Below are 288,358 nucleotides of genomic sequence, written 5' to 3' on the forward strand. Positions count from 1 at the left end.
TTGGACTTCTTCCAGGCATCCAGATTGAGAAACACTAAAATGCTTTATTAAAAGCCCGTGAAATTTTGCCAAATAACCAGATCTACAATTTTCACAAACATATTCAAATATTTACCAATTGTTGTGGTTAAATTTGAAAAGCCCTGGATACAGGAAACACTGTTGAAAAAATACATTCTTTGCTCAAAAAACAAGCAAGTAATGGAGATCTTGTAAGGCTACAGGAAATGTCCAAAACTCTGTAATCAGTTATGGAAAGGCAATTAAAACATCAACCAATTATCAGGTAGCTGAAGTTAATATTTTAAAAGCCTACAGTTAATGAGTTAATTAAGGTTAAAACCACAAAAGAAGATATCCCAAGGGTTTAACAGCTATCAAAGAGCACCACTAACTGCAAGGAAAGTAAGATGTTTATGACTGTTCCTTTATGTTCTTTATAATTCAAGAAAAACAGTATCAGTAAGTCATTAAGCATAATGTGTGGTAGTGACCAAACCTCTGAAAGACCCAGCCAAGCAGCTGTGTTATCCCAATGACTCCAAAGGAAGACAGATTTACATCTGAGTTGCAATTCATAGGCCACAGAAATATAGGGCAATTTGAAGTGTTTCAGATGGTCTCATTTCATTTTGAAAATAGTTTTCTTTCACAGGAACATTTTTTTTTTTACAGAAAAATTTTTCCTGAAGTATCTTCATCCTCCATCCCCAGAGCAATATTTCTTGGTTATTGCAGAGTGCAAAGGTAATTCTGAAGGTATCAATAATTCATAGAAAAGGTAGATTTTTTAACTATTTGATTTGGTGAAAGAATGAGCATGGCTAGGATCTCTATCATGCAGGCAACTGGAATTCATCTGAGCTGATATCCAACTGTTTTATTGCCTCACTAAAATACTCTTCATTTTTCTTATTGAAGGAATCTGCTTCTGTTACAGAATATCTCTTACTCTTCTCCCATCTCCACAGAAACAGAACACCTCAAGAATTGTTAACATGCAATTATTCAACTTTCAGCTCTCTCAAGCCATGAAACTGAATAGACATGACACTAAGCTGTGAGGGAAGTAAAGCAAAACTGCTGGAGGAGCAGTTCAGGTAGGAGTGCTCTTCTTACATTTAGTGTCTGACTTCTCCCTGGACAGCAGCCTGGGGATGCAGCCAGCCAAATGGCCTCCTCCTTCACCAGATCCAGCATCCATCCTATATTTCAGCTTCCTTTTGAGGATTTAGGCCTTACATATTCAACTTAATTGCCATTTCTAGGAGCAATCTACTGCAATGTAGGAGGGCATAAGTTATTGGGAAAAGAATAGTATGTGAAAGACAAAATTGTCAGTAAAGGGCTAGTAATTTACACTGTAACTGTTCTTGTATTATACGTATAATTACATGGAATGGAACAGCAGGGTAAATGAAAAAAATAGCTGACACTGATTATTCAGACTGATGCCACCTGCTGGAGCTCAACTAAAGACGAGGACTGAAAAAGCCCATGGTGATACTAATTTCTGACCTAATGATAGAGTGCGATGCCACAGTGGTTTTTAGCCTATATTCCCCCTCAGCAATCCTGTGTCACTACAAGCTGTGGAAAATCCAGCCCAGACCCTTTTCCTTTCTCTCTATATACTGAGCAAATACTTTATAAAGACAAAGACTTTGATTAAATATGCCAGTTTTTTTCAAGAGAAAACATGATTTTTAAAGCCCATCAGTCTGGGCAATATTAGGGTAGTATGGTTAGGTTGAGTTTGGACTTGATGATCTTGAGAGTCTTTTCCAACTTGAGCAATTCTATGATTCTATGACTCAAATATAGTTGATCAACAAGATAATCCATTTGTTGTCAAAGTCTCTGTTTATCCAAGCAGAATAGCCCTGGATGCTCTGCTGCATCTGTAGTTCATTGACTTAAGACTGCAGTTCTTCACAGTACTGCACCTAGACGGAGATGCCTATCACTGGAACTTGCAGACATGATGTTGATATAAAAAAGTAGCGACATCAACATGTAGGCCAACATGGCAAAGTCCAGATGGTTTTGGAAATATCCCTCATTTACCAACATAACAACAACGGTTATTGGCTGCTGTGACACTAATACTTTGCAAAAACTCACAGAATTACTTCAATGTGACAAAACACGGTGTTATCTGGAGTCCCTGGACACTACCCAGGAGATGTGGAATGCAGTGAAAAATAACAATTGTATTCCATCTAGATATTTAAAAAGCTGTAAGTTAGCTGTCTTTCTTCTTTTTTTTTGATGTGGGCAAATGTGTTCAGATAAATTCTTCAGAATTTTTTTTCTCAAAGCTAAAGCCAAATTCTCAAAGGTTGCATCGTCTTCCCATTACATAACAGGAAAATTAAGGTAGTTTCTATACAAGAGATAAGGAGGCAGACTGAGACATGAGCAGCAGGAAGTGAACTTTCTTAACTTGTACCAGCACCTCTTAAATTTCTCTACATGACAACTGCAGGCTTGTGAAATTCCAACGGCTACAAATTTTTCTTCATCCATGTTGTCCCAAAGAGGTACTTTCCTTGGCTGGGGAATCAGTCTTCTACAGGAAGAAAATAAATTTAATTGCAAGATTGACATCCTCCTACTCTCCTGGAGGCCACACTGGATGACGTCAGAGCCTGGTTTATGGTCAGTCCGATGAGATACTGAAATAACTGACCAGATGAATTGCTTAATAACTGACCAATTTGAAATTCTCAGTTTGGAGATTACTTATTTTGCTTCAGAAAAGAAGTAATGGGTGCCCAAGGGGGAACACACGATGTGCCTCAGTCACAAGATGAATGCTGCAGTTTCAGCTGGAAGAAATCTGGCAAAAAAAACTTGTGGATAGCCAGTATCTTCAACTAAGGAAAAAAAATGATTAGACTTTGAACACCTAAGAACACTGGCAGTACCTATAATTTTTCCCTCTTACATATCATTTGTATAATCCTAGCAAATTTCAATGCTAACCAGAAAGGGAAAATCTGGAGACAAAACAGCTGATGTCATGGTTTAATATCAAGAGAGGAAGGTTAAAAAAAGGACAATTCTACAGCAACAAGTTAAAAACTGATGCTTCAAGTTTTGGATCTTGTTTGGCTTTGCTTTTGTATGAAAAATTGTTTTGATTTTAGTTCTTATTGCAGATTCATAGATTATTGGTGCAATATATAAATTTGCTGCTCTTGTTTATACAGCAGAACTTTCCTTCCCAAATATTCCCGAAGTTGGAAAAGGTGTTTCTATCTGCCCTCTGCTGGAAACACACAGAAAAAATACAGCGCTGCCAGCACTCTTACCTGTACAGAACAGAAATGGTTCCCTCTCCATTCACATAGAGAAGACCAGCTTCATTGTGTATTCAGGAGTTACATGGGTGGTGGACTTTTTTTAATGCACTTAGTCAAAATAAACTTTTTCTTTTTTTATTTGTCTAACATCAGCTCTACTACGTAAATGCTAGGGTCCAATCTAATTCCACTGAAACCATAGTAAGTAAGAAGTATCTTTATGGAGATCAGGAGAGTTATACCATTACAAAACTCTCTAAAAGAAAGTTGCATTATTTTGTTACAAATGCACCTGGTAAATACGGCTTGCGGTGTTCAGAGATAGAGGCACTTTACATACACTATGTCCATGTCTATGGAAATACAATACTGGTCTAAGTGGATGAAGTCATAAGTCAACAGAAATTAAAAAAAAAAAAAGTTTGCAAAAAATCTGATTGATATTCATCCATTTAAAAAAAAAAAAAAACAACTTTATGCAGACACTGTGTGTATCTGATCCTAAGCCTTGTTCACAAGAGCTTGCCAGGAACACATTATGGGAACGCTAGGAATGATGAATGGATTTAAAGACAAAGTGAAGATCACAAAAAGAAAGGGCTCAACAAAACTACATTCAGAAAGGAACTGATGCTATTAATCAAAACGAGGGGTAGACAGGCATATACTATAGCAGCTATCCCTTGAACAGTAAGGAAGTGAAGGACCTGTCAAAAATACTATACACATCCAGCACTGTTACTACATTACCACACTTCTGAAATCATTCCTCCCCGTAATCAACATTTGAAGCAGTTGTTTTTTGTTTTTTTTTTCTGTAAGCATTTGCTTTTGTTTTCTTGATTTCCATCAGCAGCTTTAGCTAACTCTTCTTCTTGTTTTGAGGGAGGACTCGTATCGGGTTGCAAGCATCTGAGTGAAAAATATTCTTTTCCAGCAATAACTTATTAGTGATGGCAGTGACAAGATTTTCTTCCAATGCTATTTCTTCTTTTAACTTAGGTCCAGCCACGACATGTTATACCATAATCCTAATCTTACAATTCTAGCCAACATATAGGAAGAAGCATAATTAGGTAAAATTAACAGAACCAACCCTCTAATTAGTACGCAGACTGAATTCTAAAAATAGCACTGCTTCTTTTAGCCAGCTTTTCATTTAGCTCTTCTCCTATAAATTAATTCTGACTGGCCAAACATCAAAGCCCTCAATGTTTTCCCAAAGACGATCTTCAGGATTGTAACAAATATAAGCAGCATTACAATTTGTGCTTCACTATATGTACATTTTACATTGATTTGGTCAGTCTATGTATGTTATCATTCAGAGACTGAATATTATCACAATCAAACAGGCAAAAATACTGCACTAGCCATCATGCAGCACTTATTCTGGGTTTGGCTTGTCTTCAGTTAGGCAAGGGTTTCACCCTTCATGTTTCTTTCTTACTGCTGGAAAACATCATATTCAAAACCAACACAACTGTTTCCTAATTTTATTACTTGACATTGGAATTTTTTAAATTTCTTTCCTCAAAGAAACATTTCACCCGTCATGGAGGTCCTGACTGAATTGCATCCTGTGGCTTTCAATTTTGTAGCAAAACTTACAGAAACATTTTAAATAAAACATTAGCCTGTCCTCTTCTACCTTTCATGCTCTTATTGTAAATTAATTTTTAATCAGTTCTTACACCAGATACAGTTTTCCTTTAAGCATATACTTTTCACATGCTGTTAAAAGCATTTTTAAAAGAGCAGTTTAAGCACATTGCCAAAGCTGCTCCTTGGAAGGCCTCCTATTTGCATTTATCTCTGGTATCAGCTTCTAACCGTGATGCTATTCCTTTTTACTAGCTTATAGACAAGTATTCAAGCTCTGCTTTGGATTACAATCCATTTCTGCCTTCTGGGCTTGCTGAAAGGGATTCTGTATTAAAAAGAAAGCTTTCAAAGCTGCAGAGAGCAGTTAGGAATTCATCTAATATACACGTTTTAGAAACTTGCTTCTAACATTTTATTTGTTTCAAAATACACAAGTATAAGAAAACCCGCCTAACTACCCATCTATGAAATTTAATCCTGTTCTGTAAGGCTGAAGCTTTTTGTTGTAATAAGAAATATGAGATTCATGATTCATAATACATGAATGGAAAATGACCAAACTTTCTACAGTCAATATTGCTTAGCAATTGCCTTTTCATTATAAACTCTTCCATTGCTTCTGATTTGGCAAACTTGTAGCATTCTGCCTTCATTTACCACAGGGCTGTCTATCTCAGACTAACTTTTAGGGTTGGCGGGGGTGGAAATAACCAGAAGTATGTATTTCTCAGAATTGCAGATTTATCACTTTCACTGGAAACTGGGTCCAGCTAAGAAGTATAATTTAATTATGATTAACCACTACAAACATCTTGCTAAATCCTCACAGAACTTAACCAACACATTTTTCAGTAAAAATTTAATGGACTTTGGGAGCTGAATTGTTTGAGGACTCTCTCCCATTGAGCATGTTCCAGCACTTTATACCAGACAATACAACCCCAAGGGGACCTAGCTACAGACAAGGCTGCATTAGCCAGGAGGGACTTCCCAGCAGTCACTTGCCAAAGCCAAGGGTGTAGCAAAATCCTTCCAATGAATCTATTAATAGTGCAGCCTGTACAAGACATGAATTGGCTCCTTAAGCAGCACCAGAAGTACGTATCTATCAGCACATACTGATGCTGCAGACCACACAAATCCCACACAGAAGGAACACTGCACCAGGCAACACAAACTGCAGAGGAACTCCTTGCCTCTGGGTTCCCCATTCTCTCCCACCTACAGTGTAAATGTGTTAACTTTCAGGATGAACTGCAAACTCCATCTCTTTCTCTGCTTCCAGGCAGAACGTGATGAATGGGTGAGGCTCAGGAGAAGACCTGAGGTCTAGTGGAGATTTGGTCCACTGGGACAATGGTGTGGAATACTTGATAAACTCTTTATTATAGCAGTACCTTTTTAAGCTGTTGCCAAGGACGACTGGGCCAATCAAATTATACAAATAAATCACAGCAGGCATCCAACCTATGACTTGACAACGTGGGAGCAAAGTAAGTGTGTGCGGCTTACAAGCTTACTGCACTCAGCAGAAGAAGGTAGGATTTTCTTTGAAGTGATAGTGACTGAGCTGGAGGTCATACCCTTCGATTCATCATCAGCTGACAAAAACTGGCACACAACCAGGCATCATTAATCCCAGAGAGTTACTAATCTCCAGTATATGTCCTGTATTTTAACAGTTACTGCTGTTCTATGACAAAAATGAAATAAAACCCAGAGGCATATGGCTTGTACAGTTTTGGTTGACACAAGCCCTGTGCAGAATAATTCTAGAGACTTAACATCTTACAGACAAAACCATAGTTGTTAGAAATTGATGATATCTGTTAAGCCATCTGTTCTATTCCATTGCCAAGGCAAAACTGTTCCTTCTGCACATTTATTTGATTTTTACATTAGTTTTAAATTCTCTGGCAGACGGAGCTTCCTCTATTCCCCCTGGGAGATTGGGCTCACCACAGAATATGTTCCATTGGCAAGATATTTTTCCTTATGTTCAGCTTAGACTTTCCCCTTTTTAATTTCATCTTATGACCTTCATTATCCTCTCTTCGTTACACCACCAAAGGAACAAATGCTGTACATATCAAGGACTGTTATGTAAATAGCTCTTAAAAGAGTAAAGAGTGCACGCACACAGAGTGTCAGCTCCAATAACAGGGAAAAGAGCATCTACTTCCCTCCCAGGGAGTGTCAGGTCAGCAAAGTCTTGCATTTCTGAGGTGCAGCTGATAGTTACTGTAGTTCTACTCAAATTTTCTAGTAGGAGCAGATACACAACAGTTTTTGGGCACTGCTTCTTTGTCCCACATGAAAGCAGCAGCAACAACTTGTTTCTCAGCAGGAAGCCCTGTGGGGGCACAACTTCTCTGTTCATGGAAGGACAGAGAGCTGGATGCAGTCTCTGCCGCCATCAGCTGACCTTGGCTTAGTGCAGACTACCACTGGCCTTGTCGCACTTCCCACCCAATGCTCACGAAGGGTCACTCACACAGTACACCCAGCGAGACTGCTAGTCTGTATGAAAATCTCAGACCAGCATTTTAGGGTACCATTTTGCTTTCCATTGTTACCTGACTTTGGAGAGCTAGGAGAAGACACTGTACTGCTGTAACTCTGCACTGACTACTTCTTTTTCTCTCCTCAAAACTGATTAAGATCTGTTATCTTTAATGCCTTCCTTCACTTTTTTGCCTATAACATCTTTCTCTAATCACACATTGTTCACCAATGTAAAAGATTGTTCTGTAATTAAGATAGCAGGAAGAGTTATATTCACTTAAACAACTGTCTACATCCTTGCTAATTTGAATCTTAAGTTAACTGAAGTTAATCCATTACAAAATTGAATGTCTATTTTTGCCCTGTTTTCAATAAAAGAGAAGAAATCTTCTGCACAGTCAGATCTCATTGAACTTGTATATCTAAATAACATTCAAAAGCATCTTGTTCATATTTAGTCAATTTTCTACAAAGCCTAAGGTGTTTTTGTTTGTTTTTCCAGCAGATGAAACTGACAAATTTAGTTTCAGACAATCTCACTACAAATTGCCTTTCAAAATGATCACTAGTTCTCACAGGTCCCAAAGGCAACATTGCTTGCTCTCACAAAAGACAGCAGCCCATAGCAAGACTGAGAAATACCACTAGCAAAGGAATGAAGTCGAGATAGATAGATAGATACGACAATTTACTACTGAATCTCGGTGCATATACAGAGTTTAATAAAAATCCTAGCAATCTGGGACAATTCTTGTTTCCAATGACACACTGAGATTCCCTAAGATTCAGTGACACATTCTGGCTAATCTAGAACTAGGTTTGCAGTCTCAGCCCCACTGTTCAATTATAAAAACTATTGTCTCAACTTTTCTATTGCCTTTAGAAAGAGAAATCTGGTAACAGCATTCTCTCCAGAGGAGAGTCAGAACACAGATGGAACATTACTATCTAGCTGCTGAAGGTTATTTCAATCATAGCCCCTCAAAAAGATTCATAACTTCTGAAAAGTAATGTATCTTCACCATGCACCTGGACAGTTAAAACACCCAGTCATAAAGACTGAAAACTTGACTGTAACAACACTCCTCTGGCTCTTTCCAGAATGCAATTTAGGAACTAGAAAACCCAATGACACTTATAAATCCCTTACGGTATTTATCCACACTCAGGTTCCCCGTAGATTTCATGAACTCTATTAATATTCCACTTGCATTTCTGGCCAGGTTTTGCAGCAAAATCTGTTCTAAAATTTAATCTGTGCTTCAGCATACATATGGCCACTTCTTCTGATCGTGCATCTCTCTTTTTCTGACACTTTCAGCTCTTAAAAAAAGCCGCTGACTTTCTTTAGAATACAAGAAATGTCCATTGATTGGAGCAGGAATTGAAAACAAGAGGACTCTAAGGTCAGAGTTGTTACATGTCCAGAAAGCTATTAGCTGGCCAAATAAATGGATTTGTCTTGAGTCACTACATTTATATACGCTCTTTGTAATGAATCTGTGCTGGCCATAGACAATGCTATAAGGGATATATGTTATATGATCAATAAATGAATAAATAAATAGATCTTGTCTTTAATTCAAAAGAATGACGAACACCTGCGAATCTCTAAGCTTGTTAAAAATTTACAAAAAGAGCCTGAACTTCTGCAAAACTGAGGAGAATCAGAAGTACGTGCAGATGAACTTTAAACGATTGGGAGAACATTTGATAATTATTACTACCTCAACTGAAATAGAAAGTAACATTATCATTTAATTGCTTCCCTATAGGAGCAAGGCAACAATTACATGCACTGAGGTAGAGAACTGTTCCTTTTAAAGTCACTTTAACAACGCAGAAGATAACAACAAACCACTTACACCATGTTACACTGATGTTTCCTTAGTTGCAGACTCTCTCTTCTATGGGTACTTCAGGATATAAAATAACATGAACAATTCTCACTGCATACCTATGCACACATATGTACACGCACTGCAATAGGAATTATGGCAGGTATCGCATGATGCTGTTGCACCTTAGCATGACGGTCATGGAAACAAGTAGCTAACTTACTAGCTACAGAAACTGTCAGGGCTGCAGAGCTTTCCAGACCACTCAGAATGAACCACACAGAGATGAGCACACGTGTACCTTTACCTGCACATGCAGACATGTCCTTGGTGTCCCACTTCCATTCCCTACAGTTCTGTTTGTCTGTCAGCATGACAACTGGGTGCCACAGACTGTGATCTTGACGCTTTCAGCCCATACCCACAACAAACCATTCCGCCTTTGCAATCTGTGGCTCTCGCCTGGGTTAGCTGACAAGCCCCGTGTTCAGCACTCACCGTCTAACTTGTCAGTACGGATCTGTTCTCTCAGTCTGGACATAACTGAAATGTTATCAGCAATGACTGCAGATTTTCTTCCAGGTCATTAACAGAAACGTGAATACTGTAACTCCATGAACAGAAGCTTGAAAGCCACCTCAAAAAGCATATTTTATTACTTGACATTAATATTAAATCCCTTCAGTGCATACATTTGATTTTGTATCATACTGTTTTCTTTACCAAAGCATCACATGAGACCACAACACTGTGCTGCTTAAGTCCTTGTCCACAGCATTAATATTTTTCTGCTATATGAATTAGGAGAAGGAATGACCTAAACCTTCCATATCCCATGGTTACTTTAGGAAATACCAATCTGTGAGTGGAAGAACCCACCCCAAGGCTGCTCTCCGTGTGGGCCGGCAGCCGCTAGATGGCAAGCACTTCCCAGTGGAAAATGAGAAGCAGAGCAGACCAGAAACAATATGGGGAAAGCACAGAGAGGTGATCAAACAGGGGAAGACGGAAGATCCTGAAGCAGTGAGCTTTTCTAGGGCCCTCACTACTGCTGGATCCCGAAGGAGCTCTCTCTGGCTCACTGCAGGGATATGGTGCGTCAGGAAGACCTGGCAAAGATGAGGGGAGCCGACAGCACTCCAGGGGGAAAGCACAGAGCACACATCAGTAGGAAAATGCATTCCACTTCCCACAGCAGTATCAGAGGAATGTGACCTTAAATTAGGTTTTGTGGTGTGGAACAACAAAAGTTCCTGTTTGCTATGCTGCCATGAGCTGAGCCAATTGAACAAATTCTCTGAAATCTTTACAGGTGAGAGGCCACAAGCAAAGAATCAAACAAAATAGACAACTCACTTATAACCACATGGAATTTCCTAAGTTTCCTCTAGCATGCACTGAGAAGATTCAAGCAACCTCTGAAGAAAGCATCTTTACAAAAATCCCAACAGAGCTGGGAGCACTGGTTCTGCTTTTATCAGAAAACTGTCTCCACTATGATAGCAGTACCTTTTATTCACCTGAACTGACATTTCTAACAGTGCTTGATAAGCTAAAGAAAAAGTCTGCAACATTTGGAACAATCCTGTACACTTTCAACACTCCTGTTTGCTAACAAGGTGCTATCCGATAATTGTTGTCAAACTATTAACACACTTCTTCACAAAGACATCATTGCTTGCTGTGAACAATATTATTAAAGCTGTGAGATATTACTGCTAATAATGTTTACATGCATGCTCACATACTAAAATTATCCAATTATAGACAGGCCAGAGGGAAAAAACAATCGGAAGTCTAGAAAAAAATGTATTTGAGGAATCGTTACGTTACCTAGGATCAGTTAGTCTAAAGAACAAGGGAACAAAGGGACCATCCTGGCAGATTTTAAATACAGAGAAATCCTCCACAAGCAGAAATGGAAGAGTAAGCTCTGTAGGCAAATTACATGGACTTCTATTGCAGAAGAGAATTTTAAGCACTTCAGAAATAAGGAGAGCAAAGTGCTAGGATGGATGAGCTGGAGAACTTGCAGGTCCTCACCCACAGAGGTCCTCACAAACAAATCAAACATCCTTTGAGGATGACTCTGTACACTTGTTATGATCGAAAGCACAGCAATATATTAGATGACTTTTCTGTCATCTTTTTTATTGCATGATTTTATGCAGCACTTAGAGATTTTATGATATTGAGAGGTTCATAAAATCCAAGTTTGTAATTCATGATGACTGGCCCCTAGTGGAACAATTAGCAATGTTTTCCCTATCTTCAGTCATGCTACAGCCTCACCAGAACCCTCATTTTTGTGGACTCTGACCCTCTTCTTCCACAACTGTCATAATGCAAAAAAATAAAAATGAAGAATTAGGTTTCAAAAAACTGACAGAAAGAAATAATTGAGAAATTCTAGAAATAACCTCTGTTTAAGAATGATCAAAAACTCAACAGATCCAGAAGCGGTTCACCTTCTCCATTCCAGAACATTCTTTGAGATTAAAGAAAACGAAAACGGATCACGCTGGAAAACATGTTTCTCAGAGAACTGCCTCATGCAGACAGCCACCTATATGGGCAACCAGTAACTTCAGATGCCTTAGCACAGCCATGTCCATGTACAACTGCAGAAAAGCATGGAAAGGCACCTTTTGAAAAACGAGGCCCTGTGGAGTCTGCCCAGATAGGTATAAAAGATGACATCCTCACCACACCACTACTCACTCATTAATGATCTATATTGGTTCTTTTAAATAAGCTAGTACACTTACATTTATCCTGGTGTCAGGCTATTAAATACAAGCGCATATTCCCATCATGCATATCATGTATGAACGCTTGAGAGGCAAAAATTCCATCTAGCAGAGAAAGAGGGTGCACCTGCCCTCAACCCACAAGAAAATCTTCAATTTCTCTACCTCCTAAACTGCTGTTAAGCATTTAATTTCCTGCAAAATGTGAGTTGTGAGCGCCCTTGTGTTTTCTTACACAGAAGGAATAACACGTCATAGCACTGATTACCCAGATCTTATTAGAAACCATGGTTTCATAGGTAAAATGCAATATTTGTTACAATTAAAAAAATCCCTAGATTCTACAGAGAAGTGCACTATAGTTGCATGGTTAACATGGGAAGTTTACCTCAGAGTCTGTTCTGAACAAGCAGCTCTCTGGTTTGATCTGCCGTAACGTTCTGCTCCCCAGCAGCTCCCCTGCCCCTCCATCCATAATTTTACCATTCTTCTGGCCATGATTTTGTGCAAGAGGTAGCAGAGACTAGACTAGCTTAAGACATAATTGCTAGCAACTAATACTTTCAGAGAAAAGAAGCACATTATTTATGTGTTCTGTACCATAAATTGGTGCAAATGTTATTTCACAGAATACTTTTGTGACAATGACAAGAATTCCATTTCATGAAGAGAAATAAACTCTCAAACAACTGTCATTCACTCATTTTGCACAATTCTGGATTGTCAAGAATGAGTGAAAAGAATGCTTTTATTTTCTGCTGATGCAGACTTTCTAGGTTTGCTTAAATAAACACTCAACCGTGCCTGACAGGGTGGGGCTGAGGTTTAGTCTTTAAGGTTCTTATATTGTCAATGTGAAACTCAGAGGCATAATCAGCTTTGCAGGATTTCCCTTTCATGCAAGGAGCAGCACATGAAAAATTAAATGCAACAACCATTCATTTTTCACTACAGTTTCAACATCACTCCCATGCAAACTGATGGCAAATCTTTCACTGACAGCAAGGGTCCAAGGACAGACCCTGAGCTAACATCAATGTTGCTGTGACTGCTGAGAGGGTCGGATGCAGGTCTGGTATATGTGGGCTGAATTTTAACAACATTAATAGAATTTCCACCAACTTGTGCCAGGTACAAATTTGATCTGAGCGCAAGATCTGCATTAAATGAGTACTGTCCTATACAACTCTTACAGTCTCCTTTCTGCTTTAAGATCCTTTCCATTCATAGCCCCATTGCTAATGAATTGTTATATAATAAGAAAGGCTAAGCCAATGTGCCTTTTAGAGACCAGCCAGCAGGACCTTGTGACAGCACACTGAACAAGCAGTAAAGGGGAATGATCCCTGACCTGCTTAAAAACAAAACAAAACAAAAACACAGAAGAAAAAGAAGAAAGAAAACCAAAGAAACGCAAGAGGACAAGTCTTCTGCACCCTCTTCCAGAGAAGACAAACTGTACAATTTCAGCTTCCACAGCACTTTACATATCAAAACGTTCTTTTGAAATACAGAGACAGCAACCACAAACAGGAACTTTAGTAATGTCTCTGCAATCAAAACAGCTCTGGGTACATCTGCATGCCTGGGGGGGCAGATAAATGAGAGTGACTGGGGCTGGCAGGACACAAGACAGATCAAGCCTAGGCACCTGATATCCATGTTAGCACTGCCGTAACCAGTAAACCACACAAAATATGGTACACTAGCTTAGGCTGCCTTGCAGTTACGCAGCTACACAGCCTTCAGGCTCAGAGGACCAGGTCAAAGCACAGACAGAGGAGCTGTGTCTGGACTTGAAATACCTTCCACGTGAAAGATAAATTAAAAGCAAACAAACCTCCAGAAACATGTGGAACTACAAATGGAAACAAGAAAAGCAGCCTGTTCTTCTGGTCCCCTTCTGCTTTTCATCTCATTTATTCTTATCTACTTCACCCTTGTGAACTCTGAAAAATTCACAAGGTACTGTGGCAGTTTTCAGGATCAAGGAAGATGCAATTCCAAGCCTTTTTTCCAAACCAGTCTCCAAGTCACCAAATGCAAATGCACGCATTGCCACTCAGAATGAGGACTCAAAGGCAAATGACAGTGTTTACATTCTCCTGTCATGTATCATAGGTGACAGAAACTGCAGTAGCTCAGCCACAACTAGTCAAACAAGCCAGATGTTTTGTGTAATGCACACAGTAGTAACATACAACCTGCATGAGTTTCCCTGAGTATCATTCTGGCAGTGTGGGAAAGCTGTCTATGAACCCCTTATGAATTATGTTTGAGCCCATCTCTGTTAGAACAAAACTCTATTCAAATTGTAGGGCTCATCTTAGACCTCTCCTACCTCCACCTTTACCTTAAGTTCCAAAGCTAATAGCAGAGTATTTCTAAATTTTAAGGGCTGTAAAATTAAAGTATTTCCAGGCTAGAGTGCCAAAGTGGCTTCACAGTCATAGAACAAGGCCAGTGCAGCAGACAGCTACTTTGGAATAGAAATGAGCAGAAGTATTAGGCATGTTTCTTTCTGCCTTCATGTAAGGAGTTAATATTTTGACATCCTTTCTGATCCCACAGTGCAAAGTATAGGGATTACAGTGTTACCTCAATCTGAAGGTTTTCCAAGCTTTTAAAATTCAATGCAAATTATGTATCAGACATAAAACATCAGAGAATTCATTCATTAGATTATCAAAACTCTGAACATGTTAAAGCCATCACCATACTATTTCCAAAACCTGTCCAGACATGGAGCTGCTAGATCTATACAGTCAGTGCTCACAGGCAATGCTCATAGGTAACAAGCTTTTTCACTTTTCTGGCTCTCATTGGCATATCTCATGCATACAAGCATACAAGTAGCAGTGAAAATCCTACTTCTGATCTGTGGGAACTCCTCCACTTTCAGTTTCATTAAATTATGGCCACATTATGACTACAATGGTGAAACACAGTTAAGGGTACTACAGCTGACTGATGGATATGGGGAGAACTCACACTAGTGGTTAGACTGCTATTATTTTGTGATTAATATCATTTCTTTTCTTACTCATTGTATTATAACAATGACATTCTTTTAGAAGGGAAGGAGAACTTTTATTAGGTTGATTTCCCATGAAAGAAAGAGTAGAGGCCGCACACAGGGCGAAGGCTACAGGTGACATATATGAAAATGCCTTCAAACACAGCTAAAAATGCTTCGTTATTTGTTTCACTTCACTCAGAAGACAAGTATGGTTCAGAGCCACGCTAATCTCATTCAGTGCATGGTCACAGTCAAATGGGATGAAAAAAATAATCTCTAGGAATAGTTGCACTCTCTTTAGTATATCTGAGCAGATTTTTCTGTTTGCAACCCCTTCCATTCCCTAGAGATAAAAATTTGGATGAAATGATTTTCTACAGGAAGAAAAATTAAAACCTTGGTTATTTTATCAATAATTTGATCAAAAAATTTGGGGGTTGGATTTGATGATCTAGGGGTTGGACTTGATGGTCTTTTGAGGTCCCTTCCAACCCCACCAATTCTGGGATTCTGTGACAGTGTCTACATATACACAAAAAAAACAACAAGAGATGAGAGTGAAGGCTGCTTGATAACTCATGTGAGAAAGCTGGATCCTCTGAATAAGCATTGATTCATATCATAATTACCAAGGTGTCAAGCTGGGGTGATACTGAGCTGTTCAGTGCCTTGTTTCCTTAATGATCTGCTCCCAAAAGGCTCCCCACAGGTGAAATACAGACAATAACTCAGGCACTGAGGACTACAGTAAAGGCAAGACTGAAACAAGCGTTTTGTCCACAAACTCTGCCACTATTTTTGCACTTCTGCTCTGTATATTTTGTAGCTTAATTCCAGCTACCAGGACTTTGTTAGTTTGGGCTTTAATGTCCCACGACATCATATTCTCACCATACTTCAAGACGGAAACCATCACGCTTATGTTGTCATCCAAAGTCTGGGAAGGAAACTCTCTAACTCCAATATGGTGTTAGAAAGTAGCATTGCTTTATTCCTCATGAAATGTACTGGGTGATTTGACAAGCAAGTACATCCTCTCAGAGTTCAGGTTCTACATTTGAACAGTGAAGACATACATATGCAGTACATTGGCAAAGATATTCATTCTTTTTCAAGGACTCATAAATATATGCTAATATCCCTTTGGGCATGTTCAGTGGTATCTAGGGTGGTTGAGTGCCCACCTACTTCTTCCTCATTTTTCACCATGAGCTTCATCACTGAGACCTTTGACTCACTTTCATCCACTTTCCCCCAGTTTGCAAAATTTCCATTGCTTATTAGGCCACAGTGAGCAACTTTTAAAACAATACACGTGGAATCTGAGGACGATGTCCTTGCACCTACTGGGTGCAAAAGATAAAAGCATTTTATTATGATTCCTGTGCTTCTTGTGAGGCAAAATTGTTGAGGCAAATGGTAAAAGTATTCTATTATGTCCACAGTGCAAAATTATTGAGGAAAACAAGACTACTCATCCACTAAAATTGAAATGGAAACTTTTAGAACTATCACTCATGGATTCCTTTTGCTGAACTAACACATTGGTTCTTAAATGAATGTACTAATCCCTATTGCTAAACAAACCAATCTATACCAGTGAGAGCACACAAACACAGCACAGCCATGCCACCACAAACACTAAATCCCGGTGCTGCCTGGGAAGAAACACAGAGCTAGGGCCCACAAAGCTAGGTCTGCTTTCCTCTCAGGCATCACAGCCAAGGGGTCCTACCTGCTCTCCTCCTGCTACCCAAGGAAGGCAGCGTGCTGCGCGGCCATCCTGTAGATCCACCGTAGGCCCTTCTGCTCCGTCCTCGCTCCCAGCAGCTCTCCAGCTGAGGTGTGCAGTGTGGAAGCTTCCTCTGGCAGCCAGCAGCAAGGTCAGTACTGCCTCAGCTAAGTGAAAAATAAATCCAGATTTTATCAAAAATCCTTTAACAAACAGTCCAAGAGCTGCAACACTGGGGAAAGGTCTGGAGGGGAAGGTGTATGCGAAGCGGCTGAAGTCCCTGAGTTTGCGCAGCCCAGAGCAGAGGAGCTGAGTGGAGGCCTCATGGTGGCTGCAGCTCCTCACAGGGAGTGGAGGGGCAGCGCTGAGCTCTGCTCTCTGTGACAGTGACAGGGCCCCGAGGGAACGGCGTGGAGCTGACGTGGAGCTGTCAGGGGAGGGTCAGGGAAATGTCCTGCACCAGAGGGTGGTGGGCATGCAACAAGCTCCCCAGGACAGTGGGCACGGCTCCAAGCTGCTGGAGCTCAAGTAACATTTGGACATATTGGGTGCTCCTGTGTGGAGCCAGGAGTTGGAACTTGGTGATCCTTGTGGGTCCTTTCCAACTCGGTATATTCTATGATTCTGCATGTTTCTACAAACACACTTATGCCAAAAATACCTTGAGTTGTTCTCACATTGCCCCAAGTTCACGCTGAGGTGCATGTTTTTTGCTGAGAATGTCGAGTGCCGGGCGGAGGAGAGAGCACGGCCTCTGCACCCGCACTCCCTCAGTGCGCCTCAGCGGCTGTGCTGTGGCCGAGACAGCTGCAGACTGTAAAAGCATTTAAATACTTCCCAGCAAAACACTGTCTCTATAAGAGCCCAGCCTGCTTAGCAGTTCTGTGCTTCTCACCTTCAAGTTTTAGAGTTTACACCCACGAACTCCACAGCCTCTGAGGCTGCAGCAGCACTGCACTGTAGGCTACAGAGGTCAGCTGAGCCCTCGCTGTCAGGCGCTGAAACCACAGTTCCCTCACTGCTTTTTATTTCAGGGCTTTAAACCTCAGCTCCCCCTTACAGCACACACTTTCTATAGGTAAAGACACTGGGGGCTTTTTTCTTTTACTTAAAGCAGGTTTTGAATCACTTTTCTTCCCACCCGCTGCCCTGGCTCCGTGCCTCCCACCTCCATGCCACCCAAGGCCCAGCAGACAGCAGGAGCGCAGCACATTGTCAGGCCAGTGGCAGGCAGGGGAACCTCAGGGAGAGCGGGAACAGCACCAGCGCAGCACCGACCTCCAGGAGTGCCTCAGGGGAAGGAGAGGCTGCCTTCCCCACTGCTAAGGCTGGCCCTGTGTGGGCGGGCTGGGGCCGGCAGCCAAGGGAAGGCCCCACGGCCATGCACGGAACAGCGCTGCCTGAACAGGCAAAACTCGGCAGCAGGCTGAGGTACATGGAGCCTCCAAGCATCAAAGTTCTGATCTGAAATACGTGTTTTAACTGGATCTGGTTTCTACAGGCAGTCTGCTCTTTGTCTTGAGCTTTAAATAGCTCGCCTGCTTTCTATAACGTCCAGCACACTTCCACAACAGAGCTGGAAGGATGAGCATTGTGTTGCCCGGGTCCCTTCTCTCTGGTGGGAAAAGGCTTTGCTGACTGAGCCTTTTATAGTAGTTCATCCTATTAAACTGCCTTCCTTTGTTGTCCTCTGAACCCTCTGTAATGCCTATGCACTTTTCAGCAAGTTTAGTGAAAAGCAGAACTTCACACTGTATCTCTAAAGAGCTCTGACCCCAGCCACTTCCACTGATGAACAACTGCAAGTGAAAGGATTTCAGCATTCCTTCACTGCCTCAATCATACGGACACATTCCTATCCCTCCTGCCTACAGTATTTGTTAGAAAAATAAAACATAACCACTTCTCTGTGAGAAGCTGTCAAACTCTGAGATGAAAGTTAGGAATTTCCTCAAGCAACATTTGCAATATGATATATAAAAAGAGTAGAAAAGTAGGAAAAAAATAGAAAAATACAGTAAAATGTAGAAAAATAGTAACATACAGAATATATTGAATTTCTAAAATGAAGAGGAAAGAGAAGAGTTGTTAACACTTTTTTGAGTGTTTTGTGGGCAGCTTTGAAATGATATCTCTGTACCAACATGGAGGATTTGTTCAAAAGGTGCGTTGATCAGATAGTCCTGTAGAGAGAGAGAAACTACACACCAGCTAGAAGCAATTTCTTATCTTGTGCTTAAACCAGCAGTAAAAGTGGGAGTTGCAATGGAAATAGGAACAGCTAAAGGAGACTGGTGTTTGGGAAACAGCTTAATTTATTCTCTTGCAACAGAAATCTGAATGGTCACCAGATTAGAAGAAATCATTAGACCATAGTTGTGTCTTCCCTGAAAGCAAGAGAGATAATAATACAGACTTTTGGTGAGCTGTTTTTCTATTAATTGTCCCTTCATAAAGTGTTTTTCAGTCAAGATCTCGTTCATTCTTTCAACTACGAGGATAAAGTTGTAGGTATTACTAAAAAAACTCGGTCTGGTTGGTTGGTTGGTTTTCCCACTTTATGCTAATAGTGATACAACAGCAACCACACAACAAAGCACAAGGAGATACTGCAAGTAGCTGGGCAATAAATGACCCATATTGAATACGGTCTGCCAGGTCATCCAATGAAAATCGTTACTGCACATTTTCTTTAACCACATAAATTCTATTTCCATTGCACATATCAGTAATATATCTCACCTTCACATTACACAACTGTAGGTGCTTGATACGGATGTGAATTTCTGTGTGGCAGTATTTCAGCAATTTATGCCAGGGTCCTGCTAAATCAAGAAGTCTCGGTTAACACAAAGCATATATGCTTACGGGAGCAAAACAACATTTAGCAGATAGCTCAGACTGGCGCCAGAAAGTTTCAGCTGTCAGCACTGATTCAAACCAAAGATTTTTCCCAGGTAGAGACTCTGTTTTCATTGATGATTTCACGCAGCCTAGCAGATAATTTTAGCTTTGTATTTCCCCCTAGCCCACAGTTTACAAATGTTCATTAGTTATACAAAATGATGCTGTCTGAATTGTGAGCCCGCTTTTAGCAGAGGAGAGCGATTATGAATAAGCACTGCAAAAGCTACATACACACGTAAATGTTTAATCTGGCATTGGCCATGTTTCTCTGTTGAGCCATTTAAATGTATCATCGTTGCACTACCCATTTAAAGATGGATCTTCTCAAAGTGATCATTCACTTAAACTCAAAAAAAAATTGGCCTTTGTGCAGCTTTCTATTCTGTGAGTGCTAACCAGGCTTGGCAAGAGGTCCACAGAGGGCTGACAGAGCTTTGTCTGCTTTGCTTTATTAGGACTTTTCCATGCCCACAGAATTCCTGGGTGTGGTTGATGTGATTTCCTGCCTTTTTGTACTGTGAAGGTAACAGGGGAGCTTCTGAGCACAAAAAAATAGTCTCTTTAACTCAGGGACAGGATTTTTTGGTAGAGTGAAATCCGGCTATGCAGAGCTTTGCTTGGCGAGTTTTATTTGGAAAATGCTGCTTTGACACAACATCTCTCAGAATTTGTGGGTGAGTAGGGGACACAGGAATGTGCCTTCCTCTTCCTGCCTGGGAGAGGGTCCTTGACACAGAAATTCTCCTCAGTGGATGCTCAGAGACTACACCAATTATGTTCCCAACTTTCCCTCAAAATACATTTTTTGTGAAGATCTTGATTAATCTTAGATGTTTGAGTTTTAGGTCTTTCTAGACACTTCTTATTTCAGCATAAAACTCGTACTGGAACAAGTTAGCTGTACCACAGATTCTTACACCTACCTTGTCTTTGCAAGGTGAATTTAATAACTAGTAATTATTATAGGATTTTCTAAAATTCTGTTTCTGTGTATAAAGTAACAATTATTACTCAGAGTAGTACTTGAAGGGAAATGTCTTGAGCCTATGCAATTCTTGCAAATTGCATGAAAGAAATAATGTTTTATTAGAATAAATTATGCCACAGAGAATAAACAAACTCTTTCCGTCTGTAAATGAAAATATGGGATTAGAACTGTTTCTGAAAGCACATTACAGGAACTGAATTTAGATGGGCTTTGTTTCTGAAATCCTTCAAGGTTCAGTTGGAGTTGGATTTAATCTTCCAAGAAATATAACAAGAATTATTAAAATACGGTAAATGTTTTCCTCTGGAAATTTGTAACCCCATAAACGAGCCTGATCTTGGGAAATTCCAGCACTTCAGAGCTGAATAGGTTACATAGCTTTGTTCTGCATTTTTGGATGCTTTGTCAGTCTGACCCTTTGTACACAAAATGCAATCAGTATTAAGATCTTCCAGGCCAAATTAGGAATCAGGAAATGTTACAGTTAGGCAATCCTTGTCTTGCTCTTAGTTGAAAGAGTAAGACAAGGAAGGATAATAGTATTCTTACATTTTTACTTCTCGTAGCTTTGGTCCTGTCTGCCAGCACTGCAGTGTAGAGCTACACGGTGGTCCTACACAGGCATACGTAGATGAGGAGCAGCAGAGAGTTTATGATCATTTTCCATCCCTGTTCTTTTCCTTACGCTGGAAGAAGAACTAGGAACAAGAATATTAATCAAAGGGTCAGGTTACTCCTGAGAACACAGGCTACTTTATTTCACTGAGACATTTGGGATAACGTACATTTTCAGCTCTTGGAGTGTCCTCTGCCAGTTTGTCACTTGGCTAACAAAGGGACAAAGCTGACTGCCCTTTCAGTGCCTGCTCAAGGCACTCTGGGGCCCAGAACGGTGCTTTCTGCATTGCACACTTCAGAACTAATCGTGGCACAACTGGCCTAACCTGCTGATCTGTTGTGATGGGTGTCTGTGGCTAGAGAGCCTTCTCCCGTAAGAAGTGAAGAGAGATACAAATGGCCTTTTTTCCCCCTAACTTTTATTGTTATTTCATTACAGTTACTGTTCCCTGCGTGAGGTTTTTTCTGCATGCATAGATGTGGCCTGCCTATGAAGGAAATGGATTTCAGTCATCTTGATCAGGAGCGTAGGAAACGCTTCCCATGGCTCAGTGCCATGCACTGCCGTTTGGGTTTCTTTTATTGCATGAATTACGTAAGGCTCTAAGCTCCCTAGCAAAACAGAGCTAACATCACGCAGCCGCTTTTGTTGGACAAAGCCATCATTTCCCCCAAAGGCCTGCAATGCTATTACACAAGACAGATAAGAGAGGGACATGAAAACAAAGGGAAAGAGAATGGAAGTGACTCACCTGTGGGCTATCAGCTACCAGTACCCAGAGGATGGTGGTAGGAGTCACAAGGGCCTGTGACACAGTGGTGCTGCAAACTGCTCATCCCTCACCACAGGGTGTCAACTCCCGTGGGGGGAATAATGACTTGGATGCCCTTAAGGCAGACAAGGCCCAGTCCTTTGGAGAAAAACCTTCTTACCAAGCCAGATGAGAGTTCAAATAAAAAACAAGCCACATCCCCATATGGTGCCTTTACTTACTCACTGCTAGCATGCTGAGAGCTTAACTTGGACTTCTATGATTTTGATACTTCTGGTGCTCTGTGTAGATGTGGCTTTATCCCTGGGATCAGGCAGTGCGTTTCCCCATGACTGTCAGCATCCTGCCCAAGCTCAGGCCTGACACAAGAGAGACTTTATCTGGTGCACAAATACAGATTTGACGTTTTTTTCCAGCTCTGTTCAGGTCACTAATTAAAAGGCTAGGAAGTGAGCACACATGAAATCATTCCTTCCGTACAGGCAGACAGATGGAGAGAAATTCCAGCCTGTTTCCACTCTTTTGTCTTTAGGGCATTTTTGGAATTTCCTTCAGGAAGTGAGGTTGCGACCCAAAGCCTTCCTCACTGAGCAGGCTGCAGTTTCCCACAGTAAAGCTTGCACAGTGATGACATACGCTATGAGAAGGTGAGCTTTATCTTCACACTCCAACTGCATCCTGTACAAGCACCATGAAACTTAAAAGAAAGGCTGAGCGGGAATGGCAGCAAGAGAGGAAATGGAAGTCAGACCTCGGGAAGAAGTCATGCAACATGTATTCAAGCACATGGCCACAGTGTGCGCTCCTGCGCCCAGTGGAGCTCCAACTGGTCTGCTTCTCATAAATTTCCTGATATTGCAATAAGCTAAGAATTAAGCTTATTAATGCTATTCGTGATTAAGCTAATTATTTCACTTATTCTACTCCAGGTGGTCATGGCAACATTGGCAGGCACCTATTTTTTTTTTTCTGCTCATATTCCACTAGCTGCTGGAGAAAAACTGCTTGTAGGCATGCTACTGTAAAGATTCTTCTAATGGCATTTCATTGATACAGCACATGTTGATGAAAGACCACAGTATGGAATTCATTTTGTATTTTACATGACCTTGCCAGTGGCAGTATGCATCTTAGGTCTTCACCGATCAGAAAGATGTCCACAAAAATGGTTTAATCCCAGAACATACTGACATCAAGGAGTCATTTCCCTGCGTTCTGTCAACAACTTCCATCAATATTACCATACCTGGCGCAAAATCCCCACAATAGTACGAAAGTATCAGTATTGTGATAGCAGAATCTTTACAAAAATCAGTTTATTAATGTTTAGAAGTCAATAAAGCTATGTGCAAATTGAACAATAAAAGTCAGAAACATATTAAATACTATTTTTTAAACCAGAAAAAAAAAATCTGTTTAATTGCACTGGAAATTTTACTACAAAAGCAATTTTTTTTTTTTTTTTTTTTTTTTTTTTTACAAAATACCACTTCTAGGAGTTGTCCGTAACTGTAAATCAGTCAATTACTCTCAGCTATCCCAGATATACCACTTTTGTTACTGAAATATTCTAGGTGTATGAAGACTCCTGTATCCCATTAACTTATTTACATTGTACACATTCAACCCCATTAGCACAAGTTAGAAAACCAGAGAAGTAAAAATGATACTGTAAAACAAATACATTCATTTTAACAACAGGCACTTCTTCCATAAACCCATGAACTGATAAAATAAGACATCTTTGCTGCAATTATGAACATTAATAAAATGTGCTAAAATGTGTTGCATTTTGTTATGGAAGTGCATTTATCTATAGTCATTTCACTTGAAATCTTACTTTTTTGAAACTTAGAACTTTCTTTTCTGATGATGTGGCTGATCTTTACCTTTTGCCTTTGTCACCTGACACTGACCTTTGCCTTCAGTTTTTAGCTCTTTTTACCTCAGTAAAAATCCTGCTGTTGTCAACAGTATTTTATTCTATTAGATTTACTCTCCATCATCTTTATGAGAAATGACCTCTAGTTCTACCTCGCATTTTGTCATGATAATGCAGTTTATTTAATGCTATATAACAACATGGCAAACAATGTGTGGGGCCAAACGCTGCTCTGAGCTACTCCACGAAATCTGACGCAGTCATGGAATTGTATAAGTGAGCGTAACTACAGAGTCTGGCTCTTGGTCTTCAAATGTAATACGGACCACCAACAAAAATTCACAGCTATGCTCTTGCTAAATAAAACTACAACAGCTTTGGACTCTGCAAATAAAACCTTACTATTTACCTAAAAACTCTGGAAGGTGATGTCAAATTATGGCTGCACGTGGTCTAAATTATACCTGCACAATCTCTTTCCTTGTTACGCGTTAAACAAACATTTCTGACCAACTATACAGGCCATCACTAAACCCAGTACAGAAAGAGCTTTGTGTCAGTGGTTTGCTGCAAGTAAAGGAAAAATAAATTCACATTCTTCTCACAGGGGAAAAAAAAAAAAAAGATTAATTCTCCCTTTGCCTCTTCCCCCACTCTCATTCTCTTGCACACACCAGGCATCACTTCCCCAAGGCATCAGTCTTTCAGAGTTACTAAGGAGATTTCAGGATATGAATGCGCCTGACAATCCTGAGCTGCCTCAGAGCAAAGACAAAACATGCTCCAGGGAAATAGATTTTTGAGCCAGAACAACATGTCCCATTTCTTGAACTCTGGCCTCGCAAGTGCACCATTGGCCTCGTTAGAACTAATGCTACTTGCTCCTCAGCCCAGCACTGCCACAGCGAGCAGGAGGCGCTTCGGCTCCCAGTTTCAGAGGAAGGCTCTAAACACACCTCCACGGTCACTCCTAAGAAGATGAGGTAACATTGCCTGAAGACATGATGGTTTCAGGACGGTCGCCTTCCTCCTTCTGTGGGTGGGAGGAATTGTCAGACTTACTCCGGCTGAACTCCATCCCTCCAATGATGGGCCTCTTGAATTTAGTCCCCGAGTCTGTGGGGGGACATTTGCAGCAGCACAGAATCTTGATGAAAGCCCTCCGCATTTCTTTGTTTGTTAAGGTGTAGATGATAGGGTTCGTGGCTGAGTTGAGCACGGCTAGCACTAAGAAATACTCTGCTTTATATAGGATCGGGCAGGTCTTCACTCTGCAGCCCACATCCAGTAAAAGCAGGATGAACAACGGAGCCCAGCAAGCAATGAAGGCACTCAGGACTATGATCACTGTCTTGAGCAAGGCTAGTGACTTTTCTGAGCTCCTGGTAGCTTTGGTAATGTTTTTTCGAAATGTCAGCCTGCGGCTCCTAGTCCTCACCATGGAGTAGATCCTGCAATAGAGGACAACAATAGATAGCAACAGGCCAGTGAAAACTGTGGTGCAAAAGAGAATATAGTGCTTGTGGTAGAGCGGCAGCACCGTGGAGCAGTTGGACAAGAGGCTGATGCAGTTCCAGCCCATGATCGGGAGCCCTCCGAGTATCACAGAGATAACCCAGCAGGCGCTGATCAGCAGGAAGGAGCGGAAGCTGTTGCTGCCATTGTGGAGCTTCATCTTCAGCATGGTGATGTATCTCTCAATGGCGATGGCCAACAAGCTGAACACAGAAGCTGACAAGGCGACAAACATGCTGCCCTCCCTTACGAACCACTGGGAAGGGGTGAGGCTGTAAGTTTTGTGTCCAGAGAGCAGGAGGTTGGCGGTGTAAGCCACGCCAGCCAGCAAGTCTGAAAGAGCCAGGTTCCCAATGAAATAGTACATCGGTCTGTGAAATTTCTTGGTTTTCCAGATGGTGAGCAAGACAAAAATGTTCTCTAAGATTATAAAGCAGCAAATGATGATAAAAACCACCGACGTCACTTTTATTCCACTGTCCGCATTCTCATTTAGCTTTCCCGTATAATTATAGTGCTCTTTGATGACATAGTTGACGTCAGTGTTGGCGAGGCTGCTGACCACCCTCACTGAGGCGGTGGTGCCGGAGCTCATGGTGCCGGGCTGGGCACCACTCCCTGCGGCTGCCAGACACAGAGCACAAACCTGCGGTGGCCCCGCAGCTCCCAGTGCTCCCGCACACGCTCACAAACAGCAGTCCTGAGAACAAGAGGAAAAGCCCATGTTAGGGGATGGCAAACAAGCAGGTAACAAACTAGAAATGGTCCCAGATGATCTGCTGATTTGACTGTACGTCAGAATCACAAATGCAATTACAGAAGTCAGTTTTATTCATGTGTTACGATATGCTTAAAAGATAGTTAGGCATACTAAATAGCTAAAGCCAGTAAGACAACTTTACCTGCACAGGTAAAGCTGGAGTCAGCAGAGACCGCATTGCTGGACTTCTTCCAGCGTGAAAGACTGGAAAGCTGTCCAGCAGCAGGTTCCAGCCTAACTTACTCTTCAGCAGGAAACACAGCGCACACAACAGCAGAGATTTAGAAAGGGAAATGGGCTTGACTTGCTTTAAATGCAGACGCACAGAAGCCTGCAAAGAAATTATTCGACAGGAGAGCTCGATTCGCCCCCGTTCTGAAAGTCTGAACACGTTTCGGGAGGGGCCGGGAAGCAATTTACTGTGCTGAAGGTAATTCATCCATGTGCAAGAGAGCATCCAGAGCTGTAAACAGGAGAGGCACCGCGGCTGAGCAGTAAGGGCACGCGTTTGGGAGCTGGGAGAAGTTTAGAGAAACGAGACAAATAAGTAAATAGCCCGAACAGCAACCTGTTTTGTGGGTCTGACACAAAGGAACGGCAAAAAGAACCTTGTGTTGCAAATAATTAGCATCGTAAGCTTTGAGAATGAATACGATTGCGGAATGCAGATGTAGAGGGAACTCTCTTTACGTACATGCACTTTCTAGTAGACGCTTAAAAAGAATTAAAGGAGTGAAATCAGGCAGGAGAAGAAGAGCGTACAGAGCCGGCAAATTACAGCCTAAGCGGCGCAAAGCCGGAGGGACGAGTCCGGCAGCACAGCTCCGCGCTCGGCTCCCGCTGCCGACCCGCTCCCAGCTCCCGCCCGAAGCCCCTCTCCCCTCTCCCCGCTCCGCCGCCCCGGGCCGTACCTCGCTCAGCCGCGCCGCGCCGCCCGCAGACAGCCTCCGCATCCTGCGCGCACTCCGGCGCCCGGCCGGGGCTCGGCAGTTTTAATGTTCCTGCGGCGGAGGCTCCCCACCCCCCCTTTTTAACCCCTCCCTGCGTGCGAGCTCACCGCCCGCGGGACCTGCACGCCTTTATAGAGCCCGCGGCGGTGGGGGAGAAAGGGGCCGACGAGGGAGGGCCAGAAGAGGCGGGACCGGCGGAGCCGCCTCTAAGTCCCGTCCCATCCCGTCCCGCAGGACGTCTGCCCTCGCTGGCCGGGAAGGCGGCGTCGGGGCCCTGCTCCCGCCCTGCCCCGGGCCACCAGGCCGCCGCCTGCCCCGCTCCGCAGCCGGGGTGGCTGAGCACGGGAGCGGCAACACCGAGGACGCGCCTCCTGCCCCCCCCGGCCCGGCCCGTGACGGACGCTAGAACAGCATTTAAGGAGAGCTCTGAACGTGGCTTCTCAGTTTCCCACCTGGCCGAGCTCCGGTCTCCGCAGAGGCACGCCCCGGGCCTGGCAGGCTTTGGGTGGCACCGGCCCCTTGCGCCCCGGGGAACGCGGCTGCCGTGCACAGCCCCGTAGAGCAGGGCACAGCACAGGCTGAAGCCAGCATCGGCCCCTGCCTGAGCGCTCATTTTATGCCCCTTGCCACCACAAACACCACTATTTATCGGGCTTTCCACATGGAAAAAAAACAAACATCTCTGAATGTTCAGAGGATTCAAAAAGTGTTTGGAAAGAGGAATAAATTTTAATTTTTTCTTTTAATTAAAAAAGCGGCAGTAGTGGTGCCATTATATAAAGACTGAGAAAGAAGTGAGTTCAGGTTTTATAACTTCTCAAAAAGCACCCACCTTACTGCATGTGACTCTCAGTTACCTAGAGTTGCTCTTAGTGCAGAAATTTTCCTCTTCTTTTCCTGCTGTGTTCTTTTAAATCACAAACTGAAATGCAAAATAATACCACAAGGGATAAAAGCGTAATGTATCGGGCCTTCTAGTCCACAGCATCACACATCTCAGTGAGCAGCAGCGGTCATTATGGGGAAGCAGCTCTCCTCTGAAGGAGGCAAGGGCAGTGCTGCCCTGGGAAGAGTCCCTCTCCTCTCACATTTATGCGAACCCTCACGCTTCAGTTGCTCCACGCCTCTCCCAGAATGACTCAAATAAATTACACTGGCAAACAGACACCGACTCTTCCACCACCAAGCTAGAAACTTGAAAAGATGTTCAGCCTCCTGAGAGCCTGGAGGAAAATACAGCCGTTAAATTACAACTGTCAGAAAAGGCATGCAAGATAAATCATGCTTGAGGTTGACATATGCATCCCCTGCAACTGCCTGACATACTCTAGATATTGCAAGCTTTCCCCCATACTTAGCTGATCTATAGAAAATACTAAATAAAAGTGCATTCAAAGTGCATTCATTAGGCATTTTCCTCTAGGAAATTTTTCTCTCTTACTTTTAAGCAAGAGGGACATAATAAAGGAATACACTTTAATTAAAGGACAGAATGACTCAGGGTTTCAACAGCCAGATGTACAAGCTTTCATGTTTGAGTTACTGGTAAACCAGCTGAGAGGGCTGCAGCCCAAAGATGTGACATCCAACAAATTATTTGTCAGAGGTTGTGTGAAATGGCTGGGCAATTTCAGTTTGACTCTGAACAGCTGGGCGTTTGTATCACAAAAAGCACTGTTAAAATTAGATGACCACACACATCTATAGCCATGTTGACATGTAGCAGTGAGGATGCTGACATAGCGCTTCATCCTTCCCAGGCAAATGAAGCCAAAGCAACTGATTCTGCTCTGAGGACTGTGTAAAACCTCAGTTTGTGCAGGTTCATGTGGTTCAGCTGGTCAGATTGTAGCCTCCTCGCAAGGACTGAATCACACAAACAGGTAGATTCCAGCTGTTCCAGCCAACTCTAGCAAGAGCACACTGATAAACATTCAGTGAGGAGATTTATGCCAAGATTGTACTTCATCCCGATCAACGGAGCAAGAACTCGTCTCAATACCTTCCATCTACTAGGTCCAGCGTTAAGGAAACTTGCACTTCCACGAAATACAAAAAAGAAATCTGGGATATATTCCCTCTGTACTCAGCCCTGGTGAGGCCCCACCTCGAGTACTGTGTCCAGTTTTGGGCCCCTCACTGCAAGAAATACATTGAGGCCCTGAAGCGTGTTCAGGGGAGGGTGACGAAGCTGGTGAGGGGTCTGGAGCACAGGCCTTACGAGGAGCGGCTGAGGGAGCTGGGATTGTTCAGTCTGGAGAAGAGGAGGCTCAGGGGAGACCTTATCACTCTCTATAACTACCTGAAGGGAGGTTGTAGTGAGCTGGGGGTCGGCCTCTTCTCTCTTGTAACTAGTGACAGGATGAGGGGGAATGGCTTCAAGTTGCGCCAGGGGAGATTTAGGCTGGACATTAGGAAATACTACTTTTCTGAAAGAGTGGTCAGGCGCTGGAATGGGCTGCCCAGGGAGGTGGTTGAGTCACCGTCCCTGGCGGTGTTCAAGAAACGTTTAGATATAGCGTTGAGAGACATGGTTTAGTGGGGTTATTGGTGGTAGGTGGATGGTTGGACTGGATGATCTTGTAGGTCTTTTCCAACCTAGCTGATTCTATGATTCTATAACACCTTTGAAAACTGAGATTTTCTACAATCAGAGGAAAAGAGACAGGACAACATGATGAATAACATGTATGCGCTCTTTTATACTTAAGTTTCTTGGACGAATAAAAAGTCTTGTTTTACATACCTACTGGCTGCCTGTGGTAACCAGCATTCTTGTGGAACTTCCTAGAGGAACTCAGTGTGGTGGGCATTTCAGAAACCTGGCTATTCACAGAGCAGTGATAACCCCTTGGGATAATCCCAAGGAAAACTGCATAAATTTAGTTTTAGTGTCTTCACACAAATCACACAACAATCTGACGCAAGTCAAACTGATCACTTTATGACAATGAAACCAAAGAAAGCTGTGCATGCACACCTGAAAGACTAATCAGACCCAAGAAAAGGCACTGAAATGATCCTTCACGAATTACACAGTTTGTGGTGGAAGAGTCAGCTGACAACTGTCAGCACCTACTCATCCTGCCAGCACTGGGAGCAACACTGGGAATTTCAGAGTACTTTATGAAGAGATCGTTTAAAAAGAAATACAAAGTAAAGAGCCCGAAAATAATAATATTATAAACATCTCTCTCCAGCATTATCCCTGGTAACTTTTAATTGAGGAAAAGTAAACGATGCCATCTTGCAGGCTATTCCCAAAGCCTGTGCCAGCAGCCTCCGACACCAGCAGAAGATAGCACTCTCACAGTGCTGGCACCATGGGACGACTCACAATTGCAACAGATGAGTGTGCGAACATCACCCATCCTGAAAAGAGACGAGAAATTCCCACAAGACAGATTTCAAAAGGATTTTTCTCCAACACGATACCCTTACGCACCTTTGAAAATCTTAATATTTATATGCAAAAAGTCCTTTTATTCACCCTGACATAGCTTAGACCACAAAGTAGAGGCATTCCTCCATGATGTGCCAGGTCAAGAAAGGAGATCCTCAGAACGGAATAGTTTTGCTCATGAAGAAAGTACAAAGAGTGGGCTGCAGAATTCCCCCAAGTTCCCATGACTAGAGGAAATGCAAGAAACAGCCTAAGAAGTAAGGCATTACTTCAGATCCAGATTTCTGCCGTAGAGCTGGAACAAACATACTGTATTTTGGATAATTTTGTAAAGGCTTACACCGTACAACTGAGAAGAGAATCCTGTTCTCACTACATAGCCTGTCATCGGAATGCTCAGACTATGATTCCTACAGAAATATCATAACTGAAGTATTAATCTGAATGCAGATGATGTGGCATAAATTAGTACAGAGTATGAAAGCAAGGTATTTGAACTGTCCTTGATACCATGAAGCAAGCTTGGTTAGAATTACCTCGAATATAATATTACACAACTGTTTCTTAAGCAGTGCAGACATAATCTTCTGAATTAGGATATCTATATGCTACTTGCAGCTCTATATGATTTATCTCAAAACCAGGTAACTTCTCAGAACTAAGAGAGAAAACACCGGTGATGATACCCACATAAAGTGCAGGTAGGAATGACAAGTACTAATCTCCTTTTTTGTTGTTTGGTTGGTTGTTTATTTATGAGAAGAATATTATTAATTTGTAAGCAAAGTGAAAGTTACTGTAATGGAAGATAAAGGAAGGAAATAATTCAACTCCAAGAGGTGTCAGGATCTTCACAGAAATCTAGGTGGTTGGATACACTGGTCAGATTTTCGTAAGGAGAAAAATATCTACTTGCTCCAATTTCTGTTAGTCACCCAAACAGTTACAACTGTTCTACACCTTGTAGCCTGCTCCCATCTGTATCTTGAAGTAACTAATACTTTACAAAATCTATCAGAGAAAAAAGCACAACTAACTTGTTCCAAGGGGTTAAAATAACACCTTAAATGATGTACGTGCAGGTAAAGCAACTTAATTATAATATTTTGAGATAGCTTAACCCACACTAGGAGAACATGCCAAACAGCTTTGAGAAAACAGAAAAAGCACTTCAAGTATGCATATTTGTATCTGTAAGAAAGCAACAAAGAAGAGAAAACAAAATGATTTCATTAGATGGTCGACGTGATAGTAAACACAAGTTATTACTACCAATTTTGATCGTTAATTGGTGTTGACTAAGTACTCTCTGAGTACCCAACAACTTATCCTTCAGCCTAAAATGAATTAAAGTTTAAATTCACCACTTTTGAAGTTTGAAATATCCTGTTTTTAAGTTACGCTTTCCACAGTGGCTAAATTAGATGTATTAGCTTTCTGTTGATATTCATGATGTTCAGAAATTCCACATCTTCTTCCCTCAGATTAAAATCAAAAACCTGGGTTTGGAAACAAACAAAAAAAAAAAAAAGCAGACAATGAGAACACTACAAAACCAGAAGCACATATGTGTTAAGTAATAGCGTTCCATAATTTAAGCAGTTTGCGCTTGCCATTATTTTTAAAAGGTTGACATATTCATTTGTGAGAATTTGAATTTTACTTCTAGATCACTACGTGGAATGTAACATTAGGTAAAGCTTAATCCCAAGCAAAAAGACTTGAAGTAGTTGGTTATCATTGCACTTAAAGATTACTTTAACACCATATTATTTATCACTACAAAATCCTAAGACACTAATGTATCTAATCGTGATACATATTATTTCATATGTATTAAAATGCGGCTGAAATGGCAGCATAACAAAACTCTATGCTGTAGCATTAAAAAAACTTCTGAAATTTAATTTTTTATTCCAGTAAAACAGATCAATCAAAAAAATCCCACTATATATTTTTTGCTAGGATAAGCTAAAGATTTAATGGTCATGATAATGGGACTTAACATGCTATTCTGAAGGAACAGACGTTCTGGCTGAAAAATATGCAGTTATTGGGCAGATTTCAAGAATTACTGATCTGTAATACTGGGGAAAAGCAGAAAAAACAAAACCAAACCGCCCGTGATAATTTTCCAGATTATTCAATGGAACTTGCCCCTGGTTTATACAGCATTCATGACAATCATGCAAAAATCTCAAAAACTTGAGATAAAAAGAATAGATAATTGCTGTTTCTTTAATATACACATATTATGTAAATATAAAATAAAATGTTCTTTTCTTTCTTTTTTGATCATCAAGGAAGTCAATTTATACCATAGTCAATGCATGACCCTCACAGCTCTGCGTCAGTTCAGTCTTTTACCAACTTCACACTGCACCCAAAGCCAGCGATTTGCCACAGAGTCATCTTGGCAGCAGCATCTTAAGGATACTCAATGAGATGAATCCAGGAGAACCATTAGGGAGGAATGAGTTCATAGAATAAACCAAACCAAACCAACAATCTTGTCTCTTTTTGTTACCAGGAAATAGAATTATTGTAATATTCCCCTGGTCCCCCTCCCAGTTTCACAGCCAAGATGTGAACTTTATAGTAAATCGTTATACCAGGATTCTGAAATCTCATATAAGAAGTCCTGGAAATGTATTTTGCTGCAAAAAAAAAAAAAAAATAGAACAATCATCAATAGGATGATATCCCTACTTGCTTACTCTTGAATTTCTTATTGGTATTTCAAACTAGAGAATGGTTCTCAAAGAGCTCTGGTACACAAAGCCCATACAGAGATCATAAGAGATTAATCCTGGGTACACGTACTGAGATTTGGCACAAACGGATTTGTGCAAGGTTGCTTAGAGAAATACATCCCATAATGTTGGCCATGTCTACCATGAGTTAGCAATGACAATACACCACTGGGAAGCAGTGTCAGAATAATTGATGTAAATTCATTTCAGGCTTTGCACTCCTCTTTTTTCAGTGGGTAGGCCCCTACAGAAAGTCACTACTATCCTCTAATGTTCTGGCAGTTGTAATTTGTCTTATGTAATGCTGTAGACAAATAAGCATTGAATAAAGAAGAAGACTGTATCAATTGTATCAGAAGCATGGCATAGGCTCACTTTAAGGCACTGCAAATACTTGACGTTTTCTTTCAGAAGCACAGACATCTTACTGGAGGCTGCAAAAAGTGCCAAAAGGCAAGTATAAAAAAAGACTCCCAACATGGCAAGGTTGGCTTTTCTGTTACTTATACCCAATGGTCTATAGTCAGAAATGTGTTCCTGTGAGCTCCAGAGCTTTGGCAGCAATGTGGCAATGTGGAGAGAGTTAACTGCTTGCATTCAGTTAGTATCAGCAAGAGCTGCTCCACTTTTGTCCCTGTTAATCTTGTAGGGTTAACATCAGCTGTCCTCTGTTTAGCATTGCTATTTATAAAGAAAATCAGCTGGTGTCAAACACAGCACAAAAAGAGGTGCAGATACTAATGCAACCTGCTTGGCTTAGTGGCTTTGTGAGCTTACTAGTGTTGCTGTTTCTTTATTGCGTGTGCTAATCAGAACAATAACGTACTCTGGGGGGACAAGTACAGTAGAAACACTTCTGCAGCCTGATGCAAATGAAATCCTGAAGCATGCACTTAACAAAACCACTGCAGTCATTTTCCAGTTTAACACTGTCAGATGTCTTAATAATCAGAGACATAAAAGATGAAATTTAGAAACAGGCAAGAAAATGAGAGAGGGAGCCGCTGAGAGCCAGACTGAAGGTACTTGGCTGCACACAAAATGGCCTCACCCTTCCACCAACTTCCCATTTATTTTTTTCCTTTCCTTGTTTGTTTAAAAGAGTTCCCCTCTGTTGTGGTTTAACCCAGCAGGCAGCTCAGCACCATCAGCCCATTCACTCACTGCCCAGATGTGTGTGGGCTAGGAAAAAAGGTAAAACTCATGAGTGGGGATAAAGACAGTTTAATAGGACAGAAAAGGAAGGGAAAATATAGTAATAATGATCAAAGATATTCAAAGCAAGCGGTGCACAATGTAGTTGCTCATCACCAGTGACTGGCGCCCAGACAGTCCCTGAGCAGTGCAGACCCCCAGACAACACCCTCAGTTTTATCATTCATCACGATGCCACGTGGTATGGGACATCCCTTTGGTCAGCTGTCCCGGCTGTGTCCCTCCCAGCTGCTTGTGGCCCCACAGCTTTTCCTGGAAGGGCAGTGTAAGAACCAACAAGTCCTTGACTTAATGTAAGCACTGCCCAGCAACAAGTAAAACATCAGAGTGTTATTGACTTCATCCTCATCCTAAATCAAAAACAAAGCACCATGCCAGCTGCTAGGAAGAAAATTAACTCTATTCCAGCTGAAACCAGAACACCTTCTCTTAACAGTTACAGTGCTCCTGCTAAGAAGGCTGATTGCACTAAAGTAGATAATGCCGATAAATTGTTATCTTATTTTAAATAATTGTTCATCTCAGAGAGGATTGCCCCAATCAATCACAACTGTAAATAATGTACATAATATGGAAGAAAAAGAGCCTTCAATTTTCAGATATATTCTATGGTCCTACTGGCAAGGTGGTTAATTGCAGTGATAAAATGCATGCACTGCTGTATCTAAAAAATGGTCACTGTATGAAGGTAAAAGTTTTCTCTCTGGAGAACACGTCTTATGCATGTACAGACAAGAGGAAGAATTTCAGCCCTGAGGATGAATAAGCATGGTATCACTCCAAGAATACACCCTAGGGATGAACTCTGAGCTTAAAAAATAAACTAACAAACAAACCCACCCTTCAAACGTGAGTACCTCCAGGGTACTGAACAAAGAAGAAACAAACAAATGGAGTTAAGCTACCTAATTTTATATGTTCCATGCTTTCATATCTCTACAGTTGAATAGGTTTTGCTTCTGTTAGAGAACATCACTCCTCACTCCTACCTCTAAATCTCACTACTGTTCACTTTCCAATTTCTTATTAGTTATCTATACTGTTATCACAGTTGGCAGTACTTTAGAAATGTTCATTTAGACAAAGTTACGTGGACTTATTCTGCGGCAGCTCTTGCTTAAAAAGAAAACTGTTTACATCATCTTTAATGTCAATGTAGTTGTATAGAGAAGCATGAAATACCAGTCTACTGAGACTGTCCTTCCAGCAACCTGAACAAAACTGAAAGAGAATTTGCTCAATGCTCCTAAATTAACTAAATATAAAATTTATGAAGCTGCATTCAAAGGAATAAGCTCTAGTGATACATTTCAAGCACATAGGAGATAACAGGATTTCAGCCTCCTGGAGGAATTATAGCTTGTGGCAGGAAACAATGGGGATCAGTGATAGCACAACGTGCAAAAGAGCACACCACACCTAAGAGAAAGACCACACGGGTCACCTGAGTCCTGACACTTCAATAGCTTGTAGTACCTCCAATTACATTCTGCATGTTGGCAAATCTAAACTCTGCTGAAGTTCTAAAGCAACTACCCGGTAGCAAAGAAATTAGTACAAAAGAGTCCTGAAATAATAATCAAGTCTGAACGTAAAAGGATCAGATTAAAACTGCTCCTTAACAAGTATGCTTTTATAGTAATACTGTTTTGATTATTCCTCACATTACTCATTGTACTGTTTACATAACATTACCTAGATAGAGAAAATTCTGGCTTGACTTCCTAGCAAAAGCAGATGCGAAAGCAAGAGCACATTCTCTTTGACAGACGGAACAATAAAGCCATCCTCATTGTAGCCCTTAGCTCCATCCATGTGCGAACCTGACTGTGTAAGTAGTGCCTCTTTTCTGGAAAAACACATTGTACAGGTATCAGTGAGGGCAGCTTATCCTATAGCATCTTGGATTTTTTAAGTAATAAATAATATAATGATTCAAGAGGCAAATCCAGATAATTTTTCTCTGAAAAGTTTACCAGTAATTGGTAAACAGTAAGTTTGTCTGCATCTCAGCCAAGCTGTGTAGAAGCTCTGCTTTGAGGACAAACACTGCAGGCTTGGATACATGTCTGATGTAAGCCATTTCTTGATAAAAACGAAGGAGCTTTGTTTCACGATATGACAAAAGCAGAACAGCACTGGGAAAACTGCCTCAGGAAGTCCACTCACAATATAAATCACAGTCAGACTTTCCATACCTTTCTAGACACAGGAAGTCTTAAAATATCAAACCAATGTGACTAGAAGTTCAATACTCAGTGGACGAAATACTTGCAGACGTACTTCTTACAACAGATTTGTAAACTGCATTTACCTGTACCTACATCTCTTTATACACATATGTATTTTATAACAAAATCAGAGGAACAGTTTGTTAATGGAAACTCCTGGACAAATCAAACGTGAGAGATAAACTAATTTTCACTTTCAGTGAGGAAAAAAACTCTCTAGAATTTCCAGTAAGAGAATGAGACCTATAACTACAAAGATGCCTCTGGTTCTTAAAGAGCTTCGTGCTCAACTCTTATCCATACAGATAGTACATAGATTTCTCTCGAAGTATTCTTACGAGCCTGTAGTCGTAACAAAGTAAGTAACATGCATAGAACTCTCTGGGTCAACGTAATTATTAGGCAATAATACATACAAAATTATTTCCTGTGATGTTAGTATATTGCTTATTGCAGTGAGATCATATTCTTGATGGAGCTTTACACAGTGTACTGCACACTATAAACACTATAATAATGGTATTAACATTTTTTTTCCACTCAGCTTTTTCTTCTTCCTATATTGCAACTCTATAACAAAGTACCTGAAAAAATAATTTACGGTTAACACCTGTACCGTACGCTAGTAGGTAGCATTTTTCTTTCCCTCCATCTAAAGAAGTGATATCTCCTCACGTTCTTGCTTTACTGGCCTGAGGCAAGGTGATGTCATAAACAGAAGGCTTTGCACGGGCTTCAGTGAATTATGGATCAGGATTTTATATGCAAATTTAAGATCTCAGTACACAAACACTACCCTAGGAAAATCTTATCTGTTATCACCGTTAAGGATTTCAGAAGTGTTATCATTAATATCAGACATTAAGCTCACAATTATATTCTTACTGCAACCTTCACTTAATTTAAATGACATGGTGTGACTCACTGATCACTGACAAAGGAAAAAGTTCAAACCTTCATTCACACAATAAGGCTTGGGTCCCAGGAAACATGTCTCCCATCATGCATTGCATTTAGAATTTCAACATCATCTTCTGTTATTGTAAAATCAAACACCTGTGAGAATGCATATAAAGTTAACACCGTGAACACAGAGAGAATCAGGAACATTTCTATCATGTAAAACAAGATTCATTTAAGTTTGAAGCCAATATATATATAATTTTAACCTTCTTGAAATTATTTTTATATTTTGTCATAGACAGACATAATTATATTAAGCTAATAGGCTCCACTGGGTCCTTCGCTCTTTTTGTGACTCATTTTCATTTGTAGATTCTGTTCAGATGGTTTTGCAGCACTCTGGCCTCAAGCAAGGGTCCAAGAAAATAGTAGTATCAAAGGTCTCTTCTGCCGAAGAGAGTTATTAGAAGGTATTAGGACTTCTTTTATGAAGCTAGCAAACCAAAGGCTTTATCATGGATCAGCTAATACAGAAAAAGATACAGTGCTACAGTTTCTTAGTACTTATACTAACTTGAAAGCAACCACCTATTTTCATGTACAGGTTCTTACAGCCACAGGCTTCTCCTGTGGTGAGATCTGCAACATGAATGATGGTGACTGTTTTCTTAGCAGTTGTATTACTGGGACGATATTGCTTCAGAACTGAATTTGCTTTCAGTTGCTCTGTTGTTTTTGTCAGTGCTCCTTCATACTCAATAAAAGATGCTGTGGAGTCTGAACTGCTGCCAAATGAGCTCCCCCCATCCTGCATTATCCAGCAACAGCTGTCTGCTCTTTGTAATCAAACTTCAGTGCTCAAGCTTTTTAAACCTAAACTAAGGTCAAATCACAGAACTGCAAATACTATATACTCAGATCTCACTGAGGTCCACCTTTCCCCATTTTGACTAGAAATTGTAAAGACTCAAACCAACACACTGGCACGGAGGGTTGGGGAAGGCGGATTTGTGATAAACATCAGGTATCGGTAATTCCCTGCCCCCTCTCCTAAATGATTTGAGTTTTAATGCAATGCAATCCCTCAGTTGCATTAAATGAATTGGTGGAGCCATAGAGTAAACTCTGTAAAACACAGAATTAATCTGGATTTAAAATAGTGCAGGAAAAAAAAAAAGAATATAAAAGAGGAAGAAGGGATTTTTATTCTGTTTCTTCTCTCCAATTTGGTTCACAACACAGTGCCACAAACAGCTGTGCTTGTACCACAGTCACAGTGTGGATGTCAGAATAAATAGTCAGGGCAGCAGCCACATAAATAGACACAGCCACCAGGAGAAAGCCTCATTACATGTGTGATAATTCACACCTAAAGCACATACAGTGAATTTACTGACAGTCAGAAGGTTGCTATCTTCTTGCTAAGTTTCTTCCCGATTTGCCAAACAGTTCATGTTCCTAAGATACTTTCAGAAGAACAATGTGTTTATGGTTTTATGTATTTATGATTTTATGTGCTTATGGATTTCCCTCCCCCCTTCCCCCTTTCCCCCCTCCCCCCGAAAAAGCTTTCATATTACAGAAAAGAGGAGGAAATTAATTAAAAACATTTAGCATAAAGAGAGAAAAAAAAGGGAGGGGATGAGGGATACTGCCAATCCTCATTCCTTTCCCATTTCTTTGTGCTCCCCCTGGGCCCTTCTCTGCAAGTCAGTGCAAGAAGGTAGGGGAAGAGTCAACTCTGACAGGATTGCAACTTCCTTCAGAATTATGTGGGATATCTCCAAAGGAGTTTTATAGCTTTCATATCATGTCTTTGTGCTGTGCATAGCACACACATGCCTTCTATTTGATCTACGAACTATCACAGAAAGAACCATAACCAGTCCACAATTTTCTACTATAAATCGATAAAAATATTACTAACAAAAATCAACTATGCATGTTATTGTATGTCTTTCCTCATACATACTGATCAAATCTCCAGTTGATTTCTGACATTTGTGAATAATATGCCCTAACTACAGGACAATTGGCAGGCAAACCAAAATACTAAAAACAGTTCGGATGTCAGTTGGACTTCACTGTGTAACCAGATCTTACCTTGCAATTTTCCTGTATCCTTTCTGCTTTTGTGGACTTTGGAATAGTCACAATTCCATTCTGAAAAACATAATTCTTCTCGTCATTGAGTTTTACATAGTTTCAGAGAAAAAATTCTCTCTCGAAATCCTTTCAAGACATTCCTCATGTCTTCTTAGGTTTTCCTCTCATTTTTCAGGGGACACTGACATTTCCATAGGCTTTTTGTAATTGCAGTTGTATGCAGTGCACTAAATTCCAACACAGATTATGTAGTTTATTCACTTTAATACATTACTTCACTGCTTAGCACTTTGCGTGAGTAACAGAAACTCAATAATACTCATTACTGTTTAGAAAATTTAGTTTGAAAACATCTCTTCTGTTGGTGATTCCTTTCATTTTCTACAGATTATTTGCATATTTAAAGTAGTGCCATGTTTTGAGTACTACCTCTCAAATTTCCTGTGCAGCACAATTAGATCATACGATATCAACATGCTGAAGGCAAAAATATTTTCAGTATATATTCTGGGTTGATGCACAAAACCCACTATTTGCTTTCTCTCTCTCTCTCAGAGTGGGGATAGGTGTTTTGTTTGTTTGTTTGTTTTTTTAACCACCCTCCATTACCTGTATACTCCAGCGTATGCAAATCTGTGCTGGAGTTCTCCGGTATTTCTTTGCCAGCTGAATGACACTAGGATGAGTGAGCGCTTCCCCTTTGGCTAAAGGACAGTAGCCTTCAAAAACAATCTCTCTGCTCCTACAATAGTCCACCAGCTCCTGAGGTCTTTGGAAAGGGTGATACTCAACCTTAGATAAACAGAAATAAGCTTTTAGTAAAAAGCTTTTAAGTACATTTAGCAGAAAACACCATCAATGATAAATATTTTTGTCCTCTTGCTTTAAAAATGCAAGGAGTGAAGTCACTGCTTGTGGGACATATATGGAAGCTATTAGTTTTAGAAGACATGCAAAGGATATTAATCTACACAAAACATTTTGCCATAAATTAGCACAATAGTTTGCTATGTATTTTATGTTTACCCCAGAAACAAGTTATTTGGAGCTGTTATCTTCCCTACCTGCTGTTGGACTTGTACTCTTGTTCTGCTCAATGTTTGAGAAATATATGGAAATGCATACTGGGAGTCAGCATCAGGTAATTTCTATGGGTGATTTGACACTACCTTCTCTTCCCTAAAAAGACTGCCTTAATTACTTCTTGACTAATGATCTTTTCTGAGTTGCACAGGCAAGGGGAGGAGGTGGGGCCTAGACTGTGTTTGCAAGTCACAAACCAGAAGAATTTGTCCAGGATGAGGGCCTGACCTCTGGAAGCAGTGTGTTGGCATAGATTACACAGGGAAAATCCTGTATTCCATGAGTAGTGTCACCAGCAACATATGGAGGAAAGAGTCATGCTGCGGAATGAACTGTGCAGGAGACCCTTGGTAGGAAGGAAGATCACAAATTGCCAAGAACCAGTTAAGAGAAGAAAACTAACAAGCTACAAGGGCAGTTACTGGAAACAGAAGTTATTGGAAAGTAAGAAGTTATTGAAAAGTAAGAATCTCAAATCACTTTCTGGTGTTTACTAAAAGCCAAAAAACAAACTTTTGTAGTAGTCCCTTACTCTTTTTACTTAAAAAAAATGTTTCACAGCTTATACATTGTAAGAAACATACCTTCCTCCACATTCAGATGGAAATGGGCAGCATTTTCTTTTTAATAATAAAATACACAATCATGTGATGTGGCATCAGCTCAACAGCTGTCACCACTGTTCCAGTGATCTAATTCTTGCGCATTTTGAAGAAAAGTACTGTCCTGAACAATTACCTCAACACATGGAATCTGGAAAATTTCTTCTGCCATAAACGGGATAAATGAACATATCCTGTTTCTCATCTTTAGTACATGTTGTCTTTTCAGACAACAATAGGCAGAACAATAGGCTGGCGGTCATTCAATATGCACTAAGAAAAAACCGTGCCCCTGGAAGGCTGGGCTGAGTCAGCCTAACGCTGCTATGATCTAAATTACTAGGTGGACTCGGGAACAAGGTTCAAGCAGCAGACATGTCCATGTCTTCAACCTTTGATGTTTCTTGACCTTCGAGTAGCCTTTGTATTTCATGTTTATATTTAAAAGACTGGTGTTTAGGTCATACAGTTATTCACTTCTTTGCAGCTGACCTGACTAGAAAATATTCTCATTGTTTGTTACACAAAACTGAGGGGGAAAAAAAAGAATGAGCAAGCAGTTCCTTTCAAAACACTGATTAACAAAACCTAAAGCAAGCCTAATCTACTTGTTTCTTATGTGACTGAACTATAAGATTGAGCATCTTAGAGCAACACCAGGTACTCTCCTGGATAAGTATCATTTTACACTGATAATTAAATACAGATATATAGTGTCTTCAAATGCATTAACATACCGTGGCCATTGGGATCTATTAAAAATCTTGTTAAGTACTGTCTAGAGGGTGTATTACTCAGTTATTTAAACAATAATAAACATTTTTTAGAGAGGTTCTTTGCTCTAAGTGTAACAAATAGTACAGCCTTAAAAATACTAAATAAATATACATTTTTATGATCAAATGCTGAAAAATCTGAAGCACTCTACAGCATCATGTGAGTTATTCAGCATTTATTACTAATACATCTGCAGGCAAAATTTAGTCGCTTGTCTAATACAGGTTTGAAGCAGCACAGTTCCAGGTTGTACCGTAAGGTTTAAAACAAGGGCGGCACGTTGAGATGTTCCCTGTCTGTTTCTCAAGTAGGCTGCACAGCAACAACCACCTCCTGTACGGGAACATGTGAAGACACTTCCACATTTCATGAACCAGATTTTGTCACGCTCTTTTTGTCACACTCAGTTGTGTACTTATAGGAGCAAGTATTTTTCTTCTCAAAAGCGTGACTAAAATAATCAAGCGCATAAAATGAAATAATTAGTTTTGGTTTTTTGTTTTCTTTTGAAACCTTTCTGGAAGATTCTAGCAGCATCTGAATACAAGGCACCAGCATCCTGAGCCAGAGGAGGCATAGGGCGGGGGGCCAGCATGTGCTTCCCCTCAAAATAATAATTCCTACTTCCTGGCCTGCCCCACCCTTGCTATTTCAGTCACCAAACTTCTCAGGCGAGGGCTGCCCATCAAGCGGCTTTAGAGAAAGATCTTGATCTATTCTGGCACTCTACCCTGAGTGATTTGTGTGTATAATCTGTCATATTTAATAAAAGAGTTTGCAGTTCACATTTCTGAACTCTTCACAGCAGCAATTTGATCAGCCACCACGGCACCGCAAAAAAAGCACAGATTTTTATGACAGTCATGCTGCAATGGGAGAAAAGTTAAGCCTAACAGCAATCCCGATGCAGGGACCTAGGCCCTCAGTAGGGTCCACGTGACAGTACGCAACCCTTACTAATTCCACCCTGCTGCAGATCTTTTCATGTGGATCTCTTCCTGCATCAGCCAGTTTCTCAAGCAGAATGCATAGACTTACAATTATTTTTCCTTTAAAAAAAAAGTGAAATTTCTGCCCAGAAATGAGTTTTCTTCATAAAGGAACAGTTCAAGTGAGTTTATAAACAAATGCCTGAAAATCATAGAATCAAATCCTAAAATACATTTCTACCTTGTACAAGTTTACATACTATGGCTTAATATCAATGGTGACATTAACAACAATATTTAAACCTCTCTGAGGTCATTCCACAGCTATTTGAATTTCCATAAAAGTTAAAAAAATATATATATATTGATGAGCACCCTTACATGGAATCTGGAGAGGATCCATTTTGTTTCAGTGTATTTATTACATTAAACGTACACATCAGTTATATATTTTTGAAGGCATAAGAGCCTTTGGAGAGGAAGCATTTTCCTTGAGCATAAATACAAACTTAGCACTGCCAAGTCAACTACAAATCCTGGAATACAAACCTGTAACTTCTAAGTTATGTTTCATTCTGCATGGTGTTAGAATGAAATATTTAACATGGCTTTACATAGAACATTTGACAGTACTTTTAGTAGTAGGCTGCAATTTTAAAAGCTGCTTGCTCACTGTTATATCAGAAAGAATTTATTCTTGAAAAAGCAGCTATTTCCTATTTTGGTAAAGAACATAATGATACTGTGTTATTTTGTTTGTTTTCAGGAACCAAGAAGCAGCATTGCTTACAACTTGACTGGTATAACAGAAACACTGCTTACCACCTGGTGCATAAAGACTGAAAAAAGTCAAACAAAGAACTTCATTTCTCCTGCCTTCCTACTTCCTTCTCTTCACAGAAAAATAACTTTCAGTTTTAATATCATAAGAACTGTTGGAATTGGATGAACATCCTAAATTCTTTATGGTAATTTATAATAGCTAATAAGAAGTGATTTTCCTTCATTTGTTTCTTAAATATTTACAATTTCAATATCATCGTTTCTTGCGAATGTTTTGTATTTAGAAATAAGTTCACTGAAAGAGTAGGCTACCTTATGCATACATACAGCAAGGATCTTCGGTATCACAAATACTGGGCCATAAAGTTAGAATTATAGCTCTTCCATTTTCAATTTGAATTTAAGAATTCATTAGTTACTTGATAGTGCTTCAGTAATCTCTTCATCAGACTCAGAAACTGAAGTTCTAACACTGAGCAAGGAGCAGCATAAATATTCTTTTGAAGATTCCTGTAACCCTGACAATTGACAATTAATGCTATAATGGAAGTGTTAGAAGTGGAGCAGCTAGCAGCAGCTAGCAGTAGCATGGACATTTTTAATTTGTAAGTGCTGTGCACCACCTTAAAGAAATGACTGTTTAAACATAGAGGGAGGAATGGGATAGACATGGGCACAGACACACACACTCTGAACACTAATCTTTGAGAACTGCTATTGTTTCAACTTTTTGTCTCCTCTTTCAGCCACAAAACAAACGACACCATCAGAAATACATCAAGAAGCAAATCTTCTCTGTTAGCACTTGAGCACAATGGGACTGGTAACACTGACATCGTGGGTAAAAGGAAATTTGCAAAACAATTCCATAATTTTATGTTTTAATTTGTAGTGATTTAGTGGGACGCTGAAAAGCTACTCTTATTTAACAGATAGTAACAACTTCTGCTGAGCTCCAGAGTAAGGTTTTGAAGAGGTCTATTTCTGAAAAGATGACACAAGTGAACCTTGGCAAACTTACCCATTCTTAAACAGTCACAACCTGCCTATCTTAAGAGATATTTCAGTGGTTTATTTTGAATAACTGAACTTAAATATTTTCCTTCTTTTTAAGTACATTTTATATTACTCACAGTTGTCCTTTAGTAGCCTTTCTAGTGGTCAACAAAAAAATAGAGATGTTAAGTTCTGTCATACTCTGAGCAAACTTTTTGTGCCTGTTTATAATTTTACACAAGAAGGAATACACAACAAAAGGAAAAAGCATGTGTATGCACTTCAGCAATTCCAGTTCCCAGTTCTATGTTAGCAGAAGCACACTTTCACCAGCAGCAGGTGGTAGGACCTGGAGCAGCTGTCAGTGTCCTGAAAGTCCGCTAGCACATAGGTGACAATTTAGTGCATCTCCCCAAGAAGGGGAAAGCAAATGTACAAGCACACTTGCATGGATACGGAATCACCTAAGGCTTTCAGTGTTGCTTAGAGGAATTATATTTAATATTTGAGCACAGGATCTCCAAAACCTTGTTTACTCTGGAGACACAAAATGTTTAGTGCTACTTGAATTTTTTCTCCTAAACTGTTTTATCATCAAAAACTGATGCATTGACCATTTGTCTGGGCCTTAAAACCAGTCACAGACGAGTAGCCTGGGAGAACACGGGGAAATGAAAGGACGAAGAGGATGAAGAATTTTTTTCCCCAGTTCAAATCACTTTCCTGAGTGGTTTCCAATGCATGTATAGAAATGAAAGGAAACTGCAGGAGTAAGGCTAGTTATGTTTAGTCTTCCAGGCACCATGATGGGGAGGAGTGGGTCATTAACCCAAAACCAAAACTAGATATTTAAATCTATTTCTATTTCTCCACTCACTTGATTAACATGTGGGGTAACCGCACAGTCTTCCTGTAGTTGCTCAAGATGACTGATAAGAAAGTTGCTTACACCAATTGATCTACACACACCTAACAAGAGAAACAGAAAAAAAGTTTTGGGATGATTCTGCTTGGGAGGATTACCTGAAAAATATCACTTTCAAAAGACAAAACTATTTGTACAAATCATTTCTGTATAGCAAAGCACTGCAAAGTAACACAGAAAAACAACACCAAAATGTAGTTTGACAGCATTATCTGAAAGCATGGTTCCGTCAAAGTCACACTAGGAAATCATTTTATAATCTAAACACACTGGAAACTCCCTAGTGTATAAAAACTCTGGGCTAAATTCTGGGAAAGGCTACTGTAGTATAAGCAAAGAACAATTGGATCTCACCAGAATGAAAAGAAGGAAATGGTGTTCTGAGCAGCTTGCCAAAACTAAAGAAAAGTGGAACATTTTGCAGAAGACTAATAAGGTGTGAGCAACAAAACACAAGGACACACAGTTCTAATGAACTACATAACCCTGCATTTATTTCTACTAGCTTATTACTGAGGTGTTACATAAAACTCAGCATAAAAACTTGAAGTAGTATCTAACAAGAACCAAGAAGTTTAAAAGTGTAGGAAGTAGAATCTGCACTAGAACGGCTAGGTTTCTCAACCTGACAAGCCAATCAAAATAATATGACACATAAGTGTTGTGTGCCTTTTCTTTTTTTTTTTTTTTAAATAAACCTTAAGTGTATATGCATGTGAATTAATTAAGTGTCGACAGTTCTGAAATCAGACATCTTCCTTCAAACCTCAGGTATGATAAAGTACAACTCCCAGCACAGGCCTGCCACCACACTTCAAACCCGACTGCTCTTTGGCATGTTGGTCCTTCTTCTGCACTAGACACAGCTTATCGGGAAACCATGCGCAGTCAGGCTAGCGGTGGTTTCCTTAGGTCAGATTCTGCAGACTATTAATCAGACTCAATTCCATAGTATGTGAACTTTGAATTTACTGACTGGATTCACATTTCAATCTGTAAATCTGCAGATGGAAAGTCTGCCTCAAGTTGTGTGCACACAGGAGTCCAATCCAATCCTTCTCCTGGCCAATTCTATACAATGTACATGCATAGCTTTATGCATGTCCTCTTGCATACAGACATTTGAAGCCAAAAAAAGAATGGAATTAAGCCAGAAGTTATAGTCATTGGCTAACTTAAGACACTTCATGTGAAAGGAATGATTTCTGGACAGAAATTCTCTTTATTCTGCAGTTAGAATTGCCCCTGTCTTGAGGTCAGCAGGGAAGTACATGGAGTTGCCTTGATATAGAAGTTCAAATACAGACACATAAAAAGCACTATTAATGTAATTGAAATGTGGGAATACATAAAAAAAGAATTCTGCTTGATCTAGAATAAAGTTAATGAAACACTGGAAGAAAATGTATAGCTATTCCTAAACGTTAGGTAGTAAACTATTCAGAAAATGTGTACGTGTTTTATGTATTAAAAATAACATACTAGTTACTGGTGAGTTATTGGCATTTTTTTAAATCACAGGTTAGATCCACTTACGTAAAATAAATAATTTTTTCTAGTCTTATCGTACGAAATTATGTAACTAAAGCAATGATTACAATAAGTAAAGTTATAGGTAAAGTTACCGTTTACTGTTAATTATTAAAAGCACACTGTTAAAACCCTAAAAAATATACTTTGCACTAGACAATAAAAATATAGGCAATTTGACTATGTTGTTTTCACAGATTTTAGTAGTGGAAGCAGACAGACTGCACAGCAGCAATACCTGCATGCGTACCACTGCTTTTTAAATGTGTTTTCCTTTGTAGAATACAAAAAGGAGAAAAAATACGTGAGCAACTAAATGCTAGGCAGCTATCACTTGCAGAAATTATCACTTTTCAAGACGTATAAAATAACTAGGTTATAACCTGCATTAGAGCAACTTATATCATGTGTATGTAATCTGACAGAAGGAGCAAAACCCAAGCATTTGATTTCTACTGACAAACTACCCTGAAGTGTCAACACTAATAAATCATTTTGACAGAGAAGTGAGAAAAATATTTGCAGTTTTAACACAACGGTAACCAAAATATTATACACTATTGTTGAAAGCTAAGGAGTTAAAAAAGCATGCTGTTATTTGCCCTTAAGAATAAAGCTTTTATTTCAGGCAGAATTAAAACAAACAAACAAAAAAATCACTTACATAAAAGATGAAAGCTCTTAATAAACTTGTCCATTCCCACAAAAATCATCATTTTTTTTCTTACAGTATTTTTTAAGATGTTTTGCTTCTAGCAGATTCCTAGTAGGAGACTTGAAAGCCTGTTCCATATTCTCATTGCATGCACTGATAGGAAGTTTTTGGTTAGATTTCCCATCAAGAAATTTCATATCAGTTATGCTTTGTTTTAAAAGTTATCTTAGTTACACTTAGTAAAACCAATATTAAGACATTCCTGTGTTTAGTGATGTTTGCAAGGCTAAATTCAAAATTGCCAAGAAAAATGAATACTTTCCTATGGAACAAAGGAATAATGACTAGAATTTTCATGTTTTTGTGGAAACAGCACTTTAACACTTTTCTAAAGGGATAATGATTGAACCATTTCATTTTCATTAGACCTAGGTATTCTGTTTTGGTAAAATTAGAATCCTTCATTTCAACTTCATTGCTTTGGTATTGGTTACAGTCTTATAAACAAAAATTGAAGTGCTTTAGTGTTAATATTAAATTACAAAATCAAATAAAATAAATATGAAAATTACTAAAGTCTGACTGTATTAAAAACCTTATTTCAATGCATGCTGGAAGCATGAATTTGAAACAATGGAATCTCCTGAAAAAATGTAAAGTCCAGATTTCAACCAACAACCAATAGGTTCTACTTCAGAGAATTGTTTCCACCCACTTGAATGAATACTACCACATTTGCCCAAATTGTCCAAATCTAGGAAAGACTGCATCAGAGAACAAGATTATACAGAATTATTTCCACACTGGCACTTGCTGGATTAATTATTATGAAGGGGGATGGGTTGATGGTTGGACTAGATGATCTTAGCGGTCTTTTCCAACCTTAATGACTCTATTAGTCTATGATTCTGATGAAGAACTAGAAAATGATGGGCACAAAAATGAAGGTCTAGACCCATCACTTGTGATGACGTATAAAAAACCAACATCCATGAAATGATTACATCAGCATTATAACAACAAAAAAATAATAGTACATCCTGAGAAACTCAGTGCATGTATAAGTTCTTTTAGTATCTCAAAATATTTAAGAACAGATAACAGGTTTCCTTGTATGTAATTACTGTGCTTTGCTCAGGCACCACAAAAACGCTAGGGTTTGCTCTAAGTGGAGACCATTAACAGTGTGTGTCACAGGTCTCAAAGCCACCAGAATGCTCTCGAAATGGGGAAAGATAAGCACATCATCTAAGCACATTAAGCATGCACTGTGTTGAAATCCCATTTCGGGCAGCAGACTGTTTGGAAGTCTACACATCCTTTCAACATGTTCAATTTAACTTGCCCAAAAGTTCAACTCAACTTGCGCAGAAGTTCAACTCATCTGGGATAAAAGCTTACAATGCACTAGCTGCATCCCCTCCAGAAAGTACCTTTTTAAAAGATAAATTTATGCTGCCTTATTTACAAAGTGATAGAGCTTTGATTCAGGGAGAGAAAGTATCCTCCTTACCTGTTTTGGGGGAAATTAGTGGTTTAGCCCTTAGGAAGAAGATTTTGAGAAACTGCAAGGTGCAATAACCAACAAGTTTGCAAATCCCCATTAGCTTGTAAGGGTTAGTGAGGCTTTGCCCTACTCTGTGTCTCTGCACAGACTTCAAGGCAATGACAATGCTTCTACAACTGCTAAAAATTGACTGATCAGTGCACAATGATGGAATAGAAATTTTCAGCCAGCTTTGAAGAATTACCATGAGACTCTGCAAGACACATTAGAAAACACATTGGAGGGAAAAAAAGATCATTTCCATTGTGCACATAGTAAAGTTGGCCTCCACCACACAGGTAATTTTACCACAGTGTTACTCCCCATCTTTCTAATTAGAGTGGTTCACATGCAATTGAGCTAAGCTTAAAGCATTTTTTAAGGCAACCTAGAAAACAACTGGGTATATTTTCCTTTACTTACTGTAACATCAACTTAGGCAGAGTTCTGTGGACACTGCTAGCCTTGCAACCATCAAGTATAAATACACAGTCTTGGCATCACAACACTGTTTTAATACAATAGTGAGCCCTATCTTTCCCAAGAACTTTTATCAAACCTCTAAATACTCTCTGAAACATTAGCTGTACAAAGCTGCCGTCAAAAAGGTTCTTTAAATGACAAAATTGGATATCGGATCTGCAGAGCCAATTTTCCTCCCCCTCCCTGCTCCTCTACATCAGTCAGAGCAGGGGAGAGCTCCCACAGCACGAACAGTGCCCGTTCTGTTACCCGTTCTGTTCAAGCCACAGAATAAAAGCACAAAGATCCACTTTTCCTAAGAGGTCAACTGCAGCAACTCTATCTTTGTTACAGGAGGTTACTCAGGTTAGAAAGGCCCACAGTCTCTGTGATACATACGTTAAGAATTCCTCTGTCGGCAAATAGTATTCCCTACAGAAACCATAAAGCACAGATTTCAGCACAGCTTGCTTAAGCAATGCCACAGGCTAAGTGTGCCCCACAAGCAGGGTGCAAGCCAAAGCCTTCACAAACAAAGTAGGTGAGTCTTACACAGATCCAGTCAGAATTGCGTTCTAAATCTACGATATCAGCCTTGTTCCCATTTCACAGATAGACACCAAAGGTTGGCCTAATTGCATACAGGAAGACTGTGGCAAAAGTGACAAGAAAGCCCATTTCCTATCCATCACAACAGTACAGGAGCATTACCAGCCTTCAAGCGACTTGCCTGCTACTACAGCTCCATGATTATTACTCCTGCTGCAGATCACCTCTGAATCATGGTAAATTGAGAGGAAAGAAATAGAAGTCAAATTCCAGCTTCCATGACTGAAAATTAACTATGAACATTTGGTTTGCACAATAGTTCAACAGTTATTTCAGTCGCATAATGCAGCAATACGAGCTAAATGCATTTTCAGTCTCATCAACTCTGGCTGCTCTTCCTCATTACTTCAGTGCAACATCTTCTTAGTTATACTGATATGTTTTGTTCTCAAATTCTGTTACACACCAAGTTACATTAAAAAATGCTGCTAAAGGCTGTTTATCTGGTTGTCTTCAAAACTGACTCAATTCCGTTGATGCATATTTCCCTCTCTTGTGCCAGTTTTAAGCATGTAGAATCATACTGTGAACAGAACACAGCTTTAAAAAAAAAAAGCCTGAAAGTATGTTTTTACATTGAGAGCATTCCAAAGCACTTGTTAAAAGCAGCTGCTCGTGAACAGATAGGCAGACAGAGCTGTAAAAGCAACTTGGTACAGAAGCAACCCGTTAAGATAATATTGTCACCACACACTACGCTGTGAAGATGTGATCAGAATTACCAGCAACTCAGCTGAATACTTACTGGCTATCACACAGTGTACACTCTTAAAATGAGCACTCTCAAAGTAGCATGAACACAACATAAATTCTCAATAGGTTGTCCTCCCTGTGGCTATGAAGGCACAGTTTCCTAAACTGGGATACTTTGGGGACTTCCATATTGGAGAGGATAATGGTTCCCAACAAATACAAATAAGAACAACTCATCTCATGTCAATAAAATAACACTGATTTACAGTAGCTCAGGGTCTAGTACCCAGGGTTTAGTGTTCAACATTTGCAGAGCAGACAAGCAATACCTTTTCCTCAAATAATGTACATTACTTCTTGAGGTGAAATGTTCTTTTGGACAAGGACTTTCCATTGAAATGTATTTCAGCACTGCCATCTTCCCAAGGCTTCTCATGTTCATGCTGAGACCTCTAGGCACTTCTATGTATATGCATATGGAATGTATACAAATGTATACATTTTCTTTCAGTAAGCTAAGTAAAAAGATTTGCCTGTATTTATCAAAAATAGGCTCCATGTGCTAGTAGAAAAAAATACAGATAGCATATTGCAATAAATCATGAAACAGAGAACTCTGAGGGCTTATTTTTGCAGTTAGAATGCACATTAAGTTTGCTACAAAGAAGAGCAAAATATAACAAAAGACAGTAGACATTTGTGCAAATTTAGATTTGCTCCCGCTTTCACATCTGCACCAAGATGCCTGATTCAATGGCAATTTCTTATTAACATTATGAAGGCTTCTTTGGGGTCTTTAACATAAAAATGTGTTGTCATTTCTTTTTGTATACGTCTTTTATTGCAGTCTTATCTGATCAGCAGGGTGTGGTGCAACCAACATCCTCACCAACAGCAACCACATCTCTGAACTGTTTCAGATAACAACAAGCCCAGAGACATCTTCATATGTGCAAAGAGAATGCAGTTGATAGTGTGAAATAGATGTCTTGCTATGGAAATCATTTACTAAAAACTCTAATGGAACTTGCACATACATGCCCTCCCATATGATTTCTACCAACACAAACACTTGTAAAACAAGTATTTGTGGAACCAGAACACAAGTGCATGTGAATTGTCAGTTGTTCATCATTTGATGATATCAGCATAGATATGCAATTATTTTTCAGTAAAATAAAAGCAGAATACCATCTAGGAAATGGTGTACAAGAAATCTGTGCCACCTATACAAAAACGTATTTGGTTTACTCACCTCCCACCCATATCTTTAAGAACTGACAGATAATGGAGAAGGAAAAAATGAAGACTGCACCAGTCCGTGCCCAGAAAGGAAAAGGACACAAACATTATTAAGGTTGATTAGATTTCTTCTCTCACTTGGAATTAGGTCAAACAACTTTTTTCTCAGTAACACTTCAATGCTCAGCTAAACAGTTTCTGTTTCTTTATGGCACTTCCTTCAAATCATATGCAAATACTACTAAAACTAACAAGTTAGCAGAATAATTATTTTAAAGAGTATTTGTTTAACACAGACATATTAACACATTAAGGAATTTCTGATGCAAGTATGAATATCTCAGCAAAAGCTTCACTGCTTAAACTAAGCAGATAAGGAAAAACTAACTTTTAGAAAAATGGCATTGCCAATTACAGTCAAAAACTGGCTAGAGGTCCTCATTCATTCCAGTATTTTTAGATGGAGGGACAAGTAATCATGTGCATGTGTGTATGAAAAGTTTTCAAGATGTTGGGCTAACCACAATGCCAAAATCAAGGTCATTAAAGACACTGCATGTGGAAAGGGTTATTTTGCTAGAAACAGACCAATTACCAGTGAGCATATATAATGACTATTCATGATGTCAAAGCAGTTTGCCCACACTCCTTTCATCTGCTAGCAGACAAATGGTGCCTATACAAGAATGTTGCAGTTGTCAAGGGAATGTTTGACTCAATGTATGTATCTTGGAATGGGTTCTGTAGGCAATCTGGCCTCTGTCCTGAGAAATCAGAGAGGATAATTCCATAAAATGATAGTGTTTGAGACCACAAAAATTCAAACCACAGCCTTGACATTACAAGAATCCTAGCTGACTTCAGCTGTTACAACAGGAAGACCCAGTTATTACACACAAATGTCTCACTGACCAAAATAAGGTTTTATTCTGCATTCTTCCTCAGCACTGCTATCCCATGGTTCTTAAAAGAAAAGATGTATGTGGTCAGTTGAACAAAGACATGTCTAGAATTCTCTGCCTCTCAGCACCAGAGTACAGATACGGACTTCATTATTCTCGCTGTGACATTATGACATGTAGTCATACAGCAACAGAGTTGCCTACCTCCTGTGAAACATCTCCAATCAAACTGGAGCAAATTAACAAGTCACCATACTTGAAAGTATACAAATATTAATAATAATGTTACATTCCTGGGCTTAATAGCATTGAAATAAAGTAATTCTTGAAACTAAGGTTATAGAGTACTCGATCCTCAGTTAGTGGAAATCCATTTTAACAGCAAGATCTTTCCTACTGTGAATAAACTGCTAGCAGCTTGGTCTGACCAGTATTTTTAAATGAATCTATTTAATGCAGGTAGAGCCTTTATTCTATACCATCAGATACACAAAGCAATTAAAAAAAAACAGTAAAGAAAATGATAAGTGTTATCCCACACTCATTTGTTCCTAACTGTCAGATTAAAGAAGCTGCAATGATCGTTCAGTGGAACTTGCTGCCATTCCTCAGGATTAACAAGCCCAGGTGCAGAGTTCCGATCCCTGAGCTACTACTTACTCTAAGAGACAGGACAATTCTTAACCTGAATATGAATACCTCGTGAATCAGGCACTGCTAAAACTCATTAACATGATGAATAACAGTTCTAATACACTTCCCGTACAGTTTAGGGAAATGTATGTACAATTAATAAATTTTGATTCTTGATATGGAATGATACAAAAGCTATCGGTTTGTATGCCATTCCAAATATGTACCCACTTTTATTGACCAGGACTAGAGCACATCTTTCCCTGTAAAGTTATGGGAAAAGAGCAAATTTAATCACTAAAATCTGGTTAGACAACAGAATGTTTTAAAAAATAGCAAGCTAAAAGTATAACCTTGCCTTGTTTGCAGAGAAGAAATGTATAAAATACAGGATAACAAGGGAGAGATGCTGTTAGGACCATTAACACACTCTAAGAAACATACTGAAGGATTTAGTCAGGAGAAAATACAATGTTTCATCTTCCAGACTCTATAGCTCAGACAAACCAAAAAGACACAGGATCCACCGCATTTCCAACTCAACCCAGAGCGACTTAAAAATCTGAAGTTGGTAAAACTTGCATCTGTCATAGTCTCTGTTACAAAAACCTCATGAAAAACACCTGGGACTCTGGGAAAGCTTATTTACCCTGAAGTGAGAATGTGAGACAGTTGCTCAGTTGTGTTAGGCAGTTGGACAGTGGATTCAAGCACAATGGAGGGAGTGCTAAAAACTTTCTTTCAAGTGCGTCTCTGAGACCCCAGCCTTGAGGCAGTAACTAGATTCCATTTAGTTTGCAAAAATTTGCTATAACACTGGATCCAAGGAGCACTGGCCAAAACTTCAGTATAGTAACCAACCAGCTAGAAAGTGTAACCAGATCAAATACTAACAAACACAATTCAGATTCTTTCCTATTTTAAGTCGTTCCTATTTCTGGTTAAAATCAGATCAGGACAGGTGATTCTTTTTAAAGAATGTTACCCATCAATTACTTTTGATGAAATACAAGAACGTGGTATAACAGGATAATTGTAAGCCACAGTGAGGATTTTTGACAGAAAGCAAAGGATCTCTCTCTTCTATTTCCAGAACCCATTGTTTTCTAGTTATGAGAAGGTTCTGATGTTACAGCTCAACCCCAAACTTTCCTTAAGAGAACAGAGAAAGCACTACAAGGCACTGAAAGATTAGGAAAAAGTGAAGTTAAGGACACCTACATGTTTCAAAGAAAGCACATCTACCAGTTTACATACCCATTTTCATTTCCACACACTGCATTCAAATAACAACAAATCTGTTATTTCTTCTTCAGCCAGAAGAATTTGGGAGTTTTTCTAAAGTTGGACTTGTTCTAATCTGAAGAGTTTTGTGTAACTTTTCATGCAAGTTTCCTGCTCCCTAAAATATTTATTCAAATAATTTTGAAAAATCTTTCAGATTTTTCTTAACCTGTCACACAGAGCTTTTTTAATCAGGGGACTGGATTTTAGCACATGCTGACCTGGACAGACGCACAGGCTCAAGAACTATGGTCTCTCCTAAACTGGCTGAGAAGATATTTTAGACCAGAAGGCCTGCAAGCTCTGTTACCCTGTGTCTCAGCTACTACTCAGTGACTCTAGGATGAACATGGTAGAATCCATCTTGGCATACACAACACAAAAAACCTCTCTTGTATCTTTAAACATAAATGCATCTGACCATTGTGACCAATTTAAAGCTTACTGTAACTAAAAGAAAAAAAAAACCTGCATCAAAGACTTTTACAGACTCAGGTACTAATAACTTATCTGCCTGCTAGGGTAATAGGTAATGGTGATATAATAAAAGACTATTAATAATTTACATTACTTTAAAATCTTGTTTGCCTCAGGTAAGTGGAATTTTGCAGAATAAACATCGACCTGGATTTAAATAGAGGTTGAAAGAATGAGATTTTCAAATACCTGCAATCAAACCATCTGTGAATACAAAGAAGTCATTAAAGAAAATCTTGTTAACTTCAGCCGAACCAAAGACTTAGGTCAATATTGAGATATTTTATCATCTCAAGTCTCTAGCAGACACGCATTATTAATCCCATAATACAAACCAATTTTTCCACAGAGAATTGTGTTTAATGTCACTGCATCTTCAGAAACTCCTCAGTGTGGATACAGCTAGTTGCTAAACCCAGGAGCTAGCTGAGTTACTTCAGTCTTTCCTTTGTGAATAGATTGAGGAATATCATTCGTTTTTAAACAGACAATCCTTAAACCTGAAGCTTTTATTTTCTACTGTTGTTTCGTTTCACGCCAGCTCCAAGTAAACATTCCCTAACATAACAGTATTGCAAACAGGAACCAATGACTACCTGCACCAAAACCGCATTCAATAAAAATGAAAAACTCACCCTCTAGCCTAAAACTCTTTTTTCTCTCCAAATAAATGAAGATTTTTTTTTTTCCTCAAGTAAGGATTTTGACTAAATGGTATATTAAATTCATACTGAGGCTAACATGTTACTCACATAACACATAGCAAGTCACAAAGATATGCAGTAATCGTTCAATCTTCAACTGAAAGTCTAGTGGTTAACCATGCAAACAAATTATTTAACATTTTCCTCAGGAATCGTTGCATTTCCATCTCCAGAGTGGTTAACATTTGTGTATCATTTCAGTAATAATTTCTAGTTCTGGTCAGAACATGCAGAGTCTGCACCCCTTAAAGCAAAACTGTGTAGGCTAACATTCAAAGGCACTCGATTCAATCAGACTAACAAATCATCTACAGGGGAAGGCTAAGTCACCTAAGGTAAAGCAGATGACCACAGCTGGAATACATAGGCTCAGCAGAGTCAATCATGAGCCTACAGTATGCTTAAATTCAGAAAAAAAGTAGTGCAAGTTGTCAAAGAAATGTAACTGCAAGAAAAATAAATAGAACCTCAGTATCTGTAAAGAGAGATCATGCATAGGAACAAAAAAATAAAAAAAGGAATTCTTGCCCTTCATGTGAGGTCAGTGATAGTATTTCCAGCATCTTACTGAAGATCACTGAATAGCTCAAAATCTTTCCCATTCGAAAGACATTTAAAAAATCACAAATATAAGCAAAAGCAGAATAAAGACAATAGGATAGGAATAATAACAGCAAGTGAAAACATAAGCTAGTTGCAGCAAATCAGGATGGCATATCCAGGCACAAATGACATGCGCTAGCCTAATTACTCATCAGAAAGCACTTTTCAATGGAAAAGCAAAGTAGCTTGCTGAATGATCCAATCCATCTTTGGACTTAAGTCACTGATGCTTTGAAACATGAGGTTGGTGGTTGGTGTAGTATTTCTTTCAGAACTAAATGTTGTAATCCCTTACACAGCAGAAAATCCTTTTTGCAACTTCCCTATGCTTAATATAAAAAGCAGGAATGAAAGATGTATCAAAGATAATTTATTTTTGTGCTTCCAAATGCAGACCAAAAGCACCTCAAGGTCTGAAGTGCAAAAGAATGGGTTTGTTTATTACTCAGATAAAACTGATAGAAGACATACAGCCTGCAACTGCTACAATCGCTGTTTCAGTATACGAGCTGGCAAACAGACAAACCAGTAAGTCTTCTCACAGTCCACATAAATTCTCTGAAGCTCTAAACATGGTGGGATGACATTGCCTAAGAACATCATGACAGGACCTTCTTTTACATTGTTTCTAAAAATACTGTTTATACTTCAGGAGCAAAATCCTCCTCTCAAATCCAGATGATAAATTTTGTTTGGGGCAGTCTACTCTTCCTATTGCTATGAACATAAGCAGAAGATTGCCGTGCACCAAAAAAACATATTGACAGATACCCGAACTTGAGAGAATAGCTCCCTCCTCTGAAAGTTTTCGAAAATGTTAGAACCAAAGAATTTACAGTTTGGTATGTGTTCCTATGCATCCAACTTGTTTTGTTGACATTTTCTGAAACACAATACACTATAAACGGAAAAATGACATCCTAAAATAAATTTTAGAAGATCGAAAGGAAGTAAAACTTGGCAGTGTGATTTATACTTAAAACAGATGAGGCTACGACAAAGACATTCTGCAGTAACATACACGTTTCAACATAATGTGTAGAACTTTTCGAGGAGGTATGCACATCATTAATCTCACAGGCAGAATTTGGAATCATATTATTTAAAAGCAACACAAAACTCACTTACTTAGTTTACCAGAACACTAATGCTGCAATTTTCAAAGAGGTTCAAATAACTGACACATCCAAATATCATCAAAAGATGCGCACACAGCTCAAATGATTTAACACCTTTCACGATAGATTTCCCAAAGCCTAAAATGCATCATAATTCCTTCTGCAAAGACAAGTTTTTATTATTACATTACCTTTCTCATAAAGCTCCTCCATTGCTCTCCAGGTTTCAGCTCGGACCTCCTGGTTGCTTTTACCTGGAACATGAGTATCAGGCCAGTGTATCAAGTAAAGATCTGAAAAAGAAATAGTATCAAAGTCTTCAAAATATGTCAAATCACATAAAGCAGCACTTTCCGTCCACAGAGGCCCCTAACACACTATTATCAAACGACTCCATGGTCATTAAAGTATACATCCATTCAGTTTTAATAAATTAAATCCCACAAGATTTTATTAACAAGTAAAGGTGGCAGAAGTTGCATATTTGCTTCAGGCTTACGTCACTGTAATCAGAATTTCATGGTCACGTTTGTATTTCATAAGCTTTCAACACATAACGAGTCTCATTTCAATTAAAGGGATTTTGGTCACTAGTAAAGACTTCACTACTGCTGAAGTACTACAAGTCTTGAAGTTCAGAGAAGATAAATGCTTAGCACACAATGTTGGCATCATCCTATGATGCTTACTGTAATTTAGGCTTTTTTTAAAAAACAATAAAAAATACTTCACAATTAGAAACATACACATTTAGGACTAGAAAGCATCTACTGGATCACAAAATACAGCCCTTCTGACTTCAAGAAGAGTTCGTTGAAGCAGGGAAATGGTACCTTATCTCTAATACACAGGGTAAAATAGTCTTTCTGCCAGTCATGTACTAACCACCACAGCACGGCTAGACGTGGAAGAATAGCAGAATATGGTGTACGTTGTAATAACAGCAGATCTGGTGCTGTATTTAACTAAGCATAGCTATTTTCAACGAGGATCTGCGTACTTCCACTGCATGTCAGAGAACTTTCCATAACACCTCCAGACCAATAAGAACAGTAAGTACCTCACAAACCAAACTCTACCATCTCACCTTCATTTATACATACATTCACACCCTCACCCACACATTTTCTTTTGCTGAAGGTATTTCTTCCTTCTGGGGTGTACAAGAACACAAACATTCTTACTCTAATTTCAGAGGCAAGAAATTAGTTTATAATAATAATCGAAGCAGCCTAATATTTCATTAATCAAGAATTGCATAGCGAACACTGGCCATTTTTAAGAACAGGCTACATTTTTATCTGCTGAAAATGACATGGACATAGACTTCATTTTGCTTTGTTGTAGTGGGATAGATTAAGAAATACTTTGAGGTCTCTTCCAATCATATTCTTAATAATGCTAACTCAAAATTTAAAAAAATGACCCACAGTCACTTAAGAAAATCACAGTCAACTTCTGTATTTACCAGCTTTATAAAGCATCCTTTAAACACAATCAAGTTATGGTGGTACAGTGGTAAACGAGGGCCTAAAGTTCAAATGTCAAAACACAGCTGCAGGAGAACTAACATTCACATGAGAACTGCTTTCACTTATCTAAAACAGAGTGGCTTATAACTCCTTAATGGTTGTGGCACCTACAGTCAACACGGTTTCTGTTAATTCAGAAATAAATTTTCACATTTAAAAGCCAACAGCACGTTGCCACAGAAAATGAAAGTCTATGATTCTATTCAAATTGCTAGTACTATATATATGTATATACAATGATCAGCATGAAGCAACCTCCAAAATATTCTGTGTTAATTCATTATCTTAATTGAGTGTATTATCATCACTAGGATGCAAGAAATTGTCAAGACGTATTACACTGAATATGCTGATACAACAAGATTCGTCCAGTTCCAGCTGTGGATCTGTGATAGGTTAAATTTGGTTGAATCTGACAGAATCAGAACAGGCACAAGGAAAAAAACTGTTTATGAACTCAGTAACCCACAAATCACATTCAAGAAGTTACTTTGGAGGCCTGATCTAAATTCCAAGGAATGTTTTCTGCTGCTGCCAAACCCGTAAGATTTGCTGCCATTTCTTACTGGTTTACTGTGACTGCTAGTTGGAGTACCACACTTAGAAAACACAAGAAGAATCTCTGTTATAACCAGTGTCCACAAATTAAAAAAAAAAATACCTCGCTTCTCATGGATATTTACTCTAGTGATTCAAACAAAAATCCTGGAACATGGCTTTCCTAATACCACTTGCCCAAAAGTGTCTATTAAAAAAATTTCATAACAGTATTTACATGGAACACTTTCTCTTAAAAAGCAGTAATTGCCTCCTATCAGTTTCACAGATTTATCAATTAGCATTGTATTACTCTTCGGCGTAGCCTACATGGACCCTCAAGGACATTAGTGGAGCTTTCCTTGGGACAAAGACCTCAGCTGTACACTTAGCTGCCAGGATCCTACAGCTTTTTCTCTGCAGTCCTCTGAAGGACTGCAAACATACAGGTGTAACTTCACAGACACATTACCTAGAGTCTCGCAAGTTTCTATATGAATCACGTATTCCTATGGAAATGCTGTGAATATGTATTTGGTCAATATATGATGAAATCAGGAAATCTAGAGTAATACTCTGCTCTGCATTTCATATTTCTATTTCAAGAAAAACTGCTGGCTTTAACAGATGCTTGAAACTAAATAATTTACTTTCCTAAATAAGCTTGGACATAAATAGCCCTGCTATCACTAGAACTTGTCTTGAATTTCATGTCCTCTCTGCTGCATAGACTGGCCAGCAGAAAGGTGACATAAGATGCAGGTATGAAGAAAAAGACAGCGATATCTAAATTTAGGTCTACAAGCTTATAACTGTATTTTCCAACCAGTTCTCCGCATTCTTTTTGTTAGACTTGTGGTAAGTCTCAAAAATGTTCAGCAAAAAGCTCTCAGCATTCTTCAAACACTTGAAAAGTTCACGTTTCAAGATAGTGCCACTTTCTGCTTGAAAACCCTTCCAATAGTACCTTCCGCTTGGGTCTTTTCAGACAACATACACAGACCCCTAAAGCAGGATGCTTTTTACAAACCCACGAAACACACTGTATATTGTACCTCCTGTAAGGGTCTACTTCACCAGCACATGAAGCACAGAACACAGAACTCAACTGCATCTCTTTCACACAACCACAGATCAGGCTGTGTCTGACAGTTATTCTGTCATCCCATCCCTCTTGTAGAGGTCACCATCCTCACTGACAGATCCATGAATTGCACATGACGTATTTCCTAACTCATCACAGTTTATAAATTGTTAAATTAAAACAAACCGAAGTCAGTACTGATTTAGCTCACTATGTCTGACTGGTTAGTCAGGATGAGATTTATAAATTACTCGAACATTAGCAGAAGAAAGTAAAGGAAGAAAAGGAGGGCAGACAGACAAGCGGGAATAAAAAAAGAAGAGTACTGGACAGTGGGGCATATTGTGCAGGCACTTATAATACCTCCTAAATTTGTCTTAGTAATGTGAGCAAAAGAAGTCTCAGAGCTGAACACAGGACAGATGTGAAGTTCTGTTTATGCAAAGGATTCACTCACTCGACGACAATATTAGTGCACTTCTTGCTCCCACATTTTTTTCCCCTCAATTTCTGCTCAGCAGCAAAGTCCAAACTGAGTATTTGCACGAGCACTGACTTTAAATCAGCCTACTTATTACCTGAGAAAATAAAAGCAAATTGCAGCACTAAGAGAAACCATTGAGAAAGATTTCCTGGAAGTGAGTCAAGTTTTCCTCTCATTGGCATTCAGCATCAGTGCCACAGCAAGCAGTCAAAAAAAGAAAGCAAACAAAAACAAGTAGAAAGGAGAAAGAAACACGCTATTTCTTAATTTTGAGGACAGAGTTAGGGATTGAAATTTCGATCATGAAAAATCTTCTTGTAGTAATCTGTATTTGCACGAGACTGAGAAAGAGATATTAATTCATTCTGCTTTAGTTCAGGAATACATTTCCACAAGGAAAGGGGCCAAAGATCTGCATATAAATATCCAGGTCTTTAACAGATACAGGTTTTGTTTCTTCATCTTGCAAAGTATCAAGCTAAACAGTCAGTGAATATAAGTGCACATAGTGAAGCAAAAGAAGCAAGTATGGGTTTTCAGGGCACTAACAGATAATAGCTGATCAGTTAATCCTTGTCAGCATAAGCTCTCTTTCCATCTTTTATTTTAGATAATTACTTCAAATTCATTCATTTTTCTTTCCATTGTTCCAGCAAGGCAGGAAGAACTAAAAGCATTTTGAAACACATTATTTTTTTATTAAGTACCACTACTCCTGGGATCTGGTGCACAGAATTGAGGCCCCTATTGCTGATCACTGCCTGTCTAATACAGTAGTACAGATACCACATCTTTGACTACAGAAAGCTCATGACCAGGGTATATTTTAAGCAAGTCTAATATGGTGTCAGATTGAGTCTTCTGCTCTTGTAGACACTTCTAACCCTTTTCCCCAAAGTGTACTGTATCAGACAGATCAAACCAAAGGCAGCTATCCAGGAATTTTACAAGTATCAATAATCCCACAAAATACCTTTTAGAAAGGACTCCCATTCTCTGAGATGTAGGACCACACAAGAGTTTACGCATTTTTGTTTCCCTATGAACAAAAAATTATTGCAAAGTCTGTGATTTCTTGTTCTTTCACAGGTTTGTGGTGTTTTCGGCAAAATATACAGCACTAATTTATTTAGTGAATACTCAAATCAATTTTATCAGTGAAATCTACTTTTACAAAAAACCCTTTTTCTATTTTAAAAGGAAACAGGAGCAAGGAAAAATTCTGTACTCTCAGTTATATGTATGCAAATTTCCCTGAGAATGAACAGAGCAAGACATTCGCAAATGTGTAAATAAGGGCAGAATTTGGCTCCTGTAATCAATATACTCACACGGCAGGTACAGCAAATAAGCTATATTTAAAATGCATACCAAGATATTCAACACCAAGTCTTTCACATGACTCCAAGCAGGCTTTTTTTGTGTTTTCATAGCCATAATCACTGTGCCACAGTTTGGTAGTTATCCAGAGGTCCTCCCGCTTCACACCACTCTCTTTGATAGCTTTTTGGAGGAGAGATTCACAGCCATATCTTTTTGCTGTGTCAATATGACGAATGCCACACTGTCGTAATGCATGGACCACAGCATCATGGGAATAGCCACCTTGATGAGAAGTACCTAAAAGGAGTCAGAAGTGAAAGATAAGCAACATATTTCATATATTATTTTGTTTTAAAAATATTGTTTCAGAATGTTGTTATTGAATTGTCACTTCACAACAGTAAAGAAATAGGAAATGATAGGCAGCGTGCCATACAAATCTCTAGGATGGAAAAACACATAAGATGGTAGGATGCTGATGCTGGTCAGAAGTAACTCCAACAAATCAAAGATCAACAGTAAAAAGTGGGGTCACGGACTAGGATGAAGATCATAGAAGAAAACAGATACTTTATGGAAAATCCATATGTGACATTTAGTTTTCAAATAGGAGCACAACGTTTTCAAATGAAAATATTAACAATTTGAAACAAAACATATAACTTGAAATCAATTCACTTTGCAGAAAGTATATCCTGAAACATTTACTCTGTTGACCTCCTGGTAGCTTCAAGTTATTATTGCATTGTACAACCACAGACTGGGCCATGCTGCAGGTGCAATTCACATAATGTCAAACTCAGCAGTATCCAAAACAATGGAATCTTACACAAGAGTTAGAGAATGGCTATACAGGGAGACTTGGTAACAAAGTACTGTAACACTCATTGTGTAGGTATTCACTAGATGTACAAAAAAGTGTATTTTACTTGTCAAGGGGACGGAAGGAGGAGGAGACTCAGCAGGAAAAGCAGTCAGCAGGAGGACTGCCAGATAAAGAACTGGTTGAGAGCATAGAGGATGATATTTCTACTTACCCTTTCCTGTTAGTTGTTTTTCTTGCCATGAGCCCCTCACCCACTCACCTCCACTCAGACTTCTCACAAACAGTATTTTCTACAGTTTGCTTGAGGAAATGCTCAGTCAGCCTAAGTCATCGACTAAAGCCAGCTTCTAAGATGATGACTTGTATTTAAAGGCCCAAATTCCAGAAGTAGCGATAAGCGTGCAGATGTTTACAACACTAACTTCAGGAGGGCCCTGTGCAGTTGTGACTGATAACAGCACCAAGCTCTTGAGCCTCTGCTGGATGTAATACATATAGGACTCCAGGTCAAAGAAAATAATATAAAGTGAAATTTGTCTCCAACTGTTAACTTGGCCTTTCGCTCCAAACATAGCATTTATTTCTACATTAAGCACATCTATTTGTATGTCATGAAATTAACAAGTGTGTAAGTCCACTCAGACTGTGAGAAAGGGGAAAGAAACACAGCTATCTTAGACTCACCCTTAGAATTTTCCATGCCTGGACTGGACAGAGGATGCCCACAGTAATGTGTGTGACTTCCTCACACACAGTGTGACAATGCATGCCAAGAACGAGCACTTACACTGCCGTAGGGCATTGGAAACAAGCCAAGTCTCCTAAATGCTCATCATTTTTTTTAATTCCCAATCTTACAAGGAAAGTCAATGTTACTTCTATAATTTTGCACAACACTGTAAAACACTTAAGATATAATAAGACTCCAGAGGAGGGCCATGAAGACAACCGGAGCACCTCTCTTATGTAGACAGCCTGAGGGAGCCGGGCTTGTATAGCTTGGAGAAGGGAAGGCTATGGGGAAAACACACTGGCACTCCCAGAACTTAAAGGAAGCTTATAAGCAGAAAGGGAACCAACTTTTTACCTGGTATGATAGCAATAGGACAAGGGGGAATGGCTTTAAACTAAAAGATAGGAGATTTAGGTTAGATATTTGGAGGAAATTCTTTACTCAGAGAGCGGTGAGGCCGTGGCGCAGGCTGCCCAGAGAAGCTGCGGATGCTCCATCCCTGGAGGCATCCAAGGCCAGGCTGGATGGGGCTCTGGGCAGCCTGACCTAACGGCTGGCAACTCTGACCATGTTGGGGGATTGATCATTAAGGTCCCTTCCAACCCAAGCCATTCTATGATAATATGATCTAATCTGGCACACAGAGGCTTAGAGGATCATGATATTCTACTCACAACGGGGCAATCTCCCATTCACACTTAATTACAAAACTTGGAGTATTGAATTCTTGATTATCTTCACTGATTTCAGAGTGATGAAACAACACTACCATATTCCTACAGTTTTGGCATGTGCATCCTAAGTGTTTTATCTTCCAATCTAAATGAAGTTTAAATGTTTTAAAAGACAGAAAACTTTAAAGCTCTTTTCTCCAGTCACTATGACTGACACCATAACTGGTTCAACTTTTGAATCATCTAGAGATCATTTCCCTGTAACCTGTTTTACACCAAAAAAGATAAGTTAAATTGCACTTCCAAAACTGCTATTTCAAACTCTTAATAAGTGTTTTTAGATTAAAGCAATGCTAATCTATATACATGTTCTATACATGCCATTTTTTCATTATTCAGATACCAAAGGAATTTTATTGAAAAATTACGTAACTGGCACTAAAAAAAAATTACTACACTTTTTCATAAAAATCCCTTATAATAAGCTGGTATTGGTGCCAAATAAATTAGGTTGTAATTATTATGCCTGTTTCTGGCTGAATGGACTTGTCTAAGCACAGAATGAATGGAGTTCATTTAGAGGTCTTGCAAATGGACTCAGTCTCTTTTCATGCATAATAAATTTCAGCAAGAACATTCAGGACAAACAGATTTAAAAAAAAAACATTAACCCTTTTAAGGTAAGGGGAGAAAATGGGAAAGAAGGAAAAAGGAGAATATATCTGTTATTGCTCCCCATTCAGTGATGCACACTTGTTTCAAAGGAAATAAAGAGAGAAAGATTCACTTGAGGATTATCCCAACTGCTACACCTAAAGATGAGCTACAACAGTCCCAATGCACTAAATAAATCAGTGATTAATAATTTTTTTCAGTTAATTTTTTCCTCAAAAAAGAACCAGTATCTACTGTCTATCTCACTTTCTAGAAGAGCATGTCTTCATACTCTTTGAGAAATATGAAGATATTATTTATCTAAATATATTACAAAATTTCCTCTGATATAAGTAACTATTGCTACTTGAAATCAGCAGGACCGCTTACTTTAAAAGAGTTCACAATAGCGAAACTGCAGGCTGGATAGAGATTATTTCACAAATCTATTCCCTTCTGACATCAGTATGCAGTACTCAATTAAAAACTAGTTGACAAACAAAACACTTAGAAAAATACCCATTCTTTTGTTTAATTCTTATCTTTAAGTAGGCATTTCAGAAAAAAAAATCTAAAGAAAATATCAAACATTTTATCAAAGTTAACATACTCTTTGTATGCATATGATATTGTATACTACAATAAGCTTGAAATATTTTGCTCTATCAATTTTATTTCTATTATTCTAACATAAAACATTGCTTATATGTACAGCAAATGAACATACAACACATTTCAAGGTTCACTGCTAATCCATTCACAGAATCGCATGCCTCTTGTATAGACTGGCTCAAGGACAGGCAATCCTTACTCATCATCCTTGCTTCATGCCACTGAACGAGGCAGCCGCAGTCCTCATTCCTTGTCTTTCACCTACTTCTGCATTCACATGACCCTGACAAACTGATTCAAACGGCTGAACAGACAAAAGAAAATGTGCATTTTTATAATCACTAAGGAAGCTGAACACCTTCCAGAGGAAAAAAACAAAACAAAATTTCAGGCAAGAGATGGGGAGAAAAACTGAACAAGAAAAATTCCTCTTGAGCAGCAGTAGCTAAGTAATTAGATATATTCTATGCCTTTGACTACTTTTTTTTTTTTAAAAGAGCTGTATTTTAAGCCAACCACAAAATAATCTGAAAGTCTTTCTCCGTGAACTTGCCTCCTCAACAACTGTTATACTCCTGATAAAGACAAGTTTATCTAAACCTCATGCACATAAGGGCACAGCTGTACAAAAGCTGCAGAAGTAACTGCATTTTGTGAAATTACAGCCCTAAAGTGCCCATGCAGCGCTGTAACACTGACCAGCAGGCGCTGCGGAATTTGATTTTGTCTGAATATGGTGCAAGAGGAACCAGAGCAGTCAAAGCATGTGTCAAAGAAAAGTACACAAGCGTGATCTTCAGCTCTGCGGTTCTACTCAGGCACCGAGGAACAGACTGCAAAAACACAGCCTGGCCACAGAGTAAGAGTAATAGAAAGCCGTAACACGTTTATTGTGTGTGCAGGGAAAGGGAAGCCAGAATTGCCAGTTTTCGCTCTTCCTGAGAGGAAGGAAGAAATGGCAATGAGCCATTGTTGACAGAAGTACTGTGTCCCTTCCATCCCAAAGAGGATCTGACTGTGAAGGAAATTCAGATCACCTACTGCTAAACTAAGGTACTTCTCTTATCACTGACCCACTATTCATCTAGCCAGAACCTCAAAAAGGAGTTATAAAAGCAGTTTCACACAACACCTCCCACAGTAAGCACACGAACTTTGCAAGCTGCCCCTATTTTCAGTGGGACACTATGGCTCTGAAACCACCAGTTCACAAAAGTATCTCTGGCAATAAAAATATCATTCAAAAAAGGATTTTTTTTCCCCTGGAGGAATAAAGATCTTTCCAGTGGAAAATGCCAACTATTTCAATTATCCAGCTGTCATGCACAAGTATTCTTATCATTGAGAACTTCTCAATTGAATTTATACCGAAGGACAAATCAAAAAACTGACCTACACATTTGAAAGGCAGACTGTGAATGCACAATTCATGTAAAAATTTCATAAGCAGAGCAGCAGCACACATTTAAATGCCTTTCCAGACAGACTGCCAAATCTTGAAGCCTTTTCTTTCACTCCACACTTTCCCACCACCGTGAGAACTATTTCTCATTAACAACCAAATTGGTTTCAGATGCTCTGCTATAAGATGTTACCTTAGAAACCGTTTGGTAAAAGACTGTGGCCTCCTTCCATAGAAATCTCAAGCAGTGAAAAGACAGATTTTCTGGCATAAATCAAATCCAATTTCTAGGGTTCACTAAACCTTTTCTCCTCAGAATAATGTTTTGTGACTAGATCTTAGCAGTTAATAGTGCACGAAGAACCACTGGTGTGAACCAGTTTTAAATGATTTTCATTCTCCTTCCTTTGTGAACCCAACTAAAATTACTTCCAGTGCTTATACCTTGACAGAACTTTCAGTTTCATAACTAATACGGATGATATGTGCTATGCACAGCAAATACAGAGACTGACTACAAATATTAATGTTATTTTCTTCCTTTTTAAAACATCTTCCTAACCTATTGTCTGATAAAGATTGCGTGAGTTGATTGACAACACCAGACATGTGGAAGTACTTCACAATAAATGAGAGAGACCGGTGACGATGTTTTCCTTCTTCAAACAACTTCCACAAAGAAAAAATGATCAAAAGGAAAAAAAAAGATGCAAATATTAAGTCCATGCTCTGTACTTAAGTAGAACATTAACATACTCATTCCTGCTGTGAAAATTTGACTTAAGAGTAAGTTATGCATATAATTTACAATTAAGCATAATTACCATATAATGAAGTACAGGGATAGTAATATTAAAAATTGTACCCAACCATCAGGTTAATAATTCAAAACCACAAAATGTCATAAAGAGAAAACCATAGAAAAAAAACTATGAAGGGAACTGGAATTTACAGTTATCTACAGTTTACAACATAAAGTGGACATAAACCAACTTGTTACTGTAGGACCCTAATTCGAGCTGATGACTAAATTTTTACATCATAATAGTGCCCTTCGTACCTACCAGACTACCCAGCGAGTAAGCGTATTTGTGAACCATGACAAGATCCCACTCCTGCAAAATGAGGACGCTGTCAGACCTGAGTCCTGCAGTGTCCCACTGATATCTAATGGCATTCGTGAGTTTGAAGGACAGCAGCAACGCAGTCATCTGAACTAAAAAGCTACGCAAACTTAAACAGAACAATAATGAACATTTCTGATCAAATGTTTTTTATTCACATCATCTAAGAATTTAAAGTGCCTCTTCTCAAAGTTCCCAAGACAAACAACATTTCTGATAGCCCCTACTCTCACACTGCACATTCAATCTTACACTGGTGTGTATAAGAATGCAAAGTACATCCATTCAAGCGCGAAGCCTAAGGAACAGAGCTTAAATTATGGAGCTGGCATAAAGCCACAATGATAGTGCCCCCCCTTTCTCTCCTCTCCGCAGCTGGTAATGATGATTTTGCATCACTGTGCACTGGAGGTACTTTGTGTAAACACGAAAGGACCAAAGACAGCTTAGGAACCAGTCCCTCCCTCCGCCCCACTTGGAGGCATGAGGGACTACTGCACTTAGGTTACAGCAGCACGTGACTTCACCATTCAGTGCTGCCAGGACCGTGTATACTAAGGAGCGCTGGCAAAGAAAACATCTACGATGTTTTCTTTCTACGATGGCTGAAGTCTGCTATATGAATGCTGAAAGACAAAAATTGGGCTTTTTTTTTTTTTAATAAGGTTTTCTACCATTTTTCTACATTACAGAAACACAGTGAAAGGCAAAAGTTTAATCAGCTGGAGCTCATTTCTCTGTTCGTTTCATCCCGGCTGCAAATAATTTGCTCATCAAATGAGCAATTAAGATTGTAAGATTTAAAAGTACAACCAATAGGGCCTCCTATATTTTCTTTATGACATCTTTCCTCAGAAAACGAGCCTTGGAATTAGTAGCTCCAAAGACTCTCATGAATCTGTACAGCTCATGGTTGAAGCGTGGGCCTTCACTACATTAATTACTGGCACTATAATGCACTTTCATATTTAGGCCATCCACTTCTGCATCACGTGCACATCAGTAAGACCCACATTTGTCACAAAGTGATCATAGAATTTCTATCAGAACATTTTTTCTTTTTCATTTCTATTTTGTGCAAGTGCCTTCAAAGCACAGTCCCAAAATGCTTATCAGGAACTTCAGTAATCTTCTACAGTCTGAACTTACTTAGAAATAAAAAGTGGAAATAAATTCCCTGTTCTGGATGAGATAGGTGGTAAAAATTAAACTTGCACAAGGTGTATGACACACTTCTTTAAAGAAGTAAAGACATTTTTTAAAAACTTCATAGACAAAATAACCAGGGAAGAGCGATAATTGGCTGGTTTTAACCAGATGATTAAGGAGAACTTTTGGTGAGCAGAACATGGTGTTTGACCCTGCTGCTGCCACCTGTGCAAATGTGAATAACGTCCTCCTTATTTTTCTATTTAACTCACATCCTTAATACAACTCTTAACCTTAAGGAGGTTTTGGATTTTTTCTGGAAAATGGAACACGTGAAAGAATATGAAATTGCAGATTAAGAGAAGTGTCCCTTCTACCTTCAGAATCAAGGCGAAATCCCTTGTAAACAAAGTTGACCTCACAGGTTTGTAGGTGTACAAATAGAGACAAAGCAGCAATTTCCCTCAGACAAAAAAAAACAGCCCACTTATTGCTGATATAAACAAAAACTGGCTCAGTATTTTTCCCCCGATTCATTTACTAATATCCTTTAAAACAACATCTGTGGGACATTAAGTCTTTTAGGAGATCAGTAGGTTTCACCAGGTTAGAAGAGGACACATTTTTCCCCCTACTGTCTACAAACACCCACCCACATGGAATATGGCCACATTTTGTACAAATGAGAGAAGTTAGATATATGGCCCTCAAAGCTCAAGTACAACTTCTCAAAGTCAGACTTTCTGAAATGGTACATGAATTGAGACAGAAAGATTTATAGGCATGGCATTTTGTTCATCACAAGAGGCTATTAAGGAAACTCGGTAACCATGGCTGAGAAGCAAACTCCTGACAGAATTAGAAAAAAAAAGAGGGAAAAAAGGGTTGAAACATAAAGGGAAGAAATAAACAGCCAATTCTTATTACAGAGTAAGATTAATACCGGAGAGTGCCATAGGTCTTGGTATCAGGACCACTGTTCCATAAATTTCCTTAAGAACTGAAGCCACGGAAAAAAAAAGCCACAAAAAAAGAAAAGCAGTAACAGTGGAGTACACAAAGAAAAGCAGTAACAGTGGAGAAAAAGAAGTGAAGGCTTGATTCTGCTGCCATTAAACTGAAACGCACAATCTCATTTGATTCCAGTCCCAACAGGACCGGATCTTTTCTTGTCTGCAGTTAAAATTAACAATGACTATGAGCAACTTAACTGTTAATAATCAAGAAGCAAATAACTGCATTAGCAGTGGATAATGGAAGGAAATTTAAAATACTTCTATTCAGCATTATGATTCAGGTTACTGTACCATTCTGAGGAAAAAAAAAACACAAACACTTGAGGTAATGAAAGTGGAGTAATGGGATTCTATGTTCTCCAGGAAAACAAACAAACGACAACACCACAACAAAAACAATCACTTCTGCTGGAAAGAACCAAGAATAATACTAATTCAATAAGTTCCGTATGGTCGTGAAGCAAATAACGCGATCAGCAAAGTAAGTAAAAACTTAGTTTTACAATTCATTGTAGATAAAGCTACAGATGAACATCAGGATCTTATATATGGAACATCCTGAATTCAGGACGAGTAAGATGCTTCCCCTTGAGTACAAAGGGATCGCATGTGTGTGCGTCTGCATACATTATTCTCTTGCGTTGGTGCAACAGAAGGACAAATGCAGTAAAATACACAATTAAAGCAAGTTAGTAGTGCTATAAATTAACTCATGTCGCATTATTCATTAAGATTGTTTTTCACTCTCTCCACCAGGCTTTGGCTATTTGACTGTAAGCTGCTCAGAGCAGCATCTGCCTGCTTCCCCAGTCACAGTGCCTAGCATAATGGCACCATCCATTATGAATTCTGTAATGAACACTGCTGCGAGTAATAAAACACACGCTGTGTGGCATGAGTAAGGCACAATGCGTACAAAAAACGTCGTCATTATTATTTACTATTTTTTTCCCTGAAGCTTCTTCCCATACAAAACCGTAATTCATTTTATACTTTGATAGGAGATCATGAAATTACTATTTTTTTCATCTCATCATTATTAATTCTAGCTTCTTCAAGGGGATTTACATAGAAAACAACTTTACAAGAAAACATTCTATGTATATTTTTGATACCACTAACACACCTTGGCAGGAAATCACACGCTATTTGACCAAATCCCTGCTTGCTTAATCCCATGATTACTGTCCCTCCTTTTTGTTTACATAACAAACAAGAAAAAGATCTAAATCATTCTTCCTTGCTAAATAAAAACAGAGCTATACTGCATACTTCTAATAGAAAGGTGGGCTGCCCTATAATAATCAACAGGTGTCTCAGGAAAGACTGTTTGTTTCACCACTGCTAGCAGACTTGGAGCTGTAGAGTCCAGAAGAAAGACAACAAAGAATCTGAATAAGCAAGTAGGTAAATATAGATAGTATTTACTGAAAGTACGGGTTTAGGCATATTGATCCAAGGAAGCTTCAGACTGACCATCAGTTGTGCAGGCTGCATAACCCTCTGTGGCGCTCAAATCCATCACCCTCGCTAGAGGTTGTGAACTAACAAAAGACCGCTTAACCTCCTGCTTTCCCATCTCCCCTGCTGCATAAAGCCTTGACTAACTGCTCTTCTCCTACATGTTTGGAAGACCAAGGGAGCTATGAAACGGAAATCAATTAACAAACAGTAAGCGCAGTTAAAAAAAAAAAAAGCAAAACAACAAACCAAAAACACAACAAAACACCATCTTTTGACATCTGAAGCTTGAACAGAAAAAGTAAGTATTTGTGACAGAATGCCATTCTAGACCGCTGTGGCACTCTCTCAGGTAACATGCTCTGCCTGAAAGCACATCAGATGTCTCATACTCTGTCTCTCAGCTGCTACGACAGGGGTTTCATCACTTGGAAATAACTTGCATATCTTTCTGATCGGCCTTAGAGCTGACATGAGTGGATAGCTGCAACTATCTTACCACAGCATATTCAGCTCTCTCTCTGGAGCTTTTAGAAAGATTATCTAGCATCAGAGGCGGCGTATATGTTTATCGTCTCAAAGATGACTTAATCACAGATAACAATTATGTCTGCATGCTTAGAAGGGTAAGACAATCAAACCTAAAATCCTGCAGAGAATACCACGCAGAAAATGCCTCCTCGTTGAGGAAAGTTTTTCTCTACTTTATTGCTAAGTGAATGTCACAGGAATGAAGCCAAACCACAACAGTAAATTTTTTGAGCTGCAAATATTAGTTAATTGCAGTAAAGTTGTAACAAAAATAAGCCAGTAATTTGTAGAAGAGTAGTAAGTGGGAACACCTAGCATAGATCCATAGATAAAGGTCCCATTGTGTTGGGCTGCATATCTTGATATTTAGGGCTGGCCACAAATGTGAGCGTGGGAAGTCTTGAACATTTTTATTTTTTTTATTTTTAAATCTGCAATATTTTTCAGCATTTGTCAAGAACTTAAAAATTATCTTACTGGTTCCTACCTATTGCAAGATGCTCAGAGAGCTACAAAATATCTAAGAAATTTGTCAAAGTGTTACCCTATCAGGACAAGAACAGAGGTCAGAGAACCAAACTTCTGGAAAGCCACATTTGGCAGAAAGCACTGAGCCAGAAAATTTCAAATATAATTGTCTGTCATAGCGTTATCCACTTACTGCAGTTTGAGTTCAGGATAGATAATCAGCTACTCAGTACTAACTGAAATGACTGAAAGACAGCAAGCAGCATGATAATTGGAGACTTTCTGGCCATTTACTTTTTAGTCTGCTTTTCTCAGTCACCTTAGTCATGCGTTACAATATCCAGTGGAGAAGCGAGGATTCTGTACATGAGCTGAAACACAGTTCAGCAAATACTGAAACAAAGGCCATAAGATGGACTCCATTCTCTAAGAAGGATCATTTAAACGTTTCTTGCATTTGTAAAAAAATCTCTGAGTCTACTAAATGGATAAAAAGTGTCACAGGTTAGATAAAAGAATCCAGTGAAAGAAAAAAAAGTCACTCTGAACAACACAGGCCCTTTTGCTTATTGTACAAGGACTACGAAAGGGGCAGCTACATCAACTGATTGTAACAGATGCTAAACTAACAAGTTCATACATTGGATATGTACACACCACATCCTCATGAGCACACGTATGCACATGGTAAAAGCAGTTATCAACTCATTGTAGATTTTCAGACCCTTTTCTTGATACTGAGCTGCTAAGACTTTTTAATTCTGCTCAGATTATTTTGGTACTCTGAAATGAGCACTACCAGCTCTAGCTATTCATTCTGTGTTTATGGATGAAGAGCTAGCCCTATTAAAATCAAAAGCCAACTCCTGTTGACTTAAGAGGCTTAACATGTTCCTAAACCCTCAGCTCTAACTTAAGAGAATCCTAAATCATTATTCTGAAATCAGATAGGATAAAGCTAAAAAGGGCACACAGGCCATTTTATTTTATAGCCCAGCTTGATAATTGTGTGAGTGATTAACTCCAGCTTGCAGACAAAGCACATAAGCGCCTCTAAGCGGCATGTTTATCTGAAATAATGGAGCTCCCAGGATATCAAACTGACCTGTGATAAAAGTGCGTCATGAAAGATCGATAGGTAAGGGCCCTCACGTTGTAGAGCATTATCAATGGAAGAGATTTCTGGAAAGATTTCAGAGAGACAGAATGAAATCCCCAAATGTTGTGCAAAAGCTTCAAGAGATCAGCTCCTCACATTAACAAAAAATAAAAACAAATTAACGTGAACCTGCGGACCTTTCTTTAATACACTGGCCTTCTAAACCACAACTGGCCTCGCTGGGACAACAAACGCGACCTTATGGAAACCTCCTTTTCCACACACTCACAAATAAACTCTTTAAAGAGAGGGTCCGAGGGCTCTCCAGCCGCTCAGCACTGCCGCAGGCCGCTTCGCCATAGTCCGAGGCGGGAGCAGCCGCTGAGTAGAACGCGTCCTGCCGGGACCGCTCCCGGCGCCTCAGGTCCCGCAAACAGAACCACGGGGAAGCGGGGGCCGCTGGGAGCGGGCAGCACGTGGCACTGGTGCTGAGCACCGGGGGAAGCGGGGCCCCACGATCGCCCCCCGCCACGTTGCAGCTGCGGGGCGGGCTGCGGCACTTACCGAGCCCCAGCACCGGGACGCTGCGGCCGCTGCGGAGCGGCACCACGGGACAGCCGCCCGCCCCGCCACAAGCCATGCGGCCCGCCCGCTCCGCGCACTGCAGCTCCCGGCGGCCTCTGCGGGCCCGAGCGGCACCACGCGCGGAGGGGCGGGGCCTCGGCCAGCGGCGGCGGGAAGCGGTGAGGCCGCGGCCGTGAGGGGGGGGCGGGAGCGCGGCGTGTTGCGGCCGGTGCCCGTTTCTTTTTCCCATAGGCGGCGGCGGCGGCACCGGCACCGGCACCAGGCCTGCCACCTCGGCCGCCCCTCCCCCCCCCCCCCCCAGAATGTTGTATCTGGTCGGGCTGGGCCTGGGCGACGCCAAGGACATCACGGTGAAGGGGCTGGAGGCGGTGCGGCGCTGCCGCAGGGTGTACCTGGAGGCCTACACGTCCGTGCTCACCGTGGGGAAGGAGGCGCTGGTAGGTGCGGTGCTGCCGGCCCGTCTCGTCTGCTACATTAGCTGCACGTCCGTCGGTAGCCAGAAAAGTAATGGCACGTCCTCAGAAAGAGCATGCACGCAGCCTTCGCTCGCTGTCGTTTATAGGAGGAATTGTGAGAAGAACCTAAAATTTGCTCTTCTACAGGTCGCGTTGGCATTTTGACCCAAGTTTTTATCTCAAGTTCTAACCACACATAGAGATCTTGAGATGTTGGAGAATTTGGTGAGAAAAATGTCTGATCTGCATTAAAAATAAATAACACACCAGAAAACACATGTCTGGGGCCTCGAACCTCTGCCCGGCCGAGGCACTGTGCTGCCTGCTGGCATCCCGCGTGTCCTGGTGGGCCAGAGGCAGGCTGCTGGGCAACAAGCAGGCCTCGATAGCGCCGTGATGAAGAAAAGAGTAATAAAAATTACCCCAGAGTTGTCTGTGGTATACCTGCCGTGTTTTGTGATGAAGCTGGATGCTCACAGTGGCTGCTCCATTCAGTGCGCTGAAGCAATCTGAAGTGAATCCATCCAAAATGAAGTGTTCTTTTTTGTTGTTGGCTGGTTGGAAACTGCAAAATGAAAACAATAGTTTAAATACTTTTTCTTTGCCAAACTTGCATTTGCTATCAAAAAAAGATAAATTCCTGTCATAGTTTATCTTGGTGGCCTGTCTAAAACTTTTATGAGAAGCCATTAGAACTTGTCTAAATCAGCCGTCGGTGTTTCAATGCCATACCTCCTGCGAGCCTACATTTTAGTTTTGGTCAGGAGAGGGCTTTTTAGATTCTGCAATCAGTATGCTTTGATTTGCATTGTGGAGTAGTCTCAGAGCATCTTTAAAAAAGGGACTGAAACCCAGCAGCTGAGGTCTCTTATCCAGTGCTGTATCTATTGGGTGGGCGTTGTATTGAAGCACTACTTCTGTTCGATTCCTCGTGGGCAAAGCTGAAGCTAGCACTGATGTCACAGGAGAAGTCAAGAGTAAAATCTTTCTGGACCATAACTGACTTACTAGTTTTGTGTAGCTGTTAATATTTGTAATGCTGCCCAAATTTGCTGAGTGCTATTCAGAACAAAACATCCTTGTTGATCTATGCCCTGGTAAAAAAACAAACACAAAACCAAACAACTTTAATCATGTAAAGAACATGTGAAAAGTATGGTGAAACTACTTAGGAAGACATACGCTCAGGGTGGTCAGGCAACATGTCTATGTAACTAATGGAGGTTGATTCTAACATGTGAATGAGGCGTTTAAAACATAGAAGGAGACCCAGTGATTAGTGAGCTGCTGAAGAAAAGTGAACACAATCAAATACATATTTACCCATATATGTGGCAAAGTATTTCATACGAAGAACTGAAGATGAAGGATTGGTATGAATTTATTCCTTATATGTGGTTAGTTACAAAGTACTTAAGAAACATAGAAGCTGTAAAGATCAGGTTATGGTATAGCTAGTGTCATATTTGTATTGGGTTTGATGTCACCATTATAAGTAGCCTGAGCAGTTAGGCTCTGAGCTATGAGAGAGTGTTCTACAATAGGATGACTGGTTTAATTATTAGGCCTAGAGCTCACCTAGGTAGCTGCAAAATGTGGATGCGATCGAGCTACATTTCAAGCCAAGTCCTTACTGGAATAATATGATTGACAGTAATTTTTGTCAGCTTAAGAGGTGCCTAACGGGAAACTCGGGTGTTCTAGCATGGGGAGGCAGGGTTCTCTCAAGATGTGGGTCAAACAGCTAGGGATAATTGTCCAGTTTTCTTTTCCGGTATCCATGAGTAAGTAGACTGGGAGATACAAATACACTCCCAAGTGTCTTATTGCTGTTTCTTATTAATTTTGATATCCAGGAGGAGTTTTATGGAAAAGAATTGATTTTGGCTGATCGAGAAACAGTGGAACAAGAAGCAGATAGCATTTTGAAAGATGCTGATGTTTGTGATGTCGCTTTTCTTGTAGTTGGCGATCCCTTTGGGTAAGTTGAAGCAACATTTTAGTTATTGCTCCAGCTTGATCACTTTCTTCTTTCAAAAGGTAGTGGCCATTCTGCATAGCTGTAATTCGTAATGAAGCAGCAGATTTTTAGTCCAGAAGCATTTTTTATGTCTATTTTTATTGCATACAAAATATACATGTAGTTGTCTATGATTGCATCTTACTTTGGAGTGTCCTCACCCAGACATCCTTTATAGATATGAATGTGGGCCTTCTGGGCTGTAAATAAATCTTTCCCTCAGCAGTCACATATTCTTCATGCTACCTTTTATAGAAAATATTTTGTTCCAGGTTTTAACTGGTAGGAGAAAGGATTCAAGATTATCATATAATCAAGAAATGTGCTATGTTTTCAGAAAGTGTTCTTTTAGCTGTGATTAGTGTTTATAAACTGCAGCTGTAATTCTCAATTGTTTTAAATTGAATACTGACTGTTGACTGTGCAGTGCTTATGCTTTGATATATGCTAGTCTTTAAAATGGCTTAGGTAGTTAAAACTGTCTGCTCGGTTTGGTTTCTTAAGCCTTCTGTTTCCACCTCTTACTGCTACTGAAAGGTATAGTGTTTTTCTGGTGCCAAGAGGATCTCACTTCTGTCTTTTTGGTCAGGCGTCGTCAATCTGTAATGTCAAGCCACACAGAAGAGCTTTTAGTTTCCAGCTGGTGATTCAAGATTTATATCATAGTTAATTCAAGATTTATACCATAGCTATGGGGCACAAGAAAAATCAAATCACTGAGCACCCTGTTTGTGAATGACAAAATAGAGTTTATGAAAAAGAGGAACAGTGTACATATCTCTCAAAAGTGGCTAATTTATGTAAGCACACGTTGAAGGGAATTGGCAATAGAATATTATATTAGACTAGCATTTAGAGGCAGGTAATGCTGTATTTCAGAAATATTCATTCCAGTGCATATTAACGTCAAATTTAGAATTAGTGTAGAGCCACATTACCTGCACCCTTGTGCTGTGATCCCACGACAGATGCAAGTGCATGAGACTACAAAACCTCTCTCTACATCTGTTGAAATGGTATTGCTACTTGTAAGCAGTAGCTTGATTTGCATTGTGCATCAGTAGTTTCAGCGATGAAATATTTCAATTCTGATTAACTATAACATACTACATCACTGTACAAAACTGCCCTTTCTTAGAGTAAGTTGCTCCTATCTAAATGCTTATGGCCTTAGTATTGCAGTTAGAACTGCTCCTATGCCTATGTAGAGCTCTAAGGATTTAGGTCTTCTGGAGGTTAATTGGAAAGAAACCTGAATGTTTCTGTCCTAAGAGAAGCCATATGAGAGTTGGATAGAAGGCACGTGACTGCAGCTGATCTTAGAGTTTCAAGTATATTCACCGGTACAAAGAGTACTTGGCCGTCTTAGGAAACCTCAGGTATCTGTGGTTAATGGTTAGGGTGATGAAACTGTGCCCATGTTGAGTTCTCACTGTTACTCACAGCAAGCGTTTCTTCTGCAGACATAGTAACAACCGTGGATGTGCTAGTAGGAGCCTGACACTTCCAGTATTGTACTGGAAAGCCCGTCTTCATCTAGCCTGTGCTAATATTTATGTTATTAGTACCTATAAAAAAATCTTAAAATGGTATCTGTGACAGAAAATATACTAGCATAGCCTTGGGTGCAGAGGGCTGACTCCATCAAGCTTATGCTGGTATTAGCTGAATGTTCCATGTGGGCACTTCTGCTTTCATCTACAGTCATTATGGACAGATCTACTAGGAGAAAGTGCTGGCTGGAGCAAATTTCAGTGAATAAAGCCAGCTGATCCCTTGGTCATTTGATTTCCTAAATCCGGATTCCTCTATTTTTTTTTTCCTCCAGTTAAATTGATTTCTTTTTTTTAATGACTCATCCCTACAGCCTTACCAGTTACTGCCACAATTTGCGTTCCTGATCTGCTGATTTGTGGAAATTATTAGACCAAAAGTACGGGAAATGCTGTTAGAGTAACTGAACCAGGCCAGGGTGAAAGCAGTTTTCCTATTTAAGTATTCTGACCAGCATGTGCTGTTTTTCCCTTTGCCACCTTCTTTGGAATGGCCAGAAATGTGTGGTACATCTTTGCGATGAAATGGCTGAAGTCGTTCAAATTTAGCCAAGGGGTGGGTGCATTTTCATATTTCCTGTGGAAAACTGAGTGCCCACCATGTATGTAAACACATGTACATGCAAGACACATTTAAAAATTGTTGCAGTTCAAAAATAAGTTTAGTTGGATCTATATTTACTCACTATCTTAGAAGGACTCTAATCCTGATCTCGCTATCTACCAACCCAGTGACTCTTGCTTCAGTCGCTGTGAGGTGTTTTGTGTGGGGTTTCTTGAGCATTGTACACCCAGAGCTAAATTAAGTTCAGCTGTAAACTTAACTAGAATTTTCTTAGTTACTTCAGAATAAACTTGATCACTCAAGACTAGTAGGCACCATTAGTTTGAGGAGTCTTTTGGCTTAGATATTTATAAAAGCTGATACAGTCTAAATCAAGGCGTTGAGCACAGTTCACCTTAGTTTGTTCAAAGTTCTTGTTTGAGAGAATTACTTTCCTAGCATTTCCTAATTGAGACAAGGACTGGCTGTGCAGTGAGTAAGGAAATACTGGAATTTTGCTGAAGTCTGTGCCAAACACAGCTGAAGTTTACAGTTCAACAGATGTCCAGCAGACAACTGCAGAAGACAAAGGACAATTGAAACTTTCATTTTCAAGTAGTTGTCAAAGCTACTTTAAAAAGCAACAGTTGTCCTAGTGTTAGAGTTTTAATGATACCAGAAAGCTGCAAGGAATAGTAACATACTGAGGCTTTTGGTATTTTCAGCTGGGGGAGGCAACACATCAAAATGTTATTGGAGTTTTACTTTCCCATAACAATTAGTCAAGTCATTTTCGCCCTTTTGGCACCCTTGCATTGCCCTGTTTGTGTTTAATTGTATCTTCAAAACAAACCGTTATGATAGTACTACTTGGTTACTGTGTCTTTTCAGGCTTTAATCACTTTCCCTTTCTTACCCCAGGGCCACGACACACAGTGATTTAGTGCTACGTGCAGTAAAGTTGGGAATTCCCTACCAAGTCATTCATAATGCTTCAATAATGAATGCAGTGGGCTGCTGTGGTTTACAGGTAATATTTTTGTATATATGGTATTCCACAACTGCTAAACTTAGAATTGGTGAGCTCCTCTGCTGTTGTAAGCAGTGTGTGTTGCAATCTAAGTTTGAAATCTGTAGCAATTGTACACTTCTGTTGTCAGTTTGTTAACACTTCCTTTTCAGCATGCTACATGTCAGCAAAAGTCCCTCTTGATGCGCCCAAGTGTGAATAGTAACACTGATGTTCTCCTCTGCTCCTGCCTTAGGAAAACTTAGATATTTAAGATATTTTACAGGTAAAGCTTTGAGAGTGGGTCACCTCCAGTCGTGCAGATTTTTATGAGTTCAGCATGCAGGTTCTTGTTCATGACCGGTGAAAATGTATAGTTAATGGTGGTGACTATGTTGAAAAATGAAAAGTGTTTTGTAATCGATAGTTTTCTCTATCAAATAGTGTCATCTATTGTATATTCGCATGTTGTAATTTTCATGGAAATAAATAGGAGGCATTACTTTTGGAGCAAGCTACATAATTCTTCCTCTGAGCACTTTCTTAGTGACACCTGGCTATTGCTGTTAGACTCGAGCAAAATTATCTTTTAGGAGAGAAACAGACTCCTTGATGTCTAAAATCTACGAACATGGGAGACAGCTGGCAGCTATCGCATGGCTGCACTCACTGAGGTGGGTAACGAGTTCAGCATGGGCCTTTCCCCTTTGGGCTATACAGTGACGCAAAGTTTGCTTCTGCAGTTGAACTGTTGACAAATAGTTTCTGCTACCAGCTGACTTTCTCCTGTTCTGAGAAGGAAGACTCTCAAAGAGCATGGATTAAGTTTCTCTCACAACTCCATTTAGGCATAGGAAGCAGGAGTATAGAGCTCCTAGGTTAATTAAAAAAGAAGAGAAAAAAATTACTTGGGAATACACTGCAAACAGTTGTATGTTTTCTCACATATGTAGAGTCTTGAAGATTAGCTTAGTATTTCCTTATCCCATGCTAAAAGACCACGAAGGAAATGTGGCGTTATTCATTCTGGCAATAATCCTCTTTTCCGTTCTGGCTTGGGAGGGACTGCTTTCTCATAAGTCAACATTCCTGGTGTTGTAAGAAGCATTTTAGGAAATAGCGACCATATTGTGTTACCAGACAGGACTATAACCGGTTAGTTATTCACTGTACCTCACAGGCAAAATCAGCAAATGAGGGGTATCTTACGAAGAACAGCCCGTGATTTAGTTAAAGTCATGGCAGAGGTTTATGACTTCTGTGAACAGTCTGCGTTCATGTCTTCATGTTCTCTCCTGCCATCATTTTAGTTCTGGAGTTACTAAGTTTCAAATTGGTAGTGTTGCTGTGAAGCGTAACAGGGATTCCTCTTTTGCTTCACCACAGAAAAGGCTTGGCTTATTTTCTTGTTTTAATCTGATAAAATCCTCTTTCTTTCTTACTAGAGAAAAACAGGAAACACCTTTATAAGCTATTCTGAAAGCCATGTGCGTAGTGAGCTGTAACTCTTGATCAGTAAAATGCAGCTACAGCCCAGCCTGTTCACAGGAGAACATGTCATTTGTCACCAGAGCGATGTTTCTGTGCAGCCAACAGCTTTCTGGCAGTCATGCAGTTTTCCTGTACAACAGAATTACTGAAGTAACTTATATATAATAAGCTTTGTGATTCTGTGTATCACAAATGTTGTTCAGCAGCCTCTGCGTATGTGTAAACATTATCCGTATGTTTTAGATAAGTTCTGAGTATTAGTGATGTTTTATCACATTTAAAGAGCATGAATGTATTTCTTGCCAATTTGTGATGGGTGAATGTCTATTTTCATTTTCTTTTTTTGTTTTTTGTTTTGTTTTGTTTTTTATTGTCTTGCTCAACTTGAAAGCAGATTGTTCTCCTGGTGATATTATTGAAACATGAGTGGTCTGATCTGCTCAAGAAATTTAAGTGGCATGTTCTTAGTTTGGAGTTAGCAATAAATAATAGCTTTATTTTCATACCTTACATCTAAGAAAGGTTTTTGTGAAAGGAAGGAGTTAATAACTTTCATTTTACTAGAAGCACCATTCTGTCTTCTGGGCTTTCATTTATCATCCTTACAATTGCTTCCATTTCTTTCTTCATTTTAATAAAGATGTGTAGATCCAAAGGAATTGCCGTTCCTTTCTAGGAGTGTGGTGTTGCTAGTTTTGTAAGCCAGTTAAAAACATGTCTAACAATGACGTGTTTCTTTTGAGATATACCCACTTTCCACCTGAATAGCTTTGGAACAAACATCTGCAAGTCCCCTTGTCTCTGTCAGCGACTCATCTTGATGGCTTTTTGTCTGCAGTCCAGGTAGCACAATTACAGCCACAAAGTAGTTTTGCCTTTTAGCTACTAGCTGATCATTTAAACAAAAAAGCAGCACTTGCTATGTTGAGTCTGCTAAATAGGTGAGTAAGCTTTCTGTATCAAGTAGAGAAGTATTACTTATAGATGAGGAAGCTGAAGGATGCACTCATAACTTGGCGTGCCCATAGTCAAATAGAAAACCTGTAGTAGCTGCAGGAGCGGAACCTCTGAGTTCCACCTCCACCCTCTCTCTGTGCCTTAATCTTCAAAAATACTCTTCGCTGTCATAGGAGGGGCTCTATGCAAAATACTTCTTATACAATAACAGTTAGAATAAGCTGTTTCCTATCACAGTTGTTTTTTTTTTCCTCTGACTACCTGCTTCTGAGCCTTTTAGAAGTTGGCATTTGCTTCTCAAACCAACTAAATGTTAAATCAGTGTTAGTCTTGCTAGTTACACTAGCTTATTACTCACATTTGCTTTGCAACTTCATGCCATTTGTCACCAGCAAATATAGCCCAGAAACATCCATTTACCCCTGAAGAGTAAACGGAAGAGATTTTTGTCTCAGTTCAGTTGTCCTTGTTTCAGATTAGTAACCCAAGAGACCAGGGTGAGAAAGTATTGTTTGATATTTCTGGGATGTGTCTAAGGAGCTTACCAAAGACAAAGGGATGTTCCCTTGGAGGAGAAATCCTGTCCTGTCCAAGTTTGCTTGGAGTTTCTAAGTCTTTTAGTAGCTGAACTTTGTTCTGCTTGCAAAGCAGCTATTTCTTAAACAGAGATGCAGGAGGCAGCTAAGAGGGACAATGTGTTCTTCCTTTCACTTGCTTTTATGTGATTTGTCTCAGCTGCTTTCTGAAGACTGCAGTCATGGAGTGGGCTTCCATCAGCCAAACACCCTTTTGTTCATGGTTCCTTTCTCAGGCACGTACTAAGGGAACTGACTGGAGGTTCTTCAGACAGCTGTCCAATCTAATCTGTTGGCCTGCAGTACCAAAAGGAGCTGCTGCCTTGTGCATGTGAACTGTAAAAAACATCCTGTTCCATGTGAAAGTTTTTGTGTAATGCATTTAAAGCTGTTAAAAGTCTGTAGTACTAAATAAGATGGCAGAAACAGCTAGGTCTAGGCTTGTGGCTGTTACATATTACTGATAACAAGCAAAAATGAAGCTTATCTGATTCCTGCTACCACCTTGTTGATGATTGTCCCACTTTCCAGGCTGTTCTCTGGTAACAATGTGTATATAATGCATGATGTGTATGTTGTGGAGAGTTGTTAAGGGAAAAAAATCTGACTTGGTAATGAATATTGCCTGGCATCACATCAAAACTCTAACGATGCGCACAAACAAATAATGATTTAGGTTTGTAGGGTAACTTCACTGGGATTTATCAATAAGCAACTTGGGATGATGCAAGGTGCTGTACAGTCTCCAAATTCCACTGAGGAATACCATTCAGAGAAAAATAACCTGTTGGTGTCTGTCACTGGGATGCCATCAGGCTGTGCAGTATCTTTCTTTGCAGAACAGTTGCATCCCATAAGAAATATATGCAGTGCAGCCTGTAGCCATCTTGACACAGAACAGCTGAGTATCCATACAGTCCTACAGGGTTTGTGGGGATTTGCATGTGTACACAGATGCCAGGTTTGGAAAACGTAATGACAAGACTCCTGTTTACCTTCCTCCCTTGACATGTTTCCACTTCTGAAGCTGTTCTGAAACTTTAAGAGCAGAGGTAGCCTGTAAGTGAAGAATTGCTTTGTCACCATCACAGCTGAAACAGCAGTAATTCTGCAAAAGATTCTGTCTGCATTTCGAAATATATATTTCTTGGTTTCTCTGCAGCTGTTGCCCTACTGCCCTTTAATGTTATCTTGCATCTTCACTCCTGCTTGCTTTAGTGCATTTCAGAGGGGATGGGGAAAAACTTCCTTTTTTAAATTTCCCTGTTTAGTCTCACTTGTTCTTTTCATGCTCTGTATTTTTGTGGAGACTGTTGACACCAGTATTTTAAGTGAAGTCTGTTGATCTGGACAGCTTCAAGTTTCTGATGTCATTCAGCCTGGTCATTAACGAAGTCACTCTTTAGTTTTCCTGAAATTATCTTTGCATGCAGACTTTCCAAGTTGAGATCACGGGGCAGCACTTTTCCTCTCATAGTTTACTCTGGCCTTACAATTAGCAATCGATCCTGCTTATACAAACAAGTAAAATAAGAAATGTCAACTAACGGAACCAGAAGGTGTCTGACATTCTTTCATATTATATGTGTAAATAAAATATACAGTTATAGCCTATTCCAAGCTGATGAAAGTGAATTGCACAGCTTTCTGCAGTATGTTGTGCGAGGCAGAAACCTCAAGCAGTCAGCCCATGGCTTCGGAGTAGAGTTCTGGCTTCCCTTCCTGGCTTTAGTTGGTTGCATTGCAAAAGTTAAGTCAAAACCTTTGCTTAAGCCAATTACTGCTTGGGCAGGGGGAGGGGATTTTCCAGACAGGTCTTTCAAAATGAGCTTTTGAAATAATTCTGTGAAGGCTTTGAGCAGTAGTGAAAAAGTAAATACATCAGTTTCCAAGCTGAGAGCAGCAAGTGTCTATCCAGCCATTTCAATGAGCCCCTTTGAAACTGTGTCACTTTTGTGCTTGAGCAGAATGTGGGCACTGTAACAAACCTGTTTTGTGCAAATGCGATGCTTGAAATGTTTTAGCTTTCACAGAACAAATCCTGCCCACTCCCAAACCCCAGCTGTTTGATGTAGGGTGCCGCACACACAAGACTGCTGTGAAACTTCATTTGCTGTTGCCTGTCTTTAAAGTTCTGCCAGCAACCACGCAACTTGATTGTTTCACTGAAAATACTCAGAGCTGTTGTTTGTTGTCATAAACTTCTTCACAATCTCAAAGCATGACATTATAATACATAGCTGTCTTATAGTACATCTCGGCTGACAAATGTGTGTCCCAGTTTTACAGTCACAAGCGTGATTGCCAGAAGTTTGGGTCCCTATTCGGTCTTCTGTGGTTAGTGAAAAGCATTGTTTAATTTCAGTGGGTTCTGGCATTAGTGTCCAGTCACCTGCTGTCTGCCTGGCTGAGACGGGTAACAGATGAATCCTTTGGGTTAACAGTGGAATTTTGGGCGTTTACTGCTCTCTCTGCAGCAAGGCTTTTCTTCGCAGTTTAGTACTTTGTTCTAGATTTCAAGAGGTAAGAATTAGCGTGCAGCGCAAAGAGCTGCATAGATATGGGGATAAAAAGTTAAAAGTTGATGTTCTGATACAATTATGTCTTGCTTCTTCAAAGCAAAGCAGGCTTACTCTGAAGGCAGAATAGTGCCTATGCCTGCATGTTTTACATGGCTGCAGAGATCAAATGCTAGATGAGAATGACATTTTTCTGTCTATATAATCACTTATAAGGTCATCAGTTACAAGCAGTTAAACACAATAGGAGAATCTATTTATTGCTTCAGTTCCACATAATTGATAATTGTGTATCTGAAAGTTTCCAAAGTAGTCTTTTCCCTTCTTTAAAGTTAAAATAAAAAAAAGGTATGAATTAATGCTAGGTAATATGTTATTTAAAAGCTTATTTAATACAAGTGTGTAAGTTGCAAAGGCATTTCTGTGAGGTTAATAACATATGCCCCATTCCATCCTGTTGGCGAAGTTTATATCCAACTTGGTTCTAATATGTAGCAGAGTAGTTTGAAAGATCTGACTCCCAATAAAATGCCAGACAACATTATGCCCATTTCTGCACATCCTTCTCTTTGCTCTAGGGCAGCAGAGCAAGTTCCTGTCCTTCGGAGTATCGAAACAGCAGGGGCTGAGGCTGCTGCTTTATTTGCTGAAGGAGGACTGTTGCTTTTTGGGAAAGGACTGTGGTGGCTTTCAGATAGGCTGCAGGCTGGCTAACTCCTTAGGTGGCTACTGCACATTTCAGCAACTTGTGATGGTTGAAGGTGCCGCCTCACCAATGAGATTAAAAGCTAACTTTGTCCCAGCTGCTCCAGCAGTGAAGTTCCAGCAGTTTTACTTCAGTTTTGGTAGAAAATGGAGAGAGCTCTAGCCATGTGAAAAATAGGCAAAACAGCTTGCTCTTTTTTTCTTTTCTTTTTTCTTTCCCTAGAGTACAGCCCTGAAATAGTTGTTACATCAGGAGCAGTTCATTTGGTTCAACCTATATTTAGTTTACTGGAAGAACCTTTAGGTTGTGAAATGTACGCTGTGTGTTCTTGTCTTTGTTCTAGAACGAAATATTTAAAAGAGGAAACATTTTCAGTAATGTTCCAGGAATCTTTGAATAAAGGCTGTTCCTATCAGCGTGAATGGTTAAAATTTGAGCTCTTAGTCCCTTGAAAACAAACAGCTTTCTGCCTTGATTCAAATTCTGCTCTGCCAGCATTAAAGAGTTAAAACCACAACCTCATGCCACAGTAAAATAAGCATGTAGAGGGGAATCCCCAGATGGCAGAGCACTGCCAGAGCTTCTTCTGTGCAGGACCCTCTTTGCTATCAGCATACACAGTGCCTCCTGTAGCGGGCTAGGAAAAGCTGTCCCTCCTTACAGGTTTAAACAGAAAATGGGGAGGACAGTCTGTGTAACCACTGTTTTTCTGGTAGGCTCGAGCAGACAGAATGTTGGCAGGCTGTAAAATCCATTTTGGTTGGCCCCACTCCTGAGCTGAATTAACCTAAATTGATGTGTGTTTTTTGCCCATTTTCAAGTTTGTTACAAAAACTTCCAAGCCAAATTCTGCATTGTTACATCTAATTTTCACTTTTGCATCACTAGAAATGATTGTCAAGAGTATTGCTTCAAATGTCTTCACCAAGATTAGGGATTTACAGTAATAAATAGCATTAAGATCGCAAATAAAGGCAGTGAGCATGTTTGATGTAGAATCTGCCAGCACTTTCTTCTTATCATACGTGTATAAAAAAATTTTGCACATCTCTGGTTCAGGTGCAATCTGTTCCTGTCTTCAGGTCTTCGTATCAGCTGTCTGTTCAGACAATAACAGCTTTTGCATGGTACAGCTCCCATCTACAGGAAAGCGCTGCTTAAATATAAATCCTACTCTATCAGTTGAATCAAAGCTTGGAAACATTGCAAGTGCTATAGGTTTACATGAAGTTGCCTAGCCATAATGAAAATAAGAAATAGTAATTAATCGTTTTGGTGCCAATCTTACTAAGTTTTGCTTTTAAAGGACTTCAGAATTAAGTAAAAAGAAAAAACAACCAAACAAACAGAAGGTAGATTGAAAGTTACTGCATGTTGGAAAGGAGAATGCAGAGATAGATAAAAATTTCACAGGAGTTCATTAGTCAGTCTTTAACTTGCTTTACTGTTTGAGAATAGAAGAACAACCCCTCTTTGTTACTAAGAAGAAAAGACAGTTTGCTAATTATAGATTTTGTTAAAAACAAGCTCTGCTGTGCTCAGGACCTCTCAGTGTTTCCAGTTGTCTGTTATTTTAATACATTTTTATGTGTGCACTGTACTGATATTTTGGTTGTGCATGTGTGTTGAATTTGTTTTGTTTTACAGTTGTACAATTTTGGAGAGGCAGTTTCTATAGTTTTCTGGACAGATACATGGAAGCCGGAAAGCTTTTTTGACAAGATCAAGAAGAACAGGCAGAATGGAATGCACACACTGTGCTTACTTGGTAAGCAGCAGCAGTCCCAGTTCCTTAGCTACCATATTCCACTGTCCCAGTAGGCACGAGATGAAGTCTGTGATTAAACAGTTTCTTAGATAACATATCTTTAAAAATATACCTTGAACTGGAACTTCAATGTATGTGTACTTAGAATCAATTCAGCCACTATTCATGCTGCAGTGGCCAGGAATTTAATTCCTCTTCAGAAAATCTGTAAAAAATGATGTATTTGTAGAAGACAAATAGGAACAGCAGGCCCATATTTGTTGTAACGATCAGTGTGATTTTAAGCTAGACCTAGTTTAGGATCCAGCCAAGATGCCAGTGACTAGCAGCCATCTTTTATTGACTTAATTAGGCTAGAGCTTGACACATTAGACTTTCTGGGGAGCTAGATGGTACATTTAACCACATTTCTATTTTGTAAGTTGATATTCCCTTTACTAAATTATCTCAGCTGACAACATTTTGGCAAAAGGTGGTTGTCATGTAAAAAGCTTCAGGACTGTAAAAATCCTCGCTCAAAGACATCTGTGGTAACCGGAGGAATCCAGAACAGGAAACGTGTAAACATCACATCAAACTTTTCAGTGACTTGAAAGCTGGCTGTTTTCCAGCTTTGCAAAGTATCAGAATATTGGCAATTGTTCTAAGGAAGGATGACTTCACAAGTGTTTGCAACAAGGGTTATTCTAACCACAGTATATTAAAACCAAGTATTCTTCAGGTTTTTCATTTAATCATTTCTATGTGCTCCCTTTTTATGTTTCATTCCTCTATTCAGTAGCAAGAGTGTTAAAATACTGAAACAATAAAATTGAGTTATAAAACTCATGTTTCAGGGACAGTTGTAATACCTGCATCTCATTGTAGCTCACTGCTGAAAACTACCAATCTCCAAGTTCATAGTTCCCTTAACGCTACTTGGTCATGCTGGTCTATCTACCGATTGCTAATCCAACTAGATCAGATTACCAGCAAAGTGAGTGTGCCATAAAAAGACCAGCCTCAATACACTTACATGAAGGCAATTTGATGAACTGTGCACTATTAGTCTTGCAGCTTTGCATTTTAAACCATTTATTCAAAGTCACCTTGGCTTACAAAATGATCTTACAACTTAAGCAGCAATACTTTTAAAATCAAGATGAAAAAATGTCTCAGCTTTCACTACAGTATTATTTCACAGGCATTTAAGTACAGATAACATCTGGTAGTCACTTGGAGAGATTATGGTCAATTGGAGTTTCATAAAATTGCAGATGTTCGGAGTCTTACCTGGCCTTTTTTCTTTGCCCAAATCCTCCTTTTCCCATAAGAGAAAGATTGTTCTAAATTTTGATTGGGACAGCAAGGAAGTGCTAATGAAAGTTAGGTTCCTGCATGGAGGTGATGTAATCACTGTCGATCAGTCATACGGTTTTACCTTCTGTAACCACAACGTATTCATAATCTAAAAGTAGTTACAATACCCTGGTTTTTGCCTAAGCATGCAAGCATTTAGTTGTCCTGTGGAAAATATGCTTACCATTTTTAATACTTAGCAATATTTCTTATTGATCTTAACTGCTCTAAAATTTGTGATACTATACATTGTCCTTAAGCAAAATCACATGCATGAAATCACATTAATTTCTTTACAATTAACATATGAAACAAAATAAAATGAAATCCGTACTCCATTTTCCTTTAAGAACTAAAATGTTGCTATAAATTTGATAGAGTCTCCTAAACTAAGCTGTACAGCTACATAGAAAACTAACTGGGAATTTTGTAGCAAACCTGTGTTTCATATACTGTTTTGTTCCACAGATATTAAAGTGAAGGAGCAGTCTCTGGAGAATCTAATGAAGTGAGTCACAGCTTTGAAAATATATAGAAACAAACGATGCTACTTACAAAGTCTTTTATGTGCAAGGAACAAAGGTTCTTTGTCTGAAGTCTCATGCTGAACTTACTTGTCTTCTCTTGCACTTCTCAGTGGTCATGGTTTTTTGTTTCCTCTGAGGAGTAGAATTTTTCTGTTTGTTACAATAGGAATTGGCTTTATTTTCAGTAAATGAATGAAGCTGCAGCAGAGTGTAATCTTTGTTCCTGTGAGAAGCAGGTCAGAATGGGATAAGCTTTCTACCTGCCAGGTCAAGAGTTCTTTTACTGCTGTTCTGCCTCATCCTGAAGTAAATTAATAGCAGAGTGTTCTGAATACATTCTTCCTTACAGTGGCTGGAAGCAGCATTATAGTATGGAATATATACCACCATTTTTTAGCAGTTAAATAAGCAACATAAAGAAAATTCTCTTACGTTCATTTAACTGTATCCAAAAGCACTCATCGCACCTTAATCATCTCTCTGCAGTCTGTACATTTTGACAATGGGGAATATAAATAGTTACTTTATACATATGCTGCAACTCTGGTCTAAATTAACATTTGTGAAATCTCACGGTATCATTGAGGTTTGTTTATTTTGGAGTTTCAAAATAAAATCTGTTTGAATGAATCCATAGTTGGCAAAGAAAGAAGCATTTCATTTAAAAATATAATGCTAGTCTGTAATAATCTGTCTACTAGGCATTCAACAGGAAAACTGCATTCAACAGGAAAACGGCAGTTTGCCCTTGAATTTAAGCCTAATGCATCTTTCAGGAGTAGCCACAAAACCTGCATATTGCTTCCAACAGCTGAATTTGTTTTAAGGTTTCAAATGATTTGCCAGATGGAGGCCCTGCTGTTTCACAGGTGTGTGACAGCACAAGAGACTTCTGTCTCCCTTAAAAATGCCACTCTTAAGGCCAGCCCAGGAAAGCCTGGGCCTGTTTAAGTTTGATTTGCTGGCCCACAGACTTCCTTTGAAACAAACTTTAAGAATACCAGGGATAAATAATTGATTTGTATTTAAATTACTCTTCTTTCCCTGCAGAGGAAGGAAGATTTATGAGCCACCACGTTACATGAGTGTGAACCAAGCTGCAAAACAGCTTCTTGCCATTATTCAGAGTAGGAGACTCCAAGGAGAAGAACCAGGTACTATTACTGCAATGTTATTATTTGCTGCTCCTCAGGTCCCACTTAGCGATGAGTCTGTGAACTCTACTACTTTCCTCTTAATCTTAGCATTCTCTTGATCTGCAGTGGAACCATAAGATGAATTCGGCAGCGCTTGAACAAAGTGTAGTTAATTGACCTCAGATGAACAAGCACTAGCAGCTCCAGGAGATTTAGTCAAAGCCTCAGTCCGGTAACTGCTGTTTCTGTCTGGTTTTAACTGTGAGCTCTTTGCTCCATTATAGTTGCAGGAGTCTGCATCTAGGCATTTTAGATCAGTCAAGCTTCAAAAATCTTAGCTACATGTTACTTAGACTGGTCATGCTATACTGCGCATGAATCTAGGTTGCCCCCGAGATGCAGGACCGTGATTTTGACCTTGAATCCTTAATCCTAGTGAAGAGCCCACTATAAGAGATGTTTATCAAGACCAGACATGAAATCAGAGCAGCTCTGAAGATGACTCCCTTATGTCCTAGAAAAAAAAAAATAGAAGTGTATCTATACTCCTTTTAAAATATTGTCAAGCTGAAAAGGAAACAGCCCTTTCATTTTTATCCTTTACGTAAAATTCATCAGAAGCAGCAGTCTCCTCTGCTGAATGAATTCCACTTACTGCTGCTGCCTTCCCATTTCTGCTTATCAACAGCTCTAAGATGCACTTTTTATTTTCTTTGAAGAACAAGCTTCATTTTAGACTGCCCTGATGATTAACTGGAGACATGAGAGAGTGCTGTTAAGGTTTGAACGCTGAGTACTTTTTTCTTTAATAAATTAATCCTTTTTATTTAATAAATTAATTAGTGACAGTTGGAACGTGGTCTGTGGAAGAGTTTTGTAAGAATCACTTCTTAAATGTTCTTTCTTACAGAAATTACTGAAAACACAATTTGTGTTGGCCTTGCACGTGTGGGTGCTCCTGATCAGAAGATTGCTTCAGGCACACTGTATCAAATGTCTACAGTGGAGTTAGGTGCTCCACTGCATTCCATGATTGTTACAGGCACTATGCATCCTCTGGAATTAGAAATGCTTAAGCTTTTTTCTGTAGATAGCTCCAAGTTTGAAAATAATGTATTCCACGAGACCACTTAAATAAAAACGTGTATTGAATTTTTTTTCTATCATTAATTTCATGTCAGCACACAGGTATTCCTCTGAATATTTAGAGCTTGCTTAGATCAAATGAATTTAGATTGTATATAGCTACACGAGATAACACTGTAGGAACATGGACTTGCTTTAACCTGAGGCTACAAACTGCAAGATATATCTGCTGGAATCAGTTTCTAACAAGTAAAAACATCTCCAGCAGTATTTAAACCTTAAGAATGCTTTGTTCAGTTCAGATCCTTGACATCTGTCAGTCTTAGACTGAAGACTAGGATAAGGAGTGCAAGTATAGAACTGCTGGACCAGATGTCTATGTGGCATCACTTTTGCTGTAATAAAAGAATCAAGCCTACTGCATGCATGATTTGAAGTGCATTTTAGATGTTAAATTTTGCTTTTCAACTATCCTACCAACTGAGCAGTTCTCCCATCAATAGGAAAATTAGTGTGCAAACCCTGTTAGTCTGTATTCATCTTTACACCTGGGAGAATGAATACAGATGAGGATATTCTTTATGTCTAAAACAAGAATTCACCCTCTGGCCAGCTGGTAAAATAGAGAGAAACTGCACATAATTTCTTATTTCAGGAGGTTGCAACTTAAAATAGATCTGGATTTCCTCGTATGTAGAGGAATATGAGTCTAGCACTTACGAAGCTAGACAAACAACCGCAGTTCAGTGTCAACTCTCAAAAAGGAGACTGCAAGAATTCTCTTCAGAATCAGCTAAGGGGTGATGGTTGCTGTTCCAGCTGGTCATACATGCCATTGAAAAGAAAAACCAGCAGACCTGCATGCATTTTTTTTTTTAACTGAAGATTTATTGGAAAGAAATTTGATCCCATATCTTCTCAGCAATATAGGACATTTAACATTTTATATACACTGTATTCAAGTAGAAAAGATGACATTAAAAATTTCTAATATTGCACTTGGGACAAGTCATGGCTAAGCTACTACATCAGCATTCCAGAACGAAATCATATAGAGTCTTCAGAATTTTAGTGAGCTGCCTTGTGTTGTCATTTAGATTTTCTTTACAGGTATTTTGATACTGTACTATTCAATTTAAGCTCATTGCAAAGAATGTTCTTCTAGTTGAAACTTAAAGGCAAGCAATATGCTGTATGCAAGCAATATGTTTTATGCTACCCAGAATGATTTTGGCAGTTTCTTCATTCACATTATTCCACACTTCAGCCAAAATACTGAAGCAAATCATTTAACTCTTGTAAAAGATTCTAGCACAGACAAGAAAGAAAGACTTTAATGCACATGGAAAATGAAATACACAACTCACTCCTTTTGCACATGATTTCTGCCAAATTTCCACATAGGCAGGAACCTTTTGTGGCTCACTGAAACAAATAGATTAACCAGTATTTGCACATAGTGAAACGTAGTCTTCGCATACCAGAGACAAGAGTAGAATAACTGGCACCTTTTCACATTATAGCAGTCTCTGGCCAATGAAGTCCCAACATATACGGTCACTTCAAAAAAAGCCTGAATGGGGAGAGAAATCCAAAAGGGAATTCCAGCAAGTTGCAGACATGGATTTTGCTAGAAGTGTACAGGACAAATTAACCACTGAATCAGTGCAAGAGATAAGGAAATGAATTATTAAGAAATTTTAAATCCTCTTTTTACTTACTCTTATAAACTCATAAATGGAATGGGGTACCCAACAATCATAGCAAGTGGCAGTCAGTGGCTGCTGGCGAAAACAGGACAGAGCTAATCAATAACTAAAGCTGTTGTTCAGAACAGGCATTGAAATTATCCGATTACGTGAGTTACCTTAAGATTTGAAAGCACCAAGGTTTCAGCAACTGAAATCTACACTCAGTCGGGGCCAAAAGCCACGAGCTTTACAATTTGATTGCATCTTGAATATTCAAGGGTGGAAAACTGCAGTTCAGGAACAGCTTCTCTCACCTTCTGTTTACCTTCCTGAAACAGGTTCACTGACCAACAGAAAAAAAGATACCCTTTTCTTCCTCTACCTTTAAACTCAAGTAAGAAATAAAAATGTTAAAAGTTGCTAAGATCTATTCTATTAGTAGCAGCAAGTTTCAATTTCTGTGTAAATAGTGTCACCAGCTCTTACTAATGAGATTAAGCTTGACTTTTAGCAAGCAGTATTACACAGAACTAGAGCCATTTAACTTGCACTTTCTCCCTTTAGCAAATCAAGCTCTCTCCAAGGGCCACATTTACCACTACACTGAGGGCATTTTAAGCACAGGCGTTCTGGAGCAGGTTTTTTTTTTTTTTTTTTTTTAAAACTCTTCAGAAACACAGTCAAGTATTTCATGGATTGCTCTCAGCAAAGTAAAATATCATTTTGCTGTATGTCCTGTAAAAACACAGTTTGCAGGACTGGACTTTGGTCTATGTAGTTTTAAGTTACTATTTTCTTTCACAGAAAAAAATCACTTAGATCAGAAACCCTACATTAAGGTTCAGCTACATGAAAACATAAGGAAAGCAGACTTTGAAAACTTGGCTCAAACTTCCATACAGTTTGCTAGGAAAGTCAGTTTTAGCAGACGATCTGCAGACACTTATCCATTACTGGATATCAGTTACCCACACAAGTCCACTTAAACAAGGTGATGTATCCATTAATGTGTTAAAAACAAAATATTATATAAGCCAAGTGCTACCTAATCAGCAAATCAAAATAACTCAGTTTTGATGTTTAAGATAAAAAAAGGCTGCACTTTCAGCTGCATGGTTTGTACTCTCCTAAAACTTCAGCAAGTAGCTCCTTAGCAGCTGGAAAAGAACAAAATCAGTCAAATGTTATTGCTTACTGGCATAGGAGAGCTAAACGTGATTGCAGTTAGCTACTGGGACAGGCCATCTACTGTCTTCTGTAGAACTTCACAATGCTTATCCTTTCTCAGAAGGGCTAAAAAGGCTTAAAAGTCTGCGAGTCTGGCCTCCCTAAATCACCCTCAAAAATGTATTTCACAAAAGATGTATTTCTTACTGTAAACCATCACGTCATCCTTAAAAATTAAGGTCGTACACTGATTAGAAGTCTCAAGCCCTCCTAAGCAATAAAAAGATGTCAAAAATGATGAAAATCAACAGTGTAATTATAACCAGGTTGTAGGCTTTTGCACTTTATTTCCTATAATGAAAACTTTTGTAGATATACATCTTTAAAAAAAACCCAAACAAACACAGAAAACCCACCCAACTGCCACTTGGGTAGACTCTCACTTGGAAACAAGTTGTAGCAGTTGTCTGTTCATTAAGACTACTAAAATAGTGGCCAAGCCCAACAACTTGGGCAGCGCTACAATATATTTCAGCAAATCCAGGAATACTCAGATCCCAAAGATGCTCTGAGCTTCTATAAAGATAATTTAAATCAAACTGAGCTCTTTGATCATCACAGTTGTAATGGAGCTGGCTAGTACTTGCCTTTAAACATTGACTACAACATCAAGTAATTATGTTGTCAAAGAAGCAACAGTCTACATGCACCTCTGCAAAATGATGACTTCCAGCTGTCTTTTAATTACCTTTTCTGTGGTCATGTATGGTATCTTAAGCTGATACAGTCAAATTTGCTCAACAGATTCTTGCACCCTGCCCTGCCCCATATAACTTTTCATCCTCCACTCTGGATCCACAGCTGGCAGAGCACCTGCAAGGTGAGATGGGAGGCAAGCCTGACAGAGGATTGAGGCAGGAGCCTAGAGGAGGTGGATGTAGGTCAGTGCAAACTGCCTGATAAGGCACGCTGCACCTGCAGCCCTGGAGAAATGAGTAAGATCAGAAAGCAGCAATAAGGATTAAGAAGGCTCTGAAGACTGGAAGGGACCATAAAGTTTAGAAGAGGTATGTGGCTTTTTTACTGCTGTAATTCTTTACTCCCAGTTTTCAGTTGCAAGTTCAAAAAGTATAATTGCAAGCTTTCTACAAAATCAACAGTAATGTTTCTGTGTTTCATTAGGAGAATTCAGGTACCAGCTATTATCAATTTGGCAACCGTCAGTGTTTTCACATAAAGAGAGATCAAAGTTCAGATGCTATACAGGAGCAACAGAAAGTGCCAGAAACTTCCTCTTATCATGAATTTAGTAACATCAGTGGTAAACAAACCATTTCTGCAAAGAAATCTTCAGTACTTTCCCAATGCCTAGCACTTACTTCAAAGACACTGCTGACTTCAGCAGGCTTTGATTGCAGTACTACTCTGTATCGGTACCTGAAGAATATTTAAAATCTATAACTGGCAGTAATGGCTATGATTTACTAGACAAATGGCTGTCTTGTTTCTCTCTCCACAATGATCTACTTGTAAGTAGAATGTTCCCTTACAAAACCTGCTGTTACTAATTTAACTACAACAGCATAGTGGAATTATATGTAATATCAAGTATAGCAGATTGTCGTTTTGAGAACAATGCTCAGATTGGAAAGCATAAAATGACTACAGAACAACTAATGTTTCTGGAAAAAAAAACAACTTACTCTATTGAGAATGTCTTCTCCAGTGAAAATACAAAAGGCTACAGTGAGATAGTAAAAAAACATCTGACTTGTCATCCTGGAAAAGCATAACCTTAAATAACACGAAGAGTGGTCTTTATTTCAGGTATAACCACCAGGAACATAACTTTAGTATTTGGAGAGGCAAAAGTTACCTCACCAATCACTTTAACAAGAATTACTACAAGCTGTTAAAATCAAAGAGATTTAGACTTTCTCAAAGATAGGGGTGTAATTTTGTTTGCTCTTACAGTCTGGAAAATAAAAAAGCTTCATGCATTGTTTCCATCAACCACGGAAACAATTCCCTCAGCTGTCTGTTGTTTCAGTGACTATGAACATGGGTAGCATCACGTAACATCTCATTACTCTCAACAGAATGAAGAGACTAAGAATTGGAGTTAAATCTAAATCCTTGACTAAAATAGTTTCCACAAAATATGTGCAACAAAATACCCAGCTTGTTTTGGAAGCAAGTCTCTTGACAAGGGCTTTGCCTTTTACCTTCAGAATTTTTCCTGTTTGGTACAATGCAATAATAAGGGAAGTCTTAACATCTACTGTTATGCAAGTATACAAAGTCCCCACATACATCACTAGTAAATAATCAGACTGCATACAAGATATATTTGTAGAAGTAGTAAAACCCTTTGATGCTTCGTATTTACGCTGGCAAATACCTCTCATGATATAAAAGGCACTTTGAAAACCCAATATGGTTTGGTTCATTAAGTTTGCAAAGTACAAACAATTGTACAAACATATAATTGTATCGAAGCATGTCAGCCATTGTGACATTATGTACAAAACAAGTTTCCAATTTTTGATAACACTGGTTTTATGGGAATGAGCAGTGGTTTCAGCAGCTTTTCTGAAGACATTACAGGGTTTCCAGTACCACCATTTTAGTTTCCTATTGGAACAAATGTAGTAAGTAAAAAACCTTCAAAAACTTACAAGTTTAGGGGGCCACAAAAAGACAAGACCCAAAGTCCATAACATTCATTCCATATTTTCTCCTTAGAAGTCAACTTCATCCATAGCCCAAAGACAGAAATCTATTCAGTCAATTCCAGGCCAGTGGTGGAAGCAGGCTCTGTCTTGGGAAGTGTCTTGTTTTATACCATTACAGTACAGAAAACTTTGGTCCAACAGCACAATTTCAGAAGCTCACTACATGGCTGCGACATCAATTTGTACGTAAAGCTGTCTTACTCCTGCCTATGGAAAAGAGAAGGAGATTTAAAAAAAAACAACACCAAATAATAAAGCCAAAGCAATTTAAGTGTCCTGATCAACTGTCCACAACAGCAAGCTGCCCTACAAAAACTCTCAGTATCCACATTTTCTGTAACTCAACTTCCACATTCATCAGGGCATTTATTGAGATGCCTGCAAATTTTGAAACCCATACATTTTTAGAGAGCACTGCATGAAACACATGGTTCTTCATATAGTAGCATATGTGTGTAAGTATATATTAACACTAGCATTTATCCTAAATAACTGTCACATAAAGAAGCTGCACAAATTTTCTCTTGTACAAGCTTAATTGCCTGAAAATAAGCTCTAAGAGCCATTAAGACTGACACTGAGCAAAAACACAAGAGTATAACATGGGATTTGTAGTTTGAACCAGCTCTACTCTAAGATTCTAGCAAGAAACAACAATGGCTACGCTGAATTGCCTTGACACGAGATGCTAGAATAACTTTGGGTAAAGGTATGCAAATCACTCCAAAACATTTACTTCCTCATTTTCTATTATTTCCTAGTTATTTCCTAATTTCCTATTAAATTAGGCTTAGATTGACTTGTTTAGTTTCACCATCAATATAGAACAGCATAAAAATAATTTTTAATTCATTTTAACCTCAGTGTCAAGCGAGTGTTGTGATGGTCACAAGGTGGCCTTGAAACACTAAGTTGAACACTGCTAAAGATCAGATTGTCCTCAACCATCTTCAGCTTTGTCAAAAACAATCATCAGTTATGCCAAGACTGATGAAGGCCAATATTATTGAAGAGAAAAATCTACCTGCTCCAACTTACTGCCATAGGTCAGGTAAAAAGAACAACAGACCTTGCTCCCCCAATTCACCTTCAAGATACACAGCTCTAAAACTGCAGAGCTCCAAGACAGTCGAAGAGTGAATGAGTCGCTAGGAAGGTGCAATCCTTTGGAGACTTGAGACGTAAAATCCGTTTCAAGTGCACATCACAGAATGTTCTGCATAGTCCTTCCCAGAAACTGTACCTTACTAATCTCAAAGTACACAGTCTGCACAGTAAGCCATGCAGACTAATTTGTACCTGATTGATAATCTAGAGCAGTATGTAATGAAATATCTAAAAAATGACCCAAATTTATGAATAAAATTAGATTTTAGAAAATTTGTAACAAATTCTTCACTAAATCTGTTATCACAAAAACAAGTATTTGTATTTATTTTTCATGAGTTCCTCGTGACTATCAACTTTAAAACTCTTATGCACATTGTAGGACTGGCTTCAGTGGCATTTCCCCTGAAAGTTTAGAAACTGAGTACGCTAGATGCATATATATCCCTAAACTATCCATTCTGGGATTTTTTAATAGATGAGATAAAAAAATAAAAAGTCACAGAATAATAGAATGGGTTAGGTGGGAAGATAATCTTACAGCCCATCTAGTTCCAACCCCTCTGCCATGGGCTGGTTGCCACCCACTAGATCAGGCTGCCCAGGGCCCCATCCAACCTGGCCTTGAATGCCTCCAGGGACAGGGCATCTACAACTTCTTTGGGCAAAGTCACTTTCTTAGAGAAAAAAAAGTTTCATGAAGTTTCTGACTATTAGGATAAAACAGGCACATATCAGATGAATAAACAATTCACCACACACATGTACTGCCAGCGCAATTGACCAATACAACGTTTAGAACAAGGGAAGGAAAATGCGAGTGTGCAAAAGCTTTCCCTACTGAAGAAAGCTTTGAAAAGATTTATGCAAGCACTAAACTGTATATTAAGGTGTTTTTCAGAGTATTAAATATATCTGATCAGAAGCTCCCTTCTTCACTATCCAGCTTACTTCGACAAGTTAGTCATTTACGTATCCTCAAAATATTACCATTTAGCTGACAATATTTTATTGCATAAAACACTGGTTATAAACAGGAATATCCATCTCCCTTTCAGCTACTGAAAGCTCCATTACTTTTATGAAAAATGCATAAATCTTTCAAATATAGTCCTGCAACATCAGAAATAAAATCAAAATATTGCCTCTGGATAGCATAAGTTACCAGCTTCATTCTTGACTAAGTTTTCTTGCTGGAGAAGAACTCTCTATTTTATCTCAGTGGACTCTAGATAATCCCTGTAGGCCATTCACATCCCACAGCTACACTGGAATAGGCAGCCAAACTAAATGTTTAATGGTTTGAAAGTATAAAGGAAGCAACAGAAAAAAATTACTGAAGTTTCTATGATTGTGATCTTCTTAATAGATCTACCAACTTCTAATAAAGTGTCAGGTGTTCACAAGAATTCCACCACTTCATACCAACTGTAAATGCTATCAAATACATCCCTATGTAAAAATATATATATTTTGTAGGGCAATAAAGGAGAATACACTGATCTTACACAACATGACAATTAATGGTTACATTTTAACCAATGATCATCACAGCATAAATGTTACTAAAAAAAACAGCAAAATATGCAAAGAAAAATGATTCTTAAAGCAAACTAGCTCCAGTTTGTGGTCAGAAGCTCTCTCGAGGAAAGACTTCTGTTTTCATGGTTCCTCATATTTACTCAAATGTACAGGTTTCAACTTCATTCAATACACATCAGAAAATTACTGCTGTTATTTCCATTAAGCGTCATCAGAAGATAATGTAGAGGTACAGAAATTCAACCTACACTACAGGGTATTTTGAAATTGTTCTACACAGCTGGAGAAGGGAAGCTTTGAACAGTTACAACGATACCAGCAAAAGAAACATTTTTCTTAGTAATAGTTTGTGACTTTGATGATGAGATACATACCTGAGTAAAAATATTGTGAGTCTGGCTTAGAATCCACCTTCCATCAGCATCAGGAGCTACTAATAATTTCAAAGTACCTATGTAAACATCAGTACAGAGGGTCCAGAAGTGTGGATCATGTAAACTGTAAACCCCTTGCAATTGCTGCACCTAAACATAAAAGCAACTTTATTTTTTTTCCTGAAAATACGTGGGCTTAATTCCTTATTACAGTCTTTATGATTGTAAAGAATTGAAAGCAGATTCTATGTATGCGTCAAAATTCTGTATCTTGCTATTTGTACACCGTACAAATATTTTATTGAAACCACTTCTGAAAACAGTGGTGTCCAAGCGAGAAAAATCATTTATTTTGTTGAATGCCTTCTCAAATTCACATAGTAATTCTTGGAAATGCGGGAATTTTTCCATTAAAAAAGTAGAGAAATTTTAACTATTAATAGAAATGTACTGATGTGCCTGTAACTATTTTGTGAGGGCTTGAGTTTGTTCCATCAAAACCATTCTTCTGCCCAATTTTAGCAAAAAGCCTTTATGTGGTAATTATAAACCCATTACTTTTTGAGAAACAATGATGCTCCTTCTACAACCACAGAAACACAACATACTTCATAGGTTTGCAAAGGTGTTTCACATGTTCAGATCATGACACCTAAAAAGGTAAGTTAGCCAGGAGTACCAGCACAAATCAAATCCAGAGTAACCTGCTTACACAAACACTGTCAATGTTACTCTACCTCAATTTAGTAACTAGATTTTGAGATAAACTCTAGACAGAACAAGTTCTTCAAAAGAACATCATGCACTAGCAGCACAAATGACTGTCAGAAAAAGCTTCAGGATCTTTTTTTCTAACCTAACATCACAAAAATTGAGCTTAAGCTACATAATATTTAAGATTTCAGAAAAATAAATTATCTGGCATCTTCATTTCTACAATCTAGAGAACCTTTTGCAGGCTTTAGTGGAAAAAAATTATAATATCCTCATGTACAGTTGAGGTTCATTAAGTCAGTAGTTTTCTCATATACAAAAATGGCCAAAGTAAAGAGCTCACCCTCTGATAGCACTGAGGCAGGGCATTTTCCAGAGATGGAGGAGTTCGCTGCATCAAAATTCCAATGGATTCTTTTAGAAGTGGAACAATGCTATAAAGAAGAAAGGAAGTTAGCTACTACAGCTTTTTCAGCAGTTGCGGAACAAAGTAAAATAACATTCCTTAATGCTCTCAAATTGTTCTTTAGTTGTTTGACCAGAAGTTGAGAAAGTTATCGTGAAAACCTGCCACAGAGAATAAAAGGATAGACAAATTCTAATGGTGTCACACTAAAGTCAAGATTACTTCTTCCTCAAATTACCTAGAGACAATCAGTGAACAATCAAAAAATAATTGGTTTAACTGTGGGATTTGGGATGAAATTTAAGTATCTTAAACATACATGACAAAGTAGCTCATAAGCATAGCTTAAAACCAAAACCTACTTCAGTGGCAAATCACTCACAAGCAACCATGAAAATATGCAACTAAAACTGTTTTTCTTTTGTGTCTGGTTTAAGACATATCTTTCTTATGAACTAGAATAACAAGGAGATCATAAAACAAAATTAGTATGCACCAGTCCAGCTATACCAAAGATATTTTGTCAGAAACAGAATACTTAGCATATTCTTGACATGAACCAAGCATAGGGTCTCATCCAACCTCAAAGATTTAACATTTGGAAACAATTAGAGGTTCCCTCTTTACTTCATGGTCTTGCTTAATCAGCAAACTAATAAGAATATATATATATTTTTTTAAAAGCCACCATGATACCAGTAGGTCCATATCCCAATTTTATCACTGAAAGTTTACACTTACTAAGTATTCAGTGTGTTGAGTTTTGTTTAGGAGCAGTCTATCATGCTTGGTTCAGTAGAACATCCTAAGATTTAAGATTATGATAACTATCTATAGCCCAATCTCAGAACTTAAATGGTAATCTAATTTCAAGAGCATGTAAGTCACTTAACTCTCTACAGCAAAAGCAATGATAAATTTAAGAAGCCATAAGCTGAATTTCAGTGTCCAACACTAGCATCATGGCTGGAGTAAGCAGAGCAATGGGTTCCATTTCTGTCTTGAAGCAGTGCCAGTGTATGCAGCTTCCACTGCTCAGCTCACTCCCTGGATAATCCTTACATCCTTAGCTATGGTAGAAAAGAGTCAGAGGCTGCATGGCTCTTGTGTAATGAACCACAAGGAAAATAAGCACCCTAACATTAAAGTCTTTCTGGAATTATTCCAGTCAAATTCACTGCCTGACATACTCCATGTGGCCTCATACAGTTGTGCTGCTACTGAGGAATCAGTTCAGAACTAGGAATAAGCAATTAGAGGCAGGCAGGAGATACTTAAACTTATCACGAAGACTAACATTTAGAAATACATTAGCTATCAATCTAAAAGAACCTTAATTGGAGTGTCACATTATACAGACAGTGCATTAACAGAAGTATAGGGAAAAAGGGTCTCTTATCAGTCAACTCATCTCACTAAATAACATCCATGTTACAAGTACAACATCAAAGGGAGCTGGAGCTTCCAAAAAATCAATTGCTGAATTGTTTTCAGTTTGACTCACTAGTTAAAAAAGCAGGATTGTTTATTAATATAAGCCTTGAAAGACCAACACACAAGTTCTGAATGCAAACTGAACATAAGACTTTTGAATACTGACTCCATTCCCATAACTTTAACAACATGCCTCTAAAGTATGTATCCAAAGGCTTAATACAGACACCCCACTTTTTTTTCTCCCTGAGGGAGGACTGAAGGAATGGAGAATTAGGAGTTTGACTTTTTACTGAAAGAGACGAATAAAGGTGAAAAAAAATCCATGAAAGTCTAGTCAAAATACATCTGATTTGCATAAATTTACATTATTTCATAAAACTGATGTGCATTATCTGATGGAATGGAAAAGATTTAGCAAATAGATTTGGAGATAGCCTACAGGAACATAAGAGTAGCAGGTGAGGCATGTTAACTTAACCTATTCCAAAAAAGGATTTGGTCAGTGAAACTGGTTGATATATTCTGGAAGAGGATACACATTGAAAAGATGACACTAAAACCTCATTAATGAGCAGTTCTGCTGAATATGTATTTAAACTTACTGTCTGCTTCATTCTGAAAACCTCATACCCTAACAAACTGATATCTTTTGGGTCTATGCAATCAACATGGTGTGCAGAAGCACAAACACAGTCTCTTCTTGCCAGGAAACGGGGAGCAGTTTTAAGCAGCACATTGGGATCAGTCGCTAAAGTCAGCTATTATAACGAAGAGGCGAGTGGTGAAAGACAATCCATTGTACAGGCGGTAGAGTTTAAAAGACAGTCTTCCTGCTGACAAGATTTCATCCATTCCTCACTTTGTAATGGTTCCACACTAATGCCTTAAGAGAAATTTCCTGAACAAGTTTCTGAAAGTAATGCTGTATGAATTACACTTTTATCGAGACTTAATGAGAAACCCTGAAGCAGAGTGTTTAATTAAACATCAGCATCTTAAAAGTACAAAGAATACAGGCAAGTCAGGGAGTTGCTTGATACCGTAGGTGAAAATTGAAATGGTCACAGCTTTCTCATTCAATTAGGAAGGTGTTTATCTCTTGCAAAGCTGCAAAGGCCAGCAGCAAAAGCAGTGAAAAGACAGCAGCAATGATGTGATACACTCTCACAAACACCGTTCGAGCACACAAGGCCGTACACATCTCTGCATCCAAAGGGACACTTTCTCTCACCACGTAACCTTTCACTGTAAGCCAAACTAATATGACAAACTATAGAATCTATTTTTCTGAAGTCTTTGATACTCCACTGTGTCATGCATACTACTGAAGTAGAAAGCCTTCAATTAAAACCTAGAATTCTATCAGTCATTAGTGCAAAATACATGGAGCTGCTCTCCAGCAACTTTTGCATTGCTATTCCCCCTGCCACTTTTTTCATGCACGGGTGGTATATAGGCTTTGCTACTACAGCAGATACAATTTTCCAATTGTCTCTAGTTACCAAGATTTAAATCTAAAATATCACATTATTTTATAAGACAATAGAACCTGAAAGAGGCTCTAACCCTCAGGATATAAACCCATCCTCTCCAGAAGCCATAATAGCAAAGGTGGCTGGTGTACAAAATGAGTTAACAGCAAGAAAGCACATTACACTTTCACATATACTGTTAAAGAGGAAGTGAGAGGAGTTAGCACAGGTAAGGCCCAATTATATTAATCTGATAAAACCACGCTGCCACTATTCCACACTGCTTGACTAACAACGAAGTGTGAAAGCGTTAGAATCTTGATTGACTTGCATCACAGCCATTCCAGCCCAATTTGGTTTCTGCCACTGCTTTTCTAAGCGCACTTAGCAAGACTCTAGCACCTGCATAATCTTAAACAGTAAGACTGAAAACAACTAAAGAGTAAAGTACACTTTACAGTTATTGCAGTCAGGTCACAAACAGGAAACTCAGTGCTCTCAGCACTACAAAATACACAGGATTCTTGAGAATTTTTTTGTGGAAGGTAAACAAACACTGCTAAGACCCAAGACCAGCTATGGTTCTTGAAATACTACAGCTGAAAATCTACAGCTGGATTTCAAAATCATTTATTTCCAGCCACCACGCACATATGCAGTGCCAGGACTGGGAACCTATTTCTGAACTTTTTTTTTTTTTTTAATTAGGCCATGGCAAATTTTAACTAGCATGAAGGCTTTATTCAAAACAAAGATCACAAGCTTAACATTTACTTTTCCAATCCGAAGTGTTATTAACAGCAGTAAGGAAAGCGTTGCTTAGCCTATCTAGGCTCTTACTAATACCTGTAATGCAGAACCAGAGGTCAATACAGTTGATTAAAATGGAAATGGACAATTTCAGGTATATTGAGTCATGCACAACAGCTTTGGAAGATAAACAATTAAATGTAAATAGCGTATTTTAACCAATCAGCTAACAAACTCCTGTAAGAAGGGACAGCACGTCAGGGCTCTAACCATACTCAAATGCAGCAAAATTTTACAGTGCCTATTAGTGGAAAGTCCTCAGACAGCCTTAAAATTTTCAAGTAACAACTTAATCAGTTTGACTTTTGTATCTCTGACTTAAAACTACACTTATTTTTTAAATTAAAGCCACAGAGAAAAGATTGTGATATTTTTAACAACCGCAATACTAGTCCCACTTGCTGGCACACACAGGTACTCCCATTCCATTCCACCTTACAGAACTTGGTTTAACTAGTAAGAGGGAGATTTCCCAGATGAATGGGCTACTCTGCGCAAAAAAAAAAAAACCAACAAGTCACTATTGACAAACATTCCTCTGAAACAGCAGACAACTTTTAATCTAAAATCAAATCCCTCCCAGAGCTACTTATAGAGGTTGCAAATAGGCCCATACATGTGGGCAGGAATCTCTGCACTAGATACTCACTCCTCACTCCTCTAAGAAATAAAAAGCTAGAGATAGCTCTCTCCACTATCAGCTTCAAGTCTTTTCCAAACATTTTTCCCCTCACGTTTTAAATTTCACAAGATTTCAGTATAATCATTTTTCTAAATTAGATTTATATGACTTGTAAAAGATAAGAACAAAAGTATTATATACCCTGGCAATAATCAGTTGGGCCCCTACTCTTACAGCAAGAGATCGTCTATCTTACAGTAAAATTTGTAAAAACATTTGAGTCAATTCTAGAACACATCACACACACAGCATAGTAAAGAATAAGGTAGAATAAGCAATGGTTTTATGCCCTGGAGCATAAATGAAAGCTAATAAAATAAAGCAAAGGTTGACTCAAGCTCTCAAAACATTAATCTGAAACCACAAGCCATCTCGACCACCTTGTTCAGTGCATTTCAAGCAAAGCCATCAGTAATCAAGTCTGTTGGACTGCTTAAGAAATAAAACCTGCAGTGAGACTTTGCTCCACTGCTGTGCCAGAATGTGCCAGTCTGAAACAAATGCAGATTTGCTGACTGAAAGCAACTGCACTGAGACTTAGCATGGTAATCCTAGAGATCATTTATAGTGTTGTGGACCAACAGCCCAAGTCACATTAAGTCTGGTATCAGGTCAAAGGACAGATCGAACAGTGGAATTCTCCAGCCTTTTTAACATAGAACACAGACCTCATAAGTCCATCCTAACTATGCTACAAGACCTATTAACAGCTTTATTATAAAACCTCTATTGTGGAAGTTTTGGCCTTCTTCCAACCTCTGTATGAATGCAACAAAAAACTCCTCTCATTCATATGGTACCTTCTGATCAGCACTCCACATCTGCTTTGCTGTACACAAAAGTATACCCTTAAAAAACAAAGGGTGTGGAAATCAGTGTTCTACCCAATTACTAACTCAGCAGTAGCTTCTTTCCTCACAGCAACTTGCACATTTTCTTCCCAATTTTGACTACTGACTTTTTAATTTACAGAATTGAATTTTTAATAATTTGTCCTTTACAAAATCACAGGAGGTTTAAGACAACCTATTGAACTTATATTAATGCAATAATAGTGACGTGGATTTTTGTGTGCATTTAGCACCCGAAGAATATTGGCCTACTCTGATAAATAGGGAGATTCACATCAATAACTCTGTGAACACTGCCATGCACATGGTATAAACATGCCATATATGGTATAAACATAAGCATGTCGCTGCAGTTAATCAGATGATATTTACCATGGGTGAAGAGACAAAGATCTTCAGTTATGTTCTACCTAGACTTGTGGCACTCTGCCCTGTGCCACCATTTAAACTGTTGCCAGAAATACCCCAGTAACAGCATCACTGAATAAAATGTTTGCTTGTCCAAACTCATCCAAATTGCTTCACATTTACAGTGACCTTAGTAAGCAACAACAGGGAAAGCAAGGAACTACTTGAAGCATTTCCACTAAATCTTAAGAGGAATGAGGATGTCTCAGAATATAAATACAAAGAAAAACAGTTTTCTCCAGGGAAAGAAAGTACCAGTCTTCATTCATCGGAGACAAGGGCATATCCTGTGCCAGCAAGCTCAGTTCTGCTGCACTGAAGCCATTCTGCTCCATTTACTAGAGTACACTGGTTTACATAAGTGCATACTAAATACAGCAAGGAAGAGTTCTACAGCTTGAACCTGAAAAACACTTCCGTAGTACTGTGCCTATAGTGTTAAAACATGCAGATTTAAGAGCAAACGCAGTAACTGTAGAAAAGGAAAAACAAGGCAACTCATTTAAGAACACACCAAGGCAAGCACACAGAACAAAGATAACATGCTACTCAGGGAATAAAAACAAGCATTGTAAAACATAAGCATAACAGGTAAACCTGTTCTTCTGACCTGTGATTTGTGCTACTGAAACTAGCATTAAAAAGACTACCATATATCAGTGCTATCAACACTTACCTTACACCTATAAGTAATGCTATGAGCATTGAACAAATAGGATCTGCTATCATTAGACCATAGTTTTGCATTAATATAGCAGATATGATTACACCAATACTTCCAAGTGTGTCTGCAACAATGTGTAGAAATACACCTGTAAGAGATTAATTCACATCAGTTTAGCCGGATATTCTTAAAGCTAATAGAAGTATTTCAAAGGCTGTTTGAGGAGGAGAGTTGCAAGACCTAGGTAACATGATTTATACTTATTACGTTCTTCATCAATTTTTGGTCAAATACAGAGAGCAATCAGAGGGTTTCAACATATCCTTAAAATACTGAAGAAATTATATTATTTTCTGCACATAGCATGAAGGGGTATTTCATGGCATGGCTATCAACATAAGCAGTGATCAACAGCTACAGCTAACATTTTTCATTCAGTACTAACCTATATTATAGCAAAGAAACTCATATTAACAAAAAATGAACCCGTACGGCTTTGAAAGATGCTTATTTTTCATTGACAGGAGAAGCTGCTTGGCAAAGAGACTGAAGACTAGTGATTTTGACAATTACATATTACTGCAGAAGCGTACAAGTTCACTGCTATTTTGAAGAACACACCAGGTAAAGAGGAGGAATCACACTTTGCAGCTAGTCAAAAACCAGTCTTTGGAGCTCCCTGTTGGCAGTAACAGGAATAGTCACTCAGAAACAGCTTGCTGAATACAATTCTCAGGACTCTGATATTCCCTCCTCACAAAAAATAACTCACAATAAATCAGCATTCTACCAATTTTCTTAAGCCTTCTTTGTGCTGGGTCTGAAGGTAATTCCCTTCATAGCAGCCCACAGACTGCCAGACATTAGGTTTGTGACTGTTTGTTACTCACCAGCATTTTAGCTATTGAATGATGCTTATACAGCATCAAGGCCTTCTCTGTTTCTCACTCTGCCCCCATACAAGTAGGCAGGTGCTGGGCATAACACTGGATGGGCACACAGTCAAGACAGCTGGCCAAGACCAGCCAGAGAGATGTTCCATACTATAGAACATCACGCTCAATAACTAAACAGAACCTTTCCAAAGCAGTTGTTGGCTGGGAGATAGCAAGCCATTGCCTTTGCACGGAACTTTTTTCCCTTATTTTTTTCCCCTCTTCATTTACTGAACTATATCTCATTCCAAGCATATTTCTTGTTTGTACTCTTTTGATCCTCTCCCCATCATCACTGCAGGGTACGGGACAAGTGAGCAACAGGTGGGTGCTTAGTTGGTGGACAGAGCCAACTCAGAAGTACTGGGAAGTTAAAATAAATACTGTCTCTTTTACTATGAGTCTGTTAAAATGTGCCTGTCACTTGGAAGTCAGTCTTTTCATATCCATCGCTGAAGCATACATACACAAGGTGGTAAAGATATAAGTACTGGAAGAGGTGGAAAATGTTCCCTTGGAAGGACTACAAAGAAGCCAGGAAACCCCTGATAAAAGAACATAGTACATACATCTGGGTATGCCAGATAATTACACTGTACAATTCCTTCCCCTTAACTTTGAGCACTTAAAACTCAAAACTGACATAATCAACAGCTCATATCCTCTAGCTCCCAGGACATTATGGACTCAATTCCCCTTCACATGATTATAGTTTGAATGCCCGTCTTGTCTAAACCAAGCATAATAGCTTGATGAAATGCAAGTTTAAAGCTCTGGTACCCTGTAGAAGTTATTATATTGACCTGCATTTTTCAAATACAGTCTATCTTAATAGTAGCACTTTTTCCAGTTTCTAGGATGTACATTGCACCTTAGGTTTCTGCTTTTAACCACTCTTTCCTAATTTTTTATTCTTTGCTTTTCAGCATCATGACAAAATAGAAGCTGAACCCCAGCTTCTGCAATCTCCCTTTTAAACTGTGTTGACACAGCATTGTGTTTATACTTCAGTGAACATCTCAATGTCTAGCTATGCACAGGGTATGCGCTCATATGTTCAAACATGGAAGGGGACTTTATAAAATAACTCTTAGAAAAAGGTAGCATTTATCCAGAGGCACGCTCTGAAATAGATACGTAGTGAACAGTCACAGGCAGAATAGGATAAAACAAAAACCACTGTATTTATTCTCATCATACCTTGTAAGATCTGCTTGCTGGAACCAGTCATCCCTTCAAGAGAATGGTCATCTGTGAAGAAAATATTTATATTGGCACATTAACCTATACAAAGGCTCTCTCTAGTGGTATATTCTGTTACAGTCTTCCTTTCTGAAATGTCTTGCGCAGACAAGCTGCTCACTATGGCTACCTTGTGCTCTATCTTTTGTTTTTTTTAATGCAACAATTAAGTCTTAAAACATGGACTTTTAAATAAAGCACAACTTAACACAATTGTATATTTTATTTATATAAAAATATATAGTGTATATATGAGCGAATAGTTTTTTTTTTAATCAACTTTTTTTTAAACAAAAATTGAGAAGCAAAACCTTTCCAATATTTAGCAAAAGAAGCCACCTCAAGAATATGAGCCATACAAAGAAGCAAAAGTACAATCATATTTGGTACCAAAGAATATTTCCGTTAAGCATTTACTCCATTTAAAAACAAGAATAAGACTTGAAGCCAAAACTGAATAAAAAATTCTCTCATTCAAGCAGATCAGTGCCTCTGTGGCAGTGTAACAGAAAAAAGTTTTACGAAAAAAAAGTGTTAAAGGATGGCAAATGACCTACAGTGAGGATATAAAATAATTTATGCAGGAATTGATTTGAATATTAAATTGCACCAAATATACTCTTTGTTCCACTGGGAGAGGGCTGGGAGAGCAAGGACAACACTGAGTTCGTGTTTTCCAGCCAAATTTCAAAATTACCTGTTTTCTAATACAAATATCTACTAGAAGGTGTAAGTAAAGATTTTTCTATGCTCTTTGCCACCTCCTGTTACAAGTTGCTGTGCACATCCAGAGCAGAGAGCAGCATATTCTTAGATACCTAAGACTTTAGTTCACAGCTCAAACAGGAAGGATCGACAATGCAGTATTACAACAAGGCTTTAATTTGCATTGTTCCAAACAGGTGGCAACCACACTGTCTCTTCTACTGTAGCAAAGGCTAGCGATCATATTTTGTGCGGATGTCTCTTCAGATTGTTTGCCTTTAAGATTTAAGCATAGCAAAGACACGGAATGCCTTTTTCATAACCAGCTTTAAAACAGATTACAAGTGTCCAAGACAAGAAAAAAACCGTCTATTAGATACCACACGCCATATACAACAAATCAATCCTAAGTACCCAGAACAAAATTGCTCATTTATCTTTCCCAATACCTTAACCTGCAAAGTCAATACAACTGAGAAAGCTGGCATAATAATTTTTTTTATTATTTTCATCAAAAATTGAAATAAAGCACTTAACATCTCATTTCATTATGTTGCTATAGCACGCGTGCTTTTATCTTTTGCCTACATATAACAAACATTCCAAAAATTTAGGTAGAGTAAAATCTATATAACAACACTTCATTGACCACAAGTGAAACATCATTTCTCTGCGTATTTACAACAATAAGCAGTCAGCAACCTCTCTTCTGTTCAGAAAAATCAGTAATGTCAGATTTAAATTGACTCAAGTGATGTTCTAGGACATTAAGTACTTACCATGGCAATAATCCTGACCATGAGAGCATCCATGGCTATGGCCATGGTCATGAGTGTGTCCGTGTTTATGCTCATGGCTGTGACCATGACCTCTGTGACTGTGTCCGTGGCTGAGACCTCCATTAAATAGAGAATGGCTGTGCTCATGCCCTACAAACAAATATCAGTCAGAGTATAAATGCATGTGCTGAATAGAAGTATACCTGCATTTGTTTCTAAGCTACTTAAAGTCTACTCATCTTTTTGGTCACCTCAAGGCATGACTTTAAACAAATTTGTCAGAATATAATTAACACAAGCTGTTTGAAATATAAACCTTTGCTGTGTAGCTGTATGTATCTGATTTGAGAAGCGCTTTTATATATTCCCACTTCTGAAACAAGTTATTTTAATACCGCTTGAAAAACGTGCACAAAATTTGATACAAGCGTGTTAAAAGCAAATAGAAAACTGAAATACGCTACTGTTCATACATAAAAAATTTAAGCTTCTTCCATCAGTCTGTATCACAGGTTAGAGGTTAAGCTGGACCAGATATCAATTAGCTTTGCAGAAAAGAAATAGAAATAACATTTACCACAATTACACAAATTTTGCATTTAAAATTAAAAAGACATGAAGTTGAAAAGTACCTGAATCTTCATCCCATACTTAAAATTTGATTCAGACATCTTGTTAATTCTTTCTCCAGGAAAGACCCCGCCTAACTACAGTTTAATTTTATTCAAAAGATACTCTGCAAGAAAAAAGATTCTCTTCCAAGAACGTGCAGTAGAATTCATGTTATAGAAAGCAGATTATGGATTTCTAGGCCTTGCAGGTTAATGGGTGAGAAGTACATGAAAATGCATGAGAAGCACAGCAGTGACGTACTAATGCTAGCGTTAAAATATGAAAATCAATACTGCAAAAAGTCATGTAGACATTCAGCTAGGATTGCCACTAAAAAGACCTAAAAACATAATACTGAGGCTCTCACTTGATGGGTAACAGTATCCTAGAACACAAGATGCTTAGAAAGTAAAAAAAAAAAAAAAAAAACCACACCACACTGCAAATTATAGACATCCTACCAGAGCCATGTGAATGCCCATGACCTCCATGTTGAAAAACAAATATTCCTATAAGATTTACAATGAAACCCAGTATAGAAACTGGAAGAAGTCTCTCATGATGCACATCAGGAGGCTCCAGTGCCCTCTAGAAATAAAAACAAGAAGCAATCATAGCATTTTGGCCTCATCACATTAGTAAAAGGCACTGAGAAAGGTTGCTCTTGTATCTAAGCAGTTTTGTGCTTTCTTATATAAGCAGGTATATGTAAATACATAATTAGGAATTACTCAGGAATTCCCCAACGTGAATCTGATGATCCTTAGGTGCTATCAAAATGCTGTTTAAGAAGCTACTATTGATATATGGGGAAAAAAATGGGTTTATGTCACAAAACAATTCCAGAATGCCCTATACTCTTGTTTGGGTCCCAGATTCTTAAGCAATGATTTCAGTAATTTTATCCCAATTAAATACATTATTTATCATTAATTTGATCATAATCATTAAACTGATAGTACAGTTTGCCTACCTCAACACCTTCAGAAAAAATAAAGAATGCTGTAAAGATGAGGAATAAGCCATTTACAAAACCAGCGAGTACTTCTGCTCGAACATATCTGCAAGAAACAAAAAGCAACAACAGATTTCACCACATCCACTTAAACGTTGGAAATTAAAAAGTGAAACTTCAAAATCAGAAAATCTTCCAGTTCTCAAACAGTTGTATTCCACAAGGAATTTCTAAATAAGACAGTATATAAACTACAGACAACTTATATGTAATGAATCGCTTTCCACACTGACAAAAAAAATTCAGAACTACAGCCAACTTTTTACTCAGCTTCCATATTTGTTGTAGAAAACAACAACTCTTGAGATCAACTGAAAAGTAACAGTAATAAAAGCGTTAAGTGGATGGAAAGCAAGACAAGTACAGAGAATTAAGCAAGCAGGATACTACCTCAAAACAACCCCAGGCCTTAACCCATTTGTCTAACTCAAGTATTCTACTTATTCCAGAGACCCAACTGTAAAAGCAGCAAGAGCTTGCCTCTGCAGCCATTACCTAGCCTAGATGAAAGAAATTAAAGAAAATTTTCAGTATTTCCCATTTAAGATAATCTGTACTTGAAGTTATAGTATAAATATATATTTAGAAACTACAAAATACGATTAAGTCTCATGTACTTACTTAAGATGGCTGATGTAAAGTTTTCTTTAATATCAAAATAGTCACACATTAACTGGTTTCTCCTTTAGTGGAGAGATTTTTAATAAAGGCCTTAAAATAAATATTTCTTATGAATTTGTCCAATTAAAGAAAAACATCATTAGATTAACATGTAATTCCAATGTAGGAAACACCAGACTTAATAAATGGTAGCTGTTCTCTCATACGTGGAACATTAGCCGTTTAAGAGCACAGCAGTAATTAAGATAGAACCTGCCTTCACTGCAGTTAGTTCATGGCAAAATAAATTCTTCCTACACTGATTTCTAGATATACCAGTTTCCACCTCAATTAAATAATGCATCTATATGATGCATGCTGATACAAGACAGCTTAAGTTAAATGCTGACATTCGGGTCAGTAACACTGTGGGCAATACAGCAACCCACCTTGCAGCTCAGCTGCTGTTAATCAGTATGACTGATTAACACTATTGTATCATCAGTATTGTTTTATAGGCACAGCTGCAACACACAACTGAAGCAAGTGCCCTTGAAACAGAAATAATTGCAATAATTATATCCACAAAGGATACCTGGAGGACAGTACAGCTGTTGTTAATGGGAACTTTAGTGGCAGCCACAGCTGTTAACGATAACTACACCCACTGAATCCTGCTGGGTCTGCAGGGCATGGTTTATAATCTCAGGTGCAGCATCTCTGAGACTTGGGTCCTTTCAGGGATAACTTTCAGAAGAAGGTATGAGGCAACAGCAGTCTGCAATTCCCTGTGATATACCTCAGCTCACTGTGTGGGCAAATCCATGACACAGTTATCTTGCTATACCAGTGCTGTGCACATAACAAAGCATGGCAACTTTCTGTTCTGTAACCTGGTTCCGCTGGTACTATTGCAAAGCTCTTAGCAGTGAAAAGTACTCATCAAAAGCAGCACCTTTACATTTTTTCCTATTTCTAGGGAAATGTTCACATTAAAGTTATAAATAATTCACCTTAAAAAGCACACTTTCAAAATAGCTGTTCCACGTTCTGCAAAAAGAAGTTTTGTGCCCACATTAAGGTAGCAGCCTGAAGTTTCTTACCCATATGAGAACGCATCATTTGACCTCCACTTTGAAATAACTGAAGCTGCTAATCCAGCCAATAGAGCAGTACAATCAAAAAACATATGAAAAGAATCTGATATTAAACCTAAACTGGAAAAGAACAGAAAAAAATGTTATGTTGGACACAAGAAAAAACAGAGCATTCAATCTTTTACGCACTAGAAGAATACACACTGCTTCTAATCCTCCAGCACAGTTCTGCTAGCTCAGGGGACAAACCCACACCAGATCACCAATGTAAGTATGCTGACAAAGGCAGTTTGTGTGCTGACAAACCTGCTTTTGCCAGCCTAGTGAGGGTGCTTTGAAAGAGTGCTCAGCAAGAAATCCATCTGGCATATGTTGGGGTGATGGGTGGGAGGGAATTCCACTGACACAAATCAAAGCCCCTGAGGTAGACACACCCACAAACAAAAACTACTCTTTCCTGTTTATCAATACCAAATAGCCATGGCATGGTTGACAAGACATATGCACCTGTTGTCTTTATGACAGAACTCCCCCACAAGGCACACAGAATTACTGTAACATCTAAAAACCTTTGGAAAGTCTATCAAAGAACTGAACTTTACAAAACAGCTTAGAAAAAAAAAAAACACCTCATTTTTGTTACACACCTTCTAAAGAACTTTATCTATTTCACCCAGTTACAAAGTATTTTTAAACTCTTTCAGCAAATACTTAGGATCTATAGAAAGCTATTTGGAGAAGAGAAGGCTCCAAGGAGACCTCACTGTGGCCTTCCAATATTTAAAGGGAGCGAGCGTATAAACAGGAGGGCGTACGACTGTTTAGGAGGGTAGACAAGAACAGGACAAGGGGGAATGGTTTCAAGCTAAGACAGGACAGGTTTTGGTTAGATATTAGGAGAAGTTTTTCACTCAGAGGGTGGTGACGCACTGGAACAGGTTGCCCAAGGAGCTTGTGGATGCCCCGTCCCTGGAGGCACTCAAGGTCAGGCTGGACGTGGCTCTGGGCAGCCTGGTCTAGCGGTTGGCAACCCTGCAGTCAGCAGGGGGGCTGAAACTAGACGATCATTATGGTCCCTTTCAACCCAGGCCATGCTGTGATCCCATGCTTCTATTCCAGATTTTAGAACACCTAATATATATACACAGCAAATGAGATTTTTAAAAAAAAGTTCAATTTCTCAACTCCGGTAGTTCTACTTCCTAACGAAAATGTCATAACCAGAAAAAATTGTTAATCAGAACAACCGTCATGAGTATATATACACCCAGGACTGTAGGTAGTTGTACTACAATGAAGATTTAAAAAATAATAATAAAAATCAAGGCTATGTCTCAGCTAAGCCACAACCTAAATGGAAAAAGTTTTGAATTGGCAGAGAACATTCACAAAATGCAGCTCACTAGCAATGTTAGCAATACATGTAATACAAGTCCTGACAGCTGCCAGAGAAACACACCTTCAGCACATGGATAGCTCTTAGAATCCCTATGCATTGTGATCAAATCTATCTTTTTAGTATCAGAGACCAAACAGCCTGGTTTTCCTCAAGTTACATTAAAGATCTGGGTTATCCCAGGAAAGTTTAGTCTAATAGTTATTGGAGAACATAAAGTTTACTCCGAGGAACTAACTAGCATTAAATAAGTGCCAATTTCAAAATTTTCCATATAATGACAAGCTTCTGACAACAATCAATCTCCATTAATTCTGATCTTGTAATAAGTTTGTTAGTTTTCCAGTTAGCTTCTAAGGGTAGCTATGACATAAATTAATAGACTGGAGAGGGTACTGTGTGTGTAAATATGCAGAAAATAACCTTTATCTTTTCAAATTTTAGCTGTAATTCTCACCCACTGATAAAGTTCAACTGAGCTATTTTCAATAAAAGGTTCACTTCAAATCATCCCAAATCTGGACCAGAACCAGAATGAAGTATAGAACACCAGCACAACACATTGCTTAGATATGCTATTTCAGTTAGCAAATAAAAAAGTAACATTATCCAGTGACTATTTTGGAAGGAGTTTAATACTTTGATTTTCTTTTCAAGTCCCAGTTACATCTCTCTCCAACATATTTCCAATAGCAGCCATTTGTTGTTAGATTCTGATTTATAGCTTGACCAAAATTACTGGTGGCATCCTCTTAGAGGACAGCTAGATTCACACTGAAGTCAAACACAAAGTTATTAAACAAAATTTGAATTATTCCACATTAACAAGCTAACTCTTTTAGCCTAACTGAAATAAATTTCAAGAATAAGCACTTCAGATGAAACACACAACTGCATAAGTGGGTTTGGAGGCCAGAACAAAAGTCTTGTTTTATATAAATATATGTATATATATAAATACACACTTCACATACACAAGCATATACACATCTGTAAGACATTTCAGAAAGGGGATGGTATCATATTAAAACATCCTTAGTCACTACAGCAAGAAACAAATCATTCTGGAAAAAAAGTTTAAAAGACGACAAAAGGCTGGACACCTAGGAAGGAAGCAGCAGAATCTAATTCCCTATCAAATTCTTTAAGGGTGTAGGTGACAGCTTCCCCACCACCAGCTGACATTTCTAGGAAAACAGCTCATTCTAGATTTCATACTAAGAAATACAGAAGATTCAATGGGAAAAAAGACAATACACATGCAGGTAGAAGATAACTAGGGTGACTATAATCATAAACTCACAATGTTAATGAAGTGCCTTTTTTTTTTTTTTTTTTTAAATAGTGTCTCAAAACCAACTACTAGTGAAAAAACAAATACCATACTAGCTCTATAGCCAGAAGTAATACAGCAAATGATCATGGCACTGTGCTCACACCTACGGGACTTTCCACAGGTACAACACCAACACAGCTCCTCCTCTTTCAAGACTTAAGCAAACATCTCAGAGCACACGGAAGCATGTGGATTTATCAACATTGGTCAGGACAGATTGTCTGTAATATGTTTCACCGTATCCTAGTATTATAGGTACAGCAAAAAGCGATTCTACTGCACAAAGGACAGGAAGCCTAGTAAAAGACTAATCTGATTGCACGAGATTTTTTTTTGAATGATCTGTAAAATAAAGAGACAAAAAAAGGTCAGTGCAAAGTGATTATTAAGGTAAATAAGTAATCCAATTAATCACTACTAACACACAATATATGTAAGAACTTCCACTGAAACTGGAATCCATAGGAAAATTAGTAGAAACTCTGTAGTAGAAGGCATTGCAGATAAGTGAGGACACTTCCAGAGCTGAATAAGTAACACAAATGTGTGCGTAGTGGTTAATATCTTAGAATAACTCAAGTAGCAGATTTCAACTTTAAGCTCTAAGTTAGGAAAACACAGCATCCAAATCTGTTGTCTGAGCTTTGTGAACATCAAGATCTCAGAGTATTTGTAAGACGATCGTATCATTTACTGTTTTTGTCATTTAAGGAAGTAACATAGTAACTCGGCAAACAAAGTTAGAAAGATGTAAGAAATAAGAATTAAAAGGCAAAAAGAAAACTGAAGCATTTTAGAACTCGTTATCAACAATTTTGGGGGCTGAAATAGATTTAATTTTGAAATAAGAATAATGGAGATAAAGAACTCACAATTAACTGCTTAAATTTAAATGGATAAAAGCCTATTTTTCAGAATCCCAATTAAACAGAAAATCCATAGTCTGGCAGGTGAGAGAAGAATTGTCTGAATAATCATGGCAGCTTTTTAATCTTGCCATCTATCTCATTAACATCATGAAGGACACTGGAAAGTATGATTCAAGATCATCTTCAACATGCTTCTGATGCTTGCAGTATCAAGTATCACTTGCCATACTCAAGATAGGCCAAGATAGCACTGGAATAAAGATGTGCTCCATGATGATACTGAAAATCCCCTTCATAAGTGTTCCATTTCTGCATTTCTCATGCTGACAGCCAAAGGAGCTGTGATCTTTAGATATGAGAATTAATTTTCCCTATATGGCTCTGTTTGCTTATTGTTCTTCCAAGACATGAACCATTCACTTTGACTGTAGGAACGCCTCTCTATCGAGGAGATATTTGATAAAATGTTTTTTATGTCTAAAACATAGACTTAATGTAAAGATATTTGAAACTAATACTCAAAATATAAAACAAGAGGACCAACTAATGAGTATTCAAATCCTAATCCTTAACTTCCAAACCAAATGAATCAATGTGTTCTCTCAATTCCAGTCAAGCCAATTCTTCAGAGTCAAGTTTCGGACAAGTGTCACTTCAGGTTTCTTACCTCTGATGCAGGACCTTTTCTGCTACAGATTTATTCCCTATTACACTATCAAAAAATATTTTGCTTAGAAGAAAGATCAAAGATTTGTATGAACATGCCTAAACCATTTAGAAAAAATATTTGCATCTTCTGAGCTATTCAGAAAAATATTCATACTAAAATAGACAGACTGTGTAGACAACAGTCCACACACAATTTGCAAAGTGAATCAACAAAGTCAAAACTAAGTACATCCAAGGCAGTGCCGAGACAGTCTGTGCCCAAGACAACACGGTGTTCTCACTAGCATGACAGCAGCAATATCTGTAATCAAGGTTAAGAATTTTATCATGCGGTTTGAGAGACTTAGAAAGAGAAGACAAACAGAAGGGTATAGCTGCTTCCAAATCTGCACAGCTGCTCTTGTAAAACTCTTGATCAGAAATTCCAGCAATCCATGCTCATACTGCAGCTTTTGATGAGGGTCTCTGGGTTCAATGCACAACGGCACACTGTTGGGCTTAACACTTGCCCATAGCAGATCCCTGAAGTACTGACTTAGAAATACCATTAAACAACTCAATCAAAGAATCACATCAGATGAAGATGCTACACAAACTGTTCTCTGTTTGTACAACCCACCGCTGTGCAGACATTATTCTGCATTTCCTGATTATGTGTTACTGTAAGTTCTTCAGCAGCAATTTAATCAAGTCCCTATTATCCTTTACAACTCCGCAGATTTACATGCTATGCAAAGCACCACTTTCCCATACCAGGACACTTCAATCCTCATTTCTCACTCAGGGCCGAGGACAGTCAGTTCCTGCCACCCAACTCACGCTTCACAAAGTCCCATCCCCAGAAGGAACCCTGTGGAAGCGGTTACAGCCTCCGGCTCCCGAGACTCGCCCCACGGCCCGGTTTCTCCTCACTCACGCTGTCCCCACAAGAAAGCTCCTCAGCCGCCAGCGCTCACCGCCCACCCCGCGGGGCTCAAGACGGGAGAGCAGAGCCCCGTCCCGCAACGCCCCGCGGGCCTCTCCGTCCCGCCCCGGCCCCAGCTCCGGCCCCGCCGAGAGGAGACGTGGCAGCGGCCCGGCGAGAGGCGCCGCTTCCTGTGCGCAGAGCCGCCCCACTCCGGCCCGGGCCACGCCGCCAGTACCTGTTACTCCAGATGCCGTAGAGCAGCTCCACGAAAGCGAAGGAGAGGTTGAGGCAGAGGAAGAAGAAGAGGTTGCGGGAGGTCTTGTCCGCCAGGATGGACCTAGCAGGGAGCACACGCGGGTCACGGCCAGGTCGCCGGGAGGAAGCGGCCGAAGCTCACCTGGCAGCCCCGGCATCGCCCCCTCAGCCCTCCGCGGGGGCTCGGTCGCGGCCCCGACTCCCACAGCGCCCAGCGCCTTTACCTGAACCATCCCGACACCTTCCTGAGCAGGTTAAGCCGGGGCGGCTTGTACTCATCATCCTTTATGGAGAGGGGCAGCATGGTGCCGAGCCAGCAGCGGCGGACGGCGCGGGAGCAGGCCCGCAGCCGCCTCGGCACTCACTTCCGGTGTGCCGCCCCGCGCCTGCGCGGCCGCGGCGCCCAGGGCTACAGCGGGGCGGGGCGCTTTTGCTGAGGTGGCGGTGCTGTCCGGCTGTGGGTGGGGAAGGTGCTGTCGAGGCCGCGGCGGCCGATTACAAAATTCATAAGCTGAACGTGCCCTCGCCACTCCCACGCCAACTGTCCCTCGGTGTTACGCTTACAATGCTGCCAGATGCGCTGCGGCCCCCGCGCCCGCTGCTCCCAAACCAGCCGCTGTGGGGACCCTACCGAGAGCGCCCGCCCCGCGCACCTCGCGCTCCAGCGGGGTGCGCCTCTGCAGGCTGCGCTGCGGCCGAGGTCGCTCTGCCCGCGGCGCACCCCCCTGCACGGCGAAGCGCGGCGGCTGGCAGGAAGCGCGGGCCGCCCACAGGAAGCGGGCACGGCGGCGCTGCTGTGGCGCTGCCGGCCGGGCCGTCCCTGAGTCACCGGAGCGGCCGAGCTGCGGCGCCGGGCCCGGCTCTCCCGTGCGGGGCTCAGCGGGTAGGCACGGCTGCGGTCAGCGGGCGGTGGCGCTGCGGGCAGCTGCTAGGACAGGCCGCGTTGACGCTCTCGGAGCGAGGGTTGAGACACTGCATGTTGGCTTTCGAGTCTTGACTATACCGGTTTCGGCTTGAAGGGGTGACCCCCACGGGCACTATCTTATTTTTCTGTCAGCGTTGTGATTTCGTAATGTAACTGGCAAAGCCGATCAAACTGCTTTCCAACTGGAGAACACTGCAAAGCTTATTCTGAAAATTTTGCATGGACCTCTAAGTAGCAGCTATATAACACAATTCCTACTTGTTATTAATACGCAGTTGAGTAAGAACCTGTTGAAATCTAGGAGGCTTCTTTATCACAGTTAAAAACATATATTTCCACTTCCTTTGTGCTTTTACATTTTTACTGATTAATCATCGCGCTGGTGGTGTTAAGCGCTATTGGACCAGATTGCAACTGGAGGAAGAGAACTTAAGGCTCATCTCTTTAACTCATACATGACAAAGACATCCTGGGCTTCAGGAACACACAGAGCTCCTGCCAGCTGCTTCTAGGAGCCCAGCATAGCCATATATACTATAAGATGAAGCAACCAAAACCAAGGGTTATCTTCTGAAAGGGTTTTAATGACTTCTGCAGCCTTATAAAATTAGATAGTGATAAAAGCAGACCTCAGGCTCAGGAAGACCATCACAAATGGGCATGCTGACTGATGGGCTGTGGGCATACATGCATTATGTGTGCATTCAGTACTATCAACTTGTGTGAAATTCCACATTTTTAAAACTATTAATTTTTTACTCTCTAAATTTTCTAGTACCATTCTTAGAAAATACTCCCTTTCTTTGTTCAACCAGTTCTAAAGAAAATCCTCTCCAGAACCTAAGAAACAAATACGAGTTTCTTGGGTTACTGCCCTGCATCTTGTGTAATCCTTACTTATTGTATTTGCACTCACATGCTTTCCATTCTGCTATCTGTCAGACCAGATAGGAAAGACAGACTCCATGCCTTAAGCCTCTAATGCAGCTGGTGCTTATAGTGGGAGGAAAGTCTGAAGGGGATGGGCCAGAAACAGAGGAACTGTCACTGGAACTACTTGCCTTACAGTGGTAGCCAAATGTGTGTTCACCGGGAACCACTAAAATAAAGTAATATGTTTGGAGTTTTTTTCTAATCAACTGGTATAGTAGTTTGTTTCGGGAGAAAACATTGAAAGACAATTACTCAGCTGAGCAATAGGAAAAGGGATTGGATAATTGCCAAGAACATTCACAGTGATCAGCAACCAAGAAGAATGTTAAAATGCAGAAAGATGCAGAGTAGCATGGAGATTAGCTACTGATCTTCAGTTGCAACTCCTTTTAATTTCCAGCAGATAAAAGATCACAAACTGTCCTGTGAACAATAACAGGGAAGAAACAATCCCATCTGGCAATGATGAGGTAAGTTGAGAGTTTTTTTTAAACAATATAATTAATATCAGGCATGGTATATGCACTGTGAAAAAAGTGATCCAAAATTCTGTGAAGAAACACAGCATCTCCGCCAAGAATTTTAATCGATGAGACTGTTCTGGATCACTTCATCTAACCAGAATTCTGCAATGAAAGCCTGGAAATACTGGTGGAGTAATGTGTAATATTTATAGATTAATAACTGTTTAGTAGTAAGCTTAGAATATTTATCATGTATCCAATGCATATCAACCACGCAACTAGAAGAAGAGGAATAGCTGTGGATGACACATCACTTGAGGTACAAACAATGGGATGCAGTGACTGATGGGTCTTGCTGAGGCCTCAAGAACTGGGAATACCACCTAAGAGGCACAAGGCTCTTCGTAAAAGAGAGTGCCTTTGTTGGGTCACTCTAAAATCTCCCGTGTAGTTCCAAAAGCAGGAGGATCCAGAAACCCCTGCCTTACGCTAAGGTGGCAGAAGGTGCCTGAGTAGGGGCACCTAATCTCATTTCTCGCAGTTAAGGCAAAGCTTGTGCAGTGCTAGAATCCCCGTTCAAATGTTTTCTATTTTCAGGTGGATGGGTTTGGTGAGGTGTGTAGATGTTCAGCCAAAAATGCAGTATTGAGAAAATAAGAGATAGCAAACAATTGAGAGTTATTACTTTAAGTTCACTTTGAATTTCCCTGTTCTGCAAAAATTAACAAAAAGGTGAAAGCAGAAAGCAAGCAGACATTAGAAGCCAAGTACCAGAAGTATTTCTCTTGATAGAAAAAAAGTAATTGGCTCAGGTCCTAAAATTCTCCTCATATATACTCACTCATTTGTTCACCTGAATTTATTTAATGTTATAGAAACTTGGCTCAAGAAAAAGAGAAATCTGTCTAAGGGATTAATAAGTTTTCCTTTCCTGTTACTTGTTTTAAAGGTATTTTTACTTCTGGAAGCTTCCAGGAAGAGTTATGGGAATCCACCTACTACGCTTCACTTCTGCAGTGATTATCATCCTACTTCTTGTGGCAGGAGCTTTAACAGCTTTACTCCCCAGCATCAAAGATGATAAAATGCCTAATTTTAAAAGGGAATCAAAAACTCAGGGTCAGCCTGCCTTAGAGTCATTTACTCTTATTATGCAGACATATAACAGAACTGACTTACTGCTAAAGTTATTAAATCATTATCAAGCCATCCCCCATTTACATAAAGTAATTGTTGTGTGGAACAACATTGGAGAGAAGATGCCAGAGGAAATGTGGAATTCCTTGGGTCCTCATCCTGTTCCTGTTGTCTTTAAAGTCCAAACTGTAAATCGCATGAGGAACAGACTCCAGAACTTCCCTGAGCTGGAAACAAAAGGTAATGAGCAGTTCATATTACTACTAGTTATATTTTTATACATGAAATCCATACGCTTGCTCTGCTCAAGAGAAAGCAAAATTGCTCCCAACAGCTTCTTGGTGCTACTAAAGTATTCACAGGTGGGCAAACAGTAATATACTAAAAGAAGAGCTGAACTGTTAAACTCACCCCACTGGTGACAGAGCTGCTCTGACTATGCAGTATTCTCAGGAAGCAGCCTAGGTCCAAGAGGTGCTCTTTGTTCTGTGGCTGGCCCTTATATGAGCCCAGTGTGGCTCCACCCTGGATCCATCCCTTCTGCTCACATGGGCAGCACAGGTGCAAACAATTTGCCTGTTCTCCCTGGGCCAGCCACACCCCTTCAGCAGGTGCTCAAACACCAGTTCAAGACCTGCTCTAATGGTTCCCCTTCGATGCTAAAAGAGGGATAGTCTGACTTATACTATGCAATGAACCATGGAACTGTTGAGCTGCTCAGTAGAATGTAGGTGACATAGAAAACCTATACAGCAATAGCAGGGGAGCAGCGGTAGCAGGGTAGAGGCCATTGAGTAAGGAGAAAAAGAGAAATGTCAAATACGTTTCATAGGCCTTTGCAACTATGTCTGTTCTCTATTTCATCTGTCTAGCAAAGGTAGGTAGTTCAGTCTCTCTTCCCATTATAGTGTAAACTGAAACTCGTAGTGCATGTGTTTGTTGAGTCTCTCTCTTAATTTAGATTTAAACCATCTGGTAAACAGTTGATTTAATCCATTAATTTTAAGACAAAGTTCTCAACCACGTTCTGCTCTTCAGATAAACTTACCTCCCTAACTGTCTGATTTTTATCTCAAATCATGCATACTTTTTAACAGTATTTTCCCTAGTCTTTGGCCATTCATCTAAATATTCTTCCTAAGCTCTTTCCAGGAGAAGCATAACAATAAAGACTATTTGTTTCAGCTGGGAAAAAAAAAAAAACACAAATGTTGCATTACAGACCTGGCCTTACTCATGATTAGTAAAGGCAATTCTATTTACTGTTTCCTTTCTGACATGCCTCAACTTATGGCTGCTAGCAAGATGCTAGAAACTTCAGTTTCCCCATTGTTTCTTTTCTTTCTTTTTGTTGTGTTTTTGTTTGTCTTTTAAACTGTAATAGGATTATGCTGACTGTAAATGTAGAGGCTTTCATGCATCTGGAGTTGGCATGTAAGAATATCTTCCCTCCTTGAACAGCATTCTGCTTAAAACTTAAAGCAAAGATTCCTCCCTCCATGGTTAATCAATATGAATGTTGCTAATGCAATTTAAGCTTGCTTATTTAGAATTTGCAAATAGGGAGGAAGTGGGTAAAAATTTTGTTCTTAAAATTCTGTATAAATCTCATTCACTAAAGAATGGTTTCTAACTTTTTAGTTGTATATTTCACAAGTGTAGTAGAATTTGAAATTGCTTTGCCAAGTACACGCTCCAGGTTTTCCAACGTACGTCTCTTGAGCTGCACTACAGATGGTTGGAGGTTGCTGGGTTTTGTTGTAGGCTAGCAAATAATCTAAAATGTAGTGTAACTTCCAGTTATTACAAAGCTATAGCCTTGCTTTAGTGTTGAAATCCGATTCTGCTTTCAAGGAGTTATGATTCAGATCAGCAATGTGCCTTACTTGTTACAGAAATTTCAGTTTGTCAAATATTGTACTGCATACTGTGCCCATGTATTTTAATCCTTTGATAAAACTTTTTTTTCTTTAGCTGTTTTAATGATGGATGATGATACACTCGTCAGTGCTCATGACCTTGCTTTTGCCTTTTCTGTTTGGCAGGTAATGTTTTGCACCTTAGCAGGCAGCATTTGTAAGTTACAAATGAGAGTAATGGTTTTAATTAGAAAGAGTAGTACTATATCGTAGTGTTCTACCATTGTTTTTCTTAAATTAGATTTTAAAATACATAAAGCATTGAATAGTAGAAATTGCAGAAATATTCTTCTATGTTAATTATATCTGTAATCTATATTTTTCAAACTTGTAATTCTTCTTGTACATGAACGCATTAGTTGCTGATTGCTGAACTTCTGTAAGTTACTAGTGTGCTTCAAAACAACAACAAAAGTATTTCCTCTAAGAAAAGTTCTGTAAACTCGTTTTGACTGCCAAGTATACAGCTGCAAATTGAGGATAGATGTGGAATGAGGCAAGTTATGTCAATTTTGTAAAACTGTACTTACATGGAACGTTTCTGTAGTTTGAAGGAGCATATGCCAACAGTTCTGTTCTCTCTTTTCTGGGCATAAGTTTATGCTCCTCTCATTTAAAAAAAAAAAAAAGCCTAAGTCTTTCATGAAAATATTTATCATCTTTTGGTTTCACCGTGTGCTCTTCATTTTAATGTTTTCAATTTCTTTTTCTTTCAGCAATTTCCAGAGCATATAGTGGGATTCATTCCTAGAAAGCACATTTCTACTCCTTCAGGTGTATACAGTTATGGCAGCTTTGAACTGCAGAACCCAGGGTTTGGAAATGGAGATCAGTATTCTATGGTTCTTATTGGTGCAGCATTTTTTCATTGCAGGTATTTAGAAGACTTTCAAAGACAACCAGAGGCTGTGTACACTTTAATAGATGAAACTCAAAATTGTGATGATATTGCCATGAATTTTCTGGTAGCAAAACATACTGGAAAGCCTTCAGGAGTGTTTGTGAAGCCTGTTGATATACGAAATTTAGAAAAAGACACTAACAGTGGCTATTCTGGGATGTGGCACCGAGCAGAGCATTTGTTACAGAGATCTTACTGTGTAAATAAATTGGTTGATATTTATGATGGCATGCCTTTAAAATATTCAAACATAATGATTTCCCAGTTTGGGTTTCCTAATTATGCCAATCACAAAAGTAAAATGTAAGCCACTGAATTTAAGGGATTAGATGGTAACACTCAGTGTAATTACTACATCTTGGCCATCCTTACTTGTAGCCTCTGAATCTATGCCATATGGCGTTTTATGTCGTTCCTCCCTCCCACTCTTTCTTACCAATCACCAAGGTAAATTTTCAGAAAATTTTAAGTATATATATCTTAGTGTTTTGTCGTAATAAAATCATCCTCTTTCCATAACCTGAAGAGTGTTTACAATTAACTAGGCCACTTCTTCAGAAACTTGCAGCCAAAAATGCACCCCTATACTTCAGTGTTCATAACTTGATTTTTTTATTTTTTAATATGTGTATCTAGTTAAATGAGATCTAAGCATGTTTTTGTTACGTGTTGAGATGCTTCCTTCCCCCATTTCCCTCTTCGTCTCCACACAGTTCCTAGTGAAACTCTAAAAGGGCTACAACCAACTGTTGACTAGGCTTCTAGACTCCTGTACAAAACTCCTTTACATGTGTATATAAGCTCTCTATCCTGAGATGTTCCTGAAGCTGCTGTGAAAGCAAACCAGAAGAGTACCCATCTTAATCTTAGTCCTAAAACCACTGCCTACAATATCTACTACTGCTGAGGTAGTGGAAAATGATCTCTTTGATCCAGCTTTTTCTCCTATTAATAATTTGCCTAGAGTTGCTAAAACATTGAAAACAGTTAAAAGGTAAAACTTAGCAGTTGGAAATGTAAGAAACACGAATACATAAAATATGAAAATTATATATGCAGTCAAATCAATGAGATCTCTTACCAATACTGTCTTTAGTACCTAGTTTTGTTTTGGTATAATGTGTGTACATTGTTACAAAGAAGTGTCTGAGTAAATCCTCACTTCTAAAGTATGTCTCATTTACAATTGCTAATGAGAGCAAGCTGCTCTACATTTTATTCTAGTTTGTATATTTTGTAATATTACAGGTCTCCCTTTTTTGAAACCACTCTGTCACATGAATGATTATTTTTTGATTCCTTTCATCTCTGATTTTGGCAGCTATGACAACAGAATTAAAGTGCGCAATGTGTAAAGCATAAAAATATGTATTTTAAGATACAGTGATATGTGACAGGGCTGGACTACTATCAGTCTCTGAATTATGTGGCTTCATCTATGGCAAGAAACAGCAACTTTTAATAACTTCTGTTTTATTAGAAACAGTGTTAACATAGGGAAAAACTTTTCACTGTAGCTACAGAACTTTTTTGTAGTATGGATGAAAAGCAAAAAAGGCAGCGATTTTTTTTTTGTATCAGAGAGGAATCAAATCTGGCATCAGATTTAGGTTTAGTCTCACCTACGTCAGTTTTGATTTATTTTCAGTACCAGTTCAAAAGTTGGTAATCAATAACAGTTCATGTCTAGAATACAAACACCATCTACACAGATGGTGTACGATTTTTTTTTTTAATAAGGTATCTGAACCAAAACAATCTTTGAAAAATGTGACATGTTCTTACAACTGGTTCTGGATATGGAGTCTCTGGCTTTCTTTCAGTAGAACAGAGCATTCTCCTGTTTTGTTCTATCAGCATTAAAGATTTTATGTTCAGTGAAGACTTCCTAGTATTTCTGTAAGATTTAAGGAGAAAAAACTTCATATAGCAACATAAAATCTGTTCAATTTTGTTGTAAATAGTAAAAAGTAAATTTTATTTACTATAATGTAGTGATAAGTAAAATCCAAACAGAACTATGAGGTTTCCAGAAATGCAACTTCACTAGTGGTAGTGTAATGCGTTTTTCACTTATTGGTCATCTGTAATTTCTGTTCTGTACAGTGTTATCTGTTATGTCTTCACTGTTTTAGTTATTTTTTACCTTTTAAAAGGTAAAGTGAACAGACATCTTAGCCAAATCTTAATCTTGGGCTCACTGTTGCGGAGAAGGGATCGTTTGGGGCTTTTTGTTTTGTTTTTTTGTTGTTTTCTTTTTTAGTGGGGAGCTCTTCTGTATCAGTGAAGGAATGAATAGAACAAGCTTTTATTATTCTGGTAAATTTAATTTGTACCCTTGTCAAATAAAATACATAAATACATTTGTTCTGTATTTATTTTCACATTCTTGACTAAGTTTTCAGGGCTGATAACTTTTTATAAATAATGAATTTGACCCTTGATGGTTATAGAAGTGCCTTGAAATTCTTTGATGAAATATTTTGCTAAGAATTTAATTTATGTATTAACATGTATGGGAACTGCTGAGTCACAGCCTGAACCACTGATTGAGCACCTGGAGGAAAGACCTAGTCAGCCCTGGAAGCACAGCTGAAGGCAATTCACCTGTGTGACCGGAAGCCTGGCTCCACCCCTCTTAGGCCCCATGTCTGCCACTGAGGAAGGATCTCTTTCTGGAGATTCCTCCTTGGTAGAGCTTTTTTATGTGAACCCAGAATTTTCTGATACAGGTGAACGATCTACTTCCTTTTCTTTGTAGCTCCTTTCTATTGTGCTGGTTCTTCCACCGCTTTTGTAATGCCTTTTCCATTGTGTTGATCTTTCCAATCACTACATATAATAACAAAATGGTTTTTTTTTTTTAAGAGATTGTGTAGATGTCATTTGGAAGTATCCTGAAGTCTAAACAGATTTATCACTGCCTCTGAATTTTCTGTAGAAATTAGTGTTTATGCAACACAGGATTTTATAAATGGTATCTGAAATACGTACTTAAGAAATCTTATATTAGGAAAAAATCAAACCAATTTTTAAAATTTATTGAGAAGTACAATAATTTTCTATTGTACTTATTTAGAAGTACAATATAATTTTTAAACAGGATGTAGTCCTAAAATTGTGATAAGACTACAAGAAGATTGCTTCTATAGTTAAAAAAAAAAATGCCACAAGATGTCACTGTAGGCTTGATCAAATTTTTTGAAATAGCACTTGGAAGTGATTATAATGAAAAGTATGAGGTCAAAACATTGTGAAAGTATTTTACAAGGTATAGTTATACTATAAAAGCTATGAGGAAATACTAGGACTAAAAAACCATGGAAGTTATTTAGTTCGTTTTTACAGGGGAGAAGAGCAAGATTAAGTGTTTTCTATGCTTAAAAAGTATCTAGCTAATTGCCACTAATTGCACTTACATGCAACCAAAGCAATATTTGTAGTGTTGCCAAAGGTATGTAAGCTATCTGCAAACAGCTTTTGATAGGACTTCAGTTGCTAGCCATGCTTCCATCGTAGGTATACCAGCCTAGCTAATATGTATTTGGAAAGAATAGGCTTAAGCACAGAACTATGTATCTTAAGATTATAGATACTGGATATGAAGCTTGTTACACTGTTCCATCTTTCCTTCTATTGGCAAAGATACCTTAATTAAAGCTCCTTTGAGTATGCTCATATGTACTCCTGACACGTAGTGTGGCATGTGCTTAGAAATGTATGCTGCACTGACCTGTAATGGAAGTTTGAGTAAAAGGGATGTTAGGAAGCTCTGGTTCTGAATCTCCTGTTCCTTAGAGAATTTCTACTCTAAGATCTTGCATGTAAATACTCCATACTTTATTTATTTAAGGATAAAAGTACAAGAGAAAGACAAACAGAAAAAGGTAAGCACATTGATTTACATGACAAGCAAACAAAATACCCTACAACAACCTCTATTTAACTTATTCTAACAGAAGATTATGGCCTTGCAAGCATCTTCTACAAGAGTACTTACTAAGAATGATGTTCCTTACCTAAGTTCGTAGAGGTTCAAAGAGAATCATATTTAGGAAGTTCTGGAGCTATTAAAAAAAAAAAAGTATAAATTATTAGAATCGGTACCAAAAAATAAGTAAGCAATGGTAAAACTAAGAAATGCATGAGAAGTGTTTCTGTAGTACTTCAGCACAGATTAAAAATGGAAGAGTGAGAAGTGTTTTACAGCACTGTTTGGCCTCACCTGCAGCTCACAGAAGGACGTCAACTGGCAGTAACAATTATTTATGTTACAAAAAGATGGTGGCAATAACACAGACCTCAGCGCTTCATATTACTTTGTATTACAAAAATCTGTTTAAGGTATTTGGCTTCTTTTTCCTTTGGGAAGAGCAGCATCCTTTTTCTTAAAAGAGCACCTCTCCTGTACTGCTTTCTGCTGTTTGGTGTGGGGTTGTGCTTGAGCTGTCTCTGTTTGGCACTCACAGGCTCTTTCTGAAGAGGTGGGTGGAGGAAAGGCATTTCTATGTAATGCTTTTAAAACACGTTTATTTGGCAGCTGGTTAATTAAACTATAGGCTAATTCAGCTATTGTGAATCAACCACCATAAGTCAAAAAACAAACAAACAAACAAAAAAACAAAAACCAAAAAAAACAAAACAAAACAAAACAAAAAAACTAGCGTAGTGTTACCACAGCCTCCGTAGCGCATGTGAAACGTCTCGCTGCTGCGTAACCTCTCAGTGAGAGGGAAGCCCGACCCAACGTGTTAGGGGTTCCACGCGCTAAAAATGCGTGACCTCGGGACCCCGTCCCGCCTCAGTGCTCCTCACACGGAGCTCCGATCCGCACGCGCCGAAGGCGGGAAGAGGAGCAGTTGAGGCGAGACCCGCTCGAGGGAGGTGGCCGGGAACAACCCTCTCCACAACGTGCGCCGCTCGTTGGCAGGGAGAGTTGGGAAGGCAGCGTGTGATTGGTGGATCTGCCTGTCCATCACACAGAAGGTAGGGCAACGCCTGCCGGGCCCGGACTTCGCAAACAAGAGTCCCAGCTCAGAGTGTGAAGAAAGGGCTCCGCTGGTGCCGTGCAGCACTTTCCTTCTCCCCTTCCTGCACGAGGCGGCCTTTGCCCGGTCTGCCAGCTCGCTCACCTCTATCTCGCGCTGGGGAGATACCAGCCCGGCTCATTTCCCGCCGCCAGAGATCTCGCGAGCCGGGCACCGGGGCGTTCTGTCTCCGCGGGGCCGCTCCGCAGAGCGCAGCCCGGGGGCGGGGACGGAGCAGAAAGGAACGCTGCGGGGCGCGGAAGCGCTACCCGAGCGCGGAGCTGGCCGGGCTCCAGCGGGACGGGGGCGGAGGGCGGGGCCGTGCCTGGCGAACCCGGGGCATTGAGGCGGAGGGCGGGGCCGGGGGCTTGAGGGGGCGCCCGCCCACCTCGACCTCGGCCGGGGGAAACAAAGGCTGGGGAGCGCCGTCGCTAGAGCTCCGCTAGTCGCTTGGTAACCACCCGCGGCTGCTTTATCCGGGGGCGGCTCCCGCCTGGCCGGGGTGGAGCCGAGGTCCCTGCGGGCTCCCGGCGGCTCGCCGTGTCCCGGAGCTAGCTCTCGCCCCCGCTCCGGTTCCTATGCGGGTGGCGGCGCTCTCAGTAGCGTGGCCCGTAGCGGGCGGTTCATCTGGGCAGCGGGTCGCGTCCCTGCGAGCGCGTCTCAGCGCTGCCCCGGAGCGCCATGAGCTCGGAGCCGCCCCGCGCCTCGCTGCTCCGCGCCCTGTTTAAGATGGAGCCGGCGGCGGCCGCCTCCGAAGTGCTGGGGGGAGCCTCCGAGTTCGTGAAAGGTGAGAACGGGCCGGGAGCGCTCCCCGTGCCCCGGCCGCGGGGGCTCCGCTGCGGAGCATCCCTCGGGCCCCCTCCTCTCCGTCCAGCCGCTTTAAGCACTTGGCTGCCTCCCTCGGCCCCTTCTGCTTTGCGGTTTTCGCAAGCTGCTTGCCCCGCTGCCGCTATGGGGAACGCCTCTGTAGTTCTTCCTCCGCTGTTTTCCGGCGGGGCGCGGGGCCGGCACCTGTTGCTCTGTGCCGCCGTGTGCGGGGCCCGGGGCGGCGGGAGCCCCGGGGCTGGACTGGGCCGCTCTGCGCAACGCGGCCCTCCGCTGTCTTTCAGATCGCCTCTACTTCGCTACTTTGCGGAATAAGCCCAAAAGTACGGTGAACACCCACTACTTCTGTACTGACGACGAACTGGTCTATGAGAAGTAAGTGTTTAACAGCGTTTTGGTTTAAACAAAAAATAATCTAAAAATCCTACCGTGCTACTTAAATAACTCTAAATGGCTGAGCTGTTACATCGTAGCTGAGCTAGGGCGGGTTATCTGGGCTGCCGAGCTCCATTATAAACTGGAGAAGATCTCTTAAGACTAATTACATCTTATTAAATGGTGTCTGAAATAGAAGGTTGCTTAGTGTGACTGTGTGTGAAACAGTAGCTCATTTTTGTGTTCTCCTATAGCCAGAGCATGAAGTGATCACCTTTCATGCAGAATCATAAGACTGCAAGACTTTGATTTGTGCTTGAAGCACATCTGCAACTTATTTCAAGGTTTTTAGATAGCACTTCCGGTTGGCTTTTGTAGCTTGAAAACAGAAGAGAAAGTATTTTCTGAAGTAACAGCTTCTAGTGCCTGGAAGTCACTGGTAGAACAGAAAGCCAACAGTTAAGTTGATTGTAGGTGGAGTTCTACAAAGAAACATGAAATATGTACACAAAACAAATAAAGTAATAGCCCGGTGCTGTAGTTAAAGTCGATGCTGTAGATTATGCACCCAGATAGCTGTTCCCTGCATAGTCTACCACTTGACAGAGGGTTTGCTGTGCTACAAGATATTTCCAGTGGGATAAAAAGAAGTGTTCTTATGTAAAATGTGACTTTCTTTCCATGAGCTAAAGAACTTAAGAGTATCAACCACATCCCATACCTGTGACTTCAGTGCTGCTTCTGTGAAGGTGCAAAACAATTTTCCTCAGTTTGTAGCTTCCCTTCTGTGCAAAGCTTACAGTTCTAGGTTGTGGTTTGTTTGCTTGGTTTTTTTAAAACACGCATTTGAGTCTTCATTGTTTTCAGTTGTCTATCTTCTAGTGGAGTTCCTTATGATCTTTTCTCAAAGTTAACTTTTGTAATTTCCTGTTTGGGTTGAGGGTGTTTTCTGTAACAATCATTGAAGCAAATTCAATAAATGTACTCCTTAATCCACATATCGGTTAACCATGCACCAGAATGTAACATAATACCAGATAAACAAGATAGTGAAGTCTTTGCTTCCTTCTGTTAACTACTAGGGCATATTTAAAGACTTTAGACGTGTAACTTGTGGTATACTTTGAGTCAACAGCTTGTAATCTGTCGGGGCCATTTCTAAAGGTATCCTATATTTGATATAGTAGCAGTACTCATCCTGTTGCATTCTCAAAGTAAAATGGTAAACTGTAATTTGAAGTAGGAACTAAGTGACAATTGCCTGGTGGCATGAATGCATCCTGTATAATAACCTAGTTCTTCTAGATAAGCAGTGCTAAGTTTTCCACTGGTATATGTAACATACTGTACATCTCTATTAGTGTATGCAATATTTGATAGTAAAACCATGTCAAAATTTGTATGTTTTTCCTTTCACTCCCATCTCTAAGGAAGCTTGTATTCTCAGCGAAGTAAAAGCAGATGCTGGCAGGGTTACCACTTTATATTTTTGTCAGCACCTTTCTGAAATTGGAAAGCTAGTATCGAAAAGAGAAATAAAATAGAAGTCAAGTAGTGTTTAGGAAAATGCTGGTTCTACTATAGGTTCCCTTTATTCTCCTCAGTGAGCTAGATGTTTGTCTGCTGTACTTCACAGGCTGCACAGCAGAGACTGGCCCTGACACCTGCGTTTGTGTCTAAGTAATAGTAGAACCCAACTTCCAACACCAAGCTGGGACTCCTGATAGCTTTCTCAAAAATGCACCTTTCTGAGAAAGCAATTGGAAATATTTATGTGATGCTGAAATGAAATTTGGAGGTAAACTCTGGAGTGCTGTAGCCCAGAACAGTGTTTTGTAGAGTCTTCATTCAAAACGACCTACCTGTGCTGTTCTTCCTCATCAAAATTTCTTGGCTGCTTTTGCTTTGTAATTGAACTAGTTCAAATAGTTAAGAGTAAGAGTATAGGAGATATCTGTTCGGGCACAAAATCCTCAGCGCCTGTGAGGTATGTAAATAACTTTGCTAACACAAGTATTTATTGACTTAGTTTTGTTAAGATGCTTCATAGTAGTGACTAGACAAACGTACTTCATTGTATATGGAACTGAACTGCTTTTCTTTGGGCTGTTCTATCTTTAGTGATAATTCTAACTGTGAAGTGATGCGGAAATTAATTTGGCTGACTTTAGTGAGGTCAGTTTGCTTTCTTTGAAGCAATACATTGTCGAAAAACCTCGTGAATATGTGAGTATGGGGTTGTTAGTCTGATTATGAAGAGCATGTTATTGGATCGCATAGTACTTAATCTCCTTGTCTCACTACATTGTTTTTCTCTCTTCACTCTTGATGACACATAAGGAAGTAATAGTGTAAATTAACAGCGAACTCTATTAAAGAAAAGTGCTCTAACACTAAATTTGGTGGGCCTGGAAGTTTTGGAGTGAATGCTTGCTGTTGTAGTGCATCACATGATTTATCACTAGGCTATACCCAAAATGTGATTATGTAATTTTGAGTAGCTCAGCCTTAATTTTAACTTGAAGTTGTCAACTGTTCTAACGAATTCATAAAACTACTTTATTTAAGCACTGATACTTTGAAAAGTTAAAAAGAAAGGATTTCAGTGTGCTTTGGAACATCTCAAACATTATCTGTCTGGGAGCTCACTAGTAGAACTGTCGAACTGTCACTGTTTTAGTTGCATGTGCTGCAATTTAACGTGGGACTTACTGTGCTAAAGAAGAGATGGCATGCAAATTTCCTGTTTGAATTTAGAATGAATTTATGCAACTGACTTTGTATAGCTTCCCCTCCCCCCCACACAGTTGTTTTGTTTCAGTAAGATTTTGTCAGTCTTTCTCTGAAAGTCTCTGAGGTCCCTCCTGAGGAAATCTGCCCTGCTACCTACAAGAGAATACAGTCTTGCAGAATAATGTATTGCAGGTAACTATTGCTTCAGGAAAGCTGAGTTAATGAGAAATAATCCAGCTTGATGAGGACTGTCATTTGGCAAATAGACAAGCCTTGCCTTGGCAAGATCTCAATTAGTGAGTTAGGCAAGAATAAGAAGCTTTTTCTTCTCTAAGAATAGTGTCTTTCATGCTTCACCTTTCAGTAAATAGATCTGGATTGGGAATATTACACTTGATTGGTTAACTTGACTTTCACATCTTTTCATCCAAACAATTTGTAACATCATTTTTATTGTTGTGTAAATTTTTCAAGCAAAATTAAAAGTTAGTTAAAACTGGGAATATCATCCTTTTGGTAAATAATATCGGCAGTTCTCAAACTGTGTTTTTACTCGGTCACTTCTAACTTCTGATCTTTTTTTTTATAAACAGCTTTTGCAGATCTGATCTGAAATTTAGCGAGCAGCTGCAAAAATAAATAGTATGATATTCTCTGTACATCCTATGTTGTACACTACAGCCTTCAAGCCATGGTATGTTGCTTGCCCGTTTTACAGCAGTCTTAATGTTAGCTATGTTTTTTGAAGTTCAAGCAGAAATAGAATAAAACTCAAAGCTATGACTTCATTTAATGAGTATTCTTTGGACTTTGACTTGTCGGACATGTTTTCTTCTTTGTATACACGTATGCAATGCAGTTTCTCTTTCCAGTGGTATGAGTATAGATTAACTTGTTTATTTGACCAGTGTAAAACGCTGCTTTGTATGGTTATCCAATAAAGGTACTTGCATAGGAAACCTGAACTTCACCATCCTTTTGAGGCTTATATCAGTTGAAAGGAAAAGAAAACCTTATCCATGTTACAACAAATAGAGCTGTCACTTCACACAGAGAACAGAGAGTTCCTTGTTCACTTCCAGCTTTTGGAGAGTTGAACTTCACTATCAAGTGACTAAGATAACTTAGCGAGTTGAAGTCCACAAAAACAGTGACAAAACCACATCACGTCTAAGAAACTTGCTAGCTTCCACCTTTTATCATTATGAATGTAAATACAGAGGAAAATGAAGCTTCATAAATATCAGTTTTATGTCCAATTTTTGTGGATGGCTGTTAATAACAGTACTGTAGCTTTTTTCTTTTTCATCTTAAAGTAACAGTTTTTAAATTCACTGCAAGCGGAGTCAGGTGATCTGAAAACTGGGAGTATCATCTTCTACTTAGAATATGAACTACTGGCATAATTTTATATTTGAAACACCTGAAGTGCTGCACCTTAGCATTTGTGGTGTTCTCTCCAGTACAAGTTTAATACATCTTATATGCACTCTTGTGCCTTCTTCACCAAGTTAATGAAGGGACTTGAGCACCTTTGCTATGTGTAGAGACTGAGATAAGTCGGACTGTTTAGCCTGGAGAAATCTCAAGTGGGGAAACATTACCCTGGAGAGTGTGAAGAGGATGGAGCCAGGCTCCTCGGTCGTACCCAGCACCAAGATGAGACAGTGTGCACAAACTGCTACATGAGATTCTGTGTGATCATCAGGAAGCACTTTTACTGTGTGGGTGATGAGGCACCGGTTGTCCAGGTGGAGCTTCCCTGTGCAGAGATGTTCAAGAGCTGTCTGGATGTGATCCTGGGTGTCCATGCTTGAGCAGGGAGGTTGCACCAGATGACCTCTAGACATGCCTTCCAACATCAACTATTCTGCGATTCACATGGAAAAGATGAAAGCAAATTACAAAGGCATTGAGGATTTATTGTTTGCAATAAATGTGTACTGGAATAATCTGTTTTCTAGGCTCCAGTTTCCTACTGGACAGACATGTAGCTTGAAATAGAAAACCTTCTACAAGAAACTTGGTCTCTTAAGATGAGTTTTATTTTCCATAGAAAGTAGGTTTCTAACAATCTTAAGATTCTTCTACAGGCAAAGATCTATGGAAGAAGATCTTTGCTGATACTTTGCTCTTGACATCTTGAAGTATTGTTTGAAAAATGCATGCATCTGGAGTAGCTCTAACTGTAGGTAACTTGGAGCTTTGATTTATTCTTGGATTTTGAATAGATGGGATCTTGAAGATTTGGAACATCTGGGGGGAAAAGGAGTGAGTACCTGATGTTTTGCGTAATCCGTAACTTCTGTGTTATTCCTATCTTCAGATGCAAGCGGTGGGGTGATATCACTTCTAGAGTTATGTTTGCTGTATCTTCATCATTCAGAAGTGTGCAATCTTTTAGTAGTATGAAGTGTTAGGGATTGTGTCTCGTCCCCGATGAGAAAGCTCTCAGCAGTTTGTATGTGACAGGAATTGGTGGGACTAGAGCAGCAGCTAGTGCTGTTGGGCATCCTGCCTTTGTTCACACGTGTAAGAAGTGGGAAGGTGGGATGTGCTTTGGGAAGCAGGGGTGCGAGAAGGAAAACCAAATAGGTAAGATTTCAGGACCACCAGAGTTAAGTTTTAATGAATATGTGGATTGATACTTCTGGCTTTCATCTAGAAAATTTGTGTCAATTCAGATGTATTCAACTTAACGGTTTGAAACATTTAGCTCTAGTAGCCATTTACTGCTTCTGCAGCGGCTGATTCTTGTACTGCTTATACTTGGATTGAGAGCCCATGGAGCAGACACCTGAATGTTCTAGTGATCCAGCCTAGGAAGGGGGGGGGGGAGAGAAAAGAAGGTGAAGAATATTTTTCTTCTCGTTCTAATTTAGTCTTACTGCTTATTTTTAATAGTAACCTCAGCAAGAAACTGGATTTCTGTAACATGTTTACAAATTAGTTTAGTCTTGTGTCTAGTAAGCTGCATTTCAGCTACTTGCTGCAGTTCTTATGGTTAAACTCTTAGTCCAAATAACAGCCAACTTGAGGTGCTCCTATCTGGTGGAAAAGAGGCTTTTCTATAGTTGTTAGTCTCCAACAAAGGTAAGCGTCTTGCAGAGAACAGTAGCTGCTTGTCAATTCTTGTATGTGTGCTCTAGAAAGAGATTGCAATAGCTAAACTATGCTCGTTTTAAAGTTACTGACTCAAACACCAAATAAGCTGCCTGGCCAGTAACATCGTTTCCTCTGAGCATTTGTGCATGGTTAGAACTGGCTCTGTGAAGCTGTTCTAGCTTGTTTTCCAATATGTTAATAAGGGTTTGAACCATATTCAGGCTGCTGTGAATACCTACTACTTAATGCAGAATGCTTACATACCCTCATATTCAGCGTAGCAGTAGCTCCAAACTTATGCTGATCTGTCATGAAGAAAAAAATCCTGAGCTAAATCTTCAGATAGGAGTCTCCTATCTTCTCATCTGTATTTCTGTTACTGTATCACAAAATTTGTAAGGGAATGGCAGTATAAAACTACTGCTTTAGTACATCTATCTGCAGGGGGAAAGTTTATGTTCACCTTTGGATTTCTGGAGCAAAGTGTAAGTAATTCAGTTTATTTTGAAAGGTAACTTAGTGCCCTAGCCATAAATACGTTGATTGTGATGTTAATGTGGAGGTCATCAATTAATTTCAGAGACTGCCTGGATATGGTATTCCTTCACTGGCTGTAACTGGGCTCCATCCGTTACTTCCAGATATGAAAGCTGTTTATCATTTACTGCTGTGCTAGGGTCAGCAATATTCAAATACTTAGTAAAATTAACTTCTTCGTTCAGAAGAGGTGCCCAAGGCTTGACCTGGCCCATGGCACCTTCATGTGGCATTGCACAGAACTACAGTCAGAAACATCTTGAGTTTCTGTCCTAAAGACTATGTAGTCCTAGACTATATTTATTTCACATTTACATTCACTGGAAGAAAGTACTTGCATGAAAGAGTAAATAAATGAGCTGATTTAGGGCTGGCTTATCTAGGTAGATGGCAATTCCTATGATACAAAACAGCAGGTATCGGAAATGATAGGCTGTAAGAGCTGATGAGAAAGGCTGTTCAAGGAGTTGATTCTAAGGAGAAACCTATGCTTCTGCTTCCAGGTACCATTATGATGGTGTTTCTGAAGTAGAGTATTTAAATATTCACGTAGTGGATTCAGGGGTTTTGCTGCAAAGTAGCTGGAGAAGCATAAAGATAGCAAGCTTCCATGGGGTGGGGAGGAAGAATAATTTCAGCTATCATCTAAGTACTTGATTAAAACAAAATATAAATGTAGATTAATACCGTACTTGCCTTCTGTTCCTCATATCTGGTTCCCACCACCATTGCAAATGACTGTCTCTTAACTGGCTTAAGTTTCAGAGATGTGCTGATTTCATATGGCGTACAAATGCTTACAGGAACATCTGGATATAATGAAAATCTGTTAAATGTGAAATAATTGTAAATGAATGAATATTGGTTATGTACATTGTATTATGTAATCAGATTTCATTTCTTTGTGTGTTTTTGTTTTTTTAATTTCTGTCTTCAACTTTTGCCAGGTAAAATTCTTAGTTTGGAGTGTGTCTTGGTGTGCTGTTTCTCTTTATTGCTTATTTCCACCCCCCAGTTTCCCATCTTCCACTTATATTTAGCTCTCAAAATTCTGTTCTTAAGAAGAAAATCCACGGACTGACTTGGGATTAAGTGACTTGAATTCAAGGACAAAAACGGCCTGTTGCTCTAAAAGTAATGGGCATGGATAAGATTAAACTCTTCTGGTTAGACGTATCAGACATTGCATTCAGTTTTAAGGATATAAATTGAAGAGTTTTGTAGGAGTTCACTTACTTCAGTACAGAACCTTATGTTATCTGTCAGAGAACTTTTCTGTTTGGAGAACTGTGAAACACTTGTTTCACTTAGCTCCATTTAAAAAGAACATTCAAGCTTATTCCAGTTTAAAGACACATAGTGGAAAAAGTCAAATTATTAATGCATGTATCACAACATGTCAATGTCAGTGGCTTGTTTTGGCTTGTTTATACTGCCCCATGGTGTTGTGTAAAGGAATTAGAAGTTGCTGGTGGGTTTTGATTTTTTTTTTTTTAAATAATAGTGGTGCACTATTGAGTGAAAGTGCCTGTTCTTTCTGATTGTGTTTGGATTTTGAAAAGTATTAGCCAAACAGTAGCAATACCAGGGTGTTAAAGATTGATAATTTTTTTGGCTGTATTAAGAAAACCATTGTTTGCTTAAGGGCAGCAAATGATAGAAAATCACAGTAATGAGAATCTGAGTAGCTTTATTTTTTAGAAATATCTTGTTACTTCATGGATTAATTGACTAAATGTATCTTTTCTTTACATCCATCAAAACAGTAAGTAACTTATCTATTGTGGATAAATTGATTGGTGAATTCATTTTAATCTGCTTTTCCTGCTCTTCTGTTTGTGTTTAATCATGCAGAAAAGTAGAAATGGATGTTTGAGTTCATACTGCTGTAGTTCTAGCAAATGAATAGTAATGGAAGCTTATCCTAAAGCATGGCTGTAGTTCTGTGCTTTAGATGAACTGCGTGTTCAATTATATCATTGTGCTGATCGAAGCTGTATTAGAAACTATTTTGTTCCACAGTTTGATTTTTTTCAAGTATTTTTCACAAAATAGTCTTAAAATCCAAGTTCTACTTGTTCATCATGCAAGTGAATTAATATTCTGAAGGTAATACTGGAATGAGAGGTGTGGCTTTGTTTTTGTTTTGGGATTTTAGTGCTGCAGAATGAGAACCAATTTTAACAAGCTACCTACGGAGCTTTTCTAGAAGCCATGTTCACTGCAGTGTCCTTAGAGCTCCAGTTTTTCATTATTATTTTTTAAATCATACTTGTTCTTTTTTCATTTAATCTCTATTAAGAACTTAATGGAGAGTTTTGGTTTTAAAATAGCTGTAACTGTTGACCATATCTGGCAGCCTTATCTGAGATGAGGAATTCTAAAAGTTAGTGACTACTTTATTGCCACTAAAATTTTCATCTGAGTTCTGTGAACTTACAGTCCTAGGAGTTGGACAGCTTAGTCTTTGACCCACCTAAAGAGCTACTGTATTTAAACATTATGACAATGTTTTGCGCTGCAAGGGATAAACACATTTGTGCTGCTATGTGATGTTGTAAAGTAGATGATGTTAACACTTCACTGGTGTGGCAGGCAGGGTGCTCATTCTGGGCAGCAGTGGGGCCGATATAATTCACTCTTCTTCACTGGGCTTTGGTTTTTTTGTTTGTTTTTGTTTGTTTGTTTGAGAGGATGTGTGTGTGGAAGGGGTATTAATGAAGTAATAAGTCTCCAGAGGCTTAGGATTAGTGAGAAAGAGCGCTGTGAATCCTGACCAGAAACTTTTATTTTTTGCAATAATTTTCCTGAATGTGCTATTGCTGGTCTCTCTTATCCAAAGGGCAGCAGTTGCTGCCTCAAGGGGTATGTGGATGTTTAAGGAAAATCTAGAAGAGAGGGATGGGAACAATGAGAAAACATGAAATAAATGACAAACTCTGAGAACTTTTCTTAGAAACAAGAGGAGTAAGGGGGACAAAAGGGAAAGCAATAAAGCATTCTGTGTAAGGTGCGTATGAATAATAGGTAGTTTCTGGGATAATGGGAGATGGGATAAAAAAGAAGTAGGCTTAAATTTCAGTTACTGCAGCAGCTGAAATAAAGGGTTTATGTGGTGTATTGTATATATTGTCCACTCAGTATTCCCCGTAGTTTACTATTCTGCAGCTTTAGCTATCAACAGTATGCACATTGAAATTTACTTCACTGTTTTGCATAAATAACATTTTTTTCTTTTCTCAAAGTTTCTATGCAGATTTTGGACCTTTAAATTTGGCAATGTTATACAGATATTGCTGTAAACTAAATAAGAAATTAAAGGTAAGCTTTGTTTAAAAAATATTGTTCCTATATTCTTGTGCTTTCAAACTCAGATAAAACCTGTTTTCCATTTTGAAAGTGATTATTTGGTACTTGCTATCTATAGATAGTTGCTACTAAGCTTAAGGCTCTTCTTTGCTCTGAATTCTTTTACCTCTGAAGAATGGAAAAAAAAAAGGAATATCCCGCCATTGTTGCTTAGCAGGTAAGGTACTGAAGGGTGATTTCACCTTCATAATCTTAGTTTCATAGTGAAATAGTAAATAACAAGAAATAGTATGGCTGTATGGATATTTCATGGGTTTGCAGCTGATGAAGTTGGTCTGTTGGTAAGAATAACTCAAAAAAAAAAAAGAAGTAAACATACCCTCCCCTCCCCCCCAAAAAACCCACAGACCACAACAGATATTAAAACAAACATCCCTGCTCATCCTTGTCTCCTATGAAAAGAAAGCGTCATCTCCAAAATCACAATATTTAAATCTCACTCAGTCAAAAAGTTAAAACTTTGCAATCTTTCATTTAAATAAAACGTTGCTTGTAATAATAGTGTTATAGAAAAGTCTTTTACACAAATAAAAATGGTTCTTTTTTTCTGTAGTACTTGCAGAGGTGTCACTGCTTTCAGTTTGTAGAAACCTTATTCTTCTGCTTCCACCTTAGTGTTGTAGATTTCAGGCAATTTTTTTGCTCTGCTATAGATGTAGAAAATGTAAGTATCTTCTTCAGATACCACAGTAGCTTTTCTCTTGACTGCAAAATTTTTGTCCTTCCTTTATAAAGTGGTCTAGAACATGTGAATGCGGCATTTATTTTGGAAGATCATACCATCTGAGTTTTGTTCCAGCAATACTATTCTGTGATAAAGCCACAAGCCTGGTCTGAGTTGACCTTGGGCAGCAACTAAGCAAGCAGCAGCTGCTTGCTGACTGCTGCCCCAGTGGGACAGGGGAGAGAACCAGAAGAGCAAAACCAATAAAAACTTGTGGGTTGAGTTAAAGATGACTTAAGTAGGGCAATAAAAAGGAAAGACAGAGGGAAAACAACAGGTGGTGCTAAGGCAATTGCTCACCACCTCCCAGCAGCAGGTGACTGCCCAAACAATCTCTAAGCAACAGCTACTTTTGAAAGACTGCGACTCAGTTTTGTTAGTGTGCATGATGCTATCTGATAGGGAATATCGCTCTGGTCTGTAGAGATTAGTTCTGTCAGTTCTGTTTCTCTAGCTTCAGACTGTGATCGATTTGGGACATGAATACATTCTTATATATCACAGTTGAAGCATGACTTTATGCTTTGTACTTAGGCTAGAACTCCTTCAAATTCCTAGAAAGGAGTTCTAAGACTTTCAGCCAGAAAACAAAAACACTGCTAGTAAGTACTCTACAACTTGTGTTTAATGATTCAGTGTTAAAGCGAAATGCCTTTATTGTTGCATCATCTGCCCAGAGCAAGGCAAGCTGCTAGTTGTAAATGGCATGTAATCGTGATATTGTAAAGACCATATATGCTAATGGGAAAAAAAAATACACAGGGGAGCCAAATTAAAACTGAATGAGTAACTGACACTTGTGGAGTTGGCTCAGCAATACTTTGTTATATTAAAATAACTTTCATATTTTTTGGCAAGTAAAAAAAAGCAAACTCACAGTGCTAGGTGAGGAGTACAGATTGTCAGGAAGAGGACGGAGAAATCTCAAGCAGATCAGCCAGAAGGGAGGTGCTGTCCATTACTGTTACCAGAGGTTAATTCAAAATAGGTTAATTTAAACTACTGGTAACACAGTAGAGAAGGGTAATCTGATAGTGCAACCAGAGGAAAATAATACCTGAAATCAAACAGCTAAAGCTTGGTATACCAGCTGAGTAATGCAGAAACTTTGGCTTGAATAGATTCCAGTTTGCCTGATTAGCACTGCCTTTGAGATAGGCCAGTATCTGCGAATGTAAACTTTGCTTCCCTAATACATAAAATATGTACTAGACTCTGTCTTAGTTTAGGTACTGTCTGCAGTGGCCCGGCAGGCTCGGAAGGGCTTCATCCACAGGCTGAAGTGCGCATCTGATGCGTACTGTAGGTATAACTACTACAGACTTCTGCTCAGCTTTGCTAGTCAAGTATACTGAGTATGCTTTTCTAACAAAAAGCCTTTGCAAGAAGCATGGCACAGAAAAAATGCACTAAGTGTGATAGTTTTTGTGTGGATATGGTATCACAAAAGGAATTTAAGAATTTTGAAGGCTTTTCTTAAGTTTAGAATTTATATTAAGGGAAGCAGTAGAAATGTGACTATGAGATCTCATTTAAAATACAAACAAAACCCCACAAACTTCCTCTCCAAGTCTTTCAACTGCATCTATTTCTGTTTTGGTAGAGGGATGAAGCGTGAGGGTGGCAGTTTTCTGCTCCCACCTCTCCTTTTTGGGGAGGCAGAGAGGAGGGAGAAATGCCTCATTTTAAAATGTACTACATGACAGACCAGCACTTGACACTATTGTATCTTTATGCTGGCTGACTTTAAAAGCAGTGAGTAATTCTGTTCTAAAGAACTGAAGAGTTTATTCAAATATCATTTTTTGTTGAAGGTAAAGCACTGAAGCTGTGTTTTACAGGAAAACCTTCCTGACCTTGTTATGTTTGTGATGTTTTGCTGATTGCTATGGAGACGATATTGACTAGCTGAGACAACAGCAAGAAAAGATGCTTTCCAATGCTATCTTCGTACTTGTTCTTTGAATTCTGTCTGTAATTGCTTAGTCAAGCTTTTTTTCCTAATTAAGTTATGAAACTAATTTTTCTTTCATTTAAAAAAGTCTGATTTCATAAAATGATTTAAAGTACTGTGTTCTGAGCATATATAACCTTATGCAAACTCAATAAATTAAGAAGCAGGCATAATCAGAGAGGGAGAATTGCCTAGAGAAATGATTTGAGTTACCAAAGATGGAAAAGCAATAACGGAAGATACCGGCAGACCTATGAGCTGTGGGACTAATGTTTCTTGTGTGCTGTGTTGTGGTAATTGTAAGCATCTCCTTTAGGACAGCTTAGGTTTTGAGGCAGATTGCATGTACCTTTTTTTAATACATGATTTTTCATGGCCTGTCTGCAAGCACTGTATTCGCTGTTGTTTATGTGCATACATTTGTGTGTATTTCTTTAAGCAGTATTTGCGTGGATCCAACATTATTAAACACATTACAGCAATTTCTTGTAGAACAATGCAAGTAAATCTCTCTTGGGATCTTCAAGAAGCAAAAAATTAATCTATTATAAAATTAAAGTAATTTTAAAGTGGAAAAAAAAATATGTTCTGGAATCCTTTCATATACCAGAGAGTTTTGTTGCCTGAAACAAAACCTGCTGCACTTCTCTTATAGCTTCTGCTCTTATTTAAAAAGACAGTCTCTGAGTATATTCTTCTGAGAAATATCTTGACAGGTACTGCTTTATTACATTTTGTGTTCTACTGAAATGTTATTATTGGTAAAGAGAAATCTCTTTGTTACTTCACAGTGCATGTGTTTTAACTTTTAAAAAAGTAAGGGGTGAGTTGCAACCATATTTCTATATCATCCTTAACTATAGCTATTCTCTGGACATCTCATAGTGAGTGTCCTTTTTGAAACATTTTTGGTGCCTCTGAGTTATGTATTATCTAAGGAAACAAAATCTCCATGTTCAGGTGGAGCTCTGGAGACATTTCTTCACTTAAAAACAATACAACAAGCAAAAGAAAACATAAACAAATTCCACAAAACCTTAAAACAACTGTCTTTAACACTTGTCATTGAACCTACCCAGAACTTGTCTTACCTTTTGAAATTTGGTCAAAATGTCATTATATTCCTTTTATAGTTTGGATAGGTTAGTATTGATAGTGAAAGTGTAACCGAGTCAAGTATTTGTGTTAGCATTAACAGAAGCATTCATGCATGCAGCAAGTCGGTTCAGCAACATTAGCTGTAAAGTTTGATTTTCTGTAACTAGTGGGTAAACAAAAGTAGTGACTGATCCTATCCTGATGCAGTTTTCCTCTACTCACTATGTAGGCCGTTTATTTGCATTAGCTTTCAATTTTGTGTTAAAGCTTTATTTGGGATTTAAAAATATTTCACAGTTGTGTAGCTCATAAAGATTAAAGCCTTGCATTTTTAAAAAATGAAGCAGTGTTAATTCTCTGCTTTCATTTTAATGTTTTGGGAGCATTTAAGGTGGGCTATCACTTTTTGCATCTTTCTAATACAAAAGTATTTCTGAACTGGACTGACTTTATATATCCGTATGACAAAGAAGTGTACTCTGTAAAATAAAGCATGAAATAGTCTTTTTGAGTAGAACTTACTTCTGGATAGCTAGCAACCAGCATATACTTTTTGCACTTCCAAGCAGTATTTCAGGTGAACTGTAAACTGTTACAAAGAACTTTGCTTTAAAATAAGTAGCAGTCAACAAGTTATAATTGAAGTTCTGTCACTGTTGCATAACTACTGTGATGTTATCCCACCCACGCATCATGGGTGGAACTGCAGTTAGAGAACACTAAAATTAAGAAATTGAAGAGGGGGAAGAAAGGAGGAATCTTAAAATTTTGACAAGTTTTAATAAAAATTGAAAGCTTCACTAATTAAATAACTACTTATGCTCTGTATCTTTGTGTATACACAGAGAGATGTTGCTGTTGATCTTAAGACATGACCTCTTCCAATTGCTAGTAATCATCCCTCTCAGCAACTGTAGTCCGATTTAGATGCACTCACTTGCATTAGTTCTCACAGCCTATCTGCCTATGGAAGCTGTGGGTAATAAGACCAGCTTGGAACGGGTAGTTAGAATTGCCCTGAAAGATGCTATTTCTAGGGGGGGGTGGGAGTAAGAACCTCACTGCGATGCATACAGCAATTTTCTCCTGAATTTCTGCTCTGTTTTTTGGAGGTCCAAAATTTGATTCTGCAGTTAAAGCTGTCCTAAAATTTGCTACAAGATTTAAGGTGAGCTTTTTCTGTAAGTGAAATACAGTGGTACTAATTAAAGAACTAAAACACAATCCTGCTATGGTTACCTTATCTCTGGCTCCCAAGTGTCATCTGTGCCAAGGGTAGGAAAAGAAAGTAAACTGTCAGGTAGGAGTTAAAGTACTGAACTTGAGTAACAGTAGCACTGGAATAGAGGCAGTTCCTATAAGGGCTGCTCTGAAAGTAATGTTTTTTATTTCGTTATGTTGACCCACAACATCAGGGGATGATATCTGTGGTATGGCAGTAAGCCATATTCCGTTACATTTTGCACAGCTGTCACACCCTGAAGTTAAGAGTGTCTCAGCTTATCCATGTGAATTGGCTAGTGGTGGAGACTGTGTTGAAAAATAGTGTTTTGTAGCTGAGAATTTGCTCTATCAAGTAGTGTTCTTGTGCTCTTTGTGTCTGTTGTTATTTCCATTGAAATAAATAGGAGGCATTACTCTCAGAGCCGTCTATGTAAAAATAGTGCAAATTTTTAGGAGGAAAGTCTGGTTTATCTGTTGATGTCTTCCTCAAATAGTTATTGTACCACAGAAATCTACCACGAACAACACACGTGATAATGTTGCAAAATGTAATTAAAGTAGAAATTCATGAAGTAAAAATAATTTTTTTAAATTGCAATGAACTATCTAGCTTGCCATTTTTACATGACTATGTTCTCTCTTCAGCTTTAAGTAGTCTTGCTGCAGTTTGTCCTTATTGTTCTTGTGCTTGTTGGTCTTGTTCTCAAGGGGAGTTTTGTCCACAGAACTCTGACAGAGGCTTCTTTTCTTCCTAAAGAACAAATCATAAAACTTCCTAGTTTAGTTTGTGCCTGGATTTTTTTTTCCCAGGCTTTCAGTTGCACAATTTATTTTTTTTAATAAACTCTTGTTATTGAAGTTTTCAAAATATGTTGCCTGTCACCCCATTTGCAGGTGGTATAGAGGAAGATTGTTGTTTAGTTGGAGTTTTTCCTCAAAAAAAAAAGTCTGTTTGTCTTCTCTATAGAGTTTTGTACTAAAGACATTTAACACATGGGAGAGTCTGACAATCACAATGCCTTTTAACAGCATCCTTGAGCTACTGTTCAAATATTTATATTTGGGGGAAAAAAAAGTATTTTATGTTGACTGTTGTGATTGAACTGTGTTTGTAGGATATTTTTGCACAGCAGAACTAATATGTTTGCTCCGGAACGGCAAATGTTTCCCTGCACTGTTATCTGTAACGTCAGAAGATTGTCCATGGTATCAGTAACTTTTTCTCCTTTAATTTCAAGAAACTCTCATTTACATGTCAGTGTTAGAAAAGTAGCCTCTTAAAGAATTTTTAAAATGCATTCTTACTAAATATACTGATTATTTAAAAATTAATTTTCTTTTTAACAGTATTTCAGTCTGTCAAGAAAGAAGATAGTTTACTATACCAGTTTTGACCAGCGGAAACGAGCAAATGCAGCTTTTTTAATAGGTGCATATGCTGTAAGTACTAATTGTTGCATGGATACTTCTAACCTTCCTTAAGAAATATTTCTTGTGTAAAATAACATTCCAAGAGATGGCCCCTGAGGGAGGTAGGCAGGCAGGTTGTCATTTAATTCTTCTCTAAGCTATCTTTGACAATTCTGCTATTTGAGTTTTAGACAAGCCTTGTCACTGGCACTTAACTCCATTTATTTGCACAAGGGATTGGCTTTGGAACGTATGCATGTTTCCCATAGGACACCATTTCCTTGAATGTCAAAAAACGCAAATCACAAACTATTCTCTAAAATTGCCAGGCTTAGGATCAATTACTTCTTAAGGTTATAGTGAGATTCATACTGGGGTGGGAGAAAGCTTTCTCTTAGAGCCTTTGGTAAATTATTAGACAGCACCCATTTTGTTTATCCTGTTTTTTTCCTTAAGTTAATTTCTCTTGTCTGCTGAGAATAATGGAGGACCTGATGCATTTCAGCCCTCTAATATTACAGATCATAAGCAAAACACAAGCCTTATTTAATATGATGTCACACAAGTCTCGGTAATCCCGTGCAGAGATTTGCACAGCCGCTTGTGTGTTGTCATAGCAGTCTAGCTCAAACTTGAACTTTCACCTTCCTGCTTTCCTCTCCAGAATAGGATTACGCAGAAAATGTAAGAGGCCTTACAGTGACATGTTTTACGCTCTGTTTGAACTAGCAAACTACTGGTCCTGAGCTGGCATCCACATGATCAGCTGACTTCTGGAGGTGTCTGTGAAGTCAGACTGTGAACTGTGTGTATATTTCTTTCAGGACTGAGGTCTTGCTGAAAGCGAAGTTGAATAAATGCATATGATTATATTGGAAGTCCTTAGGTTGCAGAATCTTGTAATTAAACAAAATGTTTTGCTGTGAGCATGGGGATAGTGTATAAATGCAGGAAAGATGATCTATTTAAATTGAAAGATAAGGAAAAAAAGAAGTGTCAGTTAAATTTTAAAAATATTTGGGGTAAATTTTTAATCCTTAGCAGTAGACCTGATGGAACAGTTCTATAAAAAGAAGAATAAAAACAAATGACAGACAAAGAACATTTTAAGTTATGGCATGAATGCAACCATACGGAGTTGCATTTAATGTTACTGGAGTTAAGTCGCAGTTCTGTGTTCTATATTCACATGCATAGTGTTTCTTCTTTGTGAGGGGCATCCAAATCTGGGTGCATATCTTACAGGCTGTTGAGTTTCCTCTTCAAGTAAAGTTATCTCCCTTCAACTTCATGCTTTACTAGATGAATATGCAAAATAATACTATTTCTTTCAAGAGACAGGTAACGCTCCTATGATGAAGGCGAAGGGAAATTAAAAACAAAAAAAGTCTGAATGTAATCTGTTTGCATTAATCGTATATCCACTTCTGAATTTAGAAAGATTCCCTAAAATGTTTTAAAGCTGCTATGATTAAATCTGTAGGAAGAACACTCATTTAGCACGTATATAGATCAGAGCATCTAATCACTTTCACTGGATGTCAACGGTTTACGGGCGTTAGGCCTGATTCCGTGACAAAGGGGACGGGGGACCCAAGGGCCCACGCCCCGGGGAAAGGGGAAAGGGGAAAAGGGTAGGGAGATGGCCCTGAGAGCAAAGAACAGCGGCAACAATCTGAGGAGAAACAAACTAATTTACTAAATAAAATATCGGAATGCAAAACAACACACTATAATACAATATAATTACAATTTAAGCTGATAAATCCAACACAGAGAGAGAGAATGTCCCAAAATCAAGGTAGGCCTTACTCTACTACCAACGATAAGACGGCTGGAGAGCGAGGTGCTGCCAAGACGAGAGACGGCAGAAAAAGGGACGAGGTCTCGTGATCCGCAAGTTTTTATACTGCAAGCTTCTATCTTTTCCCTCCGGCTGGAAATGGTAACAAAGGAGCAAAGTACCGTGGGGACTGTAGTAGTCCTTCTCTTCTGAGAACTAGGTATGTCCACTACATGATGTTATGATGTGGAATACCAATAACCGAAAATCACAAAACCATGACACTGGATTGCCCTTGTCTGTTCCTACCCTGACTTCTCAATACATCTAGAAGACTTGGAATGACTAGAGCTAGCTTTTTCTGTTCTGTGGATGATGGGTTAGAAGGACCTTATCAGCATTAGCTAGACCCAAGGGGAGCTACTGTTTGTGAACAGAACTTCTTGCAAAACCAGGCTTCAGGAACAAAAATGTAAGGAGGTATGTAAGATATAAGACAGGTCTTCACGCAGGGGATTCATCAGCTAACTAATACTATTCCATATTTACAGTATTTAAGACTTGAAAACTGTAACAGTCTGGTATATTTGGTAGTCCTAACTTGAATGAACTGTTCAGTAGCTATGGGGATAAAGACACATACTGGCAGGAGGTAGAAATCAGTCTAATGAAAATTATGATGAGGAGCACATAGCATATGTACTGTGATGTGACTGTGTACGTTCTCCATAGAAGGTACCAGGTGGTGCATCACATGAGGGGAGCCTTATGTGTAGAACAAGGTAAACTAGCATGCCAAAACTGCATGCATATTTAAGCTAGCTTAGTGTATATTAAGCTGCTTATATCTCATAACTTCTGACACCTGCAAGTGATCCATGTGTGCATTTGATATCATGACTTTCCTGTCAGACTAATATATATCTTAAATATCTTTCAATTATTAGAAGATACAACGTATTAAGAGTAATTCTTTACTAATACGGTGCTGCCAGTACAAAAAAGAGTCCATTAACTGTAAACAATTTATTTGCAGCAGAGTCACTTTTCAGTTTGTCTCAATATAATGTAGTACTGGAAAACAGTTTTCACAAAGGTATCTGATACAATATAAAAATTTCATCCCAGAATTGTCTCTATATGCGTGTATTCCTAGGCTTGCCAGTGTAGTGGAAGTTTGTTCACATTCTTCTATAGTATTTGATTATAATGCCAATAAAATCATAAAATGAGTATTCTAAAAAGTTGTTTATTAACCATCTAATAATCTGATTTTTATGGTTGTTGCTGTTTTTAACAAAGAAGTTTAAATTCTGTAATCCAGATATATTCATTTCACCTTTGGGAAATGATACTTGCATTTTCAGAGCGCTTTACCTAAGTGCTTTGTTCAGTCACATGCGGTAGTTGTGTGCTCTTGTGTTATATAATGGGGAGATTTCTAATAGTCTAATCATACTCTTCAGTGAAGGAATTTTGTATAGTTGGTGGTTTCATCATTTTATTTTATGTATGCACTCTTTGACTGAAGTTCTTCTGCATTTATCTCATTTTTTGATTACGCATGATTTCTGAGGCCAGAAAGTCTTACAGCTTTGAATTGTATCAATGTGTGGAAGTTAATTGAGAAAGCTTGTTTTATTTGTCCTGGTGCTAAAATATTAAGTGTAAAATGAAACGTGGAAAATAGTGGATCATGTTCTAGGAATGGGTTTCGGGTGCTGATTATGCAAATTAAAGTATTTCATTAAACAGTTTCTTAGACAAGTTGAACTGGAATACCCTGATGGCTATTAAGATATTTTAGTAGAAGAGTCTGAAATTTGAGAGAGCTTAAAGCATAAAGCTTTTTTTAAAGTGAATAAATCACGGTAACTTCCTTGTTTGTAAATTGCGTATCACGAAGATACGTTTTCTAAATTTTGCTGTTTACAATAGGATTTCTATACATTTGATTAATCATGTACAGTTGCTAAATTAATGTCCTTACTCTTAGTTATTCTGCAAGAATTACTTTTGCCATAAAATTGAGATTAAGGACAACAAATATTTAAAGCCTTTGAGGAATAGAAGAATGTGAAGATTTCACTGGTTTTACATAGTAGTTCAGGTTTCCTTCTAAATTGCTGGGACTACTGCGTAAAATGTTGTGTGCTGTCAGATATGGGGTGGTCTGAATTCTGCAAAGTCGGGTCAGATTCTACAGAGAATGTTGTTATTGCTTTGCTCATCTCACAGTCTGTTTGGAGACTTGTTTTAGGGTTGGTTGGGTTTTTTCTGTTTTTCATGCAGTCTTCCCCAAAAGTTAATGATTGAAAAGAAAATTGTTTTAAAATGCTGTTATAAGTAATTTCACGCCTACCAAAACTAAAGTTGTCTGGTTTGACCCAACGTGTCCTTAATAGTTTTTGTCTGAAACAGAGGGGAGGGGCAGGAAGGGGGAGTAGGTTTGACTAAATAATACTGAAGAGATTGCTCGACTCCTCGCTTGTCATCAAAGACATCATTCTTAAGAGAAATCATGAAGTAGTATGTAGTATGTATTCTCGTGTCAAATGGATGAATTGGGCAGGGCTGGAGAATGTCTCTTTCCATAATTTTAAGGTGTTCGTTATTTTCTTCTTTTCTGGTTGGAAAACAAGGCACCTCTATTTGACTGTGTTCTCTGGTATCTGATAAGTTTTGAATTCCCTGTGGAAGAAGTAATACTAGTTTGTACCCTTACAGCTGCAGTTCTTCTGAGATCAGAACTTGATTAGTGGACCGAAATCTGCCTTTTGGCTAGTCCTGGTGAAACACACTTACTGTGACAAGCTCTGAAAAGAGATCCTCTAAGTTCTTTTTCCTTGTTCTTGTAGATAGCAAGTGGGCTGGTCATATTTTTTGTGATTACTTAAAGTGTGTATTTTAGTACTCATGATAGCTTTTCTTTAGACTTGTGTAATGCCAGAGAAAAGCTGTCAAGTCCTTAAATTTGTAAGTTTTCTCAGGTCAAATGAGACTGAGAAATGGTGAACTAATAAGGCATATTCAGTCATTTGCCTGCCATTTGCAGGAGTGTTTTTCCCTAGTTAAAAAATGTAAATTACATTTCTGAGCCCTACCTGCACCTTTAAGAGCTTGTTCTCTCGTAATCTAAGCGTACTACGCTACTGTTCAAGTCAGTAATTCCTCCCTTGGAAGCAAGTACAAAGGCTTTTCAGTTGTGGAAGCATGTCCAGCTTCTTTGCAGTTTCAAACACCTTTCTTCAGATTGCTCTGCATTGGCTGCAGGGTTCTCATGGTGACGTAGCACCAATAAAATGGATCTGTTCCATGTACTTTGAATTCGGAAGTGGAAGTTGAGGTTGAAGAGGAAACCAAATTATATTGGAAATGTAGTGGGAGAGTGCTAAAGTGAACTTGCAGAATACCCTTTAATTCTATAAATGTCTTGGAACATACAATATGAATTTTCTTGGCAGTATGCATGTGGCCAGGATTGCTGCATCTTATGTGTCTGCATAGCATCCTAGCAGGGGGGAGCTTTTTCTTTCAATCACACAGTTATTCAGGAAGCTTAGAACATAAGAATGGACATGTCAGAAAGCATGTTTGAAAGTTTGTAACTGTCTTGTACAGGTAGCACTGCCAATGACAAGAGAAAGTAGTGACAGTAGGTATAGGAGGAGAGTGTTGTCTGTTGTAAAAGACTTCGTACAGAAGGAAAAAAAGAACAAACAAAAATGAAGTATTATTAATTTGCGTTGTTCTTTTGAAAGTAATAAAGTTTGTGTGCAGAGTTTGGACCACAAATTAGACCAGTAGTTCAAAGCAGAGAAATCAGTATGAGTATCATCATCAGTATGATGATCAGTACTATCATCAGTATGGATCTTTTCATTGCATCACAGTAGAAGTGTTTCAGACTTTTGCTTTGGTCATTTATTTATTGATTTTCCTTTTCAATCTCTTTTGTCCAAGCTTGAGGAAAAAATGCAAGAATTTTTACCTGCTATTTTGACATCCTATGGAATATTGAGAATTCTATTAACTTGAGATACAACTCTAGACATAACACAAATTGCAAGCTTTCTGAGAATGACTGCTGTTTACTTCTATTTCTATGTGCTCAAGGTCAGAAGTTGAATATCAAAGCTTTTAGATCTGGACCTATGTCTTCGTTAAGAAAATAATTATTAATGCCTTATATTCAACAGTTAAATGCGCATAGTACAAGTAGGTGCTTTGTGTAAGGTGAGTTGCAGAGAAATGTGTAGGAAAATTGTCGCTTAGTTTTCAAAACATGTTTGCAGCATGTGAAATATCACCTCAAACTGGATATCTATTTATGAATTATGTACTTAGTATGTATTCCAAATTGGATTTATTTTATGAGCAATTTTACTGTACAAACAGTATTTGCAATGCAATGGGGTGATTTCATCTTACGATAGCTTACTATGGCGTTGAGCCAGTGCTTCCAGTAGTGTTTAGTGATACTGGAACAAGCCTTGCTTTAGTATGTTACATTAACTATAAGCTGGTCTCATAGTAACAGGTTCAGCTTGCTGAATTTGGCATCTTGTTTGCTGATGAGTGGTTTGCTATTGACAATTAGGAATCAGAAGATGTTTGTGTTTTAAGTTGGGCAGAGAACTCCTAGTATCCATGCTTGTTTATTGTCTTAATACAGTGTTGCATCTGTCTTAAAGTCTCACTGTTGTGGCAATATGAGATTAAAAAAAAAATGCACATATTACATAATAGAAACCCCCCTTTCTCTTGATTTTTGGAGCTTTCAGATGGTGTGGATGTGTCTTTCTGACCTGTGCACAGCATAGGAGTTGGCTGTAAAGGTGTATGGTATTCTTTCTGGAAAGTTTAATGGTTTGAGAGAAACATGCTGATAGTTAATGACTGTTGAGGCTCAGGACTCATTTATTTTTTTTCCTCTCTTTATCCCCTCTTCTCCCTCCCTTTAGGTAATATACTTGAAGAAAACACCAGAAGAAGCATACAGGACACTTGTGTCTGGATCTAATCCACCTTATCTTCCATTTAGGTATGTGAGTGCAAAAAATGGGCATGACTTTTGTTTTTAGAATTTGCTAAATATACTTCATTCTAAATTCCTCTCCCTTCCCAGAAAATGGTTTCATGTCTGACACACATAAAATGAGCAATGCACAGAATTTTTTTTTACTCTTGATGGAATTATTTGCTTCGCTGTTGGAAAAATAAACTGTTCAGACTTATTTTAGTTTTAAGTAATATTCCCAGTCTTGCAAGCCTTCAGATTTAAAAAAAACTTGTTAGCATGTTTGTGTTTTAGCAATCTAAATTTTTCTTTAGGATGTATCATGCTTTACTGTTTGGAATTCTAATCTTTTATACTGTTTAGCAGCTAACCAGCTAGACTCATGTGGAGGAAGGTTTTTTTCCCTGTTGCGTTTTCTCAGTGTAACAGAACAACTACTGAAGTTCAAGTTAAGTTGCTTTGCCTTTGTTTTCAATGAGTAGATGATTTCTAAGAATTTTTCTATACTTTCTGTAGCAAAGTGGTGTTGAGACCTGGGTCTGAGAAGTTTTGGGTATTATGACTATCTAAGGAAGATTCCCGGTTTCTTTTTGCTGTGTGGACTTTGAAATGTCATTGTGCTTTACAGATGAATATTTCTGGCACTATTTACAAGTAGTATTTGCTGTCAGCTGATGCATTTGAAAATGTAGGCCTACCTTGTTTATGTCAGAAGGTTCATTTGATTCTACACCCATTCAAGAAGGAAAGATCTGATTGTCTCTATTCCACTAGTTTGTACAGGAGCCAGATACAGTATGAACTATTGGGATGGCAGATCTAAATGTGAAGACCGGTTTAACGATAAAATCTTAAACCATCAAACACATCATTTTAAAGAATGGTATAAAATCAGTGATTGCTTTTATCATCAGAGAGTTTATACAGTCATCTGATCATTGATAGTTCTCCAAAGACCAGGAAGTTTACTGAGTTGTTGACATACATAATTTTTAAGCTAATTATAAAAGTACCTTAAAAATGTATGCACTTGCTGAAGTGCAAAAAAATTAACTCGTCAGTGTTATTTTTTAACATCACCAAATTCTGTATAAAATACAGGAATTATGATCTAAGTTTAAGAATACTGTATAGTTTTCTTCACCCTTTTAGGTTTGTTGTTTCTCATCTTCTCCTATCTGAGATAATTGCTTCGGCCCTTTCCACTTATAGAAAGTTAATCTCCTAGAATGTTTCTGCAAACAGTTCTTTGGAGCAAGCAATGTTATTCTGAGGGTAGAAACAATTCTTTTGTCTTTTTTTTTTTTAAATTTTTATTTTGGAGGAGCAACGAGCGAAATACTTCCCCAGAATTTTTCTGTTCCTTCTGGAGATTACTATGTAGTATTTAAATAGTCTAGGAAACTACTTCTCCCTTCCATATCAAATAGTGCTGTCTCTGCTGTTCAACTTCGTCAGGAGATTAATAACAATTAAATAGTATTTCTTTCATATAAGAGTTTTAATAACTAAACCTATTTTTTTTCAGAATCTTGAGCTTAATTTATTCAAACCTTTCTTAAAAAGCAAAACTCAGTAGTAGTGTAGGAAGCAAAACTTTTTCAGTAGTGTAGGATGTGTGTTACCTGAGAATAGGTTTATTTTGTTCACCTATCCTAAAAAATGTATTGTTCTAAATTATAGTAAATTGCCATGTCTTTAAGTTCCCTCTCCACTTCTTCCCCTGTCAAAGTAAAAATTAAGGTACGTAGAAACAAGGTACTGACAAAGAAAAGAACCTTAATTATCAAGTCCTGAAATTATAAGACAGAAAATTTAGGAGCAATTGTGTTTTTCTTTCAGAACAATTTCATGCAGCCTTATTTGTTCAAGAAGAAGTCTACAGACTTTTGCCTTGCAACCAATCCCTTATGGTGATGCAAGTAGTAATATAATTAAAAAAAATGCTGTTTCTGCTTGACTGGTACAGAGCAGTGAGAGTAATTGGCTCTGATTTCTTGTGAGACTGGTAAGGATTACTATAACAAATTCCATGACACAAAGCAATTGTGTTAAATAATTATTTAACTTTATAATTAAAATTAACATCATTATATTATTAATATATCATTAATATTACAAGTACCAAGCAAGCATTCACAGGAAATCTTGAGCCTAAATTCAGAAGATTCTATTCCAAAATAGAACAGCTAGCTACTCTGGGTTCAGGAAGGGAGAGGATTGAAGGAAGGCAATCTTGAGCAGCGCCTTGCTGGTTACAGAAGGAAAATGGAGTTCTGAGGTTTGGGGAGAATTTTTCTATATGCTTGTAGAAATAAGCATCTTGATTTCTTGAATGTTTTTTCTTATTTGGTGTCAGGCTGGAAAGCACGTTTCTTCTGGAGCTGTTTTGTACTGTGTCAAGTCTTGGCACTGGGTTAGAGCTTAAGAAGATTCTGTTACCTTTGTGGTATAGTTTGTCATGCTGGGAAAGAAAGCTTTCTAATTTAGCTGTACAGGAGGTGAGAAAAAGAGGAGTGAGGAGATAGACTCCTTCAGTTTAACAAGATAGGAGGCTAGGTAGGAAATAGGGAGTCTGAAAGTTACAGGGGGGGAGGGGAATATTTGGGAATTAAATTTGTAGGAAGTTGCTGGAATAGATGCATAAGGAGCTTAAGAATTACTAGGGTTGAGAGAAGGACAAGTAGATCTTGTGAGGGCCTGCAACGGGGCAATCAGTATTAGCTGGGAATAGGGAATAAATATTTTTTTTTCCCTGGTGTCAAGGTGTTATGATTTTTATTGTTATTGGTATTCCACATCATAACATCATGTAATGCACTGGGAGTTAAAGAGTTAATGCTCTGGTTCTATGGATCGTCAATAGTTCCGCATATACCTGTCCTAGAAGAGAAGAACTACGTATCCCAGAGGACTGTTCACTGTTCTGTTTCTGTTTTCTGTTTTCCGTTCAGAGGGAAAGATAAAACTGTTCACAGACCATGATATGTCCCCCCTTTTCCTTTTCTGCTTGTCTTGGCAGTGTTCGTGCTCCCTAGCTGTCTCGCCTTCGGCACTAGAGTAAGGCCTTCGGTTTTTGGACACTCTCTCATTTTGTTTATTAGCCTAAATTCTAATTGTATTGTATTATATTGTGTTATCTTGCATTCCTATGTCTTATTTAGTAAATTAGCTTTCCTTCTCAGGTTGTTGCTGCTGTTTGGTTTTTAGGCCCATCTCCCTACCCTTTCCCCTTTTTCCCTTTCCCAGGGTGTGTGTCTGTGCATCCCCCCCCACCCCATTAATCATGGAACCGGGCTGAACCGGCCCATAAAGCACTGACACCTGGATTTCCAAGACTTTTCAGATTATTTTCACCCCTCTGTGTTCTAAGATACTTGAGGCATCTCTACTGCAAAATACAGCATGATACAGAGACTGAAGCATATGAGCATTAATGCTGCATTAGGTACTATATCTGCTTGGCTTCAGGTTGTGCTATGCAAAAAAAACAAGCTGATGCTGTGAGGGAGTTTGCACTCCTAAATAGGTAGCATCTTGAAAAAGGCTAAAATGACTTTTATGTAAAATGAAAATCAATATCTGAGTGTCCTATGTCTTCCCTCTTATTCTAAGATGTTTGAAGGAAATAACTTGGTATGTTAATCACTGGAATTCAGTTCTTTCTGACTTGAATTTACGTTTTGCAGCCTGGTGCTTAAATGTTACATAACTTCAGTAGCACAGCTTATCTCTGTTGGAATAGTCTCAAGTATAAGAGTTTTATCAGTGTGCAGTGATCAAAGGTTCAGTGTTACAGCTAGATTATTTAACAGGCTTGTTAATTTGATATGTCAAGTGTCTTCTATTTGGGGGAAAAAAAACAACAGACAGCGTTCAATAAGTAGAAGCTCTGCAGGACTGTCAGGTTCTTCTGAGGCATATTTACATGAAAATATCTCTGGAAACTGATCTACTTTCATTCAGCTCAGTGACCTCAAAAGGCCTTAATCGGCTTAGATCTTCAGCTGGGTATTTCATCTGAAGACAGCTTCAGTGAATATCATTCAGAGGTGGAAAGAAGTCAGCATACCCCTCTTACAACTTGTATGGAAACTGTTTTATTTTTATAATGGAAAAACTAAAGACAAAGCAGAAGGATAAAAGCATTGCTGTATTTCAGAAATTTTCATCTTATTTTTGGCTGATTCACTGATACTTGGGGACACTCTAGTCTGTTGAAGATCTTGTACTCTATCTCCTTGCTTCCACTTAAGAAAACACAACTAACATCATTTTAAACCATGGTTGATATCAGTTTCCTACCATAAAACTGTTTTAGGTTTTCACTTCAAACTACTCTCTTTTGACTTCCAATACAAAGAGGGAAAAACATGTATTTTAGCTTAGTTGTGTTATGTTTCTAGATATGACATGAATTTCAGTTCAGTTTTTGTTTTTTGAGATTTGTTTCTTTATTTGCAATTTCTGGGAAAACAATTTATTCTCTTATTGATGACATTTGGAGATTTGATGGAAGAGAAAGCATTATGCAGTATTGAGGTCAGCTCTGATAACTGAAATCGCATGTGGGATTTGCTGCTCTATAATACCGGCTCAGATTCGCGCTGCATGTATGTGTCACAAATATTCATATTTTTCTCATTTTGAAGCCAACTAGAGTTGTCAGGTAATAGTTGGTAAAACATTGTTTGAAAATCAAGATGGTTATGCATTTGGCCATAAAAAAAAAAATAAAAATACTATGACATAACACAGGCTCAGCAACAGAAACTGGAGCACCCACACTGTAATACTGTGTAGGAGAAGTCAGTGTGTGCTCTTTTCTGTTGTTTGGTCTGAAATTAGATTTTTTTTTTTGTTTAACACACACATCAGAGTTAAACAAGAAGGTATAGCCCTGTAAATCCAAATAGTTCTGTTTCCATCAGTAAAACCCTCAAAATGTCTTAGTACATGCATAAGTAGTCCAAGCAACTTCCAAATGACTCCTATTTTTAAATGTAATCATGTGCATTAGTTTCCTGTAGAATGGTGAACAAAGGAGAACAACAAGTTGCAGTAGGAAGAATGTATGAAGTTAATTTTAGTTTCATCTAAAACACTACTTCTTTGAAGTTAGTAGAAGAATTTTTCTATTTACAGTACTCTTTGTCATAACATTGGTAGTGTTTGCATCTGGTTTTATTGTTGTACAAAGTGTGGATCACTCAGAATTTATTGCATTTTATGCAAGTGGAGTAATGGCCTGAACCAGTGATGGAGCACCTGGTGGGAAGGCAGGGCCAACCCAGGGGAGTACAGGTGCATGCAATGCCCCTGAGTGACCAGAAGGAGTGGAGCCAGGATCCACCCCTTCCCAGACCTCATTTAAGGGTTGGCAGTGGAGGTGAGGGCATCTCTCCCTGGAGATCCTTGTGTACCTGAGACCTCCCAAAGGTAAGCAGCTCTGTTCCTTCATTTCTGTGTCTGCAGCTGCTGCATTTGGGCTCATTCTCATTTGCTGTAGCCAAAGACTTTGCTACCCCGCTATTATTGTGGTACTTTCCATCCCATTATAGCATTACACTGTCCCTGAAGGTGTTCAAGAAATGTTTAGATGTTGTACTAAGGGACATAGTTTGGTGGGAAAATATTGGTGGTAGGTGGATGGTTAGACTGGATGATCTTGGAGGTCTTTTCCCATCTTGTTGATTCTATGATTTTTAGTGACAGTCTCGGAATTTTATATGAAATCAAAAGGGAGAAGGGTTTACACAAAGAATGCTGAAATTGAGGTGGCCATTCTGCTACCTGAAATCTTTTTTTTTTTTTTTTTCCCTCCAGTAAATGCTTAAATTTAGGAGTGTTTGGAAAATGAGATCAAGTTGTTCTTTAAATACTTACACAGATCTGTCATGGCTTGTGTCTCGTTTTTTGATGGAGCGAAAGAACTTGGTAACTTGGCCAAGTTCCTCCACTTGAGGAGGAAGTTTTCTGGGTAGTTGGGGAAGGAAACGTGTTTTGGTTTTGCTTTAAACAAAGAAAGAATAAGAACAGTGACTTAAAATATCTTAGACAACTCCCTCTAAACAAGAAGATATTTTAACTGAGTGGTTTGTTTGAAATGCTCAGGAAATAAGGTCAAGACAAGCATTTTTGACTAAGGTCAGAATACTGAATGTATGTTAACAATTCTGTGGAATAATTTCAAGTTATCTGGTTGATAGGAAGATGGAATATTAAACAAAGTTGCTGTTCAGCTTTGTGGCAAAATAGCATGATGTTAGACATCTGTTACAATCATATCTTCTATTCATATTTCTCTAAGTACTTAGTTTTATGGGTTTGCATTGTTTTAGGCTTTTTGTTTGCCATCCCTTCTTATCAAACCATTGTAACTTCTTAATATCTTTGTCATGTATACGTTCCCATTTGGTCCTAATGATTTTTTTTTTGCTCAGATCTCTTTTTTTTGCTGAAAATCTTGTGCCAAAATGATAATCTTCATCTTCTGTGAAAAATAAAGTATTTTAAGCTTATCATTTACAGCCGTGATATATTCTGCTTATTTCATTTAGTCGAAATACTTTGTGCCTTTACATCTTGAAAAACCTTGTTATTAGTTTTGGATATTGAAGGTTTACTAACATGTTAAAATTTCTGTTCTAAAACATGGTGATAAGTATTTCAATTAATAATCTAGTAACTTGGAAGACTTTCTTGAGTGGCCTGCGTGTAATATGAAACTGTCAATTTTGTATCTTCTCATTTTTCTAAACTCTGCATTTTCTGTGAACCTTCCTTGCTTGAAACTTCTCTACTTAGTTGCTCATAATGTGTGACAGTATTCTACTTTTAAAGCACTTGAGATTGAAGGACCATATCAGTACAATAAATTTCACATTACTTAGAGCAAGTAGAGTCTCAAAAGTGAAGGTATCTAATGAAAGGATTAAATTTTTAATCAATTACAGATTAAAGATGTATCTGTCTGAAACCCAGAACTTTTATTGTTCCGATAAATTGCATTTCTTAATATTCTCGATAAAATAGCTCAGAGCAAAACTGTAAAGCATTTATTCATTGGCTGATTAGGAAGTCTGTCTGGGCAGAACTTGTTAAAATGTAAACTGATTGGAAGCCAAGTTTGAGAAGTGCTTTTTCTTTTTTCCCCAATACATGTATTACTGTTATTTTCAGTGGTAGTGTTTGTTTTTATGTTGGTGTCTCTTCTTTCTTGAATATATTTTACTTTTTAGTATTCTTTTACTTTTAAAAGAGAAAACGTTTTTTGTAATGGCAGAACCAAGATCAAGTAACTTTCCTATCTGGTTAATATATAATCGCGTTTGGAATTGAGGATCAAAATGAGAGCCCCATAGTGAAATCCAAGCTAGTAGTTGCCTTGCCTTTTCTTGTTACAGAGGAATACTTGAATAATGTTTAAAGCAAGTTTTGCTTTGTATGCTACTGACCTTGTGCAACTGAAAGAGAATGCAAAGCTTCCTGTATGAGGAGAGCATAAATAATTCGGTCCAAGGCCGTGTTGGTAGCTGACATGTAAACATACACTGAAAATAGTTTGCAATATCTTAACTGTATTCACACTGAGTATATCCTTGATAGAGGAGTGCTTCAGCATGGAGAAGCTGGTAAAGCAATGTATTCAAGGAACTTCAATACACAGTTTTCCAAGAGGAATGAATAACTTGGGTATATTCTATTGCGTGCTACCTTACCCTGAATTGTTAAAATAATACTTATATTAAATTAATTTGTTAAATTTATAGGGATGCTTCATTTGGGAACTGCACCTACAATCTCACCATCTTGGACTGTTTACAGGGAATAAATAAGGTAATCACTCTTTTCCTTAGAAAAACAGGTTTAAATTGGCTTAAAAAACAACAACAACAAAAAAAACCAGCTAAGTACTCTTAAAATACTTTAGAAAATCTGTTCATGAAGCCTAAGTTACTGAGAGCTCTGAGTAGTGGCAAGTGAAGAAGGTTATGTTTTACTTGGTTAGCGTGGCTTTTCATTGTTTTTGTAGTTCACCTTAAATAGAATGTGCAAACATTCCAGGTCTGACTGAGTATAGCCTACAGATGCACTAGATCTGCTAATAAGATATTTATGAACATTGGTAAAAGAGAATAATGTAAGTTGATTAACTGAAGTGGTATGGACACTTAGGTATTCATTCTGAGCACTTTTTAATACTTCTGTTGCAGATACTTAGCTTCTCTTGGTTCTGTTTTCTTGACACCAATATTTTGAAAATTGTTTAAAAAGAAAGAAACCTAGCACATGTTAGTGGTGTTTTAGCATGTTGCTTTCAAAATGTTGTCAACTTGCTTGTTAAACCTCTGCTATGGTTTCAAAGTACCTATGATACCCAATGAAAATATAAACCCACTCACAAAGTTAGAGAAGGATAATTTAAATTGCTATGTTTGTGGTTGTGATCCTGGGGAAAATTAATCTCTAGTGCTGCTTTAAAAATAAAGTTATTTCACATTTTAATTGCCAACCTTATACTATGTTATATACTTTATATTGTAAGCAAAGATCACTTCCTGTTCACCTGAATTCCTAGTGATCTTGATGAGACAAACAGGTTATATAAATGGTTCTGTACTGATACTTTATGGACTATTTGTAATTCTTAAAAGAATGGCAAAACAAGTGTCTCTTAAAAATTGAAAAAAGGACAGATAAAGCTTAGTATTTTTAGATCTGTGGGGGTGGGAAAGGAGCTGTCAGTTAGCAGTAAGACTCTAATTTGTGTGGCATTCTACAGATTCTGAAGCTCTGTGAAGCAGTCAGAGCAGTCAGTATAATATATCTGCAGCAAACATGTCAAGAGGACTTTTGAAAATCAATTTTGCCTCTTTTGTTTCCATGGTATTTGTTAGTGAATCTTTGTCCAGTTCACCTACAGAAGTAAAAACATTTGGAGTAGAAACTGTATGGATAAGTCTAAAGTAAATTTTAGTCTAACTGGGTAAATTTCATGATTCAGATATACTATGTATATGTAATTAAAGGAATTTACTTATTCTGGAGTGCAGCCATCCAGCCATGCTTAAATGAAATAAGACTTTTCTAGGTCAGCTGTTGGAAGAAACCTCTCACTATCTGAGGTTTTGTGATAGATCCAATCATAAGACTGAATTGTCTGTTAGAGAAACTATTTTGGTTTTGCCTTAAAAACAAAAAAAATTCTTTACACGTAGCAAAAAGTAGCAAATATGCTAAATGATAATGCGATCTGTTTTTAAAACACCTTAATCCTAGAATGTTGTGCAATATCTGTACTTTTCAGAATGTGTTAGATTCCATATAGTTACAAGCTGCTGAAACATATTCCGACTACTCTTTGAAAGAAATTTGTGCTATGAATTCTTTATTCCTAAAATTGTTTTAATATGGTATTATACACAAATAGTATAAAATTGATGTATTTATTAATAGTAAATGGTAAATAATAGTAAGGTAATCAAATATCAAACTTTATTTCAGTCCTATTAACAGATCTTGTCTAATATAGTCTTGTTTACTTCATTCTGCCATTGGAATGTGGTGGGAGAAAGGACATCAACAAATCACAAAGTTCGGGTTATACTTAGTACACTTGCTATCTGTAAAGCTTTATGCCCAGGTATTATGGTGATAAAATCAGAGTATCACATTAAATTAAAAAAAAAATCTTTCATGTTTTATATTTTGATATGTCCAAAATGCATAAAAACATTCAGCATAAAAATTATTGAATGAGAATACGACGGAAAGGGAATTACTTTTTAATTTGTCATCTGCCTTACAGGAAAAACATGTAGCCAGATAGACTCAAAGATTTAAGTAATATGCAACAAATGCGTGTTCTATCATGTCTTTGAAGGAGAAATGATGAACCTGATGTTTTTGGACATTGTTACAGTTTTTTGTTGTCTGTGTTGTTGATATGTGTAAAATTTAATGTTGTCTTAATGTAGAGACTTCAGCAAGCCAAAAGTACAAATGTTTAGTGATTTTAGTTTTGATTCTCGAGAACAGAATTATAAAATGAGATTGTAAGCCATATTTAAGAATGAACTGATGCCTTGTTGCCTTTTAGGCCTTACATCATGGATTTTTTGACTTTAAGACTTTTGATGTGGATGAATATGAGCACTATGAGGTTTGTACATTTAATGTGTCTGGTTTGTCTAAAATAAGTTAGAATACATAGTAGTACCCCACAACTTCAAAATGTACTGGAAAAACATTTTTATTTGTATGGAACTTAATCTTTGTATGTTGGTAAGTATGTGAAACCACACCATTGTTCTCTTGCTTAGATGTCCAATGGAAGCCTTAATATTGGCGGATACTGTTCACAGTCAGAACAGATTTAGTCTGGAAGATGGATATCATTACAATGTGATGCACTGAAATTGCACAAAATCTACTCTTTTCTTATAGCCTTTCTGGGTTCTGAGACTGTTTTCATGCTTTCCCACCCTTCCTCCAGGATACAACTCAAAGCCTGTTGTCTGATCCACAGAATCAGTTTTCTTTCAATACCTGTGGAGCAGCTTCTTGAGATGCTGCTAGTTATACATGTGCTACGTTTTTTTTAATAGCCATATTGATTAAGCACGTCCTGAGCTTTTTTTGTTTTATAGCAGTACATTTGATCAATTAAAATACATCCAAATTATTTACCTAGTGAAGCTGCAGAATGCTTATATGACATTGATTATTCTGCCACTTGTCTTGCAAGTTAAGAATAGATCCTCTGGGTGCCTCTAGGCCTTTGTTCCTTAACTTATGCAAACATCAACTGTTTGAGCTCTTCTTACCTCTGTCTTCAAGTAGTAGAAATTTTCAAGAATATTGCTGCAGAGAATGTTTGAAATATACCTTTGCTGTGCCTGTGAGCTGGAAATCTGAGGCTTGAAGTGTGTATCCATCTGGTCTTTGTCTCTTATTTCCCACACTTCAAAAGAAGAGCGTTTCTAAGGAAGTTCGTGACAGCAACGTGATTGTACCAGAACTTGTTTCTGGAGTTGCCTGAAGTTCTTGCTATTGCACTGGTTAGTGAGAAAGACGTAAAGGCTAGAGATGAATTAAACGTTTGAGTATATATTAAATTCTCTTTTTAGAGTTCATCGTTAATTTAATGTACGTATATGTTAAGTACATATAGGGATAAGCTGTAGGAAATATTTCATAAATGCTCAGGAAAGGGGGTAAAACCAAGAGAGGACTAAATGGTGGGAAAACTCAGTTTACAACACTCATGTATGCTGTAGTTGGCAAATGCGATGGGTACCTTTAATATAATGCTGTTCACAATACTTAAGGTATTTGTGGAAGGTTTTCTATATACTGTAGTGTTCCATGTTGATTGGATTAGGAAATTAATATGGCCTTTGAACTAATTTGATTGAAATGGTAGCTAGAACTAGGTATGAAATTGCTTCTTGCTTCATCTGTGTATAACGATAAAATGTTTGTTATAAAAAGTAAAAATGTGTGGAAACTCTTAGGATTGTTTATGTGTATATACATGTGTGTATGTGTATATGTGGTTTATGTTGAGCTGCCCCCAAAAAAACAAACAAAACAATTGACTAAAGCTGTATACGAAGCAGTCCCAGTATATTGTTCAATGCTTAACATCATTTTATATTACTCTGAATTGTATGTATGTGTGAATGAATCCTGTTCATTTTCTGAGTTCCAAGTGAGAACTTGGAATCCTCTTTATTTTTTTGCGTATTCTTTTGCATGTCTTACACTGTTCTACGTGTGGTGGTCTGGTCAGCTTTGTATGTTTAAATGTATACTGTGTTGAATTTCTAAAAAATTAAATACTCCAGTTTTTTGCTGGTAGGTCTTCAAATGTAGTTGTGTGGAAAAAAGTTGCATAAGACTTGAAGGGAACAGGCTAAAGGAAATTTCATTTCTTTATAAAGATGAACTCTAAAGTTCATCCATTTTACTGCACTCTCAAAACAGCTAATTCTCCTTTTCTTGGCCTTGATGGAAAAATAATTAAGTTGGTAATTTTCTATAGTAATATTTGCATGTAGTGCTGAATACATATGTAGTTTGAGTGCTTAAGATTTAAATTCTCCACAAAAGCCTGTGTAACTATGAAGAATTACATAAGATGTAAATGCGACTATAAAAAAAAAAATTCAGATTTATTTTCAGAACTTATTTATTAAAGAGATTAGAGGTGCTACAATATTGAGATTGCAGTCTGGAATACAAATTCCCTTCCTGTGGGGGACAGTCCTGACTTGGCACTAAGTTCTCTAGTCCTTATGCAAGCTTGTATCTTACAGGAGCTTTCACTATGTGAGGACATTTGGAGCAAGCCTAATGGGGTTAGCTAAGCATACAGTTGGTGAATTGGTTGCAGTAATGTCCATTATCAGAATCTTTCACTCATTAAGAAGTTTTAATGAACTGAGAACTAAAAACACAAGCTTCATAACGCAGTTGAACTGAGTGCCATGTCCTTAGAAGTCACGCGTGGCCAAATGAAGAATGAACACTCTTAACAGGGAAGGAGAAAAAAAAAAAAGCATTTTCCGGTTTGGGCAATAAAAGAATTCACAGAACTTTCCTGAACTTGTCATTTAAAAGTGAGCGCAGTTTTTACAAAGAGATATGAAACATAAGTTTATCTTTTTCTTAGTCTTATCATTTCTCCTTTGCTTCTATGATTACTAGCTCATCAGAGCTAGGCCAGTCTGTAAATTTCACTATCTATCTACAGAGAAAGGATAGTTGTTTTTGCAGGGTAATTATTCTCCTGGTTTGTTGTCCATAAATTCTGTTTTTAGTGCCCACTTCCCAGTGCCTTACAAGGAAGAATTTTTCCAAATTCTTTGATTAAAACATACAAGAATGCTGGTGTTTGCCAGTGTTGTTATAAGTTGGTGTCTTAAAACCCTAAACCTTCTATGGGAGAAATATCTTAGATATATAATCTTTGTTTTGTCTGAAAACTTCAGCAAAATTTGTTGTGGCTTTGTTTTATTAAGTGATCTTTGAAAAACATCTTCTGGTTTGTTAGTCATATATGTAAGCTAAATAATTACATTTTAAGTTCTTCAATGCATCAATAATGTAGTTATTAAAAAAAAAACACCCCTTTTTAAACATTGTTTGTACAGATATTAAAGTGCTTTTTTTCTTTCTCTTATAATTTTTCTAGCGAGTAGAAAATGGTGATTTCAACTGGATTGTTCCAGGAAAATTTCTGGCATTTAGTGGACCACACCCAAAGAGCAAATTTGAAAATGGTATGGTTCAGGATTTTAATGTGTGTATTTTGATGCTATTCTTTTTTTTTCAGCATGTTAAACGTTGATAGCAAACAAGCAAAAGATCATAGAGGTTTATGTCTTCTGCAGAACTAATTGTGCAATGAAAATTTTATGTGCAGTCATAGAACTCAACTCCAAAAGTCTCTTCCAACAGTGATTTCCGTTCAGTGACGAAAGTGCTTGAGAAACTCTGGTCCCTTCCTTTTCTTCTGGTTAGCTGCATAAAGTAAGGGAGTGTATTAATGATGTTGTAATGAAGTCTAGGAATGACTTCAAAAAGAAGCTTATCTTTCATGCTTGGGATAAAGGGAAGAATATATGTATTTCTAATGGAATATAAAAGAGAAACTTTACTGACAAAGTAGAGATTTGTTCAAGCTAGAATGAAAATCAGTCATAATTTCACCTCATTCTTTGTGCCACACCATTTTAATTCTATGAGTGTATTTTCTGAATAGCTGCCTCTTTTCTTCACTTCTACTCTCTCCTGTTTGCTTTATGAATGGAATGCTGCTAATTGCACAATCCGTCCACTGAAGATTTAATCAAAATCCAGGGAGAAAATACATTGGTTTCTTTCCTCTGATCACTGTTACGGAACATCTTCAAAAATTTTTGAATTTGTTCCACAGAAGTTTGAAAACCTGTTTTATTTTTAATATGTATAACACTGAAATATGATTAAATTTATCACTAGTGCTTGAAATAGTTATGAGTCTAAGTACACATTACAAAGCTACATTTTTTTTTTTCTCATTACTGCCAGGTTGTATGGGGCCCTGGGCAATCTGATCCAGTACTTAGTGATCTAGCGACTGGCCTTGTCTGTGGCAGGGAACTTGATGATTCTTAAGGTCCTTTCCAACCCAAGCCATTCTATGATATGTGTATATGACTTGTAGGAATGTCCCAGAAACCTGTTTAATCAAGGAGGAAGTTGGATCAGCTAATGGAGTTGTAGTGTGGGAAAATGTATGCCCAAATTTCACCTGCAGATTCAATCTACTTAGGTTGCTCTGAAAAATAATGCCTGCTCTTTATTTCCATGGAAACTACAACAGATACAAAGAGCACAATAATGCTACTTGATAGAGCAAATTCTCAGCCACAAAATGCTATTTTTCAACATGGTCAGCACCATTAGCTGTGCTTTTTTCACCAGCAATGAACAGGAGCCCACGTACTGTGCCTGTCAAAATTCTGTGCCAGAGGAGGTGGCCCACTGTCACCACTACTGAAATGCACCAACCACAACCTCACTGTGCTGACACCCACTGTCTGATGTGCATAAATGTTCAAGCGTTGATGAATGTCAATGCATTGACGCACTTTTGCTTCATATGCGCTTCCATGTCAGATGCCATTTTGTCAGAATGTCCCTCTGCTGCCATCTGTCACACAGCAACAAAATATAATGGAATATTGGTGGGAAGGTTCAATCCGTACTGCCGTACCACCAGCATCTGCCTCTGACATCACAGGCCAGTATAATAAATAGGAGGTTTTACTTTCAGAGCAGTTCTTGTACTTATTTCAAAATGTTTGATTCAGGAATGTGTGCAGGTATCACATAGTTTAATTTTTGAGTGTAGATGATATGCAGGAAAGTAACTGTCAACTGTTTAGGAATCAGAAAATTTTATGAGCTGGGAGCTAAAATTTCTTAAAGTATAATTTACTGGAAGCATATCAAGAAAGAGTTGGAAAGAGAAAGCACTCGGCAACTTGGAGGTAAAGGAGATGTTAACTAAACGTAGTATAAATATTTATTGCACAACTTTACCTTTGACCATTTCTCTTGTCTATAATGTAGATCATCAATCTCTTTTCCTCATAAATAGTGTTTCCTCTTAAAGCATGTTTTATTCTTGTGATCTGCAGCTTTTCTACAGATAAACAGCACTTCTGAAATGCTGAATCCATGTATGTCCTTAGCTTTCAAACATCTGTAAATCTCTAGAAGTAAAGGGTTGCATGCTAAAAAAGAGTATAGTGCTTCAGAAATAATGTGCTCTAATTGTTTTTTTTCTGATCCTTTTTTAATTTAGTAGTTTTCAGGAGTGTTTTGTGGACTTCTTCAATATCAACATCCCTCTCTGTTATTCCAAATAAAACAATAAAGCATCTTCAGCGTAAGAATGTTTTCTTATACTTTTGAAAGGATTTTTGAAAGTATTTTTATTAGCAGAGCATTGAATTTCATCCTCATAAAATGATTGTTCCAGCACATTTTGCTTTTTCATTTTTTTTATAGGTTATCCTCTTCACGCACCTGAAGCGTACTTTCCCTATTTCAGGAAACATAATATCACATCAATCATAAGACTGAACAAAAAAATTTATGAGGCAAAACGCTTTACTGATGCTGGTTTTGAACATTATGACCTGTTCTTCATAGACGGAAGCACACCGAGTGACAGTATAGTTCAGAGGTTCCTGAACATCTGTGAAAATGCTAATGGTGCTATTGCTGTACATTGTAAAGGTATGCGCACTTATTTATTCCTCAGGTTGAAGTTCAATGTAAGTATTAATGTGCATAGTTTATTGTAGAAAAAAAACAAAAAACATTAAAAGGTAAAAACTTTCTTTGAAAGTAAAATTACTTCATAATTGGATTAAATATACAACAAATACCAAATATTTTTGTGTGCATACTGAGTTCTTTCATCCTACTCTACTACTTAGAAAAACTGACAATACATTCTTCATTGTTCTGTTCTTTTTTGCCTAGTGTCACTTGCAAACAGAAGTTTTAGTTGTTACAGACTTCTCCTTTCCATTTTGCTTTCACAGTTAGCATTATACTAATTGGCTCGGAAATGCTAAAGACTGAAAGGTTTTCTTTGTACTTTTGAGACTGTTCTACATTTTTCTGTGCAGAAAGTTATTGTGATGCTAGTATTTCAAACCAGGCTATGTCAGCATATCAGCTAGAAAATATACAAAACTTGCTTAGTCAAGAAGGAGCAACAAAGGCTCTGAAGGCTTCAGCTTGATTTATGTTTAAAGAATTGTGTAGGTTCATTGTGGAGATAAATGTCTTGCTGATCTGAAACAAGAATGGTGCCATTTGTTCATGTTTTTCTCCATGAGCACTAAACATGCCTATCGGGGTAAACAAGTTTATTTGCCAACAAGATGTTAGTGTGGCTAGAACCCCAAAATTTTGGTATTAAAAAGACAAACATCTACTAAATGACTTGATGTATAAGTTATAGGAATAGCTTGTCAATCTCCAGGCTTAGTTACTACAGGAATACAGTATACTTTTTTGGTGACTTAGATGTGCACTTACTAAGCTGAAGTATTTTTGATCTTTCATCGGACCTCATAGAAAACCTCAGCCTCCACCTCCCACTTCTTAAACTTTTTTAAGCCCTTATAAATATATGAAAAGTTAACAGTTAACTCACAGTTGATGTACTGTCTGTAGATTTCTTTTACTCTTACTGTAGAATTATTCCAAGCACAGCTTCCACTGTAGACATTGGTGGTCCCAGAATCTCCCTAATTATGAGCTTTTAACCTTAATCCTCTAATCTGAAACATCTTAACTCTCCAAAAAGTTGCAGCAATATTTAGTTATTGGTTAAATGTAAAAAGCTTGTAGTTCTGTGTAAAAATTGTCTAGAAAGATGGTTGGCTTGTTAGAGATCTCTCATTTAAATAGTTATTGATATATAAGTAATAACTGACTGTAAACAGAACACTGGGGAGGTTCAACCTCTATTGCCATACCACCAAATCCCAAATAAAATTACTTGAGCAAAAAAGGTATAGATGTGTAGATACTTAACCAACAGATAAGGCAGAGGGGTAGAATGAGATAAATTATTGTTTTAGAGTTTTGTCTAATAGTGAAGGCTGATTTTTGTAATCTACCCTTCTGTCTCTTTCTCAAAACCAGGAATCGTTTGTAGTTTTGGAGAGTGGGCTGAATTTCTTAAGCTATTAAGATATAATATGTGTTAGTCAACTTTCATTGATGTTTATAGAGATAGTTCACTTCAATAAGTGCAGGAGAGGGACGCTTCCAGGCACCAGTATGTGCTGGGGATCACCTGGCTGGAAAGCAGCTCTGCAGAAAAGGATCTAGGCATCCTGGTAGGCTCTAACTTGAACACGTCAGCAATGTGCCCTTGCTCTCAGGAAGGCTAACGGTACTCTTGGCTGCGTTATGCCAAGTATCACCAGACACATTCCTCTACTCAGCATTAGTGAGGATACACCTGTAGTACTGTGTCCAGTTCTGGACTCCTTGGTACAAGACAGGCATGGGCTTCCTAGAAACAGTCCAGCAGAGGGTGACCAAGATGATGAAGGGAACTATTAAGCATGGAAGAGAGGAGGCTGAGAGGGAGATCATATCAAAGTCTATAAATACATGAAGGGGACAGACCCAGGCTCTTCTCAGAGGTGCCCTGTGTCAGGACAAGAGGTAGTGGGCACAAACTGGAAAACAAGAGGTTTCCTCTGAACCAGGAAGCACTTGTTTGCTGTGCAGGTGACTAAAAACTGGCACAGGCTGTCCAGAGAGGCTGTGGAGTCTCCTTACTTGGAGATCTTCAAAAGCTGTCTGAATGTGAACCTGAGCAACCTGGGTGACCCTGCTTGAGTAGGGGATTGGAACAGATGGAGGTCCCTTCCAATTCCAGTCATTCTGTGGTTAGTAGTAAATAGTTTTTACAGGCTGATATCACAACAAATCTTTTTCAGAAGGGAAACCCAATAGCTAAAAAGATACATGCCACTAACTACTGTGGTGTGTGCATGTAACTTGCATGTGTTTGATCCTTAATTTTTTAAGTATTAATGTTGGCCTCTGTATAAGGGTATTTTCATTTTGTTTTATTTATGGTACTGTAAGTACAAATTCCAGCTTGGTCACAGTTTTCAAAATATCAGCCCTTAAAAAAAAGTTTGAAGTAGAAGTGCACAACAGAGAATTATCAGTTGCATGTTTTCTTAAAGGTGTTAATTTTTTTAAAAAATATGATAATATTAATTTGTGTAAGTAGAGCACTAAAATCCAGTAATGTGATAAACGGGATACCAAATCAGAAATTGTTTCTCCAAATATTAAGGTAGAAGACTTGAAATGTTGTTCATGTATCTCATACTTGAATTTGATAATTAGGAAGTGCTCACAACTTTGTATGTAAATGTTAATATGTGCATTTCTTTAGCTGGCCTGGGAAGAACAGGAACTCTGATTGCCTGTTACATAATGAAACACTACAGGTTCACCCATGCTGAAGCCATTGCTTGGATAAGAATATGTCGACCAGGCTCTATTATAGGACCTCAGCAACACTTCTTGGAAGAGTATGTACATGTTATTTGCTACTAGGAATCAACTGCTTTTCTACATCCTTACTGACCTTCCATGAGTATACAGATCTACTTTCTGCCTACTGAAATTGCATATTACTGCCTTTCATAATGTATTTAAAATTAGTTAATTTGAGATCAAATTTAATTGGTAGCAATCGTCTCTGGAGTGCTGTACGTTTTGTTGCCTTCAGGGCAGGTCTCAAGACTCTGAACGTTTGTGTTCTAGGGGATTTGAGAGATAAAGGCAAATGTTTCGGCAGTATCAATTAATATGTTGATACAAGATTGAAGCAATGCTAAACACTTGTTAAAATGTTAATGCAGGAAGGATAGTCCATATACATTTTAAGCTTATGATGACACTTGAAGTTAATCTTACCATAGTAATAATTGATGTTATTTTTCTTTCTTGTAACGAAGGATTAAATAAGTATGTGGCAGACAGCTTATCTTCTCTGCCATTTTTCTAGCACAATGTATGAAACGCTTTTGACTTGGAGCTAATACCTGTTAGGAAAGCATAAATGTATGTTTTTAATATGGTTTCTTCTCAAAATTGGCGGTATCCTTGGTTTTGAAAATGCTTAATTTACAGATATTTAGAATGAGAGATTCAATATTTGAACCCGAGTGATTCTAACTGGAAATAATTGGCAAAATTGTAGTGGCTTCAGTGATGTTGATGTTAATTTGTAGTGGCTTCCACATTGTATACTTCTATAGAATTCATGCTAATTTTTGAGTTGATATCCTGCTGATATTTAGCTGAAGGCATTTTCATTGTTATGAGTAAATGATGCTATATAAATATGGTAAAACATTGTCTGACCTTGTATCTAAAATACATGGGTTATGAAAGAAAGAAATGTTACTAAAATTCGTAAGAAACAGAGCATGAATTAGGATTCCTGTTTGCTTTCCACAATTTGGAATGGGCGTTCCTTTATTTGAGAGGAGGCCACCCATTGTTCAAAATACTGTGAATCACAAACTTTCACTGAAGGGCTCACTGAAGACAGATTAAGCTCTGGATGACAGATTTTTTTCCACAAATGAGCAAAACTGAGAGGAAGATACTAACCAGAGTGGTTATCGAGTACTAATCACTTGAAAGATAAGGAAAAACAGGACCCATGTCTTTTATGTAGTGGCCTTTAAATACTTGGTTTGATTTGGTAGATAGACAAAGATCTTTCAGATTTTTTTCATTAATATCTTATTATTTATAGCAAAGAGCTGTAGTATAGTTTGAGAACTTTTCATTATCCTAATGGCAATAGTTATCTATTTTTTGTCTGAATATCAAATTCAAGTTATACCACCAGTAGTGTCAAAATGGGAATGAAGAGGAAGGAGCTCATGTCAGTTTTATTAGTCTAATGTAAAATGTCTTGGCCTCTGTACTACAACATTGCATCTGACAAAAGTCCTACAGATTTACTCTCCCAGCCTTCATAATGTCAAAGCTTCATCTCTTAGGTCTTTTGAGGTCTATCAATGGAGTTTTGAACAGGTGTTTGTTTTCTTTTTTTTTTTGAGAGAGAGATCACATGGGCAAGAGGGTATGAATGAGTTTGCTACTGTGAATACAATTGATCTTGAAAGATTTCTAAGGTATTCAAATTCAAGCATGCATTCTAGGCTACTACTGTTAGGTGGATTAAGTGGTGCCGTTTTCTCCCTGTCACCTCCACTGTGTGTTTTCTTGGGATGTAGTGAAACTTCTAGAAGTATTTACCTTTCCCATTTGTTGTTATGGAAGGTTGGGTAATTGCCTCAGACTACTGATTAAGGTAAAGTTTCCCGTGAAAGTATCTTCTCACTTAATTCCCTCGGCTTTTTTTTTTGTTTGGTGTAGGAATTTAATTTGTTACAAGAACACGAAAAAGGATCTCAGTTCTTTTATGAAGCCTGACAGGTACCTATCCAGTTAGCTTAGGTGCACTACAATTAAATGATTATTATTTTTGCCACCTGTCTGAAGCATATAACCTTGAATTTTCTGAAAACTGGTGCTAGAGACCTGTTCAGCTTTGTATGACCACGACCACTTTTGCTGTGCAAGCCAGCAGTAGTTTTGTTATCCATGTACACAAAACTCACGCTAATATGAAGTTAAAGTGAGCTATCGTTGTTTGTTCATTATATATAAAAACATTATTTCATATGGTTTCTTAAAGATATCTTTTAAAAGCCTTTAAATATTACAAATTCCACTTTAGATTATTTCTTTTCCCATTATGGTTGTGTAAAAAAAAAAAAAAAAAAAACAAACCAACAACAACAAAAACATTTTAGCATCTATAGTATTTCTTTGGCTGCAGTCTTGTTTAAGGATTCTGTTATTGGTAGTTGTTTTTTTACCACTGAAGATAATTTTTTTTAGTGATAGATGTGTTGATTTTTTCCAGACAGATGTACAGAAGATTCAAATATAGGCAGTCTGTAAGAGTAGCATAATTTCATATTGTTTGTGTGCAAATTTATTAGTATTAATAATTTGCTTTGAATCCAAAAGGAAGCAAGCGATGTTATGGCTGGAGGGAGATCTCATACAATCAAAACAGAAACAACGAGTAGTTGATGGAAACATTAACAGAGTTCTCTGTGGTTTGAATGATATGTCAATCAATGACAGCTTGAATAAAATACAAGACTTGGATCAGTACGGGGAGGTAAGGGTTCATAAGAAATTTGAAATAAGCAGAGATGGAGCTGATTGTAATAACTGGAACGTCTTAAGTTTTTTGTTGCTGTTGGACTTGTTAGTATTTTCTTTTTAAAATGTGGTGATTATAAGAAATCTCAACTTTCTCAAAACATCTAGTAAAAGCTTGGGTTATATGAAAAGTTTTTCTCTAAGTGAGAGTATAGGACACTTGTTACACTTCAGGATGATGTGCGTGATTTCAAATCTGCCTTCTATGGTTTTCAGTTGTTTGTTTTATTTTCAGAACAGAGGGGAAAATACCAGTTTTCTGACTAGAAATCTATTTATTCTGAGTTTCTAGCTGATAACATGTGAGCGTACAGATGCGCATCCTTTTATTGCAGTATTGTGTATTACTGCTGTTACGTGTACACTTACAGTAAGAATTTGACAATTATATATTTGAAGGAGAAGCACGGACTGTGAGCTACAGTGAACCTACTTCTGCTTCTTAGCCAGTATGAACTTTAAACTGTAGCTTCCTACAGCTGTGAGAAGTGAGTTAGAGAAACTGTTAAAATTTATTTGGTTAATCCTGTCTTAGCTCTGTGCTAACTAAAGAGCTTTTTGTATGATGTAAAAGACTAGGAAAACAGTGGACATCTTCACATGATACCGTTACAGAAATGCAGTCAAGGTATTCTTCCAAGTTACAGCAGATCATATAATAGAGGATTATTTTGTACTGATAACTATTGCCCTTTTTGAAGTTCAGTTTGTGGCTTGGAATCTGTAAAGTATCTAGATTGCCAATTGGAGAATGTAACGCTGAGATGATCTTACTTGCCTCGTGAAAACAGCTGGCACATAGCCATATAGGAAAAAGTAATGGTTTTGGATATGAGCTATTCCAACTTTACGGAATTCAGTATAGCAGCTTATGTACAGATTCACGGCATAAATTCAGAGCTTTTTTCTAACGTAACTTCCTTTGTAATATGTTTTTACAGATAGAATATTAAAGCTGTTAACATTCTGACTGCTTTAAATAAATAGTAGCATTAGATTCAAGCATCCTGAACTGGTTCTTGAGGTTACAGTTGGTAGAAGGCCTCTGTGAACAACTGTGCAAAGATAGAGTAGTGCCCCATGAATGCACAAGACGGTAGATAAGCCTTTTATGTGTTAATGTTTGTGAAGGGGATGTTTAGTACTTGAAAATTATGTTACTCCTAAGACTGTATTTTTTTTTTTTGGTTGCATACTTCATTTTTACCAGTATGGTTTTGAAGACGAAGTAGCTGTGGAAACTAAGGATGGCATGACACAGGGAGATAAGCTTCATGCCTTAAAGAGTCGGAGGCGGCCATGTTCCACAACTGGAGCTCTGAGGTAATTACATAATTCTGAAGTGATCGGCAATTTTAAATTCATATTGTGCTATCAGATCTTTATGGAAAGTACACAGTCTTGTTTAAGCAGTTGTACTAGTTGTGCCACTTCTGTGGTGGAAATCTCCATGCGTGTGTATACTAGTTGCATGTTTCTGTTATTAATTTACTCCTTTGTTTTCTGTCTTCCTCTTCTGATTAACTACTTACTATTTAGTTGTAGGAGATTAAGCAGAAAAATATTTTGAAACCTTCAGATTTATGTCTATCTAGCATTTTAAAACTTATATTCCTAATGAAAATGTTCTTTAATTTCTGTAATTATTTACCTTTATTCTTTATATAAATTTTGAATCTTTCAGGATCTGTAAAAACCAAAAACTTTAGAATTAAACCTGCAATTGTTTAAACTGTTTAAAATAATAATCAATAATTCTTAACTCATACGTTAATTCATACGTTGAAGCTCATATGAAACTTGCAGTTATACCTTAAATAAAGTTATCCTTTGATTCATAAAATTGCTTCTTTGGTTTCTCTAGGCTGCAAGAAATGAAACTGCACACCAGGTCCATATCACAACCTTTCAGGTATTAATTTTAAGAAATTCTCTGTTGTATTAAGTTAGAATTCTAAATGCTTACCGCTCTGGTCTTCTATTTTCAGTGTTTTGAGTTATGCGTACTGAATCAATTGATAAGCAGTTTCAAAATTCTGACAAATGGCAGGGAACAGACTTTTTTTTCCTATTTCCAGTTATTTAAAAAAGTTGACAGGGATAGTTTTACTTCAGCGACGCCTTGAATTCTTGATAACTGGCATACACAAGTAGTTTCCCCAGTCATATTTTCTGATGTCTATATGGTTATACAATGAAGGATAGTTTATTCATGACCACAGTATTTTTGTGTTTAAAAAAAAAAAAAAAAAAAACTTGTCTCAAAAGCCTAAATCAGCTAATTGTTGCCTATGTTTCACAGCTTTTTTTTGTAGATGGACTAGAGATACAGCTTAGTGCATACAATAATACTTTTTTTAGAAAAGATATCTGATGAATGTTTTTGTTTTAGTACCTTCTGATAGTTCAATACAGGATACTGTACTTTTTACTACAAATTTTCGCAGGGACACCTCCCTCTAGACCAGGTTGCTTAAAGCCCCATCCAGCCTGGCCTTGAATGCTTCCAGGGAGGGGGCATTCACAATGCTGCTGGCAACTTGTTCCCGTGTCTCACCACTCTCACAGTAAAGAATTTCTTCCTAAAATCTAGTCCAAATCTACCCTGTCTCACTTAAAAATAAATAAATAAATAATGATAATAATAAAATAAAATTTCCCCTTGCCCTGTTGCTACCTGCCCTTATGAAAAGTTTCTCCCCAGCTTCCCTATAGGCCCCCTTCAAGTACTGTAAGGCTGCTTTGATGTCCCCCCAGAGCCTTCTCTCCTCCAGGCTGTAGAACCCCAGCTCCCTCAGCCTGTCCTTGAAGGGGAGGTGCTCCAGCCCTCTGAACATTTTCGTGGCTCTCATCTGGACCTGTTCCAACAACTCTATGTCCTTCTTGTGTTGGAGGCTCCAGAACTGGATGCGGTACTGCAGGTGGGGTCTCCCAAGAGCAGAGTAGAGTGGCAGAATCACCTCCCTCAACCTGCTGGTTACACTTCTCCTGATGCAACCCAGGATATGGCTGGCCTTCTGGGCTGCAAGCACATGTTGCTTGTTCGTGTTGAGTCTTTCATCAACCGACACTCCCAAATCCTTCTCCTCAGGGCTGCTCTCAAGCCATTCTTTGCTCAACCTGTATCTGTGCTTGGGATTGCCCCAATCCAGGTGCAGGACCTTGTACTTGAATGAATTACTCCAGATGTCTAATCTTGGAGAAATTCTGTTTACCTTTTCTCAGTGTAGAGTTGAGTATTTCTGCTCCGTCATTTCTTCTGTGCTTGTAGTAAGAGACTTGCACCCCAGGTGTTTTATCCCTAACATCTGATCACAATAATACTATTTAGTCTAAGGATCAAGGGAATTTCATGGTACTGCTAGGAGATTCATTCGTTAATTTTTATTAAACTAATATTGATTGCTATAATGCTAACATTTTTTTGAACACTTCAGTGCACCGTTACTTACAGAATTTCGTCACTACAAATCACATCCTAGAAAAAGCTGTATGTTTCATGCAACTTTGTAAAGGCTCTTTTTGCTGTCATCGGGGAAATGTGATGCTCTTCTATTGAATGCTACATTTTCTATTTTTTTTTTACTGGCTTTATAAGCATCAAAATTATTCTTTGTCATTGTAAGTTTGACACAAAATATCAAGACGAAAAGTAGCATATAACTCTATAATGTAATATAGAAGGTGGAGAACTTGGGAGGGAGTCATTAGGAAAAAAAGTTCCTTGAAACTAGCAAATCTTCTGCTGTTGAGTTGTTAGTACATACTGAAATTAGTTTTTGAACATATCAGTCTATATATTGAATAGCTATGTGTTTGAGATGTCTATTTCAAACATAATCTTGTTACTCACTAAAACTCTGCTACTTTTAGACTGAATACTTCAGGCAGCACGGAAGGATCCTTATCTCCATTGAAGGCCTCCAAAATCATGACAGTTAATTCATCATCTGCAGAAAGAATAAGCAAAATTACCTCATCCTCAGGCTCAAATCTTAAAAGGTGTTATTTTTTTCTTATTTTTGTACAAATAGTTATTGTGTATTAAAATGGGTTTCAGCACATATGCGGTCTATAAAGAACTTGTAAGAAGGCTTTAATTTACTTACAATATGATTTGCTGTTCTGCTAGCCAAATTTTGTGTATTACTAATCTCAGAAGAATACTAAGCCGTAATTGAAATTAGTTTTATAAACCCTTAATTGTCATTTAATTCCATTCATACTTTCGTATTAATTATGTATGTTAATTAAAATTTAGAATGGTGCATTTTTCATAACTTCTGGGCACAAATATTTACTTGAAAGCCGTAAATTTAAGAGATTTTTGGACACCCTATTTTTATTCTCAAATATTATTATATTCTTTCTTGGCTGATTGAAGACTTGTATCATGTCACTACTTTTAAGAAACGAGGAGTTCCTAAACTTAAATGTAGACAAAATACTTCAAAGTAGGTCAGCCACTATCTGTACCTCTTAACACAATCTACTGCATGCACGCATGGTTTGACAGAGATGAAAGCTGGCACTGGTAATGCCCAAGTAAACAACATTTGGGAACTCCTGACAAAGAATTCTGTTTTTCATTATTCAAGAGTGAGAAGATGAAGCTATGTGCTCACATTATTTCAGAATGGCCCACATTATTCACCTAGTGTCTTCTGAATTGTCTGCTATTTTTTGTATATCTTTGTACATATATTCTCTGTATTTTTTCCCACATGTGTTTTCCATTCAGTGTTTCTGTAAACTCCAGATTAGCCAGTTCTCTAGGGAACCTGTATGCTGCTTCAGATGATGATGAGAGCAAAATGACATCATTGTCGTCTAGGACAGGTTTTTCTGTAAGACATATCTCCAGCCACTTGAATGGCAGCTTGCAGCTGCCTCACAGAAATAACCATGAACTGAACAACAACTTGTACAACAGAAGCAGCAATAGTGGCAACAACCTGAGCAGCCAAACCAGTTTTCACAGCACCGTGACAGATGAGTACGCATCAAGTCTCCTTTATGGGCCTTACAGCTCTTCCAGCACAATACCAGAGTCGATCAATTCCTGTAAGTTGGCAGTCACAACAACCCTTTCAGGCTTCTGACCAATGCTTATCTTTCTTGCTTCTCTGAGCAAAGCTGTTGCAAAAAAAAAAAAAAATCTCAAACTGGCATAATGTTCTGAATTCCTTCAATATTTCTTAACAGCAATTTGTCTGTTGCCTTTTTTAATTAACTGTCATTTCAATTGCTTCTTTTTCTGCTTCTTTTGAGCATCTGGATCATAGAGGTTTCATGAAAATAGTTCAGCCCTAAACTCAGAGAAATACCTTTCATAATACCTTTTTACGGACCTTTATTTCCCTTAGATTTTCATTTTAGATTATCCATAATAATGTTACAAAGTTTATTATGTATTGTAATCTTCAAGAAGTAGTAGATACAAAGGTTTCTTTTTATCGTACTAAATGGAAGACACTACATTCTAAGAGATGGACTCATTTAAAAGATGAATGTTCTTGACTTGATACCCAAGTCCTTTTCTAACAATAGAGGAAAAGTGTTTTATGTCAGTACACTTCCAATGGTCTCACCATTCTATAGAATCATAAAACTGTTTGAGTTGGAAGAAACCTTTAAATGTCATTTAGTCCAACTCCCTGCAATGAATAGCGACATCTACAGCTAGATCAGGTTGCTCAGAATCAGCTTTTATACCTTGTCAACTGTGCTGCCTTGGGCTTATTTTGTGCCCCTTTTTATGTGTGAAAGTGTATGTGGGAAGAGGATGCATGAATAGATTAGTGCAACTTGAAAGTGCTCTGTACAGAATGCAGAGAAAGGAGGCTAGAAAGACTTCAGTTATGAAATCAGAAATAACTGCACCTGCAGATCATTAATTTTAGGGGGAAAAACATTTTTAAAAATGACAAAATATCTGGCTTTCAGAGATTTGAGATTTGATATCCTACTAATTATAAAAATTACTTCAGTGTTCTTAATAGAATATATCGTCTAGAATTAATTGAACCCATCTGCCTCTGTTTACTGCTGGCACTTCATATTTTTCAGCTGATGGAAATAAAATGGCCTTCATATAAAAAAAAAAGTAATTACGGAATATTTCACCTTTCTTTACTATTTCCTTACTACTGATACATTATTTGTTTTGGTGTAAGAAAAGTTGAATGTTGTTCCTATTACTGGTTTTCAGTGTAGTGAGTCCCCTGTCTTAAAACAGGCTATATGTACATTGCATGCAATTAGGATGTCAGCACAAAAGGTTGGTCATAGGTTGTGTTACCTTTTTTTCCAAAGAGGTGAGAGATCTATCCTCTCATTAACAGTTTGTAAATGGCACCACTTAGTGTTCAGAATTCACATGTTTGTAGCTTGGGAGTATGAGTTGCACTCATTTTCATTATTCCGTTGTAGAATTAATTTGCATGTGGGACTGAAACCTAGCTAGTATAAAAAGTATATTGAAAAATGAAGTTACTGTGAGGGAACTCAATACCACTTAGGTGTTCTGTATTAAAATTTTGATGGACGTTTGCATTAGGAAAGGAGTAGAGCTGCTGTGCTAGGATGTGCTTCTCATCCACTACAGCTTATCTGCAAATAAATGTTAATATTCCACGATCTTAGGATCACTAAGTGTTCTGTACTGAGTTTAAATTTGAATTTGAACAATACTCTAAGCATCAGCATTAGCTTATTGGCTAGGGACTTTCTTGAATATTACCACATCCTTTAAGTTATACAAAGTTATTTTACCATTTTAATTTGGCACTGTTTTCACCTGCTATGTGGGAACTTACTAAGCAATCTATATAAATGAGGTTTGTTTCGAGGTGGATGTATAAACCAACACAGTTATCAAACTGATTCTAGAAAAACAAAACTGTTTTGGTTTAAGTAGCTAAATTGGTTGAATACTTCCAAGCACAGAGATGAGAAGGTGAAAAGCTTTATAGCAAATTGATAATATTTTATCTAGGATACAACCATGAATCTTTATCGTCTTCATAAAGTCTGATGATTTTGGAAAGTCAGCTGTTTTAGGTGATCAGTTTTCTATCTTGCAGCAATTCAGTTCTCAGAAGAGGACTGACAGAGGCTCCAGCTGATTATACTGGAACAAAATTCAGTATGGAAAGAAAGGTAGAGAGCAATCGCTAATCTGAACTGAACATTGAAGTGGCAAAGCATCTCCTTTCTTGGGTTTCTCACCTGCAATATTGTTTCATTTTAAATATATTTAAGCAGTAATTATTTGGAAAGTCAATCCATTCCCATTCTTTTCTGTTGTACTTCATGTAAACGTGCTGCTAGCAGCAATTCTTTGTTTTATCCAGATTGTAGTTAGAGCTGTATATTATGCATAAATATATAAACCTACATAGAGAGCCCTAAAGGGAAGAGTTGCATTATAACTGTAATGTGACTCAGTCATTAAAAATAAGTTGTCATTGTTCATAATAGCTCCAAAGTTAGTTACAGGAGTACCAAATGATAATATAAACCATTACAGGAACAACAGACATACATCTTCAAAGAGCTAAAGCTTTATAGGTATTATATCTTAGAAACTTAACTATCTTCTCCTTTAATCTCTTTGTACTTGCTTTTTTGGTAGCGAGTCTCTAACTTGCTAACACATGTCCTTCTTGGCAGTGGTTTATTTTGAAGGCAATATCATTTTTCTTGGTAGTTGGTCCTACTGGTTGAATACAGTCACACTTAAAACCTTTTCAGTTTTAATCTGAAACTTGGTATATATCTTTATTATGTACCGTTACAGTCCTTTATTTCCTTATTTTATTTTCACGAAGACATTTTATCTTAGCTTTGTTTTCTTTTAGTAAGTTGAACTCTTAGCATGTATCACTCTGGCTCAAACATCATTCTGATCATGTTAGAAACCTATACTGTTTTTTGATATATTTTTTCTTCTAATAAGTAGGAGCAGCACTCATTTTTCTGATGCTGAAAGCTGCCTACCTAGTGCCTCCCTGGTTATAAATTAAAAGCTTGTGTTATTTTCTTCCACTGTACTGCACTGGAAATTCATTAGGGTGGCGAGTCCTTGTATATACAAGATACTGATTCTCATTGTTTAATGTCCTGCATTCCTTGTTCTTTTTTTTCTTTGTTGTAAAACTGTTTAACTGAATAAAAGCATCATCCTTTTTAGTTTGTTTTTTTTTTTCACCTTTCCTTCTTGGGACCAATTTGCCAGTCACGGAGATTGTTTTGTCTTACCTGGATGTCAGTGGTTGAAGTACTATTTTGCTTGTGGTGGTATTCATCAGTGGTCTTAGGTAGGCTCATGAATAAAATACACAGTAACATCAAGCCTTAGTACCTGTTCTTGCAGAATTCTGTTAAGAATAGAATTCTTTTTAATGATTTCCACTTCGCTGCTTTAGATGCTGAATTTACTTGAAATATTGTTAGCGAAACCTTAGTCTTGTTGCAGTGTGTTTTTATTATATTACACTTTTTTCAAATTGGAGCATATCAGGTAATGCAGTTGACAGAAGTCTATTACATACACCAAAGGTTATGTTTATTCATTTAACTTCTCATCAAGGAACTCCTGAATGATAAGAATTATATTCCTGTGTTTTTTATGAGCAGAATTCACTTACCAGAGTTAAATGTCAAGCTAACCCTCTGTAATTGTACACGTATTCTTATTTTAGAATATCACCTTATTGTCTTTATTTCTCTTCAGTAGTTTAACTATTATACAACCAGTGATGGAGGAGTATTTTAAGATGGTTAGGACAGTAAGTATTCATTTCTAATGAACATTCTTCAGTCTTGTTAGTGAGAAAACAAGGGACTTCATTTTATGTGATGCAAATACATAATTCTTTTTTTCTAGTATGGAAGAAAACATTATTTAGTACCCTTACTTTCTTTTTTGGTCATGTAAAATTCTACCACCCGTTTATTAGTACTACTATTCCACATTCCGGTTAAAACAAACAAAAATAACCATTCCTGTCTCTTCCGTTTGTTGTCAGCCATGTATTTTTCCTTAATGGCTTTTGTTCTTTCATCAGAGTAAGCCTGGAATTGAATCCATTTCCTCATCATCGTATTGTATGCTGATGAGCTAGATGAAAAACTTGATTTTCGTAGAATAGACAACTTGCCATTCTATCCAAGTAGAATAAATATTCTATTGGCAAATTTAACACGTAGGATGCTTTGACGAAGCATCATCTCACAATTATAATTTGCAGAAACTCTTATTGAATATAAGGTACAGCAATAAGATTATTTCTTTGGATTTATAATTATTGTAAGAACAAAATATCACTCCTTTAAATGTATTTTTTTTTTAGCAAAGAGAATGTATCTGGGTAGTCTTAAGATGAGTCACCTTTTGCTTCTATAGCTGCCATGGAAACTGGCAAGATGTAAAAATCTCAAAACTGAGAAGCGTTACGGTATTTTAAAGATTATGTATGATCTTGATACTTGTAGAATAGGCTTTCTCAACATTAGGGAATCTAGTGGAATATAAGACATTTTGCATGAAAAAGAAAGAAAAGACAGACACTAGCGTATCACTGATCTAGCAGGTTCAAAGGATCATTTCAAGTGTATATGTAGATCCTTTAATATATTCCGGTTTATTTTAGTGGATCTTAGGTTTTCTTTTTGCTAATTCTTGTCTTCTGTTCCACTACTGTTGCAATAACACTTTGGGTCATTCAAAAAGACTTAAATTACTTGTAAGTAAAGATGAGGGCTTTATCGTAAAAAGTCATGACATAACATTAAGAATTTTATTTTCTGGAGGAGACTGTGTTCATTTCATAGAATGGCCTGGGTTGAAAAGGACCTCAAAGATCATCTAGTTTCAGCCCCCCTACTGAGTGCCAGGTTGCCAACCACTAGACCAGGCTGCCCAGAGCCACGTCCAGCCTGGCATTGAATGCTTCCAGGGATGGGGCATCCACAACCTCCTTGGGCAACCTGTTCCAGTGCGTCACCACTGGATAGACATAAGTGAGATAAGAGCATTTCCTGATAGACATAAGTGAGAAAGGTTTGTTTCATTTTAAAAGTTAGTTTTCAAATGACTTAGTCTTGAATTTAAATGTATATGAATATGGTTCTTGCACCTAGACAGATCTGTGGTTTATCTTCTTTGCCAGGCTTTCAGCGTCTCCCACTGAGCAGGGAAAGTGATAATAATCTAAGCAGTTGCTTCAGCATAAACTTCATTAGAAAGATATCATTAACTATAGGGAAGCTATCTAATTCTTAGTTTGTTTAAAAATCTGAAGCTTGGGTATCAAATGGCAAGCTTGATACTGCAAGACCACTGTAGGATTGCACATTGAGGATTTTACACAACTAACTTTATTCTCTCTCCATGGCAATTCTGCGTTTTTGTTTTTTTTTCTTCTATCTTTTTCTCTATTTTAAGTAAGATTTTCTTAAATACAAGCCTGTGACTTGTAAAGGTGGATTGGGGCTTTCTGTTTTTAATAAAGCTTTCAGAATTACAGGCTATACTTTGAGTCACCGCAAATAGGAGGTAGGAATGTGAATTTTAAAATAGAAAACTCCTCCATCTGAGATCTAAAAAAAAAAAAGTACAATTACAGGTTTTGAAATATTAGTCAATCTCTTTGGACAATGTGAGATGTTAGGAGCATCAATTACTTAACTGCAGAATTAAAAAAAAAACAAAACCACAACTAATACCCCAGGTATATTTAATTTTTCAAATTAGTCTGCATGCTGTACAACAACTGAGTTGTTAGAACTGCCATCGTGTTTAGGAACCTTATGGGAAGTACAGCAATTAATCTTACTCTGGAAAAAAGTGCTGCTTAAATTTAGTCTTTGCTGTATTCTGAAGAGGCTTTGAAACATTAGAAAGAACTCCTTGCTACATGAAGTGGAGATATGGTCAGGGTGGAAACACTGAAAAACATGCTTCTTGATTATAGAAATATTTAAATTAAAAAAAAAAACCTACCTAAACAAAGCATGCTGTGTTGTTTTCAAGCAATCTGTGCTTGGAAATTTGTTGTACAGTCATTAATTTTTCTTCAATACTTTTGTACATTTAGATTTCTAAAAATTCAAAATTATTTTAAATTATGTAGAGGGCTGCTCCTCATAGTTCTTAATGAATGCTGGGTCTTCCTGAGAGCATCAAATATGCATGATGCTGTATGGTCATCTTTCATCTGTTCAAGTTAAAAGTAACCTATTATTGCACATCACATGTGAGTGTATCACTAATTTTTCTGCATTTCTGATGTATTTTAATCAACTTTACTTAGAATTCAATTTTCAATTTTAATTTAAAATCCTGTTTAAGTGAGTGCAACTACCACTTGAATTGTTGAAATATGCTTCTGAGAATGAGAAAACTTTGAGGATCATTAATTGAACAGAAGTTTTAAGTACACGTTAATGAAGGGATATTCCTTTTGCCACTCATTTACATATGTAATAAATGGCTCAGGAAATGTTCTCACCAAAGCTCATGAAGTCAGGATGATTAGAGAACCCAGAGGGGGGAAAAATAAACTTCTCTGATTGTGTATTTCATGCCTGTAATGGAAAAAAAAGAACGCTATTTACATCTGTTCTGTTTTACAGAAAATCATTTCCTATTACACGATACCCTTTTATCAGATCTGTTTGATACTAAAACCAGACCCTTATTAGTCAGTGGTGTTCAAATCTCTATATGCTGACATTCGAAAAACTATCCAGATGATCTCAGACCTTAAAGATGAGAAATATGCATTCAAAAGAAACCTCAGAAATATGTCTTGTTGAGTTTTGATGTATAGCAGAAAAAAATCAGTGATATTAGAGCTCTGAAAGTTTATATTTATTTTGTGCTTTTTCTACTTATAGGTTTTGTTTTGGATGCCAGAGAGCATTTCTACAATGACAAGTTAGGAATAGTGGAAAAACAGAGAAGACTCCTAAGGTTCTGAGTTCTTAGGACTCATGTTGATCTCCAGTAGCTTTCTCTAATCATACTAAATTTATGCAGTTTTAAAATACAAGGGCAGGATCTAGAGTGTGAATGAGTGGCACTTATTTGTTTATAACCATGCTAGTATAATGAAGAGCTCTCAAATAAGATGTTCTGGTCATCACAACAACTTCTTGACTGCATTTGTATGGGAGGTAATAAAATACTTGGATGTCATCTAAACTGATTACTCATTTTATAAGAAAACTTTAATAGAACCAGTAATGCAAATAAATATAGTAGGCTTGTGGTGCTGTAATTTTTTTTCCCTTGGTAATTAGCTGCGCAACATAAATTTCCTCTGTCACTACCTGAACCAACACCTAAAGCATGCTTTGTCTTCACAGTAGCACCTTCATTCTCATTCAGGATAAATGGAAGCAACTCAGTTCTAATAGCTGCAATCATACATTTTCCCAGTATATTTTTAAGGTGTTGTCTTAAGATGCAATATTAAAGATTTTTAGTACTCTTTCCAAAGAATTCTATAATTTGGTTTGGAGAAATGTAGATAGAGAGAGGTTGATGGGTTTTAGTGTCCAATTTTTGATTTCTTTGCATTTTATTGATTTTTACCTGTGCAGAAATTCAGATTCCCTTCCAACTGTTCTTTTTTCTTCCTCCTTCCTGTTTTTTCCACTCTTCCTTATCTTGAAGTGCAAAATACATATAAAATACAAGTATTACCTCAGTGAGTTTTAATCAGTTTTTCTTCTCTGCGCAGTCCCTTCAGTCTGAATATGTTCAGTTCTAAAGCTTTGCTGCTTTGGTGAAACCTGCTGAGTTCTTGCCATGGAAGTCCTTGAAGAAGAAGAAGAAGAATTTAAGGAAAGAAGCTGCTCATTCAGTTGAGGAGTCTTCAATAAAAGTTACTTTAAAACCATAACACCAAGGGACAACTTCTCATCAGACAGAAATTTGTTGTTGATGACTACTGCAGATGCACTGAAGTTGTTTTATGGAACTGATGCCTCCATGTTATATACAAATTTTAATTTTTAACGTTGAAACTACTTGAATATATTTCTAATTAATTTCATTATGACATTTATTAACTTGTGTACAGTCTTAAAATGTATTAAGAGAATATTTTATTAAGCAATATATATAGAATTATGTAAAAATTAGAATGTTTTAATTTGTTCTCTTCTTTGCTACCAAAATGTGTATTTTAAAGAATTTTTACACATTTATCAAAGATATTATTTTTTTAATGAACAAGAAGTTTTTCTTGTTTTATGGGTCCATTATTGCTTAAAGGCTAATGTAATTACCTCTTTCGCTGATTGGTCTTCCGATAACTTAATGGAAGTCTAACTAATGAGAGACTAGTTATTATGCTATCAACTGAAAGCACTTGAATACATAGTCTGCTTTCCATGTTCAGCTGCTAATGTTTCATTAGGAAACACTATGAAGAAAAATAAATTGAATTACATTGCAACTTAGATCTTCCACTGCAGATAGAGAGTAACTTTGCTGATGACTCAAATAATTCTTGCTTTCACTTTACTTTAAAGAAATGTTTTAACTTTTAAAAGTAGAATGTTCAATTTTGCTATGCAATATCTACTGCAAAAATAAAGATAGACAAAGCATAAATTGGTAAGAGTGATGAATTTGGCTGTGCAGCATACTTGCATTTTGCAAGTTTCAGTAGCAGAGCATACTGAATTAAATGTTGGAAGTATATTGAATTCTCACTTACTGATTGGATGCTCCATAAACCTTTTAATTTGAAAACTATTATCAAATATATAGGTAGTGTAACCTGCTGTATCCCATAATAGTTTTCTCAGCAGTAAGGATATCTTTAATACATAAGCCAGTGCAATTAGGAATGAATCTTTTGAATGAAATGGTGTAACAGTGAAATATTAGAGATCATGTATAAATTTTTCTGAATTCTGCAAATGCAATCACAGGAAAAAAAAAAAAAAAGCAGCTGCAAAAACTTTGGAAGATGAACACAAAACAGATTTGTTAGCCATGAGTTTTTCCAAGATCTACGGGAACGCAGGAATGTGAAAATAGAACTTGTTGACTTGTCTTTGTTTCTAAAGAATTGTGAATGATCTGTATTTGCCCTGCAACTGAAGTGCCACCAGGTCACAAATTGCTACATAGTTATACTTCAAGTGTTAACAAGCAATACTGAGAGCAGCTATATAAATCACTGAATAAAACTTACATGCAATACTGTACTTTTCCACAATTGTGGATATGTAAAATATACACACACAAAGTAGCATATGTGCGTGCATATACATACAACATCCTATATATGAATTATAGATTAATGGTAAGGTAATTCTACCTCTTATGAAGAAAATGTCATTTGCTTTGTTATAAATAGTTTTCCTTAAAAAAAAAAAAGTTTAATTTTGGAATGTAGATACATGTACATGTATACAGCTAATTGATAATAAAACGCATAAATCAGCCAGCTTCCTTGTTTCTTGTTTTTTCTTAATCAAAACTACCTTATTCATTGGAGAAGAAATTAGTATGATGGGTATCTTCTACAACTAATCTTTCTAGCTAATATTCTCATATTTGCTTTGTTTAGCAGTCTCAAGTGTTTATGTGACATTTCTAATTACTATATTTTAAAATGTATCTTAATTGAGGAAACATTGTTTTCCTGGATGAGGATCCTTGTTAAAAGTGTAATATACCTTGTCTTTCTTTTTCATGTACAATAATTTTATTTAGTCTCACTAATAGTAGCATCTTTGTCCATGAGAACACAAATGACTATGTTTTCATTTAGCTTTTTCTCCTTCCATTAGTGAAAAATTAGTCACAAATGGTTTTACCTTAGCTTAACTCTGTTGATGATTTTCAGCAAATTTGTTGTGTTGCGTGATAAATTTTCCATGGTGCTTAATATTCCTGTCAGGTAAGCCTGCCACAGATGATGTGGATAGCGTGTGACTGTTGCACAGCCACTCTGAAGGAGTGGCAAAGCATGAAGTAGAACAGATGCTTCAGAAGCTGCCCAAATTCTAGTGAATGTCTATTCCAATAACGCAATAAAGGGTTCTTGTCACTACATTGAAGCAATTAAAGGATGTTGATTTGGATACATATAGGATATACAAAAGAACAGCTAACTTAAATGTGTCTAGTACATTGAAAGCAATCCCTCCCTTTCCCATTTAATTATTTAATTCTATTGATTTATTATATGATAGCCAATGGACATCTTGCGTTCTTAATAATGTATGGTAAGTAGAGCCAGTAATCTAACAATCAACAAGGCCAAGATAAGCTGGGGACAGATAATGGCTTTGAAGTCTTTACAATCTTTTAGCTTTTAAGAAATACCTTGAATTTTGTTTCATATGCTCTGTTTGCTTATTCTTGAACTTCACCACTTCCATTGCTTCATATATAAATGTATCTTCTTATTCTAGGAGAAAAAGCTGTAGTACATGAGATCTTTAAAAGGAGATTTGATAAACATGTAAGGATGGATTAAATAAACCTAGAGGTCTCTACTGGGCCCATGATTCTGTGAATAATGCCTTATGGAACTGTTTCTTCGTGCTTTGTGAAGCTTTTTGGTTAGTGAGATATTTCTTGATAGAGATTTAAAGAATATTTTTCAATTACAGTACTGCAGAAAGAGGAGGATTTTAGTTTCTATAATAACTGTTCTCTACTGACAGCTAAACAATGAAAGGCCTCAAAAGGTTTGACATTTGATTAGATCTACATAAAGCACAGCAGGCAAAAAATATGGTAATCAGGGGCCTGATCAAGTACATCTCTCAGGTATGTCTTTAACCTTAGGCACATGAGCTATCTAGTTAATTAAAAAAGAACAGATACGCATGTTTGTGATGAATCCATATTTGGATCAACAGTCCTGTCAACTACAAACAGGAATCTTTTAAGTAAAAGGAATGCTATGTCATAACAGAGTAATCCACTGACCCACACAAATTAACTTCATTACCTTAAAAAAACATATTATAATGACCTCTTAGCATACTGTTTTCATATTGTCTTTTATTAGAATTATGAGTTTAACGACAAAAAATAAGATATCTTGATCAATACACAAATAATACATTATCACCTGAAATAATTACTTTTCTAGCTTTAGAAAAGCAGCTTCTTGCTTAAACTCACTGCAAAATTAATCGGCGTTCCTGTTCTGAAATGCTTTTAAGAAGAAATCTCAGTTGTTTTACCCAAGTTTCTTATTAAACCTTGCTGAGGTTAAGAACAGTTAATGTTTTGTCCCTGTTTGAGCAAAGTATTGAAGGCTACCTGGGAGAATCCCAGCGCCAATTCTTCATCCTGAAAGTGAGGGCCAAGCCCTGCTCTCCAACCAGCCTTCAGTCTGTGAGAGCCTTTCATTCAGCTCTGTGGGAAGGTGCTTTTGGAATTGATTTTGGTGTGTGCGACTGTTTCAAAGTCTATGCTGGTTCCACTTTACCTGTGTAATTAGAGACACCAACATTCACCTCCAGCGGGTTAGTGATGCAGAATGTTTCAACAGATAAGACAGGCTGAGTCCTCTGTGAGGAAATGCAGGATGTGTAGTTTGAGGACCAGCTTCCCAAAATAAAGTGCTGTCTTACCAGGGACCTGTGCATCTATAATGTTTGAAAGATTTAATTTGGAAGCCAAATTCTTAAAGAGCAGTTCTAAAACTGTTTACAGAAAGATAGTATGCTTTTGCTTAACAAAAATAAGATCAGAAAAAAAAAGAGCTTCAGTATCTAGCAGAGGAGTTGCTGCAGTAAATGGGTTGTATTTCAGACAGAAGTGACTGACACTAGTTTGAAAGCTTGCTGAAAAATGAAAGTCGTTGTGTAAATGGGTTAGAACAAGGAAACCGGTAAAGCAAAGAGAAGAGTCAGGCTCTGTAGTTGCAGTATTGCTGGAGCATGATTGGGTTTGGGTTTTTTTTTTTTTTCCTTGATTTAACAAGATGAAAATCTGCTGAATAATTCATGAAGAGTGGAAGGGCTGAATCTTCCTGGAATGATATACAAGGTACGTACTGTGTCACAGGAGGAACTGCAAAGCTTTGTATCAGTTGCTGCCGTTTCTGCTACTGATTGCAAGGTGCTGCCGCTTTTGGCATTTTCACAGCTACAGAATCTTCAGCCGTGCTCTGGTCTGCTTACAGCCATCTGCACCCTATGGACCCACCTTCAATAGCTCCAGCCTCTGGGATTTCCTGCCACCTATCTGCCTTGGACACCGCTCTTCTCTGGGTTGTTAATGCTAACTGCATTTTCTGGACTTGCAGCTCATGTGACTGAAATCTGCCTTGAGTTCCGCACCTGCACATCCTCTCTTGTGTTCAGTGGGGGGCTGCTGCGGCGGGATCTGACCTGGATGAGGAGATGGGATTTACGGGGAGAAGTCAGAACTGAGTTGCACTCAGCGCGATGCCCAACGCCTCTTCCTGGAGCGCGAGCTCGCCCCTGCTGCTGCTCTGGGAGGACTCCTCAGGGACCCGCATCTTCCTCTCGCTGCTCTATGCAGTCCTGGCTATCTCAGGGACTTTGTCCAACGTGATGGTCATCTATTTGGTTTTCTCCTTCAAGAAGCTGCAGACCACCAGCAACGCCTTCATCGTGAACGGCTGCGCGGCCGACCTGAGCGTGTGCGCCCTGTGGATGCCCCAGGAGGCCGTGCTGGGGCTGCTGCCCCCGAACTCCTCCTCGCTCCGCTCGGCCGAGTACCGCCTGCTGCGCGAGGGGCTGCTGGGCCTCGGCCTCACGGTGTCCCTGGCCTCGCACCTGCTGGTGGCCTTCAACAGGTACGTGCTCATCACCAAGCTGCCCAGCGTCTACCAGGCCCTGTACCAGCGGAGGCACACGGGCTGCATGATCGGGCTCTCCTGGGCGCTGGCGCTGCTGCTGCTCCCGCTGCTGCCCGGGCTCTGGACGCCGGGCCCAGCCCCGCAGCCGCCCCCGCGGCAGACGGACGGCGGCTCCCGCTACCCCGCGCTGCTCCTCGCGCTGGCCGTGCTGGGCCAGACGGCGCTGCTGCTCCACTGCTACCTGGGCATCGTGCGGCGGGTGCGGGGCAGCGCCAAGCGGGTCAGCGTCCTCAACTTCCACCTGCTGCACCAGCTGCCCTTCCCCGCCGCGCCGCCGCCGCCGCGCCGCGCCCAGCGTCGCCTCAGCAGCGTCTCCGTCCTGCTGCTCTGCTGCGTCTTCCTGCTGGGCACGCAGCCCCTGGTCTGGGTCAGCCTCCTCGGCTTCTTCCTGCGGCCCGCGCCGCCGGCGCTGCAGGCCGCCAGCTGGCTGCTGCTCTGCTCGCTCTCGGCCCTCAACCCGCTGCTCTACACCTGGCGCAGCGAGGAGTTCCGCCGGGCCGCGCGCTCCGTCTTGCCCCGCGCCGAGGGCTCCTCCGCCGCCCCGCGACACGCCGCCGCCGCCGGCTCCGCCGCCGCCGCCCCGCCCTGCCCTCAGCTGCCGCGGCGCCGGAGCACGGTGGGCAGCGCCGCGCCTCGCTGAGCGGTCCGCGGGGCCCGACCGAGGGCGCCTCGCCCCGCCGCCAGGGGGCGCCCGCGGGCTCGTGCTACTTTGGGCGGGAGCTCGCGGCCGCCGCGTGTCCTCGTGGCGTTTCCCGCCGCTCGCTGCCACGCGCCTTAGCTCCCCTCAGGCTCCGTGCCCCGCTGCCGAAACCCAGAGCTTCTCCCGACAGCTCCTCGCCTTTGCGAGTCCTCCGTCGCTCCTTCCTGGTTCTGCCCGCCTCCTCCTCGTCCCTCCGTTGCTTCGCGGCCGAGTGGCCCGGGGCTCCGACGGCTTCCCTAAGGCAGAGGGAAGGGCTGCAGGCTGAGGCGAGGCGATGCTGAGGCCTCCCGTCCCCGCCGCCCCCGCGTCAGCGCGGCCCCCAGGACGCCAGCTGGACTCCAGCCAACGGCAGCGCCGTCAGAAATCTGCGATGTCGGGTAACTATGGCAGTGTGAGACACTGCGTTTAAGCTTTAACGGTTCTAATCCGAGGCAGGCACCTAGGCTCTGAGACGTGCTGCAAGGTTTTGGTTTTAAAAAAAAAATAATTATAAAATCTGTGCAATTCTGTCGGCATTTGAAGCAGTTATTTGAGTGAGCGCCTGAGCACAAGGCTCACGTGTAGGAACTGCTGAATGTCCCATTCCATTCTCCACGCCCCCAAGTCCCCTAGGAACGGTTTCCTTTACCCTTCTTCATCTCTGTGCTCCATGCAGGACCCTCCTTGTGCCATCTAAACTTTCAGGTGACGCTTCTCTGGAAAATGTTAAAAACAGACACCTTTTTAGTCATCGGGCTTGGGTTTGGCTTTTTTTTTTTTTGAAAGCTCCTTACGTGTGGCCTGTTTTGGCGAAGGCCTCTGCCTGTGGTAACGTGCTCTGCGAAACGTACCGCAGTGTGGAGATGAGTGCTGCCCCTTGACCTCATCATCTGTTCGCTACCAGCTTGTGTTTCTATTACGCACGTTACTGTTGCAGTGGGATTTCACAGCTCCTGCTGAACATAACCAGACAGCGCGTCCCCCGGGGGCAGTGGGGGGCGCGGGGCTGTGGTCAGCGCTCTCCCCCGCCTTCCTGTCTCCGCGCTGACATTGTTCTCGTGGTGTTGGTACCTGGCACCCTTTGCCTTTTGCACGAAGGACTTGAAGAGGGCAATTCTGTGCTGAATGCGTGGGCGCTGCTCTTTAAATCAAACACAGTGCTGTCTATGGGAACGCAGCAAAGTTCCCTGCAAAAAGTTTGTTACGTTAGGTGACAAACATTAATATGAGTTTGGCAGCTCCTTTGAGAATGTTTGAATACTAAGACAAAAAAGAAGAAACAAATACGGCGGGTATAGCATAGAAGTCGGCATGGCCATGCTTTCCAGTGCTCCACACTAAATTTATCTTACCTAATATGGCTTAAGTTTCAACAGAAGTTGCTTTTAAAGGAAGGAAAGAATTTCATTTTTTTCCCCAACCCTTAGACATGTTAGCGTTCTATGATGTGTTGATGTATTTAAAAATCCCCACACCAATATTTTGTTTTTCTAAAGTAAAAAATGTTTCTAGTATCAGAGAAAAGATTGTTGAGGTTGGGATTTGACAAAGACAGCGTGTAAAGTCATAAAGGAAAATTTAGAAAACGTTTCTTGTCATCCTAAATATGTATCCACATCTTGAAAGCAGCTTTAGCCACTTACAAGCGCCTGTAGAAAAGTAACAGAAGTTTCCTAGAATCTGAGGCTTACAGAGTTTCTTCCCCCAACTTGGAGACAGCATGCCACCTGCATGACAGCATCGGAAAGATCACAAGGGCTAGCAAGGAAACATGACCGTAAAAGATGTACAAGATTTATCTTATCACCAGAGTGCATCTGTCTTGGAGAGTACTATATCCTTGTTGTAATCTCACATCCTAATCGCGGGGACTGTGCTTTTGCTAGCTTTGTGCAGCAAATGGATAAGGAGAATTTGCCAACCACGCCTATACCAATTCTGGAAAATATTCGATATCACTGCCAAAATAAAGCTAAGCCAAGGGCCGCCTGGGGCTAAGACCCGGTTCTGCTACAAGGAGTCCTTAGGCTGGAACCCATGACAGGAGGAGAATCACCGCTTCCCAACACAGCTGAAGGAACTGAAGACAGTTGGCAAAGCTCAGTACTGGGACTATCAGCAAAGAACAAACATTAAAATAATAAATTAGCCAACGCCCTTTTTGACTATGTAGTCTGGGATAAAAGCAATAACCTGTTTCGGAAGTCAGTGGCCAAACATCATAACAAACTTCTGGGTTTCTTCCCGTATCAAATAGCATGCAAGTTTAATCTGAAATGCCTGTGTTTTATATAGACAGTGTTTTAAATGCAAGTACGTATTAAAAAAATGCTATCGTGTACAAAACTTCATTCAGCTATCCTTTTGCTATGCATTACTTCCAGAGAACAGCTGGAAATCCCTTAGGAAGTTTGATGTAATTACATCTGACTGTGAATCTTTGACTGTTTTATTACACTCAGGTGACCTAACTAGTATTAGACAGAAAAAAAGTTTTAATTTAAAGTAATCAAAAAAGAATAACTGTCTCAAATTAAGATCTCGCTTTCTCTGAGAAATTACTGCTCAGAAAAGTCCTGTATGCCTTGTTCTACAGCCATATTCTTTGTATTTCAACATTAGAAATATGGTAACAATGGAAGCTTGGCTTAACTCATCTTCTCTTGGCTCTGTGTTACTGCTTCTTGAATGAGACAATTGATCTGACTCTCTGTTTTTGGTATTTCTGCTTTACTTTTTCCAGCTAATTCAGGAGTGTCCATTGCTAGTTTAATGGTGACTTTTCTTCGGTATGAATTTCTGTCGTATTCACACAACTTACGTACAGCTGCCAGGAGTACACTGCCAGTTGTCCTTTAAATTTGCAGGTACAAGGCATATTTGTACTTCTAAAACTTTTCCTTAAAAATTGTTCGAGCAACGATCTTTCAAAAGATGTCAGGGAAGATGGTGGGAAATCCTATTGGCAAGTGAAGTGAAGTTCTCCTTAGTTCTGACATTGTGCCAAGCAAGGTGAATGTGGCCTAAAGCTTCCCGTCCTACAATGACTGCTCAGCTTCACCAATATCAGACAGTGGATGTAATTTTGTCCAAACATTGAATTTATTGTACAGTACTGCAGATCCGTTGCATTCTTTGTGTGCAGTTGGTGCCTATTCCTTTGCTATTTTCTCAGGGCTTCTGGAAACAAGAGCAGCTAACAGTCAGTAACACCTGGATGGGTTGTGACCAGTTGTATTGGTCTGGTTTGAAGCAGTCATTTAATATTGTGGCCTATGTAAGTTTTCGTGTAACATAGTCACATGGTTTGTGATTTGTCTGTGCAGAAGTACAGCCTTTCTCTCTGGAACCAGCTATTTGGGGGTAAAATTGTCGTGCCTCAGAACAACACCCTAAGGCAGAAATACAGCCATTTGTGAAAAAGCTTGCAGAGGCCGTGAAGTTCTTACACTTACGGCAGTTGTAAAAAGCCGTTGAGCTCTGTTCAGTAATATAGGCCTCCACTGGAACTGGGCACTTGCTGCCACAAACAAAGGTGCAGTAAAAATGCACAAGCAGCAAAGTGAGGCTGAGACAAAGGGGCAAGAGGAGATAAAGACACATGACAGGGTCAGTGACAGTATGATCCCGAGAAACAGTACAGAAGTAAGTCTGAAAGCTGAAAGAGGCCAGGGTTCATGGGGAAATAAACCCTCTCAGATTGTTTGGTTCCTTCGTTGGGTGAGGAAACAGGATTCAACGTTTTCTTAATAGGTAAAATGCACATCTGTATTCTCAACTTTTTCTTTTAGTAAAGCATTCCACATACCAGAAAATTTTCATTAATCTCTGGAATCAAAAAAGACTAACAGTGTGAATTACACCAGCGTTCTTACGGACCAGCGTTCTTATGCTTAGCGGCGCTGCTGGACATGTAGGCAGGAATAAGCTCTTAGCTAGCCCCCGGATTCAGTCAGCCATAAGCACACTGTGAACCGTTTTTCCTGACTACCAGATTGATGCTATTTAAAAAAAAAACAAAAAACCCACATACAGATTATTTTCAAATGAAGACATTTAAGTGTAGCATTTCATTAAAGAAAAAGTGACAACATATACTTTAGCTTTCTATTTCATCTTAAATCACATAACTAGATTATTGCAGTATTCTTTAAACTAGAAGTCCCTTTTCCAAACGGCAGCGAAAATAGCTTTTCTCGTGACTTCTAAGAAAGCTACCTTTTTTGCTCTTTTATGTCAATTCTTCCCATGCACTGTCATCATTTTACCAGGGTAATAGTCTCTTTTCTTTCTTTCTTTTCTGCTTTCTTCTTTTTTTTTTTTTTCTGTAGTTTCCTTCACCAAAGGAAAAGTTCTTGATCCTGCTGGACAGGGAATGACTCCTTGAGCAGTGTAAGCTTGGGAAGACAAATGTAAGCTAAAGCTAAGGAACTGAAGGACAAGTCCCACAGCCTTAAGTTTCTACCTAAGTCTGAGTAGCAGTTGAAGGTTTTTTATTCTATAAAGTAGTGGGCAGTCTATATGACAGGTATTCATGTTTGATTAAAGCTATATATAAAAAAAAGAGTTTACATAGAAAAAAGTTAGAAATAGTTTGAAGGCTGGAGAAAAACACTTTGTGGTTGGTGTTCATTATGACTGACTTTTGTAAAGAGACCTCATTACAGAATACACACTTCTGTGCAAGTATTCAAACCAATCTATTACCATACAAGGTAATCTAATGGGCTCTTCAGGCCTGGGAAACATGAAATTAAAGGTAGATGACTCTGTTTTGTGAGTGTGGACCACCTTGTTTGTTTACTGGCTATGCAGTATGGGAAGGCTTCCAGTGCAGTCTTTGCCTGGCACCTGCTCCAGCCAAGTGTTCAGGTTATTCCTGAAACTAAAGAACTGGAAACAGAATACTGCTGAAACAAACCTACTTGTGGTTGCTTTCTGGCCCAAAGCTTTGGGTTTCTGAAGTAGCACAGCAGTCACTGTAGGAGGGTTCACTGGTATTTAGAGTATTTAGGACATCCAGCCTGTAACCTCACGCCAAGCTTACCATACGTACACAGCCATGCTTTTGGGATGTGTTCTGAGGGAGAGCACACTGCCTGCTGGGGGGCTCAGGCCCAAGGAGGGAGCCGTGTGCAGAATCCTATGCTGCACCATGCTGAACCTTGTCCCGGCCTCTGAGGCAAGGGGCTGAAACGGGGAATAGCAAAAATGTGCCTCTGCCAAAATTGCATAGTATTCTTTCAATGCCTTTTTTTTTCTCTGCTTCTGTGGGATGAAATTTTGCTTCAAAAGTTTTCCTGCTTCCTTAGAGCTGACAGCATATGAAACCCATTTTCAATATGAATTAGAAAAGAAACACAAATGAAGGAAGATTGTTATTCTTAATAACTAGCTCATATGGTTCAGAGACCAAGATAAAAGGAACAAAGACAAGATGCTATTATTCAGAAGCTCCACATAAGACTAAAGATGCCTTGTGTTCGGGAGCAGCCCAACCAAGTAAAGCAGCTGCTGGAGAGGAGTGCTGTCAGAGCTGCTCTGTAGGAGGCTGTCCCTTTTGCCATTTTGGATGCCAGTTTTCAGAACTGACACCCTGCTGCCGTGTTTGCTTTTGATTTTTTTTTTTTGTAGTACTGTTTGCTTTTGATGCTATGGTTAGAAAAAGTATTAATAGTTGTGAAAAATTACAATGCAACTTGGGCTTCTCAGTAAAGTCAGGGTGAATTTCAATGTTTGCAACAGGACCTGACTCCTCTGTTCCACTCCCTTTTTTCCTGAGGGCTCAGAGAGAGCTGAGTGAGGAAAGTGGAGGTGTAGTCCTGGGGGGAGACACAGGCAGGACGACCACTATCCTTGGGATGCCTTACTTTTTATTTATAGCTTCGTGAAGCTGGCATCTCAGATGGAAATTTCTTAATAGCTGTCTTCAGGGTGTCCGGAGTCTTCACCTGTCCTGTGACATTCTCAGTGCAGAATTAAAAATGCAAATGTGCATCAGGCAAAAGCTTTAGCCATTCTGACCGTTCTGAAGCTGATGATATGATGGAGGTGCAATGTCAGTCTGAAATGCTAATGCTCAACAAAGTGAGCATTAGCAACAGAAGAAAACTATTTTTAAATAAAGTAGTTTTGAGAGAGAAATCTGGTGAAGCAGGCAATCGCCAGTTTTGTGGAGCATTACACAGACTTTCCTTCCTGTTTACTCCACTGAGGCGTCACAGTGAGATGTCCTCTTTCTTTTCTTCTGCCCCTAGTCTGCCTCACCTCAGGCAACACCGTGCTAAAACAGCCACCTTCTTCTCACCCTCAAGCTCCCGACACTGACTTTTTGCTCAGTTCATGCATGATGTTTTCCTGATTCTTTATAAACTTAACGCTTTTCATTCTGAAACCTAGTGAAGTGGCTGTAACAGTCTTGTAGCTGTGGAGACAGATGCAGCAGGGTTTCAGCAGAGGTAATATCCAGAAATATTGTTAAGATATTTCATATTTACGTTTGACCATTACTTTTTTGTCTTCTGTTGCATGTCATCCCTTGTATTTCATCTGTACATGTGGAATAGCTTTACTGCAGGAGTCTTCTTTTCCATAAACATTTCTCATTCAATTAGTCCTTATTCATAAAGGTAGTGGTAAAATCTTGCAGGATTTGAAACGTGCAACCATGTTAGCTCCTCTAGTGAGCACAGTTATGCCTCTTTCATTTGAACAAACATCTTCCTTTTCTCTAGGTCAGCTTCTCCAGTTTGTGGCATTACTTCTCTTAAGGCTGATTAAATCAGGGAGTTGGTAAACTGCAACCTGGGGAAACAAAAAGCACAGCCTCACTACTGCTCTCGTTTGACTTCAAGGCAAAGGCCCTTTTCATAGCTCTTGCTGTGACAATTAGCTTTCTTGTATGGTATTAAAGCAAGATAGTAGAACTACCTATAATGTTAATGAAAAGAGATAAACAGGAACATAAAAAATTTTTGTGAGTGTGATGAGTAAACGTAAGCTCTCTGGATTCTGCAGTTGATATCTTGCTTGGCTCTTGTTTATTGTAACTGTTACGTACATACTAACGGGATTAGGCAGTTCACACTCAATATAAGAAATGATGAATCTGAGCTGAATTAAAGGTATGAATTAATTTACTTCTATCTCATGCATTGTTAAATATTGCTATTGTACTGTCTAATGATTATCTATATTATACGTGTCACCTGATAGCTACCACGGTCATTATGTCAAGATTATAATTATAGTCCCTTCTGTGATATAGTCATACTATGCTTAAAAATGTATCCTTGAGATGGTAGTGTTGCTTGCTTGGCCTTGGCCCAAACACAAATTCATTTTGAGGTTTTTGAGGGAGAAATAATCTATTTCTGAGTTATTAACATTCAAGGAAAATTATATACTTATATGTATATATTAAAAAAAAAAAAGCCATTTGAACTAAATTTTTGCTTCATTTGAGATAAACAAAACTTGAAAAAACTTCTTGTCCCTTGCTAAATAATGCCTTGTCTGTGTTTTGGAATTTAAGAATATTAAAGACTGTAGTTGTTACACAGAGATCAACGAAATCACTTAAAAACTTGTTCGGCAGCATGTGTCAGTGTGTCAGATAATCTCATACCTTTTGTGATCTGATGCAGAATGCCCCGAACATTCAGCCTGTTCCAATAAGGCGTCTCTTGTGGCAGGGGGTGGTGACCCCTGGCACCCAGCACTGACTGGGAAAGCGGAGGCAGGGGTCTGAGCCCGCACTGCGGGACTGCAGGCAGCAGGGGTGGGCAGGGGAAGCCTTGCTGGGGGTAAGAGACTGGCTGTGACAGAGCGAGCTGATCGCCGTAGAAAGAGCTCAGGGAATAAATTCTCTGTCATTATCTGGTATCTTCCTCAGATTTTCTTGCTGTCATTGGTCTGTTTTATTTTTGATTTGTGAGACAACCGTTTATTTAATTCTAAAAAAAAACCCAATCTTCTCTCAGATTTATGCAAATATATAAAACAATTCTCTACCCAAGTATAAAATGGTTTCAAAGAAGCTGTGTAGAAGAATCTTTGTGAATGCCACTCCGAGTGCAAAAGCAAAATAAAACAGTCCATTATAAAGGCAGCAGTTCAAAATAAAAACCCACTGCATTTGAAACTAAGGGTCTTGTAACCATTTTCTAACATCGAACACTATAAATATTATGCTAAGCTACTGAGTAAAACAGCTGATTATATGTTAATTTTATCTGTAACTTGAAAATAATGATGATCACCACAATCAGGATAGAATGGCGTGTACAATTCTTAATATTTTAATAAGATATCCATAGAAATACTGCAGTATTTTTTTGCTTCTTGTTCTCATCCCTTGCACAGTACTATACTGAAATCCGACTTTTTATTGATTTTGAAACAAAGAATGTTGATATGTTGTTTCAATGCGCTTTTGGTAATATGTTTACATCAATGTTCTGTTTCAAGCATGAATGTATGTAGCTGTTTACGTGCCAGCCATTCCTAGGGTGACATAGATCCCTATTGCGTGAATACTTTTTTCATAAACTATTGCCAAGAATTTCCGTTACAACTTTTGGTGGTGAGAGATTGTCTGTAGGTGTTCAGGAAGGGTGTCTGGTGCTGGTGGATGCTGTCAGCAGTGAGGACTGCTCCATGTGTATTTTGGGAACCAGACAGCTGCTTACCTGCGGCCCAGTCTGTTACTGTGGCTAGCCAGCATAAAAGAGAGAAGCTACCTGTTTGTTCTCCCCTATGCAAGCCAGTTGCACAATGCCACAGCTGCTGCATCCCTTTAAAATGTGCTCATTTGTGCCACTTTTACGTACCGAGTACACATTTATTCTCGTATCTTCACAGGCACTTATATTATGTGAAAGAGTACATAGGGCAGTGGAATTTCAATTAGTTTGCTCATTAAATAGGGCTTAAGGCCTAGGTTGTTACTAATCGTTTAAGAAGTTTGGTTGATTTCGTGGGAATCTTTAACTGGCCGTTCTCTGAAGTGAGAACTGGAAGATTTGGCTGTCACTGCCCACCATTGCTGGATGTCGGAGCAGTTCATGTAATGATGCTGGTGTTGATGAGCGGAACTGTGCTTATGAGCAGGAAATATCCCTCCTAGCAGTGAAGAACACATCAGTGAATTAGGAAGAAAGATCGAGAACTCTAGGATGGCCCTCATGTATTCTCAGCTCATTAGAAGCTGCCAAGGGCACAAGCCAGACCCAGAGGAGCCTTATTTGCTGTTCTGCTTTCGTATGAGCTTGTGCCTTTGCTAAGGGGGCTGGATTTATTGCTGTGTGCTTGCATGTAGTTATAGCATCATTGTTAGGTCCTGCGCGTCTTGTAAAGACAAAAGAAACCCAGACATCTTTGAGTGGGTCTCAGATTCCAGATGAATACGGGGAAATCCATTACCCCACAGGGTTGCTATTTCACACAGCTTGTAACAAGGAGTTATGGTAGATTATCTCATGGCTGCTTTGCAATTCTTGTTAAAAAGCCTTTGTTACTAAAGGAAGGGGGTACAAATTCCCCCCTTCCTCCATTTGAGCAGAAAGAGTTTGTTTTATGTTTTCCTTTCTTGGCACACCAGGGGATCTTCCAAATCATGCTCCTTTGACAACTGCCTTCAGCGATGTGAAAGGATTTAGTTATGTTGCCCTTGATGTCCTGTGAAGTTTGTATTAGTATTGGTATGGGGCCAGAGCTTCAGCAAAGGCGTGGTAGCTTGCCTAAGGAGTAAGGAGTAAGATCTATTCCAAAGGAAAACATATACTTTGTCTCCCATTTAAGAATGGATTATCAGAGGTGTTTCTTGAGAAGCTCAGTGAGTAACTTTTCCCCCTTCTGCAGCCACATGCCTAGATAAATAATTAAGGCTATCTTGAAAGTTACATTAACAATGGCTCCCTGAGACATCAAATGACTGTGCTCAGCGCAGAATTACTGAGGTCAGGAAAAGGGAAGCTAGATGGCGCTACAGTCCTGAGCTTGCGTGCAGGAGGGACCAGTGCAAATTGTCTGGTTCAAAAAAACCAGAGTCGTCAAATACGGGATTGGAATCCCTAAAATGGAAGAATAGGATTTCCACTGAGGCAGCTATTTAGCTTTTGGTTTTTAACACCGCTAACAACTCAAATTGTTTAGGAAACAGACTTAAATTTAAGCATATGGACATGACAGAGAAGATTACAGATGTAAAATGGCTTTAAGATTACCTATACGGGTAAAAATGTGAGAAATACGTTGTGCACCATAGTCATGACATTACTTATGCGTATATTTATTTTAAGCAAATACTTCTGTTCAAAGATGCTAGTCAGTACAAAAGTAGATAAACTATGCACCACATCTGTGCAGTTAAGGGAAACAGACATCTTATGTGGTCTGGGAAATTGGAGGGGAGAAAATTAAATCCTGACTCACTTATAAAACTTTTCTTTGATGGATTTTTAAGGATGGAGGTAGAGAGACCTCCATTGCTAAATATAAATGTTGTACAAGTAAGTATCTGGAGTAGTTACTGCAAGACAATCATTAATTTATCTTTAGATACATATATTTTCACTTTCATGTGTTGAGTTTCTTAATCTCTTTTTTTAGAACAATTTTTAAAATGAAGTTATAATCGTTTTTAGTTACCAAATGCGTATAATTCCTCCATTTGTATTTTTATTAGGCAGACAAGAAATATTAATAAAATTTTTATTAAAATTGTGAGGCCAAGCAGAGCTTTTACTTTACCTCTAATTAGTATTTAAGAGTACAATTGGGCGGTAAGAATACCAAAGTTATTAAAAAAGCAAAACACATAAACAAAAATATCCCTCAACTCTGGAAATCTGAGGAGGTCTTATTTAATACTGAGCTTAGAGGAAGTCTCAACAGTTGAAAATAAATAACATCCAGGCAACCAGATAACTTTGTGTTACTAGTGAAGCCAGCCTCTAGGCTTTGTCAACAGTATTATTTTGATCATCAGTGAGGGGGGCCAGCACTGAGACATTGCTATGCTTGAACTCAGTTCTTCCACTACAGGAAAAGGTTGTGGGGTTGTTGTTTTGTTTTTGTTGTTTTTGTTTTGTTTTGTTTTGTTTTGTTTGCTTGCTTGTTTTTTGTTTTGCCTTTTTTAAGGGGTTCAGTAGTTAATGTTTTAGAGGAAAGGTGTTGTTAGACAAACATGCACCTGTAACAAAGCATGCAATAAATGACTGATGTAGTGTTTTATCATGGCAGAAGGTAGCCATGGGATATTGTACTGTTCCTTCAGAGTTCAGTGTGTCCTTAATGTCATAGTAAAGGGTATGGAAAGCTGCATAACAGCTTTGGAAGTGCAAGAAAAGCTTTGAAGTTAGTCAGTGGTAGGGAGACCCTTGAGGAGCTTCAAGGGAATGTGTAAAAAGGACTAGAAAGATGGAATGAAAGGCTTAATAGAATGGCAGAATTTTAAACCTTACACAATTGCAAGATTTTGTACAAATAATACCAAGGGCTAGCAGCTTAAAGAGCAATGGTGATGAGGAATAAGACTGAAGAGATGAAAATGGGGTTGGAAGGAACAGGAGAACAAATCACCTTCTTTTAGTGAAACTGAGGTAGTGGATGTAACCAAGATGAATGCTGGGAGGACACAGGAAGGAAGTTCATCAGAGATGCTTCAAGGGAGGCTTAACAGGAGAGAATCATCTGTAGACAGAAGGCGTAGTGTAAGTAATGGGTTAGTTTGTAGAAAGTCTGCAGAGAAGCAGCTCCATATTGGCTGAGTTTGGAATTTTGAAGAACTGGGCTATTAGAACAACTGTGTTCTTGAATAGCTTTCCCTTGGGCTAGCAGAGAGCAAAAATCAATTGCTTTGAGTGTGGCACTTTGCTTTTTTTGAAAGAAAAAAGTGAAATGAATTCCAGAAGAAGCATTTTTGAGATCTTTCTCCCATTTCAAAATCCAGTGGATTTATCAGCTTCTACTCTATTGTGTATTTGATTATTTAGTTCTTTTTAGCCCCTGTGCTTACTATCAGTGTACTAGGAGGACGTATTTGAAGTTTTAGGGGGAAAACTGATGCTTTCTGAAATGGCTAACTGGAGGGATTTAGGAAGAAAATTCAGAATAGATTATAACAGATTACAAAATCTTTTTCTTCTGTCAACGACATGTGAAAAACACCAGTTCCTGTGAGTGGCTTTTTGAAACCCCCCAGACTTACTGCTTTGCCCAGTGTTTGCATTGAATACCCACTGCCATTGATTACACAGACAGATGAGCGTCCTCCAGTGAGTGGTATCATTCCTCCAAAGTATATTAACACATGGCAGATCATGAGTCTTGTCCTCAATTAAGTACTGCTACTTTGTTAAGGACCATTATTTGTTTTTTGATTTCTTTTCAATCCCATGGGAATCACACAGTTTTTTCCTTCATGAAGTCTGTACTGTGTGCAGTGCCTTTTGAGAACTGACTTCAGGTTCCAGCCTTCGGAAGCACTAAGGAATGCAATAGTGCTAGTATGTATATAGCTGTAAGTCTTACACTGTGCTAATTCAGCAACAAGAAGGGCCATCTGCAGGGTGCAGTCTGACCTAACAATGCTTTTGTTCCTTTCTTTTTCTGTCATTCAACTGCTTTCCTCCTAGAACTCAAGGAAACTCAGAGTTTCTTTTTTTTTTCTTTTTTCTGGTGTATCAAATTGTTTTAAAGTAGTGCTGACATTAGCTGTACCTTCTGCAGGTTCAGTCTCTAATGGATCAACTGAATGGAAGCCCAGAAGTTCTCTAATGCCTACTGTAAGTCAAGGGTCATGTTGTATATGGAGCAAAATACATGTATGGTGACAGGAAGCAGACTTTTCCCTACGTTTTAAATAAACAATAGCAGTCCAATGTCTAGTTATTGGTGATAGGAAAATCCCCTTGTTCTGATTTCTGTTTCCTGTAACACTGGTACATCTCCTTCATGTTAGTTGGTATTATTTATATTTAATAAAAGTGTCATGCAGCAAATTCTTAAAAATAACAGTCAACTTTGTATTTGTTTTCAAGAAAGTGCTGATGCTAAACAAAGTACTAATTTTGGATTGCGGCAACTACCCTAAAATATACACACTCAGCAAGAAATCCCGCATGATCTTTTTTTTTTAATTTAGTGTTATAGGTGAACAGAATAAAACAAGAGCTGATAAATTCAATGCATTTTAAGTCTGTGGGTATACTAAAAAAAAGTTCTGGAAATTGCTGCATCTTTAAATTGCTTACTTTGCCTTGAAAGCTGCTCATTTTAGTTCACTATCCTTGCACGAATTTATCCACAAGATGGTTTGTCAAAGCAGTATATTGTAAGGGGAAACAGCAATATATTTATAAAATACAAGAAGTAGTAGAATGGTTAAATTTTGGATGCTGCTTATTTGGAGGAAATCCAAACAGGGCCTGCAAAACAGACATATGGCTTTGTGAGTCTTCTAGCGTAAGACCAAGAGAGTACATGAAAATGTGAATGTTTCAAAAGGGTGTTAATTTCTCTGAATTTATGAACAATCATTAATTACAATGAAAATATTCTGATCGATACTAGTAATATATTATAAATATGTAACACTAGTAAATGGGATGTTGAACAGGCTCCTTAGTGGAGTAGCATTCTGCTCCTCACTGACTCTGAGAGTTGGTTATTGTAAATGCATCTATATTGCAATAGCAACTTTAAAAAATCACTTTCCTGCTTTAAAACCTCTTTCTGATAATTTTTTTTAACATTCCTGGAAGGTGCCAAATTATGTTGCACTGTATTTTTATTTATTTATTTTATTTCAATACTCTGTGAATATTTGATACATTTTTAATTGCTTTGAAAATTAGATGAGATTCCCAATGTTACTCAGTATTTCCATGGATACTTCACCATAGTTGCAGTCATTCAGCTACGCCTTGTCTTCCAGGCTGCTTCTGGAGGGAGCCAGGCCACAGAGCAGAGTAAGAGCTGAAGCTGAAAAACTGTTTTTCTGCTTGCCTCATTTTGGGATGCAGTTTTCAAGTCCACTACTGCATTTGTAGATAAGGAGACACCTTGTGGAACATCACGCGTCTTTCTTTTCATCTTCCATTGAAACTTAATTTTGCTTACTGTAGTAATAGCTTTTATGCAAGAGTCTCCAGTCTGTCTGCCCAAGCATCTTTTCTTTACAGCTCTGAAATCAGCCACAGCTTCCTCAACCACCTGGAAGACACCTTCCTATGAGCAGCAGCCTTCCTTCCAGGGCCTGCTGTGCAGGGAAGAGCAAAGTTCCCACTTGCTACTCACTTGTGCTGCATTGTCTTTTTGCTTCTTCTCTTTTTCTGTTTTCTCCTTGAGTCTAAGCTCTGAGCAGTTTCACACTTTAAACTGCAGTATTTCTTTTATGAGTAGGAATGTCTACAAGCAGCTTTACTCCAACACAAGTGAGATCTAAGGAAAAAAAGAAGAAAATGTTCTATCAAAAGTAGAACAAGCTGGAGAATGAGCCTCACCTCCACGTGTCTGCTCTGCTGTCTGCAGTGTTTGGGTGAGGCAGGTGATAGTCTGGCCATTTTCTTTCAGTCTTACTGTAGTCTTGCTAAATATAAGAATAATTCTAACACAAAGTAAAGAAGGGATGAACATCTCAAAGAGATTAGGATTTCTACTGGGAAAGAATAGTTAAAAGCAGTAGATTTTTGGAACAACACAGGCCCTTGTTTATCTCCACGAAACATCAGAAATGCATTTCTCTGTATTTCTAAACATTCCACTTCATCCATGACTCTGATATTAGTTTTATATAAATAAATTTATAATGTAATAAAAGAGTGGAGAAGTGGAGATTTTCCTTTCCTCACTTTTACAAGGGTATTTCTGATTTCAAACCTCATTAAATACTTGTCTGCTCTTAGTTCGTATGTTCAAAACATATGTTCAGAACTGTTAAGATGTGATTGCTTTAATAAAAGCTAGCTAAAATTTTTTACAGAAGGCCTGTAAGTTACTGGGAGCCTGTGACTTCATTGTTTAATGCTGTCACATCTGAGAGGAATACTTTCTAGCATTTTTAGAACTTCATGTACACTTACTCCATGTCATGGTATCATGGACGTTTTTCGCAAAGCTCTTTAGGCGTATATGAGCCTTTAGGTATGTAATAATATGAAACTAATTCCTTCACTGATTTTTTTTTTAAATCCATCCTTCTTTCCTTGTTCTTTCCTTCATCCCTTCTTTTGTTTTTTTTTTTTTTGTTCTTCTGTAGAAGTTTTCAGATTCAGCATCTTAGATTTTTTTTTTCCAGTTTTTTGTCTCAGTAGGTAGGGCATTTCCAACAAGATTACTGAAAGAAAGAATAGTAGGAAATCTTATCCAATTTAATTATACTATTTTTGTGCTAATGAACTAGCTGGAATGACAAGAGGAACTCGGCAGGAAAAGAACAATAGCGTGTTTACGCAATCCTGGTGAGTAATATAAGACTAAATTTGGGAAGGATTTGGAAGCAAGGAGTTTGAAAATTCAGTATTGAAAGTTATAATAAATGTAAAAAAGTTAAATACCCTCCAATATTATGCTACAAAATATAGTTATTTTACTATTTGTAGCTATTGGAGATCTTCCAGACTACACTCAATAGCAGCTGGGACCATTAATGGCTTATGAAAAAGTAGACAGCTGAGTGGTTTTGCTAACACTTCAGCTATAAGTGAGGAAAATTTTACAAAGGAGAAAGACAGATTTTCATCAAGCTGAGTAAGAGATTAGCTGCAATTCAAAATTTTGGAAGCTGACTTCTGGTAAGGCATACTGGAAAAGAAAGAAGAGCATTTAATCTGTGATCTTCAGAGGTCTGGAAGAAGACACAAGAACAGTTATGGTAACAGAAAATGTGAGAATCATTGGGTAAAAAAGGATTATTTATATTAAAAAAACCAAGTTTTTGAGTTTACTCTCTGCAGAATTTAGAGAAAATAAATATGCAAAGGGAATGTGCTGAAACATACTAGTATAAAAAATTGCAGATGGCTTCATAATTAAGGAGAAAAGTAGTCAAACTGAAATGCTGAAAATGAGATGAAGAATTAAATATCAGCAAGAAGAGGTTTTAAGTAACTGTTAACTTCCTGATGAATGAAAGGAAATTTAAAGGTGAGAGCCCAGGTACCTATAGAGACATTTCTGCAAGAAACGTTCAAAAGTTTCATATACCTGATGTGAATGTAATGTTAGCACTTAAAAATGTTTATCAAAAGAGAATAGCCGAGGTTTGGTATTACACTGACTTGTTAAGGATAGAATTACAGAACAGCAGATTGCCTTCATCATTTTAGGTTATTGCTGTTTCCTTTGACAAAAGTGCATTTGCTGGGAACCAGAGGCTGTTAAAGCATGTGATAAGACAAGAAGGAAGTTGTAGTGAAGAAGGAAATACTTTTAAGTTCCTCTGGGCTTGAGAACAATTTTGTGTATATGAAGAAGTATATGCATGTGAGAAGTAGATCTTCCAAGTACTTTTCAAACAGGGCTTCCCCAATTTTAAACTTGCTAAAACAAGTTGGGGCATTTGCCATTGCAGTGTTGAAAAATACTTTGCAGAGGGACACCTCTCTTCCCAAGGGTACATTTCACTTTGTAGCTATCTTTTTGTAAGATTGCTGGTTTGTTTTAAATAAAAACATATTAAAATTTGCACGCTTGTATTTTCAAGAACATCTTAAATTAGTATGAGCTACTATTTATTTTTGGTTGTGGGATATTAGAAACTATATTGTAAAAGCAGCATCTGTACTATGGAATGCACTAGGGGCTTTGATATTACTGTTCTATTTTATGTAGAATTTGCTGAAATACTGATTATGTCTTTTAAAATCTAACACAGGCAAGCTCTAGAAGTTGCGTTTTCAACTGTACTTGTAAAATGCCTATGTATACAGGCATTCATACGCATACAGACAGATAATGACTCAAAGCTAGAAAATAGATCTAAAACTTTCATAAAATATCAAATGTGATCTTGAGAACTTTCAGATTTTATCTAGAAAGTGATACTGTAATGATTATTAAGGAAAATGGTAGTAATAAAAACATACTATTCAGTGGATTTATTAATATGTTTCAAAATAGTCTTAACTGGCAGTTTCTCAAAGCCAAAAAGCTTCCACAGGAAAAAATACAGTAATTCCCATCAATCTGCTTTAATTCATGTACTCTAAAGACAGTAATTAGGGACAGATTAGGATTTGTATGTTTGGATCAAATTTAATTAACTCATTTATCTTTAGATCGTCACTAGTGGGGGGGGGGATGTGTATTTTGGGAAGAATAAAGGGAACATCTGTCTGGAACATCTGTCCAGATGTTCAGGGATGGAGTCAGGAAAGCCAAGGTGTGGATGGAATTGAACTTGGTGAGGGATGTGAAAACAACAAGAAGGGATTCTTTAGACATACGGCAGAAGAGACAGGCAAAGGATAGTGTACCCCCTCTGATAAATGAAAGGGAGAGCCCGGCCTCCATGGACATGGAGGAGGCTGAGGTACTTAGCGAGTTACTTGCCTCAGTCTTCATGGCTAGTCAGGTTTCTCACGCCTGTCATGTCCCTGGACATCTAAGTGAGAGTCAGGGGAGCAAATTCCCTCCCAGTGTAAGAGCGGAGCAAGTCCAAGACTACCTTCTGAGGCTGAATGTGTACAAGTCTATGGGGCCAGATGACATGCATCCCTGGGTTCTGAAGGAACTGGCTGATGTGGTTGCCAAGCCACTCTCTATCATATTTGAAAAATCGTGGCAGTCAAACGAAGTTGCCTGTGGCTAGAAAGAGGGAAACGTCACTCCCATGTTAAAGGGAGAAAGCAAGACCTGAGGAACTACAGGTTGGTGAGCCTCACATCTGTGCCTTGAAAGATCATGGAGTGGATCTTCCTGGAAGAGTTACTAAGGTACATGTGAGATGTGGAGGTGATCTGGGACAGCCAACACGCCTTCACTAAGGGCAGATCATGCCTGACCAATCTGGTGGCCTTCCATGATGGAGTGATGGCAACTGTGGAAAAAGGAAGGGCAACTGATGTCATCTACCTGGACTTGTGCAAGGCTTTTGATATGGTCTTGCACCACATCCTTATCTATAAGTTGGCGAGATATGGATTTGAAGGCTGGACTATTAGGTGGATAATGAATTGGCTGGATTTTCATAGCCGGAGGGTTGTCAATGGCTCTGTGTCCAGGCAGAGGCTTGTCATGAGTGGTGTCCCCTAGGACTCACTAGTCTCAGGACTGGTGCTCTTCAGCATCATTATCAATAACATAGACAGTGGAATTGAGTGTACTCCCACCAAGTTTGCTGATGACACCAAGCTGAGTGGTGCAGTTGACACAATAGGAAGGATGGACACCATCCATGGGGACCAGAACACTCGAAAAGTGAGCACATGAGAATCTAATGAGGTTTAACAAGGCAATCCCAGATATGAGTACAGACTGGGAGAAGAACTCATTGAGAGCAGCCCTGCAGAGAAGGACTTGGTTGTCCTGGTGGGGAAAAAAAAGCTGGATATGAGCCAGCAGTGTGCTCTTGCACTGGCTCTTCTTGTGAAGGCCAGTGGTACCCTGGGCTGCATCAAAAGAGGGGTGGCCAGCAGGGAAAGGGAGGTGACTGCCACCTTTACTCTGCCTTTGTAAGGCCCCATTTGGAGTCCAAGCCTGGGGACCCTAGTACAGGAAGGATGCAGAGCTGTTGGAGCAGGTCCAGAGGAGTGCCATAAAGATGATCAAAGGGCTGGACTCCTGTGAAGAAAGGTTGAGGAAGTTGGGCTTGTTTAGCTTGGAGAAGAGAAGGCTCCGGGAGACCTCCTTGTGACCTTCCAGTACTTGAAAGGAACTAACAAGCAGGAAGGAGTCCAACTCTTTACCTGGTCTGATAGTGATAGGACTAGGGAGAAAGAGTTCAAATTAAAAGAGGGGAGATTTAGGTTAGGTATTTGGAAGAAATATTTTACTCAGAGGGTGGTGAGGCGCTGGAACAGGTTGCCCAGAGAGGTTGTGGATGCTGTAGGCATTCAAGGCCAGTTTGGATGGTGCCCTGGGCAGCCTAATACAGTGGTTGGCAACCCTGCCTGTGGCAGAGGGGCTGGAGCTAGATGTTCTTTTTCCGACATAAATCAGTCTGTGATTCTGTGATTAAAGTGTAGTAAAGCAGCATAGTCCTAATGAAATTTCTTGCTGTTTCAGGCTACATTTTGAAAACCATTGTGTGAGAAATTAAAAAAGAAATACGAAAATAAAATTGAAAGACTATAGAGTTTGAAAAGTATTGAGAACAATTCTCTTAACCATTTTTATTTTACCTGAAGAAATTTCTGAGACCATTAAAAATTATCCGGAGAGCTTAGACACAACTAGGGAAGTACTTCCAGAAAGCTTTGGAAAACTATCTATTCTCTAGGTTTCATAAAAGCTAGAGTCATTCTCTTTTTACCAGGGAGAGAAAATGGACTAAAACAAGAGATGTACATTGGAAGGGACGACGAGACAGATTTTGTTTTAACAAGTCATGTCAATGCAGAATTTGAATGTGTGATTTTTTTGTTGTTGCTATTTCTACATATAGCTATTGATGTGGGAGTTTCTATGAAACAGGTTTTTTTGAGCAATAGTCATATTCACTAGAACAAGTTTGGAAGTACAAAGCACTTCCATTTTTATTACTAGTACTTGATCTAGTTGCTGTTACCTAATGAAGCTGGTTTTAATGAGCTTGTTGAAAGTCTAATGCTAACCCTATATCTGAATGAACCAATTCATCAGTAGCTAGGAAATGAGTTCAATTTAATGATTTTTTTTTTTTTTTTATTTTAACCTCAGAAGTTTGTAATATGCAGTGAAAATAAGACAGGTCTTTTGTTCGGGTAAAATCAACTTCTGATTTGGTGTGTATGCAATGGTCAGTTTACAGTCAGAATTCACAGCTGCATGACAGCTTAATTTGAGTGATTGAAAGAGTTTATAAACAGTGCATAGGGGGTGTAATAAGATGAATTTCACGAAGGTGGGCTTTCTAGCATTTAGTATCAGTAGTTGAAACTTTGAAAAACAGGGAACTGGTTCAGGGTGGGGACTCAGAAAGCATCTACTGTTCTTTGACATGGTTCTCTAAGATGCCTCTGTTTCAATGATTGTCACATAGACATTTGAAGTTCTTTATTTTTCTTCTCTTTGCTTCCTCAGTATTTTTATGTTTTGCTGATGTCATCAACAAATGTACTTTTACCATCTTTCAAGTAGATGTCAAAATTAAACAAAAACTTGGAAATAACATTAAGCAAGCTTTTTGGAAAAGATGTCTTGATAGCAGAAGTAGGAAGTTTGTCTTGCTCCCATCATAGTAAATTCTTAGTACAGCCAATACAAGCGAAGGCTGACTTAAGAAAGATGAAAAAATTTTGCTCCAAAAAGCTGTGCTGAAACCCAGGACTAAAATTGTTCTTCTAGGTGTCGTCTGTGTGTTAGATTTATTTGTATATATACCCAATAATTGCAAATGAATGCACAAGCAATCTCTTTGTGAATGCATCATTACAGCAAGTTGACTTGCCCCAAAATGTAACATTCTTCCAACTAAAGAAATTCTTAGAAACTGCTCAATTCCACATGCCATAGCATAGTATGAAGTCTTGAAATATATGAAGTCTTGCAGCATATGTAATTTTTGCCATATGTTTTATTGACAAATGTCATACATGTATTTTACTAAAACCTGTTCTTCTCATTGTATTTCATATGAAACAGTTCATTTTTAATTCCTGAAGCTCATCCAGTGGAGTAGTACAAGCTACAGTGCATGTACTTACAGCTGTCCCAAAGCTACTACTGTTGCTGCAACTATATTAGACCTGAAAGATTTTTGTTCAATTAGGAACACAGAGTAAAGCTAACTAAAGTAACATAGTTCATGAATTAGGAGAACAGACTGAGATTGTAGCAGCCCTCTGCTGCATAGTAGTAGTCAGTTTCCAACTGTCCTAACAATATTTTCCCCTTTAAAAGACACTTTAAATCTTATTTGTTTTTTATTCAAGTGAAATGCACTGCCTCCCAGGTCTCCCCAAATGGTTACATTTAAGCAACATTGGAGGGAAACTTCCAATGACCTACTGCATTGTTTTAACATTATTTTTCCCAGCAAAGGCTGTTTCTCTTGGCAGTCATTCACAATTCTGCAGTCCTTCCAGAGGAAGGTGAGACTTTATCCTCTTTGAAATGGTCCAAAAATACTGAGCAAAATTCAGCAGCAAATGATAATCCTTGCCAATAACTTTCTGAAGTTATTGCAAATAAATAACTTGCACTGACTGATTACTGGCAAGTTTTACAGGACCCACATGAAGAAAATCTCCTGAATGTTTGTATGGCCAAATCACTCTGGTTATGTGTTTCTCTGTAGAGAAGTAAATACAAAAATGGCATTATGTCCTGATTGCCTTTATTTTTTTTCTGAATGAGAGCTATATCCATTACTATTAATATTAATAATGCAGATGCTTTGCTACATAGCTGTCCTGGGTGGGCATTTGTAAAAATGTGACTAGAATGTGAACTCACAAAATGAATAATAACACGATAGAGTAGAATATATTACACGAGGAAAAAAAAATCGATTGCATACGTGCCTCAGAAGTCAGCTTGTGTCCTACTGGTAAATACGCAACAATTATGTCAAAGTCATAGCAAGATTTGCATGAATTATTATTTTTTGTAATTGAAAATATTCTTCAATCATTTTTTTTTACAGAAAACTGAAATTGAGATTGAGCTGCCTATTTACTTTTGTAAGGAGTTTATTTGCCCTGTATCTGATACGGTACTTCTGAATACTGACAAAATTCAACATGTAGGTGCATTGGTTCAGCATTTTTGTTGTTTAGAAAGATTCCAGTAAAAATTGGAATGTTGTATTGCTTAAAGTTAGGGCTTTCATTTTCTGGTTTAGTTCATGCATGGTGTCTTCCATCCCAGCATAAATAGAGACACATGTTTCCACTGAGCAAAGTCAAATAGGGAGTTTCTACTTGCATACACATGTACAAGCTGATGACACTGGCATTCACCAGTGAAGTGGGAAAAATATTTATAAATGAGCATACAATTCAGTGAATCTGAGATAATTTCAACTATAAATTGCTTGTCTTATGAAGAATGGGACCAATAAATTCATTGCTGTAGTGAGCCGAGTTCCTTTTTCTTCCTGTATAATTTCTTAATGATAAATGGTAATGATAAATAAACACAGGCCTAGCACTCACTGTGACACTAGGAAACTAATCATTTATATTTTGTGTAGCTTTACTAGAAGGTAACTTCCAGGAGATAGAAAGTCAGTAGTATAGATGTAAATCATTAAGTAAAAACTTACTCCAAAAGGAATTATAATATCTGAATCCTCAAATGTATATTTTTTCTTTTGTATATTATTATTCAGTACTTGTGTGACTTAAACATTAATATCTCTATAAGTCTCACATAACACAGAACATTTTTATAATATTAGTGCAGGGCATATAGTAAGGAGTTATAATCTGTAACTAGGTAATAAAATCCTTCCAGAGGGATATAACACAATAGGATCAAACTGCAGATATTAACACCTAAATGCAGGATATTTGCAGTGTTTCTGTCTACTTGTAGGTGTCTGCATGTGAGATCTCACAGTTACTCAAATTCTGTAAAACTGGTCTAAATCCTACCGCTGAATGGAATTAAACAAACAAAAGGAAAACACCAACAAAAAAAACCCACAGTTTTTGCATGACAAGTATTTTATCTTGTAGACTATCATAAACATTAGGTTTCAACGTTGTAAATATCACAGCATAGGTGAAATGAGGAAGATTATTTTTCTTATCTGAAGAGTAGCATACATTATGCCTTTATAAGTGAGCATTTATCTCATTTCCAGTCAAGAGCTTCACATTTCCTTGTATTAAATAGGTTTTGATTTCACATAATAGTGCTCTCTGACTACATAATACATTTTAGTTGGGAAACTTCCGGGAAACTTCTTGATTTTCTTTAAAAATAAAATGCTGGATTTTTTTACAAATATATATGCTCTGGTATTTACCACTCTTCACATATATTGTTCACTCTGCATGGGTTCTGACTTTTTTCATTTTGTTTTTTCACTGTTGAAGGAATAATATTTGCAGTAAAATAAGACAACCTAAAGAAGGAAGTCATATCTCAAGTAAAAGTACATAATATCCTGTGCAAATAAGGAAATTATTTAAAGCACTGCATGATAAAACTGCCCTTTTATGTGCAGTCTTCAACATCCACTGTTGACTATTACTCTGTGTTAGTGGACCAATGGTAAATGCTGCTGATGTGGCAAACAATCTGCTCCTCAGGCAGTTTTGCCAGAGTATGATATGGTCTTTCACTTTTGGCCTGAGGCCTATGGGTCTCGCTGTCCAGGTGGCCAACTCTGTCAGGGCAATAAACTGTTGTTCATTATTCTCTGTCCCAAAGGAAGTGTGGAGGAGGGAAGATGGTCTTCCTTCCAAAGGATATTTGCCTTTGCCATAGTGATAGACAAAACTGATGAATAAATCAACAAGAAAGGCAAAAAAGAAAAAAACCCAAACCACAAAAAGAAGGGTCAGAAAGCTTATGACAAAGGAAAAAACAAGGAGAATATTGTATATGTCAGGACACTAGTTGCCATTTCATAAACAAATTTCTTCCTATTCTTGTATGTTTTACTTGGATATCCTGTTTCTTTCTTTATCCACTGTGTGACATTACAATTTTGAAAAGGACTGAATCCATAGTAAGGTTTCACATATGGTATAGTTGGAGAAGATGGAAATTTTTATGCTAAAGTTGGGAAATGTTTAAAAAGTGGTAATAGTAAAGTGGTAAGTGATGTTTTTCTTCCAAGAATGGAAAGAAACACATCATTTTAAAACAACACAAAACGTGGTTTTATCTATATGTGTTAGGGATTTATTATGTTCTGTGTTTTCTTTGAAACTTCCTTGTATTTAGAGATCAGTGTTAATGTGCGTCTTCCAGTTGTGTTGCAAAACAAACTTTCACTGTTCTGGTTTATTCTTTTATGTATAGTTATTATTTGTGATAAATTTTACAAACTTTTGTACTATGGCAGAGATAGCCTCCTAAACTGCATCTGTGCTTCATACTTAAGCGTGGGCTGAGTGGTCTATCGTACAAGGAGGTCCCCTAAAAAGTACTTAGAAATCATGTTCCTCTTAACTTTGGTCATACAGAGCAACAAAGTTGCTTTTCAGTTTTTCAGTCTTTCTAGTTTCTAATGGTAGTAAATATGATGCTTTCAATTTTAAGATAACAGTAAGTAAATCATTACACAGCTAAGGGTACAATGTGAAGTTTAGTAGTGTCTCTAAAAGATTATTGTATTTGAGTCCGTTTGGGTTTTAGATTAGGCCAGAATGAAGTTCCACATAAGAAGGTGACATGCTTAATTTTGTGAAAGCTTACCTTCAGATATGGATAACAACAGGCATCTTTATAGCAGCATATAGTGCAAAGTCAGCAAATGGTGAAGGTGCTATGCAGAAGAAACAGCTGAACTATGGTAACGGGTCTGTGAGGCAGCCTGGAAGTACTGCATTAGCAGCAGCTGACAGACAGTAACAGTTGTTCTACGAAGCAAAAGTTTGGCAGTCTCTGTGCAAAACTGAGGTATGCAGAAGAAAGTTCAGTAGCGTCCTAAATTCAGCAATGATAAAACTGTTTTGTAGTTGCATAGAGAATAAATTTTTGTTGTAGGAGTGTAGAGGAGAGTTGTATAAAGCAGCAGCATTGGTTTTAGAGCAGCAGAACAGAACAGGTGATTCTTGAGTTCTAATTAACTAGTGTTAATTAATATTATACATTTTTATATTTATAACATTTTTAGGATAAGATTTTCTAAAGCTACAGGCTTTAGGAGTGCATGTCCATAGATTTATATTTCCAGTCCTAGACATTTCTCAAATGTATTTCCTTGTGCTCGTGGGATTTTTCTTGTATTGAATTATACTCTCAAAGACACATACTAGATGCATAGAAAACATCTCTTGGAGTCCTAGTGTAATAAACCATATTAATCGTGCTTCCACTGTTCTTAAGCTTCTGCCTTTTCATTTACTTTTGGCCACTGTCAAAGAGAGAATTTTATCAGATACATTAAAACTTGCAGGCACAATTTTATCTAGACAAAATCCTATGTTTGATAAACTTCGATATGTCAAAGTCTGGATAATGTCTTCTATGTCTTCCCTATAAAAATGCACTGAAGAGTATAGTCAAACAAGATTTGAATTCCTGAAATAATGTAAACATTGTATTGATCTTGTCTATCAGCTATCCTCTGGTCTGCTTTCCATGATTATTGCAAAGGTATAAAGAAATATAACTCTTATGAATCTTTTATGTCAAAAGTTTTGGAATAAAGTTGCATTTCCTCTAGTATGTTTGGAACGATTTGTATGTGATTTCTGAGCATAAGAGAGAAACAGTAGCAGCAGAATTTATGGATGGAAATGTTTCCTGTTTAGGTAAGGAGGCAAAAACCCAAAACATAATGTGTTCTCTGGTGTAAGAATAGGAAGCTATGAATATTCTCTGTAACATTTCATTTTATCTGAACTGTACATGGTAGCACCACTTGTCTTTTCAATTCAAACTACCTGAGAAGATTAAAAAAAAAAAAAAATTCCTAAAATATATGAGATACTGAAAACTTAAGACTATTTAATAATGTTTCAGGAAGAACCATTTCCTGATTATTAATTTTCTGTTACCCATTTGTTCTCCATTTTTTTTCTTCTATATTTTTACATTATTTATTGTGTTTTGTGAAGCAATGGTAAGTGATTTCTGAGTGAAAAGCTGGAATTGGTTAGGAAAGATTTTAAGTTTTTGAGAAAGAAGATTCTCATGGTATTTGTTAGAATTTATTTTACCGGACTTCCAAATAACCTTCCACTGTTTGGATCCTGGAAATTTTATGAAGAAATTAGTGGCAGTGTCTGGCATCTGTGCTTACACTGAGTAGAAGACTTATTGGAGAAGAGCCTCCATAATTTATTTCTCTGTAAAGTACTATTCTTCATGGACAAGAACAGTAGATTGCATTCTGCTTTAACAGTGACATTTTAAAGCTGCCTTGGGCTCCTGGGCAATTATTCCTTATTCATTTGGGAAGCACAAAGCTGTTCTCACTTTTACTGAACACTTCTGTGTGTTGTAAACTGAGATGTGACAATGCAGGCTACACTCACTTTCATTCCAAGCTCTTGAAATGCCATATACTTGACAGAGCTCTTTAAATAATCTAGACAGCTCTTCTTTGAGAGCCAGCAAGCAGTTAAAGCACAGATAAAACTGGAAGTTCTGTATCGTATTTCATGTCAGGTTTCCATAATGTTTCACCTTTGCTGACCTTAAAGAATAGCTATGAAACTGATTATGATTGGTTATAATGAGATTACCAAGAAATTACAGATGACTTCTTGCTTGATTTAATGTCCTATTTCTTCTAATTAGATCCTACCAGGATTTCCAGTTATTCACAATGGTTTGTTTTATGGTTATGGGCCAGAAAAGTGCTATTCTCAGTCATGTCCAGCAGGCAATTGTGTCAGTCAAAGCACTGAACTTGATTGTCTGAGGTTTGGTCACTAAAAAAAGCTTCTAAGTATTAAGTGAATCTTAAATGTCTAATTGTCCGTTACAAGTCCTGGTGAAAATAGGTGAATACCATAGCAGGAAATATGTTCATTAAAATGTTAATTTTTTATAAGGAAGAGTAAGAAAATCAAATATCAAGGTAAGTTTACAGGTGATTGGGAAAAAAAGCAACTTTATAAAGAACATTATACAAAATATTCTTTCATCTCTATTGTAATCTGAAGCTCTAGTCTAAATTAATAGTCTTTTTCAATTGTGTTGTCTACTCCTTTTGATTAGATTGCTAAGAAAGCAATGCTGGCACTTACACTGAAATATTAATGTGATGACCTAGTAGCTACTGGTAAATAGCTCAGATTAAATGAGTAATTGGTCTTATTCATGGTACTTATATATTTCAAAATACATTATTTTTCCACCTTGTAATAAATTTCTTTTCATTCATAGTCATTCATTACTATAGATTATATCTGAAAAGTTGTCCTCCTTTACGTTAAATGTGAAAGCCTTTTAGTCATTTTGCTCAATAAATCTTATGAATTCCAGTTTACAGGATAAAAGGAAACAATTTTTTCTTAATTTTTCTGTGGTCCTTATTTATTAGTAGAGTATACTTGCTATGTGCAAGCTGTGCTTTCTGAACTCATAAGCTACAGCAAGATCCATATGCTGACCTTAGAGGCAGACTGAATATCTCTTTGTGACACAAAATTCAGTACTGTCTTGGCACAAGACACCTGAGTAATGAGCAAAAATCAGTCATCTTGGCACGACAAAAAAAAATCAGAATCTTGGCACGACATAAGAAGATACAGTGTAATAAAATGTAGTAATAAGGATGATAGTTTTATATCAAATACTTTACATCAGTAATACAGAATCATAGAATCCTTGGGGTTGGAAGGGACCTTTTAAAGGTCATCTAGTCCAGCTCTCCTGCAATGAACAGGAAATTCCACAGCTAAATCAGGTTGCCTAGGGCTCTTCTCTTGTCCACTGATGCCGTGACGCCACCATAAAAGGCCACCAGGTTGGTCAAACAGGATTTGCCCTTGGTGAAGCCATGTTGGTTCTCCCATATTACCTCTCTATCTTCCATGTGCCTTAGCATAGCTTCCAAGAGGATCTGCTCTGTGATCTTTCGCAGCACAGAAGTGGGACTGATAGGATGGTAGTTCCCTGGGTCATTCTTTTTACCTTTCTTAAAAATGGGTGTTATCTTTTTTTCCGGTCACCAGGGACTTGTCCTGATTGCCATGACTTTTCAAATGTCATTGAGAGTGGCTTGGCGATTACATCAGCTAACTCCCTCTGGACTCTGGGATGCATCTCATCGGGACCCATAGACTTGTGGATGTTCGGGTTCCTCACGTGGTCATGAACATGGTCTTTGCTTACAGTGGGAGGGATGTTGCTTCCCCAACCCCCTCCTGCCAAACCAAACATTTGAGGTCTGTGTGGTGAGCAGTTATCAGAGAAGACAGAGGCAAAAAAGTTGTCTGTTTTTACCAACAATTGAGAGAATGTGTTTCTTTTCAGTCTAAGATAGATGTGTTTTATTCATTCACTATAATTTTCTCAAGATCTTAATGAATTCACCTTTGAACGTGCCTCTGGAAACTCTTGTGCCCTGAAGTCACCTTGCTTCTTGTATTTTTGTATTCAGGATATAAGTCCAGAAAAATCATATAGGTAGTGCATTTGTCTGGAGCTGAGCTACTGACAGAGAGGTACTAATGTCTGTTGCTCATGCTTGAGTTGGTTGTAGTCAGAAACAAAGTCAATGTAGACAAAATTTATCCAGCTAAAAGAGTCATCTGTTCCTTATGAATTGGTATTCATATATTCTGGGAAATTTCAGGTGGGATCCTTGGTTAAGAAGCATGGGAATGCTGGAAGTCAGACATTTCCCAAGTGAATTCAGCACAAAGCTTTATGCTGCCTGACAGCAATTTCAAACATGCATCACATTTCTCAAGTTGCCTCTCTTATCGCTAGAGAGCAACATGGTCAGTGATAGAGGCTGACACAACTATGAAAGTCATTCTTGCTCAGTTGTCTATCTGAGACAAGGATTTGGGCTTTGATACTTTGCCAAGTAAATGTCTTGAAAGGGAAAGTCAATCCAGAAACTTACATCTTTCATACTGTTGCTTGTCTATAAAAACTCAGCTGCCAGTGGTTTTTATCACTTGACTAATCCTACATTAGCATATTTCTTCCATAAAAGTGTTAATGAAGCAGGTAGCTAAGATGGTACTTACCTCTGGATAGAAAAAAAATAGTGAAAGTAGCAAAACAGCATATTGTTGATTTAGGATAGAGCACATTCCGGAGCAAATAGGAAAAGTGCAATGTCCTTTACAGACTTGCAACTGGCTTTAAGTGTCACTTTGTTACTATATGTACACCCAAACACATATTTTTGCTATTGCAAAATACCTTCTCTCAGATACTTGAGTTTTTGGCTTGATGGAAGTAAAAATCTGTTCTTTTTTTCTTATTTCTATTTGGAGGATTGCTTACTGTAGAACTTCTAGTCTACTTCTAGAGAGGGAAGAGTGGCTTTTTCTAGATAAAAAGTATATGCGTGCCTGTTAAAAGTAAATAGGTTTTGCATTCCCCATCATCTTTCTCATATGGAAGGTTTGAAAATGATGATGCTCAAACTGTGCACTGTTAAATCATTTAACTATTTCTGACATCCACTTAATACTTCTATCTATTAATGAGGCAGTCTACTGTGTAACTGCAAAGATAACATTTATGTAACACAGTGCAGCAAAAATAACACCTATGCAGCTGAACACAGCTCTTCAGAATGAGAACCATCCTAAGAGAATAAATAATAGTCTGTGATAGACAAGTTTCAAGATGATCAGTACCAGTGCAGCTATCAGGAGGCTGTCTAGGAGAGTCAGAAGTCTGAATTTCTCATGTGTGCTATTTGGCTTCTGATCCAGCAAGAATGATCTGTTACAGAACTTGTTGTTTTCATTCCCCTTTTCCTTTCTAGCTCCATGGGGATATACACGTACCCCCCTGACTGAGGAGCAAGGATATGGGAAATAAGAAGTAACTGATTTCCATTTTCACATGGTACAGAATGTACAAGTGCTTTGGAGAGGAGCTGCTGGCAAGTAATAACAAAGGTTGGTCAGAAGTTCTCCTCACCCTCTTAATTAGCTTCACCCGATGATGTGAAATGTTGGCCTTAATGTAATTCACAATAAATAAATTTACTGGTATTGGGATTTCACATGGAATGCTGGGAGAATTAAGTAACTCAATCACGTTCTTTGTTAAGTGTTTTCAGTTTACTTGATCTTGCCATATCCTGGCTATTAGCCAGTGTCTGCACTTTGACCCAGATTCCACTTTATTTCTTTACTCTGACCATATTGAATAATTTTTGTCTGAAAAGTTGTGATTCCAGTAAGAGCAACTGACTTGAACATATCTCAGTGTATTTGGCTCAAAAGAAAAGTAGGTTTGAGCTCTCACATCAAAATTCACAAAAAGATTTTGAATACTCCAATTCAAATTCATAATTGAATTTGGCTCTTGATATATACTAGAACATATTTCAGGATGAAAACTTATTTTATTTTTAACATATGTCTTTATGAAGACAATAGAAGCTCAGTTACTGTAAGTGGTTTTAAAGGATACACAACAGTTTCACTTTTAGATCCAGCACCACTGAAATGATATTTTCTTTTTTTCAGAAATGAAACTTGGAATTTCCACAGCTTTTTTTTTTTTTTTTTTTTTTTTTTGCCAGCAATTGCTAAGACAATAAGTAGGGACTTTTTATTAGCTGCTATTTTTTTGATAATGAACTTTTTGATCCTTCTGTGAAGTGAAGGAGACAAAGCCTCTGAGTAGAAGAAAGTAATAAATTAGCTATTTTGTAGCCTATGCAAGTTGTCACGCTTCTATATCATGTTATCTGGCATTTTATTTGTATTCTGGGTGCCTTCAAATGCTGTGCAGTTAAACTAACCAAACAGGAAATGTCATACTAGTGAGCTGGTGCCTGAGAAAGATCAAGAAGGAAGTATGTATGAAGTACTGCAGAAATTCCAGAGAAGAGTAAGAAACAGATGATAAATCTTTCTTGTTTCTTTTTTTACCTTTTTTTCAGTAGATGACAAATTAGATGTGGAGCACAATTGTGAAATGTTAGGTGGGTTACACGATAATATGTTGGTGGGGTGTTTTGTTTGTTTGTAGCTAGGAGGAAAGTTACAATTTCCAAAACAGACACAACCCTTTAAATGGGCCTGCAAGTAGATCTCATCCTTTCCATCCAGGTATGAAAATTATAGGGAGTCAGTGTTGCTCTCCTCCCCGACCTGGGGCTGTGCAGAAATTGTACTGTTGTCAGGTGGTAAGAAAGAAGTTGAAGGGAGTTAGAGAAAGAAGAGGGTCAGGGAAGTGCTGGGATCCAAAAAGCCAGTAAGCACCGAGGAAGGAAAAACGGTATATGATATGTGTACCAGACTATTGAGTTCGTTGTGAACTGAAAAGCTGAGGCTAGCAGGTCATCTGCTGTATAGGGCAGCAGTATTCATACATGTCCTCCATGTTCATGATTCTTCACTAAAGATGCTTGGTAATAAATGTGCTTGCGTATGTTTCTGTGTTGGGTCCCTATATAGAAGTAATTACTCCAGTAGTAGGTATTTTTAGCAGAAGTCCCAAAAAGTGACTCTAGATGCAGATATTGAGATACTGGGCTGAAGTGCCATAAGCATTTTATTGCTGGCATAGGAAATAGATCTGATTCAGCCATTTTCCTGCTATCTTTATTTTTTTTAATCCTCTCTGCCAAGAGAGAGGACCCTCTTTTCCATAGGTCCTTGGACATAAATCACAAAAAAATCACAGAAAGAGTGGCAAAGGTTTTCAGAGGCCAAATTCTGCATGACTTTTAGCCTTTCGGCTTTCAGAGTAGCCTCCAGTGCAGGAGACATGAGAAATGTAGGAAGAGGGTCTGAAATGTTGAATAACTAACATGTTGCATAATGCACATTTTGTTCAAATAGCTCATTTAAGGTATCATGAACTTGTGATTTCTTTTGTCTAGTGGAAATTACGTGAAATTTATCCTAAATATTTAATAGGGTTGTAGAAGTATTGAATTAAAGCAAGTGCTTATCACAGTTCTGAAATAGTTTTCTTTTACATTCCAGAGAAAGTCTAAACTAAGTTTCAGTTTCCTGAAGGGTGCTTGTATTCTTTCTTACCAGGCCAAAAATGATGAGTGCAGGATTTCCAAACTGCCTTCTGAGACGTAATTGTTTTATCTTGGTTTGTCCACAAAAGCCTGAGAAAAGTCTCTTTTGATTACTAGACATATTGGAAAACATGTACTTACATTCCAGTGCTTAATTCTTTTAATTTCTTGTGCCTTTAATATTTTTTTTTAATACTGGTCACATTCCAGCATTGATTATGCTCTGCATGTGTCAGAGTTTCTTACAGTTGATCCTCTAATTCTTGTAAATGTACTTCTAATTTTTATCACCAGCATTGTCCTCTGTGACGTTTGAATAAAAAGCTAGTTTATCTGAACTCGTAAATCCCTAAAATTTGTCAGCTGCTTTCTGTTTCCAGGTGGGACAGCCAGTTCTGAAAACAAGCAAACTTGATATCCGTTTTCCTATTTGCAGGTTGATGCTGAGGATGGAACAGGCAACAGTAAGGTGTAAGTTCTTTTCAGAATACAAAGGGGGCTCACATTTGAGATTGGGGAAAGAGCACATGTTAAGAAATTTCTGAATATCTTGGGAGATCTATACGTCCTTTAATATGTATTGGCTAATCTTGCTCTTACCTATACTGTCTGAGTTAAACGTAACTGCTCAGTATAGTAGACCTTCTGGTAAGGATCCAACTCTTGTAAAGTTAATGGCAGCTGTCCAGTTTAATTTAGTGGAAGCTGGAGGAGAGTTATTTCCTGTTCCATGTTATCTGATGAAGGGTTTGATTATAGTTTTTCCAGCATGTGGATATTGCCTTCTATATTTGTATTTTCTTGTATCTAGCAACCAGCTTCCCAGAAATAGGGAAATTTTGCCTTTTCTCCCTCAGCTTAGACTATGATTATTAAGTAGTTAAAACAGAGGAGTTTCAAATCTTGCATCTCTCTGCCTGTGATTAAAAAGTATTAATTTGCAACTCAAGTGGTAGAATATGCTTCCCTTTTAACAAAAACCAATGTGTGAAGTAAAATTGCATTCTGTGGTTGCTGTTATCTACTCCAGACAGATTTTATTTTTCTTCTGGATTTCATAAACAGTACTATAGAACAGTATTTTTCATGTATTTCATGATAGATTTGAGAATTTTTATTTTTCTTCCCCTTCTTCCTCTAATAAAAACAATAAAGATGATAATAAATTAATATGTTATGGGAGAATCCACTGTGATAGTTTCAGCTTTCATTAGTTTTGTTTAGGCATTCTTAGCTGCTTCATATTTCCCCATTTTATTTCTTTTAGGTGACTCTTTGGTTCATTTGTTTATCGTTTATACTGAGTATTTTTGTTGCCATTTATTATTACTGTTTTGAAGATATATTTTCAGCCTGAGATTACAATTTTAACTTCCCAAAATCATTACATCCTTTTTATGAGATTATGCTGAGTGTGTTAAAAAAAAAAAAAAAAAGCTTATTGTTTTACCTGATGTAAAATCTTTGAGAGAGACATAAACATAATTATCACAATGTGCTTTCTTGTTTCTATAGCAGCTTGTACTGTCCAGCTATCCTTTGATGAGGATCAAAATGTAGGGGCAGTTGCAGTACTTCTGTAGTACTTTCTGGTACTGCTCTCACCTGAATCTGCTATCTTAGAGCTAGTATTAGGTTGTTGACTGTAAAATCTGCAAGGCTCAAAAAGTATTAGGTTGATGTAGTGCTAACTTTTCAGGAAGTGAATTTCTTGAGCATTGATGGCATTATTACTTCAGCCTTTATTTTTTCAGTGTATCACTCATTTACTAAATAGCTGAAGAAAGCTATGCTCTTTTTAAAATCTGCATCATGATGACAATATTTCATAGACGTCAAATACACAGTCAAACTATTATATAGCAAATTATTTTCCAAACACATTTTAAAAACAAGCATGTTTTACACTGAATTTCTTGCTGCTTTTATTTAAGTCTGCAGACTTCTGTTAGCTAACTTCATTTTTAGGGATTAAAAATACTTAGCAACATGAGTAACATCACCTCTGAGAGTGGCAGTAGTCTTCAAAGAAAATACTGTGTTAAGTAAGATTATTCATAAAGTAATATTGTGAGAAGTTTTCTCAAAAGACACAGTCCTACAAAAATATTTGAACTGAAAGCAAATCTGAATAACATTTCCGTCTGAGCTATCTGGTCCTATTCAATTACTTATAATTACCCACATCCATTCATTTTATCAAATATTTGCAGGATCAGATCTTGTTGTGCTATTTTTAATTGTACTAAGAACTATATTAAAAGCGTTAATATTTGTTATCCTGAGCTTTAAATTTTGTATTTATAAGAAAGGGGGCAAAAAAAGCAGCAGAGGGCGCTGAGACGACCATACATGGATCTCTTCCTCCCTACTCTGGATTTCCCCATCCAGGGATTTCCCATTCCACTTAAAGAAAAGCGTTTATAAAGAGCACATTGCAGCGACTAACAGTTGCAGAGCAGCAGCCTCTCAGTGTACTTCTTTGCAGGAAAGAAAGCAAAGCTTTTGAACATACTTTATTTTCTTAATATAAGCAATTATAAATGTTAAAACAGATGGGAAGAACAAGCCAGACTATGCTAATTATTTTGTATGTATTAAAAACTGGTAAGTCGGGGAGATTTGTTTGCTTCATTTACTTTTGATTTTGTTAAATGTAAGGTGAACTGCAATTTACTGTTTTGTTGTTATTTCTCTTTGTTGCATTTGCTTTTACATTTCAGTGAATACAATGTTAATTAAGTAGTTCTTTCAGAATGTCAAGAAGTTTATTTTTGGCATTTATTTGTAGCATTTCTCTGCACAGTCGCTTTCTTATAGAGTTTGACTAAAAGACTGTCTAGGAGACAACTGTATTACATCACTGTATGTTTGGTTTTTACTGTCATCTCTGACAGCATCAGTCAAGTTTGTTACTAGATTTTCTGCTGAAAGTTATTCTGCAATTGTCCTTGCTATCTTACTTACCATCCCTCCCCTCAAATGTAACAGTTTTACAATGAGATCCACCTGGTTAGAAAAGTTAGATGGTGCCTATGCATCTATTTTCACTGACCACATTGATTTATGCATTTTACGCATCTGAAGTGTCTGTTAGGGTCATCTCAGTCTGTTAACTTAGAAAAAAAATCGATTTTTATGGGATATTTTGAACATATAAACCATTGTACGATCTGTATGTTTAACTTCCACACAACTGTGGAAAGTTCCACAACTTTTAGTTATAACCTCCTGTCACAGTAGGCTATGAGAAAGCGGGAAATAAATTTTAACAGTGCTGCTGAGTTTATGTATGTTTCTCCCTGTTGTAGTTGAAGCTTTTGAAATGGAAATTATACCAGCTAGCAAAGCTGTTGCACAGATTGGAGAAACACTGATACTCACATGCAACACTACCGGCTGTGCATTACCAAAGTTTTCATGGAGAGCCCAAATGGACTACCCCCTTGGAGGAAAAGTGTACAATAACAAGACATACTCTACCTTGACTATGAATCCAGTTAGTGCTGAAAGTAGCAACACTTATTTATGTACTGTCCTCTGCAATAAAGAGAAAAAAGAGAAGAATGTCCAAGTTGAAATTTACTGTAAGTAAAAATGCTCTTTAAGTACTACTCATTTGCTGAAAAATTATATTTTAAAAAATAAATGAATTGTTCTTAAATCTTGTAGTTGGCAGTTAACTGGTAGTGCTAGGATAAGGAGTCTGGTGTAACTCAACATACTTTTCCTTGTAAAGGTTCCTCTGTCTGTTTCTTCTTAGCCCCGTTCTGTTTAGCTTTCTACCCCAAAAATAGTATATATTCTCATTCTTGGTAATATTTGAAAGCTAAAACATAGACTCCCCCCAAAAATTTATAGAAGTGGAACAAAAACAAACAGTGTGGTGTAAGATGGACATACATGGGAAACTTTCAAGTGCAGAGCACCTAATCAAAAACTTGGCAGTATGCAGGGTGACAATTCAGATGTCTTAACTTGCCAGTATGAAAAATGGGATGCTTCTAGTGTATCTGTTGTTATAGATCCTTCTGTGTATTTAGGTAGCTGTGTCACTAATTAGGTGCCTTGCTGGATCTCATTAAATAATCTGTGATCATATTCAAAAAAATTGGACAAATGCGTTACTTCTTAGTGTGTTAACTGGTTATAAAATACCTAGATGTCTTCATGTCAAGGTATGTCTTGTTATAGAGTTAGTATAAGATCATTTTCTTGTCACCTTTAAACTTGAGTTGTTTAATGTCTGGACCTTGCTTTGATGTTGAGTCTAGGACCCATTTCTGGTAGTCTAAAGAAGTGGGCTTTGTTCTTTTAGCTTTTCCTAGTGATCCTGTCATTGAAACCAGCACATCTTTAGTTGTTGGAGAAACTGCCACTGTCATCTGTAAAATTCATGATGTGTTTCCTTCTGATCACCTGGAAATACTCCTAAAGAAAGAGGAACATATTCTTCATCGCAAAACTTTTTATGGAGATGTCAGCACAAAAACAGAAACCAAAACTGTGGCATATTCATTTAACCTCACAACTGAAGACAATGGTAAAGAGATTACTTGTGTGGCCAGATTACAAATTGCTGATATGGACTTTGAGCCCAAAGAAAGATTAACTTCTCTGAAACTGAATGCAAACTGTAAGTGTTTTTATATTAGGGTTTTCATATAAAATACTGTTTGTGCATTTATAATCTGCAATTCTTTGTATTTATATAATCTATTGCCTAGTATCTAAATGTAATTGCAAAAAATATGAGAGCTAGGATATACCTTTTATTTATTAAATATTATCCCTGAGCACAGTCTTCTAACATCTTTGTGGAACAGCTTGTGTTTTCAGGTTTGAAGCCTAGGCCATATAAGTTAAATGGTTTTATTCCATAACTGTCAGTGAGAAGCCTGTGTACACCACCTTAAACACCTACTGTTGTTCATGGCAGAATTTAGGCTGTCCTGTAAGAATTCATCTGTCACTCTTACCTAAGGCTCAGGTGTTCAGTCAGAAAGTGAAGACCAAAAGAATGACAACGGTAGTATCCAGATAAACAATTTTTTTTTAAATTGCCTTGGTATGCTCAGCAGTCTCAAGTTTATAGCCCTAAGCAATAGAAGATAAGTGTAAGAGCAAACAGAAAAACAAGTTATTTGTATGCATTGTGCCTAGCTTAGCTTTCAAAGCTACAAACTCAGTGTCTTATCAAGTCAGGAAAAATTGTTCCCCTGTGTTACTGGCATTGACGTCATTTTTTTTTTCTTGGTAGTGCGTGCAGTATAACTCTAGAGAAGTTAATGTTAAAGATGTGCATATCATACTCCATTAACATGCTGACCTTATCTTTCTTTTGTTCTCTTCCAGTTGGTCCACAAAATACTTTCATTAACGCATCTCCGGGAAACTCATCAATGGAAGGACACTCTCTAAAACTTACTTGCGTGACTGAGAGTAATCCACCAGCGCAAGTAGTTTGGAGAAAGCATCTGGCAAATGAAACCATTCAGCATTTCATAGAAAACAATGTCCTTTCTATTCCTCATGCCCATTTCACTGACTCAGGACAGTACATCTGTGAAGTAATTAATCCTGTAACTAATAAAACCGAGAAAGCAGCTGTGAACATTGTTATACAAGGTACAAGTCTGCTTACATTTAACTATTATTCTGTAAGTAGTCTGTGGCTGTGTAATGAGTTGAAAGTTGCTGAAACACCGGTAAATAGGAAATTAATGGGCTTTCCTTTTATGTTTTCAGAATTTAACTTTTGATTCATTGCTGTTCTTTATGGGCTATGGTTTTCATTTCTGTGCTTAATTTTCAGATAATTCTCTACTGCTGTGCATATGTGCTTCTATACATCTACTGCAAAGCAATGCTCGAAGTGATAAAGGACTCTGAGGAAGTAGTGCTGTGGGGGACAGTTACTCCCTTGAAATGCCACAATGTCCATAGCAATTTCAAAGGGTTATCTCAGTTTCCTGCTTTGGACAAGTAATCCAAAAGGATTATATTTTATTGTTGTTATTATTAATATTACTGCTACTGTTTCTGTAGAGCCAAATGTTCAGATTTGGTCCCAGGTTTCTGGGACCAAAACTAAAATGAGCAAATACTTGTGTGAGCAGTTCCTGATATTTTTAAAACCCTGTAATTTTAATTCTATTTTATCTTATGCAGAAATAAAGTAACTAATTATTTTTAAATGGTTGGGAATAGCTTATCAACTCATTCCACATTGTGTTATTTCACTTTTCCCATACTTATTTTTGCCACGCATTTGTAGTCTCCACAATTTAGAAACATCACAGGTGGAAGAAGGAGAATTCTCCCCTCATTATAAGGCATTATGTCTGCTCTGTCACATTTTCTCCTTAAAATAATCTGAGGAGGAGGGTTTTTCCCAGCAGAATATTGTATAGAAACATTTTTTCCTTGAACTGTTGTAGAAGGCTCAGTGAAGAGTTCTGCAACATTTGGAGCACATGCATGAGAAGAGAAAATGGAGTGACAGGATGGCCCTAGTGCCACTGCTATTTAGGTGGCTTTAAATAATAAAGAGTGAAATATTGAGAACAGATAACTTATATGAAGTTGTATTTCCATCACTCCTTTTTAATGGCAAACGTATGCATGATGCAAAGAAGCTACGTAGGGAGGTGCCTGTATTCTCTACTGTTGATATAGGATCCAGTTACCAGCATACTATGTAAATAGAAAATACCTGATGAAGATTTTCTGTGGAGATTATATTGCATCTTGGGCTTTCTTTTCAGTTACAACTTCATCTCCTGTTCTTGCAGTCTCAATTCAAGCTATGCCAAGTGCTGCCTCATCAACCACTATTCAATTACAGAAGAGTTTCATTTCAGTAGTAAGCGTATTCTTCTGCTTTAGCCCTGCTGCTGCTGTTTATTCCATGATAAAAATAATGGTGTAGGGCTCATTTCTGGCACTAAACCATCTCTTTAACTTATTCTCTACTTCTTCTTTTTTTTCTTGTAGCTCCACCAAAAAATACAACACTCACAGTTTTCCCCTCAAGTTCAGTGAAAGAAGGAGAAAGTGTTACCATCTCTTGCACAGCTGCAGCTGTCCCAGCTGTTCAGATTATCCTAGAAAAGAAAATAGGTGATGTGACCACAACTCTTAAAACAGAAGATGGCAAATACACCATAGACAAGGCTCAGCCAAAGGATGCAGGAAAATATGAGTGCACATTCACTAACAAATTTGGAAGTCATTCTCTGGACATAGAACTTGATGTCAAAGGTCAGTTAAAATAACTATTTTATAGAGATAATATTATAATTTGTTTTAGATGGATGAGATGACAATGAAATATCTTTAAAAATACTGAGATGAGTTGCACAGATTCTTGTATAAGTGGTAAGATATTAGTGGTTATGAAAACTCCTGTCTGGAATTTCAGAGCACAAAATAAGTGCTTCTTCAAAATATTTCATAAATCCACTTCTCCCCCAGATTCTGAAAATAGGATTTAAAATTGTGGAACCTAGTGAAAAGATTTTAGGACTCTTTCATTTGCCTTTTGTATTTATTTTCTGTTGAAAGAGCACATAAACCTCTGGGTCTGTTGGTCTGTGTCCTTTCATGAACTCGAATGAACAATGAATTTAAAACCAAAGAAGAAGAAAAGGCTTGATATAATGTAAAAGATATACAAAATACCCCCATCAATTTATAAAATGCTATTTCTGTCAGCTGCTGTTGACTGCACTGTTTTAAGGATAGCTGGTGAAAGAGTAGTGTCTGAAACTACGTACTTGAAGCTTATAGTGAATCCATTAACTGGATTAGTACTTCGTATATGCAAACTTCATGAGGTTGTTTTGGTCTTTTTGCTTCTGTTTGTTGCTAAACTTTATCTTTATGTTTCTTGACAGTTCCTCCTCAGAATATTACTGTGTTAGTTTATCCATCAGAAAATGTTAAAGAAGGAGAAAATGTCACTATTACGTGTAGCACATACAGTAACCCGCCATCACAGATGATCCTGAAAAAAGTTAATCAAGACAAAGAAATTATTCTCCCAGCAGTCAATGGAACCTTTACACTCTACAATGTCACTAAAAATGATACAGGCAGATATTTGCTTGATGTTTTCAATGAGGTTGGAAACAACATCAAAGTGATAGAGATAGCTGTTGTGGGTAGGTAAATCTATTGCCTGGACTTATTTTATTTGTGCGTTCTTGTAGATTTTGTGTCAAGGTAGGCAAAATGAGTTCACGGCCAATCCTTGCATGAAAATATTGAAGTTAACTTAAAAAAAACCCAAACCAACAACAGTAAAAAAGAAAAAAAAAACCAATTAACCACCAAACCCAAACCAAAAAAAATAAACCAAAGGAAATAACAGAGCAACTGATGAGAATCTGCTTTATTTAACCATTTTATAGCATGGATGTTGTCTCTGTTACATGAATTGGCACTGTAGCTTTAAGGATAGGGCAAGAAAAAGCTGGATTCTAGCCATTTTCCTGTGCATTTTGTGAACAGTGAGGCTAACCCAGAGAGATCGAAATATTGAGCTTGTTAAACATGATCTTCTCCTGAAGCATTATGTTTCCGGGAGATGGAACTATCCGTATATTTTTTACTGGGTGAAATACATAGTATTCTGGTATTCTTCAGGAACTCCATGGTATTCTTCATTGTTGATGATATCAAGTGTGTTTGAACTTGTATAGCAGATTCAAGACCAAGATTCTGGCTAAGAATTATAGTGGTACTGTGGAGTTACTGAAGAAAAAAGAAACAAGGAAAAGGTACTGAAATGTGTTTTGTGGAATAAAACAGAAAAAAATGTTTCAATTGAGGTAGCTAATAGCTCTGCTGTTAGTTATATATTAAAATCTGTGTGAATCAGTTTTTACACAACTTTTTTTTATCCTTTTGTCTCTGTTTTCAGGAAAATTGGAAAAACCAAATCAAATTATGCCCCTGATTATTGCATTCTCCTGTGTAACAGCAATAGCAATACCTGTGGTTGCAATTTTGATCTACGTGTCAAGAAAAGCAAAGATAAATGGATCCTACAGTCTCGTTAAAGCACTGAGGCTGAAAGTGTGATTGTGTGATTATAAGTCTAAATAGTTCATAATAAGCAATGTTATTTATTGTTGTGACTCTTTATACGCCTATTCCAAAACATATGGTAACAAACAAGTGATTTGAGAACACTACCATATGATAGCAAATGAAATTTTTTTGTACTTTGAGAGGTATTTCAGAATTTAAATTAAAGGAAAGGCTAGCATCCTGTCTTAGGAGTAGGTATAGCACTTCTGTGTTGAAGCATGCTAAACCAAGAGTTCCTTGGAGAACTAGGTTTGTACATAGTGTATAAATGTTACAAATATGTTTAACTGAATATCAGTTTGTAAAATTGCACTCTCTGCAGCTGTACATAGACATGTTGTTAATTCAAAAATATAAATTAGCATTATTTGAACTTATCAGTTAATAATATTTTATTTTATATTATTCTACAGATTGAATGTTTTTAATATAATCTTACTGCTTGTGGCAATGTTTGGAAAATGTTCTCTTATTTTGCTGTAAACTGTGTACCTTCAAAGAAATTACACAATCACTGAATTATACACATCTGATTATTTTAAATTAAGTTAAGATCTCAAGACTCATTTGTGAAGCACTGTATTTTAGTGAATACATTATTATAAATATTACTTAGGAAGGGGCTGGGATTATAAGATCGTTTTAGGAGAGCTGAAGCATTTTTGTAGGAATTAGTCATTCACAAATCAGTGACAAAATTCTGCTGTTTCATAATGAAACGGATTAGACCTTTTATTTAGAATATAAGCGGCCAATAAGTATGCTTTAGAGATTTCCACTACAAAATACTACCAATGTGTTTCTTTTAAATCCCCCTAGTGATTCTTGCATTCTGACATATTATGTTAAAATACCTGCTTTCACACTTTCATACTCAGAAATCACCTGCTCTGATTTTGTTAGTTGAAAATGTAGTTACTTTTTACCTGTGGACTTCCTCTGATATATGTAAACTTAAAGAAATTTGGCGTAGGTTAATGTTACTAAAGAGAAAGCTTGTGTAGTTCTTATGCACGTTCCTGTGGAAGGAGCGATTGAAAGCTACTCTCCTTAGCGACAGCAGGTTCAAAAGTCATGGAAAGCCCTCTCTGAAAGGCACAAGTAAAGCAGGCAGTTACCTAAGCAGGGAGAGACAGAATCTATATGGCCTCAGCCATGGTGGTGGTTGTTTCCTGAAGCAATGCCCTTCCTAGGCTCCTCATTGTGGAAAACCTTGCCTGACAATCAGTGCCTGAGTGTTTTACCATGGTTAGTGTCTCTTTTCACCACATCCTCTTTCCAGTGCTGGGAAAATGACTAATAAAATAGCAGGTCTTCTGTGCAGAGGCAAAGATGGGAGGGAATGAGAAGTGGAATTTAATGTTTTTCTCCACTACATCCTTGCCAGCAGCGCTGCTTTGACTCATGTGGTTAGTGATGTTCACTGAAGGTAAGGCTTTATGAGGTACAAAGCAAGATTAAGCAATCAGGCATTGAGGTGTTGCAGTATATTCACCCATAAGAGCCCTGAGCCACTGTGTTAAGTGCAAGAAGGTGGTCCTGGCTGCTCCAAACTTGCATGAAAATGCAAGATCAGAAATATATGTGAAAGGAATTTTTTTGTATTATTTGCTATTTACAAACAATAGCAACTGCCCCCAATAGCAATGCAAATGCAGATGTCTTTTGATAGCTAGCTGCAGGATGAGGTGGGGAACAAATCTCCGTCTTCTTCATAACATGTTCAGAAATGTCTTGTGAGCAGTAAATCAGTTCATGCAGGAATGCAGGGTCCCATGCTTGTCTACTGTTGGAATGGGAGCTTTGGAAAGTGGGGGTGTAAAAGAAGAATAGGAGAAAAGTATGGACTTGGCTTGGAGGAATATGAGATTGAAGTAGGAGGGTGAAGAAAAGATTGAAGACAGAGGAGGAGGAAAGCTTTGACAGACTCATGACATAAATTTCTTGGAGGTGATCCCAAGCAGGTTTATTCATAATGTCAGGCATATCTCTGTGCTGACTTGTGAGAAAACCATAAAATATATTTTTTTCCCCTGCATGAAACTTCAGTGCATACACATTTTGTCTACTGGATATAGTGCTTGTTGCTGGAGGACCTGGAAAAAAAAAAAGAAAAATTAAAATGCATAGGATGTTTCAGTTTGGAGAGAATTCTGAAGAAAGAGGGGATACGACTGAAGTTTTCTAAATTGTGAAGGCAGCTGATAGCAAACAACAAATGGAAAACTGTTGTTTGCTAAATCATATGATGCCAGGACTGCAGGACCCCCAGACCGGTTTAAGAGAAATAATGGAAGGTATTCTTAATGCAGTAAATAACTGGAAGCTGCTATTGCAGGAGATTGTGATGAAAGACAGTATCAATTGGTTTAGAAGGGAAATGGGGAAAAAATAAAGAACTAAAGGATCAAGAACAAATACTAAAGGGAGTAAGCAAACATTCCTCAGGCCAGTTTTGCATGCTGACCTTAAACAGTGACTCACTGCTAGAAACATACTGCCAAAGTGGAATGATTGGTCAGATCCAGAAAGGCATTTCTGCCTTTTGACTTTCTCTGAGTGGGCTTGAGTGAGTGAGGCCTGCTTTGGTAAGGGGTTTATTAGCTCTTGTGCTATTTTCCTGTCTTCTGTAATCTCTTAGAAGGAATAATAAGAGGAGAGATGAGTGGGAAAGAAATAAGAATCATCTTCCAGCATCACTTCTGCACTTCTGTATTTTTTCCTGGAAATTCCCCTCAGGTTCCCCATATATTTGTGATTTAGATGCAGACCTTTATGTGTACATGACTTGTCTGCCCTCTCAGAGTCTCTATATTTAATAGCCAATTAAGTCAATAGGGGTTGATCTTTGATTTAAGTAGGCCAGTTTCTTATTCATAAACATGAACTGAATAAGGAGAGCTTGCAGTGCTCCTTTGAGAAGAGGCTACTCTTGTGTGGGTAGCAAACTTCCTCTCCTTGAGATTACTAAGAACCTTACCAGGGAATTTCCTCCTCTACAGCCTGGTTTTCGGTATTTCCCAGGGCATTTCTTCATTTGGGCAGCAGCTTGTTTTATGGAGGTTGAAAGTTCATGGTCAAGTAATTTATCTTTTTATTGAAAATCACAGAAGGATTATAATTTCTCCTTGTGTTATCTCTCATCAAGCAAAATGCAGAGCCTCTGCCCTGGCAAAAAGATAAACAGCAGCTCCAGCCTAGCAAGTGCTTTCAGGAGGGGTCTCATCTGCCTAGAGGTCTAGGTAAGAGCCCCTACCATGGGGCTTGCCTTCTTGACTGACAAAATGATCTGCAGAGCAGAGGACTGTGAGATACACTCAGGTTTTCCCTGCAAAATTACTTCATAGCTTGTAGAGTTGCATATTTTACCCTCTCAGCCTGTGCTCAAGCACACCAGTTGTCCATGTGTTTATCCCAGCAATACTGTGGAGCAATGCTAAATGTTAAAGGTAAAATGAGTCTAGATTTTTAAAAGTAATTACAAAATCTGATTCCCTATAGCCAGTTTGAGACACGCTCCTCTTAAAATGTAAAGTTCAAATAGAAAAAGATAACTTTTAAAACACTTTTAGGGAATGCTTTCAAATGATTTTGTAGGTATACTGAAGGAAAAGTTTAGTATCTCCCATGACAGAGGTACTAGTTCAATTTGTCTTCCTTTTGTGCCTTCCTCCCCACAAGGCAATAGTATTTTGTAATCAAACTCTCTCTTATCTCTTTGATAAAGTAAACAGATTGAGCTGCTGTAAGCCTACCTTTCTTTACAAAGTTATTTCTACAGCGCATAAATAATCTTCATGGTCTTTTCTAAATCCACTCCAGTACTTCAACATACTGTTTAACATGTTAGCGAAAGAGTGGTTATGATCTTGAACACTCCTCCATGTTTTAGATTGTAATAATTTTTTCTTGTTCTTCCATATTTGTTAAGGGCTTACAGTGGTGGAGACTTTATTAGTGCATTAGTTTTAACTTTATTAGTTTATTAGTTTTAACTGTGATGTAACTCTGTGACATGGCTACCAGTTAAGCCACAAAGCCTTTTTGCTGTAGCTAGTCAAACTTAGTAGATTAAACTAGCTTTTTACATTCCCGTGTCCTTTAGTGCACATGAAAAGAAAGCAAACCATAGCACTAGATATGTTAGCACTACTTCTAACGTGCAGCTGAAAGGAAAACTTCAGGAAATGGGCTTGAGGTATACTGGCATCGTATCTTGACCTCCAGTGAATGGGCTTAGCCTCCACAAATAATAGTTTTCTTGCTTCAATATCAGAAATAAAAATAAAACAGAAATAAAACTGCCTACATTTTTTAAACTGACAATAAATATAGAAAAATGAATTTGGGAACGTATTGTCTCTCTATATATCCAAGTAACGTAACACTAAAGTGAGGTAAAATGAGATAATTCTTCCCAGTTGAGTTATTCATTTAAGCACTCTTATCTGAAAAGCATACAGAAATAAACATTTTAGGGAGACAATTTAGTTTTTGTAGATAAACTCTGTGAAAGAAGGGAAGAAAAAATCTTCTCATATGCAAAATGCAATACTGGCACCACGCTGTTGTTCTGTCTTTTGTTCTAGTTTATAGTCAAAATGGCCTTCGTGCTGATAAGAGAACAGGGATGGAGCAGATAGCAAGACTTTGTACTGATTAAAGAACATTGTCTCTTGAGAAATTGTGGCAGCGCTGGCATAAACCACTCTTCCCAAGTTGTCTAAATTTAAGTAAAAAGCAAGAACATGGGAAAACAGTGCTCCTCATACTTTGTCTACCAGCCAAAAAGTGGTATAGCTGTAGAAGATGCTAAAGAGATGTATAGGATACAGGAGAATTTATTTCCATATCTAAAGGTAAATTCATAGACTGAACATTCTGTGCTCAACACATGGATGTACTGAAATATCCTGCTTAATTAGATTTATAACCTTAATTCCTCTTTGACTTGTTACCTGTTTTGTAGCAAGTAACTGTGGTGATGTCAACCAAAAAGCACACTTTAACAGTAGTATGCATGTATGATTATTCCTTTCTCTTCCCTGTATCTAGCTCACTGTTAAAACAATAGGCTGTATAAAGCTCTGAGATCTGAGCTTCTTTGGATGTGAATAATCTGGTAGTAGTAGTAGCTGTTATGTTTTTTTGTTAGCAAAGCCCTCTTGTTCCAGTGACAAGTGAGTTGGATTATGATCTAATGGATTACCCATCTGTTCAGTCTTTGGCATGATTGAATAGTGAAGTGAAGGTAAATACTATCTGAGACTGATGCTGGCTCATCGCCAAGGTTTCTGCCATTTTCTGTGAGTGTATGCACATAATTTTGGAACCAGACCCAGGAAAAGAGGTAACAGGACAATTCTAAAAGGAGACAGTCAAAGGGTAACTACATTAACTATGACACAGAGCATAAGAACAACCACATTAGGTCAGACAGAGATATTTTAACCAGAAGAGGGTAAAAGTTTATGCCTAAAAAAATGCTGTGGAAACATGAAACGTATAGTAACAACTTCTCCAAATGCACTCCCCACCTCCAGCTCTTTTGAAGCTTGGGATTTTTGAGTTTGCTTCTCTGCATGCAGTAGTTTGCAATGGATTTGTTTTCAGTTCATTTTGCCACCTGATATTATGAAAATTCACAACATCCTTGCTTGCAAGGGAGTAAACACCACTTTGCTGAGTTCAATCTCCCATGCTGATTATGTCTGGGAGTTTGGTGTTTCTGTTTTATATTTTGGTTTGTGATCTTTTCAAAATTGAGAAAATCTAGAGAAAGTTTGTGCAACCATTCAAAACTGAGCTATCCGGATTTCTAGGTAATGTCTTGGACATAAGAGAATGTAACATGAAGAAGTCTGCACAGTATTGCTGCAAGCTGTCAGCAGCAGGAGGGAGGGATTTGACAGTGATCCCACAAAGTGTAACTGGAGGGCTGAATGTGCAATATCTATTAAGGAATAATTCTCCGTGCAGTCTGTATTGTCAATTACTGTAGTTTATGTAGTACAAATGAGTAATCAGAATTACTTTCACATTTGAAGAGTTCTCACTTAGATATTTAACATTCAAATTATTTTTTTAAAGCAAATATAAGCATATTGGATAATTACTTTTAAAAATAAGGTAGCATTCTTTATGATTTATCAAAATGAATATGTGAAACAGTAAACGAACAGCATGCAGCCAAGATGAAACAAGAGCTCCTTTTTTGGTGCTTTAACAGAGTGTGTAATCAGAGCTCAAGTCTATGACACTTGAAAGGAAAAGGTGTCAATTCTGAACCACAAAATTAACATCCCTGCCTGTAGTTAAATGATGAATAACTCTTTTTAGTTGTATCTTTCTTGCAGTTAAACTGTCAAGCACAGAAATCTGGAAAGCGTGTGATTTGATCTTTAAAAAGATCCAACATTAGGTTCCAATTTTCTCCTGGGAAGAGACAGAAATCTGCAGTCTAGAGAAATGGAATGTAGTGCTGTGTATCTTCTAGGTCACCCTGAGATTATATCCCATGCAAGAGTCATATGCAAAAACACCTTAAATTTCATATAATGTAAGTTATTGATGCAATTCCTGATAATTTTCTAGAAGTTATGCTGTAGGGTTTAAAGAGGTCACAATTAGATTGAATTAAAAACATAGACTTTTTGGAGAATATACTGACTACAGGTTTAAAAGCCGAAGTATGAGAAACTTTGTGGCTAGTGTAAGCCTACTTTTGCATGTCATTTAATCTATTTTGCAACTTGAAGTTTGTAGTCTGCAGGTATGTTTAAACACCCTTGTCGGACAGATAAAAAATATGTCTTGGAAGGGCAAAGTGCGTTTTCTGGTCTGATCGTAGTCTTTCTATATTCCTCCACTTAACAGGGCCTAGAGAGAACGGCGTGTTGTTAGCAGTGTGCAATAAAAAGACGAGGGACTACATTCAAAAGATACAACAAGAAAGGTTCCAGTTTTATGTGAGTAACAGATTGTTCATGGTGAGGATGGTTCAGCACTCAGAACAGATTACTCAGCAGCTGTAGAACTTCCGTCCTTGAGGATTTTTGCAGTTGGACTGGATAAGACCCTGAGTAACTTAATCTAACTTTAAATTTAGCTTTGCTTTAAGCAGGGCTGTGGACTTGGTGGTTTCCTATGGTCATCCCATCTTAATTTTTTCTGTAACTCTGTGTTACAGAGCCTTCCATAAGTTACCTTTGCTTGCTTCATAAGGAACAATGTAATTGCCATACAGGATGAAATAAAAAACATTCAAACAGTACTTTGGTAATAAGCAGCAACCAAAGTTTCATAGAAGAATGTAAGAAACACCCCTGAAGACAGCCAGAGGAATAGCTGCTTTTAAGGTATTTAGCATTTTTATCTCTCCAATATAAATTTCTTAAATTTAAGACTGCAGGCATAAGACTCTCTTCTAAATCACTAGCATTGGACATTTGTTTAAATGTCCAGTCACTTTATGACTCCTGCTAAAGTACTGTCCTCAATTGCTTCCTGTGGAAAACAGTTGCAGAATTTAATTACGTACTTTGTAAGAAGTATTTCCTTTGATCAGTTTAAGATACCTCTGTCCACTTGTTTTTGAATTACAATACACGGAGACAAATGCTTGTAATCTACCATTCTTCTACTGTTCATTAATATAAGCAATTCTGTCTTTTTCTCAATGAAAAAAAGAAACACCACTAAAATATCTCTTTAAAGTGTTTATGTTTAGAAATGCTTTTCATTTGTCGGTAATTTCTGTAAGCCCCTTGAAGACTTCTAGCGTAGCTTCACCTTTCATAGGTGGTCATCAATCTGGTACTTACTATTCTAAATGAAGACCCATCATTTTTTTGCCTTAAATAATAATTTTGTTTGTCTTATTCTGCATCTGATTCCTTGTATAACCTTATATTGTGGGATATGGCTAAGGTCAACAAAGTCCAGCTTATACTGAAAGAGGATATTTCATACTTCCCACTCTGTCCACCCAGGTGAAAAGGAAAGTTGGCTACTTACTGAATACTAATTTCTCATGCTCCCAACCCTTTTTCTTTTTTCCTGCTGGGCTTACTTTTAACTGGATAAGATCCTGCTTCCAACTTGTCATATTTTGTTACTCATATCTAGGCTAGCACAACCAAGTTAGGGGTAGCGATGAAAGCACGATGACAGAGCCATCTCTCCCAAACATGCAGCAGTTCACGGTCCCCGTGAATCCAGCTGCTCTTGATTGGTGACCTTTTTTTTAACCATAGATGCACACTCAGCAGAGATCTTTACTGAGCTTAGAATTGTGATTTTTAATTGACTACTTAGTAAAATGTATGCTAAACTTATAGTGGATTTAATAAACTCATCTAAATGGTCATTGTTCAGCATGTCACCCAGCAAAAATTTCCTGTAGGAAATTTCCTGCAGTTACCTTCTCTCTGCAAGTCTTTGATATTTGTGAAGCCTCACCTGGATTTTTCAAGTTGACTGTAAAATATTTTCCATTTCTCTGAATAGTTTGAATGTATTTGATAGCCACATTTAGGACTTCCTTTAGAGTATCCTTGACTGAAAATTGTGTTCAAGTGAGAAGAATTGAAGGTTGTCTTAACATTCTCTTAAATGTAAAGACCTGCACTGTGGAAATAAATGAAATTTGTCAGAGATTACGTAGGATACAGGATTCCCTTACAAAGGAAGATGTGATGATGGGCTGTATCTCTCCTACCATTGCCCTGTAGTTCTTTGCCTCCCCATCCCTTTCCGTTTTAGGATACTGCAAATGGCGTTTAGGATTAGCTATCTGTAAACCACCAGTGTTATCAGAAGCCAGTTAAAATATTTATTTCCCACTATGGAAATTTATAAGAACTTTTAGTGTGAGGGAAGGTCAGAGTATTTTGTTTTTATAAGCACTGAGTAAAAGGAAAAGGTTTTCTAATACTAATACATTAGTACTTTTACATTAGCATTAGATATTAATAGATTAGATAGTACTAATAAGTTAGTATTAGATATAGAAAAAAACCTTTTCTGCTCCTCTCCTGTTTGAAAGTTCTCACTGTTCTGGATTACCTGTTTTATAATCATAGCAGTAACATTCCAGATGCAGCCCTAAACTCCAGTATGTACTTTTTCGTGTTATTGAGATTCCACTTCTTGAACGTGTTCCTCCTCAGTGACACCTGAGGAAGAGACAAGCTGGATGGAATGACTGGATGCTGGGTACACAGGACAAACCCAAGGCTTGAGCTTCATCAGGATGATTTAATGTTCACTGCCCCTGGAGAAAGCCTGCAGTCTGGATCCTGTTGGTTTCCCCAAGGATTTTGGTGAGTAGATGTAAAACTGTAGATAAAGGTGTTCTCTGAGTTACTTTCAGCAGTTTTGCTGTACAAGTGAAACATATTGATGTGTCAGCAGCTTCCCAGCATTGTTTTGAAAAAGCAAGTTGGTTAAGAACACATGCTATTTCTGTCATCCTGTATTCACTCACTTGCCCAACAACAAAACAGAAAGCAAAAAAACTTTGTGTCAAAGCCTATGACACAGGAACATAAATCTACCAATTGCTGCTGTTTGTCTTCCTACTGTCTTCTCATAAAGAAATTGCCTAGAAAATATTTTTCCTGTGATATCTAAATTCAGCTGTTTTAAACACGTATCAGTCTAATATCTACATTTCTAATGTCAGCTAACAGATGGGTCTCTTTAGAGAAACATGATAATAGTGTGAACTGACAGCCATACTTTAATTAACCCTGACTTTAATTTGGGTATTTGTCACCACCACCAATAGTGTTATTATTTGTTTCCAAGATTAAATGGGGAATTAATGTCTCTATTTTCATGCAGTTGCAAAGCTGTCCCACAATGTTTTTTAAGGGATTCTGAAACATAATTTTTGACTCATATTTTCTAATACACCTTTTAGAAATTGAATTCAATTGTCTTCTATGTCCTGCCTTGTAACACTGCTTTATCTTTCAGACATATAGAGCACCTTCATTTCTGTAAATCACTTTTTAGCCATTAGGAGAAAGGTGATGGGACAGAATAGTGCTCCTCCTCATACAGTAGCCGTTTGAGTGCAGATAGATGAAGTGTATGTAGGAAAGAAATGCTGGGAAAGAGAATTTTCTGGAGATTCAGAAAGTTTGATCAAGTTTTCTTTAGTCTATTTTGTTTCTGTTTTGTGTGTGTGTGTGTGTGTGTGAATTTTGCATATCATGGTTTAATTGAAGATCGGTCTTAATTTATGAGAGAAACGTCAGTCGTGTTCTTTCTGGATGAAGCTGGTAAACCTCTGTAATCTGATGCAAGTAATTTGGTGAAATTTCCATCACAGATTCCTAGCTTCAGCAGTTTGGGTGTAGTTTTAGGCATACTCTGAGCAATACTCTGTCACCTGTACAAGGAAAACTGAAAGAAAAACATCCTACTTTCAAAGATGTCTATTGTCTATGATCCAATAGTTGTCATACTAAGGACTGCGAGGTAGTTCCAAGCCTCCATAAGTTTCCATATATACAATGGGGATAGTTTTGCTGGAATGGTGTTTGACTAGTTGTTCTACACTTTCATATCTTGCTTGAGCCAGAACTTATAGATTGTGCACCTACACATTAAATCTCACTTTGTCTAAATTGATTGAGCCAAAGGCTTTCTAGGAAGAGTGACTCAGGCATAAGAACAGCCTGACTCAAATGAAATCCTATCCCTCTAAGTTTTGTGGGTGCTGCTGGCTCCAGGATCCTGAGCAGAAACTCAAGCACAGCTACAGCGTGACATATGTGAACATAATTTCCTTCAGTTTTCTGTGGTTGAAAGAACAAATCACTTGATACAAAAAAAATATTTATCTGTAGGAGAATGTCTTTCTCCTCTGTAAATGGAGAAATAAGGTGAAATTCCATATTGCAACATTTCTTCAATTTTATAAGATATCATTTACTGTAGCTCCTTTTGCAAGCATAGGCTAGTGCTTCATTCCTGAGACCCTCTCCCCATAGAAATGAGCCTCTGTCAGTTAGACTATAGGAGAGGCTTGAAGAGATGTCCTTGAGTTCTTTTAGCAGCAATTGTTGTAGTTTGCAGGAAGTAAAATGGTTTTGCAAGGACCAAGGCTAGCTGGAGCCAGTCTGTGCTTCTAATTCTGTAGTTTAACAATACTATGATGTTGTAATGCTTCAGTAAGCTGTTGTGAATGTGAAAGGAGGGAGAAGATGGGAAATTAAGGTAAATTTGGGGAGAAGATGAGAAAAAGCTCACAAAGCAGGAAATAAATTAGTTGAAAGCAGTGTAAAGCAGATAAAATAGAAAAAAAGAAGAACTGGAAGTACAAAATGTGACTTTTTTTTTAATTTTATCCTACTTGTCTTAAGTTCTCTGTTCTTCTGCAACTGAATATGCAAGCTGGAGATGCTTTAATCTACAGTGCAGAAAATGGGCAATGAGTTTTTCACTTCACAGATTTGTATGCTAGAGCTAGTGATACGAAGAAAGTGAATGGTGATTATGGAGCAAGAATGAGAAAGAAAGAAAGAAAGAAAGGATTATGTCAGTAGAATGAGACTGTAATTCAAATCTACTACATTTCAGAAACTTCGTAGAATGTCACGAGATCACAGGGGAAGCTGCATTTTTTGCTTCGTTTTCCTTATTCTTTTCTGCTGAATTTTGGACTTATTTATCACACACTGCTGTTGTATCCAAGACTGGAAGCAGGTTGTCAGTGATTTACTGGAAATGGCACTTCTTGCAGTGACATAGTGGGAGAAGCAGCTTTGGGGAAGCAATTGGACTACAGTGGCTGGCTCTGAGACCCAAACTCCTGAACAGTGAGAGACATGGGCTTGATCTCAAGGCTCTCTGTACCCCCCATGGATTGTGGAGCAGGAATCAACCTGAAGTCTTGCTAATTGCTGCTGAGACCTAAGCAGGGAACAATAACTGGCTATGTTCAAAACTCAGTTCTTCCTGCAGGCCTGCAGGGACAACTGTCCATCCATTTGTGATCTTGTAATCTGACAGACCATCAGCCTTTCTATCAGAAGGATAGAAGGAAACACTTTAAATCAGGACACGAAGTGGTAGGTTCCCTTCATTTCTCAATATGCAAGTTAAAGCATTGTCTGGGAAATAGGAGCTTCATGTTTAATTTCTTCCTCTGCCAGAAAGGATTTAAATAGATTTCCCTCCAAATGTCAGTAACCACTAGCTATTTTTCAGGCTGTGGGAGAGAGGCTCTCTTCTCTTCCTGCATAATTACCAGAACAGCACGGGCATTTTTATGGAAGAAGGTTTCACTGGTTCTGTTTGAACATCATTAAATTATCACTGGAAACACACATCTAAATTCTGCTTAAATCTGAGTTTGAGCTTGTCTCTTGATTGAGTGGCAAAGCATTTGAGTTATGCTTATTTTACAGAGCACATATTACATAATAAACAGGATACAGAAATCTTGGCTTGCAGTCAGAGAACATAAATCTTTTGGTCCTGGAGGTCACCATCTACAGGGACGGAAGCAAACACATGTGCCCAAAAGCACAGTTTCAAAATTATTTGTGCTGACTAGCCAAAATATGTTAAAAGCAAACTAGTTCAAAATCGCATTGACCTTTTCTCCATGACAATACTTACCATTGATTTGGTTACTGTAATTGCCTTCTGAAAGTGCAAAGGATTAAGTATATTTCTGATGATACAAAGTGTTCTTATTTAGTATATGATTTTTGGAACTATATTAACCAACTCATAATACTGTATTTCATTACTGCTTATCGCATCTGTTTTCAGCTGTGTAGGTTTTTCAGCTGATTTAAAAAAAAAAAAAAAAGCAAAACTTAAATCTGTTGATATAGCCAGAAGTAAAAGAGTAATGTCAGCATTTTCATATTTTGTAGGGTTTAAGCCTCAGCTTTAAAGGAGTGGGTCACTCTACAACAGTTGCAAACTTCAATGGCAGCACCAGCAGCCACTTCTAAAAATGAGACGGTACAGGTATATATATATATATATAAGCATGCAATACTTTACCTGTCCTAATGACAGGTACAAACACTTAAAAGTTTTGTTTCAGTAGTACACCACATGGGTCTTTTCTTAGCAAAATCAGACTGATATTTGATCTTTTTTTATTTATGCAATTACAAATAAAAAATAAAAAGTAGAGGGTTAAGAATTATTTTCAGAGATTTTTACATTTTTTGACAGAGGAAAAAATGGGTGATAATATTGTTTAAGTTCAGAAGACAATTGTTGTGTAGCAAAATCATTGGTAAAGTTGAGTAACTGCAGTTTAAAGTTCAGGGTTATAATGCAGGAGGTAATAAAAAGATGAAAGGTTTGAATGGGTGGAAGGCCTGGGATTTGCCGGGCTTTACAGAAAGTAATTATTTTTTAATTCTTCCTTTGAGCTCATACAGTTCAGCTTAACTCCAGGTCTTCCCTTCCAGTTTTACATCTGATTATTTGACTATGAAAGTAAACTCTCCCACATAGAAGAGAATGTTAGCAATCTTGTTCTGGTAAGAGATATTTATGCAGCATGACCAAATCACTTAAACATAATGGGGCCATGTGCTTATCCTCATTTCTGATGACTTGCCCACTGCCTAAGGTCTGTCAGCACATGTTGATATTCACTGTTCAGTATGGGGCCAGTGCTTTCCAGTGCTACTTCAAAGTAACTTCTTTGACTTATTTGGATATTCTGTGAATTTAATAACAATAAATTGAGAATCTATTCCGTTATTATTTGAAAGTGGAATTTTCAAATCGAAGTTCCCTGTTCTGGTAGATAACTTATCATCATAGGATTATCATACTGGATTTGGAAAGCATTTGGAAGAAAGTCTCCTGAGGCAGAGGAGAGGCTATAAAACTACTAAGAGGCATCTGGGTGGTACAAAAACTGGAAATCATGCAGCTTATAGTGTGAGCTTCTCCATATTTTTACTCATTAAGGGTTTTTAGCATTTAAGTGGACTTACCAGTAGGTTTCCTAAACTCTGAACTTTGTTCCTGAATGTAACAATAAATTCAGGATTAAAGGAAAAATTCTGGTTCTGTTCAATTTTACAGAAGCCTAGTTGTTTTAGCTCAGACCTTTACAAACTTTTCTGCTGTCAAATATTGGGGAAATAGTAGCAATCTTTTCAGTTTACCTATCTTACTTGATTTTTAGATACTAATTTTACTTCCTATTCTCTCTAATAATGAACACAATGATTTTCTGTGTTTGTACTGACTTGTTTTTAATTCAGAAATATGTAGTGCCACCTTCACCACTGATGTCTTATCTGGATGGGCCCAAAACTGGGTGCAGCATTTTCAACGTGGTCTAGAAAACAGTAAGTACTTTACTAACATTTCAGTGAACAGACTGACATGCATAGGCTTAGAACAGGAATAGTTACTGGCTGAAGTAAATTTAAGGATGTGAGAGCACAAGGTTCAAAGATACTCTTTTTGACAGTAATAGAGTTCAGTCAGAGCAGAGTGCACTATTTTCTGGTGGTTTTTTTGTTTGTTTTTGTTTTGTTTTTGTAACTGGCTGCATATAATGCCCTCATTCTTAGTAAGTTCTTACACACTTTGATGTGTGCATATCTCAGCATGGTGGCTTTCTCTGATCGTTGCATTCACCTAAACACAAGTCTCTTTCATGTAAATACACTACAGACACAGTTTGAAAGGATTAATCTTGTTTCTTAGGTTTATAGAACTTCTGAGTCATCGCCACTACTTGTTTAAGCATTATTAAATGTAAGCATCTTAGTTGTATCTAAACACCCACACTCAAGTTTTTATATAAGATTCTATTATGCCCTATTAGCATAAGAAAACCCGGTGCATATGTGTAGAGCAGGTGCAAGTGATGTCTCATCTCCTCCTGAACAAAAGGCTAATACATCCTTGCAAGTGACTTAATCCAACCTTATCACTAAAAACGATGTGATTATAAATTGATAGAAATGAAAACTAAAAGACTTCAAAGGCTTACACTGTAATTATTAGCTAATATTCATAAAGTGCAGGAAATTTTTAAAAAGTAGTTACAAACTGCATTTAATATGCTTTTCTGTATTAAGCAGTGATATATAACTGTCTATAATTTTTTTTTGTTTAATTTCCTTAGGGTTCTAGGACTTGCTAAAGCTTTCCTGTTCTAAGCTGCCATAGTGACCTGAGGATCTGAGTTTTTCCTGTAAAACAGGAATCTTCTGAGTAAGGTAGAATTGATTATATTGTTTTCTTCTGAAAGAATTAGTGAAGAACTGATAAATTGCTATGCACACCTTTCTAATGTTTCCTGTAGCAGAAAGTAATTTCCCTTTAAGAAACAGTCTCTCAGCTTAAGAAACAAACAAACAGAAAAAAAAACCCTTTTGCCACATTAGATGCCAATTCTGAGTGCAGTTAAGCTCTGTTAACAAGTTGCCCAGAAAGGCTGTAGCACCTTCATCTTGGTAAATATTCAAATTTGATTTGACAATGCTCTGAGCAACGCAGCTTAACTTCTAAGTTAGCAGTGCTTTGATTAGGATGTTGAATTAAATTACACCCAGCTATCCCTTCGGCAGGAATCTCTCCAGTAGAAGGAAAATTAGCCAAGTGCAGTAATTATTTTGAATTAGGGAAACAGGTAAACAGAACAATCAAACAAAAAGGCACAGAAAACATCTCTTTGGGAGCTTTTTTTCAAGGTGTATTCTTTTAAATGTTTTATGTTCTTCCTAAAGGAAACACTGAAAATCAGTAGCATAGAGGAGTGATTCAGAGACGTGCTCTTTTATGAACTATAGTATGTGTCAGATGTAATTCAGTGGTATCTGCTGCCCCCTTCAGACTATTCACAGTAAAAACAATTTCCAGGTAATATTTTTGAAATCAGAAATGAATAGCATCCCATTTTTTCGCACTAGTTTCCTGTGGGTAGAGGGGAAGAACCATAAGAGTAAATACATATTTAACTAGATTATTGGTGAACATTTTCTTATACCAGTGGTGGTGGTTTTTTGACTGTTTTTTTTTGTTTTGTTTTTTTTCCATGTTAATCCTCATGAGCAAGACAAACCTTTAGCAGCTAGGTTCAATAGTCATAACAGAGAAAAAGATCTTAGAGCAAAGACTGAAAGATGGGGGAAATCTGGAAATCAATTCAAGCTTCTAGAATGCATTTAAATATTTTTGGTTGTAATTCTACCTTGGTGATTCAGTTCTTCATATGCAAAACAAATGAAGACCCATCTCTCTATCTTCCTTTTAATTCAGAATAAACTTTCATAGCAAGATCAAGGCTAGACTGGCAAAAGTTCTTCCTTACCTAATTCCCAAACAGAGGATAATACAACTGCTTATTTATGCCTAAATACATTTGTTTGTGCAATGATGTGTAGAAACAAGAATATGTGTATATACACACACAAATATATACAACAGCTCTCTAATATCATCTGAAATTAAGTACGTTCATTAGGAAGAAACAACAGCTTAATGTAAATATGAATCCATTACCACTAGTAAGCTAAAAGCAACAGTTGTACATAGAAGAACAGATCATATCATAGTTACTATTTTGCGTTTGAGATGCAATGTGGTACATTTTCTAAACTTGCCTGAGAAGTTTTTTATAAAACTGATAAGAAGAGAATATGTAAAAGAAAATCTATGCATGGGGTATTCTTACACTACAAAGGGAAGGAAATTACACTTCTGAACAGTTAGAGTCTATCAGTCTCCTAGGAACACAACCTGCTGAGGTAACAGGAAAAATAAATACTAGGCTTTCATATGGTGCTACTGCTTTATTATTTTCTCATATACAATTTAAGCAAAATTGTTGAGAACATAGATACAGATTTGAAAGTGCCCCTTATTCCACAAAGGATCAAAAAAAATAAAATGTACATAAAAGGGGAGAAGATACATCATCTATGTGTTTTCTCAAAACTGAAATAGTTATTCTCTATTTTGGTGAATCTGAATTCTTACAGTTTAAGTAAGTGATGCACTCAGCTGCCCAAATACATACACTGTATTCTGTTTGCTTTCCTGATTGTACTCATTTCATTGATAACGGTAAAAATGAAAAGTTTCCATTTTTCACACCACAGATTTGTTCAGCACAGCAAGGGAAAACTTGCTATCATCCTTGAAGTTAAATCAAATTGATCAGATGTGACAGAAGGATCCTGCTGTTCACATGTATGTTATACGTCCACTGAAATATAGTGCAATGCATCGCTGAGGTATGTTGAGTTTATTTTGCTTTTGCTATCTTCCTTTTTTCTTGCTGTTTGTTTTTAAACTCTATAAGTTTGAGTTTATCATCCCCATTCCTTGGCATTCAATGATGTAGGTATCTTTACTGGGATCTTCCTCTTCTGATTTTGTCACAGTAAATTTGGCCTAAAACAGGATTAGAAACACAAATCACAAATTCAGTTATTCGTAAGTTTAAATCTTCAATATCTGATGCCCAATAATCACATTATTGCTTGTTTATGCATATTACAGATTAGACTGATTTAATTGAAAAAATTAAATTGAAGTGGTAAACATTCTAAAGGCACTTAACTCTGAAGTATATTCAATTTCTACTGGCAAACTCGTATATAAACATTGTCGCTGTTATTTTATCAGTGTTAGTCCTCCATGATGAAATTTACTTCACAGTATCTGCTAAATATAGAGTGAATCTATACAACTGCACCCTTTTTAGTTACTGGATGAAAACTGACAGGTGAAACTTCCTGAAGTTTTGGACTCACCTTTGTTAGCAGCTCTGCAAAGTGTATTGCAGTTTGAGTATGAAGTGTAACTGGTCCACTTTTCACTCTAGACACTCCCTTTGCTAATGCCATAAAAATGATCAGCTGAAAGGGGAATGAGATTCTTAAATGAAATTAGGCAAGCAAGACAAACAGCAACGCCTCCTAGATATTTGGAGTCCCAAATGGAAGCAAATTACTAACTCATTCTTCCATAAATACTAAGATTTGCAGGAAGGGAAAATTTAAGGATGTGGTGCAAAGCCAAAGCATCTGTATTTGCTAAGAAGCATACGTATTTTGCTAATTGTAGAGAAGTTGTGATCACATCCAGAAACCTCTAAGATGTCTGATTATTAACTAATTATGCCACATTAGCCTGTGGAAATACAACCTAATTCTGAAATCTGTGTGCCATTCTTTCACTGCTCAGACTTGCATTCTTTTCAAGTAATATATATATGTAAATGTGGTTGCTACTTCAAACTAATGTGAAGACATATAGGATTCTTACTTGGTCTTGTAAAGAATCATCCACAGCTCCACCATGTTTAAGATTCTTAAGCAGTATCTCAGCTGCTTCAATGCCAACCTTGTCAGAATTTTTTCCTAACAGAGAAATCCAAGAAGTTAGGATGCTACCACTTATTTGTAACATGTAAAAAATACAGGGGAAAAAACAAACAAAACAAACACACCACCAACAGAAATTATCAACTTTTAAAATCTTATTTCCATACTTTTGCCTCAAACATCCACTTAAAAAAACTCATGTCTTATGATGACATATAGTACATATTCCCCAAGCAGTGTGAAGCATGTAGCCACACTTACAGTCAGAGAAACATTTTAGTAAAACCATTTAGATGAAAATCACATCTATTCCATTTAATCTAGATAAACATCTAGATTCAGCACTGAACAAAACCTTCACAGGTAAACCACAGAGCATGTACATAAAATCCAGAAGTATTTTCCACTTTTGTTGTGAGGCAGAAGCAGCACAGAAGTATAAAGTGCAAGATTTTATTTATAGAGTTTAAAATCTGTTCATTTTCACTGACCCTTATTACAGAAAAGCATCCACTTAAAAAAAAACCAGCACTCAAAGCATCAGATCTTTGAATAGATTATACTTAAGATTCCTATTTGTTAACAGTATATTAAGTTGATTCTGAAGGAGGTATACTGCACTCTTACCTCTCCTGCCAAGTGACGACCCAGCTAACAAACAGCCTGTTGAAGTCTCTGCAACAATGCTGAGCAGAAAAAGCAGAATAGGTATTAAGAACAATATCACTCACATTACAATTTATTTATCAGATAATTAATCAAGATCTAGCCAATCAACCAGATAAGTAACCAGCAAGGTTACAAGCATTAATAGGAAGTATGGGCTTATCTTACATTATTCCACTTCCAGTCCCAAAGGCTTGATCGTCAGGTTCTCGAACAGTCTGAATGTTAATGTAAAGATCCCTGATTTCTTTTCTGATGCTTCTCACTGCTGCTGCTGCCATATCTTTTGCCAGCTAACAAGATATGAGGTAAAAACATAAATTAATTAAATGATGTAACGATAGTAATACGTTTTCCTCATAAGCCTAATTACTGCAATGGATCCTTTAATAAAGAGACTAAAGAGAAAAGAGCAAAGGATTGTTATAAAACCTCTACAAGCAAACACTTAGCATCCTCTCTTCTGAGAATTTTCCCACTAATAATGAACAAATGACAGATTACAGCACTGTATATAGAAGCTCCAATAGCAGTAGAAATTTCAATAATTCTTCTCCATATATATGGAGAAAGATTTTAGTCTTGATTATCTCAGGACCTTAGACTGTAAAAACAAAGAAAAACAACAACACACCAAACTGACAACAATTACTATGATAACAATTTTAAAGGTGGGGGGGGGGAGATGAAGCTTATCCCATCCCTGCGATCCAATGGGAGAAAAAGATCATAGCCAATATTCATAGGGTTGGAGACTTTAAGATCAAAACCACCACTCCACAGCTCTTCAAAAAATAACACCCTTCTCCAATCCCTTCCTCTTGCGCTTCTGAGGCTGTGTGTGGGAAGGAATCCTGAGGAGATCCCATTACTTACCCACCAACCTATGAAAAGCCACTGTTTCAGATTTAAGATAATCCACATAAACGTGAATGATACATAGTATAAAATATCCTTCAATACGTACTGAATATTTTTGAATAGTTTTATGAAGGAAGTCACTTATACTGTTCTCATTTCCTGCTTTAGCTGCTACCATACTCCTAAGCAATAAGCGCATTTTACAAATGTCTGAAATTCTATTTTACAATCTGAATAACTGAATCCATCTGATACAACTACTTGGCTTGCATGTGGAAGACTGCAGAATACAGGAACAGTATAAGTATACAAGGTAGATTACGTGCAATTTTATATAGATTTGTGACGTTGAATACTACCAGGGCTATTATCAGCACTCACTTTTATAGGCAGTGCTCCAGCAACAAATGCTCTTCCATATATCTTTGTCACGGTGCCACGTTCTGTTAAGTCTATTGGACTTAACTCTTTGACCGGTGACATATGGACTACAACTTCACCACCTCCCTGAGGATAGTAGCCCCTATGTACAAACAGGAATCAGATATAATTAAATGCAAAGATCACAAGGAAACTAAGAAAATAGCCAGAAGTCTCCTCATAAATTTTATGATACATTTTTATGTTCTCTGTTACCATACATATGAATTTTGTTGGTGTCTTAGAAATCTTTATAATACAAGTTTATTCTTCAATAGCATTACCTCATAACACATACCTTATTAACTGCCAAACGCTAATGTAACTGGCACCTCAGAAAAAGCTAGATAATGGAGTATCTGTTCAGCATGCATTTCCCTCAAGGAAGGGGTAATTCATAGGAAACATTAAAACAGCAGCTGAAGACTCAGCAATGAAAAAAAAAAAGACAGGAAAGAACTGTATCATTCATCATACAGTGATGGTACACACAGGGGCAGCTAATGTTAAATGCCTTAGTTAATTAATTATAAATTCATCCCTCAGGTGGATTCAGAGCACCTTGTGTGCCTCCAGGCTCACGCACTGGTTCAGTAAGGCCTGTTTCTGCCTCATGACCCCGTAACTTACCTCTTTTTTATGTCACAATTAAATGTGAAATTAAACTTTTCAACTATTGGCTTGAAAACCTGAAAAACAAGCATATATAAAAACACAGAGTGAATCTATTATGCATGTATAATTTTCCACTATTGTATTCAGTCTTCTAAAAAAAAAAGTTCAAAACAAACATTTCAATTACGTTTTAAAAAAAAATAGCCAATCTCATCCATGCAGCTTATTTGAATTTCCTCATACTTTATTCAGAATAGTTTGGGTTAAAGGATTCTCTTATGGAAAGAGAAAGAGAAGTTCCTAATAATTCACATTTAGTAACCAACAGCAAAAACACAAATTGTTGTTGCAAGGAATTCCATCACACACTGGTTGCTCTCTACACAATACATAAATAGTTTAATATTCTCATGCCTAATTGTGCAATTACATATTGCAGTAAGAGCAACAGAAGAACAGTCGTTACAATGCATACACACACACGAAAGATGCACCAAGCCAAAGGAATTTTCCCTACCATGACTGTGTAGTCTATCTGAGGAGCCATCTCTGCATTAGTCCCACCTTTAAAATGCAGTTCTGATGGGGAAGCAGCAAACAGCACACAGGGCATTGCTACCTGCATCAGCAGACACACACTCCTAGAAGGAATTATAAGATACTCAAGTGTCACGCAGTCATAATCCATGTAGAATCACTACACATCAAAGGCAAATAAATGACATTACAGAGCATTTATGTATTTGATTTTTAACATAGTGTATAAACATTATTGTTTAAAATTTGCTAAACTAAAACTTCATATTCCTAGCAAGCTTACATATAAGTGTTTTTGTTTTACAATAATTGTATCTTTAAAAGTAGCTTACTTAGTATACTGACAGTACTGTGAAAACTGTGGGTTAGATAGCAGACAGTAAAGCAAAAAGGCTTAAGCAGCAATTTTAACATTTTAATAATTAGTTAGTAATAAAATATATAAAAACGGACAAAATTGCCTAGAAGCTGGTCAACATCTCACATAAGAGAATTCAGGGGCATAGAAAATGTGCTTTGAAGTGTGTGACTCCTTTATAATTGAATCATACATAACAAAAAACAACCTTCCAATATACTTTCCAGAAGTAAATACGCTCAGCAAAATCAAAGTTATCTCACGAGTGTTTCCAACATCATTTTGAATTGTGAAAATAGTAGCTGCTGCTACACTGAAGTACACCTGTTTTTTTCTTAAACACTCTCCAAATGTATGTGAGCCATACTTTTTTGTACTAATCTCTTTGTATTGTTGCCTACTCAAGCCTTTCTGTGTTAAGACACAGAAAAGAAATCAGCTTGGTTGTTTAAACCGTAGCAGCTCAGAAACATGTTTTTCTTAACTTAAAGGAAACCTTCACTTGTGTCTAACCTAGCTTATGCTTCCAAGTTCACACCAGTCTTCTTCCCTAGCTGAACCTATTTCACTCATTTTTGCAACAGGTTCCAAGAACAAATGATCCAACTACAGAAGAAAGACAGGGACAAAAAAACCAGTGCATGGAACGTATTCCCAGATCCCAAAGACCAGTATCCCACATTGCACCATCACATGTGTAAGTACAACCTTTAAATTGACTTTATTAGATAAAGAGGATTAATTCAATATTTTATTGTATAACCAATAAATGAATATCAATGTATTAGTTCAACACCAGGTATGTAATGGTTTTACAATTTCATATTTAAAATTTCTAAGACACTAATCTAATTTGATGCATTGACCCAACGGTTAAAGTACTAATGTAAGAAAATAAGATATTAAACACTTGGGCATCTGGTTTTTAGCTAACATTAATCAAGTGTTCAACTTACATATCATTATAACTTCCACTTGTATGTACTTTATTAATACACATCCTGCTTACATTACAGGTCCTTTGGTCACATGTATCAGGTAGCAAAGATTATGGCTCATCAGCCATGTATTAGTGTTCTTTTCTTCCTCTCTTCTGTGAGATTTTTAAAGTTACCAAAACCTAATCTGTCATGATTTTAAAGTTACCAAGAGCAGTTAAGAGCAGTTACTTGCCAGTCATTATCCACATACAAAGACATACCCTGCTGTTTTGGTATCTGCTATGTGGGTTCCACCTTTGATCTTCCCAGGAGTGAAGGTTATTTCTGTTGAGCCAATTTCTCCACCCTCCAGGTTCCCTTCACATAAATCTCGAACAATCTCCAATCCAGACAGATGCTGAGGCCTTAATGTCACAAATACTAAGTTAAAGATGCATGCAAGCAGACTACACAGTGATGTTTACATTAAAAAAAAAAAAACACTAAACATCATCTGATAAGCACAATCACAGATTTCAAACAAGGATCAGAAATTTGGTCTGTATCCTACAGTATTTATCCTGATTTCACAGCTGCCAACAGAGCGGCATACTGACCATTCTGGAATTTTTAGGATCCTAGTGGGAAGGATACATTAGAATGGGTCAAGCCAGGCAGATGAGGTGCAGCAGTCATTGTCTTAATGTGATAAATGCTTGAAAAAAAAAAAATAATAGTGGGATAATAATGGCAAATGGGATAATGGTGGCAATCCTGAACAGCCAAGCCCTGAGCCAGGAAAGAGCTAGCAGTTCTGCCGTGCATGCACTTCTATTTGTTAGTGTGGTTTAAATAGGAAGAAGAAAAAAAAGCAACCATTTGTTTTTTGCTTTTCTTTTTCACATGTGCAAGGAAACCTAAATGCCACCAGAGTGACCTCACTATTTCATTAAGTTCTGAAGATGCCACTAGGATTGTGAGGTATGATTTTGTTCAGTAGCTTTCTCTGGGCGATAGGCTGTTAAGAGAGTAAAGCAATTACTAATTGATTGCCAAGCCCACATGAATATCTGGATTTCCTTACATTAAGATCCACTGCGAAATAAACCAAAACCAAGCAAAGGTATATACTGCTCCATGGACTGTTTTCAAGGATGTATAAAGCAGTAGCTTAGCTAAGCAAGACTGCTTCAGTAAGCCCAAATTAAGTGCCTCAGGGCTCATGCCTCTCCTGGATGCGTTTAGAGCCCAGTGATGTTAGTCCAGAAGTGTCAGAAACTAACGGAATTAAAGAGGAGCAGAGGCCTACAAAGAAGAACATTGATTATTCAGTCAAGATGAGAAACACAAGTAATGTGTCTGAGGTGTCTGGTGGCTTCAGAATGAGAACGACAGCTCTGGGACATAGAGGTAGCACTGAAACAGTTTTTAATACTGTATCTCTGTAAGTAATGCCTCAGGGAGGCAGTACATGATTTTAACTTTACGTTGCCTCACATCATGCGAGCTGTCTGGCACCTTGGAGAATACTTCTCAGTTCCGACGGGTGGGGACAGGGCGCGTTCTCCCTGCCTGGCACAGCCGGCGCCAGGGAGAGGCAGCTGCGCTGAGGGCACAGGGAACGTGCAGGCAGGGGCTGACTGCGGACAGCTCGCCTAGGACTCCTCCACACTCGGTCGTTCCAAGGAAGTGAGCCACAGACAACGTTTTCTGACTGAAAAAGCCCTCTGAGAACATCGGAAATGCATGATTTCTGTCCTCGGAAGCGTTTCGGTGCGCAGCTAAGGGGCGGCGGAGCTGCGCCCCGGCCCATGAGGGCCTCACACGCGCCCGGGGACTACCACGCCCCTCCGAGACGGCCCGGGAGGCAGAGCGGGGGCTCGGTAGGGACGTTACCTGAGGCCGGGCTGGCTCCTCCCGGCGCGGATGCGGCGCACCCTCAGCGGCAGGCCCAGCAGGCAGCTCAGCGCCGTGGACACTCGCAGGATCTGCCCGCCCTGCAAGGAACGGCGCTCGTCAGGCGCGGCGGCGCGGCACGGCCCGGCACGGCCCGCCCGAGCCCAGCGCGCCCCGGTGCTCACCCCCTCCATGATGCCGCCGTCTATTTCCACCCTGTCCCCGTCCATGGCTGGCGGCCAGGGGAGCTGTTTTTCGCGGAAGCCCCCGCCGCACAGATGGGATCCGGGCCGTGCCCTGGGGACAGCGAGAACCCGGCGGAGCAGCGTACGCGGGAAGAGTAACGCGCCGCAGGGTGCCGGTGCCTGTGCCGAGGGACGGCAGAGCAGGCGCAGAGCGGAGCCTCCCGCCCGCAGTGCGTTGGGGGCGGCACCGCCGCGTGAGGCGCCGCGTAGCGGGAGGGGCTGGAGCCATCCCGCCGTGCTAGAGGGCCCGGCGCGGCCCGGCCCGGCACAGAGCTTCGCACCGGGTTCGTGGCCGCCCGAGTCAGGAAAGCGGCCGGACTGTAGCAGAGGGGCCCGTTACAAGAAACGCGGAGAAACACGCGGATGTCGGTCTGTCCGTCACACGGAGGTTTATTACAGTGCGCCGGGAACGGCCGGGCCCGTAACGCTACCCGCGCGCCTTTGCCTCCAAGAGACGCTGCCCTCGCTCCGCCTGCGGCTTTCCTACGGGACTCCGACAGGTGACACCCTCCCGCTGCTCCCTGCGGGCGTGTCGCGGCCCTGAGGCGGCTCCCGCGCTGCCCCCCACACAGCCGGGGCCCCCACCGCCACCCCCCGGCCCGGCTGGTTGGCTGCGGCCCGCGTGGCTGCCCGCGGGTTGGCTGCTCGGTGGGAGGTGTGCGGGGCGTGGGGCTGCCTCTTCCCGGAGGAACATGGCGGCCGTGACCGCTCTGAGGAGCAGCTGCAGGACCGCGGGGCGCCTGGTAAGGGGAGCGGGGGTCCCGCGGGTTCTGGCTCGGTTCTCCGGCGAGAGCGGCGCGCGGCACCTCCGCCTCGGCGTCGTGCTGAGACCCCGCTGCTTCCTACCGGCCGGCAGCGAGCGGCAGCCCCCCGCGCGAACACGAACCGCGTAGGGACTGGCCGTTCCCCTCAGCCGTCCCCTGCGCCTCCGGGCGCACACTACGCCCGCCTCCCCCAGCCCGCCCGGCCGTGCCCCCGGAGCTGGCCGTACCCCCGCCGCCTGTCAGCTCGTGGGGCTCGGGCACCGCTCGTGCCCGCTTGCCCACGGACTGCCTACGCTCCCGCACCCCGGTGTCTTCTCGCTGTCCGTGTTTCCTGCGAGAGGAACCTGTGCCTCCCGTGACAGGTGGCTGCCATTCTTCTCTTGAGTTACCTCTAGGTCGTCCGACTATGGCACTGCCTAGACGCTGTGCTGCCTTGCGGCCGTGCATCGGTCCCTTGGTGTAGCGAAGGATCCTTGCGCTGAAGGGGAAGCAGGCGTTTCCCCGAATACCAGCAACCCGCGAACTTGTAAATTAAACGATGTAGGTGCCGCACCGTGCTTCAGTAGGTGAATCCACTGGTTGCTCTTTTGGATGCTTATAATCTCTTGAGCATATGCCATCATGAAGACATTATTCTTGTAATTATTTGATTTTAGGCTCTGTATAGCTAATCAAATAATTTTGAAAATAGAAGCTTCTTTTTAGTTTCCTTCTTAGCCAGACCATCCCCTCTTGCATCCAGAGAGAGATTGTGATGAGATGAGAATCTTCATCTTATCAGTGTGCATGCTGAACAGTATACTTCGGAATAGGCCATTTATGGTAGGCATTTCCAGCAGCACGTTTTGATTCTTGCAGAGCTCTAGTTCTTGTGACCACCTACTGCAAAGCAGTGTTAACATCCAAGAAATCAGATGGTTATCACAATTCTGAAGTATTATGTTCAAAAATTCTTGGTGTTCTTGCAAACCCTTTAACTGGTGACGGGAGGGAGGGTGGGCTGTGTGGTTGTCCACGGAGATGTTACATTGTGATGAGGAGAAAAAAGGAGCCTGGGGTTCTTGTGTTAAGTGGTGAGGAGAGAACAGTGATCTGGAGAACATGACATGGTGCTGTTATTAAGGAGATGAGGTTATCAGTTTAGCATATAGGTAACTATGTAGTTGGAGGTAGAGAGTATTATGCAAAACAAATCCAATGTAAGTAAACAACTCGATATGAGAGCAAGTCAAAAGAATTCTTCAGAAGAGCATCTTTGATGTGGAATCATTGCCTCTGAGCACCACGTCCGTTATGGCTGAAGTATGGCTGAGTGTCACTCCATCAGGTGATCGATGACCTGCATGCTGTGTGACAGCATTTTGTGCTGAGGCCAGCAGTCAGTTTTTAGGATAAGTGATTAAGAAAAGCACAATATTCACAACTCTGACTGAACTGATGGGCAAGACCAATCATGCCCGAAAAGAATGACTTTGTTCATTATAGGAATTAGAAGAATACTTGCTCTAGGTCAGAGGATGCAATCTTAGTAGCAGGCAGATGCAGAGTAACTCAGTGTGACTTTGCTGTGTCCTTTATTGGAGATTGTTTTGTATAAATATTTGTTCCTAAAAGAAAGGTGATATTAAATACAACTTTCAGTGCTAGATCGAATAATTTAGAAAACACGTGCATAGTCAATTCAGAACTGTACAGCTTTCAGGATAATCTGCACATTAAAAGTATAATATAAAATCAAATAGCTCAACAGTGGGGGGTGAGTGGGAGGGGAATCGGAAAGTTTCATGTGGTCTGAAATTATTTGAAAGGATATTAAAAAAATAAGTTAAAATGAACTTTCCCATACAGGTGTCCTGTTTTCTGGCTCATCTGAGAAGATAATTTCTAAATTTTACAGTTTTGAGCTACTGGAGGTACATTGTAGCACCTGATTTCTTTTTTTAGTCTCTAAATTAATTAGGGATAGCATCTACAGATCATTTGTTATTTTTATTAATTTTACATCACCCAAGGCACCATAACACCAGAATTCAAGTGAGATTTAAGAAATATTACTAAATAAGAAAGGATGTGAACTAACTTCTGATGAGATTAATGATAAAATGCTTGTTTATGTCAATGCAAATGCTACTGCCTTTGTTTTGACCAAAATCACAACTGATTATATGATGTTTTAAAGCATACAGCTTTGTATAAAGAATATTTCAGAAAATTCTTTTGACTCTTTAAGTTGATTTCTGGATGAATATAATTGCAATTGAAGTTACTTAAAGATGCTTATCTCCTTTACATTAACAGAAATAAAAGGGTAACTGTTTGTGCCCTCTGGTGTGAATTTCCTTTCTCATATTTACTTCTGATCAACCTTTGACTGGAATAAGAACTGGCAAAGAAAAACACGTTGATTTTTTTTCCTGCAGTCTAGAGGACCTTTCCAGGATTCACACTGCATGAGAGTATTTCAGATGTCTGATGTAGTTGATATTACCTGTGCTTTTTGTTTGTGTGTCCTGGTTAAACTACTTGTTTAGAGAAACGATGGAAATGATGAATCTCTTACCAGATCTTGTCACGATTTTTGTTAATTTGTTATATTATTGTGGGATTAATCTCCCTGTGTGTTGTGTTAGTAATAGAAGTTAAAGACATGGCAAAACTTATGCTAATTTAATGGTTATTATACATTCAGCATGTATTCAGTATAATTGTATTTTCCTAAGAAGTTCTCCATAGAAATTACAGAAATGACATGTTCTTGTAACTGCTGTTGTATCAGGAATGTTAAGTGAGCTCTGTCTTCTCAGCCTAATGTTTTAACACTTGAGACTTCTCTCCCCCAGGTTTGTGTTCACCACGTTAGATCGTGCAGCAGCATTCGCTTTATAAAATCAAAATATGCGTGTGTGTTTGACAAATCTGCCTTCAAGTTTAGTCATCAACAGCGATTATTCAGAACATCTGCTGGTAATCTTTTTCATAATAAAATAATTTGTTTTAATTTGCTCTTTTATGAATGGTATGTTAGTGGCTTGTATGTAAATGACATTTAACTATTTTTAATGTATTCAGATTATTCTGTCTGATATCTTATGCTTAATATTAAACAAGCTGATTTTCCTTGGTTATTTTTTTTTTATTTTTATTTTTAAGTTTCACATGGCCAAATCGTCCAGTTTAAGCTTTCTGATATTGGAGAAGGTATTACAGAGGTGACTGTGAAAGAATGGTAAGCTCAGCTTCCTTAAAAATGCATTAAGAAATTAGCAAGTACTATCCGTAATTATCAAGTATCAATAATTATTTCAGAGAGTATGTTTTCTGTGCTACTCTTGAAGTCTTTCAAGTTTTGATTCCCACATTTTGAAACTTCATATATAGTGACCTTTACATTTTGTTTACTTGTAATCTGTTGTCTTTGGGAATAGAAAAGGTAGAAGAAATGGGATGCCCTAACTGCACTTGTAGGTAGGCTTTCTTTCAGTGATTATTGTTTTTAGAGGAGATCTAGGCTGAACTTCAGAACTTTAGAAAAAAATGACAAAGAAAAAATTCCAGAGAATCCACGCGGTTTTATCCTGTACCCCTTCTCCGTTTACTTAGATAAAAAACGTAAAATGTTCCTAAAAAGCCAACGACTAATGGTTTTAAGCAAAATCAAGGTGTCAAATAGAAGAAAACAGTGTTAGAATGCCCTTTGTACAAATAGGATCATAAAAAGTCTAGGGTTGGAAGTTACCTTAAAGACCAGTTCTAACCCCCTGCTGTGGGCAAGGCTGCAGCCCACCAGATCAGGCTGCACAGGGCCCCATCTAACCTGGTCTTGAACGCCTCCAGGGATGGGGCATCCACAACTCGTCTGGGCAGCCTGTGCCAGTACCTCACTGCCCTCTGAGTGAAGGTAAAATAGGAGAAATATCTCTTTGCATAGGAGACAGTTTCCTACTTCTAGATTTTTTTCTGAAACTGATTGTGCACTGGTCTTTACAACTTGAAACAGAGACCTTCTTTAGCTTCAAACTGAGTTAAGCTTTTTTGGTTGGTTTTTTTTTTTTTTTTTGAAGTAGTTTATAATCTGTCAAGAAAATGCTGCTTAGCGGAAATAATAGAAAAAATTGTATATGTGACAGTATTCTGAAACATTGTGTCATTTCACACAAGTGGCTTTGGAGCAATCTGACAGGCGGTATATAACAAATCTAACCATTGTGCATAATTTGTCATTATATCCAGAATGCATTTCATATTGTGGGGATGTATGTAACTGAACTTAATTTAAAGAATGCACAGCGTAGGCTTTTACTATTGTAATATTTTATACTAGCATGTGTCTTTTCTCTTAGGTATATAAAAGAAGGTGATAGCGTTTCTCAATTTGATAGTATCTGTGAGGTGCAAAGTGATAAAGCTTCTGTTACTATTACAAGTCGTTATGATGGCATCATTAGAAAACTCCATTACAATTTAGATGATATTGCTTATGTTGGAAAACCGCTTGTGGACATTGAAATTGATGCTTCAAAAGGTATTGTAAGCAGTTTTTCTCTTGCATATTTTGAGTTTGTCAGCTAGAGCATGTTGCCCAGAACCATGTCGACATGACTTCTGGATGCCTCAAAAGAGTGGGGCTCCACAGACTCTTTAGGTAGCATGCCCCAGTGCTCTGTCACCCTCACAGAGAAGTTTTTCCTTGTGCTCTGACAGAACGTCCTGTGTTTCAGTTTGTGCCCGTGAGGTATTCTGTCCTGTCACTGGATGTCACTGAAAGAGCTTGGCTCTGTCTTCTTTACACCCTCCCTTCAAATATTTATATACATTAATGAGATCCGCCTATCTCATTAGGAGAGCCATCTTTTCTCTAGGCTAAACAGTCCTGGCTCTGTCAACCTTTTTTCACAGGAGGGATGCCCCAGTTCCTTGATCATCTTCACTGGCCCTTAGCTGGGCTCCCTCCTTTAGCTTCATCTATCTCTTGTCCTGGGGAGGCCAGAAGTGGACCCAGTACTTATGATGTGACCCCACTAGTGCTGAATAGAGGGAAAAGATCACCTTTCTCAGCCTGCTGGCAACACTCCTCTTAACAGAGCCCTGGATGCTGTTAGATGCCTTTTCCAGAAGGGCTTGTTGCTGACTCATGTGCAGCCTTTTCTCTGAGGTCCTATACACATATTTAACTGCATTTGTCTAGAAACACCAAGACACCTAGTGAGAGGATAGATCACAATTAATCTTCAGTATTATAATATTAAGTATTCTGGGGGCTAGCTAATACTTCAATAGTTTTTGTAAGAAATTTGAGACTTTCTTCTGCTTTTTTTTTTCAACTGCCTATTTGACATGTGCCTGAGTTAGGGTTAAAAAGCTTAAAGCAAGTTCTGAAATTTAACAAATACTTATAGAGTAATCTAATAAATTATTTTTTCTTCTTCTTTGCAGGTGTTGCCCCAGAAGAAGATGTTGTTGAAACACCAGCTATGTCTCATGAAGAACACACACACCAAGAGATAAAAGGTCACAAAACATTAGCAACACCTGCAGTTCGTCGTCTTGCTATGGAAAACAATGTAAGTTTGCTAAATGACGTCCTGTCACATTGTATCCCTCTTTTATAACAGTTTGACTGAGAAGATACGGATTAGGGGACAGTGCAGTGAGGAATGTCTTGTTTTTGAATATATTCCAAATGGGTAAAAAACATTGTAGAGATGGAGATAATGATGCTGTCTGATGATTGTGGTGAATAAGAAAAGAACTAGTGGGCTTAAAATGCAGCTATGTTGCTTTAGGTTGGTGATTAAGAAAACCTTTTTGTGAAAAAAATAATGAATTCTTGAAATGGATCCATGAGGCAGAGCAGGGAGTAGGGAAAAACTGAATTTCATCTTTAGCTACCTTGCTCTGTTCTCCAGATTTATGTAAGAGCAAACGATGGACTATGTGGTCCTTTAAGGACTTTCCTAATTCTTTTTTTTTTTTTTTGCGTTAATCTATGAATATTCCACTGTTTTTTGAAAGCTTATGGTGCATTTTTTTTTTGAGAAAAATAAAACAAGAAATAGAGAAATTTAAGTGACAAATAACTCTCTTCAAATTAATGCTTCACTATTGATCCTGTAATAAAGAAGTAAGTAGTATTCACTGTTCCTCCTTAAAGTATGCAATTAAGACAGCTAGTGGGCCTTTTAGGTGATTTGAACAGTGTTGCATACCTAATAAGTCATAGAAAGTGTCACCTGATGCTACAGAGACAGATGGGTTCTTTAGGGATCCTGGTTAGAATGAGGATGCTACTAAGCTGTAGTTATAATTAGAGCATTATTATTTCACCAAATATTGCAATTAGCATCGCACAGAAATTTTTTTTTTTAGTAGTGTAGTGTATGGTTACTCGGCATTTGTTCTCATCACCTGCACCAGTTCAGGCCAAATATTAATATTTAGCGTACAATATAACAGCCACAGTCTAGATTTGAAGAAGATGTAAAGGAATACAATCACTCACTCCATCCTTAGAGGAAGCATACCATAGTGGAGGTGTCCCTGAGCACCAGGGATCATGCATTTTGCTGTCCAGCAGCGGGTCCATTCCAAGTCCCCTTTAAGACTTGTAGCTGCTTGATTTTATAGGATGCGCGCTGTGTCCTGTTGAGCTTCCCTGTTCTGTGATGGGTTGGTTGGGTTCATTTTGGATGGTTGAGTGCCCAGGACCATCAAGATGCCAACAGGGAGGGAAAAGTTGTCTAGCTACCTGTGACCTTCAAAAGTGAGGAGAGGGTGAGTGAGGACTAATACATGACCCATTTGCTGTGACAGATACTGGTCGTTTGCCTCATAAAATGTTGTTGGATTATACTAACAGGCTCTTTAGCAGAGCCTTTTGTGATAGGACAAGGGGAAATGGTTTCAAACTGGAAGAGGGGAGATTTAGATTAGATATAAAGAAGAATTTTTTTACAATGAGTGTGGTGGGGCACCGAAACCTGAAACAGGTTGCCCAGAGAGGTGATGGATGCCCTGTCCTTGGAGGCGCTCAAAGTCAGACTGGAGCAGGCTCTGAGCAACCTGACCTAGCTGTAGATGTCCCTTTTTTATTGCGGGGGAGTTGAACTAGATGGCCTTTAAGAATCCCTTCCAACTCAAAAGATTCTATGATAACCATATTAAGAAGGATGAGGAGGCAGGAGTGCTGGTCACAGAAAGGGAAATAAAATGGCAGATATGTTGGATCAATAATTGGTAACTGTATTTCATAGTATAGAAATACATACATTGATGTAAATATATATATTGCTGTAAAGAAAGTGTCATAGTTTGTTACATACTTTTCAGATTAAATTGAGTGAAGTTATTGGAACAGGGAAAGATAACAGAATCCTTAAGGAAGACATTCTCAATTTTTTGGCCAAACAAACGGGAGCTATCCTACCTCCATCACCAAAGGCTGAAATTATTGCACCATTGCCAAAGTCAGAGACAGTGCCAACTGCTCCAAAGGACAAAGCGCGCAAAATTCCAGTACCTATTTCCAGACACGTTGCATTTTCAGGAAAAGATAAAACTGAACCTATAACAGGTAAATCATCAAATACAAAATCTTGAGAAAATGTTCACAGTAAACTACCGGTAAGCGTAACTCGATGAACATTTGGTTCCTTTTGATGGGAGTGTTTCAAGTTATTGTTATATGTGAGATGTAGGAAAACATGCTCTCTGCAAAAAAATGTTGCATAAAGTTATTATTTTGTGATATAATTGTTCATGTCTTGGCTGGATGGAGTTCAGTTGCAAGTTGCACTTGCTCATTTTTAACCCATGTTTCTTCAAATGTATTCTGAAACAGGTCAGAATTTGGAAACGCTTGTGAATTTGTTACAGTTTGAGTCATTATGTAATTAGTAGCAAAGTAATTTCAGAGAAGTATACAGTAAAAGACACTGAGATAAGAAAAATCTCATTGAAAGATGAAAATAAAAGATTTTAATTTTCAGGTAATTGGAATTTCACTGTAAGTTCTGAGAATTTCATTTTGTTCATGTAAGAAGTCAGTGAATATTTTCCAGGTTTTCACAAGGCAATGGTAAAGACTATGAGTGCAGCCTTAAAGATCCCTCACTTTGGTTATTGTGATGAGATTGACTTGACTCACCTTGTTCAGTTGCGAGAAGAGCTAAAACCTTCAGCACAAAGTCGTGGAATTAAGCTTTCCTTTATGCCTTTCTTCATAAAGGTAAGAGATGCAGCAGAATGCTGTATGGAGCACTACTGCAGATTTTACCAAAATCTTGTGATAGATCATTTTTTTAAGTTTGGAGCACTTCTCTATCATCTAAAAAATCACAGATCATAATAAAAGTATCAGCTTTTCTTGTTTTAAGCACCATTTATCAATTTACTGTTGGAATTATAGTTAGGTTAGATAATATGGAAATGTTTTGAGCAGTAAGTGAGTAAGCATCGTTGAGTGTGTAATTTAAACAAAACATATTTTGGTAACAGTAGTTTGGTGACCTCCATTAAAATGAATCTCATACTTAAAATGCAATGTAATTGTTGTTGGTAGTGAATCCCTCAGATGAATGAATATGTTTATGTTGTTCAGGTGAATTGAATATATGTCTTCTCTTGTTCAGACACTTGTACTCATGTAGTTGTCATGGTTTCATTTCCAATTGCTGTCATCACTGAAGTCTGAATGCATAGCTTAGTCTAAAATTTCAGATAATGCTATTTCAACTGGAGTGTTAAGTAAGTACTTATTTTGCTTACTCTTCTTAGGGGGAATTACTGTTCCCTGAAATAATTACCATCTAACTGGAGAGTTTACAATGAGATTGCTGTGTGATCTCCTAACTGTTTTTTTGGGATACTTGATTTGAATTGTGGAACAGGAAACAACTTGAGAAATTGATTATTACTTTCTATATGTCTGTCTGATGTATATTTGCTTTTTGTAAGTTTTTCCTTCTGTTACTGTAATCATAGGAGAAAATCAACACACAGGGAGCAGTAGGAGAGTTGAAGCCATATTTGATTGCATTGAGTATAGGTTATCAACCCCATTTGTCTCCCAGTGTTCCTTGCTTTCCATGCACTTCTCTGAGTTATCAAGTATAAAAATCTTTTTTATGTTTAACAGGCAGCTTCTATGGGATTATTGCAGTATCCCATTCTTAATGCTTCTTTGGATGAAAACTGTCAAAACATCACTTATAAGGTTTGTAAACTACCGATTAAAGTTGTAAACAGAAAACTCAAACTAACATTTAATGAGGGCTTTTCAGAATGTCTGAGCCAATTGTAAGAACACATACCAAAATTGTAGTGGTGTGCTGGAAAATAATTTGAGTATCCAGATTCTATCTAAGATTAGATTTGATTCAGTATAGATCTCATTTCAGTGGTTTGTTTAATGAAAGTCATTTTTTCACTCCAGCTTGTTCTCAAAAATGTATATTAGCATAGTGATTTCCTAGTTTGCACCTGAAGATAGACCAAGCAATTTGTAATGATAATATGTAAAATCCAAAGACAGTAATTTTTAGTAATGACACAGTGATTCTGCTGTTTGGACTTTCAGCTATTATATATTTAAATCGTATTTTAAGCTCAGTTTTGATAAAACTTAGGTAATTTTTGTACAAGTTGCTGGCCAGACACTTAGAATCATAGAATCATAGGCCAGAGACTTCTGGAAATAAGTGTCCATTTTCTTAAGTGATGTGTGTTTATATATGTGTGTGTGTGTATGTATTTACATATAGTTAGTAAAAATTCCTTTTGTGTTGTTTTATCAGTCTCACTCAGATGAATCCTTACATACTCCTTTTAGCAAGCATATGTGTTGTGTTGACTGCTTCTGTTAATGTCTGGTTAATGAAACTTATTGTAGGCTTCACACAACATTGGAGTTGCTATGGACACAGAACAAGGTTTAATTGTCCCAAATGTGAAAAATGTTCAAGTCAGTAGTATCTTTGAGATTGCTTCTGAATTAAATCGCCTACAAGCCTTGGGTTCTGCCGGCCAACTGGGAACAAATGACCTCACTGGGGGAACCTTCACCCTTTCAAATATTGGCACAGTAAGTACAAGAAAAATGAGAATTTGTATCTGAAAACTGCATCTGAAGTGACCACCTTAATAAAAGTTTAATACTTAAAGAACAAAATGAGTAGTAATTCCTGCTAGAAGCTTTTCAAATACATGGTACAATTATTTGTTAACTAATATCCCCAGCGTTTTGTTTTTTAGATTGGTGGTACTTATGCCAAAGCTGTGATACTACCTCCTGAAGTCGCTATTGGAGCACTTGGAAAGATACAGGTATACTGACTTTATCTTGGTAATGTGAGTGTTTAACTCTAGTGAACTAAGGTTGTCTTCAATGAAAATGTTCTTATGTGTTTGTCTGTTTTTAATATAAATATGACTTCTTTCTGTTACATAAGTGCCTAGCTTGTGATTAAAAAGTGTTGTGGTATTTTTAGATGGCTAAGCAGAGACACTAAAGTCTTTTATGCCAAATTTTCAGCTTTTTTCTGTAGAATTCTCTAACGTTCACTTGGATCTGTATTTAATCTTCTAGTTATTAGCAAATAATGTAAACGTATTTTTTAAAGTTTTACAACATGGCAATAGCACTCTTACTATGATTAAGGAGAAAACTTGAGACTTAAAGTATTTTAATAATATTTAGCTTCATGAGCCAGATGGTTGAATCTATACAGAACTCCATGGTCATGGCGGTTTCTTATTTTCTGAATTTGGGGATTTAATTATTTAATGCAGATATTTGAGATCAATCCTGGATATGATGTTAATATCAATTAAAAATACTTTTCACATGTTCTTCCTATGAGCCTCGTTTCTGGAATGCTTTAGGAAAACTGTCATTTTGAGCACTAACAGTGCAAGAAATTATTCAGGAGAAAACTTCTGAGTCAATGAAAGTTTTCACTACTTCACTATTTCCAGGATAGTGGAAACTGGATATCTCCGTTCGTTATGTAGGTTCACGTTATATTTTAATCTGCAGCAGAAACAGTAATGGGAAGCACTCGCATTTCTGAATGACACTACTGCTGTCTGTTCTAACTGAGCAGAATATTTGAATTTAGATTAACGATAAAAATACAGATTTGTTAAAGAAAATATTGAATATTTCTATTTTTATTTTACTCCTTTCTCTGATTTTTAGGTTCTTCCTCGGTTTAATGGAAAAGGTGAAGTATTTAAAGCACAGATAATGAACGTGAGCTGGTCAGCTGATCACCGCATTATTGATGGAGCTACAATGGCCCGTTTTTCTAACCTGTGGAAATCTTATTTGGAGAACCCTGCTTCGATGCTGCTAGACCTTAAATGAAGGAAATCCTGGCTAGAATATGCCTTTAAACTGTGTTAGACTGAATAACTACAAAAGCTGGCTTTGCTAGCACATGCCCTTTGCTACTCATGTTATATAATAATTTTATGTGGTTAAAAGTTCTCAACAGCTTATATCAGTCTATCAATTAACTGTTTCTTCTTTTAATTAATAGTGCTGTAATTTCTTCTACAGCAGGCTGTCAGTAGGTCATGGCACAACTGCTGAATATGGTGATGGGTCATCTTTATTTTACTTTCTGTAATACATACGATTGTAAGACTGGTGTAAATGAATCACTGATCTACATCTGTAGTATTTTTAAACAGATTAACTAATTTTGAAGGGAAAAACGCACAGTTCTTCTTTGTTGGAAACATAGATTTATCTTAACCGATAGTATCAAAATTCCCAAAAGAAGTTATGCAAAATTAAATGCAAATAAAATGCCTATTATGCTTCTGCTGTAAGATGTCCAGAGAGCTTTTTGTTGTTTAACAGAGTTAAACTCTCAAGTCTTCTGCTAGTCTACTTTTTCCTGGCATTACTTGCACAGGTACTTTATCAAATGATAAAGGAAGAAGGCATATTTATTCAAATACTTACTGATAACATTTGCTGATAACTATCAGGGCCTTAAAACTCTCTAGAATATACTGCATTTTTATAGGCTGGAAGTAGTTACAGTCCTTAAATTCCGTTATTTTTGTTTCTTATAGAAAGCATCTATTTGTAGAAAAGGAGGATCTCATCAGTTATTGTGACATCAAATAAGTCTGACAGTAAACAGAATGTATTCTTAAAATTTGCACCATCGTATATTTTTGATGTTCAGTTACTAGAATATGACAGGTTAATCTGATACAACTAAGAATTAGTATTTAAAAAAATATTATGTGGAATAACTGATAAAAGGCAAATAATGAAAAGGTTCAAATTAACGTCTTCAGAACAGATGATAATTGTGCTGCTTGAAGGTAAACTTAAGAGATTATGAGGATTGTAGTGGTTATTCCGTAGGAGTTACAAAGAAAATGGTTGGTTATAAATGCCTTCTAGAAACATAAGCTGGAAATAGACACAAGAAAAAACAGTTGCATGGCCTTAAAAATTAATTTGCAAATTGGACACTTTCTCCTTTCTTTAGATAAATCAAAAACTATCTTTACAGGAACATTCACCAGTATTGTAGACCAAAGTAGCCTGATGTGTTTAGCTGCAAACATGCAAGACGTAAGCTACCAAGGTAAAATCTCTGCTACCCTTGATGCTGTGACTGAGCAAGAGGAAAGGTGGTAATGTAGGTGAGGAGTATACATGTAATGTGCTATTTGTATTTCTGTTGTGGTATAAGGTGCTTTTATATGAGTCATTTCTTTAAAAGTTCGACTAAAATGTTGTGCATAACACCTGTTTCATTTTTATCAGATTTATTTATTCCTAATGAATTTTTTTCAAGGCACAAATAATTGTAGTAATACTGTTTTTATATGTGGATTTCATGCAGGAAATCCTGTACAGGTGGATCCATCTTCTACTTATTGTAAAGAACGTACTGCACTTGAGACTACTAAAAGAACGCAGCCTAATGGCTACTCTCCTACAAGTATGTTACTGTGGTAAGGGCTTAATCTGAATAGTATATTTTTTTAGCCTTATGGCCATGCAAAAAATAAGTTGAGGAAACAAAAGTGTATGATAGAAAGTGATAAAGTGATCTTGAAATATTTTAGAGAAGAATTTGCTCACAGAAGAAGCTTGAAATTTCTTTAACTCTCAGAGACCCAGTAAAAGGAAAGGTAAAACTTATTTTTGCCTTACTCTAATTATCCGTCACTCTCAAGAGAGCAGAGCTTCTATTTATATTAAAAATAAATAAATAAATACTGTGGGTATTGAACCTCTACCAAAACTGAAAGAAGCAATACCTATACCGAAGAGGTCACTTTTACTTTTGCATAACTTTCTCCTTTGCTTCTAACGCATTCCCTCCCCACACATAAAAAATGTGCCCTTGAAGACTAAAAGCTAAAGCAGTTAGCGTCTTTTTAATTAGGAATTATGTTCAGATAGTTAGTGATAGACTGGAGAGGGTAAGTTTTTTGTTTTTTATTGTTACTGTTATTGTTTACCTTCCATTATGAAGTTCTATGTGGTAATGGTAGAATCTAAATCAAGCTGATAATGACTGAAAACATTTTCTACTACTATGACCAAATGAGTGTTATTTTTTAAGTTTCATCTTCATATTTTATATCCTTATAGTGCATTCCAGGTTAGAACGAGTCAGTTTTATGACTTCTGTTTCAAACAGTGATTTTATGATAATTGTTGCCTGTCTCTTTCCATCTGAGTGAAGAAAAATGTATTAAGCATCAATAATAATAACAAAGTTAAAATGGTCTAAATAGTCTGTCAAGTAACTTCTAATACTTGTTGTTTACTGTGACAGTTGTTCTCCTTTTATCTTCTCCAGTGTCTCTTTGAAGAAATAGAATGTTAAAAATGTTTTATGATTGGAAGCATGTAAAAGGGAGTGGTGAGCAATAACCCCTCTGCATACCATGATAAAAATTACTTTTCTGCCTGGACTTTGACAATTTACATGGGAATTCTTCATCATAAGCAAAATCAGTGAATAAAATACTTAATTATGTAATACTTTTTCTAGTCTAATTAATCACTGTTACTGATTAATAGCACTTATGCAGTGCTAAGTGTTTTCTGAAGCTCAGTTATCTTGCAGATAAACACTGAAAGAATTAAAAAAAATTGCCAAAACTAGCTTACTCTTAGTTTTCATTAGGAAGCATAAGAATTTGGTTTTGTTCACAGCTGTTAACTTTTATTAATCTTATAAACAGTTTATGGGAGTCCAGTCATGTTCAGCAAACTAGGAGGACATTAGGAATGGTAAGTGCTGGAGGGTGTAGCAGAAGTGCTTCATGTGATACCTTCTATTCTCAGCGTAGGCTAAAATTAGAACTAGACTAACATTGCATTGGAGTCTGAGTGAGAGTTCCAAATGGTCTTGATAGTAAAAGCAAAATTCGTAACTTACCTAGGCTCTTGCACAGAAAGCAGTGAGTCATGGAAAATCTTTGAAAACCAAATATTTGAGGTAAGTTGCTCTAAACTCTCTTGGAGATGATTTTTTGGGGGGATCGGATTACACGGGAGTAATTTGTGTTTATTTTACAGCCACATTTGGGAATTCACTTCTGAATTGTCAGTGGCAATATGATTATTATGTCTTATTGTTTGTCAGGAAACAAAGAAGAAGATTTGATGATAATCCTGTTATTATATAATTAAATATCCTTTAAAATAGAATCATATGCTTAGAGCCTCTTTTGTATTTCATGATTCTAAAGCAATATTTATTGAATTATCTGCTTTCCACTTTTTGCCAAGTGTACGCTTTCACTAGAAATAAGTACTGTTTTGATTGTGTAGTCTGATATTGGCTTTAGTAGTGCATGTATGAACAAATTTGTAGAGATTGGAACCTTAATGCATCTTTTCTGTACAACATACCTCAAAAGATTTGTAGTTTTCTACCTGAAAATGTCTATGAACAACAGGTATGATTGATCAGGTAAATCACTTTTTCTCAGTAGGAGACTAATTCTAGAAATAGGGCAATTTAAATTGCAACTGCTAATTGGAGCAAAAAGCCTCATACAGTGTTTTAGTCACTGGTGTTGCATGTGGGGAAGAGGAATGGAAAGGTATTTACTCTGAGTACCACTGGATGAGAAGTTAGTCTTTCAAAGTACAGCAAATAAACGTGATCATATTGACACAGGGGTGGGAAAGATGAAAAAATCTTATCGTTTCAGAGGAGAAAGGAGTGAATCCCTAAAAAGGGATTGAATTCCTAATTGAGTGCCAGACAGCACTGTGCCACGTTGTGGGATGCCTTTTGTATCACCTGTCAAATCCTGCCACTCTTCCTTAACAAGTAAAGAACGGTTAAGGATTCTTAATATAGATGTATTGGACCAGATTATTTTTTTTTTTTTTGGTCAAGCTTTATAATGTGGTTTCATGCTGTCTTTAGAACAGGAAACAATCTTGACAATTTAAAATTAGTATTTGCTTCGCTGTACCTTTTAAATTGATTTCAATACAATCAGACTTTACAAACAACTATGTTAGCAAAATACATGGTAAACATTAAATGGCAATAAGAATGCTTTTTAGAAGGGTGTACTTATTGGGATAACAGAGTAACTTTGCTGCTCTTCAGAAAATTATGTATTAATTATCTCCCTAAGGAAAAGATGATTTCAAAACATTAGCCTGATTTGATTTGGATCTTGACACTCAGGAGAGCTGCAAGATTCTGAAGGAGATGCAAAGAGTATGAGAAGTCTTTTTTAAAAGGTAATGCATTACTAACTGTACACTATAGTGTGAGAGATACAATTAAGAAAATTAGTACAAATAAATACTCGTGCTAATATGTTTCCAGCAATGTTTCAGTTTCTCTGAAGTGCAAAATTCCTTTCATTGCAAGTATTTGTACAACCCAGGATCCAACTGTCACGATTAATTACTTGGAATTACATAGAACACTCATTCCCCTCCCAGGAAGAAATTAATTCTTATATCCACATTTAATAATGATGGTCGTTCTCAGTCTACAATTGTAATGAACTGAAAGAAACAGTTGTTCTGAAGAAGAATGCAGAAGAGATTGTAAAAAGATCCTTCATACAGGTACCTTTTGGGGAAAAGAAGTTCAAAATTGTTCATTCAAGTTAGTATTTAACTTGCTTCCCAAAATGAATGTTGAAATTCCTTATACTTTCTAATTAATTTTTTGTCACTATTTATTCTAGTTGTGTAAACATCTTTGATAATAGTCATCTCCCACGGTAAATTCTCTAGTTCGTTGTATAATGATTTTGTTGAAAACTGATTTTTGAAACTAATTACCATTTTTACTAACTTATATTGGATTTTATTTCAGAAAATTTAACAGGGTATAGTTATTTTGTACATAGAAAGCAATTGGTAAAATTCTGTTAGCTCTATAGATTAACTATATTTAATGATATAATCAAAGAGATATGGCAGTATTTTAGCTTTCATGTCGCTGCCCCCACGTGGTAGGTGATACACGCACTGAGGCACTGAAATTCACAGTTGGATTCCTGTGATCAAAACTGAACATGTAAGAATCATGACTGAAACTGCCGTTTGTATTGGATCATTCACTGCTGTGAAGACACTTTGGGAAGTGAGAATACAGAAGATAAATGAAGAATTACGGAAAGAAAAGGAATTCAGAGAGAGGTCTGCAGGAAGGTAGGTAAACTGTAGGTGGTATGTGAAAAGCTAGACCCAAGTTACATTGCAGATGACTACAAGTAGTCTTTCCAAACTCATCCACAGTAATTCTTTAGTCTTTACTGGAGTAGAATTCCCGCTGGTTACAGTCTGGCAATATGTTCAGGTCAATCAATCAGATGTGTTCTATTGATAAAAATATTAGCATATACACTAAATCCAATAAATACAGATATTGAAGTCCTCTCCTGTGTGCATGCTCTAATTTGGTCTGATTTGTTTTATTCTCAATGGAAGCATTAACAGAGTCTTTTAGTCTTCTTTTCTGAGTGGCCAGCAATTTCATGAAATGTAAAGAAATTTAGCATTTTTGGAACCGTTCCTCATTTGTCAGATGTTTGAAGTGGAATAACAAATTCAGAAGTTACAAATGGAAAATAAAAGCAGATAAAGAATTAGGTTAATTAGGTTAATTATTAAAATTCTCGTTCAAGTCCCCACTGGAAACAAAGCTAAAAGAATCCCTAGCTGATTGACCTTGTTTGATTGAACTTTTATTTGGTGGGATTGAAAGCTTTCTGTCCCATCGCGAGATTGTTTCAAAATTAATGACTTTGGAATTATCACTTCATGTGAATTTACTTTCCGTTTCCTGGCTGCAATGTGATGAAACTGAATAAAGTTTTATTTTCCTTCTGACTCTAAAACTGAACTATGCTGAGCTGCAGATGAATAGAATTACTATAAATTAACTCAGTCAAGCATTACTTTATGTTCTTGTCTTCCCTCAATTGGTAATATAATGAGCATCCAGAAACAATATTGTTACTCATCCAAAGTAACTACTGCCTCTTTGTTGTTCCAAAAAATGTAATGGTTAGTAATTATTGCCTGTATTCATAGCTGCACCACTGACAAATTTTCTTTCTTTTTAAGGTTACTGCTTGTCTGTGAGGAGAGAGCCACTTTAGCAAAACTCAAAGAAAAAGTAATTAATGAAGATGGAAGAGCAGTTTTAAGGATAGAGGAAGAAGAATGGAAGGTATTGTGTATAGGTATTAATATTGCTTGGACTGAATGACTTGATGTGTTTGAAGACCACTATTTACATCTTTACACTCACAGCTGCACTATTTCTAATCATGAAATGCTCATGTTTTGCTTTGCTAACCATGAATTGAGATGCACAGTTGTGAGAACGTAAAAGCAAGCTGATTTTTTTAGTTCCAAATATTAAGCAATACTCTGCAAAAATAAAGCCCAAAAGACTTTCCTGCATTATAATTGATTTACATTGCAAAATATGAGTTTAATTAGGTACATCTTCATTTTGTTAACGCACCCAAACTACTGAAATATCTCAAGATGAAAAACCTCTGTGTTTAGATGCACAAAAAGATTTTTTATTGTTACTTACTTTCTGAGTGACAACGAGCGAGTTAGATGCTCAGATTGTTGTTTCTAATGCACATAGGAAATTGGCTAACTGTAGAATCAACAACAGAATGGAATCTAGCAATGAGGACAAGCTACAGAGCTGGTAGCTTTATCAACGCAGAAATGCGGGTGCCAGTTCTGTGAAGAGAATTAGACTATGTTGAGGTCAGTAAGAGTAACAGCCCTGCCCAGCAATACTCTGGTGTTCAGTATAGGGAGGCTCTGTTCTTTGTTTGGAATTCCTAACATGTAAACACTGGAGTGTTTCTATCCTTCTGCTCTCAGCTGCTTGCTGTTTCCCTTAACAGAACAGAAAGTGTCATTTAGATAATCATTTAAGGCAACAATCCATTTAGAGCAGCTTCATCCTCAGTTATAAAGCCTGAAACTTTTCAAGCAATGACAGTAGAGCAGATGTCTAAATCCTGGGAGAGAACAGTGTGCGGATGAAACTGATGGTTACAATGACTCACATAGTTGGAGTTGTTCTTTGGATGTTACAGTATAGCTTGAGAAGAAGGAAATATATATATATATATATATTTTTTTTTTTAAATCACAATACAAAATGTTAATGAGAAAACAAAAATCCTACCACCACTTTCTGCCTAAACCCATATTCTTGTTTATTAAGCTGAATTTCTTTGGATTCCTATTTCTTGTCTTAGACATTACCTTCCTGCTTATTGAAATTAGTCCATCTCCAAGAATGGCAGCTTCATAGAACTAGCTTGCAGAAAATTCCTCAGTTCGTTGGAAGATTTCACAATCTTGTTGTTCTTGATCTATCCCGGAATTCAATAGAAAGCGTACCTAAAGAAATTGGTGAGCTGTACTTTCTTTTATTTTATTTTATACTGCTTTTCTAAGAAAATTAATGTTATGCAAGCATGCCATTTCTTGGCATTTTACCTCTGTAACTTTACAACTGTGTAGTTAGTAAACATTACTTATATTTGGCAGCTAGATAGAGATCTTAAGGCCACCAATTCCCAACAAATGTTTAAAAAAAAAAAAAAAAAAAAAAAGTCCAGATGGGGAAGACATATCTTTATGTTAGCTCCCCATGGGGATTAAAAAAAAAAAAAAAAAAAAAGCTTATAAGCAGAGCAGATAATAGATATAAGAGAGCCTGCTTAGAAAAGAGATATTGAAAAACGGGCTTCAAGTTCTGAGTTCATGGCATGAGTTGTCCTTTTCAAAAGTTTTTGGGTTTTTTGAAGTACTCATCTAGAATTCTGTACTAGAGTCCTGAAATCCTTTAATTTAAATTTTTATTTATTTATATATGATGAGAAAATAGAACTTTTCTATAACATTGTTAGGATAACAAAAAAACATCAATACTTTATTTCAAATACAATAAACGTTCATGTTCATTCTTTCTCATTTGTGCTCTCTGCAGGCCAGCTGACTGGCCTCCAAGAGCTGCTTCTCAGTTACAATAGAATAAAGTCTGTTCCTAAGGAAATAGGTAATTGCATCAGTCTGGAAAGATTGGAACTGGCTGTCAACAGGAATATCTGTGATCTTCCTCCACAGGTTTTGACTATTCTGATTTATTTACTTACTTATCTTGTGATGTATATTTTGAATTTACTCTGTGTTCTTGTATTTGCTGTGGTATTCTAATGTCGTAACTAATCCATATTAATGCACATGTAAACAGTATTCATATCACTAATTCAACTGAAGACACATGAGAATGGCAAATATACCTGAGTAGTTGCAAGAGCTAATCATTGTCCAGGTAAATGAGCATACAGGACAGCAATACACTTGATGTTAGTTTAGGCTGAAGATCTTCAGATTTACCCCACTGTGGATCTGATATCTTAGCACAGAGAAGATCCCTTTTAAGGCTGAGAATACAAGTTCATACCATTTGCCACCATATAATTGAAAGCATCTTTACCTGGGCCTCTAACTATGAAGAGGGTTTGTGTGATTTAGACAATTTTCTATGCACAACAAGTTGAATTAATTTTGTTCTGAGAAGATGCTGAAAGCAATTAAAAGAGAATAAAGCAATTGCTTATATACGGTTGAACTTTAATTTGGTCTAACCTATATGTGAGAAAGACCTGCATCTCCAAGTATTGGTCTCTTAGGTACAGAGATGTCAAGTACGTAACCATATCTACTTGTTGTAGTGTATAAACAAACACAGTAGTGGTATTAGTTAGCATTGCAAAATTGAGTCCAAACAACAATACCCAACAAATCTTCAAATAAAAACATACATGATTAATCAGAATGCAGAATTTACTAAATCTACATGGATAAAAGTTATAAGATTTAATATAGAGCAATAGCTCTTAAAGTAACACCTCACAGTAAGTAATAGTAAATACATAGTTCTTTCCTTTTGAGATCACGCTGTTGTGAACACCTGAGATATTTAGTGTAAATTTAGTTTGGTTATATGTACATGCATAGTTTTTCGTGTTGGGCCAGATTTGCAATCAAACATCTTTGCATTGCCTGAAAATTACAAAAAGCATTTGAATGCATGATTCACCAAAGGACCTAGGTGTTGCAGCACTCATTGAGGTTATATTTAATTTTTAATGTCTTGCAGTACTGATAGACTTCACAAGTATCTAAGTTCCCTCCAAAATACCATCCATGCGATATGAACCACAAAAAACCTAAATCTTTGGTTAATGAAATACAGCAAATTGCATGGGGAAGCACCAGCAAAGCATGAAATACTAAAGACTGTGATCATAGAATATAGTCATAGAATCACCTATATTGGAAAAGACCTCTAAGATCATCAAGTCCAACCCTAAATGTAGCCACTGCCAAGTCTACCACTAAAACATGTCCCTAAGCACCACATCTACACATCTTTTAAATAGCTCCAGGCGATGTCTTTAAAAATCCTTTTCTTTATGTTTGGGATGTATCTGCATTGTAGTCATGACATTCAGCTTCTCAGCATTTAGGGTGCTCACTCTATATGAGATAAAGGAGATAAAGTTTAACCGCCTGAACAGTTTCAAACCTACGCACCTACCCTCCAGGTAAGTGCTGTAATTGTACTTTGAAATTCAGTTAATGTAACTCAGAAACCATTCTATGTTTACAAGCTCCAAACGTGTTTTAATGTTACGTTTTCATTTTTTTCAGTAAACATCTCTACATCAGTGCTGTAATGGAACATCCACATAAAATTGTATTAAATCTCTTTCCCTTCAGCTAAGTGATTTAAAGAAGCTTTCACACATAGATTTATGTATGAATCAGTTTACTACCATCCCTTCAGCTCTTCTGAACATGCCAAATCTAGAATGGTTAGATATGGGGGGAAATCGACTCCAGAAGCTTCCTGATGCCATTGACAGGTAAACACAGCTCAAAGCACACATCATAGTCTGAATTGTACTGCACTGAAATTCTAATGGTTGAATCCTGTTTCAAAAGCTATTTCAATATTAATCTGATAGCAAACTTAAGATTTATCAGCTTTTGTGTATTTTTGATAAGTTGGAGTAATTCATTTAACAAATAAATAAATAATAGATTCACTATTAGTTACCACGTTAAATGTTTCTTGCTAATGACATTTTCAAGGAGCAGTTTAGATAGATAGTTATCTTGGATATGGGATTTTCTTTGAGAATTTTATTATTCTTTATGTGAGTCCTTTATGTGGCTGTTGTAAATAATCAATTTAGAAAATAAATCTTACCAATCATTAATACAAATTTTCTGCATCTTGACTGATTGAGGAAATACCTACTTTTACAGAATGGAAAATCTCCATACTTTATGGCTCCAAAGGAATGAAATTAACTCTTTGCCAGAAACCATTGTTAATATGAAAAATCTTAGTACTCTTGTTCTTAGCAACAACAGACTTAAGGATATTCCTGCTTGTATGAAGCACATGACAAATCTGAGGTAAGAAAAAGCAACAGAAATATAAATACCAGCAGGTAAGTTTTAAAGCCTCCCTTAAGTTGTATATCATAGAGGAAGTGGAAAAGGTGCGTCCACAGTTTTACAGCATAATTACACAGATTCACATTTGAGAATCTGGTCAAGAAAGCTTTGAGAAGCATGATCCGTTTGAAGAACATAAGGTCTGATAGTTACGCTCCCAAAGTTTAAGGAGACTAATACATTTTTGCACATCAGGGGCAGGTAATCTTGTATAATCTTTAATTTGTAAAGAGAGCCCTGTAGGCTTTATCTATGTACAATCTTAGTTGTTCCTGGGTAATGGTAGCTATGTAGAGTGTAATGGTGAGGGGGACAGGGATTGGGAGGTGACATTCTCTTCAAGTAGGGAAATGTCGATTTTATGGGGTTTATTTTCCTCCTTCCTACAGCTGTTAGAATATCCTGGGCACACTGTAGGATTACCCTAAGGCAAGCATCATAAATAGTCAAGCTGTGGTATACATGGAACAGGTGAAGGGGGTGGACTAAGAACAGAGGGAGACTGGGCAGACTTACCTTGCAGTTAGAACACCAACATTTGCACACGTGTTCTCATCTGCTTATCTGTGGAAGCTGGATGATGCTGACAACAGAGTGAAACCCAGAAGGCAAAATGATGAGAACTGCAATACTTTCTCCCACAACAGTCAGCTAGTTATTTTAAGAAATCTTCTTCACTTAGTTTTCTGATTCTGCTAATACGTTAATGGTTTCAACTTAAGACTCATAGCATCTGGAAGAATATCCTTAAACTCTGTTTCTCTTGTTCCAAATGTTACCTGATAAGTCTTAATTCAGTTTCAAAAGTTGTTCTCTCTGGCCAAGATGTAATGCAAATGTAACTTCTTCCACTGACCTGACAGATTTGTCAACTTCAGAGACAACCCACTGGAGTTAGAGATAACACTCCCTCCGTGTGAGAATACAGAAGAGGAGGAGCAACAGGAGATGTTTGGCATTGAATTCATGCACATGTATATCCAGGAGTCACTGAAGAAAACAGGTATGCCTTTTTTATTAATTCCAGTCCCTCTGGAATGAAGTGACAAAGGGAAGGCTAAGCGGGATAGAAGAAAACTAGAGTACATATACAAATGACACACGAAAAGCCTGGAATAGTATTTTCCAAAGTCTGCAAGCAGAATTTTACTGAGGACAGGGGTGTGCATATCAGAAGCTGGCACAGTACATCTTCTCAGGAAGGCATGTTTTCTAGCAGAAATGCACTGAAAGTACTGATGCTGCTGTATTTGCAATTGAAGCAGTCAGATAGTACAGATCTTCTGACACTGTCCTAGCAAGCTCAGTGTTACCTATTTTTGGATGTTGTCCAGATGGAGACTACTAAAACAGGATGTAAATTTCCAACATCTAACATTTTTTAGCAGTGAATTTGCAACACCTGATAAACAGATGTTTCTCACAACTGCTCACGTCAAATTTTGTCTCTCCCTGACAAAAATCCAGTCACCTAAACAAAGCATCCCCCACACTTTCATCTCCCTTCTAAATTGCTATGTCAAAAAATCCTGCTGCTAGTAATCTCATAGGAAACAGATTAAATTTCTCTGCATGCTTAATGGTTTCAGTAAAAGATCAAAATAAGCACTTCTGAACAGACGTGCAGGTGGCAGCTGTTATTTGTAAAGAATTCCAGCCACAGAAGATACAAAAACATTCTGTTTGATCTTCCATTCTGTACGTCACAAAGGGTTTAAAATGCTCTTCAAAACCCTAAGCTAGTTCTTTTTCTTATCCATGTTTTATGAATGAATATTTAAGTTAACAAGAATACATCAGGACAAATGTTTTAAAAATTTGTTTTATTCTTTACTGAATGTTCCTAGAGGTGATGAAATAAGTACCTAAGAAAAATAATTTAGGAGGAAATGCAAAGCTATCCTGAACTTCAAACTGGAAACAAATTATGTTAATATCTCTTATTTTAACCCACTGTCTTTCAGGAACTGTGGAAAGCTGCACTTCCGCTGCTCCTCCTATCATAAATGCTAATGATGAAGGAACTTAACTGTGAGTAGAAACTATCAAAATATACTTTTTCCTAACAATACGGCTTGCAATTAGTTTCAAGTATTCTTAGGGATTTTATTTTTCTAGCAATGAGAACTGCTTTGCATATATTTGTAATTTCCAGTGAAACTAGGAAACATAAAACCTTTTATTGGGATAAGGAAAGACTAAAACGGGTCTTCTGTAAGCACTGAATCTGCTTTTTAAACAATCCAGATAGATTTTATAGTTTTTGTGCCAGTTCCAAATTTGTATCTTGTCATGTAGTTGTCTCTGGGACAGCTGTCAACAGGACATTCTCCAAGGACACGGAAGAATCTGTATAGTACTGTAGTGCAGCCTTGTATCCTCGGTGTTGTAAATATTTGATCCGTCCATGATCAATCAGCAGTTTACAGAGGGAACCTATCTCCTTTCGCTCTTCAACAGTAAGAAGCCTAG

The 288,358-nt window shown here is 38.1% G+C and overlaps 12 protein-coding genes and 2 long non-coding RNA genes across 26 annotated transcripts in view; 8 read left to right on the plus strand and 6 right to left on the minus strand.

Moving 5' to 3' along the window:
* S1PR1 (sphingosine-1-phosphate receptor 1) lies at window positions 23,343-37,798 on the minus strand. 3 transcript variants are annotated; one of them, XM_021404431.1, is made up of 2 exons: window positions 37,707-37,798; window positions 23,343-26,140 (listed from the first exon to the last, which is right to left on the minus strand). In XM_021404431.1, the coding sequence occupies exon 2, from the start codon at window positions 26,033-26,035 to the stop codon at window positions 24,896-24,898; it is 1,140 nt and encodes a 379-aa protein (XP_021260106.1). In that variant the 5' UTR covers window positions 26,036-26,140; window positions 37,707-37,798; the 3' UTR covers window positions 23,343-24,895. The 3 variants fall into 3 exon arrangements, with proteins under 3 accessions (XP_021260106.1, XP_021260105.1, XP_021260104.1); XM_021404430.1 differs by lacking the exon at window positions 37,707-37,798 and adding an exon at window positions 26,343-27,095; XM_021404429.1 differs by lacking the exon at window positions 37,707-37,798 and adding an exon at window positions 27,112-27,267 and having other exon boundaries at window positions 23,345-26,140.
* Window positions 40,418-75,904, minus strand: LOC110402400 (uncharacterized oxidoreductase ZK1290.5-like). Of its 2 annotated transcripts, XM_021404439.1 has the most exons (5): window positions 75,588-75,904; window positions 63,323-63,571; window positions 62,925-62,990; window positions 58,506-58,607; window positions 40,418-40,553 (listed from the first exon to the last, which is right to left on the minus strand). In XM_021404439.1, the coding sequence occupies exons 1-5, from the start codon at window positions 75,835-75,837 to the stop codon at window positions 40,549-40,551; spliced, it is 672 nt and encodes a 223-aa protein (XP_021260114.1). In that variant the 5' UTR covers window positions 75,838-75,904; the 3' UTR covers window positions 40,418-40,548. The 2 variants fall into 2 exon arrangements, with proteins under 2 accessions (XP_021260114.1, XP_021260115.1); XM_021404440.1 differs by lacking the exon at window positions 62,925-62,990.
* On the plus strand, window positions 75,762-93,363 carry DPH5 (diphthamide biosynthesis 5). The gene is made up of 7 exons (XM_021404438.1): window positions 75,762-76,045; window positions 77,920-78,044; window positions 81,102-81,210; window positions 89,085-89,205; window positions 91,012-91,051; window positions 92,121-92,224; window positions 93,117-93,363. The coding sequence occupies exons 1-7, from the start codon at window positions 75,911-75,913 to the stop codon at window positions 93,338-93,340; spliced, it is 858 nt and encodes a 285-aa protein (XP_021260113.1). The 5' UTR covers window positions 75,762-75,910; the 3' UTR covers window positions 93,341-93,363.
* SLC30A7 (solute carrier family 30 member 7) lies at window positions 94,599-122,172 on the minus strand. 2 transcript variants are annotated; one of them, XM_021404432.1, is made up of 11 exons: window positions 121,994-122,172; window positions 121,750-121,851; window positions 116,344-116,457; window positions 114,599-114,686; window positions 114,087-114,213; window positions 113,014-113,163; window positions 111,488-111,538; window positions 109,365-109,500; window positions 102,966-103,056; window positions 101,909-102,058; window positions 94,599-99,092 (listed from the first exon to the last, which is right to left on the minus strand). In XM_021404432.1, exons 1-11 carry the CDS (start codon window positions 122,071-122,073, stop codon window positions 99,045-99,047), a joined length of 1,137 nt encoding a protein of 378 aa, XP_021260107.1. In that variant the 5' UTR covers window positions 122,074-122,172; the 3' UTR covers window positions 94,599-99,044. The 2 variants fall into 2 exon arrangements, with proteins under 2 accessions (XP_021260107.1, XP_021260109.1); XM_021404434.1 differs by having other exon boundaries at window positions 116,344-116,452; window positions 121,994-122,161.
* On the plus strand, window positions 122,517-130,411 carry EXTL2 (exostosin like glycosyltransferase 2). 2 transcript variants are annotated; one of them, XM_021404436.1, is made up of 5 exons: window positions 122,517-122,652; window positions 124,028-124,097; window positions 125,041-125,468; window positions 127,203-127,273; window positions 127,864-130,411. In XM_021404436.1, the coding sequence occupies exons 2-5, from the start codon at window positions 124,090-124,092 to the stop codon at window positions 128,353-128,355; spliced, it is 999 nt and encodes a 332-aa protein (XP_021260111.1). In that variant the 5' UTR covers window positions 122,517-122,652; window positions 124,028-124,089; the 3' UTR covers window positions 128,356-130,411. The 2 variants fall into 2 exon arrangements, with proteins under 2 accessions (XP_021260111.1, XP_021260112.1); XM_021404437.1 differs by having other exon boundaries at window positions 122,518-122,652; window positions 124,031-124,097.
* On the minus strand, window positions 125,373-133,308 carry LOC110402401. Of its 2 annotated transcripts, none has more exons than XR_002441069.1 (4): window positions 133,181-133,308; window positions 132,068-132,115; window positions 131,698-131,781; window positions 125,373-125,455 (listed from the first exon to the last, which is right to left on the minus strand). It is a non-coding gene; the product is annotated as an uncharacterized LOC110402401 (long non-coding RNA). The 2 variants fall into 2 exon arrangements; XR_002441068.1 differs by lacking the exon at window positions 125,373-125,455 and adding an exon at window positions 129,821-129,945.
* CDC14A (cell division cycle 14A) lies at window positions 133,481-193,075 on the plus strand. Its single transcript, XM_021404428.1, is given in 17 exon segments — window positions 133,481-133,862; window positions 134,185-134,275; window positions 143,896-143,971; window positions 150,367-150,459; window positions 157,177-157,256; window positions 165,005-165,071; window positions 167,335-167,397; window positions 170,434-170,521; window positions 172,800-173,030; window positions 175,735-175,873; window positions 178,401-178,557; window positions 179,812-179,924; window positions 180,466-180,513; window positions 182,475-182,603; window positions 183,343-183,603; window positions 183,605-183,665; window positions 191,354-193,075. Coding segments are annotated over 17 exon segments (1,833 nt in total). The 5' UTR covers window positions 133,481-133,756; the 3' UTR covers window positions 191,384-193,075.
* On the plus strand, window positions 196,036-197,120 carry GPR88 (G protein-coupled receptor 88). Its single transcript, XM_021404435.1, has one exon. The coding sequence runs from the start codon at window positions 196,044-196,046 to the stop codon at window positions 197,118-197,120; it is 1,077 nt and encodes a 358-aa protein (XP_021260110.1). The 5' UTR covers window positions 196,036-196,043.
* VCAM1 (vascular cell adhesion molecule 1) lies at window positions 197,230-242,556 on the plus strand. Of its 2 annotated transcripts, XM_021404500.1 has the most exons (9): window positions 197,230-197,557; window positions 226,891-227,026; window positions 229,553-229,587; window positions 232,428-232,703; window positions 233,435-233,752; window positions 234,472-234,744; window positions 236,113-236,379; window positions 237,015-237,281; window positions 238,043-242,556. In XM_021404500.1, the coding sequence occupies exons 3-9, from the start codon at window positions 229,557-229,559 to the stop codon at window positions 238,201-238,203; spliced, it is 1,593 nt and encodes a 530-aa protein (XP_021260175.1). In that variant the 5' UTR covers window positions 197,230-197,557; window positions 226,891-227,026; window positions 229,553-229,556; the 3' UTR covers window positions 238,204-242,556. The 2 variants fall into 2 exon arrangements, with proteins under 2 accessions (XP_021260175.1, XP_021260174.1); XM_021404499.1 differs by lacking the exons at window positions 197,230-197,557; window positions 226,891-227,026; window positions 229,553-229,587 and adding an exon at window positions 231,548-231,723.
* On the plus strand, window positions 247,282-254,852 carry LOC110402435. Its single transcript, XR_002441083.1, has 3 exons — window positions 247,282-247,535; window positions 252,474-252,560; window positions 253,349-254,852. It is a non-coding gene; the product is annotated as an uncharacterized LOC110402435 (long non-coding RNA).
* RTCA (RNA 3'-terminal phosphate cyclase) lies at window positions 255,003-263,150 on the minus strand. Its single transcript, XM_021404503.1, has 11 exons — window positions 263,015-263,150; window positions 262,830-262,930; window positions 261,215-261,358; window positions 259,636-259,759; window positions 259,134-259,192; window positions 258,465-258,606; window positions 257,391-257,515; window positions 257,184-257,242; window positions 256,498-256,592; window positions 255,984-256,088; window positions 255,003-255,621 (listed from the first exon to the last, which is right to left on the minus strand). The coding sequence occupies exons 1-11, from the start codon at window positions 263,057-263,059 to the stop codon at window positions 255,523-255,525; spliced, it is 1,098 nt and encodes a 365-aa protein (XP_021260178.1). The 5' UTR covers window positions 263,060-263,150; the 3' UTR covers window positions 255,003-255,522.
* DBT (dihydrolipoamide branched chain transacylase E2) lies at window positions 263,015-277,859 on the plus strand. 2 transcript variants are annotated; one of them, XR_002441080.1, is made up of 13 exons: window positions 263,015-263,574; window positions 265,687-265,751; window positions 266,679-266,802; window positions 266,989-267,064; window positions 268,179-268,360; window positions 269,272-269,399; window positions 271,165-271,408; window positions 271,896-272,062; window positions 272,972-273,049; window positions 273,725-273,916; window positions 274,087-274,158; window positions 275,033-276,504; window positions 276,708-277,859. XR_002441080.1 is itself a non-coding variant. In XM_021404494.1 (11 exons), the coding sequence occupies exons 1-11, from the start codon at window positions 263,767-263,769 to the stop codon at window positions 275,198-275,200; spliced, it is 1,482 nt and encodes a 493-aa protein (XP_021260169.1). In that variant the 5' UTR covers window positions 263,432-263,766; the 3' UTR covers window positions 275,201-275,670. The 2 variants fall into 2 exon arrangements, 1 of the variants encoding a protein (XP_021260169.1); XM_021404494.1 differs by lacking the exons at window positions 265,687-265,751; window positions 276,708-277,859 and having other exon boundaries at window positions 263,432-263,817; window positions 275,033-275,670.
* LRRC39 (leucine rich repeat containing 39) overlaps window positions 278,006-288,358 on the plus strand; it is a 20,685-nt gene continuing 10,332 nt past the window's right edge. For 2 of the 4 annotated variants that reach the window (XR_002441082.1, XM_021404514.1), the window contains exons 1-8: window positions 278,006-280,516; window positions 281,435-281,540; window positions 282,604-282,760; window positions 283,341-283,477; window positions 285,140-285,285; window positions 285,692-285,844; window positions 286,750-286,889; window positions 287,851-287,917. Coding sequence is in view for 3 of the 4 variants with exons in the window: in XM_021404514.1 (XP_021260189.1) it covers window positions 280,392-280,516; window positions 281,435-281,540; window positions 282,604-282,760; window positions 283,341-283,477; window positions 285,140-285,285; window positions 285,692-285,844; window positions 286,750-286,889; window positions 287,851-287,915 (1,029 nt within the window). In the remaining variant the exon portion in view is untranslated. The remainder of the gene's footprint in view (window positions 280,517-281,434; window positions 281,541-282,603; window positions 282,761-283,340; window positions 283,478-285,139; window positions 285,286-285,691; window positions 285,845-286,749; window positions 286,890-287,850; window positions 287,918-288,358) is intronic. The other 2 variants (XM_021404513.1, XM_021404515.1) reach the window with 2 other exon arrangements.
* The window catches only part of TRMT13 (tRNA methyltransferase 13 homolog), a 6,599-nt gene continuing 5,931 nt past the window's right edge, over window positions 287,691-288,358 (minus strand). For both annotated transcript variants that reach the window (XM_021404501.1, XM_021404502.1), the window contains exon 11: window positions 287,691-288,354. In XM_021404501.1, coding sequence (XP_021260176.1) covers window positions 288,177-288,354 — 178 coding nt within the window. In that variant the 3' untranslated portion in view covers window positions 287,691-288,176. The remainder of the gene's footprint in view (window positions 288,355-288,358) is intronic.

The sequence above is a fragment of the Numida meleagris genome, chromosome 7 (assembly GCF_002078875.1).
Source record: "Numida meleagris isolate 19003 breed g44 Domestic line chromosome 7, NumMel1.0, whole genome shotgun sequence".
Taxonomy (NCBI): Eukaryota; Metazoa; Chordata; class Aves; order Galliformes; family Numididae; genus Numida; species Numida meleagris.

Coding starts and splice junctions, on each gene's coding strand:
- S1PR1 (XM_021404431.1), bottom strand. CDS start 26,035: ATGAGCTCCGGCACCACCGCCTCAGTGAGGGTGGTCAGCAGCCTCGCC.
- LOC110402400 (XM_021404439.1), bottom strand. CDS start 75,837: ATGGGAAAAAGAAACGGGCACCGGCCGCAACACGCCGCGCTCCCGCCC. Junction 63,572..75,587: donor CGTCCCGGTGCTGGGGCTCG/GTAAGTGCCGCA, acceptor GACTCCTTTTAG/GTACTTCTCATCAAGGTGGC. Junction 62,991..63,322: donor ACTTGGTGTTGAATATCTTG/GTATGCATTTTA, acceptor TTTTGTTCATAG/GGAAACAAAAATGCGTAAAC.
- DPH5 (XM_021404438.1), top strand. CDS start 75,911: ATGTTGTATCTGGTCGGGCTGGGCCTGGGCGACGCCAAGGACATCACG. Junction 78,045..81,101: donor GTAGTTGGCGATCCCTTTGG/GTAAGTTGAAGC, acceptor TTCTTACCCCAG/GGCCACGACACACAGTGATT. Junction 91,052..92,120: donor TCTCTGGAGAATCTAATGAA/GTGAGTCACAGC, acceptor CTTTCCCTGCAG/AGGAAGGAAGATTTATGAGC.
- SLC30A7 (XM_021404432.1), bottom strand. CDS start 122,073: ATGCTGCCCCTCTCCATAAAGGATGATGAGTACAAGCCGCCCCGGCTT. Junction 114,687..116,343: donor AATGATGCGTTCTCATATGG/GTAAGAAACTTC, acceptor TGTTTCTTGCAG/ATATGTTCGAGCAGAAGTAC. Junction 111,539..113,013: donor TGGTCAGGATTATTGCCATG/GTAAGTACTTAA, acceptor TTTTCTTCACAG/ATGACCATTCTCTTGAAGGG.
- EXTL2 (XM_021404436.1), top strand. Junction 125,469..127,202: donor CCCTGAGCTGGAAACAAAAG/GTAATGAGCAGT, acceptor TTTTTTCTTTAG/CTGTTTTAATGATGGATGAT. Junction 127,274..127,863: donor TTGCCTTTTCTGTTTGGCAG/GTAATGTTTTGC, acceptor TTTTTCTTTCAG/CAATTTCCAGAGCATATAGT.
- GPR88 (XM_021404435.1), top strand. CDS start 196,044: ATGCCCAACGCCTCTTCCTGGAGCGCGAGCTCGCCCCTGCTGCTGCTC.
- VCAM1 (XM_021404499.1), top strand. CDS start 231,660: ATGTTAAAACAGATGGGAAGAACAAGCCAGACTATGCTAATTATTTTG. Junction 232,704..233,434: donor TGTCCAAGTTGAAATTTACT/GTAAGTAAAAAT, acceptor TTGTTCTTTTAG/CTTTTCCTAGTGATCCTGTC. Junction 236,380..237,014: donor CATAGAACTTGATGTCAAAG/GTCAGTTAAAAT, acceptor GTTTCTTGACAG/TTCCTCCTCAGAATATTACT.
- RTCA (XM_021404503.1), bottom strand. CDS start 263,059: ATGGACGGGGACAGGGTGGAAATAGACGGCGGCATCATGGAGGGG. Junction 256,089..256,497: donor ATGATTCTTTACAAGACCAA/GTAAGAATCCTA, acceptor TTCCCCTTTCAG/CTGATCATTTTTATGGCATT. Junction 255,622..255,983: donor TTGCAGAGCTGCTAACAAAG/GTGAGTCCAAAA, acceptor ATCCTGTTTTAG/GCCAAATTTACTGTGACAAA.
- DBT (XM_021404494.1), top strand. CDS start 263,767: ATGGCGGCCGTGACCGCTCTGAGGAGCAGCTGCAGGACCGCGGGGCGC. Junction 268,361..269,271: donor TGAAATTGATGCTTCAAAAG/GTATTGTAAGCA, acceptor TCTTCTTTGCAG/GTGTTGCCCCAGAAGAAGAT. Junction 272,063..272,971: donor TTATGCCTTTCTTCATAAAG/GTAAGAGATGCA, acceptor TATGTTTAACAG/GCAGCTTCTATGGGATTATT.